Source organism: Pteronotus mesoamericanus, unplaced genomic scaffold (assembly GCF_021234165.1).
Source record: "Pteronotus mesoamericanus isolate MK-2021 breed Mesoamerican mustached bat unplaced genomic scaffold, CSHL_Meso_final contig_116, whole genome shotgun sequence".
In the NCBI taxonomy this organism is placed as follows: Eukaryota; Metazoa; Chordata; class Mammalia; order Chiroptera; family Mormoopidae; genus Pteronotus; species Pteronotus mesoamericanus.
The window spans coordinates 43410482-43654400 of record NW_026555027.1 but is presented as its reverse complement, the minus strand read 5'-3'; the positions used below and the strand labels follow the sequence as shown (position 1 = coordinate 43654400).

The following is a 243919-nucleotide window of genomic DNA, read 5'->3' as shown; positions in this document are numbered from 1 at the left end:
TGTTTGCATAGGAGGAATATGCTGAGTATAACAAAGACATAATTCTGGGCCCTGGCCAGTGTGACTCAGTTAGTTGGAGTGCTGTCCCGTAACCAAAAGACTGCGGGTTCTGTTTCTGGTCAGGGCACACACATAGGTTGCAGGTTTGATCCCTAATCCAGGTGCGTACAATCCCCGGTCCAGTGTGTATGGGAAGGCAACCAATCGATGCTTCTCTGTCACATTGATGTTTCTCTCTCTCCCTTCCTTCCTCTCTAAAAGCAATGAAAGAAATGCCCTTGGGTGGGGATTTAAAAAAAAAAAAAGACATAATTCTGATTTAATGAATAACTCTGCTGCCCCTGGAGCTCTTTGAAGGCAGCCGCAGTGGGATGTGGGTGTGCCTGTGTGTGTGCATGTGGGGAGGGTGTCGGCTGCCCTTTGCCATACTCTTCAGACACCAAGCCTCCTACTGAGCCCTGGGTTAATGCTCCCTGGGGCCCGGCAATGGCATGGGAATGTCTTCTGCTGTCCCACGCCCCCTCTTCAAAGCTGAGGTTGAACGAAAGCAGCTCCCTGTGGGAACTTCACTGGAACACTCAGCAGGATTCTAGATGTGGAGCTCATTGCAAAAAGTTAAACGTCATATCATTTCCCCACCTACAATGCCTGGAGACATACAGAGTCTGCAGCTGCAGAGTGTTCATGGGGAACCATCAAACGTGGATACTTTAGAGAGTGAAAGAAGGCATGGTTAACAATAACACGTGCAGGGCGGAGCTATGTCCTCTAATACTCCACCCTCCCCTGCTGCCTAGGTGGGGTCTCTGAATCCCACCCTCCCCTCCCCGGGGCTCCCTACCCTCCCGAGAAATAGCTATAGTCTTTTGGGGGCTTCACCTGACCAAAGGCAGTCAAGCCACCTTATTTTTTCCCATTCACTCCCATGAGCCACTGGGGCACACTGTGCAAATTAAATACAAATGTAAGACATAAAAATCTCTCTCTTTAAGTGTATGGAGATAAGTTTGGGGACCTCTCCTGTCTCACTTCTCCTCATTTCTTCCATTTCTAGTGGTCTTTTCTTATTTTTATCTCCTCTACTATTCATCCTGGTAGGTGGGGCTACAAGTAACGCCAAACTTGGCTGGAGTGGGGTGTGGGTTGGGATAGCCTGCAGGCTCTGAGCATGGATTAGGCGCTGGGATTGGGTAGATCTGAGGGTGGGAGAAGGCAGCCTTTCGATCTGCTCTCCATCCATTGCAGGGGGTGGGGGTGGGTTGAGGGATCCACAGTGAGGGACAGTCTGTTATGGGAAATGGCTCCTGCCTGGGACACAGCTCCCTTGGTTAAGGCTGTGACATGCACTCTTTATCTGTTGTTTCTCCAAAAGCCACAGAAGCCCCCCACTCCGTAATGCCAACACACACACACACACACACACACACACACACACACACACACACACACCCCGCCGGGTTCTGCAGGCAGAGAAGGGAAGAGGAGAGGAGAGGACATCTCAGCTCTAAAGAAGAGGTTTCTGAGTGCAGCATCAGACAGGATGTAAATGGCAACCCTGGGACCAGCGTGGACCCTGGGAAGGAGACCTCTAGAGCTGCATCAGGACCTTTGGAAGCACAACTGGCTCTGGGTCTCTCACATCTGTTTTCTCTTAGCCTTCAGTAAACTTCCCTTTGTGTATGCTGGCTTGCCCCAGCTGGGACCTCGGAGATAGTAGAGCTGTGTTAGAATTGTGGCCCTCCCACTTTCTTGAGCAAATAAGTTCAGCCTCCTGAGACTTTCTTCATCTGTCAAGCATAAATAGTAACATCCTTCACAGTATTGTAGAGAGGATTGGCTTAGAAATTTGATGTAAAAATACTTCACTCAGGAAAAGTACTCAGCCAGACATTTTAGTTGATTTGATGTGTTCCTAGAGGAACAGGAAGGAGAGGCAGAACAAACAGGGAGCACCAGCCCCTGGGTGATGTTGGTGGCTGGAATCAAAGGGAGACCCCCTGTGAGGATCAGCTTGAGGATGGGCTACCACCAGGTAGATGTACTCTGCATGGGACTTCCCTTAGAGTGGAAACCTTGTGGCCCGCCTCCACCGCCTCACTGGAGAACCAGGGAGCCTGCACCTCCCAATCAGACACTGAGGGTCTCAGACAAGCAATGAAGAAGGGGCTATTGTCTTGTGACCTCCATTCCAGATCTGTGTCCTGGACTTGCCACCCCTGAAATCTGATGGTAGCCTGACCCCGTGTGCAGGGTATGCCTCTGTTCCAGGAGCCTCATCCCTGCTCATTGGCCAGAACACTGTGACTCTTGAGCAAGGGAGAGAGGCGAGGAAATCTGTCAAAGTTCAACATATTTGGGAGTGTCATGAGCAAGCAAGTCTCCCACTAGAGTAAAACAGTTCTATGTCTTAAAGAAAAGGCGTGGGTGTTATATATCTGAGAAGCATTCCTGAGAACATGATACCCAGCTGACAGCTGGAACTGAATGGAATATTGTCAGTGGGTCATAAGGCAGATGACAGACCCATCTTCCTATCCCACCCCATTCTCCAAAACCAGAGTCACGACCACAGCCACTGCCCAACTACCTTCATCGTGCTAGAGCCTCCACTAAAATCCACGTGACCACCAGCACTGCCCGTCCCACCCACCCCCAAAGCTATCATCTGCGCATGCCAAAACCATCTGAATTAAATAGAAGGCTGGAACAGCACAGTAGCTTACAAGCAGGATATTTCCACTGAGAATGGCCCCTGCACTGGAGTAGCTCACACTGCAGTGGGAAGAGGAGGTGGCATGTATGAGAGAAAGTCTGGGCGTGTGTGAAAGGAGTGGACTGCAGGAGCTCCCAAAACGGGGTCCCTGGTCTGCCCACACAGAGAGCGAGCACTGTGAGACTGGTCTTTGGGGGCCCACCAGGTCCTTCTATCAGTAAGTCCACACCACTCAATGGCATTGTGGGACTCCAAGCAATAGGATGACACTGTTGGAGAAATCCAAAGAAAGGCAGGCCTCGTACCTGCCCTTAGGAGCTTTTCCTATTGTATAAAAGATAGGGATGGTCACCCGACATAATTAACAAGGGTTCAACCCAGAATAAGACAAGGACTACCGTGGGAGATAGTTTGGAGGTAGTGGTTAGAGATCAGTGGAATTGGATAGAGAAGTATATCTCTTAAGCAACAGTTGGAGGAAGACAGAACATGACTTGTTGGAAAGGGAAGGGAGCAGTTCTGTGGGAATTGAAGGAGCAACAATACTTTAGAAGCATGGTACGTTATCCACAGCACGGAACTGCCTAGCTCGTCCTCCCATCAGCCCTGGGAGGTGAGCATTGCGATCATCGCATCCAGTTGAGTAAGACAGACCTAGGAAAGAGAATTTCTAGAGGTGAAGATGCAGGGGGAAGGCACTCCAGGTGGAGGGAACCGCATGAGCAAAGGCATAGAAATGGGAATGTGACCATGTTGCTGGAGAAGTTGGTGTTGGGCTTTCCACGTTAAACACACTAAACAATGTCCCTTGAGTCTTTAAGGCTTGAGTATAAAAGGGACCCCATCATGGCTAGTTCTGTGCCTGTGGTTTCCCCAACTCCCACCCAAACACGTTTATAAACAATCTCTTTATTAAACTATCCTCAATTTACTCAACTTGAGTGTACCACACATCTCCTGGTACAAGAGCTCTATGAGACAGGTGGCTAAAATGATTGTCTCCATTGTACAAATGAGAAAACTGAGGCAAAGGGAGGCTAGATAATTTACGCAAGGTCACACATCTAGTGTGAGGTAGAGCTAGGTTCTAGGCTCCAGCAGTCTGGCTCTAGAACAGTTGAAGCAAAAGCAAAGGCTACAGAGTTTGACTACTGACAAACACAGGGACCCTCCGCAGGTGAAGAGTCCAAACTAACCAGAGACTGGGGCTGGGGAAGGGGTGGGTTCGGGGCAGGGTGACTGGGAGGCCTCCAGAGTGTGTGCTTCGTGCCTGGGCAGCAGAAAGCAGGCACCCACTTTTTGTCATGCTGAGATGCAATAGCATATTCTGAGGGGGAAAAATGCCACCTTTAGTGGTTGCCGCTGTTGCTCCCTGAGCAGACCCCATGTGACCAGCTGAGACAGCCCAGTTGGAGGCAGAAAGGACCTGACTGGAGTTGAGCTCCACGGGCCGGAGGTGAAGGTGTTCTGGGAGTGAAGGTGTTCAGTCTGTCCCAGGCCAGAGCCCTGTGGCCCTGTGGCGCCTGGGTGTGACTGGTGTGACCAAGTGGATTTTCTCCATTGGGAGAAGCCTCCTGGGACTTGCCAGCCTCCACGACACTGCCTGAGAGCCCTGGCATAAAAGTAGAACTCAGGCAGTGTGGGAGAAGAGGGTGGCCAGAGAAGGAGAAAGGGGACGAAGGCTGGAGTGCACGGGAAGCCCAGGGTGAGGGGAGGCGCAAGGCCAAGATGTTCTCCCTGCTCAGCTGGGTGGCTTTACTGGCTTCCTTTTTCCTGTTCCTGAAACTTGGTGCCTTCTACTGGGAAAGGAGCCACCTTCCTCCTGGTCCCTTCCCCTTCCTCATCCTTGGAAACCTGTGGCAACTAAGCTTTCAGCTGTACTTGGAGACACTGCTCCAGGTAGAAAGTTCGCACTCGAGTCGGCAGCCCTGAAGAGGTGGGCAGATGGACCCTCTGTCTCTCTCAGTCCAGGGACACTGGAAGGAAGGAGCTGGGATGACACACACGTGGGGGTGAATCCTGGTCCTCCCACTCACTAGCTCTGTGGTCTTGAGCTTCAGTTTGCTCACCTGTCAAATGCAGGGTTGTTGGAGGACTGCAAAAATTGAACCTGTATGCCCTGACTGTCGTGGCTCAGTGATTTGGACATCAACCCACAAAACAAAGGTCTCAGGTTTGATTCCTGGTCAGGGCACATGCCTGGGATGCGGGTTCAGTCCCTGACTGGGGTGTGTATGAGAGGCAACCGATTGATGTTTTCTCTCTCACATCGATGTTTCTTTCCCTCTCTTTCTCCCTCCCTTCCCCTCTCTCTAAAAGTGAAAATAAATATAATATTAACAGATTGAATGTGTAGACCTAAGAGAGTTCTGAGGCAGAAGTCCAGTGCAATGTAATACAGTAAAGACAGCTACCTCACAGGACGCTGTGCCAGGAGAGCACGGTTTTGTGGTTGGAAGGAATCTTCTGAAAAGCCACTTGGGATGGAAACTGGGGAGTGGGACCCTGCTGCACTAAGGCCACCGCCTTCGGGGGCGTCTGTTGTCTTCCGGAGCTGAATGGCTGCTGAGAACTCTGGAGAGCCGGGGACAATGTTTTCCCCACGACAATGCTCAGTTCTCAATTGATGTTGACTAAATATTTATTAAAACTTGGTTGAGGGTGGCTGCGATCCCTAGGCTCCTCAGGCAGGGGGACGAGCACTGTACAGGGGGTGAGCAGACCTAGGTGGGAGGGCCTGGCCTTTTGTTGTCTTGCTTGGCATCCGTTTTCTACCCGTGAAATGGAGATAGCAATACTTACCTTGCACACATACTGTGAGTGGACTCAAGTAACATATGTGAAGCCCCCAAGGGACACTGAGCCCTGAAAAAACTGTAGTTATAATTTAATATTATGTGTAAAATGGGTAAAACATACCCATTCCCCAGGACCTCTGGGATCCACTGGGATTGAGGCGCTGCGTGTGTGACACGGGACCCCGGCTACTCTTAGCGCACAGGGAGCCTGTGACCCCCGCTGGCACTAGTGCTGGCGTGGAAACCGGGGTTTGGCTTGCCTTAGAAATGGAGTGGTGGGTGCTCTGCGGAGGTGAGAATTGGGTGAGAAAGCAGGGGGTTCGTGCCAAGAGGAAGGTCCCGGAATGGGGCCAGCTGATCTTCCCCCGAGCCCTGGGACCCTGTCTCTCTGCAGTTGGCCCAGACCCATGGCAGCGTGTTCACTGTATGGGTGAGCCCGATGCCCAGGGTGGTGCTGAGCAGCTTCCGGACAGTGAAAGAGGCCCTGGTCTCCAACTCGGAGCATTTCTCTGACCGGCCTCTCACGCCTCTTTTTCCGGAACCAATTTGGAGAAAGGCAAGGCTGCCCTGCTGGGGAGACTGTGGGGCCTGACTGGTGACTGCCCCAGGGAGTCCAGTTGGGGCTCCTGGAAGAAAAAACTCCCAGGAGCACTCGTCTCCTCAAACACCTCTGCGTGTGTGTTGGGGGGACAAAGGGGGTGGCATGGAAAGGAACCGGCTCTGGAGGTCAAAGAGTCGTGGGTTCGAGCCTCCGCTCTGCCCCTTGCCAGCTCTGTGTCCATGGCAAGCCAGCCTCAGTCCCCGCGCCTCAGCGCTCCTGTGTTAGGTGGGGATGACAAACGGCTCTCGCCTCTGGGCATGTGGGGAGAGGGAGCGAGCTGAAACCCCCGAGGGTGTCCGGTGGGCATCCGGCTCCGCAACCACGCCATCTCCTCCCTTCCTCCCTGCAGGATCCATCCTCCCCTCCCTTCTTTATCTCCTCCTCCATTTCTTGTGGAGGCTCTTCAAAGCAAAGTCAGGTTAACATCCTGAGAGGAGGGCATAGTTGAGCCCACCTTGAGGACACCATGAACCTGACACCCCCCGACCACGGCCCTCACCGGCTAATCAGTGCGCCAGCCTGAGGTGACTGGGAAGGCGCCCTGGGGTCTGTCCTCCTGGGTGGGGTGAAAGCCAGATGGTCTACACCTGGGAGCTTGAAAGAGGCTGCTGACTGTCCCCCAACCTGGGCCCAGGGGTCATCTGCAGTGATAGGCACACGTGGCGGCAGTAGAGAGGCTTCTGCCTGGCCACCCTGCGGGGCAGGGCTAGGCAAGCTGGCCCTGGCGCTGCGACTGCAGGAAGCAGCAGGAGCGGGAGGGGGTGAGGAACGGGGCGAGGAACGGGGCGGGGCCGGGGGCAGGCTGGGGCAGGCCCGCCCTAATCCCCCACGGCAAACACGTCCTTGCAGAGGAGGCTGAGCTTCCTCGACGACGTGCCTGTGTGTGCGTGTCTCTCTGTGTGTGTACGCAATGAGGCAGACCCTTTGTGGGTCCAGGAGAGAATCTGAGATTCATCACTAAAGTGGGAGTTTCTACAAGGTGGGTGGATACAGGCACAGGAACGTCCAGTCCGCTGGGAAGGTAGAAGCCCTTCCTCTCTACAGGTGAGGAAATGTCTTCCCCCAACATCACAGGCCTTTTACATCACCAATCTTTTGCACATGCAAAAGGGGCACAGCCCTGGTGCACATCCCTCCTGGAATACCTTAATCCACATCCCTTCCCTCCCTGTGAGAAACCATTGCTCCTTTCGGAGACTGAGGTCACTTGTCCTAAGAAGCCCTCCCCAAATCCCAGGGACAGCTAGTCCCTCCACGCATTATTTCAAGCTGTGACATACCTGTCCCACATTTTATTGTCATTTATATAGTGTCTGTCTCCCACATGTCTCTCTGAACTCACAGAAGGTGTTCAGTAAGCATTTGTAGAGAGAAGGCATGGAGAGGGAGGAGGAGGGAATGAATGAGGAGTGAGAATGAACGGAGTCAATGAGCGACTACATACAAGATTGGATGTGCACTCAGAGCAGTGCTCTTTTTGCATCCTCACCCTGAGCCCTGTCCCTTGCTCTCAGGTAGACCCTTTGGCCCTCAGGTACCCATTGTCAAGTCCACATCCAGAGTCGTTGGGGTCCTTGTGTTTGGTCACTGCTTCTTCTTGGAGGACCCCTTCCTCCAGGAGCTGACTCAAGCCATTGACTTTGGCCTGGCCTTTGTCAGCGCCATCTGGTGCTGGGTAAGTTAGCCCTTGGGGAGGCAAGTGTGCGTGGGCCATTGGACAGCTGAGGCCCCAGGACCTAACAGGGAGGGTAAGAGGTAGGCAGGAGGGAGGCCATGGGGCCTGATTCTGGGTTCCTTGGGTGGCTGCTGCTCGGCACAACGACAAGTCACAGAATCAAACCTCCTGTGTGTGGTTCAGCATGGACGTGCAGACAGGGAATAAGAAGCAGGTTATAGCCCTGTAAACACAGCGATCTGGGGCTGCGACATCCTAGCTGAGCCCTGAACACAATTTCTGCTGCCACCACTCCCATTTCTGTTTAGATCATTTTGGGAGTGTGAAGGGTCTCCAGGTGACAAGCAGACCTGGGAGGCCTATGCCAGAGGCCCCGGCCCCCCCGTTGGAGCCCCCAGCACCACTCTCAGCTGCCCTGACTCAGGGGCCAGTGCCTGAGCACCCCCTGGGTGGGCCTCTCTCCCCACAGCTATACCACCTGTTCCCCTGGGCCTTCTACCACTTCCCAGGACCCCACCAGAAGACCTTTAGGCACCAAGAGGTTGTGTGGGGCTATATCTACCAGGAGATCAGCAGGCACAAGCTCTGGGTCTCCAAGGCCCCCAAGGACTTCATCAGCAGCTACCTGGCCCAGATCGCCAAGGTGGGCCCAAAACAGCTGCGGAAGGAGAGAGGGCGCTATCTTCCGGGGCTGTACTTCGTTTCAAGGCCATGGCCTCCGTTCCTCATCTCTGCCTCAGTCTGCATGCTTTCTGAGCCCCCTGAAACAGCAGCCATGTAGGGTTTTTCCTCCCTATCTTTTCTCAGGTAAGGGCTGGCTTCTGCAGACAAGGGTCTGATGGGAAGCAGAGAACCTGGCTGATGTCGGGGCCAGAACCCCAGGGCAGTCCCCACCCCAAAAGTTGTGCAGTCCTTGGACTCAGACCATTTCAAGGGGCCTGAAGCCAGGGTAGTTCTGGTCCCATGCATCTAGGGACAGGCCTGGCCTCAGGGAGACACCGAGGTTCTGCTAGGGGAGAACTTCAGACCCGAAGCTTTCCCCCTCTGCTTGCCCACCCACCTCCTGCCAGGCCACAGATGACCCTGTCTCCACATTCAATGAGGAGAACCTGATCCAGGTGCTGATCGACCTGTCTCTGGGGGGCGCTGACTCCACGGCCGTCACCCTGTGCTGGGCGCTCATCTGCGTGGTCCAGCACGCAGCTGTTCAGAGTCGGGGGCTTTGGGTACCCCCTAGTTCACTGCGCTGGGCCTCCTTCCCCTGCTGTGGGATTTCTGGTCTGTAGGCGCCTGCTCCCATTACTCTCTTTAGTCTCTGGGCGCCAAGGGTGGGTCCAGCTCTCACTGCTATAGTACAGGGTATGTTCGTGATTTTGAGTCAGACAGGAGGGCCTTCTGGTCCCACCATGCTACTGATGGTGTAATCCAGGCAAGTCATTCAGCCCCTCAAAACCAGTGTAAAATGGGGTGACATTATTTCACTCATTCATTAATGATTCAGCACGTACAGAGTGGCAGGCCCTGAGTTAATGTCCACATTGAGATCACAGTCATAGAAGAAAAAGGTAGCTGGAGTTCTCTCAAGAACCAGCTATGACCTAAGTTCAAATCCTAGCTCCACTACTTTGGTGACCTTGGACTAAAGTACTTGTCCTGTCAGAGCGTTAGTTGTCCTATCTGTAAGATGAGAACAACAGTTTCTACCTCATGAGACTCTTTGTATATAGAGCACCTGGCAGACAGTGGATGCTCGAATCTGGGTCTTTCTCCCTCCCTCGAGTCCCCGGTGGAGGAGCAAATGCTGCAACATCTTGTTCACAAGCTCTGCCTCAGAGAGGACCTCTACTATGGGCCTAGGGTGAGTGGAGTGGGGTGACGTGAGGGGCCTTGAGCCTAGGTGGCCCGCTCTGGGTGGGGACAGGACGGTGGGGCGTGGTGGGGGGATTGGGCTGAAGCGTCCCACAGAGAAGGTACAGCAGGAGCTGGTTGCAGTGCTGGGCACTGTACCGGCCGTCTGCTGTGAGGACCGCGAGCGACTGCCTCACACCTGGGCGGTCCTCCACGAGGCACAGCGTTTCAGCAGTGTCATGGAGGTGGGTGCTGTGTACCAGTGTGTGACCTCCACCCATGCGCTCAGCCACCCTGTGCCCAAGGTAGGTGGCTCCATGCCCAATCCAGTGCCTGCAGAAAGCACCCTCCCCTGGCCTTCCTGCCCAGCGCAGCCACCTGCTACAACTTCTGCCTGTCTCTGGGCTCCTCATCAATCACCTAGCCATCCGTCCATTTCTCCATCTCTACCTATGGCATTTGGGATGGAGGGTTAAAACTATAAAAGAATATACTCACCCTCACCGGTGTGGCCTAGTTGGTTGGGCATCAGCCCACAGACCAAAAGGTCACGGGTTTGATTCCTGGTCAGGGCACATGCCTGGGTTGCAGGTTCAGTCCCCTGGGGCATGTCCAGAAGGCAACCAATTGATGTTTCTCTTTCTCATACCGATGTTTCTCACCCCCTCTTTCTCCTTCCTTTCCTCTCTCTCTAAAGTCAAAAATAAAATAAAATACTTAAAATAATATACTCATTGAGGGATAATTTTTTAAGTTCCTTATTGTTTAGAGATAACCCCTACAAACATTTTAATACACTTCTTTCCAATCTTTTTTATCTACATATATTTTACATAGCTGTGATTATGCTGAATATATAATTCTGAACCTTTTATTTCACTTAATGTACTACTCAGATTCTTCTATATGAGTGGCTCTCAAACTTCCAGGTACATGGGAGCCACCTGCAGGGTGCACTGAAATAGGCCTTGCCAGACACCACCCCAAGAGTGTCTGGGGTGGGCCTGAGAATTTGCCTAACAGGTTCCCAGGTGGTACTGATGCTTTGGGTCCAGGTTTTGACACAGACCTGGTCAAAACAGGTTTTGGATCCACATTCTGAAAATGACTACTCTACATTGCTCTTAATGAAACAGAATGTTCCACCAAATAGAGTGGTAATTCTTAACCTTTATTGGTGAACATTTAGGCTCTCTGCAATTTATGTGCCTTAGGCTTGGTCTGTATTTTGTATTATTTCCTTAAAAGTAATTCTAGTAGAAATGCCTGTCTTATTTCTTTCATTTTATAACCAGGTTGGGAAACCAAGTATTAAATAAAGAGAGAAAGAGGAAAATAGTTATATCAAGATATGTATGTCAAGAACAGCTACTATGTGTGTACATAAATCCTGAGCCTGAGCCTCCTTGGAATCAAGGCAAAAGAAGAAACCCAATCAATTATGACTCTCATCACATAATAAAAGGAAACATGCTTGTGTCAGGGAAGCTTTGGCTATCACCCTCCAAGAACTTCTTATAATGATCATCATTCATAATATCCTTTCAGTGGATCAGGGAACAATGCTTTAGACAGTGCCTTAAGTAGGAGTTTTTAAAAGACGCAAAAATATTCTTCAAAATGATAGCTGCTTCTTATCTCAAGGCCTTTTAAGAGATAAAAGTTTAACATGAAATTGAATATATTCTACAGGGAATCAAAAAATAGAGTTGAGGTTTGTGGCTCTCTGTGACCCCCAGCTTAAGATAGGTTTCCATGCAGGCTTCTGACATGAGCTGGATAGAAACATAGTAATTCCTTCTCTTTGCCAAGACTTACTGCGTGCAAAGGGCGTTGTGCCCACCACATCATTCCAGTTTCATAATGACTGGCTGAGCCATCCAGATTCTAGATAAAAGATGTTGATTGAATTAGTTATCTATCTATCTTACCGTGTAACAAATTACCCCAAAGCTTACCCGCTGAAAACAACAGGATTTATTATCTCACCGTTTCAGAGGGTCAGAGATCTGTGTGCGGATTAGCTGGATGCCTCTGATTCACGGTCTCCCATGAGGTTATAATCATTGCCGGCTGGGGCTGCAGCCAGATCTGAAGGTGCCACTGGGGGAGGTTCCACGTTAAGCTCACTTGCATGGTTAGATTCAGGATTCATTTGCTCATGCGCTGCTGGCTGAAGGCCACCCTCAGTACCCTGACGCTTGAGTCTCTACATAGAGCCACTCAAAACATAGCAGCTCACCTGCATTAGCGAGAGCAACTGAGAGGACACCCAAGACAGAAGCTACAGTCTGTTGGTAACCTAATCTCAGACGCGCTGACCCGTCACTTTTGCCATACTCTATTTGTTAGAAGTGCGTCCCTAGATCAAGCCTGTTCTCAAGGGGAGGGGGTTTCGTAGGGAGTGAATGCGAGTTGAGAATTATCGGGGGGTATTTTAAAGGTAACGTAGCACCAATGTTGACATTTTAATGAAAATGAAACACTGATCTTGGTGCGCTGGTGCAGGGTGACTTCTCTGTGGAGGTGGTGGCCAGAGCCCCAAGATTTTTCTCAGAAAGAAGCTGTGGCTCAGCACCGCTGCTCCAGCCTGTCTCTGGCAGAAGCCTCAATGGTACAGTACAGTACACTATGAAAACCAGAGGGAAAAAACATAGGGAAAGAAGATCTTCTCCATCATGACTGTCTTTGCTGAACTCTTAGAACCGTGGTTCAGGGCAGACGGCACTCCTAGCGCCCTGCCAGGTTGATATCATTAATTTATTATTAATTAAATCAGACTTGAGATTCCTGCCTCCACACATTTCTTCTTTATAACAACCCTACCCGTGGGATGTTATTGTTATTCTTTTTTTATACGCAGGGAAACTTCAGCTTAAAAAGCTCAAGTAACTGCCCCAAACACACAGTAAGTGACTTAACTGAGTTTCAGAACTTTTCTGATCCCTCTGATTCCAAAGCTTTTGCTCTTTCCACCACACTCCCTGCCATTTGTATTGCTCCAGAAATACCTCTCTGTGTAAATAAGTGAACCGATGTGTGAGGTGGAGATGTTTTGCATTGTCCATTGGTCTGCCAGATTGGCTGATACTGAACTGCTGTTGGCAGTAATTGGCCAGCAATTCCATAGGTTTGACGAACGTCTCCCAGAATGTGAGGACAGGACCACGTCATCAGCTCATCTTGCTGCTGGCCCGGCAGGATGCTCTGGAGCCTGTTTGTCTAAAAGCTGTGCCAAATTAAGTCAGGTTTAAAAGGAGGGAACCAAGGTTCAGCTCCGTTTAATGTTATTTGGGATTAGAAATTTCCTTATTAAGAATTCATTCCCGCTAATTTGGTTCTAGGAGTTGTTCTGTGATAAGAGCTTCAGGGGACTATTAACAGCTGGGAATCAATATTGAGCTTTCCCATCTTGGGCGAGAGATGTCCCCTGAAAGCAGAATCAAGGCTTGACAGCAGATCATTAAATGTTACAGCTATTCCTAAACTCTTCTGAGCCATTCCATCAAGTGGTAATGACAACAGCAAAGGTTCCTAACACGGTGGTGGCATTTCAAGCCTTCTCCCCTCAGACATTCTATTTGATTATGAACGTCCAGCTGCCTTCTGTTGAGAAGGAGCTGGCAGAGCCTCCCCAGGCAGGTGGCTCTGTAACTGGGGGGAGGGAAGGTTGCCCTTTTCAGGTGCTGGATTGGCTACGCTCTGAGCCTGTTCCACAAATTAAGGGCAGTCAGTCACTTTGCAAGAAGTCCAGAGTATCACCCAGAACATGATAAAAATAACTCTGGAAGGAAAAGAGCATTTTGCCAAGAGCCTCTGCATCTGAAGGTGATTAATAAGAACTATTGTAATACAGAAGTTATTTCATCCCAGGTACAGAAAATGGGGGGAAATTCCCAGGACTATAATTAGGAAATGTATAGCTCACAAGGCGGCAGCAAGGACATGGGCTCCCCAGCCCTCTCTTTATAACCACGGAGAGACCAGGTGTGAGTTCAGGTGGCTCTGGACAACCAGGGCCAGGCCCTTCCCTTCGGCTGCAGTACTGCCGCTAAAAAAAGAAAAGAAAAGGAAGTGACTTTTGAAAGTATTTGCATTGCCTGAATTTCAGCATTTTTTTATTAGCATCTGTTTGGGATGCAGGCTTCAAAATATGTTGAGTTTTTTCGTTTTGTTTTTAATTTCAAGATACCTATGTTAAAAGCCCAGAATCCTGTAGCTAGTCCTCTGGTCCCCACAGGGGTGGATAATTGAATTCTCTGGTGTTCCTTTAACGAGCCTTCCTCAGAATACCTGGTGCTGGGTGTCCCAGGCCCTGGGTCCACAGCCAACCCCATCCTGGCTCCACTTTGGTCTTGTCAGCCCAGGGCCCATGCGGTAAGCAGCAGAAATCACCGACAGAAGGAGTCTTGGGCTTTTTTTGGCTCCTATCTGATCAGGTGGATTCTCTTTCCAATCACTCACTTGTCCTCTGAGCTAAAGTGAAGACTAGGCTTAGGGTTCACCTCTACCCTTCCCAACTCTAGAGCAAAGTTTTCTGTCTCTTCTCCTTTTCATTACTCAGCCTTTCTTTCTCTTTGTCTGTCTGCCATTTCATCTATCCCTCCCCCTGCCTCTGACACACACACACACGCACACGCACAGTGTTTGCTGCCCTGTGCAGAACTTGGTCTCCTCCAGCCATGCCCAGAGCTTCCAGCCTTCTCCTTAGGAGGCAGGGGCCATCTCTGGCCTGGGTTAGAAGTTTTCAGGATAGGGGTTTAGGGGCCCTTAGCCAGGAGAGTGTATATCCCGCCACTTCACTGACCTGAGCCTGGAGAGAGGGAACCTGAAGAGGGCCTGCTTGCTGAGCCTTCATGAGGCCCCCGGCCTCTGGCCAGCTCTCACCAACACAGGGGGCGTTCTCCGAGCTCACTGTGCAGCCCAGTGCCAGGGCTGGGCGCTGGGCCATCTGAGGCTCCCTGAGCCACACCAGCACCGTCGTCTCGCCTAACCTGGCCTCTGTGCTCAATGACTCTGAGCATTGGGAGACTCCCCGACAGTTGGACCCCGGTCACCTCCTGGGTAAGGATGGAAACTTCGTGGTCAATGAGGCCTTCTTGCCACTCTCTGAAGGTCTGGGCACACCACTGGGTCATGGGTGGTAGGTAGGAGGTGAGGTGGGACAGGGACAGCTGCCACCGTCTGACCTTTCCCTCTGCTTCCAGGGCATCGGGTGTGCCCCGGGGACCAGCTGGCTCGAATGGAGCTCTTCCTGATGTTTACCACCCTGCTCAGGACCTTTTGGTTCCAGCTGCCAGAGGGGAGCCCGGGGTTTAGACTGGAGCACACCTTTGGGGACACTCTGCAGCCCCGGCCCCAGAAGATCTGTGCAATACCCGTCTGAGCTGCCCTATCGCAGGTCCTAGGGAGAAGGGCCTCTAGCTGATTGGGAGGCTAGAGACCTATCCCCCTCAATCTTTCCTTGGGGTCTCTTGGCTCCTGCAAATTTGGAGAAGATGAAGAGCAGGAGTCCACCTAGCTCAACTGCTCATAGTTTCCCCTAACACAAGCTCTTTGGGGTGACATTAGAGAGCAGACTTATTAAGCATTCTACAAAGGTGATTCAGTTTCAGTAGCTCAGTTAGGCTAGTTATGCTTTGGTAGGGAAGCATTTTACAAGGTTAGTTAAGGTTTGGCACTGAGTCATTGCACAAGATTAATATGGGGAGTTAAGCCTCACAAGGTAGCAGCTAAGTAGGTTCAATGGGAAAGTCATTCTAGCAAAACTATAAATACAACAGTGCATCCAAATACAATTGATACTGGCGCCTGGTAAACCAAAACCGCGCAGCTTATTTTCTTCCCTCTCCTGCCCTCTCCCGACCAAAGAAAGGAAGTGCAGGTCGCTGCAGACCTAGGACCCGAAAATACCTCCCCTAGTCTCCGTATCAGATAAAGCCAGCAGCCAGAGCAACTGTTTCCATCCAACAAGTTCTCCACCAAGGACTCCAGGACTCCCTTTACTTCAGATCCCCCCAAGAATCCCCAAGTTTTGAAACATTGTGTCTCCAGACAAGTCTTGTTTATTTAAAAAGAGCAACTTGTACTAAGGAAATAGAAATTAAAGTCAAAATAAGATGCCAATACATACCTATTAGAATTGCCAAAACCCAAACTGCAACTCTCCAAGTAGTGCAGCTCTCATGCCCTGTTTGTGGAAATGTAAAACGGTACAACCACAGCCCTCCTTTGGCTCCTCCGCCCCTTCCCTCCCGCTAGCCCACCTCTGTATCAGTGAGCCGAACCAGTCCGGTTTCCTGTCTCTTGCGCCCCTCAGAGCCTGATGGAGCCTTGGCTCTACCCGCGGTTGGCCGACCGAATAGAGCTGAACTGCTCAACACGGCAGCGTTACCTAGGCGAAGCTGCGGGCTCTGAGAAGTCTTTCTCGTTTTGACCAGTGATCACAACATACAAACGCTGCTCTACAACGAGAACTAGAATTGGGATTTAGTTTTGAGTTCACTGAACAACGGAAAGAATTTCCAGCCAGGGAGGATATAACCCCGATTGCTGCAGAACATGATAACACTGGCGAGTACCCGGCCCTCCTATGAAAAGAGCCTGGGAACTTGGTTAAATGAATACACAAATTCCAGAAAGTTGGGGCAGCCGTGGGCTTGGAACTTCTGATGCCTGTTTAATTACTGAAGACTTGGCTTTTGGGCGTACAGGAGTTCAGACTGCTGTTGGCGCAAATTCTTTGGGGCAAACGCCTGTTATTATTGCGGGAAATGATCAACAACAAAAGAAGTATTTGGGGAGGATGACTGAAGAGCCAGTGATATGCGTCAACTGTGTAACAGAACCTGAAGCAGGCTCTGATGTAGCCAGTATTTAAGGACCAAGGCAGAAAAGGCAGGAGATGAATATATCATTAACGTCAGAAGATGCAGATAACCAATGGAGAAAAAGCCAGTTGGCATCTTTTTATTGACTCGTCCTAAGGCTCCTGCTAGTAAAGCCTTTACTGGATTTATTGTGGAAGGAGACACCCCAGAAATACAGATTAGAAGGAATGAATGAAATATGGGCCAGCGATGTTTGGATGCAAAAGGACTTGTCTTTTAAGTTATGAATATGTCTAGAAAAATGTTTTAATTGGCTAGAGAGCTGGTTTCAAAACTGCAATGGGAGCTTTTGATAGAACCAGACTTCCTGGAGCAGTTAGTGCTGTGGGAACAGCTAGTGTTGTGGGACTAGCACAAATTGCTTTGGGTGAAGCTACCAGGTAGGCGCTGGAGGGGAAAACTTTTGGAAAGCTGCTTGTAGGACCGGATGGAACATCATTTTTGCTGGATGAAATGGCCATGAAAGTTGAACTAGCTACATTAAATTACCAGAGAGCAGCTTGGGAGGTTGATCCTGGTCACTGAAATACCTATTATGCAGCTACTGCAAAAGCATTTGCTGGAGATACTGCAAATCAGTTAGCTACTGATACTGTGCAGATTTTTGGAGACAATGGATTTAATATGAACACTCTGTAGAAAAACTAATGAGAGATGCCAAGATCTATCAGACTTATGAAGCTACAGCACAAATTCAAAGACTTATTATAGCTCATGAACACATTGGTGGTACAAAAATTAACAAGATTGCTGTAGAAACATGATTAATTGTTGAGTAAATAAAATATAACCCACTATTTAAGCTAGAGAAAAGAAAAAAGGCTTTAAGACTATAAGCAGCACAAGGGGACTTTCTGGGGTGATGAAATTTTCTGTGTCTTGACTGTGGTGATGGTTACACAGCTGTATACATTTGTCAAAAATCATTGAACTATGCACTTAAAAGGGTGAATGTTATTCTATATAAATCATATCTCAATAGACTTGACTTCTAAGAAGGGAATGTCTTACCTTTATCCTTTGAGTTATTTAAAAGATGTACATATGAATAAACCAGTGTTTGTAGTAGTTAGTAGGGTATCAATCCTCACTGCTAGATTGAGCTGGTAGCATTCCTGCCAAAAATAAGGAAACGATGTATTTGGTTAGTCTCTGGCCTGTTGGCAAGTAAATATACAAGTTCCTCTAGGCTTTCTGAGATCTTGACGCTTTCTCACAGATACCTCATTTTTGTGTGGAACCACACCCAGCATGGGGGGTGTCCAAGACATGGACCCACTAGACAAGTGAGGTCCCAGAAAGCAGCAGAAAACCTGGGGCTTTCTTGCCTGGAGATCCCCCACCAAGGCTGACATAGTTTGTGACCGAGGCAGACTCAACAAAGCGAGTCCTAATTCAACTGCTTCTTGCCTGACTCTCCCAACCCTCTGCCAGTTCTCTTTTTGTTAGAGCCCTTGTATATTAAGAAATATATTTGGTCTTTGTGCCAGTTTTTGGCACAAAGCCCCTCAGACCCCTAGAATTTCCCAAGTGATAAGAGTGTCTTCTGTTAGTCATAGGAAGGCCTTTTTGATCTTATGCTAATGAGATCCTTTACGAAGGGACCCCCAGGTAGCCTCAGAATGGGGCTGGTGACCCGTTCAGAAGGTTGGAACTTCCAGCCCCAGGCAGGAAGGTGTGGGGGGAAACTGCAGACTAAGTTCTGTAAAAACTCTTGAACAAACGATTGGTTGAGCTTTCTTGTCAATGAACAAGTCCACATGTCAGGAGGGTGACACGGCCCAATTCCACAGGCACAGAAGCTCCTGTGCTGGGGACCTTCCGGGTCTTGCTCTATGTACCCCTTTATATGGCTATTCATCTCTATCCTTTATAATATCTTTTATAATAAGTTGATAAACATAAATAAATATGTCCCTGAGTTCCCTGAGGGGCTCTAGCAAATTAATCAAACCAAGAAGGGGACCATGAAGACGTGTAATCTATAGTCTGCGGTTAGAAGCATGAGTGACAACCTGAATTTGTGGGAGCAGGATTGTGGGGCTTGTCCCTTAATCTGTAGAATCTGACACTACCTTCAGGAGGGTGTCAAAAATTAGTTAATTTCTTGATGGTGTTGACAAACACCCATTGGAGCCTCTATCTGGAGCTTGCAGCACCTCTAATGCCCACGTTCCCCACCTTCAAGCCTCTCGCCTTTGTTCCTGCCTGGCCCCCTCCATGTTACTCCATTCAAAGGCCAACTCCTCCAGGAAGCTTCCGTCATTTAGACTTTGACCTTGATTAAAATTCCAGTTTTGCTATCAATAACCTTCTCTGTGTGCCTTGGTTTTCTCATCAGTCAAATGGAGTGATACTAGTAGTTGTCCCTTAGGATCATCATAAATGACAATTCTCAGCCCAGAGCCTGGCACATGATACATGTCCTGTACCTGTTGATGGGCATTTCTTTTTCCCAAATGCACACATAAGCACTTTGCATTTTTATTTATGGCCTTAAAATAGAAATGACGATGACAGGAGCCCTTCCCCCTGCGTATTGGCTTCCTCCTCAGTTTCTAAGTATCATCGCATAATGGTATGACGATAGCTGCTATGTGTTGAGAACCAACCATGTGCAGCTGGGTACCTGACACACACAAAGTCATCAAAGTGACAGGGTAGAAATTACTATCCAAATTTCTGGGAATAAGTGTGAAGGGGTTCATAATAGGCCTTCCCAAGATGTGCTACTTTTAGCATGTGGGTTATTTTGAGCTGAAGACAATCAAGATCCTGCAGGCTCACAGGAAAATTTTTCCTCTCCCACAAAGAATATAAATTGGACTTTGCCAATAATAAGAGATATTATCAGAAATAACTTTTTATGACCTAGGTATAGGTCATAAACCTATTTCAGCAGGAAAAACATCTAATTGCTGAACATCTGCTCTTGCACTATCGTGTGGATGACGCTTCTCGTTGTGAGGCCCCAAGGCACCTTATCTAACCCTTATCTCAGAATGTGCTGTTTGTTCTAGCTTTCTGACTCTGAGCCTTTCATGTATATGGGGCCTCTGACTCATCGATGTGGGGTTCCCATACACACCTATGTAATGAAATTTGGTTATTTGTCTCTTGTTCCTTCGTCTCCTGTCAATTTGATTGTTAAAGCAGCCAGAAGAACCTAGAAGAGCAGAGTAAAACTTCTTCCTCTCCCACAAGAGTTCAAGTGTCAGAATATCAATAAAACTCAGTTTTATTTGCAAAATGGGGATAATAATGCTAACTCATTTGGTTTATATTTAGATTAAATTACATATGATAATGCGTGTAAAGTACTAAGCACAGCACCTGGTACACGCTAAGCGCACTGTAAATGGCAAATGCTAATAATAAATGCTCCCGTGCCTGGATCATCATACTCCCATGGACCCTTCCCACTCAACCTGACCCCTGGCTTTCCTGACGACTCTGCTTCTCCTGCAGCCTTTGAATGGCAACTGCTTGCTCTTCCTGTGTCAGTTCGGGCTCTGGCCAGACACAGCACCGGCACTCAAACTGAGCAAGGAGGAGAGCTTAGTAACAGAATGCAGAAACCAGCCCATGTAGATCAAGAAGGAAGGGAGTGGTTGGAATCAGTGCTCTTCTCCCACACTCCTGTTGGCACCTGCAATGGGCTGAGTCCAGCTGAAAGCAGAGGGCAAGTAAGCACATTGGTATGGTTTCTAAAGGTCAGTCTTCAGAGGCCTGGAACAGCATACAAGGATGACCTGGAAGGGTAAGCAGAGAACATCCAGCACATCTCGAGTTCAGATCCCTGGCATTCAGGAGGTAGACCACATCCTCATCGTGCCCTAATGATTCTTTCAGATCATGAGTCCACAGATCTCCTTGAGCATGAATTCCTCCTCTGCTGACCCTCTGCCCTGTATCCCTGGCACTTCTTCAGCACTATGAATCATTTGCTCACGGCTTCTCTTACACTGATGTCTCAGGGTTCCACTCCAAGTCCTGTTGTCATCCTAGTGACCCCAAGTGAATGTAAACAACCCAGCCAACATCCAGGACTCACAGCTTCTGAGCTTCCTCATTTTTAGTAAATTCCAGTTTCATTCCTCTTCAGTAGTCAGCCATGCCAGCACCTAGAGAAGTGTTCTCTCTCTCTCTTTCTCTCTGAAATGAAAAATTCACAGTGTAAACAAAAAAGGGGCTTTATGGAAAGTAATCTCACAGGGTGATCTAATCATGAATTTCTAACCAGGCAGGCCATGATGGGTAGTCATGCCCCAGACATACAATTTCATTCGTAAAGGGTTTATCTTTGCCTTAAGCAAAGCCTGTCCATTGTTCTTAAGCATCTAGGTTAACACACCTTTGAAATGCCAGAGGATCCTCTTTCTCAGACCCCTTGGAAGCATAAGCACCCTCAAGGAGCACACACACTTGGTAACTATCTCATGATCCAATTCCCACCTTGCTTTCTCCTACCTTCATGTAATCTTCCTTAACTACAAATTCATAAAAGCAACTGTAGCCTGGGATGGTGTGGCTCACTGAATTGAATGCCTGCCTGCGAACCAAAGGATCGCTGGTTTGATTCCCAGTCAGGGCACATACCAGGGTTCCCCAGTTGGGGGCACATGAGAGGGAAACGATTGATTGATGTATTTCACACACATCAATGTTTCTCTCCCTCTCTCCCTTCCTTCCCCTCTCTATAATAATAAATAAATAGCCCTGGCTGGTGTGGCTCAGGGGATTGAGTGCCAACCTGGGAATTGAAAGGTTGCTGTGTTCAATTCCCAGTCAGGGCATGAGTTTGGGTTGTGGGCCAGGTCCCCAGTTGGGGGTATGTGAGAGGCAGCTGATATTTCTTTCTCTGTCTCCCTCCCTCCCTTCTCCTTTAATTTAGAAATTATGTATTTCTAAAAATAAATACATAAAATATTTTTTAAAATAAATAAAAATTTTAAAAAACATACTGTAAAATTGTCATTCTCCAGAGCATTAAAAATTTTTTTAAAAGATTTTATTTATTTTTAGAGAGAGAGGAAAGGAGGGAGAAAGAGAGGGAGAGAAACATCAATGTGTGCTTGCCTCTCATGCGCCCCCTACTGGGGACCTGGACTGCAACCCAGGCACGTGACCTGACTGGGAATCAAACCAGCAATGCTTTGGTTCACAGGCCAGCACTCAGTCCCCTGAACCACACCACCAGCCAGGGCACCACAGCATTTCTTAATCTTGCTTCCTAGCAATTGTCATCAGTTTGGCTCAAATAAACTCATAACATTTTCTACAGGTTTTGGATGTTTCTTATGTTGACAACAGGTCCCCATCAAGAGCTGTGAGAGCTCTGATATTTTACCTGGTTGGAAAGCTAACAAGTTAGCCTGACACACTTTTATGGATGCTCGTAGAAAACAAGAATTTTGGGTTACAGACGAAGGACAATTTGTTGCTCACAGAAATAGCGTTAGCCAGAGTGTCAGCAGTTTTGTGCTGGTTCCCTGAGTTCCAGTTCCCATGGAGGAGTTGTGCTAACAGACACTGCACACTCAGTGGGTTACACTGTAGGAGAGGAATGCTACTTTCAGGGAATTGGGATCTTTTATAGTAGGAAGCAAGCATGCCTTTGTTTTGTATGGCAACAGTATCTTTTTCTTCCAAGGCATTATGGATTGCATTATGTCCCCCTAAGATTTAAAATTCATATGTTGAAGCCCTAAACCCCAATGTGGTAGTATCTGGAGATGGGCCTGTGGAAGACAGTTAGGTGCAGATGAGTTCGTGATGGGATTAGTGTTCCTCCAATAATCTTTTGTCTTTGACCAAGAGTCTCCTGGTTTCTGCCAGCATCCAAACTTATTTGCTTGCAAACAGAGTAAAATCAAAATCCCAGACTTGACGTTTATGGCACAACTGAAGTGAATTTATTTTAGTTTCTCAAATAAGTTATGCACCGGAAGACATCACAAATGCTGTTCTCTCTACTTAGAACATTTTGGCCCTTCACTTCAGTGTCTCTGGGAAGTCTTCGCCCTGCTTCCCGTTCCCTATCTCTCAATTGTGTTCTTTTCCCCTCCGCTAAACTTCCACTGAGCCTTTTGCTTCTCCGATCATAGTGCTTTCCCCAATGTACTGCGATTGCCTGTTTATTTACTTGATTCCTTCTCTCTCAATAGAGTAGGATATCTGTGATGTTGATGGGGGAACTCGAGAGTTGGAAAATTTTGGTTTTAGATAATAGTTAATAAGCTTGGTAGTTAATGCATGTAAAAAGCTATTGTTTCAGGAACTGAAGGTACGGCCCACCCTGACTCCAGGAGACCACAAGCAAGTCAAACTTCGCGCCCCAGAAGAGACCATAAGCAATCAAGATGGTATCTGAGCCATTGTGTTCCAGGGAGAGACATCCTGCTGCCCAGGACACAAATAAAGAAAATCATCCAGGACCCAGGACCCAGATAGAAAATCACCAGTCGATAGATGAAAGGATGTTAGAGAAATTGCCAGACTGCAGCTTTTATCTGATTAACCTCTTCCCTGAATTCCAAATTCCTTAACTACACTTTTTCCTCCTTATAAAAAGTCTGGCTTGAAAGGAAATGTGAAACAGTCTGTTAGGGTACATAACCCACTGTCTCCTTAGATCGCTGGCCACCTGAATAAAGTACCCATAAAGATTCCATCTCTGTCTCTGCTTATTGGTTCCGGTAGTGACAGGCAGCACAAATGCCAACTTTTCCGGTTTCAAGGTCAGAGATAGTATTTCCTAAAATACATCCCAGAATTAGTACATTGCCTGGCATACTGTAGGTATGCTTAATAAATATTTATGGAATAAATGCAGTGTTATTACACTAATATGCATACAGCACTATGAAAGCACAAATAAGTCATCTAAATTAAAGTGAAGGTCTAGGAAGGGCCTTAAAGGAAACCAGGGTGTGTTGCCACAAAATATGCTTCTTTGACATAAAACTTATTTTGGGCTAAAGGCAATTGAGAGGTAGCAAATGCAGAAAATGTTTCCACTTTTCTGCCTAAAGGCAAGAATAAATATCTCATTTTCTGGAGACAGACTCTTAATAAACCCAGAGACCAGAGACCAGGCACCAGTAATCTACAAACAAACCTTGTTAAACTGCTCCCTAGCCCTAGGTGGACTACCCCTAGCACAAACCCCATTTTGTCAATTATTCACAAATTATTGTTTCTTTGTCTAAAAGATATAAAAGCTTTCTGCTTTGGCCACTTCATTTTCTTGTGAAGTCCCCCATGTACATTGTAAAAATTCGGTAAGAAGATTTTTGTGCTTTTTTTTTTCTGTTAACTTGTCATTGTCAGCTAATATTCAGACCTCGCTGGTGACTCTAAGGGTCAAGGAAAACTTTTTCCTCACACACAGCCCCCTAGAGGAGGTGGTGATTGGGGTTCGTGGGAAGCACAAGTTGGTTGGGTGGGTTGAGAAGGGAGAGAAAGGTGTCTCAGGTAGAGGCAGTGACGTGAGCTCAGGGAGAAGTAGGAACTCAGGAGAAGCAGGTGCCTTTCAGAAACTAAATGATTCAGTATGGCTGCACCGAGGGCCCAAGGGAGTGATACAGTGGCAGGAAACAAAGTTGATTGACAGGCAGCAAGGGCTGGATCCTGAAGTTTGAGTTTTATCTAGAATCCAGATTTTCATTTCAGGCTTAGACTTTTCATTAAAGCTATGAAGTACATCTTCTTAAGTGTGTCAAAACATGAAATGGTGAAATGCAGGGAAAAAAAGAGTAGTAATTAAGAAAATTTGGGTTACAATGTTGTTTCCTGCACTTATTTCTCTGTGAACCTCTGAGCCACTGCAAAATAGTAATAATATCAACCTCGAGAGTTTGAGGAGGATTAATACAATAATGTAGGCAAAGTGCCTGGTGCTTGGCATTACTCAATAAACACTAGCTCTCCCTCCTCTTTTTCCTCTGGGGGCCTCATCTGCAAATGGGACGGAGGGCGGACCGCTCTCCCACGCCCCGCCGAAGTCTCGGCTTAGAGGTCCGGGGAGAACCCGGACTACGAGCAGGTCCGCGTCGGCTCGGGTGGGTCCGGCCGCGGCTCAACCGCGCGGGGGCGCTCTTCCTCGGCACTCTATGGTTTTTTCTTCGCCCCGGAAGTGGTTCCGTGGTCGGGGTTGGTAAGGTCGCGCCATGGTTGGGCCGAGGTTGGGAAGATGGCGTGGCGAGGCTGGGCGCAGAGAGGCTGGGGCTGTGGCCAGGCGTGGGGTGCGCCGGGGGCCGGCCGCAGCTGCGAGGAGCTCCCTGTGACCCTGGCCCCACAGCGGCTGCTCGGACGCAGGTAATGACTGCCGTCCCAGGCTTTTCGCCTTTTGGCCCTTAGCTCTGACCGCGCATCCTCAGGGGCGGAGGCCGTGCGAGCCTCTCTTGCCGCTCCCTTCTCATCCCTTCGCCTCTCTGGTCCCTTCTTCTCTTTCCCCACTCCCACCCCTTTTCTTTCGCTTCTGTCCAGCTTTCGCTTCTCGCCCCGCCACCCTGCCCCGGGCCGGGTGCACAGCGACCAGCCCGGTCCAGCTCTCTCTGTAAGCCCGCACTGTCCCTTTCCCGTCGGGAGGGATGTGACGGGAAGGGGAACTAATCTCAGAGCTAATTGAAGGCCACGGTTTCTAACCCCGCGAGGGAGGTATTGGACACCTTCCTCCTTCACTTCCTTCCTTTCTCCCTTTCTTTTCTTTCACTCTCTCTTTCATTGTCCCTCTCAATCTGGTCCTCTTTCTCTCCCCTTTGTCTCCCTTTAACTCTTTCCTTTCCTTCCATTAGAGCTTTCTATCTTTTTAGTCGTTAAGCATTTTTTTTTTTAAGAACTATATTTGAGCCCTTTCCCGGTAGTTCAGTTGGTTGGAGCGTGGTACCATACACCAAAAGGTTGCGGGTTTGATTCCTGAGTTGGGGGCGTAGGGTACACAAGTGATACGTTTCTCACATAGATATTTTCTCTCTCTCCAGTGAGCGTGACCTCCGGAGAGGATTTAAAATACATAAATTGCAAAAAACCATTCTTAGCTGCTGGGGCAAATCCACCCTTTAGGCCATAATTTGTCAATCTATAATTTGAGACTTGTTTAGAAGTACAGAATCTCAGATTTACCCCATCCCAGACCTGCTGAATTAGAACTTGACTTTAATGGTATCCCCAGAAGATTTGCATGCCCATCCAAGTCTTTCCTTATCTTCGGTAGATCGCAGCTGTGACTGCACATGGAAATCACCTGGGGAGCTCCTAAAAAAAATTTGACGCTTCAGTCCCACCCTGGAGACTATTTAATTGGTATGAAGTGGAGCTCTGGTATTTTTAAGTATGCCGTAACTCGGAGATACTATGGTTTCGATTCCAGACCTCTCGAGTAAAGCGTCTCCCAATGAAGGGAACTGTAATAAAGCGACTCATAATCTTTGTGCTGCTGGAGGAGCTTGCCTTCAATTTGTAAATGCAGCATCTGTGAAGTTCAGTAAAGTGAAGCACAATAAAGTGAGGTATGCCTGTATTTTTAAGAGCGCACCAGGCAATTCTAATGTGTAGTATAGGGGAGAAAAGGGTGTTTTGCAAGAATTATTTGAGCCAAACTGATGACATATGCTGGAGAGATTATTCTCAAATGCTCTGGAGAATAACAGTTTTGCAGCTTCTTTATGCATGTGAAATTAAGGGAGAAAAATAAGGAAGATTACACGGAGGAGGGAGGAAGTAAGGCAGTGATCAGCTTACAAAATAATTAAGATTATGTGCTCTTGCAGGCTTTAGAAGAAGGGGTCTGGTACTACAGTGAAATGATATGGGGATGTGGTGGGGAGTTGGAAAGGGTATGGGGGTGGATAGTAATGGAAAAAATACAAATAAAAATGAACAATTAAAAATTAAAAATAAATGTGTAAAAAAAGAAGGAATGATCTGAAAGGGGAAATTTTTTTAAAATTATATTTTACTGATTATGCTATTACAGTTCTGGTGTTTCTTCCTTTGCCCCCTTCCACCCAGCATTCCCCACTCCCTCAGGCAGTCCTCTCACCATTGTTCAGGTCCATGGGTCATGCGTATACGTTCTCTGGCTGTTCCATGTCCTATACTGTACGTTACATCCCCATGGCTATTCTGTAATTACCTATTTATACTTTTTAATACCTTCACCTCTTCATTCATTCCCCCACATCCCCTGCCCCTGGCCACCATCAAAACGCTCTCTGTATACATGATTCTCTCTTTGTTCTTGTTTGCTTAGTTTGATTTTTAGATTCAATTGTTAGTTGATTTGTATTTTTTGCCATTTTATTGTTCATAGTTTTGATCGCCTTTTTCTTAAATAAGTCCCTTTAACATTTCATATAACAATGGTTTGGTGATGATGAACTTCTTTGGTTTTACCTTGTCTGGGAAGCTCTTTATCTGACCTTTGAATCTAAATTAGCTTTGATGGGAAGAACAATCTTGGCTGTAGGTCCCTGCTTTTCATGACTTTGAATATTTCTTGCCAGTCCCTTCTGGCCTGCAAAGTTTCTTTTGAGAAATCAGCTGACAGTCTTATGGGAACTCCTCCATAGGTAACTAATCTCTTTTCTCTTGCTGCTTTTAAGGTTCTCTCTTTATCTTTAAACTTTGTCATCTTAATTATGATGTGTCTTGGCGTGTTCCTCTTTACATCTGTCTTCTTAGGGACTCTCTGTGCTTCCTGGACTTGCATGTCTATTTCCTTCACCGTATTAGGGAAGTTTTTCTTTTTTTTAAATAGATTTCCAATTTCTTGCTCTCTCTCTCCTCCTTCTGGCACCCCTATGATGTGAATGTTGGAAAGCATGAAGTTGTCACAGAGGCTGCTCCTACCATCCTCATTTTTTTAGGATTCTTTTTTCTTGTGGTTCTGGTTGGTTGTTTCTTGCTTCCTTCTGTTTCAAATGATTGCTTTGATTCTCACCTTCATCCTCTCTACTGTTGTTTCCCTGTAAAATGTTCTTTATTTCATTTAATATATCCTTTGTTTCTGACTGGATCTTTTTTATGCTGCTGAGGTCCTCACTAAGTTCTTTAAGCATCCTTGTAACCAATGTTTTGATTTCTGCATCTGATAGTTTGCTTATCTCCATTTCATTTAGCTCTTTTTCTAGAGTTTTTATCTGTTCTTTCATTTGGGCCATGTTTCTTTGTCTCTTTGTTTTGGCAGCTTCCCTGTGTTTGTTTCTCTGTATTAGGTAGAGCTGCTTTGACTCCGTGTCTTGGTAGTGTGGCCTAAGGTAGTAGGTGTCGTATAGGGTTCAGTGGCACAGCCTCCCCTATCATCCAAGCTCTACCCTTTGTCTGGGCTGAGTACACCCTCCTCTTATTGAGCCTTGGTTGCTGTTGGCAGATGAATGGGAAGGATTTACCCAGGCCAGTCAGCTGCAAGGATTGGCTGTGACCACTGACCACCAACCTCTACCCTTCATGAAGGATCAGCTGTGCAGGGGCAGGGTGGTGCTCCAGTGTGGTCTGTAGCTGTCCACTGGCTGCATGGGCGCTGGGGTTTCCCCGGTGGTGCAGGTCAAGGTCAGCCCCAACCTGTGTTTTGCCTGGGGCCACCCTGCCTGAGCTGTAAAGCAGTCTGAGGTGGCTGGTACTTGTGCTAGACTTGAAGACCAGGTGAGGCCAAGCTGTGAATGTGAGCTGGCTGCTGCTAGTGCCACACCTGGGGCTCACTGAGGCCTGCTGTTGCTTGTTTGATAGGATATAGGAAGTTGTGAATCGTGAGCCAAGACCAGCTCTTCATTAGGAAAAGCATCTTGGGTGGGCCCTTATGTTGGGTGGAGTGGAGTCTGGGGATTTCCAAGGTCAAACAGTGTTAGCCAGGTTGATGGAGACTCAGATATGGCACCTGCTTGCCAGCTCTGAGGGGGAATGGTTTAGAAAAGGGACAGTGGTGTCTGCTCGCCTTGATGCAGGCACTTTGGTTGCTCCCTGTATGCCACTGGTGCCTTTCAAGCTGCTACCCTGGTGTTGTAGCTCAGAGGGGTGAGCCTGAGTAGGTGAGTCCATGTGTGGGTTCTTTAAGAGGAACAGCTTGGGGCTCCAGCAGTTTCTTCCACCAGCTCAATCCCTGCTAGTTTTTGCAACCAGAAGTTGTGGGGACTTATCTTCCTGGCACTGGAACCCTGGACTGGGGGCCTAGTGTCAGGCTGGGACTTCTCACTCTGGAGATATCCCTCCTGAATTTTTATCCACTGTGCATGGGTATGAGACCGGCCCATTCCGTGTCTGTGCCCCTCTTACCAGTCTGAGTGGATGTGGTTTCTTTAATTCCATAGTAGTCAGACTTCCATTCAACTCGATTTCGGACAGTTCTGAGTGATGGTTGTTTTATATTTTAGGTGTAATTTGATGTAGTCGTGCAAAGAGGTGAGCCAGGTCTGCCTACACTACCATCTTGACTCAAAGTCAAAAGGGGGAATTGCAAGGGTGTGTTAACCTATTTGCACAGAAATATTAAAACTTGCATAAGACCAAGATAGAACTTGTTTAAGCCTCTTAGTAAAGAAGTGAACCCTGGCTGGTGTGGCTTAGAGAATTGAGTGCCGGCCTGCGAACCAAAGGGCTGATGGATCGATTCCCAGTCAGGGTGCATGCCTGGTTTGTGGGCCAGGTCCCCTGTAGGGATGCTCAAGAGGCAACCATACATTGATGTTTCTCTCCCTCCCTCCCCCTCTCTAAAAATAAATAAAAATCTTTTTAATTAAAAAAAAAAAGAGAGGTTATATGTCTTTGGCATGAATGTCCACCATAACATGCCCAGTTAAGAGTCTATGATCTGATCGCCCTGTTAGATTACTTCTATAGAACCCCCCCCTTTTTTCATCTGCAAAGTATGAACATGTACGTCATGCATACACATATGAGCTCAGAGATGAGTAACCCAAAGGAGTGTTTAGAACTTGTGTTTATGTAGCATTTTAACAAAAGAAAGTTTTAGAAGAATGACAAGACAAAGAAAAGGACTTTGAGCTTCTAGGGCAGCAAATTGTGGGAAGGTACTGTATGAGAGAACTGATGGAAGATACGGGCTAGTTATGTTGTTTCCTCTGGTGCTTTCTCTGGGCTCCTGTGTGTTTAGATTTGTCTAATGATTAATTCCTGTCCTTTGTAATAGAGGGGAGAGTGGGTACATCTTTACAAATTTGTATCCTTTTAGGCAAATAGGGGTGGGATAGGGCACCTCTCTTGTATCTGTTTCTTCTCAGTTACCTTCAGTTCAAAATAATTCTTACGCCAATATTTTGGGGTGCCTTATTCTGCTACTCTTCAGGAACCAAGATTGAGAATTAGTGTTTTAGACTAAGCTCTCAAAGTCATAACTGTTTCTGCCACTACTGATGCGGTAGATTAAAAGAGCATGGCCACTGTAATTTACAGCTCCTCTCACCCAGAGTTGGAATCTGTTTCCCTACTCCTTGAAGCTGGGCTGGCCCTGTCACTTGCTTTGACCAGCAGAATGGCAGAACTAATGTGCAAGGTCCAGGGGCTGGGCCTCAGGAGGCCCTACAGCTATAGCCTTTTGCCTAGAACGCTTCCACTGCCGGGTAGAGGCCCCTGCTAGACGACTGAGGGACCGTTTGGAGAACGGTGGCCCACTGACAGCCTGTACTAAGACTCCAGGTTATGGGAGTGAGGGCCTCTTAGACTGTAGCTCCAGTTGAGGGGTCACGTGACTGGTTATATGAATGACCACAGGTGCGAGCAGCAGAACTGCCCAGCCGAGTCAGCTAACTTACAGACTCATGAGCAATAGTGGATTATGGTTTTAGGACAGTTAGGTTTTAAAGCAGTTTGTATGCAGTAATGAGACTACTGGAGGAGCTGCTGCCAAATCAGGATCTCCTGGCCGAAGTACAGCTATGCTGCCTCCACCGTTATTTTCAGTAGCAAAATTGATGCCTCATGTCCTGCCTTGTCACCCAACTCAGTTCTGATTCAGGTATTGTGTCAGTGTATCTGATTAGCAGACTCTGATCACATTGGAACCCTGACCAAAAGGATCTCTGGAAATTACAGTTTTGTGGGTTTTTTTCCTTTTTATTGAATTTATTGGGGTGACACTGGTTTACAAAATGACGCAGGTTTCAGGTGCACAGTTCTACAATGCATCATCTGTGCACTGTAATGTGTGATCACCACCCTGGAAATCCCATTTTTAGCTTTACACACCCTGCAGCATTAGGAGTGCACCCTGGCGAGTAGGGATGGCGCCCGACCCACGGGGCCACAGCTGTCAGGGCTGCCTCGGCTTTTTACAGGACTGCAAGTTCTGTGTGGCGCACTGAGACAGATCATTTTGTTGATTGATGTGCAGTAACAACCCAAATAAGTTCCCTCTAAAGTTGCCATAGTTTATGTCTCCCCTTTCCAGAGTGGAGCAGTTCAGTGATTTGACTTTTAAATCCTACCTGGGCGGAGGCGGTTTGGCTTCTTTTGGGCTACTGAGTGTGAGTGAGCTGAGGTGGTGGTGATGCAGGCCAGGTGGGGGGGCTCGTAGAGGTTCTGACATTTGCAAGATACGCAGCTTTGGTTCTTTTCCCCTTTTTTTGGCGCTCTGTTTCTAATCTGTTACTTTCCCCTATAGGTTTAACTTTTTTATTCAGCAAAAATGTGGATTCAGAAAAGCACCCAGGAAGGTTGAACCTCGAAAATCAGACACAGGAGCAAGTGGTGAAGCATACAAGAGAAGTGCTTTGATTCCTCCTGTAGAAGAAACAGTCTTTTACCCTTCTCCTTATCCTATAAGGACTCTTGTAAAGCCTTTGTTTTTTACTGTTGGGGTAAGAGCTCATCTCACTAGGCATTTCTTACCTTGCTGCAGGGGCAGTGTTAAAAGTACAGTTTGTCCTGTCTGGGCCCCTTAAAGACAAGGGGGGGCGATGGTCAGAAGGATCTGGGTATCTTGGGGTCATGAATGATTACAGGAGAACATCAGTTTTCATAATAGCTGTTTGAATCTGGTTCACTTATGTAAGCCCTGGAGAAGAAACCTAATGGACCTTTTATTTGGTATAACATTTCAAGTGATACTAAGTTAATATTTTGAATTTTCTCTGAAAATTTCTAGCTGTAAATGGGCCCCAGAGTACCATGAAGTTAAAAATGGGAACCAAATGTTATTTTCACCCAATAGGTTTTGCTGTGCCAGTTATTCCTTCTTTTGGTTTATTAAAAGCAATGAAAATGAAGTAGTTATGTTTCTTGGAACTGTGTATAGATTTAGTTCTCTTTTAAATTTATTCTGTAATGTATTTTATATAGTTTACAGGCTGTGCATTTGGAACAGCTGCTATTTGGCAATATGAATCACTGAAATCCAGGGTCCAGAGTTACTTTGATGGTATAAAGGCTGATTGGTTGGATAGCATAAGACCACAAAAGGAAGGAGACTTCAGAAAGGAGGTAAAGATAAACATGGCTTTCTTTGTTCTTTTGATAACAGGTCTTGGCCAGGTCGGTTATGAAGTGTTTTTAGTTAATGGCAACATTAAATCAGTAGATGTGAAATCATTGCACTTAATATTCTTCTTTAAAGTCAGGTATTTATTAATATTTTGTATATCTGGCAGTGTTGTACTTGACAGTGTTCCAAGCAGTTTGTCCCTCTACCCATGTGTGTCAAGAATCACCAGGGATATTTCTTAATGTTTTGGGGCCTCTCCAAGGCTGACTAAAGTTTAAGGGCCAGTTTTCCTCACATCACCTTGCTGGGTTATTTTGATTTTCTATTCTGTATTAGAATTACAGAGAGTTTTCCAAAATATTTGTGCCTTAGGGGTAGAGATACTATGTGGATTTTAAAAAACTTCTTAATGACATGATTTTTATATACCTCTGGTAAATACTGTTGAGTGTTTTTAGCTGTGCTTGGGATGAGAATGCAAGAAGAGAGCACAAATACAGAGCTTTCGTACTTTCATTTCTTCATATACAAGTTGATGGCCCTCTTTCCTCCTGATTGATTTTTTTTAAAAATACTGCCTTTTAGGTAAAGCATATATTTTATTTCATTTGACAATACTTATTGAGCTCTGAGGCCAGAAGCTATTGTGTGGTTCCAGGTGTGTGTGTGGGTTTTAAGCACCTTCATTTTTTTTTTTCATGACACACTGTCCCTCCAATTTGGGGAGAGGATCTGTGTCCTCTTCAACTTAATCCTGGCCATTCTGAGAGGAGCAGCCTGGGGTTTTCTTTTTCCTAATGAAAGATTCCTTTAAGTAAGGAGGAGGATTCATTTCACCTTGGTTCCCCATAGATGCAAACAAGAAGCCTGATCCCTACCTGTTTTAGAGAAGCTTTATGTCAGCAGAGCAATATAGGTGAAAAACTGCAAAAAGTAGTAGTGATTTTTATTCAATCAGTATATTTGAAAAATAGCTGTGGCTGGTGTGGCTCAGTGGATTGAGCGCTGACCTGTGAACCAAAGGAACCCCAGTTCCATTCCCAATCAGGGAACATGCCTGGGTTGTGGGCCAGGTCCCCGGTAGGGAATGCCTGAGAGGCAACTGCACATTGATGTTTCCCTCTTTCTCCCTCCTTTCCCCTCTCTCAAAATAAATAAAAATCTTTTTAAAAAAAGTTTGAGAAATAGTAAAACTAACCTATAATCCCAGATCCCTTAGAAAGTTACAGGTTTCTAGTGCATCTGCATTATAAAGTTTTGATACCCAAAAGCTTCTTTAGAATGATGAAAAATGACAAGCACTATACATAATTTTCATTTAAAGATGGAGTTGTTTACTAAGCTAAATGGTAGGTTATAACATATAAAATCCATGCCTGTTAGAGCATTTTGAAATAATACATAGATAGACCATGGGAAGTGAAGTCCGGGGAAGCCCTGGCACATCACTAGATATGTAATGAATAAAGTCCCAGAGCTCATACACAATTTAATTATAATTATAAAAACGTAATTACTGTTGTGTATAGATCCATGTGCATATTAATCTGTAACATTTTTTTAACCTTGGAACCTTGGATTTCTTGCTGTATTCGTATGTAAAGCTCATTTTATAGTAGAATATGTTTTTTATTTAAAAACTTTAATTCAGACATTTAAAAAAAGTAAAGGGAATAGTATAATGAACTATTATTCAGCCTCAGTAGTGATTGACACATGGCCAACTTTGTTTCTCATCTAGTCCCTTTTTTCCATTTCTTCCCCACCACTGCTTACTATAAAGCAAATCCTAGGCATGTTTCACCCCTAAAAATTTCAGTGTGTGTCCCTCAAATATTAGGATTATCTCTGTCTCTCTTTTTCTAAACCTCAATACCATTATTACATCTAAAAAAAAAAAAGGCAATTTTAGTAGAAAATGCTCTCAGAATTTTAAAGCTAGATTGGAGCTTGGTGAATAAACACTTGATACTTTGCAATATCTTATAGTATGGTAAGTGCTTTACTTTGTTGATAGTTTTTACAATACTGCTAAAGATCTCCATTTTATAATCAGGGAACTGAAGTTGAGAGGTAATCTGTCTGAGCTCACAGAGCTAATCAATCCACTATAAAGCACCTATGTGTGCTTTCCACTGTACCACAAATTTATAATGTCTGATTTTCATATGTACAAAGCATTTTCTTTCTGGCTTCTGATTTTCCTACCCTGAAAGTGTTTACCATATGGTGATATGCAGTTTTCCTTCTGTTTTAGATTAACAAGTGGTGGAATAACCTAAGTGATGGCCAGCGGACTGTGACAGGTTTGTGTTAGCTTACACGTTTTAACCATTCAAGGAAAGAGAAATCAAACCAAAAGGTACAGTATGTCATAGTCAATGGCTTTTGTACCATGCTCACCAGTGGTTTAGAAGACGTAGGGAGTCTCTGTACCTTTAGGCTAATGTAAAAGTGTAAAAAATAGTGAGGCATAAAGGTATACATGATGTTCTGGGTCAGTTATTTTCTAATTTTGATCTATCTTTGTTGTTGAATCCTAGCTTGTGAAAGAGATTTTGAATAATTATTACATCCACTATTAAACTGAAGGGGACATTGATGAAATACCTTCTTTATGCAGAATGCTTTATACTATACACTTTCTCTCCTTACCTCACAGGGTTGCTTACAGGTTAGTTATTTCCCTTTTTACAGATAAGGAAACTGGCTTTCAGAGAAGGAACTTTTGGAAGGTCACACTGCTAGTAAGTAGTAGAACCAAGTTTCAAAACCTGGGTCTGTCTGATTCTAGAGCCGCTTTTCTCTTTGTTATATCATGTTTATAAAATCCTCTTAAGTGTAACATGAGTATTATCATGATAATTTCTGTTTGTAAATTTTTATAGAAGGGCAAATCCGACTATGGACTTAGTTATTTAAGAAATTTGGGGAAATATATTTGAAAGTTATTGAACAACTTGTGCAGGTAGGAAAAAAAATACCTTCCAAGGGAAATAGCAAAATACTGCTTTTTCTCAAATATGGTTCGACTTAATGGGACTCTTAATTTTCTGTATCTACCTAAGGTGGAGAAAAGGTGCTTAACTCTCTTTATTCAGGCTGTTTTCTCTGGAAGGTTCAGTTTTTCTGTTTCCTTGTTGGAACCTGACCTGTCATCAAGCTTATGGTTCAGACATTGCTTCCTACAGGAAGTGCATCGTTTTTTCTGACCTCACTGCATCTTTTAATCATTTTTAACAGAACCTGCCTTATATAATTTGCATGTAACATCCTAGAGGACAATGAGGAGGTTATAGCACCTAACACATAACTTGCACACAGTAAAGGCACTCAGTTAGAATCTGTTGAGTGAATGGATGTTAGTGGGATCTTGAATCAATGGGATGAGATTTTTCAAAGGTATATTGCCGTACTGTAGAATTGATTAGTCAGTGAGGTTGTAATATAACTTCAAGATAACTATACAAACACATCTGTTTCCATTAGCATTGACAGGAGTTTGAAGTTTTTTTATAGGTGTACTTGTTTTCTGAAATAACCAAAATTAGCTCCCTTACGATAGCAAAGTTTTGATTTTCTTCAGTATCAGAGTATCCAAAAATTATTTGATACCTAGTATTCTTTAAAGTTGGTAAAGATTATACACCATTTAATATTTGAGGAAACCTGGGATCAGAATTTAAAACCTTTCTCATGCCAATAAATAGTTTATTCAAAGAAGTCAGTATATAATTGAAAATCAGAATTCTTTCGCCTAGCCTTTTTTTTCTTTAGTCAGGTCAGTTATTTGTCATGAAGGACACAGCAGTAGAGAAGCAGACGTTGTGATCTAACTAGCAACTTGAGTGTAAAGTGCTTCGGCCACATAGGATGTAAATAATCATGTTAAGATCTTAAATTCTTATTGTCAGAATATCTATGTGACTTCTAAAGGCTGAGGGAAAACTCTTTGAATCTGTTTAAACAATGTCACCTCATGTTTCTCTTGTGGGAAATAATTATTCTGATAGTAGTGATTCTAATTTTACAACATTTATTGGTGATGCTTAATAATCAGTTAACTATATATTAAGATTCTCATGGTTAATAAACTTGTGCTTTAGTTATGTCTTCTCTCTTTTCAAAGGTGCCAGTTCTTACTTGCTGAGCTCTCCTGATTGCTTCCCTTAGGTTAATGCTAAGTGAGGTTGGCTCAGCCCTGGTTTTAATTGAAGATAGATTAATGGGGTGACAGAGTCACTTGTTTCACTCTATTTCCTTGGATTATTGTTGTTCTCTGAGTGTAATTTTTTTTCTTTTTGTATTTTAAAAGAACTTGACAAATCCTTAGGAAGCCACAGACCTAGAGTTTCAAAGCTCTATGAGACCACTGGGCTTCTTTGGTTTATAGTATTTATACCTATTAGCTCCCTTGAGTGGCTACATGAAAGCTCTAGTAAGTTAAAGATTCCATGCTATTTTACCAGACATTTCATGTAAAGATTTTTTGGTATCTGTATCTAATGGGCTCATAAATTTGGATGGCAAGATTTTGGCTTTTGCAAGTTCAGGTAGCAAAATGTTCTATCCAAATGCATTTGGTTCCTGAGCTTGTGATAGCAAGCAATATCTCAAGTTTATTCGTATCTTTGATATTTATCATTTTTTTCTTTGGCTCTTAGGTTTGCATAAGAACAGTTCAAGTCATAAGGGATGTCTGTAATTTGTTGTGTTAAGATAGAGACTATCCCTGACTAGTATGGCTCAGTTGGTTGGGTGTTGTCCCACAAAGTGAAAGGTTACTCATTCAGTTCCTAGTCAGGGCACATGCCAGAGTTGCAGGTTTGGTCCTAAGTAAGGGTGCATGTGGGAGGCAACTGATGGATGTTTCTCTCTCACATTGCTGTTTCTCTCCCTCTCTTTCTCCTTCCCATCCCCCATCTCTAAAAATAGGTGCAAAACCTCCTTTCCTTAGAGCTGATATCAGGATTGGAGTCTCCAGTATGTTGTTGGTTTGGGGCGGGGCGGGAGCAGGGGTGTCTCTTCCCCTAGTTTTTGACTCCTCTGTCTCAGCCTTTCCCTGGGAATCACTTTTTCAGGATGTGTTAGAGAACGGGTCTTAATCCTTTTTGGTTGGTTGGTTGGTTGGTTTGGGGATTTTTTGTTATTTGGTCTTAATCTCTATTGCATACAGAAATACTCCCCAAACTTCACATTGCTCTGAAAAAATATTTTTACAAGTTCATTTGATATTTGTAGGATGAGGTTGCATTCAGGTTGCATTTGTCAAAGTTAGACTTGTCCCTGGTGCGTTTACATTTTAGCTAGTTTCCTGTTCCGTTGCTTTGATCTACAAGGCTTTAAAGCCTGCACTGGAGGTCCCAGGCACCACTCCAGCAGAGTGGTTCCCATACCTTTCCAACTTCTAGGAATACCTGCCAGGTACTTTCCAGGCTTTCCTGTTAGCTCAGCAGAATCCTGACTTTATTATATTGGGATTCAGGTAAAGCTAAGAAGGAAAACCTGCCAAATTATTATATCTAATTGAGAAGGGAACAGGAAGGAGGAGGATGGGAAGAGAAATCTTAACACCGTACCCCAATTATCAGCTGCAAAGTTGAGGTACTGCTGTGCCCCAGGCCCGAACCTACTCTACCCAATCTCTAAATCTATTCTTTTTGTTATTGTTATTTTGTTGCTACTAGGAATAGTTTGGGGTTTTTTTGTTTTTTAGTTTCAATGTTCTCTCCTTGATACCTTTCAAAGGTTTTGAGCTATCCCTGCCAGACCAAGGTCTCCTTCCCTAACCCTAAAGTTGCTATAAAGCAGTGTATCACATGGCTAATCCTGACTTTTTAATCAATGTGTATTTTTTCCTGTAACTCTCACCTTCCCAGTCTTCAGACAAGTTATTTCTGAGGAAAGCCTAACACAACTAATAATTTGAAGGCCAACTAGGCTTCAGCTACTCTGCTGAGTACTTCATATATGTACATACAGTAATTGATCCTTATTATTATGGAAGTATATTTTTAGGATAAGTTACTGGAAGTAGAATAGCTAGGTCCAAAGAGTATATACATTTAAAATTTTGTGTATTGTCAAGTTGCTTTAAAAGATGTTATATACCAATTTAAACATCCTCTAACAATGTATAGCGTTTAAATAAGTCATTTTAATTTCTAAAATCAAAATGGGGTTGCATGAGCTTGTGAGCATAATAAAAACCACTAACCAGGGGAGGTTAGGTATTCTCATCTGCAGGTAGGGTACAGGGAAATAATAATCCCTTTTTGTGGTTAGTGATTATTGTAAAGATCTTTGCCTCCTTTTTCATGAATTTGCCCCATTCTTTCCATCTGCCCATATTAGTTTCAACTGTCTCTATCCCACTAGGAGGATGGAAGATGGGTATTCTTTCTGGATTTCTTTGATTCCAGAAAGCTGCAGGACCAGTCCTTAACTAGTTCTGCGGGTACTGCCCAGGTTGAGAAATTACAGCTACTGTGTGAGGCCCACAGGGTGATCCCTGTGCAGGTAGTGCTGGTTCCCAGAGAACCTGAGGTAGGAACCCACTTGATCTCAGTTCTTTGGCTGCTATGGATGTATGTGTTTGTTAGTATCAGGACTGGCCAGGTCTAGCATCCTTCAGATAGAGGAGTTGTGGAAGGGTGAACTGGCCCACCTCAGAAACAGGGAATCTTGTACTTAGCTACTAGACTCGAAGTGGGATAATGAGTCATTTTTTAGGAAGAGCAAAAAAGAGGTTGTACCACCTTCCTTGGGCTGAGGAGGAAAATAGATTGAGGTCACTGAACCAAGCCTTTTGTCCCATATCAGTGTATCTGATTTTTTTAATCAAGATATAATTCACTTATAAAATTCATCATTTTTAAGTATACAACTCGGTGGTTTTTATTATATTCACGAGGTTATGCAACCACCATTACCATCATCCTCATCATCATCTAGTCCCAGAACATTTTCATTATCCCAAAAAGAAACCCTATACACATGAGCAGTTATTCCCCATTCCCTTTCTCCCCTCAGGCCTATGCAACCACTAGTCTGTTTTTCTCTGTGGATTTTTCCTGTTCTGTACATTTCGTATGAGTGGAATCACAGAATATGTGGTCTTTTGTGTCTGCTTCTTTCACGTAACGTAGTGTTTTCGAGGTTCACCCATATTGCGGCATGTGCCAGTACTTAATTCTTTTTATAGCCTAATAGTATCCATTATAGGATATATCACATTTGTTTCTTTGTTAATCTGTTGATGGGCATTTGAGTTGTTTCCACCTTTTGGCTATTTTGAATGATACTATGAATGTTTGTGTACAAGTCTGTTTTGAGTTGCTGCTTTCAATTCTTTGAGGTATATATTTAGAAGTGGAGTTTCTGGATCATATGATAATTCTATGTATAACTTTTTGAGGAGCTGCCAAACTGTTTTCCACTGTGGCTGCACCATTTTACATTCCCACTATCAATGTACAAGAATTCCAGTTCTTCGTATCCTTGCGCAGTAATTATTTTCCTTTTTTTAAAAAATAATATCCATCCTAATGTGTATCAAGTGGTATTTTGTGGTTTTGACTTGCATTTCCCTAATGACTAGTAATGCTAGCATCTTTTCATGTGTATTTGTATTTTTGTTGAGTTGTAAGTGTTCTTTATATATTCTAGACGCTAGGCCCTTATTAGATATATGGTTTGCAAATATTTTTCCTGTATTGTGGGTTGTCTTACCACTTTATTAGTAGTATTCTTTGAAGTATTACCATTTTTAATTTTGATGTCTATTTCATCTACTTTTTTTTTTATTCTTGAAATATTTTATTGTATTTGTGATTTTTAGAGAGAGGGGAAGAAGGGAGGGAGAAAAAGAGGGAGAGAAACATTGATATGAGAGAGAAACATGGATTGGTTGGCTTACATATGCGCCCCAGGGGACCAAACTTGCAACCCAGGCATGTGCCCTGACCAAGAATCAAGCCGGCAACCTTTTGGTTTGCAGGACAGTGCACAACCAACTGAGCCATGCTGGGGCTTATTACTTGTTTTTTAAGTGTTATATCAAGAAACTGTGGCCTAATCCAAAGATATAGAAATTTACACCTGTTTTCTTCTAAGAGTTTTAAAGTTATCGCTCTTATAGTTAGGCCTTTGATTCATTTTGAGTTAATGTTTATACTTAGTGTGAGTTAGTGGTTCCATCCCATATTTTTGGTTTTGGACATCTACTTGGCCCAGCACCATTTGTTGAAAAGCCTGTTTTTTAACCCATTGAATTGTCTTGGGACCATATATAAAAAGAACAATTGACTATAGATGTATGGATGGACTTCTGGATTCTCAGTTCTATTCCATTGATCTGTTTATTCTTTTGCCATACTATCTTGATTACTATAGGTTGTGTTGTAAGCTTTCAACTGGGTATTGTGTCTTACAACTCTGTTAATATGGACTATTACTTTAATTGATTATCATATGTTGAACCAATCTTGCATTCCTGCAATAAATTGCACTTGGTCTGATTTACAATTCTTTTTATATGCTGTTGGATTTGGTTTGCTAATATTTTGAGAACTTTTCCATCTGTGTTCATAAGGGATATGGGCAGTTTTCTTCTGATGTCTTTGTTTTTCTTTTTAATCCTCACTGGAGGACGGATTTATTGATTTGAGAAAGAGATGTACATAGATCAGTTGCCTCCTATATGCACCCTGACCAGGGATCAAATCCATAGCCTTTTGGTGTATGGAACAACGCTCCAACTATGACTGAGCAATCTGGCTAGGGCTGGTTTTGTTATGTAATGCAAGCTTGAATAGCAAAATATGTGCCATTATGCTAATGTAATAATTACATTACCTAAATATATGTTTATGCCCTTGGTGTGTCTGAAAGTTTGCTCATCATATCTCATTTAATCCTTACAGAAAATGCCATACTTTTATGACATATTCCATTTTTGATATCAAGATAATACTGGCTGCATTGAATGAGTTGGGAAATGTGCCTTCTTCTATTTTTTGGAAGCATTTGAAAAGGATTGGTGTTCTTTATGTTTGCTAGAATTCATCAGTTAGAGTAAGTTGAATAGTGTCCCCCAAAATTCATGTCCACCCAGAAACTCAGAGTATTAACCTTATTTGAAGTAGGATCTTTATAGATGTAACTAGTTTCAGTGAGATCATACCACATTAAGATGGGCCCTAAATCCAGTGATTTGTATCTTTAAAACAAACAAGAGGACAAAAAGAGTGTAGCACAGGAGGTCGAGCTAGGGGATCTCAACTGCTCGGTCAGATAAGGTGAAAAATCCATAGGGATGAGTGGAAGGAGCAGACATGGCCTTTATTACTCATGTTACAGGAAGTGCTGATGGCAGCGGGTTGGCAAAGCAGGACCACACCCCCGTGTCCGAGACTTGTTTTAACGGATACCAGAAAAAGGAGGCACAAGTCCTATGTGTGACTGCTTCAGTGTGTACACGCAGAAAGAGAAGGTCAGGAAGCCACTCCCAAAAAGGGCTAAGGAGGGAATTACAATGCATTTCCAAAATGGTACACATTCCTGCTGGTCAGCCTTCTATCACAGGTGGTGGAAGCAGCCATGTCTTGAGCTACCCCATACTCCACCCCAACATTGTTTTTCATTTTACAATTTTCATGTCAGTTTTCAGACAAGGGAGTCCCTGGGTGGTGATAGTGTTGGCACGTTTTATTTATATATTACAGATACAATAGAGGCTTTACCGTAAGACTAAAAGTGGAGTAAGAAAACCAGTGAGACCTGGGAGGAGGGAATGCCACCAATAAGTCTGTAGCAGTTAGTGCCGTAATATTCTTGCACAGGGTTGATGGCATTCACCCCAGGAGTTGCACATTTTCATTTGCAGTTCCATTTCTGTGTTTAATACATATAGGTATGGGCGGCTGCACTTCTGCTTGTAATGTTGACAGCCACCCCACACCCCCAAACTGTGTATGTGAGCTATGGCTTGGTGCAGTTAGCCTGCTCTCTTACCATGGAAAATATCTTTTTATGCTTCTTTTTGAAAAGAGGGTCAGAAGCCTTCCAGCCTTGTAACCAGTCCCAGCATGTCTGGTTTTGAGTAGATCCTCCATGGCAGGCCGGCAGAGGCCATGGTTGGGAACTCTGTGCAGACCCAACAGTCTAAGCAGTTGCTTTCAGTGGTTAGCATTCCTGCCTTTTGGGAGGATGGTGTTGCTTTTGCAGAATCTAACCAGGTAACACCCAAGAATTTGACAGAGAAACCAGGTAAACAAGGTCATAGTATAATAATTCTATGAAAACAGAAAGAATGCAAAGGTTAATGAACACAGCAAATTATAAACTAGTTTCTGAGCCTGCAAGAGTGTCAGATGAGAAGACTTCCAAATGCAAGTCTTTTGCTGGAATGATATTAAGCAGTGACAATTTGATAGATTGTTATTAAAGGTAGTTAAAATGTTTCTGGTGATATTAGGTGCTTGGGTAAATAAATATGTATGGTTGACACACTGCATTAGTAGTTCTTAATAATTCCAAATTAAAAGATGACAGAAAAATGAAATATTAGTTTGAAAGAAAACTAGAGAAATTCAGGAGCCAGTCTAGTTTGTAGGTGAGAAATAAAATTGTATAGATAATTCACCGAATAAGAGTCTACTCTACATAATTGTGTATAATAGGTTTTATTGAAACATAATTTTTTCCCTAAAATTACCCTCATTTTTATTAAAGAGACAAATTAAGATCAATTTATTTACTGTATTAAGTCTAGCTTCAGTTTGGCCTGATTATTTGCATAAATACAGCAGGAACAGCGGTCAATCATATGGGCTTTTTAAGACTTCTTTGCTGGAACTTAAACAAGGAACCTTTGGATTGAGCCTCAGTCAATCTTCCAGGGAGAGGGAGAAGCCACACACACCTGTTCTCAGGCTTTGCCTGCAGTACCTGCATTCCCTAATCCCTTGAGCTTCCCACTGTGCTTTGAGATTCCTTCTTGCCATTTTTTCAGGAAAGCAGGCCTCCCTCCTTATTTGGAAAGACTGCCATGAACCACAAGGCCCAACATGGTACAAGGCCATTTCTCCAGTAAGCTTTATTGTTTTCAAAAGTCAATTTCAGTTCCTCAAGGCTTTCTGGTAACAAACAAAGTCCAGGTGTGCCTCCTTCAGGCATGATATTCCAGTCAGTCTTAGTTAATAAAATCACAATTGTAAATTGGCTTTATGTGTCTTGTTACAAAGAAGTACATAATGCCCAGCAATTAATATTTAGCCCTGTAATGCACACCATACCTTCTTTTTTTCCTTATTAAAGACTTAGTCCAGCACTTCAGATAGGCTTTGTATAATAGGCAAAGTAAATGGTTGCTGCTGCCACAGATATTGGGCACCTTCCACGAACCTGTTCCAGTTCCACAGTTTTACAAGCTATATGTATAGCTGCCATCTACATACACATACAATCAATTGTTTAGGAAGACAAAGGTTGGAACAAAACATAGATATGAAGTCTCCAGTTGTAATCAAATCCACACTGATTTCTAAAGCTGTCAAAATAAGTTTAAAACTTTGATCAATTTCTTTCATAGAAATTCATGACACAGCACATATTTCTTTAAATGTCCTAGGAACCACTTCTTGTCTACAAACAACACAGAAACAAGCAGAAGCTATGGCATCATTAGCTCTTCCCTTCAGTCTCGTCTGTTCATACACTTGCTTGAATAAATTATTTGTTCAGTCATCTCTATTTCTAGGGAGGTTGATTCTCTCTTCCATGGTAGTAATTTCCTTGAATGTGTTCATCATTGCTTAATCATAACTATTCATTGTTCGCCAGTTTTGGTACTTGGAATTGCCAAATTCATCAGAACTTGCAACTCCTATACCTTTGCCCGTCATGATAGACAAATCTATTCTGAGAATCTCCAACTTAAGATGGATCTTTTGTTGCTTTATCATTGCTGAAAGTTCTCCATTCAGATCCCACATCAATAACCTGGTCACCTACAGCCAGGCAACGTTTAGGACATATATCACCAGCTCTTAAGTTGAACGCTAAAATCTCATCTGGGTGGTTTGGACATGTGATTCTTGAAAGAGCATCCAAATGGCTGGTAGATACCATCTTCACAGCTACTGCAATTCCAGCAGGAAACAACAAGAACACACACAAACAGGAAGAGATTGTAGCCTTGTTTAGCCTCTTGGTTGCTCCAAATATTATCCACCACCTGAGGCAGCCACAACCTTAAACCACTTGCCTGTAATTGTATTTGACAAGCATGCCCTTGAGAAAGGGGTTTTGCACTTGAGTTGCCAGTCAGATCAAATAAGACAATTGCCTTGCCTAGTGGGTGGAGTCTTCCAGAGAACTATTATCAGATAGGTCAGATGATAACAGTTCTTTGAGAATGAGGCTTTGGAGGAGTTCCATTTCCACTCTGTTACCTCTGGTGTTTGCCAGGCTGCACTGGAAAAGATGGTTGTTTCCAAGGGTAACTTAGAGCTGAAAAGTGGGGTATGGGACTAGGGCAATTAAAATGCCTCAAGCTCACTGTTCTTCATCAGGATTCTGCTGTTTTTCTTAAATACTGTATTGTTGCAAGTCTTTGGCTAGTTTCTAGAGTTCTGAAAAAGTGGATTCCGACAATTTTTGCCAACCTTTTCACTGTTTTTACGAAGGAGAGATATCTTGGCTGTTACTTCATTATTCTCGATGATGTAATCTGGTGCATCAGTCTTGGTAAAGGTAGGCACTTAGGCAGCTGCAATTTCCCCAAATTAATGGTACCAAGGTTATCCAAGAAGTTACTGAGTCAGGAGGAAGTAACACTCTTCTAAATGGAGATATAAGCAGAGACCTTTAGCAGTTCTGTGTCTCAAAAGAGAAGAAAGGGGAAGAAACTATTACTTTTGAGCCTCTGTATACTAGGTGTATGTACTATCTTTCTTAAGCCTCACTACAACATTCATGAGACGTAGGAGTGTTATCTTCATTTTATAAATGAGGAAACTGAAGTGAAGGGGATGAAATGCCATAGGCCACAAAGCTACTAAGTGACATACCTAAGATTCAGACCTGAAAAGGCCATTCCCTTTCTACTGTGTTTTTCACTTTGTCACTGTGTGACCACTACATTATTCAACTCTTTATGGTAGATTTTATTGCCCCCATTTTACAGAAGAGGAAACTGAGGCTGAGTTTGGGCCTCTTGCCCATGTTATAGGGTATGTAGGACAGAGTCACTTCTACTGGGCTCCTTTACCATACCTTTGTGCTGCCTCATAGGCCTAGGATTACTGTGCATCTTCTCCTCTTCACCTGCTATTGGGTGCTCTTTCCCAGATATGGAGCCCTTTGTCTATGTCTGAAGTTTTAGAGTGACCAGGGTTAACAGAAATCCTCTTGGCTACCCATGTGTCTAGTAGAAAGAGTTCTAGATTAGGAATTCTGGCTTGGCCACTGAATTTGGCTCTTTGAAAACTTGTATCTTTTAGAGCCACAATTTCTCATCTATAATTGGCCTTCAAAATAAGATATGCAAGGAAGAAAATACCTGCTACTTTTCTCATTTATTTTAAATTTGTTAGTATGTTTTATAATGAATAATAGTGGTTTGTATACATAATTTGAGTATGTTTGTTCAGTGGTTTACTGATGGGTTGCCTAATCATAGACCGCCTGTCTGTGAAGTGAGGGGTTTGGGCTACAGTGTGTATCAGTGCCACATTCTGTCATAATTTACCAGGAAGATTTCTTGTACTTGAATTGAAAACTTGGCAATGTTAACTCTTTGGCTACTGTTGACCTTGATATATTTGGTTATGTTCCCCCTTTTCAAGTCTTAGTTGTAGTCTCTTCAGCCAAAGATGCTCGCTAGTTCTCTGCAGTGCTGTGGTGCTTGTGATTTCCAGACACGTGTGCCGTATGTCACCAGTTTTCAGGAAGTAGCTCATGGAACTGGCAAAGCAGGTAGAATAATTGCCATTTTTCATCCTGGCAGGCAGGTTCAGGTACCATATCTTACTCTCGTATTGAATCACAACTGGAGCAAACTGCAGAGCTCTGACTGATTATTTTTATGACTTTGGAAACCGAGGTAAAACTATTCTTAGGTCGTTTTTACCCTGAGATATCTCAATCACTGTGTTTGACAACCTAGACCTAAGAGAGTTCCCTGGGTAGTAAAGATATTTAACTTTCCCCAAAGAAACTAAAAAACCCCAGGTACAATACCATACTAGTAACTGCTCATTTCCTTTAGTTAGGAGTCTTTTCCTCCATCTGAGGCGGCTCTGCTCTCTTGCCCCACCCAGAGTTCCAGGCTGCTTACTAGGATGCACACACAGTGCTCATACTTGCCTTGCTTAGGACTTTTTTCCCTCATCCTTTGAGAAATATTGTCCCTCTCCCCAAAGATGGTATAAGAGCTGTCACAGTCCCCACTAGTAAGAATCTGATAAAATTGATGTAATCAGTTCAGTGAAATGCAGTAAACACAATTTAATTTACTTTGGGGAAAGGAAAAAAATGCTTCCAATTCATCTATGACACACCACCAATTGTAAGATGCATCCTGTTTGCAGATATTAAATGGGACAAATACCTTAGAATCTATGACAGTGGTAACTTCCATTCCTGTCTACCTCTCAAGCAAGAGAACAAACACTGGAGAGACTAGGAATGCCAGGGGATAGCTGAGAGCCTTAGAGAGTGAGTAGTATGGAAGCCAAAGGTCCTTCGAAGATGTAGCATCTGGCAGGTACTGTACAATGAATATCTTCTAAAATAAATCCTCTTACCAGAATGTTGGAATCAGTCCTTATTATCATTGCAGATGATAACAAAGGACTAGTTGCCCATTGTTTAGAGTCTGAAAGAATGTTTAAAAACCTTTAACACAAGTAGGTGAGTACCTACTATGTGCAAGGAGTTTTGGTACATAAAATTAATGTATTTTTAAAAGTTTGTAGTTTTCAAGAATAATAATTTTGTGATTGAATAGTTAATTCTGTCATTAAATAAACCTACTCAGTTGAGTGGTAGTTCTAGTAACATCAGTTCTTGCAGAGAAATGAAAGTCCTCCAACTCCTATACTTAAACATATTTTTAAAAGCAGCTGCAAAATTCTTCCAGATTATTACTGAGTTGTTAGCTAATGAGTATTTTTCTAAAACATGTGGATCTTCATCTACACAGATAATCATAGATGTTTTATAAGCTATCCACAGTTTAAGAAGTATACCATTCCTTGTAGAAAAAGAAGTGATGGCCAGAGGACCTAGTCTGTACATTATTGCTGTCTGTGCTTGGCCATTTTCAAACAATAATAGAGCTGATCATTGATTTAGAACAGTAGACTGTTTGGAAGAAATAAACTGTGGATCTGAATGAAGGACGTTAGCTCCTAGAGCTTTGCAGTCTTTCAGGAATTCTCCGACTTTACCAACCCATGACAGTTTTGATACTTAAAAACACTGCTTTCATTTACTTTCCTTAGCCCACTTTTTCTCCCCAAGTATATAAAACGCTTGCATAATTGTGGTAGAAAATCTTATTCAGGTAGACTTTTAATCAGACTTTTTTTGCTCTTCCCTTTACCCTCCCTAAATTATAAATATTTATTTTGTAGGTATCATAGCTGCAAATGTTTTTGTATTCTGTTTATGGAGAGTACCTTCTTTACAGCGGACAATGATCAGATATTTCACATCCAATCCAGCCTCAAGTAAGTCTAATGTGTGATTTTATTTTGAGATAGAGGTAATAGGAAAGAAATATGGTCTGTGTTAATTGAAATGCTATAAAAAGGACGAGTTCTTGTTAACAGTTATAAGCAAAATCAGAGGATAGACCTCAGCTCTCTTACCACTATGTTACAGGTACCTACAACATGCCTTGCATGTTCTGATATCTAAATATTACTTAGTGACTTATGATTTGTGATCACTACAAGTTTATTCTTTGAGAAACTGTTACATACAAGTTCATGTCTATAATTAAAATTACTAATTCTTTTTTTTTTTTTTTTAAGATTTTTGTTTGTTTATTTTTAGAGAGGGGGAAGGGAGGGAGAGAAACATCAATGGGTTGACTCTTGCAGACCCCCAAGTTGGGGGACCTGGCCCACAACCCAGGCATGTGCCCTGACTGGGGATTGAACCAGCGACCTTTCAATTCACAGGCCAGCACTCAATCTTTTGAGCCACACCAGCCAGGGTGCTAATACTTCTAACCAACTTTTGCTATAAGGACAAGTTGCTTTTGTTGAACAAAATTTTTATTGGTTGCTTAATAAGTAGGAGAGATTTAAGATATATCTTTACCACTTTGAAAAATGCTTTCTTAAGCCAACTTATTTAACATTTTAACTGGCTCTGTTTTTGTTTCCTATGTTTGATTTCACAATAGTAATGAAAAAACTGAAAGAGACAGTTTTGCCTGGCTCTGTGTTTCATGATTACCAGACTTTGTTTTTTTTCTCTTGTAGAGGTCCTTTGTTCTCCAATGTTGCTGTCAACATTCAGTCATTTCTCCTTGTTTCACATGGCAGCAAATATGTATGTTTTGTGGAGCTTCTCCTCCAGCATAGTAAACATTCTGGGTCAGGAGCAGTTCATGGCAGTGTACTTATCTGCAGGTAATAAGTTTTATTCTTGGGCCTTTCAGAGTATAAACATTCACCTATCTGGAGATGGGTACAGTCATATTCCACATATACAGTAGTAAGTGCTCAGTGCATATTTGTTTCTCAGATTGTATATAGAGAAGAGTACCATAGACTGGTGGGGCTGCTGTCTTCCCTGCTTCTCATTTTGCAAGTTTCCTCTTATGTGAATTATATAACTACTGTTTAGTTTTAAATTAGCCAGGTAGAGAGGAGTTAAGGTTTAGTGCTGAACTTAAACATGTCATTTTTATGTCACTGGTCTTGGTTTCTTTAGCCTCAGGCTCACTATTTTACAGCTAATAGTTCCCAGACTTTCCAGCTGTCTCAGTCATCTGAATCTTTGTTAAGTAACCCTAAGCTCACTTCCCACAGTATGTTCAGTTTCCAGAAAGCTTTAGATCAGAGCTCTCCAGTAAGATTATCAAGAATGAGTTTACCCTTGCAAGCATGTGTGTGAGCACAGAAGCCCTCCAGTTGTGGTCCTGGAGATAGTATTTCCTTATTTCAGGGAGGAAATGGTGGTGCAGGATTTCAGGTTCCTAGATGCTGCTGAACTGGCAGTTGGTTAAATTTCATTTCTTTCTCTTTTTGCAAAATGTACTTCATTAAAACGTACTTCATTGAAGTACTTTTTGCAAAATGTACTTCATTAAAGCCATAAAGTTTAAAAATTCATTTCTAAAATCCCTTCATTTAAAACAGTATGTCTGGCAGTTATTCTGTAGTGAAAAAAGCACTGAGCTTAGAGATGGAAGACCTGGGTCCAGATGCAGTTTCTGCTACCAGCTGTGTGTTGTTTCAGAAAAGATTGTATACCTGTCTGAGGATAATGATATTCTCTCATGACAAAGTATTGTAGAAAGGATAAATAGAAGCATCTACCACAAGGCCCAGAGTTGGTACTTAATCAATGTTAAATACTCAAGTTCATCTAGTTCCTCAAAACTAGAAACTGAGCAATTTCTGTGGCCTGTAAGATTAAGTGTGTAGTTCTTTCCCCAGGTACTAGTTGTGTTGTAGGTACAAAGAGCTTGTTTTAGTTGCCCTTAATTCCTGCTCTATAGGAAGTTGTTTTATAAATGAACCACACTCAGCTCAGATGATATGGGAGCAAAAGGGACCTGTGAAGGATCATCTAATCTAAATCTGCAGCAGAATCATTGGGCAAGCAGGGTAAAATAAAGACTTCCTGGTCCCATTCTAGGGATTCGGATTTAGTGTTTGGAATTCAGCCCAGAGAATCCCCAGACAGTTGATGAGGTTGGAAGCTAGTCTCTTCATCGTATAGGTGAGGAAAATGGTAACTGAGAGGTAGTATAAACGACCCTGTGTCACTCAGCAATTGTGCAGTGAGTCAGGCTTTTCTTTCCCTATAAAATATCTGAAGTGATAGAGAGGGTAAGTTCGTGCGTGCAACTTGTAGTGACCCAGGTAGAAAGCTGACATGTTAGTCTCTGGGGGAGGAGATCAGATCAGATATGGAAACCATTTTAATACCTCCCTTAAAATTACTGAAATGTGACTTATTTCTTAGGTGTTATTTCCAATTTTGTCAGTTATGTGTGTAAAGTTGCCACAGGAAGATATGGACCATCACTTGGAGCAGTAAGTATTTCTAATTTAAAAAATTTTAATTTAGGTTTTAACTTCATTTTGAAATAATTCTGGAGCTACAAAAAGGTGACATAATTAGTATAAAGAGTTTCTATATACCTTTCACACTACTGTTAACTACAGAAGGATCATACAGTTATCGAAGCCAGGAAATTAACATTGAAACAATTCTATTAACTAATCTATATCTAATTTAGAATTTATACATTTGTAAAGCCTTGTAAATTTGAGGCTGTAGCTTTTAACTATTGACTTCTTATATATGCATACTGGAACAGAGCACATACCAAGAGTAGTTAAGCTCTGGCTTGTGTGGCTCAGTGGATTGAGCTCTGGCCTGCAAACCAAAAGGTTGCTGGTTTGATTACCCATCAGGGCACGTGCCTGGATTGCAGGCCAGGTCCCCAGTTGGGAGTGTGCAGGAGGCAACCAATCGATGTTTATCTCCCTCTCTTTCTCCCTCCACTCTCCTCTCTCTCAGAATTAATAAATAAAATCTTTTTTTTTTTAAGTAGTCAAGAAGATATGAAAGCAACCTAGGTGTCCATTAAGAGATGAATGAATAAAGATATAATATTATACACACACACACACACACACACGCACGCACGCACGCACAAAATCACAATGGAATATTAGCCATTAGAAAGAATGAATTCTTGCCATTTGCGGCAACATGGATAGACCTTGATAGAGAGTATTATGCTAAGTGAACTAAGTTGAACAGAGAAAGATAAATACTGTATGATTTCATTTATATGCAGACTTTAAAAAAACAAAACAAATAAGAAACAAACTGATAGATACAGAGATTGTTGCCAAAGGGGGAGTGGTAGAGGGATGGGTGAAAAGAGGGAAGGGGCAAGAAGTACAAACGTCCAGTTATAAAATAAATCATGGGGATGGAATGGACAGCATAGGGAATACAGTCATTTGTATAACTACTTACAGTGACAGGTGATTACCTGACTTGCTGTGGTGATCACTTCATAAGGTATATAAATGTTGAATCACTGTGTCGTGAAACTTAATATAATATTGTATGTCAGCTATAATTTAAAGTGTTTTTTTAAAAAAATATTTATTTTTAGAGAGAGAGAGGGAGAAAGAGAGGGAGAGAAACACCAGTGCAGGAGAGATACATTGATTGGTTGCCTCTCACATTCCCCTGGCTGGGGACCTGGCTCTCAACCCAGGCGTGGGAATGGGACTAGCAATTTTTTGGTCCCCGGACTAGCACTCAGTCCACTGAGCCACACTAGCCAGGACTAAAATGTTTTTCTTTAATTAAATTTTTTTAAAAAAGACTAGTCAGAACAGTGGGTATCTGATCCCTATAAAACCGAAAGCCTAATCTAGCATTGGAAAGTTCTAACTAATTACAGATTTGAATCTGGTACTATCTAGTCAGGCAATACTTGAGTGTCTACTTTGCAGATTAGACTCCTGGGCACTGTATTAGAAGGTGCAAATACAGCCAGTGAGCAAGATCAAAATTCTTGCCATCAGAGCTATGCTGAAGATGCGTGTAAAAAATTGAATTACGTATGTGCTTGCTTTTGAGTTTCATGGCAGATTTCTAGGCACATGTAAATATTTACATAGTATTTCTCTAAAGACTACATGTTCATTATGTATATACTTAAATACTAATGCAATTAAATGCATTCAAGTAGGAAATTTCATATTTAAAGCAACTCTAGAAAGATTCAATCTTGTCAGAGAGTGTTTACATAAAATAATGATCCCATGATTTCTGTGTTCCTCAGAATTTTGTATACTTAATTTTCCTAATCAGATCTATATATTGTCCTATGACCTACATGCCTTTCTTAACTTACGATGGAGTCCCCAGAAAACCAGAATTCTCTTCTGGAGGGCAAGCCCCTTGTAGTACAAACTTCCCCTACTAGGTGAATGTTTTAGGAATCCATCTATATCGGTGTACCAGCCAGCGTTGTTGTGCAAGGTTGCGTGAGGCCTCAGTGAGTTTTTTTTGAACACTCTTTCAGAGCGTTTGCCCATTTCATTCTGGGCGATGTACGAGTGCACCTGCTCTTACCAGAATGGGCGTTCAGCAGTTTTTGACCACCTTGTCCCACCCTCCCTATTCACCTGATCTCGCCCCAGGTGACTCTTTTTTATTTTCCCGATCAAAAAAGTCCTTAAAGGGAAACGTTTTGCCAGTGTGGAAGAGGCGAAACAAAAATGGCAGAAGCACTAACAGGCATCAAAATCAACAAGTTCAAAAATTGTTTTGAGCAGCAGAAAAAATGTCTCGATAGTGTATTGCATCAAATGGAGAGTAATTTGAAGGTGACTGAAGTTTAAACATGTAAGAATAAGTACACAATTTTTTATAAATAAATTCCAGTTTCTTTTGGGTCCCCCCTTGTAAGCTTTGTCTTTTCTTGATGGAATTTTTGTTTTCCATATAAATTTGGTGCTGGTATAATTTATTTATTTCAAGTTTTAGTCTGTACCTCATTCATCAACTGAGCATTTGTTATGTGAAGGCAGTGAAGACCACTGGGATGAGTCAGACGTGGACTCTGACTTCGAGTTCAGTTTATTCGGAGGGAATACATTATACACATGTCCAATGCACTCTGAAAGGGCTAAGTATATTCTAGATAACTTTGGGGGTTCCGAGAGGTAGGGAGCCTTGTTCATTAGCTGAGAGGATCTGGGAGGGCATTTTGATGTGTCCTCAGGCAGCTGTTACTCCCACTTTGCACATACGAACCTGAGGTCTGGGATGAATAGAGCATGGAGCGTGGGGTTGGAATTAGACTGGGTGGGAATCCCAGCTCTGCCACTTACCTGTGATTTCTAGGACATGTTACTTAACCTCTCTGAACCTCGGTTTCCCCATATAAAATGGAGATAGTACACCTATTTCTGATGTGTAATGCAAGGGTGTTTAGCATGTTTAGTATAGTAAGGAGCATTTAGTAAGAGATGTGGAAGTGGTAGTTCCTATTTATCAAAGTTCTATAGAGCCATGGCAGGATAATTGTTATCCCCAAATACTTTCATTCATTCTTGGTTAAAATTAAAGTAAATAAAATCACCAGGTATAAAGTATTTTTAATGAGAAATCTGGGGGAGGGGGTGCTAATCCTAAAATTGTTAGGAAACATGAAATATTAATAAGTCTCATTACCTTCATCAATCCTTTCTTAAAAGATGAGGAAGACTATCAGAATATTTGTCAATTACCGTGTTGGCACTAGAGAGCAAGAATTTGTTAAGGGTACTAGAGTTTAGTAAGGGTTTTGTTTAGTTAGAGCTCTGCATATTCTGGACATCATTTAAAAATTAAGTTTATTAATAGTTATTGGCAGGAAGCTTTTCTCTAATACTCTGCTTTTCAAAAGTTTATTTTCTGCGGGACGTAATTCTTCATCTGAAGTGGCAAAGGTCAATCGAGTGTTTGTTGTTGGAAACAGTATTTGTTAAAATGTTGCAGAAATTTTTTCACTTGAAGTTATAAATTTATCATAGGCCAGATTTGCTTTCAATATTATAATAATCTGTTTATTGTAATTTCATTGATTTAACTATCACTGACCTAACCTGTATATAAAGTGAATTCTCTTGCTCAGTCAGGAAAATGTCTTTAGTGTTGTCTTCTTTTTTAAAAGATTTTATTTATTTATTTTTAGAGAGAGGGGAAGGGAGGGAGAAAGAGGGAGAGAATCATCGATGTGTGAAAAAAAAATCATTGATTGGTTGTCTCTCACAGGCCCCCAACCCAGGGCCCATTCTGCAGCCCGGGGCATGTGCCTTGACTAGGAATTGAACTGGGTACCTTTGGGTTCACAGGCTGGCGTGCAGTCCACTGAGCCACACCGGTCAGAGCTCTTTAGTTTCTTGTTTACAAGGTTTAAAGTAAAATTAAATGGTCACTGCAGCAGATTCATTTGGAATTCCATTTTGATTTACCTGTAGTGTTTTGGAGTATATTTCCTTGTATAACTTTTTTAGTGACTGCTCGCTCTCTATATATAGAATTTATATAGATAGATAGATAGATAGATAGATAGATATAGATATATATATAGATATTGAAGTCTACTTAAATTCCACACATGTGAGTTTCTCTGGGCAGTTCATGCTCTCTCTGGCTGGGGAGCTTTGTTGAAGTCTGAGAAGTTCTTTTTCAGCTATTAAATGAAATGATGCAGTTGACACATTGAACACTGACCCTGGAGTTCATTCCGCACTCACGTGCTGGTTGTGACACACTTTATTGCCTATAGTTAAATTCTTGCCAGGTGGTTACTATGTGATGGACTGGGAACCTCTTTGGCCAATATTTTGTACATTAGTAACTGAAAGCTTATAAGCTTTGTGCTCACCTAGAAATTTGTGGCTTATTAACTTTCTGGGAAAGTATTGCTATTAGATACTGTGGTCACTAGCAGTTGCATGTTCCAAGTTTCCCACTCTCGCTCGTGTTCAATTGCAGTCCGGCGCCATCATGACCGTCCTCGCGGCTGTCTGCACCAAGGTTCCAGAAGGGAGGCTCGCCATTATCTTCCTTCCCATGTTCACGTTCACGGCGGGGAATGTGAGTGTTTTCGTGAAGTGAAGTGTGGGGGCAGTGGTGATACTTTTATATTGACTGTATTCTTGCCCCTAAATTAGAAATGACAATGCTGGAGGAGTCAAAGTTGTACCAGTTATGTTCTCTCTTGCTGCCTTGTAGGCCCTAAAAGCCATTATTGCCATGGATACAGCAGGAATGATCCTGGGATGGAAATTTTTTGATCATGCGGCACATCTTGGGGGAGCTCTCTTTGGAATGTGAGTTTGAGTGTGGTTAATAACTGTGTTGCTTTCTCAGGGGATTTTCCTCTCCCACCCCCAAAGGAGGCAGAGTAAGGCAGGGGCAGGTGGGGTGGTTGGGAGGGCGAGGAACCGCAATGTGGTTTGCTTTGGCCTTGCCCGGTTTTACCACGTGAGGTGGAACATGAGAATATCAGCCCCTCTACCTACCTCAGTCATCTGTAGAGAGAGACCCTACTTTTAACCTCAGGTCACCCCAACTTCTGACCTGCCATGATTCCCAGCCCCCAATCTGTCTGGCATCTCCTTTCCCCAGTCTCAGGCCCCGTCTCCCCTGCCCAAGCCCAGCCCTGACCTCCGCCCCACAGCTACGAGGCGCGCCCACTGAGTGCGCGGAGCTGTGCTCTGTCTGTCATGTGTGCATGCACGCTGCATGACAGGCCACGCTTTGTAAACCGTTGGTGACCATTTACTGAGCATCTGTTGTGTGGCGGGCGCTGAGCTACTACCGTATGTTGTACTATTATTACGTCCATTTTATGGGTGGGCTCAGAAGTGCTCTTCAGGTCAGACTGCTCTTGAAGTAGCAGAGCAGAGATTTCAGCCCACGTCCAAAACCCTCAGTATGTCGTACCGTAGGGAGGACAGGTGCATTGTGGTCACAGGATCTTCCACTTGTGCTTCAGACAGTGGACCTTTGCCTAAAACAGCAGTGCTGCACACGGCGTTTCTGCCACAGAACTTCCTTCCGGATGCCCGGGGCCCATCTGACCGCAGAGTCCCTTTAGCAGAGTTCCCATGTGTGGGATCCCCTGGTGGCCTCTCTCTTCTTGTATAAATGTTGCCTTTTGCCGTTACTTGGTTTTTACTTTGTTTCATGACAATTAAGTGTTTTAAAGAAAACCTAAGTGTTAATTTTTTAAAAAGAAAGTAGAAAAATCTATTCTAAGTTGAGCATTTTTGCCCAGTAGGTGGTGGAATCAAATGCCATTTTTAATTTTCAGTGATGATTAAAGAATAGCATGTGTGAATTCTAGCTTTAACAGCAGCACATTATAAATAGTAGAAACTGACCTGATATTACAGTATGAGAAACATAAAGATGTATGAAAAAGGGTTCTGTTTTACGAACTCTAAATTTATCCTGGATCCTTCCATGTATACTAAAAGGATCTTCTCCCCAGCAGGTTTTTATTCTCCTGAACTATAATTAGATGACCTTTTTCTATTCTGAAAATAATTGAATCAAAAGCATTTTAAAGTTCGGGATCTAAAACGCAGAGGAATCCTTCCTCTTTGCTGTTTCTAATTTCAGCTTCTTTCATTTACTCTATCACAGTCGTCCAGAATGCATCTTTAATCTAGGTTTAGAAACCTTTACAACGGTGAGGATTCCATTAGCATCCTCCTGTATGTTGCTTTGACTTTGTGTCCCTCACCAAATTTTAAGATCTTAACCTTGTACTGTTGCAATAATAATAGCTAACATATATTGAATATTTGCTGTATGCCTGAACTAAGGACTGAGTTTAATAAGTAATACTCTTAAAATCCTATGGGTATTCCATTTTACAGAAAGGAAACTGTTTAAAGAATGGCATTTGTCCAAGGTCACAAAGTCATTGCAGAGCTAAAGTTTTAGACTGAACACCATACTATGAGGCTGCCCCTCCCCAAATTGTTTTGAAGTGTTTTCCTAATTTAAGTTTAGCCAAATAACCAATTATATTTTAATTTACATGTATAATCAGAACAATGTGCCTGTAAGATTAAAGTATTTGACTCTCTTTGCTTAAAATAAGTAGGTTTAAAAAATTTGGGAAGAACACTTCATTAATGGCAAGTGTCTGACAAGTGATTTATTTCTTGCGAGAGTTTTATAATTATATTTGAATTTTAGAGAGGTACTTTTTCTCTTGTTCTAAGTACACCACAGAATTTGATTCTAAGTCCAAAAATCTGTTACAGGCCTATTAATTTGCATTTTTTAAAAATATATCTTTTTTTCTTTCTGTAAGTTTACTGGTGTCTTAATTTTTCAAAAAATTTTTTAAAAAAATTTTATTTATTTTTAGAGAGGGAAACACCAATGTGTTGTTGCCTCTTGTGTGCCCCCTGTTGGAGGACCTGGCCTGCAACCCAGGCATGTGCCCTGACTGGGAGTCAAATTGCAGGCCAGCACTCAGTCCACTGAACCACACCAGCCAGAGCTAATTTTTCAAAATTTTAATGGTGACTATTGTTATGATCAGATTTTAACTAGTTTGAGTTAATATTAAGATTTAGGTACAGTTCAGTCACCTTGTAGTGAAAAACCGCTCATAACATTTAAAAATGCTAAAACCTTAAACTGCTAATTTGATACCAATCTAAAGCAAATGGAGCATTTTTTTTTCAGTCAGGTGTTGAGAGATGCAAAGATGAACAGAATCTGGTCTCTGCCTTGGGACAAGAGATCTGGGGAAACCAAGGCAGAAATAAAGGTTTCAGAACAGTCATTTCAGATCAACCCCGCCTCCTCCGGAGACCCTCCAAGCCTCTCCTAGGCCTCTCAGCTTCTCAGGAGCGTCCGCTTCTCCTCTGTCACTCCCACCGCGCCCTTCACCGTAGAGCGGGTGCTCAGCCCTAGTGTTGCAGTACAGAGCAGGGGTTAGGGCACAGGTTTCAGAGTCGGATTGGCGTTCTGGTGATTCCAGGTTGTACAATGTGAGCAAGTTAAGACCAAACCTTTCTGGGCTTCAGCTTCTGCAGCTCATTGCCTCAGGTTCCTTTAAGGCAAGTTTTAGCAGGAGAGTGGGGATTGGAGCTGTAATTTAAAACAGGGGCAGAGCTTGGATCAGCACATTACCCTTTTTGTAGCCAGGGGGAAAATGATAAAAAGCATTCAAACTAGCCATCATTAGAAAACCACTTGTGAATTTTCTCACCAGGTTTAGAACCAGTCTGACCTGCTGTTAGCACCTTGGGCAGGTTACCTTCTCCCAGACTTGTAACAGGAAAAGTGATGCTTAACTTGCAGGGCTGTGGTGAATCCACAGTAGTGTATATAAAGTACTTAACTTCTCAGATCAGTCACAGTGGTCTCACCGTACTTTAGTCTTTTACATACTCCATATATTAAAGTTAACGCATAGATTTACATCAGATAAGTTAATCAGCTATTTTAATAAACTAGATAGTAAATGACAGTGGCATTGATTTTTTAAAGGTCAGTTTGATATCATCATTGTACTTACCATTTGTATGTCATACTATTTGAATGTTGGACCTGCTTTGTTTTTCTTTCCCCAGATGGTATATCACTTACGGTCATGAACTCATTTGGAAGAACAGGGAGCCTCTAGTGAAAATTTGGCATGAAATGAGGACTAACAGCCCCAAAAAAGGAGGTGGCTCTAAGTAAAACTGGGGTTGGACGATACCCCGATGCGTCTGGTCCATGGCCTGAAAGCCCCAGGAACGCGTCGGCCCTAGACTGCCCATCTCTTCTCCTGCCTGGAAGACGCCCGGCTTCTATAGCTTTCCCGGGATTTTAAACTAGGTCCTCAGTTCATGTCTTATTAGAAAGCGAACTATGACAAAGTTGTGAAATAAAGGTTTATATCTCTAGTTTGTAAACAGAGGGTGTGTCTCTTGAAGAACACTAGTGCTGTCCTGGAATCTGGGATGTGGTTTGAGCTGTGAACTGGCAGGTGCATGGGGACAGACCTGAGGGACACTTGGAGGGAAATCTAGAGTCGCCCCCAGGTTTTCACACATGGGCCTTCCTGAGTCTGCTAAGCATTTACTTTTACCTACCTACCGCTTTCCTGGGTTGATTAACAGATAAAAGTTAATAGTATCTTCTTTCTGACATGGTTTGAAACAACAGGTACACTATTTTCTAAATTTCCTCAAGAAAGGTAATTGTTTGCTGTCAGTAAATGACATTAAAAAAAACTTTTTAAAGGGTTTTTTGCTTTCTAGGTTAACATTGTAGCTTAAAGGAAGTATCTTGGATAAAATCAGAAATTCAGACTTGAGTATGAGCCTAATTGCATCTTACATTTGAAAATGAACATTTTTTTTTCTTTATTTTTAGACAGGGGAAGGAAGGGACAAAGAGAGGGAGAGAAATATCAGTTTGTGGTTGCCTCTCACGGGCTCCCCATTGGGGACCAGGCCCACAACCCAGGGTTCGTGCCCTGACAGAATCAAACCAGTGACCCTTTGGTTCACAGGCCGGTGCTCAATCCACCGAGCCACACCAGCCAGGGCTGAAAATGAATGTTCTTTGCATTGAAGCATCTTATTGAAATAGCACACAGTGGCCACCATAGTGGCTTCACTTTCATGGAACTAACTTGCCCTGATGATTATGGAGTATTTCTAGGAAATGCAATTTGAGAATTTAAGTTTTTCTTAAGCGGATTTCCAGGAGAGTTTTTAGTGTTTTAGTGCCTCCAAAGGTTGCACTAAACTGTCATCTTGCACTGGAGAGGAGCGAAGGCCCTGACTTGCAAGGTGCTGGGCACGGAGTGTTGGGCTTTGTGAAGCAGTGGGAGTCATACCAACTTCGCACAGTGTGGAAAGCTGAATGGGCAGCCTCTCCCCAGAATATAGGAATTGTCCAGGATTTGGCATTTTTTCAAATCGTTTTTCAGTCTTCTGTGACGTACCACTTATTCTTACCAAAGGATTCTATTCTAAACCAGTGTCACTTCCAGGAGAGAGAATTTTTTTAACCTAGTCCTCATTTTGCCTGGAAGGAACCAGGGCAGTCGTGTGGGAACCGCCGGAGGTCACACTCCTGTGCTTTGACATTTTGGACTACATGATGCTAGCAACACTGTGATGTGTAGACAAGGCAAGAAGTGTTTCTCACAGATGGTATGGGAGGCTGAGATCACGTGGACATTTCATAGGGAGTCCAGAATGAAATTCATGGCGTGCCAGGGGGAGACCAGGAGAACAGTCAGTGAAGACACGTCTCTTCTCCCTGCTTTGTAGTGGGAGGAGCATTTAGAAAGTCAAGTCCCTAAAGCAGTTCTCTCTCCATTACATCCATTGATGCTGGAGCCACGGAGCAGCCGAGTACCGAATTCCCCATGAGAGGCCTTGGAGGGGAGTGCCCAGCTCCGGAAGCATAAGCCGTACTGTCCACAGCTTTAGCAGTTGTCCCTACACCTGTTTGCCTACTAGGCATGTTTTATTTTCTCAGTTTGGCTTCTCTGCGGACACTGGAACGCCCCAAGGATGTGTTCCGCCTGGCTCGAGTTCCTTTCAGTCTGCGCTGCCTTCCCTGGCCTCTGCAGTCTGGTGTTCCCAGGAATGCACCCTTCACTGCTGTCTCTTCCCTCCTTACTGCGGCTTCAGTCATCGTCATGAGCATGTCTTCTGAGCTCCGAACTCACCAAATGAATATCCCTGTGCAGTCAGTCAGTACATGTCTGCTCGGTGCCAGGCATCATTCCAGGTGCTGGGACCCCGCTGTGCAAGCACCTCAAATGTAACTGCTGGCTCAAGGAGCAATACCACCAACTGGAAGCCAGAAACGCGGAAGCTGTTCCAGGTTTTCCTCTCTCGCCTCTTATTCCTGGAATCCAGCCCCTCCTCTCCACTCCTGGGCCGGCCATTATCTTAGTTCAGCCCCTTGTCTCTAACCTGGACTTGTGAGACTGTTCTCCAGCTGGTCTGTAAAATGTCCTTGTGCTTTTCCATATGGCCACAGAGTGCCACAAACACGAGTCATTCCTTGTCACCTGTGAAAAACTTTTTAAGGCTGCCTAGGCCCTCTGTTGTCTGGCCCCTGCTGCCTCTGGCTGTAACCTTAACCCTTGGGACCCGTATTCCCTCTGGCCCAGTGACCCACCCTCCCTCCAGGCAGTGCACTTCTGTCCCCAGCCCCTTTCACCGTTCCTGTTCTGTTACACTTGTTTTCATGTGTGACACCCGCTACACTGTAAACTCCCTGAAGGCACCGAGCATTGTTCTAGGCACATCGTCAGTGCCCTTTGTTGCCCAATGAACAAGGTAAATGCAAAGAGCTTTTTCGTGGGTGGTTTTCTTTCCCCTGCACAACTCAGTATTTCAGGCACCAAATCTAGGTGGCTAAACTCAGGGCCTGGTACAGAGGTCAGGCCAAGGCAGCTGGCCCGGCAGGGAGAGGAGTTGTATCTCCCAGTGTCTTCACAGAATGCTCTCCTGGAGCCTCGTGAGCCATGGCCTGGCCAGGGCAGCCGTTGTGTCACTTTGCTGTGACTTCCGGCTAAGACAGTGGTTCGGAAGAGGAGCCGGCTCTAACCGCGGGGTCTGCGCTGCAGTCCTCTCTGAGGTGCAACACTGGATACCATCCAAGTATCTGCTTAAAATGGAGCTATGGATGCTGAGTGCCATTTCATTAGCGTTATTCATGTAATTGGTCTGCAGTGCGCGCGGGGACCATGTGTCAAATATTTAGGAAGCCTTCGATCGGGCCCCGGGAGTTTCTGACACTCGCACGCAGTAGACTGAAGTGTTACCCAAATTTAGCTTTGCAGTAAAACAAGAATGTAGGCCCAGGAGGGAAGGGAACGTTTGTAGCATCACTAGTGGCCACATGTGTGGCAGTTTTATAAACTAACGAAAGCCTTCGATCATGCTTTAAAATGAGGGATTTTAGAACCCCAGGAAAGGTCGGTTGAGGGCTACCGCCAATTCTCAGTGAAAAGCGATTGATTGGCTGTCACAAATGAACACTGTAAAGGCAGATAGTTGGGGGACTCACCGGCTGACCCCAACTCCTGTTCTCTGGGAAGCATGGCCCCAAGTCTTCCCGGTGACCCCCTCGTTGCTGCGCCTGCCCTGTGTGCCTGTGAGTCCCCGCGGTGCCGCCTGGCACGAATGCGGCGGCCACAGGCGGTCCCGAGACAAACGCCCGCGCGAGGCGGAGGCGGAGGCACAGGCACAGCGGGCTGTCCCGAGAGCTGAGATTGATCCACAGGGATCTCACCATCCGACCCCTCCCCCTCTGCGTAGCCAGTCCTGATTTATAAGATAACATTTAGGAAACTTTGGATTAAATTATGAAACATCTAAAAGTTGGACACTTGTCAATGCCTCCAGGCGGTTTCGTCTCCCCCCATCCCCGCTTCTGCGCCCTTCCGGTCGCGCGCTCTGCCCTGGCCCTCGCCCCGCTCCAGCTGTGCACACCCGGGTCCCAACCCCCCGCCCCGGGCTGTCACCGAGTCCTCCCCCCGCCCCCCACCTGGCCACCCCCGGCCAAGGGGCGGCGCTACGGCGGCGCTGGGGTACCGCGGGGGCGGGGATGCCGGGCAGGGGCGGCGCGGCCCGAGCGCCGGGAGCCGAGCGCCGGGCGCGGGGCCGGAATGGCGTGGCCCTGCATCAGCCGCCTCTGCTGCTTGGCGCGGCGCTGGAACCAGCTGGACCGCTCGGACGTGGCGGTGCCTCTGACCCTGCACAACTACTCGGACCTCGAGAGCGAGCAGCTGGGCCCGGGCGGTGCCGCCTCGCGCACGGGCACGTCCCCCGCAGGCACCCGGGACCCCGGCCGGGACGTGCCGCTCACTCAGTACCAGCGGGACTTCGGCGCGTGGCCGGCACCCGCGAGGCCCAGAGATGGGACCCAGGGGCGCAGGCCGGGGGCGGGCGGCCGCAGGAGCAAGTCCTCCGCATCTCCTGTCCGGGGGATCTACGTGCTCCCCATCGGCGATGCGGACGCGGCTGCAGCAGCAACCACGTCGTACAGGTATGGGGGCCGGGGGCCGGGGGCCGGGAGCCGGGAGGATCGCGATGGGTGGGTGCGAGGGGGCGCCAGGAACCCCTATCCCACACGACTTCGAGAGCGGCAGGCGGCCTCGAAGGTCATCCCCCTTTGGTCCCTGGGCGCGGCAGGCGTCTCCTTCGCTGCTCCCTGACCAGCCTCAGAGTGAATGAGCGAGCGCCTCCGCTAACGGGGAGCTCATCACCGCACTCCCAGCCCGCTCCCTTCTTCGGCTGCACCGAGTCAGAAAGGCCTGCCTTCGATTGAGTTAAAAATCTGCTTCCCTTTAACTTCCACCAGGTGCGCCCGGCCATAGGCGGGGTGCGCGCAGGAGGACCGCTTGAGCCCCCTCTGGCCAGGGCCCTCTGTGCGAGGTTGGTGGTAAAGCCCAAGCAGGGCGCTCTAGTGGGTGGTCCCCTGGGGATCCAACTGACTAAGGGCCGCTGACTTGGCTTTCCGTGAGGACAGGTCTGTGGGTCCTCCCCACACACAGTCCCTCCGAACTCAGCCCCTGGACACCTGAGGGCTTTCTCCTGTCTTTCATTGCAAAACTCGTACATACGCACTATTAAAAAAAAAAAAAAAAAAAAAGGAAATTACAGAAATAACCTCACGCCAGTCTGGTAGTTGCTTCTACCAGGGATGTCCAACCCGCAGGCTGCATGCAGCCCAGGATGGCTGTGAATGCGGCCCAACACAAAATCATCAATTTATTTAAAACTCTGGGAGACTTTTTGTGATTACGTGTGGCCATGTATATAATGTGTGGCTCAAGACGACTTAGCTTCTTCCACTGTGGCCCAGAGATGCCAAAAGGTTCGGCACCCCTGAGGGATCCCTAACATGCATTTGAGTGCATATTCATTTATAGTTATTACAGGGTTAGTTTCTTAGTATATGTTATGGATATCTGTCGATGTCACTAGATGTTCTTCTACAACATGATTTTTATCAGATGTGAAGTATCTTATATGCATCTATCTATCTAAATACTATTAATCTACTCTCATGTCATTGCATATTCTAATCTGGGTCTATTACAAACACTATTCCTTTGGTCCAGTTACTTCCCTTCCAGGAATTTTGCCTGTGTGGGCCTAAGGGAGATAAGGTCTGTTGCAATATTGCACAGCAAAAGACGGAAACAACCCCACTGTCTTGCTGACAGAAGGGACTGGTTAATTACAACTCCGCCCTAGGATGGGCTACTGGGCAGCCCAGAGTGCACTGAAGAGGGATGCACTTCCGCAGGCCCACAGCAAGCCCTGGCCAGGTAGTGCAGTTGGTTAGGGCCACATACCCCAGGGTTGCAGGTTCGATCCAGGTCAGGGCACATACAAGAATCAACCAATGAATGAATGCATAATTAAGTGGACCAACAAATCCATGTTTTTTCTCTCCCTCTCTCAAACCAATAAATAAAAATTAAGAAAAAAATAGGTCCACGTCAAATCAGCAACATGCAACACAACTTGCCTACTACTATTTGCCTCCTCAAAAGGCGTATTGAAATACACATATCTACACATACCAAATAAGTATAGGCCATCTCTGGATGAATGGTGGGCTACCTTTGAGAGAGAGGCAGAGGGCGAGGGGAGAGCCCGCCCAGGGAGGGAAGAGACTGAGTGGCTTTTCACTTGACTCTGTTGGATCATTTAAAAAAAAGTATAGGTGTTACCTTTTAAAAATAATTTTTTTAGACAAAAAATTTCTGTGATAAGCATCCTTTATAGCTAAATCTTTGCTCCTGTCATAATTTCTTTAGTATAAATTTAAATTAATACCGTGAAATTAAAGGGTAAACAGGTATGAACTTTCCACCTCAGTTTTATTTGTGAATCAACTGTCCCGAGGTTCAATTTCTGGGCAGTAGAATTCACCTACTGTAAGTGTACAGCTGGGTGACTTTTGTATTAAGCCTGAGCACCGTGACTGCTATCACGATATGCAGAACATTCCATCTCTCCAGAGGCTCCTTCATGGGCCTGCAGTTTTTAAGAACTTGACAGGGAGTGCAGGGTGGGTCTGTGTTCAGGGGCACATGCTCTCAGCTTGGGGGGATGTTGGAGGCAGGGCAGGAGAGGTCCGTTCTGACCGCTGCACCGTGGGGCCCTGAGCCAGCGGGTAGGGCCGGAACGGCCAGGTCTGGAGGCCAGAGGTCCTGGGTGTGCAGCGCCTTCACGTGGCTGATGTTCTAGGTGCCAGGAGCAGGACAGGGGTGGCGTTTACAGGGAGCAGATTCAGTTCAGGGAAGGAAGTGCTTTCTAATAATCAGAACAGATGATGGGGCAGCTGCCTCTAGTAGCGCTGAGCTCTCCTCACCGGGGTCTTTGAGCAAAAGCTGGGCTTTAGAAGTGGTCCCTCACCCGTGGTGAGCAGATGGTGGGTCTGAACATCCTGCTGGGTCCTCCGAGCTCCAGGGACACTAGAGGCACTAATTATTACTCTTCTTGGCACGCACTGGGCACCAGGCTCAGGATTTCCCACGGATTATCTCCACAAGGCTTCACAATAACCCTCTGGAATCAGTTCAGTTCCTGCCGTCCCCATTTTACAGATGAGGGACTTGAGTGGCTGGCACAAGATCCTGCAGAGCGGGCAGTGGAACCCAAGTGTGTCTCACCTCAGAGACGAAAATTTTTTTTAAAGATTTTATTTACTTACTTTTAGAGAGAAGTGGAGGGAGAGAAACATCAGTGTGGGAGAGAACATGCCCTGGGGGCCTCTGGCATGCCCCCAGCCGGGGGCAGCATGTTGCCGCAGGCACAGGCCCTGACCAGGAATCGAACCAGCGACCCCTCCGTTTGCAGGGCAACTCTCAACCCACTGAGCCGCACCAGTCAGGGCTCAGCGACCAAATTTGTTCTCCGCCCAGGTTATCCCCTAAGATGCCACCTCCTCTGAGTCACTTGGTTTCTTGAACGGTGTCCCGCAGTGACATCTCCACTTTCTGGTGTATAAACCTGTGGGACCCTTGGCCTCTCTGCCCCTTTTTCCTCATCTGTGAAGCAGAAATAGCAAGAGCTTGGCTGCCTGGTCCCCAAACCCCTGCAGGGACACAGAGCCACCGCTGAACTTGCTTCCCCTGCCCCGGGCTGCCGGCCTGCGTCCCAGCCCTAGAGCCTGGCCTGAGCAACCTTTCCTGCTCCCTCCTTGCAAGATGCACCTGTCCCAAGCAAACAGCTCCCCTCAAGTGTCAGAGGAGCCATGGCCACTCCACCCAGCAGGTCCCGCCTGGCCCGGTCCCTGGTCTCTGAGAGAAATGACCTGCCTCACTTGCTGGGCCAGATGGGCACAGAGGGTCCTGCCCACAGCCAGCCTGGCCGCCTCCTCCTGAGCAGCCCCTCTCGGACCCTCCCCTCCAGAATTCTGTGCCTGCTGGTCAGCACCTTGGGCCCAGGTCTAGTCCCACCCACTTCTAGAAGAGCTCCTTCCTCAGTCATCTCCCTGTTTCCTTCCTGGGCAAGTAGTGGAAGGGCCAACTGTTGAAGTGCCACAAGACTTGACTCCTACTTTTCCAAGTGCCCAACATGAAGGCTCACACTTCGAGCATGTGGATCAGGAGCCCCATTTTCCAGCAGAGGAAAGGAAGGCTCTGAGAGGTTAAGGGATTTGTTTGAAGCCACGGTGGGCTGAGAATCAGGCCTCCGGATCCTTAGTCCAGGGCTCTCTGAGTTGCCCTGAGTGGCCCCCGCTCCCCCTGGGTGGGAGGGACTGCAGCCATCGGGGTCCCCCTGAGGCCCACACGAGGTGGGCGATGGAACCTGTTTGGTTAGGGGAGGCACAGTGGCCTTGACTAGTCCTACTTTTTTTTTTTTTTTAATTTACTTTTAGAGATAGGAGAAGGGAGGGAGAGAAACTTTGATGTGCCAGCTTCAATTGCTTCTCGCACGCCTGGCCTGCAACCCAAGCATGTGTCCTGACCGGGAATCGAACCGGGGACCTTTTGGTGCTCAGGCCGGCACTCGATCCACTGAGCCAACACTAGCCAGGACAGTCCTACATTTTTATTATTGTTTTTATTTTTAAAGATTTTAAAATTGTATTTATTCTTAGAGAAAGGGGAAGGGAGAAAAAGGGAGAGAAACATCGGTATGTGAGAGAAATAGCAATCGGTTGCCTCTCACCGACCTCCGACAGGAGACTGGCCCACAACCCAGGCACGTGCCCTGACTGGGAATCAATCCTACAACATCTCTCTTTGCAAAACGAAGCCCAACCAAGCGACACTGGTCAGGGCTATTACCTTCATGACCAGAGCCATGAGTCTGCCTGCCTTTCCTGAGCAGTCCCCGGTACCTGCCGATTCCACCCTCAGTCCCTTCTATGTCCCTGCTGCAGCCCTCTCGCGCCTGGGCTCCAGGCCCAGGAGCAGGCACAGGCACCGCGTTAGCCCCTGGCTCTGGTTGTTTCCTGCGCCGGGACGCCTGCAGCCGCCCTGGGGCAGCAGCTTGGGATGCCAAGCCCAAGGCCCAGCTCAGTTTGGGGACAGAAGGGCACACCCAGGGGAGGACCTGCTTCCTCAGGAGAAACAGAGCAGCAGATGGCTCAGGCAGCTGGTCTTTGGAACCTTGCAGCCTCAGGAGCAAAACTGATCTACTGGGGCCCGGGCCCAGCTCGCCTCCTGGCACCCCGACAGCTGCTCCCTGCACGCGCGGCCCGCCCAGCAGGGCCCAGCTGTGCCGCTGCGGAGAAAAGGCAGCTTTGTTGACCTCAGGGCCTGAAACCTGGCCAGGGCTGTGGGCAGGGGGAGGCAGGAGCAGATCCAGCCCACATGTGGGTGCCGCTCTTGCCAGCTGGGCGCTTTTCCACAGGACATGGCCTCCGCCAGGGGCTCCTGCGGACACGGCAGGTCTCTGCCTTCCTGAGCTCACCGGCTCGTCCGTGCAGTTGATAGAAAATAGGCCTTCTTCGTTCAAAGGAACTGAGGAATTGTCTTCATCAAAAGAATGCTACTCCGGGGACAGGGAGGAAAAGTGGCCAGCTCTGTCACTTCCCCTCAGGTAGCCAGCTTTCCCTGCTGCATGCCAGACCCCTCCCTGCACCGTGCTCAGAGCCATGCAAGAGCCAGGCCACCTTATAGGTTTTTGTGATGGTCACTATGACTTACTCTCTTTTGAAGATGTTAATAAGACAAATTACTAAAAACTCAACAGAACATTGAGCCTTATTTTCCTTCTTACTCACAGCTAGGTACGGAGGGCTTTGCTGTGCTGGGCACTGTCCAGGCCAGCACCTCCTTGGGACTTGGGGCCATCAGTGACCCATGTTGGAAGTGAGCAACCTTCACTGGTTCCGGGCCTCTAGGGCTCCCTGAAAGTGGCCCAGACACAATATAGGGAGCACCAGAGGGAAGGGCTGGAACATTTGTCTCTGAGGCCAAGCACACACCAGGTGCTTGCAGTTTGGGGCAAATAAGATCCAGGTGCTGACTGAGCTCCTTCCTAACTCCCTGCCAAAGCCCCCCGAAAGCCCGAAAGCCCGTCGCTCATCTGCAATGAGGGAGTTAAGTTTTGGCTACTTAAAGGGGGCGGGGGGAGGGGGCCGGGCCAGGTCAGGTGAGCAGACTTCACAGTGGAGGAGGGAGCCAGGCTGGTCAGCTGGACAGCTGTCTCTAGTGAAGTGGTTGTGCCTGGGGAGTGCACTCCTCCGCTAGTTCTTTTTCTTTGTTTTTAAGATTTTAAAGAGATGGGAAGGGAGAAAGAGGATAGAAACATGGATGTGTGAGAGATACATAGATTGGTTGCCTTTCACACACCCTCAACTGGGGACCTGGCCCACAACCCAGGCCTGTGCCCTGACCATGAATCAAACCTGTTGACATTTTGATTTGCAGGCTGGGGCTCACTCTACTGAGCCACACCAGCCAGGGGTGTTTTGTTTTTAAATACATTTATTGATTTTAGGGGGAGGGAGAAAATGTGAGCACGTGACATAGATGTGAGAAACATTGATCCTTTTCTTCCCATTATGTGCCCTAACTAGGGATCAAACCCACAACCTAGGTATGTGCCTTGACTGGGAATCAAACCCCCAACCTTTTGCTTTACAGGACGATGCTCCAGCAGAGCCACACCGGCCAGGGCTCCTAGTTGTTTTTGTAAAGAGAAAAAGGAGCACCTCGAGCCGAAGCAGGATTTCTGCAGTGGGCTCGGCCAGGAATATTCCAAGCAGCATGGGGCCAGGGCAGGGCCCCTGCGTGGTCAGGGGACAGGGTGGCCGACCCTGTGCACGGTTGTGACCGTGTTCTCTGCTTCAGACAGGAATTCCAGGCGTGGACTGGGGTGAAGCCATCAAGACCCACAAAGGCCAAACCCACCAGAGTCATCACAACCCACAGCTCCAGATGGGACGGCAGCCCCGGGGCCAGCTCCCAGGTCAGCCAGAAGCTGGTGCTGCAGGGCGAGCGGCCAGGCGCCTGGCTGCAGGGGTGAGGGGGCAGGCTTCTTCCTGGCTGGGGACTAGGAGTCAGACTTAATGGGGTAAAATGGCATTACGATTGGGGCAGCTGGTCCCGAGCACCCAATCATCCCAACGACCAGGGAAGCAAGGTCCTTCTTTGTTATTGGCCAGGTGGGTGTGCCCTCGTGCTGGCTTCTCCCGTGAGCGGGGTCTCTTTCCCTCCTAAGTCCCAACCTTTCCCTTGACCACGGAGCACAGTGACAAGCATCTGTGTAAAAGAAGGTGGAGGGAGGGAGGACCATTCAGCTTCCTGACTCCACCCCAAGGAAGCTCCAGGGAGTGGAATGGAAGGTCCCTGCACCATGTTTGACCTACTAATGCAGTGACTCTGCCCACTGCAGAGGGTCCCCCACGGACCCTTCAGGTTAGTGGTCTCAACTCCTGGAAGACAAAGCGGAATTCTTTTCTTGGAGCTGGGGGGAGGGGAAGTGGAGGAAGAGGCCCAGTGACACATGACCACATTTCATTTTCCAGGTCCCTGAGGTGAGGAAGAAGTTCGCTCCTAACCCCTCAGCCATTTTTCAGGCTTCCGCTCCTCGGATCCTCAACGTGTGACAGCCCAGCAGTGTGGAGTGCCACCAGGGGCCAGAACCTCCGGGGCGGGGCGAGGTCTCAGGGCCCGACCGCCCATGGCGGTCAGCGGGGAAGGGTCCATCTTTCTCACCGCCGGCGCCACTCCTCCCCGACCCAGCTGCCACCAGGCTGCAGGCCTGCGCAGAGCAGGGGCACGGATGGACGCGGCACCGCCCCGCTCAACTCTGGGCCTCAACCACCCTCTTTTTCCTCAAGAAGTGTGTGGAAGGCTTCTGGTCTTTTTAAATTGCCTTTTTTAGAGACCCTTCAGTTTTTAAACCTGAAGAACTTGAGGATCAACTCTGTTGTGAACTGAACTGGTTGGTCCAGGGGGGCTGACGAATATGGACAGGACAGGACCTTGAAAGGACTGCTCCTGTCCACTTTGTCTTCCCAGGCGGCATGGTGATTTTATAACCTACGGTAACCCAAGGGGATGAATGTCCTTGAATACTCCTGCAAATGGCCCCACACGTTCAAGCTGTAGAAGAAATCTTAGGTTATCACCTGCATGTGATTCATAATGACCAGGGAGAAGTTTCCAAAAGAAGAGAGTACCAATCACAGGGTTTCAATGTCAAAGCCATAATTTCTCTATGGGCAAGATCTGTTACGTTTTAACAAAGTATTACTCTTTCTTGGGATGAGTGCATGAAGTAGTGAATGAATGAATGAATGAATGCCATTTACCTTATGGAAGGTTTCTGAGCCCAACATTTTATTACCAATTCCAGTGTTTTTTTCCTTAACATATTGATAACTAGAAGGGAACTACCATCCACGCTAAGAACTGGGAGCCTTTGGAGCCTTTTTTAGGAGACTGCAGCATCAGCCTCTCCCTAAAAGACCAACCCTGACCACTACGCCCACCCGCCACAGCAACCTGGAGCTCACTGCCCGTTGAGGAGGCGGCTCATCCTGTCTTTGGAAAGCTCTCTCCTTTCTCCGTAAATCCCACCAGTGTACGTGGGGAACAAGCCTGTTCCCCTCTTTGCACAGCAGCCCTTCAAGCACTTGGAGTTTATGTCCCTTCTTTAAGATCAAAGGCACAGCTTGGGTCAATTTTGTTAAGAAAGCTGTCTGTCTCCCTCTCCAGCCCAGGAGCGGCTCCAATGTGGGGCCACTTACTTAAGCCAGAGGAGGTGGCGTTGGGGTCTCACGGCAACCTCAGAGTAGAGGAGGGGCTGTTTCCAGCTCAGGCTGCGAAGGGGGCAAACCCTCAGAGGTGCCAGCACCAGCAGGCACAGCGGTACCGCTCATTCCAGCAAAGGAGATGCTCCGAGAATACTGGAAAGGGGAAACCAAAACCACATGTTTACACCAAGGGTTCTGCTCTCTCAGACCTCATTGGCTTGCTTATTGGATGCTTCTACAAGAGCGACGGCCTGCTGGGCATTCCACGGGACATGAACACATTAACCCAACAATCTCAGATTTCACTAACATGCAAAAATGTACTGTTTCAATTTCTTGTTCATTTAATTATAAACAAGCACTTTCTCCTACCACTTTCTTCATCCTCCCCATGGTAACACGGACTTTAATGCTTCGCAGCTGCTGCTGGCATCCCTGGAGGCTTGTCAAGCCCGAGAACCCTCGCTCTGGGCTGCAGTCCACGTTGGTGTTACACGCAGTCCTTCAAAAGCCCCACCAGCCTCCGCCACCCTTACCCCTTCCCATGTGCGCCCACACCCAGGAGCCCAGCGTCAAACGACTCTTTGAAGCTGGTCTTGGACGCAGACCCTGACTCCTCCACTCACTAGCTGTGAGCAGTTTAGGCTTGTTACACAATGAGGCTAATACCCCCTACCTCACTAAGAAAACCCTTGTTCGTGCGCAGGGGGCTTAGTGAACAGCCAGCAGAGCACAGCTGTTCTTGTCATTCTTTCCTGTCTGGGCGCCCCTCCCCCCTTCCCAGGGAGCCGGTTCTATTCTCCTGTGCAGCTTTGTTCCACCTACCCCAGCGCCACCAACATAACCCCTCACTAGACCCTGCCTGTCGCACCGGACCCTGGCAGCGCCCCTCCCCCCGCCCCCCCACCCCGCCGCCCGCCAGGGCCTGCCTGGGAAGCCCATTCATTCTTTTGTCCTCTGGTCAGGGGTCCGCTGCAGCCCAGCAGGTGAGGCAGGCCTGCCCCTCCCCAGCACAGCTGCAGGCCCGGGAGCCTTTCTGGACGCACTGTGACAGCTGGCTTTTCAAACGCCATGGCCCAGTAACCTTCCTTCTAGGCTGAAGCAATTATTAGGGGATCAGGGTTCTGAAGAAGAAACTTCCTCTTACTCACTCTAGGTCTCAGTAAAGCCTAATATTGTGTTTTTGTTATGCATCACATATACATAATATACACTGATAAATACAGAACGGCATTGGAATATTACTAGTGGTTACCCTTAAGATGGGGATTTATGGGTAATTTCCAATTTTTTACACCTTATCATTTACTCAAGTTTCTATATAATATGCATTTTTGTATTGAATTCTGTAAAGAGAGAAGTTTTTTAAAACTAAAAAGCAGTTCAATCTGTTAGCTAATTTCAGCAAGAAAGAGCTCACCGTTATGACCTGTACCCCAAGTCAGCCAGCACTGCCAGCAGCCACGGCGGCACCGTGAGGCTGCACCGCCCGGCCGGCCAGAGGGCCGCCCCGAGGCCCGCCCAGCTGCAGTCACTCAGAGCAAGGTCCCTCCTCTCTGCGCTCTGCGGTGCTTCAAATGCAAAACACCCACCACAAACACTAAAGCTTCCATTCCTGTACCAACTCCAGGACTGCAGGCCAGACTCCAGAGAGCAGCTTTTGAGAAAGCCTGGCCCGGCCTGGCCGGCGGCGGCCCTGCAGCCCCTGCTGGGCCGCTGGGGCTGCCCTCCCCTTGGAGCCCCTAAGCCCTGCTGTAGCCCCGCCGGCCCGGGGACACAGTCCCTCCCGGCAGTAAGGGGGAGGCCCGAGTCAAGGTACTGCCAGTGGCACGGATCTTTTGTCTGTTCTGCGGCTCCTGTCAAAACCAGGGCTGAGACAACAGTCAGGAAGGGAGGCTAAGCCCGTTCTCCCTTCCCCAGACCATCCACCTCCCTAGAGGCTGACGCTGAGTGAGGTGTGGTCCCAAGAAAGCTATGTGCCTGGACTGTCTCACAATTCCTCTGCCCTGCGGAGGAAGGGCTTTCAAACTCTTCAGTTTCTTCGTAAGGGTGGATATAGGAAGTCATTCTCAAATGTTTTGGCATTTTTGGTGATTTCTAAGCCATTAAAATGGCAGATGGTCAGAGCAGGATTGTTACAGGAGTAACTGCTTTAGGACGTCAGTAGAGACCGATTCTATCTTACCAAACCAGTGTGTTTGTCAAACAGGAGCTGTCCCCTCCTTGCCTTAGCTCTGAGCTCAGTTCAGCAGTTTTCCTTTGCCCCAAGCTGACAGGAATCACCATGTCCAAGGTCAACACGTAGCTTCCCAAATTTTTCAGGCTTTTACATAACTGTTACCCTTTTCTTGGTACCCACAAGTTCTTTTTGGAGAGAAGAGGAAGACTTGAATACATAAATACCCGAATCTTTGCCCCATCCTTGCTCTTTCTGACCTAATATAAGAAGAACCCTACCAAAGTGTAGTGCTTCAAACTCAGAAAAACCCATCACAAATACTAAAAGATTTATTGTAGGTATTTTTGTTACACAATTATGTTACACATTATGATACAAATACATTTGAAACATCAACACAAACAGATTAATTCATTTAGGTATTTTCCTTTGCAAAAAGGTAATTATTTCTTTAGGCTTTCCATCCCTGTAATACATCTGTTCTCATCTGGACGAAACCTTCCATCGGGCAGAGCTCAGTCACAGCCCCCTGCTGCACGAATCTACACACTTGCCCTTGCCTGTTACCCCTGCCTGGAGCCGTGTGTGGAGAGCCTAGCTGAGCCTCGACCACTCAATATGCTATCGCAAAGCCAGGGCACGCCCTTGCCTTGCCTTGCCTGACAGACTTCCTCCTGCATTTGCAATTCTCAGATACCCAATAAAGAGAGGGTGGATTTCTCATCCTGTCACCTCCCTGCCTTCTTTTCCTGACAAACATCTACAGGACTCATAAAAACACACAAATTATATTGCTTGGATAAGTTTAACTCTGACTCACAGGTTTCAAATGGTCTTCGAGCAGCTTCCTGACAGAATAAATCTATTCCTTTACTTCCACACAGACTGTGTTAGGAAGCCCTGGCCATCTCTCTACATGGAACTGGACATCATCCAGGTAGTCAGCTAACCTTCCTTCTCTCCACTTCTCCCTCCCATTTCCTATGGATACAACCTTTTCTCATGGACTCTGAGCAGACATCCCTGTCTTTTGGCTTCAGCAGTCATTTCTCTACCTTTAAGGCACTCACAACTATTTTCTTTGAAATACTTTCCTTATTGTGAAAATCTTAACAGAGAAGAACAGGACATGGAACCCACAGACCAGCGTAGTGGGCCTGTTGCAGGAGCTGTTCCCTGCCCCTCAGCACAGAGGCAGCAGCAGAAGCTCCTGCCAACCATGCAAACAGTGAGGACCAGCTCTCTGCTGGGCACATGCGCAGAGCTGGTACCCGTCTGCCAAGAGCCCGGGGTTTGTGGGTGTTGTCTACTACAAACATATTAAGAGCTCGTTGGTTACAGCTAACCCTTTCTGGACCGATGCTGGGATCTGTCTATCCCTTATCTCTGAGAGACTGGTTGTAGTAATGCTTCTGTGCTCTGTGAGAAAAAAGAATTCTCTGTCTGCAATCTTCCAGGCCTTCATGTTTTCTGCACAGTATTACTGCATCCTGTCCCTGACACACAGGGGCTGAGCGGAGAGCCCCACACCACGGCCACCTGCCCAGTGCTGAAGCCTAGTCCCCCAGATGCAACCAGGGTAACTTTTGGGGCTGCCTGTAACCCCAGCCCACAGAATGGGTACAATCTCTAGCCTGCCAGACTCATGCTCTGCCACCTGGAAGGAGACTTGGGCCCAAGATGCCCCCCTGAGGACACCCCAAGGAGAGAAGGACCTGAGACATGTGGCTTGGCCCAGCTCTGGGAGCCTCGTGTGGAGCTGTACAGCATGAACAAATGCAAGCTGACCGAGCATGCGTCTCTAGATCAGGAGACTTCTGTCCTAAAGGGACTGATCTGGGATTGAACACTCTGGTGCTTACACTAGATTAGATGGAGGCAATGGTCTGGTAGCCATGATGTTCTGAGGCACAGAGAACCACCTCCTTCTCCAAACAGAAGAGTCATCACAGTTCCAAGCTTCAGATAAAGCTCCAGATCCTGCTCTTCCAGGGCATCTTCCTTCCACTCACTGATCTTCATTCAGTATCCCCATGTGTTTGTTTGTGAGGAAGTCCAGAAAGGGAATGTTGCAAATGGCCTGGTGAATATTACTCACTGTAATTTCTTTGGGGATCCTGGCCCAAAAAACAAAGGCTGTTAGGTACAATGCCCTCAAGCATCTAATAATATCTAAAGCACCATCTCCTATACAGGCCCTGACAGAAGCCAATCATGGTGAGTGACAAGCATGATTTAGGGCCACTTGGGGAGTGGGGAGGGGGCAGGTACAATCTCTCTCTCCTCTCCTATTAATTTCTTGTAACTCTGGTAAAGATGTGGCCTACCCTCTTTAGTACGCCCAATTAGGGCTCAAATCTGTATGAAATGGATCTCAAGAAGTAGGTTGAATGATTAAGAAAAAAGACGCTAAGGATTTAGAAAAAAGGAAGTAAGGTGCAGAGCAGAACAATGGGATTTCTATAACTCAGTCTGAGAAGACTGAAAGCAGAGTTAAAGCCCACAGAACTCTAGGTCCACATTTTCCTGTCTCTTGGCAAGAGGGGAGATGGAGTTATGCCAGGCTAAGTGTGATGTTAGATGTTCTTCTCAAAAGCACCCAAGTCCCTATTTAAGAAAAAGAAAATCAAAACTATGAACAGTAAAATGACAACGAACTCACAACTATTAACAAGTGGATCTCAAAAACAAAAACAAACTAAGCAAACTAGAACAGGAACAGAATCACAGAAATGGAGATCACTTGGAGGGTTATCAGGGAGGAGGGAAGGAGAGGAATAGGGGAAAAGGTGCTGGGATAAGTGTAATTGGTAGGTACAAAATAGACGGTGTGAGGGGGGAGGGGCGGGTGGGTATCAATAGTATAGGAAATGGAGGAGCCAAAGAACTTATATGCACAATCCATGGACATGAACTAAGAGGGAGGGTGCTGTTGGAGGGAAGGGAGTACTTGGTTGAGGGGGGCACAGGGGGAAAACTTAGGACAACTGTAATAGCATCATCAATAAAATATACTTAAAAAGAAAGAAAGCACCCAAGTCCCTCCATATCTCCACAATTAGCACCATGGAGGCAAGCAGGGGCTGCTGCAAGCACTCAGCCCACTCCTGGATTCCAAGCTGCACAAGCAGCACTACTGGAACTCCTTCGTCCCCCCTCCCCCCCCTTTTTTTTTTAAAGATTTTATTTATTTTCAGAGAGGGGAAGGTAGGTAGGAAGAGAGGGAGAAAAACAACGATGTAAGAGAGAAACATCCATCAGCTGCCTCTTGTAAGCACCCTGACTGGGGACCAAACCCACAACCCACGCAGGTTTCCTGATGGGGAATCGAACTGGTGACCTTTTGGTTTGCAGGATGACACCCAAGCACCTGAGCCACACTGGTCCTTTTTGTTAAAGACCTCTTCTACCTTGCTTGATGTATTATATTCCTGTGAAGTCTGATCGAATATTCTTTTGACTTAGGTCTCTTTACGTCTGCAGGCACTGTTACAGTTTTATAAACTTATGACAGCCTTCATGCACAATGGGATAAAATGTCTGTTTCCTGTGAAAGGAATGCCAGGATGTGGAACAAAGGCCTGCCCGTCTACCATTCTTTCGGGGTCCAGGAAAAGGACAAAATTCAGTGTTCCAATCAATGATAATTAGATTGGAAACTGGCCTGTACGGCCAGTGATATCTAAGGTTTTATCATGTATTTGCTGGGAAAGCCAGGTACAATCACCTTATCAAGCCAGGTTTCCCAATTTCTAAAAAGGGACTATGAGTTTTGCAATGAAAAGCAAATCAGGTAATATATACGATGCCTGGCCCCAACGTCTGACACATAATGGGCACTGTTATTATCTTCAGTTGCGAAGAGCTGGTAGTTTGTTCGACCCTGTGACATAACAGAGCCCTGCTGAACAGGGTCTATGGAGCCGTGACCGGGAAGACACAGACCTCTGGGCAAAGCTGAGCTTTCACAACCAAGCAGTTCTCTCAAAATAACCAAGTCAACCTTGAGTCTGCTGGCTCTGAGTATGTTCCAAGCATGGACACCCCCATCTCCTACTGGACTGACTTAAGTGTAAAACATCTTGGTGAGCAACTAAACTGTCAGGGATAGTCTGTAAGCCTGATATCACTGACCAGAGCAATAAAAGTACCTGTTGTGGGATGCTGTCTGGTATCCAACCGCCAAAGCTTGTCTCAGGATGTCACTCACCAGCTGCTCTGTAGCCTACAACAGAACATGCGGTTACTCTCAAAAATGGCCATCTGCTCGCAGGCAAGAGGGCACAGATCGGACCCCTTCCCATCTCCTACACCTTGGAAACAAGCGCATCTGAGGATCAAAAGTCTTTAAGGAAAAATGAAAGGTTCGAATAACAGACCATGAACAATGACAGAAGCCATGACTCTGAGAAGCTGGATGAGGCTGATTAATGAAAATTATTAATCAGATGGGGTTTTAAAAATTTTTTAAAAATATTTTTGATTTGAGAGAGAGACAGACATCGATTTATTATTCCACTTATTTATGTATCAGTGGTTGTTTCTTATGTGTGTCCTGACCGGGGTGTGAACTTGTAACCACCGCGTACTGGGACAATGCTAATCAGATGTTGTTTTTAAGGAAAACAAGGGAGGGTTATTTGTGAGGCATTTCTGCTGCAGGAGGGGACACACCAGGAAAGGAGCCAACTCAACTCATGCTGAGCGAGAAAACTGGCTTCGTCATCCCCTTGCCCAAGGGTGGGACAGTGGCGGCTATTTCTCCACTGCTGTTGTGCCAGGTGCAGAAAACCCAAGGCTCTGCCTTGTCCCCTCCTGAAGCAATGAGAGAGCCAATGTCACCACCCCATACTACGTTAAAAGCCCTTGAAATAACACTAAAAATATCGTTAGAGTGATATCAGCAAAGAAACTCTTACTGGAGATGTTTTAACACTTAGAAGAACCATACTTTAGTTCATTTAAAAATCAGAAGAAAAAAAAAGAGAAAAACTTAAGCCTGAATAAGGTGAGAAATCTTAAAACTTGTCATGTCTGTTCTATTTCTGTCCCTGTCCTTTACTCAAAACAGCCTGGCATCCAGACTGTCCTGCCTGGCTGTCCCCTCTGCTGCCAGCAGGCACCCACCTTTAAAATCATGTCCTCTACCACGGACACATACACGTTCTTGTGAAGCGCCACGGGCTGCAGGGTGATCCCAATCTGGAAAAGCAGGAGGAAGAATTTGTTCCTGTTTCTACATTAAAACCACCCCTCTAACAGGCACCCTTCTCTGATCTCCAAAGAAATATCTGGTTGGAATAAGATATCCCATTTCTCCATGTTTCTGAGTGGTTAAAAATGTTACTATGATCCTGCATTTACCCCCAAATCCCCTTCATGGAGAACATGATCAGGACTTGCTATGAATTCTGATAGAACGGTCAACACAATGGAAAGCCTTGAATCAGACTAAGGCCCTATTTGCAAAGGTGATGAAGATATACTTGGAAACTGCGTCCTGCCCCATTTTTCATTTCCTCCTGTAAGCGAAAACAAACACTTCCTTCCACGTTGGGTCCTAAGTGAACTAGGTAGGTGGCAGATGCTGAACAGCTGCTGAGTTCCATTGAAGGGGGAATAACCACTTCTCCTGGGTACCGTGAGGTCCATCCACACCACAGACAGGGTGCTTGGGAGCTGTGAAAATGCGAGGCAAAGCCTACCCTTTGAAGTGTAACTTGGGAATACCATGACCCGCCTCAGGAGGGAAAGGTGTTTCTACTGAGGCACATGGAAAAAAGGAGATGAAAAATAAAAAAATGATTTAGCTGCCTTTGCTTCAATCCCATGTTCAACAAGCAACCTTCTCACATGTAATTAATTTCTTGCCCAAGGGCCCTGGTGTGGGAATCAGACCCCGAGTTTATGAGGCAGAAACGAATCATACATTCAGTTCCCCAGAGAAGCCCCGCTGCTGGTTTACAAGGCGGAGTATCAGAGCGCCCCGCGCCAGCCTGTGGTCCAGCAACACCGCAGGTCGCAGCCCCTACCTTCTGTGTGATGTCACCAATAAATTCTGACCCCGGTGTTGGTGGCAGGTAGGATTTCGCTTCTTCCTGCTTCTCCTCCTGTTCCTTTTTAATGTTTATCTGCAGCGGCTCTGAGAGGTTGAGGATGTCCACCTCCTCTTCGTTCTCCGGCTCTTTCTTCTGAAACTGCTGGAGGTCCTCCAGCTTCCGGCAGAGGTTGTCAGCGGAGGAAAATGATGACAGGCACTCTAAATGAGAGGTAATGAGTCTTGTGACAGCTGTAGTGACAAAAGAAAAGGACTTTCCATCTCTGTAAGACCAATGATGAGACCCAGAGAACAGGAGTGAGTATCAAGGGAACTGACCTTCTTTCCAGTTCTAAAATTCTACAGATCTATAACTATGAGAAGCAGGGACAGGCATCTTGTATGTGATGTAACTGCAATCTGAGGCAAAACAGGCAGGTCATAATTCTGACTTACGCCACCCCAAACTAGGCCAACTCCCCACCCCTCAAATATTACTGATTTTTTTTTCGTATTTTAAATCTGGAAAATTTAGAAATGCATGGTGAAGAAAATGAAAATCACCCATATTCTCACTGCTCAGAGATAACTGTTAACGTTTTAGTGAACACCTTGAATCCAGTCTTTAATAAGTCGATTTATACAAAATCTAACAAAGAATATTAGAACTTTAAGGCCAGCAGGGGCTCCAGACACTTTCTAGTGCATCCCCTTCACTTTATGGATGAGTAAGTGAGGTCCAGATCAGCTACAGAGTGCACCCAGCAGGGTGGGGGCAGAGCGGCCAGCTCTCGGCTTCTTCTGTTTTACTGACTGGGTGCTCAGAAATGAATCAATCATAATAAGAGAGCCCAGTGTATGCGAAGCATCATGCTTTATGTTTACTACCGATGAAGCATAGAAGTAATCAACATGGTTTGTCTCTGCTGCCCAAAGAGCTTAGGTATGAAAATAGGACAGCCCCTCAGGTTCTGATTTAAGTGCTGCTGGAGATCAGAGAAAGGAGAGGCCATCCAGCATCAGTGCTCTGAGGAAAGCTTCATGGAGAAAACAGGACTTGGGCCAAGTCTTAAAGGACCTCCTACACCCTCTCTGTGCTCCAGGTTCTCTCAAGGCTGGGAGGTGGAACTTCTCTTTTTCTATAGAAATGGGATTTGGAGGAGAAAACAACCCTTCTTCTTCTTTAAGGTGAAACTCAAAATATTCTCCCCATATATCTTTTATTCCCTGCTCCGCACTCCATCACATACAGTTGCTTGTGTCTGTATCATAAAACTCATTTCATCTGTAACATTATCAGTTTTTTATGTGTGTGTCTCCAGCAGCGGGTAGTGCACTTCCTAGATAGGACTGGAGATAGAGTAACAGATAAGACAGTGTCCCCAGATTCAATGAGATTGGACAGACTTGCTTGTGAGGGGTAATAAAGTCACAAAGCAAGGAGAAGTCACTACTACCTGGAGCAAAGGAGGTGGATTAGCAGTCTTCCAGGGGAAAATGGTGCTGAGGTGGGGTCTCCTAAACAAACGGTATGTGCCTGTTGTACCGGGCCAGTATGGTCCTGGCTGGGGCACAGCACTTGGGACACCTGGGTACAAGTGGTTCTGTAGGGACTGGATTAGTGGGAGGCACAGGGAGGGACACGCGGTCAGCGGTGAGCAAAGGCTCCCGTCTCCACGGTAACTCCTAGAGTCCTACGTAAACTGCTGGGGTGGGAGTGGTCCAGATTCATCGAGGCTGAAGAGAGGACAGAGCGTGCCATGCAAACCCCCTCGGGTTGCTTGTGATGCTCCGTGAGGTCCCCTGAAGGCTTACCCGGCTCGCTGTCGATCTGGGTCAGCACATCCTCGATAGAGTCCCCGTCACATCGCAGGCTCTCGGGATCAGGCGGGGTGTAGCCATGGCAGCGACACCAGTGAGCAATGTGCTTGGTTTTAAGGGGCGTCAGGTGGTGAAATCTTGGATTCTTCTCCAGTATCTCTTGTAAGACTTTTCGCATTGTCATTGCTCTTTGCCACTTAAAAAGAATTTTTGAGCCATAACCAAATTCTTCAACTTAGCAATGTGTTCAAACAAATCGCCTAATCAAAAATCACCCAGCTATCTTAGAATCATTTTTATCTGAGGAAAACAAGCCTAACTTTGTTACTCCTCAATTGTACAAAAAGGAAAAGAACTTTACCTAATGCTTATAAAATAAAATGGATCTCCTAGGTTTGGCCTATAAGGATTTTCACCTGGTCTCATCCTGCGATCTCCCACTTTCTCTCTCTTCCCCACCTTCCCCACCTTCCCCAAACCCACCTCACTGACTTTCTTCTAGCTCCCAAGCAAGCCTTTGTACACGCTATTTCCTCACCATCCCTGTCTGGCATAGTAGCTGCCACACTGTAGGTACTCAAAACAGTTGATTTAATTTTAACATACTGAAATTCATTTAAAAATTTGTAAAAATGTTTACCAATGCAAGAAAAGAAAGGCCTTTTTTCAAAGGCTAGTGACAATTCTTTGAACAAGCTCTTTAGCCGAGGAAAAGTCCTATCAAATATTTAACCAAGTATGCTTCACATTTTGTCCTCGTTGCACATGACAAGGTTTACGGAAGCTGCCAGAACGCACATCTGCGTTGGTTCTTTCTCCCACAGGCCCCCGGCGGCTGCCCCGCTGGCAGCTGGGCAGACGGGTTAGTTACCTCAGCAGCTCTCCTCTTTCCAATGTTCCAGCCATAGTACTGCTCCAGAGACTTCGCCGAAAAACAGCTGGCATCTTCACCTGGAAGGCACATACGCAGCAAACTCTGAATCAAGTTATGATTTAATTCAAATCTTATTTGCTGAAGCATGTCTGAAAATTTCTTTAGCCTTCTTTATTGAAGTTCCTTACTGGGCAAGTCCAGATGCTTTTTCTTAAAAGAGAAGGCATCTCATTCATGTGCACTCCAAACACCACCCCTCCCTTGGGACATGGGCTCCTTTGGCAGAGAAAGGTCATCTCCCGGCATGAAGCTGTCGGAGTGAGTGAAGCAAGTGGAGATGGCGCTCTTCTAGGAGCCGCACGGCCTGGGGCCCAGCTCTGGCCTTCCCTTAACTAAGTGGCCCTGGGGAATGCGGCATCCACCTCTCGGGGCTTTGGTTGTCTCATGTGTAGAATGGGACTGTTGGGGAAGATGGTTTCTGAACTGCCTTCCAGCTCTAATACCCTGTATTAGTATCTAAATTTTTAAAAGAGATTTTTAAATGTTTTTTCTGCTGGGCTGGGAAAATGTTACTGAAAGTTTACTTCGAACTACCTCAAAATGCCCCTTGAAGTTTAACCAAGAAAAAAAGATAATGTCTTTGTTACTACTGTTGGAATAAAATAAGCAGGGTAGTCGGTACCTGGCCTACCACTTTCACATTCACATGAATGTAATATAATATGATAATGTGCTTCATCCCTTCCCTCTCAATGTTCACAGTGCTCTTGCCCAAGAGCACACACCTAAGGATCCACAGGCTGTCGGTCCCCTCAGTGGGTGCTGTTCGTTCTGTTAGAACAACTGTGCTGAGAAGCACATTATCCACGGGCAGTCACAGAGCTACCAGTGGCAGAGACAGAGCAGACTTAACTGCGGGAAGTTGTGACGGCGATGCGTTTCTGCAACATGGGCGGCAGTAAGTGCCAGAGGAGGTCTGACTGCTTTGGAGTCAGACAGAACTGGGTCTGTACCCTGCCTCATGGCCCACAGCTAGTGATCTTCAACACTTACGGTAAGTGTCATCGTAAGTGTTACGGTAAGTTACTTAACTTCACTTACCATCCCTGATTTCCTCACCTATAAAACAGATGACATCACTCATCCCACAAGAGATTAAGTAAGACAGTAAATGTAATCATCCTGCAGAGTTTAGCATATTGAAGCCAACTGTTAATTTCTTTCCTTATTAATAAGCATTAAAAACCAATGCAGTTTTAATTATATACACAACAGATCAATGATTTACCTACCAAAAAATGGGAAAAATTCCTTCTGCAGATCAAACACTAAAGACAGTTAAAAGACTAACTGATTGGCCAATATATTGTGAATTCTAAAACCCTGCAAATGACCTATAAGTACACCTAAAACCTCCTAACGTAACTACCGTATCAATATTAATTAACAACACATGATTTAAGTTGACTCAATATCCCAAGTAGTTCACAGCTTTAAAAAAAATGCATCTATATATTTAGTCTAATTGTCTTACTTTTTGCAGTGATTAATGGGATCTTCTTTACTACTGCTGTTAAGAGTTGCTGGATAGTCTCTAGATGGTCTATCCTGAGGACAATAAAAGAAAAGAAAATTCAGGTTGTAAATACACGTACAGTTTCTAGCCATATATACATGTACATTCATGTAACTGCTCCTCCTTTCTAAGGGAATTAAACCTTAAACTAATTATGCTGGCAGGTCTTTCCTTCCATAGATAGCCTTCCTTATAAAAGAAGATCATTCTATGCTTGGAAAGAAAACATCAAGACTAAATAAACAGATGAGACCCCAGAAATGGCAAATTATGCAAATATCAAACATTTTACTTATGTCTGTAAATAGGAACATAAGCTTTTTACACTGATTGCCACTACAGCAGAAAACTATGTAAGTGGCATTGTTACAGTTCACACTGTCACCTATCACGTGAAAGTGGCTAAACTTCTATTGTTCCTAGCAGTTTGAGATACATTGAAATATGTGGTCAGAGGTAGGTTCCTAATCTAAAATTGGAAAATTTTGTAAAGTATTTTTAAAAGCAGCAATGAAAGTGTATGGCCCACGAAAAGGCAGCTGTTTAGGCAGGTATGTGGGTACTTGGGACACCAAATGCGTACACACCTGAGTAATTACATCATGAGCAAAGTAAGCACATGCTGGCAAGCTCACTGGAGGGAGATCTGTAATTCCACCTGAGGCTTCTGAAGCAACAAGTGCTGCCTCCAGGTCACATTAATGTGTAAAGTGAAGACTCTGAGCTGTGTATTAAGTGGTGTTCCTTGTTTACTGCACACAGACAGGTTTCCAACCTCTAGTGTTAAAAGACTTAACATTATACACACACAACTCTACACACACTTAACTGTCACAGGCATCGTTTTTTAAAAGTTTCAGAAAAACCCCTGAAGTACAACTTCCTTAGAAAGGACTAAAATAATTACTTAATAACATAGTTTCCCAGCTCAGAACTTTCTTCTGTTTTCACTGCTGTCTGACTCTCCTGAGGGAGGCAGCCTGGTCCAGGAGTTTCTGGTTCAGTCTTCACTACAAGGGAAGAGCAACAAAGAGAGAGCTGTGAGGGTTTAATGATGGAAGGACACGTGCAGGCAGAAACAAAAGCCCTTCCATGGAAACCCAGTGAGGAAACGGCCACACCAGCTGGTGTGGGGACAGAGCCGGGAGACCGAGATAGTGCCTATCATCACAGGGCCAGCAGACAAGGGAGGAACTGTTAGCTTGGGTCTCGTGGGTCCTCGTCTCTACTGTCACCTTAATCTGGCATGCCCTGGACCTCTCCACAGCTAAAAATGCTTCACTCTTTTAAAGTCCAGGTTAGAATCCATGTTCCATACAAAATCCTATCACCTTCTACACCCCACCAACTCTGATCAGACATCCTAGATTGCAATATTCCAGCATATACTTTCCAGATCACTTATCCTGCATTTATCAATGCTTACTGTCTACTTCAACTCTTCAACGTGATTTTAAGTTCCTGGAGGGCAGAAAAATTGCTACATCTCTACATTCCCCTCAATGTCAAGTATACTATATAAATGGTATGCATTTTTCAGGTGGCTGATTCACAGATGCTGAAAATTCAAAGGACTCATTACAGTAATGTCTTGTATAAAACCTGTGGGCAAATACATCGTGAGAACTACATACCTTTTGTAACAGGTGCTGGCGCAGAGGTGGAGACAACTGGAGCTGGGGTAGCTACAGGCAGAATGGTAGGTGATTTGTTGGCAGAAAATGACTGGACCACTAAAAGGCACGTGCACATACACACACACACAAAAGGGAAGGATATGAGAAATATAGAAATTATTTTAATGAGGATGATCTAACTCCCAGGTGAAAGCCCCATTTTAGACTAACAGCACAAAAACAAGCAGAGTACTGAAGAAATGGTAAGGTCCTTTTTAACAGTAATTTTTGACAAGGTGGACTGTTTACCATTAGTACTAGGGCAACTAATTCATTATCTATCAACTGTCAAAACAGGGGCTTGTCCCTAAACTAAGAAAATAAAAATCTAATTAACTGAATTCTCATAAATGCTTTAAATATGTCCCCTCTATTCAACTTTAGAAATGGGCAGCTAGTAGAAGCCAATGAGTCATCTGCGTTTTCCTGCCAGTCCTATAGTTGGTGCTCCCAAGTTTTAGTGCCCAGGAACACTGTGATAGCCAAAGGGTGAAGAGGGGAGTAGTCACCAAATAACAGTATATGGACCTCCCCTGAGACAACAACAGCATGACCAGCCCATGGCGAAGGGCTTACCTTTATTCACAGGCATCAGTATAGTCTGCACACCTCCAGATGTATTTACACTGAGTGGTTTGAGCTGGCTGGGGATCGTCAGGACAGCCTGCTGGGGATTGGATTGACTGGAGTGAATCTTTAACAATCCTAAAATAAGTTGGAAGATAGGGCCAAGCTGAAGATCAGATGCGTCCTTGAAGTTCCTGCCCTCTTTAGCATTTATATTTTCTCACAAGAGGACGTTCTTAGGATATTTACCCTTTCAATAAACAAAGAGCTGGAAGCATGAGGCAATGGATGTGGGATATTTCACAACGAAAACAATGGTGTGATAATTTATTTTTACCTCACAATCACAAATATAGAAGTTTTTGGAAAAGCAGAACTAAGAGAAAAGAGAAAAAGTCACCTGAAGTTCTACTGCAGAGACAACCAGTATTGAACATGTTGAGATAATTCTTTTCCATGTTTGTTTCCTATGACAATTTGTTTTGTATACAGCCATAACATGTACAAACTTAAATGTAAAATTCTGTATCTTGATTTGGGTAATTACCATTTTCCTACTTAAAAACCTACTCTGACTCCTTATTGCCCAGGGATTGTTTCCAAAATTAGTGTCAAAGCATTCAGAGGTCATTTTAATCTGCTTTCAATTTATCTGCCTCTCCTTCACGCCATCCCTATGTATCTAATACTTCAATCTGTCTATTCACTATACTTTCTAATTTCCTATCTCTGTGCAGCTTCTATTTTTCAAACATCAGATATTCTCAACTTACTGTTTTAGAAAGGGTCATCCTCTCCCACTTGTCTTTTTTTTAATTTTTATTTTTAAAAAGATTTTTATTTATTTTTTAGATAGAGGGAAAGGGAGGGAGAAAGAGTGGGAGAGAAACATTGATCAGTTGCCTCTTGTATGCCCCTAATGCGGGACCTGGCTTGCAACCCAAGTATGTGCGTAGACTGGGAATCAAAGCTACCACCTTTCAGTTTGCAGACCAGTACTCAAAAGTAAGCAAGCAAGCAAGCAAATAAACAAAATAAAGAAAAGGAAAGAAAAAAAAAAGACAAAGGGCTTTATTGTGAGAGAGCATATAAGAAACAACACAAATCAGTGGCTAAAGATACTTTAAGGCACTGGAAAGCAGTTCCTTTAAGGAATGGAATCTTAAATACTTTCTAGAACAAAGCCTTAAACAAACAGTTTTTCTCTTTGCAATAGATTAATGTTAAATCAGTCATTATAAGTATTTACTGAGACATGCCCCTAGAGAGTGATACAATGACTTGATGTTTCATATTTTTATAATTCTTATTTTTATTAAAATATTACATACTTATCATTTGAGCAGTAAAAAGTACTAAAAGGCTTATTACTAAAAATAGCTCTCCTTTGTTCCACTTCCCTAGCCTCATCTAGTTTCTCAGTAGCATCCACTTTTAACCCTTTTGGTCCTGTCTTTTAATTTTTATCTCAGAATTTTTAAAAAGAATGTGTATATTGTAGGCCTCGATTCATTTCGATGTAACATTTTGACACTACATACTAACTTACTATTAGGATAGAGAAGCATTCTAAGGCACTTACACCTTTTCTTTCCTAATACTCCAATATTGTTCTTTATTGATGTAAAGAATACAATACTATGATTCCATTTTATTTTCTGGGCTTAATAATTTCCTCCTTTTCATCTGCTTAGTTCTCTTTTAACATCTTACTAAGTCTTCCCACCTCTTTCAGGAACGCTGTAAACCACCTCTTAATAGAATTCTCCATCCAGTCAAATCTCCTAAATAATTTATAGTTCCTGCTTTTTAAAGAGATACCCTTTCTGGAGCTCTCTGACCTGCTCCAATTTGGGCTGTTGCTTTCTAGGCCTGCACCAAAGGTCTCATCCTGGGGACATCCTCCACTGTCACCCTGGGAGTCCCCTCTGCCTTCCTTCTATGTTGGTTTGTAAGTCCTCATTTCGGTAAATGTGAATTTTAGTAATGTCTTGAGACATGGTGCATAGGAAATAGATGTGCAACTTTGCCCATCAGAAAATATGTTGATCCTCACATTGAGTAATGGTCTGGCTGACTACAGAATTCTACACTGAAAGTAATTTCCCCCTAGAATTTTGAAAAGCTGTATTCTCGCTTCCAGCATCATTACTGAAAAGACCAATGAATGTAATTTCTGAACTTTTCTTTGTATCTCTGACAGCTTTTAAGATCTTCTCTTTGTCCCTGGTGGTGTGATTTCATGAACAAATTGTGCCTCCATGTGAGCCATCTTTCATTCATTGTGCTGGACACTGTGACATTTGAACCTGGAAGTTCATGCCCTTCAATTATGGGATAAATTGTCTCATTTCTTGGATCATTTCCTTCCCACTATTTTCTGTTTTCTTTCTGGAACTCCTTTTTGTCTGATGTTGCCAGGACTCCCTGATACATCATCGAATTTTCTTAGTGTCTACTTCTTGGTCCGTTCCCTGCTTCCACTTTGTGCCCCATAGGTTAGTCTAAAGACTGCAGCCAGTGATCCTGTTAAAAGGTAAGGCAGATCATGTTACTTTTCAGCTTAAAGCGCTCCAGTGGCTTTCCTTGGAGCAAAGTCAAAGTTCTTAGAATGCCCTACAGAGGCCCCAGGTGATTTGGCCCCAATCACTCGGACTGCATCTCCTAGAGCTCTTCCCCTTGCTCACTCTGCTCCAGTCACAGGGGTGACTGACCTTGCTCAAACTCGTTTATAATGCACGCAAACATTTAATTAAGAAATTATTGGTCAGTTCGAAATACTTTGCTTCTTTTATAAAAATACTTTCAGAAAGTATCATCGTAGCATCTTACAAAACTAGAACTGAATTCATGTACTGCATGTTAAAAAATCAGAAAAGAGGAGGGCATTCATTTCTTATAATAGTAATTCCTTTTATTTCTTCTCTAGTCTTGACACAGTTCCTCCAAACATTCAGTTAGTGAGAAAGGTACTCCCTACGCTACATAGAACTTGATCAATTTTAACTTGGGAGTGGAAGTCAGTAATGGAAAAAACAGACTGGCCTTTATTTTTTGGTCTCTGACTACCCCAAAGCAAATGAGACACAGGGGCTTAATTTTGAGTCCTGTATGGAATGTAGTGATGATAATAACAATAGCCTCACAATCTTTTACCCAAAGGTACTAAGGTATGTATGTATTTGTGTATGTTTGTGTGGAGATAAATATGTATCTCAGTGATATTCAGTTTTTTCTTTTTATCAGTACCACCTGGTACACTGTTATGATTCTACAGTAAGACATTAATCTGTTCCATTCTTATAAAAATGAAGAGTGTTCACAAACTTTTGTAACAGTTTGACAATGTTGTGACATTTTTATTGTATTTTATAAAAGTATCTGTCTGGCCCTGACTGGTGTGGCTCAGTGGGTTGGATGTGTCCTGCAAAAACAAAAGGTCACCGTTCAATTTCTGATCAGGGCACCACGATTGGGTTGCACGTCAGGTCCCTAGTTGGGGGCATGGGAGAAGCAAATGATTGTTGTTTTGCTTATATATCAGTAGTTTCTCTCCCTCTCCTTCTCCCCCTCTCTTTCTCCCTTCCTTACCCTCTCTTTAAAAATAGTCTTTTTAAAAATGTATCTGTCTGTACTGAATTATAGAAAAACAAAACTAATCTCTCAAGTTTGAGAAGCAATGCTGTATATTATTATATCAGCCCCTGGCAGTTATGAGAGCACAATGTATTCAAATACATTAATACTTTTTTGGCAAAATACAGATATTCCTATTAAGTACTGTAAACAGCCTATCAATGGAGGCCAGATTTCACCTGAAAATTTGTTATGGGGGAAAAAACCTTTGGTTTTCACAGCTTTTTGGATTTTAGAATTGCAGATAAAAGTACATAGACTAACAACGATGACACTGAACATGATAATAGTAGCAATTATTTGTATAGTGTTTACTACATGTCAGACGTGCATTAATATACACTTATTAATTCACTCAATCCTCTCACTTTCATGAGGTAGGTATTATTATCAGGAAAGAAGCAAGTTATTTTAATTAAGGCAACCTGGTTCCAGGATTTGGGCTCTATTTGTTACCCAACAAAGTAAAAGGCAAACTTTTCTGGGGGCCCTTTAGTGTCAAAAACATACCATTCATCTTGTCAGAGCTTAAGCATGTCACCCTAATACTGCGCAATATAACTAATGTTAAAAATCATTACTTGGAGTCACCAAGGCTAATTGATATTTTACATGCTTTGTTTGTGAAAGCAGAGACATACGGTATTTTATAATGAGTTCCATTGAAAACTGATTTAAAAAAAGATATTGGTGCTTTAAGGAGAGCAAACCCTTAACTTTCCACAAAATTATGAAAGTAGCTAAAATACCCAATACAGCTCCAGTAGCTAACATTTTATTATATCATTTTAAAATTACTATTCAATAAAAAAAAAAAATAAACCTTACTACTCAATCTACACTATGTAAAAATTTATACATAGATTTTTAAATAAGAGTTTATTTAAACTCTAAAAACTCTAAGAAGTAGCTACCTGGAAAATGTTGCTGAATTATTTTTAGTAACTTATAAAAATATTAAGACCTCCCAAATATCCTAGCACAAAGAAGGGAGAGAAAAATAATATCTTTATGCTACAACTGACCTGATACTGTAGCTTTTCCGGAGATGGGGTTTGGTGTGGACACAAGGGACGCAGCACTGATGACAGAGGGAGCAGCAGCCTTGCAGGTTCCCATGGTGGCCTGGCTCACACACACCTGCTGCTGCCCAGAAGTTTTCATTACAGAACCTAGAGTAGATGATGGACTGGGAGCCGCTCCTTCTGACTGCTCATCCGCAGGGCCAGAAATAACAGAAATTAAGAAGAAAGCAGTGTAACTTATACAGAACAGTGACTGCCATGTAGCATACTTAATAAATATTCTCTATTAGCTATTACTACCTACGGATTAAATGCCAGGCCATTTAAAACAATTGCTTCTTTAGCCCTGGCTGGTATGGCTCAGCGGATTGAGCGCCAGCCTGTGAACCAAAGAGTCACTGGTTCGATCCCCAGTGTAGGGCACATGCCTGGGTTGCAGGCCAGGTCCCCAGCAGAGGGCGTGCATAATGCAACCACACATTGATGTTTCTCTCCCTCTCTTCCCCTCTGTAAAAAGTAAATAAAATCTTAAAAAAAAAACAAAAAAAAAAACTCCCCAAAACAATTGCTTCTTTAGTTTGTGGATCCTACGCTTTTAGAGTTCATGGGCCAGGAAAATTTTTAAATGAGATGGTTGCATTGGGTTCTATCACTTTAAAAAAGGATACTTAAACACCAAAAAAAGTAGAAGGATATAATCTCAGAATGTAAAACTGGAATAAAATGAGCTTCACTAAAAACTCACTATATATGTTTTAAAGTCTGCCACATCCATTCAACAAACATTTACTACATGGCCCAGAGATAAAAGCCCTCAAGAAAAAGAGTGTTACCAAACCGCGATGAATGTTATAGTAAGAAGTTACAGGCAGAGGTGCATGGCACCATCACAAGTCAAATGAGAGGGAAGTGACTACGTCTACCAGGGGACAAGGAGGGCAGAATACTGGAAAAGCTTCAGGTAAAAATGTGTTGTGGCATTTGTCAGTGCTTCATTCCCTCCTTTTCATTTCTAACATTCAGTTTTATGGCTATGCAACACTGTTTATCCAAATCAACAATGAAAAGACAATAAATAACCCAACAAAAAATGGGAAAAGGATCTGAATAGACATTTCTCCAAAGAAGATAAATTAAAAAAGACAAAAGGATACTCAATATTTCATTAGCTATAGGAAAAGGCAATTTAAAACCACAATGAATTAGCAGTTCATACCCACTAGAATGGCTATAATTTTAAAAAATGGACAAGAACAAGTGTCAACAAGGATGTGGAAAAACTTGAATCTTCATACATTGCTGGTGGGAATCTAAATTGGTGCAGCAGTTTGGGAAAACAGCCTGGCAGTTCCTCAAAATGTTAAACATAGTTACTAGATGGTCTAGCAATTCCTATCGTAGGTATACAGCCAAGAGAAATGAAAACATATGATTATATAAAAACATGTACAAAAATGTGCATGACAGTATATTCATTCATTATTCATTATAGTCAAAAGGGAGAAACAACCCAAAGTGATCTGCTGCGGGGTACATATCATTCTCTTCCCCCCGAATGATTAAAAAAAAAAAAATTGCTAGAATTAGATGCTGATGGCTGCACAACCCTGAGAACAAAATATAAATCAGTAAATTGTACACTTTAAAATGGTGAGCTTTAGGGTAAGGAAATTACAGTTTCTTTTTAAAAGAGAATGGCATGGCCCTCTGGTGTACCTGCTGAATATCTTCCTTATGATTTTACTACTTTTATGTTTCATGCCGATTTTCTACTGTCCTGCTAATTCTCACCTGCTGTGCAGGACCATTTGCCGAGAGGGCCACCGCTGGAGAAGTGGCAGCTGTGATAACCCCTCCTGCAACTCTCAGCATCGTGGTCCCAGGCTTTGAGAGTTGTGAGGTGGCTGGCACAGACTTCAAGGTACCATCAGATATTTTCATCAGAGACGCCTGTCCTCCAGGGGCTGCCTGCAGAAACAAAATTGGTCGAAGTCATAATGTTGCCCTGGTTAACAGGCATAATTTATTCCCTACTTACACATGCCCCTAGAATTTGTGCATATCCAGGAAACTCTTGCTAATCAAAACTATATGGAGTGTTTGTGCACCTTTCCAAAAAATTCTCAAATTTATGAACTTTTACCTTTAACCCTAATGTACAATGAGTAAATAAATGCAATTCCAAGCCACTATTTGGTAGCAGTGTGTTCAAAAATACCAGACCATTGGTTATCAAAATAACTGTGTCCGAAGTGCTCTTAAATATAATCTTTAAACAAAAACTGAACCGAGAGGGCCATATTTAAATGGGTAAATTAATGGTACTCTAGGCTTAGCACAAGATTAGCACTTCATACTGGAGAATCATGCAATAAATTATAGTTTTAATAGTTTAAAACAAGGATCAGCAAACTTTTCATGTAAATAGTATGACTAAGCATGTCAGGCCACACAATCTGTCCTGCAACAACTCAACTTTAGTGCCACAGGATTAAATGGGAGTGGGTGCATGGCAATAACATGTTACTTAAGATTTTTATTTATTTATTTGTTTTTAGACCAAGAGCAGGGTGGGAGAAAGAGAGAGAGAAACATCAATGTATGAGAGATCACTGACCGGTTGCCTCTTGCACACACTCAGCACGCCTTCAACTGGGGACCTGGGAATAGAACTGGCCACCTTTTGGTTCGCAGGTCGGTGCTCAATTTACTAAGCCACATCATCCAGGGAATAAAATGTTACTTATAAAAACAGGAAGCTTTGGGTTTAGTTTGCTGATCCCTGGTCTAAATGGCTGCTTTGTGCCCAAAATTAATGCACCTCATAGGTCATACCATTTATCAGTCTCCAAGGGCACCCTATGTGCTAGGAATGGCAGAAAGCACTTCTACATAGCTATGTGATTTAATCTTTTCACAAACTTTATAACGTAGATTTCAATTCCATTTTAATGATGAAATATTAAGTTTAGGGACTTTACCAGGGTCGCAGAGCTAGTAACTGAAGGGTCCGTGATTAGAATCCAGAAGTAGTAGCCATGGCATAATTTGCATTGGAGTCTTAACCAAATTAAAACCACAACTAGGTATCACTTCATACTCCTCAAAAAGAGTAAAATTAAAAAGAATGATGATCTTTCATGTTGGTGAGGAAGGGGAACAACTGGAACTCTACCATATTACTTATGAAAGAATCAAATGGTATAACCACTTGCAAAACTGTCAGTTTCTTATAAATTTCTTATACGTAGCCTACGACCTAGCTATTCTACTATATAAAATGATTTCTACAAAAGGTTCACAACAGTATCACTCGTAAGTCAAAAACTTGAAATAATCAAATGTCCATCAAATGCAGGAAAATAAAGTCATGCAACAAAATACTAAAGAATAAAAAATAAACAACTGATGCACATACGGCTAAATCTCAAAAGCATTATGTTGAACAACAGAAGCTGGACATAACAGTACATACTTTATAATTTTATTGATTTGAAATTCAAGAACAGATAAAAGCTAATCTATGGTGATAGAAAGAGAAAAACATTGATAGAGAAAAAAAAGGAAAGGTAAAGTTCTACATTTTGATTGGGAGAGTGGCTTCATGAGTACATACATCTGTTAAAACTAATTGAGCAGTATACTTATGATCTGTATATTAACCTATGTAAATTACATCTTAATGAAAGGCAACAGTAATTGTCTCAGCTGTGGCAGAATAGAAAGTCATTTCACTAGCTGTAGTATAAATAAGTAGGAATAAATAAGCTCAGCTTTTGAAGAACTGCCTGAAAAATATTGGAGCCTATATGTGTCTGGAATAGTTAAAAGCATCTTGACCTAAGGGAAATCAGTATTCAAGGAAACCAAATGCTGATAATTTGAAGAGATTAGTAAAACTGATGAACCTCTAGCTAGACTGATCAAGAGAAAAAGAGAAGATACATAATCATCAAAATCAAGAATTAAAAAAGAAACATCACTAAAGATTCTACAGACATTAAAAAGATGACAGTCCCTGGCTGGTGTGGCTCAGTGGATTGAGCACCAGCCTGTGAACCAAAGAGTTGCTGGTTCAATTCCCAGTCAGGGCACATGCGTGGGTTGAGGGTCATGTTCCTGGTGGGGGGTGTGCGAGAGGCAACCGAACACTGCTGTTTCTCTCCCTCCCTTCCTCTCTCTAAAAATAAATAAATAAAATTAAAAAATAAATAAAAAGATGAGGGAAAATTATGAACATCTCTCTTTATGCCAATAAATTTGACTACTTAGATGAAACAAATTCCTTTAAAGATATAAACTATAAAACCTCCCTCAAGAAGAAACAAATAAATAATGTCCTGTATCTATTAAATATATTGAAATTATAGTTAAAAACCTCCCCAATTAGGAAAGCTCCAGGCCATTATGCCTTCACTTTTGTAATCTAAACAGGTAAGGAAGAAATAATACCAATTCTATATAAACTCTTCCCAAAAAAGTGAAGAGGGAAGTTTCCAACTCATTTCATGAGGCCAGCATTACCCTTATACTAAAACTACAAAGAAAACTACTGGCAAATATCCCCTGCAAAAGTTCTCATTAGTTTTTCAAATTAAATCCAGTATGTTACAAAAAAGAATATAAAACAACCAAATGGAGTTTATCCCAGGAATGAAGGGTTGGTTTGACATTTGAAAAATTAACATAACTCACCATATTAATAAACCAAAAAAAGAAAAATATTATCTCAGCAAAAAAAATATTTGATAAAAATGCATTATCTATTCCATGCTTTGAGAACTGCAGGTTTCTATAGTCATAGAAAAGGCACTGTTTGCCCTGACCAGTGTGGCTCAGTTGGGAGTCATCCTGCAAAGCAAAAGGTCACCAGTTCAATTCCCCATCAGGGCATATACCTGGGTTGTGGGTTTGGTCCCTGGTTGGGACATGTTCAGGGGGCAACCATTCGATGTTTCTCACATCAATGTTTCTCTTCCTCTTTTTCTCCCTCCCTCTATTTCCCCCTTAAAATGAAATAATATTTTATTTTTTTAAATAGAATCTTTTTAAAGATGTATTGTTTGTTGATAACTGGTATCATACTGTCTACATTCTTGTTTGTTTCATTAATTTTTTGAGATTTAGCTACAGATTCAGATGATTATGATATTCCTCACCCAGTTAAAATTCCCTGTCATTATTATTTGGCTTATACTAAAAAAACAAAACAACAATAAAAAAACGCTGTAGAAACAGGCACCAAACTCCCCATACCATTTACTTACTGTATAGTGTGGCTAAAATCACCTGCTACGCTATTCAGAATCCCCTGTATGAAGTCCCTCCAGAGAAATGTTAGAATGAAGTGTCAAGAAATTTTTTTTCTTCTCTTTTCACAAATAGTGTGAACTTTATAATGGATCATACTTCTCATTTGCTTTGACAAGTTTAATAACTATGTAGGATGTCATTGTTTACATATCTAAACAATACTCTGGCTTTATTCTCTCATTCTACTTATGTTTTCCCAAATCTCAAGAGTTTTATTCTTATTTTTCTATACCATTTTATTGTTCACTTTCTTATGTAACTTTAATTTCTTTTTGGAAAGAATAAGTTGTAAATATATAAATAAATGCCACAATCACCATCTTTGTATGTGTGCGCGCGCGCACGCATGAGCTTACCTGGGTAAACAAAGTAGTTTTTTGTCCAGAGATGACTTTCAATGTTTGTTGTCCTTGTGCAGAAGACGTGCTGACTCCCAGGGTTCCTTGGACCACTGACCCGGTGGTCAGCTGTTTTCCAGAAGTCTGGGGCGATGGCTGGCCAACTAAAAAAGTACCCTAAGTTAGAAAAAATAAAGACCTAAATCAGTAATTTGTTGAATTCAAATAACTTGCTCTGATCCTTTAAATTACAAGGTCCCATGTTACAAGCTACAATGCTCTCCTCATTCTGCAACTCAGTCAAAAGAACTGAAAAGAATGGTGCTCAGTGTCAGTACCAACAGTTATCTCTACTTCTCAAACTTTGCATAGTAGTTATGAAGCAGGTGTTGGAAACTCAAGTTTTGCAACTTAGTCCTCAAAACTGGATTTAATCATTCAGAGTGATTAATAAATACCCTTCTCAATAAAAATGTCTAGAGTCACAAATCCATTACTTTCCTTAAGGGACAGCCAAGACTTCAGTATAGGGCAAAGAGGGCGGAAACCTTTTGCTAATCTTGAATCCAACCTAACTCCAAATACCACCATCTCACATATCTCTTTGGTTTCTCCCTTCTAAGAGAAAAATATTAAACTGTACATTAATATTGTTTATTATCTCATGGATTTGGGCAGCATCAGCACAGTGAAAAATCTTTCTTTGAGTCAGAAGGATCTGGGTTTAAACCCAAAGCTACCACTGGCTCAACAGAAAGGCCTTGGATAAGTTACTTATGTCTTTCTGAAGCTTTATTTTCTCTTCTCTCAAAACAAAACAAGCTCAAAATAATATAGGTTTACAACATAGCTAAAAGGTCAGTATTTGACTCCCATTCCCAGATCAGTAATGGTAAATCCACTACAATTAAAGGCAGTTATTAAATAACTAAATGAAAAGATACCAGTCACAATGACCAGACCTGAGGCGTTTGCTTGAGGATGTAAGACGTGTAAGTCAAGTGCTGAGCTATCCCTCCAGGCCCAGCGGGGTTCTGGGTGCCTCCTGTTCCTCCTCCTCCTGCACTGCTGCCACCTCCGCCGCCGCCGCCTGCACCGCTGCCACTACTGCCGCTGCTGCCGCCGCCGCTGCCGCCGCCGCCGCCGCCACCACCACCAGCAGCAGCAGCAGCTGAGCCAGACTGCAGGTCTGCAGGTGCAATGAAGACAGCAACATCATAAAAAGTATCATGAAACTTAATGGGAAAACAGGTGAGCCCACAGAGATCTCCTTTACAGCACAATTCCTTCTCTTTCCTATTTTTCTCCTCCTTTTCTGACAAGAGAGCTTCCTAGAGTTGAAGAGTGACATCTATTTACTTTCAACTGAATGACAGTTGATTAGCTAAGCTCTGAGTACAATCTTTGACAGCTGTTTTGACTTAGCTGTCAAAGAGCAAGAAAAGTCTGATACTGACGTTTTCTAACCCAGTGTTGATTTTAGTGAACACTTCAATATACTCCAAGACCTGCTTCCAAACTTTTTGGCCTCTGATTCAATTTAAGTGAAATTGCTGGAATTTAGTGTAATTTTACAGCACTCTCTTCTGTCTCTCCCAATGCCTCGGAAAAATTAAGACTTTCCTTATATTTATGATGACTCCAGGGTCCCATTTTTTATCCTTCAAATTCCACTTTCAAAGCCTTTGGACCCTTTTTACTTCCCTTTTGCTGACATACTGTACATTAACTAAAATCTAAATAGCTCTCTGATGAATTCTGGAACTTATACTGCCCTTTTCTTACATAAATTTAACTTTTTGATATACCATTGTTTAGATAAGAAGAAAAAATACCAGGGTGAGAAAGTAGAAATCACCCATTAGGATCAATAAACAAAACGGTGATTAGCCTACACACTGCATTTTGGCAAGAGTGGGTACTTTCTGATGAACCTGATTGTTGTACCAATTATACTTCTGATTCAGAAGGTAATAATTCCCTTTACCTTTTCTTTTTCAACACTACACAAATTATTTTTCTTTGTATGTCAAAGCAAAAGTGTATACATCTAGATAAATCACTTAATTTAATTGGGACTTTAAGACATACATTTAGGCTGAGCCTGTATTTCTCTTTCCATCTCCCAACATAGCAAACTTAACAGTAGCTAAATAATTGCAGGCAGAGAGATTAGATTCCAGTCCTTTCTTATCTCCTTCGACATAAAAATAGGCTCCCGCTTCTTGAAGTAGACAGAGCTCCTTCCCAGGTATCACCAATTTCAGTCACCACCGAAAGAAAGCGCTCTTCTCCATTTACAGCTCACACAGACAGCTGCTCCCAGCACGGCCTCAATGATCATACCTCCTCAGTGTAACGCATCCCTGATCCCAAACTCTCAGAAGGTAAGCCCAAAATAATAGTGCCACCTCTAAGGCTATGATTATTTAAAGCCAATTCTAGTTAAATTATGTATTATGTCTTAAGTGCATTTGGGCCAGTACGACCATGGTGGAAATCATGCCACCAAGCAGAGCTATGGAAATGCTTCTGGAACACTAACTGCCGCTCAGGTGAATGAGATGAACATACCCAGAGACCCAAGAACCCAATGACTTAATGATGGACTAACTAGCATTATTGGTGGCTCGCAGGATGGCTCCTTGAGGGATCAGCAGCAGCTTTCCTTTTCCTGAAGGATTCTTGCTGTTCGTTGTAAGGTAGAGTTTAGTGCCAGGTGGCAAATTTGCCAAGTTGGCCAAATTAGTGGCTGGTAGCTGCAATGTTGCCATTACTAAAATGGTAAAAAGAAAAAGAGCAAAGACACTAAGATAAAATGGAACCGAAGGCAAGGTTATCTCTAAAATTAAAACAGAAATAAATTATTAAAAAACACTAACAGTAAACTCTAAAGTTTATTTCTCAGATGCATAATGCTTTAAAGGGGGATATTTTTAAATATCTTGCTAGTTAAATAATTTACATAGTAGAGTCTGCAATAAACTATAAAGTAACTCATTTGTATTTCAGTATCATTTGAAATTTTTGTATTTAGTACACTAAATGTCCTGTTTTGCCCAGAATAATTCCAGTTTCCACCTGTCTTGTTTTAATTAGTGGCTTAACAGTGGCTCATGTTACTCTCAAAAGTACTGTGATTTAGACAATTAATAAAATAATCACCCTATCTGTGGTTGAATACACAATCTTCCCTCTTTTTTTAAAGTCCACTTCTAGTAACAAATAAATCTACTGATTTGAAACAAAAGTTCTAGCCTCCCTCACTGTCTAAGAACTACAAACTGCTACAGTCAACTGGCACAAATGCTATGAAACTGTAGTTCATCTTTTCAAAGTCTAACCTATGTCAAAGAACTGTCACTTACCTACCCCTGAGAATTTACTTCTTGATGCACATGGCTATAAAACCTCTAAATGTAAGTCTTAAAGGAGACTTACATATCAACTAGTTTCTTTGAATTCAAATCTCCATGAAATGAAGCCTACAGAACAATATGAGTTACCACAAGGGAATGGACTCTCACAGACTTCTCGAGCCTGCTGAAGTGGTCCTCCTCATTACCACCAAAACTTTGGGAAGCAAGAACCCTGAGAGCTGCCACAAAATATCAGGGACTGATTAAAACTGAGCGTCATCTCTTTCCATTACCAGAACTAATCCCATCTTAGACTACCGTGCGTTTCTGCCACTGCCAGAACCACGCCTCTGCGGTCAGCCACCTCACCCGAAGCCCCGCCCCCCAACACGGCTCACAGCCCCTGACCAGAGCGAGTCTCATTCCTCCCTCCAAGTCCCCAGGAATTCCTGCTGGGATGGTTACATCCTCTGGAACCTCAGCCTCCGCGAACGTAATCTCTTTTTGTGATATTAAACCTGTTAACCCTCTGAAGATACAACTTCTCCAGGAGCCCCTTAGCAAGGGGTTGTTTACCTTACCTTAATACCTAAGAGCCAGGACTAGAAGAGATGTGTTTTTGCTCTCCAGTTTGGCTTTTAGACCATTATCAACCCTCACTCTAGGAAAAACAAAACAAACCCCCAGCTCCTCTGAGATTCATGCTTGGCTATACCATCTAATCCCTCTTTTTTGCTTACTCACCGGAACTCCCAGTCACTTCTCATTTACTGAGGACTGACTCCTGACTCAAAGCCTCTCCACGCTAAAGACTGTCATTCTCAGTGACAGCACTGTAGATGGCATTTAATTCTCTGGCTTCCCAGTTGCTTGATCTTCTAAACCCCAAAAACCATTTCTTTCAATGCATCTCCAGCACCCATTTTTAATGTCAAAAATGAACTTTTGTCATCAGCAATTCACTGCCTCTGAAATCTTTATTTTGTACCTCCCCTACCTTCTATCCTTCCAACTGACTGCAACAATTCTTTAGCTTCATCAAGACCTTCAAAATTTAGTAAATATTTAATGTCTTAGGTATGTATTTTTTTCATGCGTTCACAGAAACAACATATCAAAGCCTAAAACACATTCAAGGTGTTTAAACTTTTGTTTGACAGAGAATGCATTAGTCAAGTATCTCCAAATGCTGCAATGTATGTAACAAGTTTTAAGTCTGAAATACAACCCAAAGTGGAGATAAGGACTAATGAGAATTATTCTTCAAACCTGAAGGCAGCATCATAAAAAATACCCTCTATCTTTATTACTGAACACACATACCCTCCCTTACTAGGTTTTCCTAGGCAGAATCAAATACCAAATAGAATCACCAGCAAAGGACATTTTGGTAGGTGCTGCTAAAAGGGCCCCAGTTAGTATTAGTTACCTGAGCCCTGAGGTCCACTCTTCTGAGGGCCAGCAGCAGTGACCTGAGCCTTGGTTAAGGCTTGCACTGGCTGAGCAACAATGGTTCCTCCACCTCCACTCACAATTGCTTTGGCAACTCCTTGGGTCACAACTTGCTTTGGACCAACTGCTTTGGCGACGGAAGAGCTGGCCTTGGCTACAAGGATCTGGCCACCACTGATCGCCACAGCCTGTTTCACTGTTGAAGGTAAAGTAGACCCAACTGGCACCCCAACAACCTGTTTAAAACAGAGGAAAGTCCAGCAGTGCTTCTTCTCACAGTCCTTTCGAGAGCTCTGAGAACAGAATAGTTACTGTGTTCCAGCAAAGAACAAAGCAAAGTTCTAGAATTAGTACATGGAGTCTAATCCAATGTAAGAAAGCAACTAATGATAGATGTGAACGGCAGCAGTATTTCTTACAATTTGGATATTATTAAAATAATAGGTTATAGTTTTTCTCTTAATCCCAGCTATTTATTACTATTTATTTTAATTATAAAAAGTAATACATGTTTTTATAGAAAATACACAAGTGTGAAGAAAAAAATCCTACTTATTCAGGAAAAAAACAATACTTTTAGTGAATTTACTTCCAATTCTTTTCAATATTTGTTTCAAAACAGATTAAGGTCACACAAAGTTTTCTAACTTTTAATTCTACATCGTATCAAACATTTCCCTGTTACTATGTTTCAAAATATTTTTAGATGACCAAATAATAATAGATTAGAATAAATATACCATAAAGTATGCATTTCACAACTTTAGATATTTAGGTAATTTTAAACTTCACATTATGAGAAAATGCAATAAACATTCTCATTTGTGAACTATAAACTCCATTACAAAAATTTAAATGTCACTTCTTCTGTAATCCCTTCTATGTTATCTCCATCTGCAACAATTATTTCTTCATCTCTAGAAATCCTAACAGTCCATGGTATCTCTTTCAACTGATTTTTAAGTTATCTTTTTCTACAAATTTCTAATCTTTCCTTTACGAAAGGTAGACATTTGGTTAAAAATGACAAAGTATAAACAAAAAGGTTAATTTAATTTTTAAAAAGATTTTATTTATTTTCAGAAAGGGGGAGGGAGGGAGAAAGAAAGGGAGAGAAACACTGATGTGAGAGAGAAATGCTGACTGGCTGCCCCTGGTACGTGCTCCGACCAGGACTGAACCTGCAACCTCTGCGTGTGCCCTGACCAGGAATCAAACCAGCAACCTTTCGCTTTGCAGTACAATGCCCAACCCACTAAGCCACACCGGTCGGCTTGGTGGGTTAAAATTTAATTGAATTTTAAAAGAAAGACCCCAGTACCCAAATTATGAATGTTAGAAATATGTGGTTCTGAAAATATCGTGAAATAAACTCTTAAAGAAAATACTACAGAGCTCTTTAAAAAAAAATTTTTTTTTGATTATGCTATTACAGTTTTTGTCCCAATTTCCCCCCCTCTGTCCCCCTCCACCCAACACCCCCTACAACTGTACATGTCCATGGGTCATGCATGTAAGTTCTTTGGCTGCTCCATTTCCTATCCTGCACTTTACGTCCCCATGGCTATTCTGTAACTGCCTATCTGTACTTCTTACTCCCCTCACCTCTTCACCCAGTTCCCCTCACTCCCTTTCCAATCTGAATACAGTCAAAATGTTCTCCACATCCACGATTCTGTCTCTGTTCTTGTTTGCTTAGTATTCTTAGACTCAATTGTTGACAGGTATGTACTTATTGCCATTTTACTGTTCATGGTTTTGACCTTCTTTTTCTAAATAAGTCCCTTTAACATTTCATATAGCAATCGTTTGGTGAGGATGAACTCCTTTAGTTTTTTTCTTGTCTGGGAAGCTCTATCTTCCCTTCAAGTCTAAATGACAGCTTTGCTGAGTAGAGCAATCTTGGTTCTAGGTCCCGGCTTTTCATGACTTTATTTTTTGCCAATCCTTTCTAGCCTGCAAAGTTTCTTTTGAGAAATCGGCTGACAGTCTTAGGGGAACTCCCCTGTAGATAACTAACTGCTTTTCTCTTGCTGCTGTTAAGGTTCTCTCTTTATTTTTAACCTCTAGTATTTTAATTATCATGTGTCTTGGAGTGGGCCTCTTTACATCCATCTTGTTTGGGACTCTGTGCTTCCTGGACTTGCATGTCTACTTCCTTCACCAAATTAGGAAAGTTGTCTTCCAGATTTTTTCTAATAGGTTTCCAATTTCTTGCTCTTTATCTTTTCCTTCTGGCACCCCTATGACACAAATGTTGAACCTCTTGAAGTTGTCTTAGAGGCTGCTTATACTATCCTCATTTTGGGGGGGAGGGGTTCTTTCTTTTTGTTGTTCTGTGTGGTTTTTTTGCTTTCTTCTGTTCCAAATCGCGGATCTGATTCTGTTTATTCCACTCTACAGTTGTTCCCCTGTAAATTGTTCTTTACTTCAATTAGTGAGTCCTTTGTTTCTGACTGGATCTTTTTTACACTGTGGAGGTCCTCACTAAGGTCCTTCACCATCTGCGTAACCGGTGTTTTGAATTCTGCATCTGATAGATTGCTTATCTTCTTTTTGTTTAGTTCTTTTTCTGGAGTTTTGATCTGTTGTTTTTTTTTTTTCATTTGGGCTGCGTTTCTTTTACTGACTCAGTCCCTGCTGGTTTTTGTAGCCAGAAGTTATAGGGACTTATTTTCCTGGCACTGGAACCCTGGGCTGGGGGGCCTGGTGTGGGTCTGGGACTCCTCACTCCCACAATATCCCTCCTGAATTTTTTCTACCACACATGTATGTGGGACCAGCCCATTCCACATCTCTTCCTCTCCTACCAGTGTGTATGGATGTGGTTTAATTTTGTAGTTGTCAGACTTCCATTCAACTTGATTTCTGCTGGTTCGGAGTGCTGTTTCATAGTTTTGATGTGGTTGAATGAGGAGGCAAGCTGTGTTTACCTATGTTGTCATCTTGACCAGCAGTTACTACAGAGCTCTTTTAAAACAAAGAGTACGATATTCAATTAGAAGATACAATTTAATTAATGGCATGGTGGGCCGGTACCTTCCATTCCCCAGTTCCTTTTTTTTTTTTTTAAAGATTTTATTTATTTATTTTTAGAGAGAGGAGAAAGGAGGGGGAAGAGAGGGAGTGAAACATCAATGTGTGGCCACCTCTTGTGCACCCCTCACTAGGCACCTGGTCTGCAACCCAGGCATACGCCTGGACTGGGAATTGAACCAGCGACCCTTTGGCTTTCAGGCTGGCACTCAATCCACTGAGCCATACCAGCCAGGGCTCCCCAGTTCTTTATTTTTATAAAAAGAATTCACCAGAAACTAGATGAAAAGATCTTTTTAAGAATGGCAAAAGATTGGTCTTCAAAAAGCAAAAAAGATAAAGTAGGAAATACTTTTGACCCATGAGATTAGAGGGGAAAAATTTAAAAGTCTGATAACCCCAAGAACTGGCTAGAGGATACAAAGAAATAGGTTTACTGCTTGCAGGAAAGTAGATTGGTATAGTCACTCCAGAGAGATATTGGCATATCTAATAAAACTGAAAATTCGCGTAACTCATGTTGTAGCAATTCTACTGTTAGGACTACAGTTGACCACTGAAAGCGGATATTTGGGGTGCCGACACCCCAACGTAGTTGGAAAAAATCCAATTGTAACGCAACTCCCCCAAGCTTAACTATACCAGTTGGCCCTCAGTATCCACAGGGAAGTGGTTCCAGGAACCCCTGCAGATATCAAAGCCCCTGGATTCTCAAGTCCCCTATATAAAATGGTGTACATAGCTTAATGCAAACAGTCAGCCCTCTGCATCCGTGGACTCCCAACCACAGACTCAAAACAGTACAAGTATTTATTTTAAAAAAATTGCATGTAAGTGCACCTGTGTAATTCAAACCCATGTTCAAAGGTCAACTGTATCTTTTATGTAGGTCTTCAAATGCACAAATATTACATGTTACTTATGGCTATGTGTTTACATAATAAAAGTATGGAATGAAAAGCTACACATCCAAATTCACAACAGTGTTGCTTTTGAAATGAACAAAGTGAACTTCAACTTTATCAGTCATATTTTATTTGAAGAAAAAATGATTAAGAAATGAACATGTTAATTCAGGGTGGAGGATATGTGAGAATTGATTATATTATTCTCTGTATTTACTGAAATTTTAGAATCTTTATAAATTAAAAAAATAATAGGATTGCTAAAGAGATAGAACAAAGTGATAAACCATATACAACCGATGAATGGGAATTTTAAGCTAAATAATTAGTAAATCATACATGGTTTCTTTTCAAAGAATGTGAATATAGAGAAATACACTTGCCATGTGCTTGGATAATATGGCTGATGTCAAGATAATAGTCCCCTAATTAACTGTTATAAACCACAGTGTAACACAGAAGAAAGAGTACAGGTTTTTCTAAGCAGTCAGACCTGGTTTCCCAGTTTTGTGTCATCAGTTAGTAGATGGGTAAGTTATTTAACTTGAGCTTTAGACATCTCATCAACAGTATTTAATCTCATAAGATTATGAGACATAAATAAGAATAAGTTAATAAAATGCAAACTGCAAGCCAACATGATGCACACAGTAAATGACAGCTGCTGCTGCTGCTGACACTCATTATCATCTGAAGAGTGGTAACCTATGAAACCACATGGGGACTCAATGGGTAGAGACAGAGCTGTCCAGGGCACAGGACCTTGATCTTGAACCCTAGATTGTTGGTCAAATAGAAATGAAAGTATGTAATATCCGATCTCTACTTTAAATATTCTAGGAAAAGAAATTAAGATGAGCGAAATGCTGGTAACTGTTGAAACTGGGTAACAGGCACATGGGATTCATTACAGTAGTCTCTCCGTTTTTATCTAAGTTTAAGAAAGAAGGGAGGGAAAGAAAGAAGAAACAAGAGAATGGAAGAACCAAGCTTTTAAAAAGCAAGTTGGCAGAGACAAATGTATTTGAAAAAATAAAATAAAATTTAAAAAAAAGTAAACATAAAAAAATAAATGTATATTTAAGTAATAGTTTACACTTGCAATAAATAATAGAAAAATCTCTCTTTAAAAAAAAAAAGCAAGTTGACCTAAAATGGAGAAATTCTCCCAGCCATACTGGCTTCGTTAAAACCACCCTAGGGATTATCCAACTCTCTTCATTCTGACTGTGTGAGCCCGTCTGCAGGCAACACAGAGTGTTCCGTTGGCTGCAGAGCGGGGGAGGTCATTCCTCGTGGAGATGTGACGCTGTAAAAACTCTTCTTAATAATCAAGAAGTCTTCTGTGTGTTTATTTAAAAAAGTTAATAATAGAAAAACATTTTTGGTATATGGCAGAAATTTCCAGTTGAACCCCAATATTCATTCTTCACTTCTGTCTCATAGAAATAGAGCCCCAAGTTTTCAGTTAGGGACATGGCCACTGAGAATATCAACTGTGTTTCCCAGCCCCCGCATACGTAGGTTTGGTCATTTGATTTCTGGCTAAAGGCATGTGAACAGAAGTGATGAGTGCAACTGTTTGGTTATGCCTCCCCTCCCCTCCCCCCGGTTCTGTTTCTCTCTTCCTCCTGGCCAGAAATATGAACATGATAGCATGAGAAAGAAGTAGCTATCTTAGCCCACAAGGTGAAAGTCAAATTTTGAAAATGACAGAGCAACTAAATAGGAATCTAGATTCTTGATGACTGTGGGATCAACACATCAGAACTGCCTACTTGTCTTTTAGGTATGAGAGAAATAAACTTATTTAAGCTTCTGTTTTTAGGATATCTTGGTTATAGCAACTGAACTTTATTCCTAAGACAAGCCTTCACATTTCCTAAATATATCAAATTTACCTACTGCATAAGCTCAATTGCACATAATCTATTTCATGTTCCTAAAGAAAACAAAGTTCTTAAAGCAAAATAATACATATATATTGAACCTATTTTATTTTCTTTCCCCAAATTCCATGCATCTGACTTGCTTTTCCCTCCTTGTGCCAAACTCTATCGTCACGCTAATTGCTTCAAAATTTCCAGGATATGACACAACCGTCTCCAACAGTCAAATAAAATGTGGTATCCTAGGTTGGCCACAAGAGGGCAGTTTTTATTAGCAAAGCTTATCCACTAAGAGCACAGCACTCACCAAGATTTAACAGCTCCTCTCTTGTTTTAAAAAACTGAGAATGAGGAAGTCTGGCATTCTACCGGAGGGAACCCTACACACAGCCATCTATGGACACAAGGAAGGCTGTTCGGTGGGAAAATACAACCCCAAACTAGTTTTGCTATTTTTCCAAACAATACAACATTTTGGCGTAGAACTTTCTCTGTATCCCCAATTTCCTTCTAGTTTTACAAAGCAGGCACCTTCTGTTTTGTTATAAATACATCACTTTGATTCATGCTTTGATTCGATGTTTCTATTTCTGCTCTTCCTGTGCCTGTTACAGATGCTTGTAAGTCATAATTTACTTTAGTGACATGAAGATGAAAATTTGGTACATGTGATTTTCCCTCCAGACACTGAAAAATACAGCCAATTACAATTTAGTACTCAATGACAATAACTATTACCATGGTACTCATGCATGCACACAGAGGGCTTGTCCTCAGTCACATACATTAGCACCTGCTCTGTGCTAGGTACTTTACATGCAATGACCTCTAATTCTACAAGTCTGAAAGAGGTTATTTTTCCAGAGATAAACCTGCCCAGGTCACACCAGCAATCACTGACTGAGATCTGAGATTCATAACAAGTTTTAGACTGAAGCTTATACTCTTTTCAATATACATACTGCTTGCTTCCTACAAGAACCCACTGATCCCTATCTTTTTTCAAGTCAAAAGCAGTGCCTCTCCCTACTTTCATGAAGAAGATAAGCTGTATTTCTATTCTGCCAAAGTTGTACGGAAAGTAAAACAGTACCACTTTGTTCACCCTTTCTGTTTTCTACCACAGTTTCTAGGAATATACTTCCGCAATAACCAGGCTGTCTGTACTTGCAGATAGTTCCTTATCTCAAGTCCAAAGTATGAATTAAATTTCCTGGATAGGAAATAAACAGTGATGTCTTTTCTCATGTCTACTGCTTCTTTGCAGTTCTTTCACTTTCTTCTGTGGCATTTCTTTTTAGCACCCTTAAACTTTATTCAGGGCATTCTAGCACAAACCTATCTACTTTCTCTTAGTCCTCATTGCCATTGCGTAGGTGGCAATGGGGCGAGAAAGCCAATACAGTTCTTCAGCATTACTGGATGGGTGGATTTGCAAAATGCAAAGCAGCACAAAGTGGAAACTAACTCATCTTGAGTGTCTGAGCATAAACAGCAATGCTACATTAATTCAAAAACCTAAATCAATAATATCATATATCTCTAGGTGAAGTAAAACAGATTTTGAAGAACATATACGAAATATCTGACTAGGAGTCCAGGTGACAACAGCTCACTCATAAAGGACACTGACAAAATTCTTGCCCTTGACCAAAACAACAGAGGGAGCATTAGAAAGCCGTTGAAGCACCTGTCTCAGTGATTCTGGCTATGTAAGTCACAAAGTCAAATCTGATGCTGTAGCTCAGCAGTTCCTAAATTTGCCTAATCATATGAGTCAGTAGGGGAGCTATTTAAAAATCCAGATTCCCAGGACCCCCAAGAAGATAGGATTCAGTAAGTTTGAGATGGAAGCCTAGGCATCTATACGTTTTTTAGTCACCAGGTGATTCTTATGACCAGATAAGTTTGGGAAAGTAACGGACTCTTACACATTCTAGAACTACCTATATAACACTATGAATTTTTATTTTGCGCCATCTGTAGCCATCTAGGCTAACCAAAATATCTAAAATATTTTTGTATTTTAAAGTATTCCTTGCTGGCTCTCCAGTTGAAAAACAAACAACACTTCACATAATGTCCTTAATAGCTTTCGAATATACCTGCCCCCAAAGTGGGATTATTTAACTTTGGATGTTCTAAAGGCATGTTTAGGTTACAGACAATGTCACACAAATTTTAATTAGCTCTGGAATGAGGAGTCTGGGAATCAGCAGACCTGGGTTCAAATTCTGTCACTTATTAGCTATAGGAAAACATTGACCTATGCTGAATTTTACAGTTCTCCTAACATATTAATTCCCCACACCTGTGAATTATAAAGAAAAGGAAACTCTCCAAAGAAGGCAAGAATCATTATGCAGATTGCACAGCCTGGACATCAGAGGTATAAACTCTAGCACCCTATCAAAAATAAACAAGTAAATCAGTAGACCTTGGCCCTGTCAGTTACCCATTTTAGAATGAATCATGCAGAAAGCTCTGCTCATGAGGTCAATCATCTTCACTGCCAGAGAGGCTAACACTGTGTCCCTTTGCCTCTTCGCCTGTTCCTGGACCCTGCATGTGCCCCTGCCCTTGTCAACGATTACTCTAAGAGCAGATGGAGCTAACATCAACTGACTTGCTTTTCCAACGGATTTTCTACAGGATTTTCTGGGATCAGCAACCCTGTCCCCTTTACCTTCCCAGCACTTGTCAATTATTTAAGCAAATAATGGTCATTTACTTGTTGAACTCCCCATCCCTACCCAACACAAACCTTGGAGGGCTGAATCTTTGGTGACTGGGCAGTCCCTTCTCCAGCAGTTATGACCTGTTTTTGAGGGGACACAGCTATCATGTGACCACCTTTCACAGTCACATACTGAGGGAGTGGTGGCTGGCTGGCAGCTCCTGTTGTGGGCACGTGAGAGGCTTCACCAGGTTCCTGTTTGATGATTACCTTGCAACAAACACGATAATGATACTGAATAAACATCCCAAGATAAAGCTACTAATATCTGAAATCTATTCTGTTTGTAGGAATTAATAAATTAATGAAGCTTGTTCTGTAAAGAATGACTCCAACCAGAGGGGTAAAAATACTGCTTAAAGATAGTCCACAACAGCTATTAAAGGAACCAAAGGTGGGATCTGGACTTGATCCTACGTATCTGCAAACCCAACCTAGTCATTTGTTTTAGACACTGGCAAAAGGCAGCAGAGAGAAACATACTGTGCTCTCTGAAGTTCCCATGTTCTTGGACCCCAAGGCTTCCCTGTGGACACCACTAAATAAACAGAAGCACATCTCTGAAGTAGGTTCTGGTCTCTATTGAGATAGACTAGTAAGTTACCTGTTGTGGGGTAGTGCCAATCCACTCCAACGTGCCACAAAAAAGACTATATAACAAGACCTTATCGACTTGTAGGATAATCCCCTAAAAAACACTCACTTTTGTAAAAGCTCCAAGTCCTCCAGTTATAGGTTTGGGGCTTTGAACCTTAGGGTGACTCCCAATTGGGCAAAGAGGTGGCATAGATGCAAACAAAGAATCTTCCTGCTGTGAATGTAAAAATACATGTTGTACAATTAGGATAAAATGCGTGATTTCAGATACTCTATAGTCACTTATATTTAATACAAATATGTGACATTCTCTAGCACCATAAACCAAACACCAAACCAAAACAAAAAGCCCAAAACTCTTTGGGTCTTCCAAACCTCTACACCTACATTTTTATATCATTTAAAAAACCAAATGCAAAGAAAGGCTATTAACTTAGCAGGAGTCTATTCATCTGTGCCCCACTGTCTGCTGGAAGACTCATTTCATACAACCTCTAATGTTCAGTTTACTCGCTGGTATCCAATTCTACTCTCCTGCCAAATGGTAAGCTACTACAAGACACGCATTATATTTATTTCTTTTCTATCACTAGAGCCTAGGCACTAAATAAATAAATGAAACAGGCAGTTACAGTGTTTCAGTGGTTAAAAGTACTCACAACTTGACTTATTATCTGTACTCAGAATAAAATACCCAGGACATGGGGAAATTTTTTCAACAAGCATTTAAAAAACAATATGACAAAAAGAACTCGAACAATTAGCAAATACAAAGACAACAAAAGTAAACATTCAAAATACTGTCATTTGTCTCTAATTCTCAAATACAAAATGCAAATCTCAGAGGCAGTTTGTCATAAATAAATGTTAGGGGCAAGAAACAAAGTTAAGAACACTGCCTAACTGTGTAATGAAAAGATCGTCAACAAGTATTAAAAAGCAGACTAGCAAGGAATTAAGACCTTAAAGGAAATTATTACAAGTCAGGAATTTGTATAACACAATGCTCACAGATTACACTGAATTTAGAGAAAAATTTTGCCTTGTACCAGGAAACCATTCATCATCATTAAGTGCCTAAGAAATGTGGTGTTAGCACTAGTCATGGAAGAAATGATCTTTGAATTCCTGGGAATTCTCACACAGGAGTTTATACCTCAAAAGGTTAGCCTTAAGGCAGCCATGACAATGATAAGTAAGTTGAATGACCAACCAAAGAGAAGGATTGTCCTTGCTAAACAGTAAGCCCATACCTAGCACTTTGAACAAGTCAGATAATATTTGGAATTCCAAATTTCGAAGGACTTATTACTCTGAAAAATGAAAAAAGAAATGGAACGAGGAATTATTTTTAAGTAACTAAATGGCTGACAGGTGGAAAAGGAATTAAGGAAATATATTTATGTCTAGTTGGTACAACTACAGGAAAAAAGAAATATACTGTCAGATAAATATTTTTATAAGGAAAAATTTATAACAAAGCTGTTCCCCCCACACCCCCCAAAAGGCTGCCTCATCATACTAAGTTTTCAAATAGATACTGGGTAACCAATAGATAGAAGTGTTGAGAAACATTTTTTGTTGTTCTTCCTTCTCTTATAAAGATTTTATTTTTTTTAGAAAGAGAGGAGGGGGGAGAGAGAGAGAGAGGAAAAAAACATGAATTGGTTGCCTTTTGTATGTGTGCTGACTGGGATGGAACCCACAACCCAGGCATGTGCCCTGTCTGGGAATTGAACCAGCGACCTTTCACTTTGTGGGATGATGCCCAACCAACTGAGCCATACCAGTCAGGGGTAGAAACATTTTCTACACTAGGAAAAGACCAAGGTAAGGTATAGAACCCTGGAGTAAGATGATCTTCAAGATATTTATTAGCCTAAAGGTTCTACTTCATAAAATTTGCAACATCAACTGAGAAATTTTTGTTGAAGTCAAACAGACTGTCTTTAAAACTAGCAAAATAAAATAATGCAATAGAGTGTTACCTTGACAGTAGATGTTACAAAACTACTTCCATGAATTTTAGGAATAGGGGAACCTGTTTCTTGGGAGGCCTGAGAGGCAGTAGAGAGCTTGTTTGTAGGACTTCCTGTAAGAAAGGCAGATTTAAAAGTAAAGTATAAATACTTTGCAAAATTGAATCTTAAAGCATATTCCACCACCCTTTCCTTTTTCCCACTATTTATTTTTCATTTTTAAGGGCTGAAAACTTAAAACCCTAAAATTGTTACAAAAAAACACAAGGATTCATCCTACAAAGTTGACTACTTCACTAACCTGAAAAGAGATAAGAAGCTAGTAAGGGAGTGTAGAAGGGTAAGTAAAATAAGTACAGACAGACAGACACACACACACACACTCTCTCTCTCTCTCTCTCCCCGCCCGCCCTCTCCCCACCCCTTATATAAAAAGATACTCTAACAATGGTATTGGTTATTTAACAGTGTGCCAAACTGTATGCATTCAAGTGAATGCTAGCTCCTTCAAAGTAGTTTCACTAGGTTATACCTCTTTGAAAATACCACCAACATTAAACATTTTATACTCCATCTGTACAACTGCCATTACGGTCTGACAAAAATAAGTCCCATTATGTACAGTCAAAAAATAAGTTAAGACTAAAAATGGTATTTGATCACCTACCCATTTACAAACTTGTCTGCAAAGATGTTTGGCTGATTGCTAAAACTACACATCCTCAAAGGATACCTACTCAGCATCCCTAAGTATATCCAAAGGTTATTTGGTAATTTCTGAAAATAGCATTTCTTTTTAAAGGAGTTCCACAATTACCATAACTGTTAAAGGAACCATCTTTTCTAAAAAACAAAAAACAAAACAAACAAACAAAAAAAACCCCTACTTGGAATAACGGCCCAACACATTCATGTGTGTGAAAATCAAATATTTGGGGGAAAAAAGTTTCATTACCTTTCAGTCATCTCTCTTACTTTATTTTTCTTTTCACTATTTCTCTTAATTAGAAATAAAAACCACAGGAAAGCTTACACTTAGGAGCACGTGTTTAAATAGTTTAACTGAAGGGAATAAGTAAAATGTTAGTGAAACTACTTTTTTAAAAATCCTGAAAAGCAGCCTGTAGTTACATGAGATGATGATGACAAACACGATGAATCCAAAGCCTTTTATTCTTCCTATTAGCCTTTTCTTTTTATAATGGTAGGGTGCACTTTTCCTCCCACGCATAAAATTTATCTTACGTGCAGAAAAGTAAAGATGACTTTTTAATTTGACTGCGGTGAAATATACATAGCTCACAAAATTATTCTCATACTAAGGCTTAATTTGGAAAAGTTAATAACTACATTGCTTGCAGGCCCAAACAGAATGCCTTCCAAATGAAATAAAATCAACTCTCTCTCTCTCTCTTTTTTTGAAAATTAATTACAGCTCACTTTTAATCTTTAGAAACTAAAAAGAAATCATAAATAAATTCCTAAAAATATAACTTTTACAAAGAGTAAATCTCCCCTCAGAGAAAGAGCACTGGTGTTAATTCTTATATATTCCCTCCTGATCATGGATAAAGATTTCATTCTCCCATTAAATGGCTACTAAGTCACACTAGGATCTCATCTTTAGAAAGATCATACATACTGATCGAACACACACCTGTAGTAGGAGTGGTGGCTCCAATAACCTGCCCTGGCTTGTCCATGATAACATAAGGGTTACTAATAACAGAGCTGGCAGTGCTTTGCTTCACATGGACTGGAGTGGAAGTTGGGGTTCGAGGCAATGGTGATGGACTTGGTGTTGATATAGGGGAACCTTTATTGATTAAAAAGAGAAAAAAATAAACTAAACAATAGTATATTCAATCCACCTAAGAAGATACTGGAAGTTAACAAAAGGGCAGAGCTGCCAGGACAAAGGTGACAACTTGGGAAAAGCAAAGGAGACTGCGCGCTTTAGGTATTGAGCAGCAGTGCAGCAGTAGCGTAGCTGAGGCCAGGGATTAGTTGTGTGTTTCCCTCTCTACAGCCTCATCCGTGGAACAGCAGCATCAGCATCAGCATCATCAGGGAGCTTGTTAGAAGCAGATTCTCAGATCCTACCGCAAAACTACCAAATATAAATCTGTATTTTAACAAGTTCCCCTGTAGGCCCATGAAAGTTCACTAAGCAGTGCTTTACATAACCGTGTGAAACTGCTGAATCCCTAGATGATAAATCTCTTAAAAACTTTGGCAGATTTGTATGATACTGGTTATATTCGACGGTGCTAAAACTAGGGAGGGAATTAGTAAGTGAACAGTTGGCCTTAGGAACCAGGAGTTTTGGTTTGCAATTTATTTCTAATAGGAAAATATGAAAGTCACATACCCCAAACAAGTTTCTGCCAATACCATGTCACAGCCACAATTTAGAGTCACGTTCCCACAGAATATGCTCAAAGGTTCCCACGTACCGTTGAACATCCTCTATTGTCTTTTACTGATCAAATTTGTCATCCATGAATTTCTCTAAACTTCAAACCAATTTATACATTCAGTCTACTCCACCTCTGACTCATCCAGTTCCAAAGTGCTTCTAACTGGTAGGTAAAGTTATACATTCTTTAGTTCTCATCAATTTCAAAGACTTGGATAATATTTCTGTTTAGTTTTCTATATGTAACAAAGACTCTCATTTCCCCTCTTCATGTAAGTATTATATAGAAGCCTCCCAGTGCCAAATATTTTTATTGACTCTCTCATGTCCTTTCTGAGTTGGTACAGTAAAATCATAAAGTATATTCCTACTAAAAGTTTACCCAACATAAATGTGAAGTTGTCTTCAGGCAATGAATAATACATCCTTGGTGAAAATGAAGTCTCAGAACTACCTACTGATGACAGGAATGAATACTTTTCCTCATGTGGTTAGAGAATATAACAGACATCTCAACTCCAAAAGAAAAGGCCTCTACATGTTTTCTGTTAGTAGTTGCTCTGGTTTCCTTATATAATCCCAAAATGCAACTCCTACTTTAAATTCAGCCATCATCCTAGCAAACACTTTACCTGTGCTGATTCTCGAAGATGAAAATTTGACCTCTTTTGAGTTTGATTTCTTGCCTCATTTCAAAAATTGTTTCCATACAGATGACTTTTGTTTTTGCTTTGTGACACCTTCATTTACTTTGCTAATCAAAAGTGATTACTTGTTAAATAAACAAAAACTCTGCTTAGAACTAAACAAAAAAATTTTTTTAAGTCACAGTACTTTGTTTTGTCATTTCAACAATTTTTACACACATCAATTTCACACACATCATCTGAGTACCTGAAACAATCTTGCAGCTCATGGTGATAGGCTGGAAGGACTTCCCAGGTGACTCAGGATTAGGGGCCTGACTTGTTGGCACAATTTTGCAGCTTGATGCTATTGGCTGAAAAGCTGAATTGCCATGAGAGCAAAACATAACCTTCTGGGATGTGGTCATTTTGGTGGGTGTTCGTTCCAATGAAGATGGCAAAGAATAAAATGTTGTGTGTCTCTCAGTTTCAGTATTGGCTGGGAATCCTGCTTGAAATGAAACAGGCAAATGATAAGTCATTAATCACTTTCAAATAACAAAATCTTACCTTTGTGAGAAAAGAATGAAACAATAAAAATCCATTATCATTTCAACAACCATTTAAGCCATTTTACACCAGTAGTAAAATAAATACAATTCATGGTATTTATTATCCTATTATACATCTTGGGATGAAGTATGTTCAAAAAGCAAATTTCAACTGAGTAAATTTTATTGGCTGTATTCACCAATTCATGAATCAAGCAGCATCCAATCTAGCTCCCAGAAGCTGGACAAAGCGGAAGGCCTTTCAGAGGCAGAGGAGAGCAGGCACAAGGAAGTTGTATGAGCAACAAGCAAATTGGCTGTGGCGAGCTCCCCTTCCTTAGGGGACGGCAGGGGTCCATCAGGCAGACGGACTACCTCGTGCTGCTTAGGAGATTCCTGAATGACTGGTTTAAAATTCCATTTCTGGGAGAGGCTGAAACTGTAATCCAGTTTCAGTTTGGTGACATGAGGCTTGGTATAAGTGACCCCATTTGAGGCCTGTTGTCTTATTCTTTAACAAATGTAAATATGCATGCAATTTTATTTTGTCAAAATGTTTCTTTAAAAAAATCCGAGAACATATTAACTATAAACCATATATAATAATATGTAAGTTCATTATATTCTCCCATTTTTTAATATATGAAAACTTTAAATTAAAAAGGAAAAACTCAAAAGCAAGCATTCATTTAATCTAATGATGTCATGTCTTATTAAACGCCCATAAAGATATAACTGAAATTAAAGAAGAATAAAGTTGAGATTTTATATTAAGAACTAAAATATTAATATCACATTAAAACGTAGGCTAAGAGACTAAACTAATACTATTTAGAATCAATTTTACTTCTTATATGTAAGTGAACACTTAAATACTTAAAACATTTGTTGATGATGAATCTTAAACTTTAAATAAGGTATTTAATATTTACATTTCTTGTTCATACAGTTGGGCACCAGACCAGAAAGTCTCCTGTAACTTATTAGAAGAAACCACTATAATCATCAAATAAAAAGTAATGCTTTTTAATTCCAGAAAAAAATACATAATTTTATTCCACCTGAAAACCTGGTGAAATTCAATACGCTTCTTTATTTACTATGTATAATCATAAAATAGCTTAAAATACATGGTATCTTTAATTAAAATCTACTACATAAAAAGAATTGCGACTCACTGAATTAGTTGTAATTCACTATATTAAATAAAAGATTTGAGTGCAACAATAGGTTGGAAAGACAGTAAGATCTATGCTCCACGAAAGTGATGATGCTGGACACAATCGCATACACAGAGTTCTTTTCGGATGGTTATTTACGGTTTCTCCACGCTGAGACGAATGACAAGTAGTTTTCTCCATGAATGAAAAAGACTGACGCAGTTTAAAAATGCAACTGTAATTTATCTGCTTGATGTTAATTATGATAGGAGGTCCCTAAAGTGGATTGAAAAGTCTTTATTAAGGTAAATATGGGTCTTTTCCCTTATCTTTGTCATATTTTTAATGCCTGTTTTCTCTCTAATAAGGTTGTTAAAATATCCACGTTCTTCTCCAGTGAGACAGATCTACAAACCCAAACCAGAGCACAAATTCAGTTTAATGATATGCCCCAAACTCATGGAGTTGGATAAGCCTTGCTTTTCTGAGTTACCTGTTGTAAAAAGAAGCCTCAAGAGACAAAAGCATTTGACAGAGAAAATGGTTTTACAAAGTTTGTAATGTTGTAATATCCAACATTAATACTGCAAAAGCAGTACTAAAGTTTTTGTTAGGGAATCATCCAACTGTACAGGAAATGTTAACAGGTTCATTTATTTTGGTGAGGAGGGGGAGGCTGGGTGACCCTGTTATTGTTAGTGTATCTCATAGTGGAAGAGGTTCTGTTTCTCCCTTCTTGGCTATAACTGAGACTTGTGTACTCAAGTCTCCTTCTCTAACGCACACAACAGTTTGCTAATTGATTTTTCCAATTCACTACCATTAAATTGATTTTTTTCTATTTTCTCACGTTGGAAGAATAGTACCTATTCCTCAATTAATGATCTGTCATACTTAAATTTTAAGATTTGTGTACTGGTCTAGTTTGTAACCCTGATTTATTCAAGTATGTCTTGGAAAGGAGTACAGCTTTTTGTTGAATCTACAAAAATAGCCATATGGCCAAAAAAATAAAGGTAATTTCTTTTTAAAAAACTTAATGCTTATTACTGAGTTTTGTGTTCTACAAAATGTTAGAATTTAATGAAAAATACTTTTTGAGGTGAGTAAGCATTTGGGTATTTTCATAATTGAAGTGCGTAGCAGAGGCATGCAGCATGCCTACTTACGGGAAATTTCCATACACTCTAAGTCTCTGAAGGCAGTAGTTAAATATATTATGCAAATGAAGAGAGGAATGCTCCAGAAAGTCTCCTCCATATTAGGAAAAATACATTTCCATACAAGGAAAAATATATTACCTTTCTCCACAGAGGTATCAGGTACTGGCTCATGTGACTGCTTTATTGGTGAGGAAGCTTTCACTGGGGCTGGAATGGTCAAAGGCAAAGATGGTGGGGCATCAGAGATGTCTGACTCAGAGGACTGAGGATAAATGGAGTCTTCTCCAAGAGAATGCCGGTGGAGCTCAACATCCACTACCTACAAAATTGGTCAATAACTGGGCTCATGAATTCATCATCAGGGTCCCAGAAAGCCCCAAACCTCCTAAGAATGTGATACTCTAAAAGATAGGACAAATGATTTCTAATACTACTTGAAAGGCAATCCCAACCTCAATAACTAAAGAATTATCCCAGAATATAATCTATTCTGGTTTAACACATAATTTAGTAAAACCGATCTTAAGATTGGGGTCTTTCCATTTATTGTTTCAAGGCCTTGCAACACTCTTCCCCCAAATCTTTGCATGTCTGCTTCTCACCATTAGGTCTCAATCAAATGTTATCTTTTCAGACCTTCCCTAACCAACCTAACTAAAGCAACTCCCTTGTCCCCCAGCTATTCTCTGTTGCACTTATTTGTAAATGAAAACTTATTTGCTTTTATGCTTACTGTATACCTTCTCCCTGTGCTCAACACAACCAAGAATATAACTCCTTGAGAGTCATAGCTATCTGTGCAGAAATATGTATGCTCACTAACTGGACCAGTGCCTAGCATAAAGTATGTTCAATAAATATCTTCTGATATAACACAGCACACTTCCCTAAACAGAATAACTTTAACTAGCTTATTATAATTACAATGGCTACTGGTGATATATCATGAATAGCAAAAAAAAGGGGGGGGTGGTAAGAAGAGGAAAAAACAAAGTTGGAGGTCTCACAATTTCTGACTGCAAAACTTACGATTACAAAGCTACAGTAATTAAAATAGCGTGGTGCTGGCATAAAGAAAGATATTCGGCCCACTGGAATAGAACACATCCTCATATATATGGTCAAATGATTTTTGACAAGGATGCCAAAACCACTCAATGTGAGGACAGTCTCTCAACAAAATGGTGCTGAGAAACTTGGAGATCCACATGCATTAGCAAGAAGGTGGAGCTTTACCTTATACCATATACAAAAAGTAACTCAACATGGATCAAAGACCAAAACGTAAGACAAAACTCTTAGAAGAAATATAGGGGCAAAGCTTCATGACGCTGGATTTGGCAGTGATTTCCTGGAAATGACACAAAAAACAGGCAACAAAAGAAGAAATAGATAAGTTGAACTATGTCAAAACTAAAAAATTTTGTGTATCAAAGGACACAATCAACAGAGTGAAAACGTAACCCAAATAATAGGAGAAAATCTTTGTAAATCATATATTGATAAGAGACTACCATCGAGAATACAGAGAAAACTCCTAAAACTCAACAACAAAAAACCGAACAACCTGATTCAAAAATGGGTAAAGGACTTGAAGACATTTCTCCAAAGAAGATATACAAACGACCACTAAATCCATGAAAAGATGCTCAATCAATTAACATTAGGGAAATGCAAAGCAAACTCAATAAAATATCACCACACCCCCACTAAGAATAGCTACTATCAAAAAGATATAAAAGGACAGGTGCTAGAGAACTGGAACACTTAAGCACTGTAAGTGGGAATATAAAATGGTGCTGCTGCTATGTATAACAGTGTGGCAGTTCCTCAAAAAATTTAAAACAGCCCCAGCCGGGCAGCTCAGTTGGTTAGCTCATAGTCCTGATAAGCCACGGTTGTGGGTTTGATCCCCACTCAGGGCACGTACAATAAACAACCAATGAATGGACAAATAAATGAAATGACAAATTGATGTTTCTCTCTCCCCCAACCCCCCCTAATCAATTTAAAAGAAAAATTAAAAACAGAATTATAGTATTAGCCAGCAATCTCACTACTATTTATCTATCCAAAAGAATTAAAATCAAGGACTCGATCAAATAGACTCACGTTCTTAACATCATTATTCACAAAGCCAAAAGACACAGGCAACTCAAGTGCTCTCTGACAAATAAATGGATAAACAAATTATGGTATGTAATACCATATTACATTACTCAGGTATTTCTGGAAGGAAATTCTGATACATGCTCCAACATGGATAAACCTTAAGAACATTACGCTAGGTGAAATATGCCAGTTACAAAAAACAAACCACAAAAAACAAAAACAAAACCCCAAGAAACAACTTCCAGTGTATCTGGATTAGTCAAATTCATAGAGACAGAAAGTAGAAGGGTGGTTGTTCAGGGCTGAGGGCAGAGGAAAATACTTAAAAATAGTAAATTTTAAGTGTGTTTTATCACATCTAAAAAAGAGACAAAAAAGGGGGATACAGACTATATTTTTAATTTTAGCACTCATTTTTTTTCTAACTAAAAATGAAGATCAATTTTCAGTCTACTTGTTCCCAAATAATACTGTAGGAAAGAAACCTACCGTCTCTGCTCCAAGAGTCTGTAAGCCAGTATAAGTTCTATCCAGCTATTAAAAGGGGGGAAAAAAAAAGGAGTTAAGTTTCACTGTGCTTACTTATAAATCTTAAGATGCAATCTTGTCTAAAACCTCTTTCACCCCAACTCTTCATAACACAGAATCTACTTTTTCATAATATAAACTATCAATTCATCATTTCAACAAAAACCTCCTTGATATTCTGGCGGGGAAATTGAGTAAAATTAATACAAACAATCCAGACACATAGGTAGTTATTATTCTTATAAACTATACAGTTCTAACAACCCATTCTAAGGACAATCTAAAAACAGAGGAAATTTTACACAGCAAGATATTTACTGCAGCATTATCTATAACCACAAAAAAAAAACAAAAAACAAAAAAAGAACAAAAGCAATATAAACCCCCAGCAACAGAGGAATGTTTAAGAAGTAAACCATGAACCATCACTTTGCTAAGTTAGATTATGCAGCCACTTAGATGATGTTTACAAAGACTATGTAAAAATATTTTAGGCTACATCCTTTTCATATTTTCTAGTTTATAAAAAGAGCCTCTCTGTAACCTGCATTATTTCATCCTTGAGACCACATTTTTAGGGACACATTTATAAAACAGAATCAAATGTTATCAAATGATAAGAAGAACTAAAAAGCATAGCATATAAGAAATGTTACAAGAACAGGTTTTGCCTGGAGAAGAAATGACTTAGGAGAGTCATGAATGCTATCACTGAACATTTTTAGGGTTCCCATAAAACAAAACAAAGTCCTGTTCTGTGCTACTCCAGAAATCAAACTAGGACAAATGAAATCAAGATTTTTTTTAAAGGCAGTTTAATGGAAGAATCTTCCAAACATTTATTTACTAAATGAATAAATGGGTTATTCTGGGAATTACTGTGCTCCATGGTGATGGTTGAGAATATGTTAGATGACTACCTGTCAGGGATGCAGGATATGGCAATTTCATACATTCTGGGCACTTTACATTTTACATAACTATTAGATTATTTTAGTATTTAATGTAACTATTAAAAGTATTAAATATAGATTGGTATGTACTATAGAATTCGGAATATAGAGAGATCACTATGGGCTTAACTAGCCAAGAAAAGTTATTGGAACTTGAAGAATGCAAAGAATTCAAATAGGCATTCCAGGAGGAGGAGAGCATGAAAGAAGTCACAGGATAAGGCCCAAGGCATTTCTAGTGCATGAACAGACTGCCCTGGCTGGAGCAGGACGCTCACGCAGGGGATTAATGTGAGATAATTCAGGGGAAGTGTGTTGAGTCAAAATGTGAAGAGTGCTGAACAGTAGGCAGGGGAGTTTGAACTTGAATAACAGGAACTTAATCAAGGTTTTTCAGAGAGGGATGCCATAACAGTTCTCCTAGTTTAGAAAGACTAATCTGATGGTGGTGTGAAGAGTGAACTGAGGGGAAAAAAGATAGATTAAAAGGGTAGAATTTAAGAAAGATTATAAAGAAAAATACTGGTCTGCAACTGGAGGAATATTTAGAACAAAGAAGGAAAATCAAAAATGACTCTGAGGGTTAACATAGGAATAACAGGAAAAAAATGATACTCCAGTACAAATATCACATGATCACAATACAGGAGCTAAGGGCTCAGGGCCAATCTATACATAATAAATAGTAAGTTTAAGTTTTCCAAATACTTGACAAGAAATGTTTTAAATATGCCATTTTAAAATATTGTGTCTCAATCTTCCATCAGGAACTCTAAGTGATACAGACAATACAAATATGTATGAAAACTATGCAAACTTCCTTTATTTTAGGGATAAAGGCTGGGCCCAGTGCAATATAATATAGTATGTACAAAACTAATTTAGACCTTCCTCTAGGTAAGTGGGATGTTATTTTGCCCTTCTGGACAAAGTGACTGTATGTTCTTTATTTGGTTTGAGTTCTTCTATGAGGTCGTAAGACAATCCAGTCTTACAGTAATCTCTAGAAAATAATTTGCACATGAAGTTAAGCAGTGTTGTCTTACAATGGCTGCACAAAAAGCAATGGAGGGTAAATTTCATTATGCCTTAAGGTTGAAAAGATGCATTTGTAGAAAAAGGGGAACAGAAGCGAAATTCTGCAGATGTACTCAGATTCGTTTAGTTCAGTTTTGGGAGTCATTAATGGGAACAATGTGCTAAGCCACAAGTAGGGGTGCTTTGGAAGAAGTTCAACATTAGGAAATGTATACAAGACTATGATAGAGAGGGCCTAGAAGAACATTAAAAAAAGGGTCTGTCTTCTAAGTATGAGAGTTAAATATGTTTTTTATATAAAACTAGAAAAATACGTTTAAAAAAACAGAAAAAAGGGCAGGGGAAATAGCCCGCAATATCATCACTTCAATTATATACTCCAAACGTTTTACCATATTTCTACTGTGGTTTTTTTTTTTAAATCATGGTTGACCTCATACTATACATATAGTTTTATACTCTGTGTTTTTTGCTTACTATATAATGGTCATTTTTCTCTAGGCATAGAAGATACTTTGTAAAATAAAATTTATAACAGCTGGATAACAAATCACGTGGATATATCAGTGAAAGACTTCTGACAGTACAAATCAAAAGTATTACAAGCTTGTACAGTATTTTACATTTTCTCCATCACTTCAATCTTTACCCTTAGGAGATAAACATATTCTTTATTCTTATGAGATAAACAGACAAGGATTATTACAGTAACTCCTCAGTTAAAGTCATTGATAAGTCCCCTGACTTTAAGTGAAACATAGTATAATGAACCCAAATAGACTAAAGGCTAATTACTATAAACAAGAGTTAAGTTCCTATGACATCTCATCATTATGACACTGAACAAAATGTTATTTGAGCACTTTTAGTATTTGCCTCATTTTAAAGACAAGTAGATTTAAAAAAATAAGAAAGATTACCTCCAGGTAACACAATAAAAGTGAGCTCTGGTCAGAAATTCAAGTGCTCTAATGATCTGACCAGTTCATCTTTTTAAAGAATACACATTCAAATGTAAAAACGGCCCCTCCTTCAACCTTCAGAAGACAAAAGTGTTAACAGCAGTAAGCACAGCACCCTCTAAAAGATTTACCCTGCTTCCACTATCCTTGGCCTGGCTGCTTCTCTCAGAAGGTCTAACCTACTATTTTAAGTATCAGGTGAAAGAAGTACTTCATTGCAGGGGAGTAATGTTTTGTTACAATACCTTCAGGTTATGTATGATATCTATCCGCTTGTTCTGGCTGTCCTTAAAGTGAACTTGAACTCTGACAGGAAATTCACCCCAGCCTCTCCTGGTCAGGTGAAAAGGAGGCTCTCTAGGGAAAAGCACGTGTTAACACATTATCCATGTGCAATCATTCTAGAGGAAAAGTTTTCTCATAATGGATAAGTTAGAAATTCACATCATTCTGACAATTATTTACATTTCTTCATTTGAAGCTGAATCAATATGCTGCATTATGCTAAGTTGTAAAAGAAAAAAAATCAACTCAAAGATATACTAAATTTTCAATTATTGGATACTTAGAGCTAAGAAATTTACACCATATAATCCAATGTCATTATTGTCACAAAGAACTAAAATGATTTGATGGATGTCACAATATTAGAACCAGACTCCTTAATTGCTACTTGGCAGACATAGGCTGTGAAGTATATGTTCTCTACCCCAGATACTCATATTTATTCTTCTGCTCTGGCAAAAAACAAAATAAATCATGAATACTCATTTTGAAAGTGAGAATTTATTTGAATGTATCTGCTAAGAGGACTTAAAAAATCGTATGTTCACAATATGATCTTTCCCAAATACTGACTATGATTTTTGAGGATAGAGGAATGTGTGTGAATGCTAATTGGACTAAAGACTTCTCAGTCAAAACATAATCTGTAAAGAAAAAGGGAAATTGTTGAAAACAAGACTGGAAAACTTTTTTTAATCGTTGTTGGGTACATGAGGGTTCCATCTACTCTGCTTTTGTGTATGTTTGAAATTTTCCATAATATAAAATTTAAAAAGGTAATTGAGCCCTGGCTGGTGTGGCTCAGTGGACTGAGTGCCAGACTGCAAACCAAGGGGTCACCGGTTCAATTCCCAGTCAGGGCGCTTGCCTGAGTTGCAGGCCAGGTATCCAGTTGAGGGTGCATGAGAGGCAACTGATTGATGTTTCTCCCTCACATAGATGTTTCTCTCCCTTTCTTTATCCCTCCCTTCCCCTCTCTCTAAAAATAAATAAGTAAAATCTTTAAAATATTTTAATTGATATACTTCCAAATACTCAAAAATAATGTTTAAGTTACTGGGGAAAAGAGAGAATGCTTTAAAATGAAAGTGTTTGTTACGAATCACTGGTTTGGAGTTACTGTAATGAAAGAGGTTGCCAAGATTGCAGGAAGAAAGGAACTTTCCGTGGGATGTGCTTTTAGAAAACTAAGGAGGGACTTGAATTCAGTAAAGGAAGGGTCCAAGAACACGACCTGAGAGGAGTCTAACAGACCTGAATTATGAAGCACAGAGGTAGAGGTTACTAGGGGAACCCAAGACAGGAAAATGCCTGAGTATGACAGTACCCTGGAAAGTAGAGAAAGGAATAGCTATGCTACAAATCAGATTAAAAAGAAAGCAAAAAAATCTAGTGTCCTGGATGAAGAAACCAGCTGCACACCAGTTGAGTTAGTAAGAGAAGCAGCCAAGATACTGGTAAAGATTCAAACAGAAATTAAGAGATAGGCTTGCTTTCGGCTCCCTTCTTCTTTAAAAACATATATATTTATTAATTTAAAAGAGAGAGGAAAAGATGGAGAAAGGGAGAGAAAGATCGATGGGCTGCCCCTTGAATGCACCCCAACCAGGGACTGAACCCACAACTGAGGCATGTGCTCTGACCAGGAATCAAACCAGTGACCCTTTGCTTTGCTGGCTGACGCCCGACAAACTAAGCCACACAGTCAGGGTTTGGATCCCTTCTTGGTTGCCAAATCACAAACAAAAACAAAACAAAACAAAAAAGTAGGTATGGGGTCAAATGAGGTGGCCAACCTATGATAGCAGTTTGAAAAGGGATCCAAAGAGATACAGTAGAGCTTAGAGGCATGGTAGACTTAAAAAGAGTAAAGAAAATGCTAGATACATTTGGTCATTTAAATGCCAATAAAGCTAAATGGACATGTAAATGCTAAATTCCAGTAAAGCTAAATTCATTCTGCACCATTCAGCAATTATACTGGTTGTATGCTGAATTTCTCTATCAACGGATACAGTAAATTAGTTGTGTTCCCAATTTATATACATAGGCTAAACTCCAGTGAATGGACAAGAAGAGGAAGAACTGCTACCAGGGAAGACAAACAAATGGCATAAAAGAGGCTATTTTCAATGATGAGAAACTGCATAAATTTCACAACATGAACTTCATTTACTATAAACAGAAAATATTCCAGATGGATAAGATGAAAGAAATTTAAAGAGGAGCTACAGTATGATCTTTTCCTTGGATTTTCTCAGACTCTCATAATATATCTTATTGGGATTTAATATACCTTTACCTTCAGGTTAGTAAAGATTCCTTAGTGAACACAATTTCACATATTACTGAATAATATTTGTTTTTTCTTTTTAGAGACAGCGGGAGAGAGGAAGAAAGAGAAAGAGAAACATCAATGTGAGAAAGAAACATTAAACTGGTTTCCTCCCATATGTGCCCAGACCTGGGATTGAACCCGGCAACCTTTTGGTTACAGGACAACACTCCAACCAACTGAGCCACACTGGCTAGGGCTACATGATACTTTGTAACAATTTAAAATCAGTGTTTTACAAATTTCCATTTCCTGGAGTGAGGAATGAGGAAATAGGCATTGATTTGCACTGTTAATGTAATGAGTTTTTAATGCCATTTTTTTGTAAATCAGATATTTACCATCAATAAAAATATAGTTAATACATTTTAAACAATTCACATGATTGATACTAAAAAAAGTTTTACTAAAACAGTGTACTTATTTTTCACCATATAAGAAATAAGGAAATTTGCTGCTGATCTGGACAATAAAACATACATTCTTTTTATTATTTATATTTTTATAGGCATAGCACTTAAAAAAAAACTTTTATTGATTTTAGAGAGAGAGGAAGAAAGAGAGAAACATCAACATGAGAAAGGACCATCAACTGGCTATCTCCCATATGCACCCCAATCAGGGACTGAACCCGCAACGAAGGTATGTACCCTGATCGGGAGCTGAACACCCAACCTTTTGGTGTATGGGACAACACTCCAAGCAACCGAACCACCCAAGCCAGGGCTAGACAGAGCACTTTTTAAACTCATCTATTTCTTACCAAACTCACTAAAATATCCATATTAGAACCTGGGTTAATTTGGAGTCAGGCTTTCTAAACTCAGAAAATATTATCACCCTATTGGCTATCTTAAACTATAAAACATTCTTAATATACCAAGCATTCAAGTAAATAACCATTTACTATAATTTAACCGCTGGAAGAAAGCAGGACAAAGCAGTATTAACTGAGAAAGGAAACTCTGAGTTATGTCTTGAAGGATGAAGGGCAGATCTTTAGAAAGATAGTCATACTGTGTATGTGCATGTACACAAACGTGTATGTGTGTGTATGTGTATGAAGACAATAGGAAGATGGTATTCCTGGCAGAGAAAACAAGTCTAAGTCACCAGTACAATTCTAAGAGAGGCTTGATGAGCTGTAGAAGGCATTTCCCAGAAATTTCATGAATCATGTATAGATTTAAAACAGATCACAAAATCTTTTGAACACTAATGTTTGAGAGCCTAAGAGTAAAACTGCTCTTTTAGAATAAAATTAAGCTCTACTATTAGAATGAAACAGTATATCAACACTTTTCTGAGGTTCTATCCAGTGAAATTGTCAAGAAAATAAAGTTTTATAAACCTAAAACTTTGCATTGTTTGCACTGGAAAACAACAACATTTATTGATTCTCCTGGGTAGACAGTAATCAAAATATCATAAACGATGTGAAAATTAATCATTGACTCAATGCAATTTCAATCTATAACTTGACAGTTGTATTTTAAGTAATGTGGAACAATGTATATACTCAAGAATGGCCAAGAAAAAAATTTTAGCATAGGGAAATGTACTCTACCAAATATCAAAATACGCTATAAAGCAAAAGAGTTAAAATAGCATACTGGTATGGGAATAAAAATTATTAACAGAGTCTAGCATTGGATCCATGTTTATATTGGAATTGAGTGTACTAAATGCAGGAAAAGGGTAGATCGACTGATAAAACTGCTGTGGGAACAATCATCATGTATATGAAGAAGACAAACTACTACCTACTGAAGTATTCCACTTTCCAACTGCCAACTCCTATCTTTCCAGCTCCATTCCTAATCCAACCAGTCTCTGACCTCACTGGGACTCTCAATTCTTGCCTACACCAATTTTCACTTCTCATCACTGCTCTTATGCAATTTCCTTCTCTCCTTACTCTGCTTAGAATTTATGGTGTAATCACAAGTGTATCCTTATTATTAAAGTGAGGAAATCAACGAACTGAGAGATCAGGGTTTTGGATGAATTGTCTACACGCATGTCAAAGTCCTTAAGAATGATGGCAAGTGTACTGGTAGAGAGAAAATCCATGCACTCAGTCCAAGAACTTTTTGCAAGAGGGGACTGCCTGAAAAATTAGTAGACGCCTGCAACAAGGAAGAGCAGCAAGTTATACAACGCTTTTAAAAAGCTGAGGGTTTTTTTTAAGGGAGGAAAGAAAAGGTGACATGGAAGCCACAAATATAAGCAAGAAAGACACACACCCTATCCCTACACCCAATGGTACATGGAATGTGAGAGAAAAAACCAGCTACCACTTGAAAGTTGTTCTCAGAAGTGGTATCCTCAGGAGACAGGCATGTTTTGTTTGAGAGTCAGGAGTAGAGAGAATGTTCTGAAGAGAGCAGAGGATATAGGAGATTTCCCTGATAATAAGCCACAACCATTTTCACAATACATTCATTCAACAAATGTGTATGTGACAATGTAACATCATATACAGATATCAAGACTATACCATAAACAAGTTTCAGAATTGTATATATAAATATATTCAAAAAATCATTCTTTGTGACTAGTAATAACAACAAACAGCAACTATAATACATATAAAATATTATTACTTCTGAGAGGATAAGATCTGGAGGAACTTTAAATATTAAATATTTCTGTAATGCTAAAATCCTGTATTCAATTCTGTTATAGTCTGTTAGTCATAAAAAAACAATAACCTTTTCATCTTTACCTATATAAACAAGCTTAGTTATTTTCAGAGGAGAACAGAATCAGCTAATATAATTTGTATGGTAACAGTCTGACGGGAAGAAGAATAAGTAGCTGTTCACTGAAAGAGTAATCTCTAAAAGGGAACAGCAGCTAAAACTACATTGTGACTAAAAGCCAAAACTGAGTAAACTACTAACAATACAAGAATTTCAAGGGAGTGTTTACCAATTAAATCACTTTTTTCCCAGTTCAATAAAGCTGTACTTCTTAGGTAAAATAACCCAAGAATGCTTACCGAACTTCCACAAGGTCATTGGGTTTATAGCTGGGATGAAGGAAGAACCAAACTTTCTTAACAAAATGATTAATGCTGGGTTCTCTACGAGACCCTCGGACATATACCATCCATTTGTGGGTTGACTGGTCATTTTCTTCTCTCTTATCGGGAGGTATATACCTAGAGGAGAGGAAAAAACCGAAACTGAATTCTTTTTCTTCCTTCAAAAACCTAACAAAACAATTATCACCTACTTAAGACAAGATTAAAAATAAATTACAAAAAGAAAACTGAAAAATTCACAATTACGTGGAGATTAAACAGCATGCTACTGAACCACCACTGGGTCAAAGAAAAAATCAAAAGAGAAATAAAAAAATGTCTTGAGACAACTGAAATGGAAATACAATATACCAAAACTTAAGGGATGTGGGAAAATCAGTTCTAAGAAGGAAGTTTATATCAATAAAAGCCTACATTAAGAAAAAAGAAAGATCTCAAATAAACAACTTTACACTCCAAGGAACTAGAAAAAGTAAAACAAACTAAGCCCAAAGTTAGTAGAAGAAAGTAAATAATAAACATCAAAGGAGCCTAAAATGACAATAAAAAAGATAAAAGAAACTAGGAGCTGGATTTTAAAAAGATAAACAAAATTGAAAAACTTTTAGCTATACTTACAAAGATAAAAGAGAGGACTAAAATAAAATTTTAAGTGAAAGAGGATGTGCTGCAGCTGATACCATGCACCTACCATGAATCATAAGAGACTATGAACAATTACATGCCAAAAAACTGGACACCTGAGAAGAAATGAATAAATTCCTAAAAACATACACCCTAGCAAGACTGAATCATTAAAAAAAAACAGAGTATCAGAACAGAACAATTACTAGTCAAGAGACTGAATTAGTAATCAAAAAAACCTCCCACCAAAAAAAATTCTAGGACCAGATGGCTTAAAGGGTAAATTCTATCAAACACTTAAGGAAGAATTGGTATCAATACTTCTCAAATCTCTCCAAAAATCAGATGAGGAGGATACACTGAGAAACTCATTTTACAAGGCCACCAAAGCCAAACAAGGACACTACAAGAAAAGAAAATTACAGGTCAATATAGGCAAAAATCCTCAACAAAATATTAGCAAACAAAATTCAACAGTACATTAAAAGGATCATATACTATGATGACATGGGATTTATTCATTGCAATGCATTGCAATAACATATGCAATGAAGCCTGACAGCCATAAATCAATCAATGTGCTATACCACATTCATGAAATGAAAAAAATCATGATTATCTTAATAGATGCCAAAAGGGCATGTGACAAAATCAACATCCATTTATAACAAAAACTCAGTAAATTGGGTGTAGAGCGAGCATACCTCAACATAACAAAGGTCATATACAACAAGCTCACAATTCATATTCAAAGGTAAAAATACTAAAAGCTTTCCTCTAACATCAAGAACACGACAAGGATGTTCATTCTCACCACTTTTATTAAATACAGTACTGCAAGTTCTACAAAAGCAATTAGGCAAGAAAAAGAAATAAATCAGAAAAGAAGAAGTAATACTGTCTCCATTTGCATATAACATGATATTATATATAGAAAACCCTAAAGACTCCATCCCAAAACTGTTAGAACAAATTTGGTAAAGTTACAGGACATAAAATAAACATAAAAAATCAGTTATGTTTCTATACATTACCAATATTCTATCAAAATGAGAAACTGAGATAATTAAATTTATAATAGCATCAAAAACAAAAAAATACTTAGCAATACACTTTAACCTAGGAGATGAAACTTGTACAATGAGAACTATAATACACTGATGAAAGAAATAGAAGAAATGCAAATAAATGGAAACACCTTCCATGTTCATGGATTAGAATTAATATTGCTAGAATGGCCCTGGCTGGTGTGGCTCAGCGGATTGAGTGCCAGCCTGTGAACCAAAGGGTCACCAGTTAGATTCCCAGTCAGGGCACATCCCTAGGTTGTGGGCCACATCCCCACTAGGAGGTGCTCGAGAGGCAACCACACACTGATGTTTCTCTCCCTTTCTTTCTTTCTCCTTTCCCCTACCTCTAAAAATAAATAAATAAAAATCTTTAAAAAAATTGTTAAACTGTCCACACTACCCAAAGAGATCAACAGATTCAATGTAATCCCTATCAAAATTCCAAGGGTATTTTTCACAGAAATAGAAAAAACAATCCTAAAATCTGTATGGAAAAAAGAACAAAGCTGGAGGAATCCCACTGACCGATGATTTCAAACTCTATTACAAAGATGTAGTAACATATAATCATCTTAATAGATGCGGACTAACGAGCAAAACAGTATGGTACTGGCATAAAAACAGACACATGATTAATAGAACAGAACAGAGCCCAAAAATAAACCCATGCATATATGGTTTATTTGCATATACAACAAAGGAGCTAATATATACAATGGGGAAAGGACAGTCTCAAAAAATGGTGCTGGGAAAAATGGACAACCATGTGAAAAGAGTGAAACCCCATGTGCACCATATACCCCCCCCAAAAAAAAGAGAGAGAGAGAGAGATTAATGACTTAAATTTAAGATCTAAAACAAAGAAAAAAACTGCTAAAAGAAAACATAGGGAATAAGCTCCTTGACATTGGTCTGAGAAATGACTTTTTGGATTTGACACCAAGAACAAAGGTAACAAAAGCAAAAATAAAAAAGCACGGTTTCATCACAGCAAAAAGCTTCTGTACAGGAAAGGACATTATCAACAAAATGAAAAAGCAACTTATAACATGGGAAAAAAATGCTTGCAAATCATACATCTAATAAGGAGTTAATATTCAAAATAAGTAAAGGAGTCACACAATTCAATAGCTCCCACCCCCACCCCCCAAAAACAAAAAGGCCCAATTTAAAAATGGGAGACCTGCACAAATGTTTTTTTCTGAAGACACAGAGATGGTCAACAGGTACATGAGAAAGTGCTTAATATCACTAAACATCAGGAAAATGCAAATCCACAATGCATTATGACCTCACACCTGTTAGAATGGCTATTGTCAAAAATACAAGTCACCTGAGACTAAGACAAAATAATATTGACTGTAAACTGTAATTGAAAAATAAAATGAAAAAAAAACCCCAAGATATAACAAGTGTTGGCAAGAACACAGAGAAAAGGGAAATCTTGTGCACTATTGGTGGGAATGTAAATTAGTGCAGCTACTACAGAAAACAGTATGGAGATTCCTCAAAAAATTAGAAACAGAGAAGTACTCCTTTTTTGTGTATACATATGCAAAGACATTGAAAACAGGATATCGAAGAGATATCTACACTCCCATGTTCACTGCAGCATTATTTACAATAGCCAAGATAAGAAAGTAAGTGTCCATCAACAGATGAAGATGTGAATATATATATTTTATAAAATGAAATATTATTCAGCCATGACACATGAAAAAAGGAGATTCTGTATTTGTGACAACATGGATGGACCTTGAGAGAATTACGCTAAGTGAAATAAACCAGAAAGAAAAAGACCAATACTGCATAGTATCCCTTATACATGGAATCTAAGAAAAGCCAAAAGGCTGCCAGAGCTGAGGGTTGGGGAAAATACAGAGAGGCTGGTAAGAGGGTACTAACTTTCAGCTATAACAGAGGATCTAATGTATAGTGAATATAGTTGATAACATGGTATTATAATTGAAATTTGCTAACAGAACTTAAATGTACTCACACAACAATAAAAAATGATCAACATGTGAGGTGATGATAGGTGTATAAATTAACTCAATGAGAGAACCCTTTCAAAATGTATACAGGTATCAAATGATCACTTTAAATATTTTACATTTTTGTCAATTACACCTCAATAAAGCTGAAAAAATTTTAATTAAAAAAAAATTTAAATTGCAGCAAGATTTAACAGCTCTACTAGCCAAAGTGAGTCTCTGCAGTTAATCCTTTTCTTTTAAATATGTTTTTTGGTCTATGGGGCATGCCCCTAAAGTTTGTTTCATTTTCTGATTATTACTATGCAATTTTAAAAAATTAACCTTGCTTTTCCCTCCAAGTGGGTACATGATGTGGAAATAAACTGATAAATATTTTATTCTTGGGTTAGGGAACCTCTAGCAGGGGTGTCCAACCTTTTGGTGTCTCTGGGTCACAGTGGAAGAGTTGTCTTGGGCCACTCATTAAATACACAAATAATAATGGAAACTGATGAGCAAAAAAAAAAAAAGGCTGTAAGTAAATTTATGATTTTGTTGGGCCACATTCACAGGTATCCCAGGCTGCAAGCTTAGGGACTGCTGGTTGGATGCCCCTGCTAGACTTTGGATTGATGTCATGCAGATTTCAGGATGCTAGAACTTTGGACTCTTCTGGTTCCTACTCACTGCCACCAAGAATGTTGCAACTGGTTTGGCCTCTTAGAAGCAAAAAACAAGCCATTCCCTTAAGTCCCGCCCATGGTAAAACTAGTATCTTTAGCCTTTCCTCTTGCAGATGTGTTTTTATTTCATGAGGGCCCTTATTAAATTCTGTTGGAAAATATGGTCATGATCTTCTATGTGGGTTGTCTATGCCTACAGTTACCCTTGGTGATGCAGTGGGCCAAGCTGCCTAACCTAGTTCTTCTTCAGCAATATTCTTGTCCAGTCTTGACTCTGTGCTCTTCCATATATAAAAATCAGCCTGTGAATTTTCATGAACTGTTAATCAGAATATTCACATAAAAATTGGATAGTACTGAGCCTTCCTATTCATGAACATGGTATGCTGCTTATGTCATGTCTTTTAATATAGTTTTTTAAATTCTCCATGGAAGACCAGCATGTCTTTTGTTTATTATAGTTTTATTGCTATAGCAAATATATCTGTAAGAACCATGTTTTCTAATTTTGTGGCTGTCACACAAAGAAAATAGACTTCTGTGTCTTGATGTTATATTCAACAACCTTGCTAAATTCTCATTAACTCTAAAACTTATCAAAAATTGTTTTAGATTTTCCCACATAGACAATACCATCTATTAATGACATTTTGTTTCTTATTTTCTAATCCATATTTTTTTAATTTTTAAAATTTCACGATATTACTTAGCATCTCCAAGATACCCCAATGTTTAATAAGAGTAATGACACCAGGTATTTGTCTTGTTCCTAATTTTTTTTTTTTAACATTTTTTAGAGAGAGGGGGAGAGAAGGAGAGAAAGAAAGAAACATTGATGGTTGCCTCTCTCATATCCCCAACTGGGTTCCCTGTCCCGCAACCCAGGCATGTGCCCTGACGGCAAATCAAACCTGATCACTTGGTTCACAGGCCAGTGCTCAACGCACTGAGCCACATCAGCCAGGGCTTGTTCCTAATTCTAAAGGGAAGACTTCTAAGTTTACCACTGAGTATATTTGCTGTAGGTTTTTTGAAGACATTCTTCCTCTGAGTTAACTAAATTCTAAGTCTGCCATGAAAATTTATTACAAATATCAATAGATGTTGAGTTTTGTCAAATATTGTTTCTACATTTTTTCAGGTGATTGTGTATCTTAATATGTTAATGTGTCTATTACATTTATTGATTTCTAATGTTAACCCAAACTGCATTCCTTGCTCATGACTACCATTTCTATAGTAATTGAATTCAGTTTTCCAAGGATTTTTTCAATATTGTTGCATCTATATGCATAAGTATGAATGTCCTATAATTGTCCATTTCATATGCACTCCCTGTCAGGCTTTATTAGCAAAGTAAGGATATGCTTATAATGTAAGTTGGTATTAATCCCTTTTTCCCCCAGATATTGTATACCACTGGAATTATCTGTTTACTCAGACTGTAAAACAATCTAAGCCAAGAGGTTTTGTTTTGTTTTGTTACAGGAATATTTTAAAAATCTACACTTACTTAGTAGTTCTAAGACTATTCAGTTTTCCTTTGTTGAGTCACTTTCAGTTGTATTTTTGTAGGAATTTTTCATTTCCTCTAAGTTTTCAAATGTATAGGTATAAAGATGTACATAATTTCTTATTTCTTTAATAGTGCAGTATTTATAATATTTTTCATTTCTAATATTTGTGTCTTTTTTCCTTACTTAATTTCACCTGGTTTATGCATGCTGTATTTACTGGCATCTCTGGGCCATACTGGAAGAAGAGTTGTCTTGGGCCACACATTAAGTACACAAACATTAATGAAAACTGATAAGCAAAAAAATGGTCCATGCAGAATTTTCATGATATCCAACCACCACAGAGCAAAAAAACTCCTCACATAATATATAGCAGCCCTTTTGATAGTCTTTTAAAATTGCTGAGCAGGTCCCAAGCTTGTGATCACTAATATAGAAAATGTACATATCTAATTAATAAAACTAAGTAATGTTTTAAGTAAATTTACAGTTTTGTGTGGGGCTGCATTCATAGGCATCCTGGGCATGTGGCTGCAGCTTGGACATCCCTGACATAGATCATTAACAATCTTTGTTTATGGTATCCTGAGATTTTTAATATACATCTTGTTTGTTATTAGTGGTCCATTAACAGGGGCTTAGAAGAGTCCCCCAATCTGACTTTTCCCCAGATAATTTTTATAATTCCAAATCCTTTATTTTAATAATTGAATCGAATTATAACTTCCATAAGTACAGCAATTTATTCATCAATCAAATATTTATTGAACATCAACTACTTAAGGTATAAAACCAATAAGACTTACTACATAAAAGAGATACCAGTTTGACTTGGGGAAAATGTATGAAAATAGGAAATGATGATATGAGAAAAATGATGAGAGAAAACAGAGGAAGTGTACCTGAGGTTGGAAAAGGGCAAATAAGACTTTGAGGAAATAACATTCTTACGCTAACTGAAGATTTGTATCTTTCTCCTTTCATATATATTTAGCACAAATGTTAACGTTCCTGTGAAATAGCATGAGATCATACCGTTAAAGACAAAGCCCTTTAACTTGGAAGAATTCTGTCTTCAAGACCTGCTCTGCAATCTTTTGCTACAAATTTGAAACATTTCAATTTGGGCAACCAATAAACATCTTTAGGAACTTGCTAAGGCCCCTAAGGTTAAAACTAGGTCAGAAGTTAAAAATTCCTTCAAATTTATCCACACTTACATGCTTGTGTAAAAGCCCATGTCTTAAAATTTTTTACCAAGCACAATTTTATTCTATGTCAAAGATTAGCAGACAAAGTAAGGCAGTCTCAAGTCCAAATCTTAGCTTACTTTCAAAACAACTAAGAGTTTGGAAAAAAAGAATCCCTAAAACCTCCATCTACTGTAATGCTAAGACTATGCCAGAGTTCTAGTAACATAAATGGATAACTGAAAAATGAGACAATTCAACTGGATACTCACTTGGACACATTGCCCACTACTATTGTTTTCTTTACAAAAAGTCGTGAAGTTTCATCTCCTGTAAGATCAGCATTCCGCTGCTCTGTTTTATGGGAGCCAGTAACACTAGAAGTGTCCTGAAAGAAATCATAATTTTCATTTTCAACCTGGACAGTTTTTAGTACGCAGGAACTGCAAAATCATACAAAGTATGAATGGAGTAACTCGGATTTTTTTTTATCACAAAATTCTGTGGCTTTGTGGCACCTCAGAGCACAACAGAGTAATTTCACTATCATTTTTGCATTAGTTGAGACCAAAAGTTTATACACTATAATTCCATGTGTACAGGTGTGTTTTTAAATAGGCATACACATCTGCTTTGTATATGCAAACAGGATGTGGAAGGATACACAAGAAAACTATTGCAATGGTTACGTCTGGAAAATGGGAATGGGGAAAGGGCTCAATGGAATTTACTTTCTTTTCAAATGTCTGTATTATCAAAACATTTTCAATGAGAAGTAATATAAACATAATGATTAAAGTTTGCCTATGGAGACTGCCAGGGTTTAAAGTCTAGTTCTTCCATGTACTAGATGTGAAAAACTTGGGTAATTACTTAACTTCTCTGTCTCAATTTCCTCACCTATAAAATAAGGATGATAATAGTTTTTACCTCACATGATTGTACTGTTCAGTTCTTAGAAAAGTGCCTGAAGCATAGTAAGTACTAAATATCTGTTACAGAAACATAAACATGTAGATTACATAAAAGATGATAAATTCCTAAATCCAATGACCAGCACAACCTAAATTCTTTTTAACTATTAAAAGAAAAACATATATGGTATTTTTCCAAAAATAATACTAAAAAAGACAAGTAAATCCAACCATTAAGAATTCTGATTTTTGAGTGGTGGCATTATGAGTAATTTTTCTATTCCTTTTACTTTTCAGCAATGAATACATGAATTTATAATCAGAAAATTTTTTAAATTTTATTTTTATCAAAAATAAATTAAATCCTTGATGTCTGTGTATGTGGAAAGCAACCTGGAAATCTGCTCTATCAGAATACCTGACTGAGAAAAACCTTTGGTCTCATCTGTACAACCAAATATTATCTAAGAACTTCAGAGCACCTTGAGATGGCAACTCCACGAGTTGGTAGGATCAAAGAGCAATAAATGGTTTTCAATTCTATTTATTATTCATCACATTTCCTCCAGTTATCAAGGCATCTTAGACTGTAAAGTTGGAAAATCAAACAGAGGAAAATGCTGAAGAATCCCTGCTCTTTAGAATAAACATAAAAGAATGGAAGACCCTGGGCAAGGTCACAGCACTGTCGACTCAAGGTTTCTTTCATATTTATGTGACTGGCACTAGAAGTTGTGCCATACACAGCAACCCTGAATTTTAAAATCAGAAAGACATAGGTTCTGATACTTGTGGACAAATATCACTTTACTGTTTTGATACTCGTGTCAAGTGTAACAAATTGAGACTCAGTTTCCCCATTTCTAAAAGGGATATAATTAACTTGTTTCCCAGCGTTCCAAAGAAGGTTAAATGAAATACCATGTGCATAGTCTAGTAAATGCTAGTTCCCTTCTCCTTTGGCTCCCTCCCATCCATCCAACTATACCCTTCCAGTATTTCGACTTGGTCTCTGTTCCATGTTGTTTGAGAGTCTTTCCTCTATATCCATATTGCTGTTATTGTCTTTATCAGATAAGAAGTCATTGTGCTGAGATAAAGAATCACTTTCAGAATGATTGGCTGATGGTGTTTCTGATCTCTGATTGGCAGGAGATGATGACCTAGACGGTGATTCCAAAAATTTCTTGATAGCAGGATGATTAAAAACCATTGTATCACAAGTCTTTGATCCCTGCAAAAACAAAAGCAATCAAAACAGATGTAGTCAAATTCACCAAAAGTAGGCAAAATTTTGATCTTTCTAAAACCCTTATCTATTTTAGGATCATGCTTAAAATCTTTCAAGATCTCTCCATCCCCATAAAATGAAGTCCAAACTCCTTAACATGGCGTGAACCAACAAAAGAGTGATAACTAATTATGCAAAGGTACTAAAACCAAAAGTTAAAGATATAAGTCCTCTGAAGGTAAATATATAGTTAACATATGAAAAACAAAATTTGACTTAAAAAAAAGTTTCAATGGCTTTACATAAATACAACAGCTCTGAATAAAATATTCCTGTAAGAAAATAAAAATAAAAATGTGTATAGAATAGAATGCTTTAAAATGATTAATAAAGTTTGTCTTCAATTCAGTACTGAAGCCTAGGGTATTTTTCTGTATCTTGTTACAGGCATTCAGAATACAGTGTGTTCGGTTATATAATGTGATACTGTAGCTATCTCCTAGGAAGCCCAGTTTTTAAAAACTGTGCTATTAAAATAATTGTTTTAGAAAGAAAAAAGGAGCCTGAGACTACTGTTTCAGAGTCAAAGCAACAAAGTTGTTGAATTTCAATAATAGTGTATTTTAGAGCTATAAGTATATTGTTACAATAAACTAAAAATAAATGACAGATCATAATAGACAAAAATATACTTAAATATCCTTGAATACATCCTAATCAGAATAAAACAGATAAAAATCAGTGCATTCCTAGATGATAAATAGCACAATTAAAAACTGCTAATAGTAAAAAAAGAAAAAAAGGAAGAAAACATTAAGTGAAAAACGAACTCTTCAGAGTAGCTACAGTCCTATGTCATGCAATCACTGGATCATGATGTCCATTTTGTTGAATCCAATAGCAGGCCACATAACAGATGACATCAGAATCTGCTCTGGGTGAAATAGTGTCTCCCAAAAACTTATGTCGACCCCAACCCTGTGAATGTGTCTTTATTTGGAATCAGGGTCGGTCTTTGCTCATGTAATCAAGTTAAGATGAAGTCATTTGGATTAGGGTAGGCCCTACCCAAAGACTAATGTTCCTTTAAAAGGAAACTTGAACACAGAGAGAAAGAGAAGATACACAGAGGGAAAACATCCTTGTGAAGACACTGACAGAAACTAGAGTGATGAGGCTCAAGCCAAGGAACACCAACAACTGCCAGCAATCACTAGAAGCTAGAAGGCTAGGAAGGATTCTTCCCCACAGCTCTCAGAGAGAGCATGGCCCAGTCAACACCTTGATGTTAGACTGCTAGAATCCCAAATTATGATAATAAATTTCTGTTGTCTAAAGCCAACGAAGCTATAGTAATGCGTTATGGTAGCTGCAGAAAAGTAGTTCAGGCTTTAATATTTTATGGAAACTCCTGCAATAGAAGAGACAATTATGTACCATCTAAAACTAATAATACTCCAGATATCTCTAAGACAACGTCGGGAGTACCACCAATGCCAGGCACCCTAAATCTTCACAGGGTGGCACGAGAGCCTAAACATGAAAGGTATCTCTTATCTATAAAAGCCACAGGGAACGATGCAAAGAAGTATGCCGAATAACCTCCCCCCATTCTCACAGAGCCAGTGCTGTCCCAAAGAATGACCTAATTCTAATTGGAAAAAAAAAAAAAAAACCCTTAAAAAAAGAAATTTTAAAAAGAACAAAGTTATGTTGAAATTATCAAAATGTCAAACAATCCGTTCTGCTTCTGTCCAATCCTACCCTATTCCTTTTTAACTGGTAAGATCTAGTGGTAATTACAGTAACCAAATGATTACACGTATTATCACTAACAACCTGACTATTATGTCTCCTTATGTAAAACATGAGGTATATAGTGTCACCAATGAAGTATTATCGACAAAAAGACTTAACCTTAATCTAATCAAATCTTTAGACTTGACTTCCAGTTTATAGAAAAATAGAGGGAATGAAGGAATAACCCAAGGGGAAAAAAATGAATTCAAAATGTGGGACAGTCTACAAGGAAACTGGCCTGGTCTTTTCAAGTCAGTCAATATCCTGGAGGGAAAAAAGGTGGGAGGACCAGTCTAGATAAAATAGAGAAACAAAAGAGCCAAATGTAGCTATGAACTTTGATTAGATGCTTGTTCAAAAAAACAAATCAACAAACAAACCAGCTTTAAAAGATATTTTGGGGACAACTGGGAAAATCTGGACTGGTTACCAGACAGTATTAGTGAATTATTCTCTTAGATATTGTAATTACACAGAAGAATGGCCTTTAGGAAATACATATTTAAATATTTAGGTGTAAAGTGTCATGATGCCTAGAACTTACTTTCAAATGTTTTAGAGAAAAATAAAATAGATAAGGCAAATATGGCAAAATGTTAAAATTGTTGAGTCTAAGTGATGCATTACTAGATGCTTATTTAACTTTTTCAGTGTATTGGAAATTTTATAAAAAGCAGGGGAGTGAGGTGGAAATTGGCTTCTTGAACAGGGCAAATCTCAAAGAAGAAAATTACCATTCATGAGTTGTAAAAGGTCAAAGGAAAATTAATCAATCTTTAACTCATTCCAAAGCCAACTATAATAAAATGAAAAGGAATAAGGCAAGTTATTTTTATATCTGCAAAGCCTAACAACACTGCTAAATATTAGGAGGAGTGGGATTAAGTAAAAAAGAAAAAAATGTTATTTAGGATTATTGACAATGTAGAGAGGTATGACTAAAGAATTATGGTTGCCCTGCTTCATGTGGCTCAGTTAGTTGGAGCACTGTCCCGTAACTGAAAGGTTGTGGGTTTGATTCCTGGTCAGGGCACATGACCAGGTTTGATCTCCAGTCCAGTTACGTATGATCCCTGTCCAGGCACGTGCAAGAGACAACCAATCGATGTTTTTCTCTCACATCTATGTTTCCCTCTCTCTAAAAAGCAATGAAAAAAAAATGTCCTCGGGTGAGAATTAAAAAAAAAAAATTATGGTTGAGCACAGTAAGTTTATGTACATTCCCAGGAAAGTCAGCTAGGTTTCTTGAACTCTTGACGGTCAATGTGAAAAATGTTTCAAGCCCTGGCCAGGTAGCTCAGTTGGTTTGAGCACTGTCCTGATATACCAAGGTTGCAGGTTTGATCCCTGGTCAGGGCACATATCCCGAACCACCAATGAACACATAAATAGGTGGAATAACAAATAGATGTTTCTCTCTCTCTCAAAATCAATCGATAAATTTTTTTTAAAAGATCCTTAAAAAAAAATGTTTCAAAGGCAAGAATTCCAAATCAACACTAATTTCCCCTTCATACAACAAACATGAATGGCCAGAAATGACTGCACATGAGGAAAGCTTACCTCAGAAACTTTTAGAAGTCCCGCAGATGCATAGTAGTTTGCTACAATACAGGCACGAAGTTTATCCATCATCCTTCTTGCCTCAATCAGTCGCTGAAAGCAAATGTTAACTCTTACTTTAAAAGATGGAAATGATAGGACAGGTATACAAGTAATTCATAACAAATGCAAATGACCCCAAAAAAGTTCAACCTCACTAATAATCAAAAACAAATAAAAATGACCATTTCCCACTTATCTATCAGATTGGCAAAAGATCTGAAAGAAGGGCAAAAACCAATGTTTTTGCAGGAGTATATAGACATGTTAATATTTCTATTTATTTGTACACATGTGTAGTCATTGAAATGTCCACAAAGATTTGAGCACAAGAGCAAAGAGGAATAATCTTTTGGGATGAAAGTTCAGGTAATTTTTTAAATTTATCTTTTCCTACAATTTCATTAAAAAAAAAGTCAAGTCATCATGTACAGATTTTTTTCAATAGTTTTTTTTGTTTAATTGATCATTATACCTGGTCAATGACTGCGATTTCATGTTCCTTATTCTTCATTTCAAGTGCAAACTGTTCCTTGATAATAGTCTCAATCTTCTGTACAGCAGCATCTCGAGCTACACAAAGAATACAAAATAATCCACGGTCTAATTAATCAGTGGCTGTCTTGATTTAAGTCAGCAAGCAAAAACGAAACCCAGGAAACAGTAACTCTGAAGCAGAGAAACCCAGTGGCCATCACCTTAGCCAATGATGAAAAATTAACATCATTAATATTGGGGCTAACTGGCCTCATGTGTTGTTTTTTTAAAAGTGGTTTTGTTTTTTGTTTTTTTCTTTTGGTTTAAGATTTAATTTATTTATTTTCAGAGAGAGGGAGAGAAACATCGATGTCCGAGAGAAACACTGATATGTCACCTCTTGCACGCTCCCCATCTGGGGACCTGGCCCAAAACCCAGGCATCTGCCCTGACTGGGAATCAAACCAGAGACCTTAAGAGTTCACAGATGACAGGCTGGTGCTCAATCCACTAAGACACATCAGCCAGGGCTGACCTCGTGTGTTTTAACTAAATCACTCTGTGGCACTCCTGCCAAGGAAGCTGAATCTAACTAATCACAGGACATCAGACAAACCTAAACTGAAGGACATTCTATAAAATAACTGGCCTATGTAATTCAAACATTACTATTCAAATACTAAAGTCAAAGAATGGTTGCAGAGATTAAAAGAGGCTAAAGAGATATTGACAACGAAATGCATTGTGTGATCCTGTTGAGGGAGAAATAGTTATAAAAATACAATACTGGGATAACTGGTAAAACTTGAAAATGGACCACAGATTAGATAATGTAATGGGTAAATGTTAAAATTTCCTGCTTTTGATAACTATACTGTAGTTACATAAGAGAATGTTCTTAGGAAATACACAGAAGTGTTTACATGTGTGCTATTTCCCAATGATTTAGAAAGCATGATGTACATATACATCTGTATGCATGTACATGCATACATGCATGCATTTGTGTGCATGCATCCTCACTTGGAGGTGAGGGAGAATGATAAACCAAATGAGGCAAAATGTAAACAACTAGCAGTTTTAATAGAAGATATACAAGTACTTCTTGTAATTTTTCTTTGTGAAACTAAAATAAAATTACCAAAAAATAAAAAGAAACACATGAAGATTCTGAGAGAAGTATTTGGTAAGTCAGGAGAAAGACAGTAAAGAGTTAGCTAGAGCAGTAACATAAGAACACAGTAAGTTTCCTTCTGTAGAGAAGGATCTAGCAAGCAATTCGGCAGTTCTGACCACAACTACCCAAAGGAATGAATATGAAGAAAGAATTTAAAAGAAAACAAAATGCCTCTGAAGGTTTCAGGTGGTGATTATTCAAAGTAATAAGCGATTCAGAGGTAAAATTATCAAAATATGTAGCTCCATAAAAGAGAATTAAAAAAAAAAGAAAAGCTGAATTACTACCTGAACCTGGGACTTTGCAGAATGATCCTGTATTTGTAAGATGAGAAAAATCACCACCCATGCTTTCGAGTATATGAAAAGTTGAAGAGGAAATTTGGACTCTGATCACCCAGATCACTTTCTTCCCATAAAATATGCCATTAGATTGGCAATTTGAAACTAGTAATAATATATACATTCTTAAAAAAAATTTTCTTTTAATCCTCACCCAAGGATGTTTTTATTTCATTGCTTTTACAGAGAGAGGAAGGGAGGGAGAGAAACATCAATGTGAGAAACACCAACTGGGTGCCTCCCATACACGCCTGGACCAGGAATCATACATGCTCAGACCAAGCATGTATGAACCGACAACCCAGGTATTTGCCCTGACCAGCAATCAAACCCACACCCTTTCGGTTACAGGATGACGCTCTGACCAACCGAGCCACACCGGCCAGGGAGGTCTAAACAGTCTTGTAGATATGTCTGCAGAGGCAAAGGACAGATTTTCCTCATATTTGAGGTAAAGAATTATTTTCTATTATTACTGTATATATCCTAGTTTACAGAAACCTTGTATGCAGAAACCAGCAGATACACTTAAGGAAGACTGAAAGTCTCCCTAGAGACAAAAATCAGTGAAGGCTATTTTATTCTACATAAATAAACTCTTTTAAATGATCTCTTTCATGGAATAAGTAAAAACAAAACAAACAACAAACAAAATAAGACAATATATGTAAGTGAGGCATCCTACCAAATCTACTCTGAGAAAAATTCTGAAAAATAAAAATATGGTTGGGAATTTGGTAGAATATGGACACCAAGAGGGAGAATAGCAAATTGTAACTCAGTAACAAAAAACTGTCCCTGCTTTGGCTGAGTATTAGGGAACTTAGTGAAATTATGATATTTACTAAAACATTCAGGTTTCCCTATTCTTGTTTTTATTTTTAAAAAGTTATGCCATGTGATACATTTGAGTTTCATGATACTTTCACATTTATTTGGCTTGTTTCTGAAAGGAAATGACATTTCCTTATAAATAAAATTACAACTCAGTGGGAGGGAAAGTTGCAGTGAAATATTTTCACTGTTTGGAATTAGACTTGATAATTTTTGATCCACAAACACTTTGGGCGGGTCAGGGGGAGGGTATAGTATGACTTGACTGAACTTTTAGAGACTGGAATTTTCTTTACTACTTAAACTCCATCTTTGCAGAGCTCCAACACCTTTTCTATGACTTTGACACCTTCTTTACTCAGCTCTTACTATTAACATATAGATTTATTATTTAAAAGAATAATAAATTTCAGTAATAATTTGTTTTAAAAACTCAAATTTAGCACCTTTTTGTGCGATAGCCTGAAACATGCTGGGTAATTACAGACACTTAATTGATGACCTGCTCTTCAACTAACTATATGATCTTGAACAAGTAATTTAATGCTCCTGAGCCTTAACTACTAGCCCTCACATGCAGGGGTAAACTAGATCAGTGTTTCCCGACTCTCCATCATTCATATACCATCTTCAAGATACCCATCACATCTGACAACCATGTGAAACATCTAACTAAAACACTTAAATAACATTTTAAAATAATTTTAGCCTTATCTTGGCAACAACAGTCATGAAACCACAAGTCTCATCAGACCTTTCTATAGACATTAAAATAATTTATAACTATTAATATATAAAACCTTAATCCAGCCCTGACTGCTGTGGCTCAGTTGGTTGCGCATTGTTCCTGCAAAGCAGAAGGTCACTGGTTTGATTCTCGGTCAGGGTACATGTCTGGGTTGCGGGTTTGGTCTCTGGTTGGGGCGTATATGAGAGACAACCAATTAATGTTTCTCTCCCTCTCTTTCTCCTACCCTTCCCCTCTCTCTAAAAATAAGTAAAATCTTAAAAACAAACATACAAACCTGCATCCATGTATCACCTATAATCATCTCATGTAACACATTATAGTACACGTATCATAAGACTTTATGATTATACCTAACGTATGATAGCTAAAACTTATAGCTTCTCTCATTACTGATGCGTTTACTGTCTACCTGACTGTTCCTTTCTTTTATGCTACACATGGTATAATTGTGTGTGGCATTAATAATAATTAAACAGAGCACTCAGTTAATCCCTCTCACAAACCTCTTCGAATTAGATACAACAGTGGAAATGCATTTCATTTTAGCTCATATAAATTTCACAGGGAGACATGTGCCAACACAGAAATAAATAATTTCCTAAGTAGGTGAATGTCTACCTGAATTTTCAATTGCTTTGTGCCGCTTATTTGGAAGGGCCACAGATACATCTTCATAATCAGGGTCAGTTTCTTTGATTGTTCGCTTGATTCCAGACATGATGACATCCGTTCTTCACTGTGAAACAATAATAAATTAATTAATAAAATAGCTCGATACTAACTAGTACTTACAAATATATGTGTACACACATACAAAGGGAATACTGACACTTAAAAATCTGGGTAAATATGTACATATTCCTTCTAAAGCCAAAAGCACAACTTTGAAAATTTACTAAAAAAGAAATTATCCTCGTATCATCGTCTGTAACAAAGCATGGGTTTCCTTCCAAGAGAAAATCCTTTAACAAGGCAGCACATTATTCAGACTTCTCAAAAGGAGCCAGGTTTTCACAGAAGGGCCATCAGAAGGAAAAGGGAAAGAAGAAAAAAAAGAGGAAGGGAGGGGAAAGAGAAGGGGAAGGGGAAAGAAAAAGGAAAGGGAGCAGAATTTAATGAAAACATGGTAAGCCCACACAGTATCTCGGAACTCACAATGCATCAGGCACAATCCTAAATATGAGCAATGTAAAGTCTAAATAACTAACTTACTATTATTATTATTATATAAATCCTCTCTGTGGTACTTACAAAGTACCTGCTACAGAACAGGTACTCAATAAATATTGTTACTGATCATTTATTACTTACAGTAAACACAAACTGTATAGACATATTAAAATCTAATATATCTTTTAGATCTGCACTGTCTTGATACATTAGCCACTACCAATATATATGGCTATTTAAAGTTAATTAAAATGAAATAAAATTTAAAGTTTGGTTTTGTCCCACATTTCAGAACTAGTCATCAGTGGCCACTAGGTACTATATTAGACAGCACAGACATAGAATATTTATTTAATTATATAAAGTTCTAGCCCTGGCTGGTGTGGCTCAATTGGCTGGGCATTGGCCCACAAAGTAAAAGGTCACCAGTTCGCTGGTTCGACTCCCAGTCAGGGCATATGCTTAGGTTGTGGGTTCGGTCCTAAGTCGGAGCAAAAGGCAACCAATCAAATCAATGTTTCTCTCCTTTTCATTTTCCCTTCCTTCCCCTCTCTCAACAACAGTGGCAAAAAACAAACAAAAGTTCTACTGGACGCTGCTCCTCTTCCAAACTGTTTCATTGAGCACTTATTAATATGTCATGAATCAGTGTAGGATATGTGTCCAGCCCAGCACTGTCCAAAAGAAATGTGAACCACAAATTTAGTATCTTCTAGCAGCCACACGTAAGAGGGGAAAAAATGGGTAAAGTTAATTTTAATACTATATTTTATTCAACCAATATACCCAAAATATTATCATTCCAATATAATCAATATAAACAATTAAGATATTTTACATTCTTTGTACTTAGTCTTTAAAATCTAATATACGTTTTATTTTTTTAAAAAATTTATTTTCAGAGAGACAAGAAGGGAGGGAGAAAGAGGAGAGAAACATCAATGTGTAAAGAAATACATTAACTGGTTGTCTCTCACACACCCGATGGGGGACCTGGCCTGCAACCCAGGCCTATGCCCTGACAGAATTGAACCAGTGACTTTTCAGTTCACAGGTGGGTACTCAATCCACTGAGCCACACCAGCTAGGGCCCAGTGTGTATTTTAAACTTAGAGTCTATTTCAATTTGAACTAGCCACACTCCAATGGCTCAATAACCATTCATGGCTAGTGGCTCCCCTATGGGGCAGTGAGCATCTTCTGATACACAGGTTAAAATATTGGTCCAGGATGGTTACATGAGTTGCCTCTTAGAGTATTAATCTATGACATAGAAAAGACAAGAGCTCTCTGATTTCCAAACCTCTGGTCTATCACTCATAGAGATTATGTACCCAACCTAAGGCAAAAATACAATTCATATTTATTGAGGTAATACAAAGTTTTAAAATAAATGAAAATGAAATGTTAAAGATTTTTTGTATTCAAAGTTAAAACAGAAATAACTATTTTTTTATTTTTATATATATTTTATTGATTATGCTATTACGGTTGTCCCATTTTTCTCTCCCCTTTAATCTCCTCTGTCCTGTACCCCCTCCTTAGTTCATGTCCATGGGTCGTACATATGTGTTCTTTGGCTTCTCCATTTCCTATACTATTCCTAACCTCCTCCTGTCTATTTTGTACCTACTACTTATGCTTCTTAGTCCCTGTACCTTTTCCCCCATTCGTCTCCCTCCCCCATCCCTCTGATAATCCTGTATGTGATCTCCATTTCTGTGATTCTGTTCCTGTTCTAGTAGTTTGCTTAGTTTTGGGGTTTTTTTTAAGGTTCAGTTGTTGATAGTTGTGAGTTTTGTTGTGATTTTACTGTTCATAATTTTTGATCATCTTCTTTTTAGATAAGTCCCTTTATCATTTCATATGAAGGCTCGGTGATGATAAATTCCTTGAACTTTACCTTATCTGGAAAGCACTTTCTCTGCCCTTCCATTCTAAATGACAGCTTTGCTGGATAGAGTGATCTTGGATGTAGGTCCTTGCTTTTCATGACTTAGATCAGTTTTCACCAGCCCCTTCTTGACTGCAAGTTTTCTTTTGAAAAATCAGCTGATAGTCTTATGGGAACTCCTTTGCAGGTAACTGTCTCCTTTTCTCTTGCTGTTTTCAAGATTCTCTCCTTATTTTTAATCTTGGGTAATATAATTATGGTGTGCCTTGGTGTGTGCTTCCTTGGGTCCAGCTTCTTTGGGGCTCTTTCAGCTTCCTGGATCTCCTGGAAGTCTTATTTCCTCCACCAGACTGGGGAAGTTCTCCTTCCTTACTTTTTAAAGTAAGTTTTCAATTTCTTGCTCTTCCTCTTCTCCTTCTTGAACACCTATGATTCAGATGTTGAGACATTTAAAGTTGTCTGAGAGATTCCTAAGCCTCTCATTTTTTCTAATTGTTTCTTCATTCTGTTCTGGTTGGATGTTTATCTCTTTCTTCTGCTCCAAATCACTGATCTGAGCCCCAGTTTCCTTCCCTTTTTCTGTTGGTTCCCTGTTTATTTTTATTTCACTTTGCATAGCCTTCACTTTTCCCTCCATTTTGCGATCATATTCAACCAATTTAGTGAGCATCCCGATTATCAGTATTTTGAACTATGCATCTAATAGGTTCGCTATCTGTTCATTGCTTAGTTCTATTTTTGGAGCTTTGATCAGGTTCTTTCATTTGGGCCCTATTTCTCTGTCTCAGGGCACCTCTTATGTTGGAAGGGGTGGAGTCTTAGGTATTCCTCAGGATGGGGCCACCCACATTTGCTGCATCGTGAGGCTGTATGTTGGGGAAGGGTCCAAGAGAGAGCAATGCCACTTGCTCAGCTCTCAGCTGGCTTTTAGTCACTTCCTCGACTACCCCCAAGCAAATTGGGTTGATTCCTGGGTGGGTGGGTTTGTGTACATCCAAGACCCTGTGGGTCTCTCTAACGAACTCTCCTTTGAGGCTGGGAGTTTCTCCCACCGCCTCATCCCCCACAGGATTTTACAGCCAGAGATTTTGAGGCTTTATTTCCCTACACTGCAACCCTGGATTTCGCGATCTGTCTTGCTCCCCAGTTGTTCCTCCTGGTTTATCCGCATGTAAATGTGGGACCACCCAGTCCGCCAGCTCCTGCCTTACCCACCCAGTCCTCCAGCTGCCATGTTGCCATGCATCCTCTCCCCACCACTTCCCGCCAGCTGCCTGTCCCTGCCCCTCCTACCTGTCTGGATGTATGTTTCTTTTTTAGCTCCTTGGTTGTTGGACTTCCACACAGTTTGATTTTCTGGCAATTTTGGTTATTTATTGTTTTTTAATTTGTTGGTTGTGTGAGGACGCAAAGTATATCTACTTACACTTCCATTTTGGCCAAAAATCCCAAAATAACAATTTAAAAGTCTCTTGGGCTGTCAGTCCAGTTTTCACCCATCCCAGACATAGACTGACTTGATTCAGCTGGGAGAAAAACTCACATATGATAAATGCATATGTAAAACCTGGATATGAGAGAATATTTTTCTGCCCTGACCAGTGAGCTCAGTTGGTTAGGCATTGTTCTGCAAAGCAAATGGTCCTCAGTTGACTTCCCAGTCAGGGCACAAGCCTGGGTTTGGGTTTGATCCCAGTCAATTGGAGTGCACAGGAGAGGCAACCAATCGATGTTTCTCTCTTACATCAATGTTTCTCTCCCGTTCTCCCTTCCTTCCATTCTCTCTAAAAATGAATATAATTTTAAAAATAAAAATAAAAAAATTTTAAAAGGAATGCTTTTCCTATAACTGTTATCTTGTGTAATACCCCTAAGCTTTAAAATGTTCTAAAGCCCTTCAGCATCAATAAACATACTTAATCAAGCCATTTAATGTTTATTCACCATCACTGCCTACTTGATTTAATTCAAAATACTGTGAATCTTTATCTTTGTAGAGACCCTGAATCTAAATACTGTTTTCTGTTTTCGAGGCTTTTAAAAAGTGAGAGTAAAGTCTTTTGGCCTTCTCCAATTGGTCCACAACTCATTTTAGACAACCTGAAAAAAACTGTTAGGCAGTTACATGAAGAATATATTCTTAAAAAAAAAAAAAAAAATCAATAAACCTCATTTCTTTTTCCTTAATGTAGTTAAGAAAAAAAAGGTCTTATTCTCAGATAAATCTAAAATCAGAGATAAAAACAAGCCAACAAATCTCCAAATCTGTTTCTGTGCCATACCATTTTCTCAGTGCCTACCTGTCTTCTAGTTTCCTAAGAGCTTATGGGATTACCTGTGAAGATGAGGAGTATAAAATCATCTTCACCCATTCCATGGACCTCATAACATGTACATTCTCTTCCCACCACCCCTCTCAAGTAATCTCAAGAATGACAGTGGCTCTTTCCCAGAAAGGCTGGGGATCCTTGAAGAAAACAGTATTTTATTTTACTTTTCACTTAAGGGATTAAAGCAAAAACTCTCTTTTAACTTTTGCTCTAAAACTGAAGGACCAAAACAGAAAAAAAGGGAAGAATTTGCTGGTGGAGGGGGTTGGGTGGATTAAGGAAGAAATCACCAGTGAGTTAACTTGTTCTGCCAAGGTACTGTATTTTGCCATGTATAACATGCTCCCATGTATAATGTGCAGCCACGGTTTTGTGAGCATTATATAAGGGATTGTTACACTCATGGCATGTGATCATTATACCCATGTATGATGCACCCTTATTTTTCCTTTAAAAATTTGGGCAAAAAGTGCGCATCACACACAGCAAAATAGGTAATTCCTATTTCATGCCTAACTCTTTGTAAGCAAACTTCTCCTGTCGTCTTTGGGCATACACTTGAGCTTCCAAAAAACATGTGTAGGAAGATTTAGGACTAGAATACTGAGCACTTTTAAATAATTCAGTTCTTCTTCAGCCTAGCAAGAACAATACTAAAGTATACATATGCCACATTCAAGTACATGCTAGCTAAGATCTGCTGAAGTATGCGATCATCATCATGTAAAAACTGAATGGAATGTGTAACAAATGACCTATGGTAATATTAAGTTTTGGATTCTTCTTGTCTGATTTCAAAATTTATGAAAAGGAAATGTGAGCAGCAGCTAGATCTCATCAGATTCAACTCTGAAACAAAATATCCTACTAAAGGTTTTGAATTAGATGAAATTAAAAAGAATACTGAGATGGTACTGTGAACCATTAAAAAAAAAATCTGTTACAGTTTCTAATTTGTCTGTGAGAAAAAATTTTCTCCATACCATGGAACCAAATCCAAATATAGAAAAATATGTAATGCTGGTTCCTATAACTTAAAAATGTTATCTCATTGAAACAGCCTCATTATAAATGGTAAATATTGTCTGTTTAACCTTAAAAAAGACACATTCCTCCCAAGTACAATATAGAAAATTAAAACTAACCAGTATCTTATCCATTCAAATAAATTAGGGAGTTTCTGAAAAAGGTTAAAAACCAAAAACACAACAAAACCTTTCAATATTCATTACTTGGAAATAAACCCAGAGAAAAATAGTTCAAATTACAAAAATTATGAAATATATAGTCACTAAAAATTCTTAGTAAAAGGTTTTAGTTCTCATATCAAAGGAAACATAAAACATAGTCCTAGAATCCTATCTTGCAGACACATTTTACAAGATGTGGCCAATTCTTGGGGGAAGGAGTAAGATCTGATAAGTAAGGCCCTTACATATGTACTTTGTGAGGTATCTTCTCAATATAAAATTCTATGAATCCTTATGGCATTTGAATCTCATTAGAACCACTGAATTTTGTGCTCTCTTACAAGATAACTTTGCCCATCTGATTTTAAAAAGGGGGGTGGGAAGAAGCAGCAAAATCATTTTCCATCTGCTTCCATATAAGACGAATGTTTCTAAGATGTAAATAATGATTTTATAATTCTTTGGCCCTTTCTCTATAGTCTTATACAAACAACATTATTCACAACAGCCAAAACATAGACTTGTTCATTGACATTTGGATAAACAAAATAGATATAGACATACACAGGAATATTATTCAGCATTAAAAAGGAAATTATGACGCATGCTACAAAATGGATAAACCTAGAGGATGTTATACTAAGTGAAATAAGCCAGTCACAAAAAGACAAATATTGTACGATTCCACTATGTCAGCAACATATTTTTTATTATCTAAAGAACTCTTGACAATAAATTAGGGGATTTTTGGTCAAGATGGTGGCACAGGCAGACATGACTCGTCTATTCACATGACCACATCAAAATTACAACTAAAATATAGAACAACCATACTCAGAACTGTCAGAAAAAGAGTTGAATGGAAGTCTGACAACTACAGAATTAAAGAAACCACATCCATCCAGACTGCTAGGAGGGGTGCAGACAAAAATTTGGGAGGGATATCTCAAGTGTGAGAAGCCCAGCCCCACACCAGGCACCCAGCCCAGGGTTCTAGTACCAGGACAGTAAGTCCCCACAACTTCCAGCTGCAAAAATCGGCAGGGGTTGAGTTGGTGGAAGAAACTGCTAAAACCCCAAGCAGTTTCTCCTAAAGAACCCACACACAGACTCACCTACTCAGACTTATTCTCTTTTGAGTTCCAGCACCAGGGTAGCAGTTTAAAAGGCACCGGTGTAGTATATAAGGAGAAGCTGAAGTGTCTGGCATCAAGGCGAGCAAAGGCCATTGTCTCTTTTCTAAACCTTTCCTGCACAGAGCCAGTAAGCTGGTGCCACATCTGAGACTCCATCAACTTGGCTAACACAGCTTGACTCACCTAGGAGATCCCCAGAGACTCTGCCCCAACCAAGGGGCATACCCAAGATGCTTTTTCATGTGAATGGTTGGTCTTGGCTTACCTTCACAACTTCCTAAATCCTATCAAACAAAGCAACAGCTGGCCTCAGTGAGCCCCAGGCCCGGCACTAGTAGCAGCCAGCCTAGATTCACAGCTTGGCTTCACCTGGGAATCTTCAAGCCCAGCACAAGTAGCAGCCATCTCATATTGCTTTATAGCTCAAGAAGTGTGTCCACAGGCAAAACACAGGTGGGAGATGACCTTGGCCCACACCACCCGGGACACCCTAGAGCCGCTGCACCCAGTGGACAGCCATAGACCACATCAGAGCACCACCACCCTGACCATGCACAGCTGATCCTCCATGGAGGGTGAAGGCTGGTAGTCAGTGGTCACAGTCTCTGGCCTGGGTAAATCCTTCCCATTGATCTTTCAACAGTAACCAAGGCTCAACTACAAGAGGAGGATGTACTCAGCCCACAAGAAGGGTACACCTCCAGTACCCAGCCTGGGTCACCAGTTCTATTCCTAGTCTATGTACATGCCTGGATGGCAGGCCAGGTCAGCAGTAGGGGGCACACCAGGGGCAACCATACACTGATATTTCTCTTCCTCCCTTCTCTTTTCTAAAAATAAATGAATAAGATTTTTAAAGAAAATGAAATAAAGAACAATTTACGGGAAAACAACAGTGGTATGGAAGAAGCTGAGAATCAGATCAGTGATTTGGAACAGAAGGAAGCAAACAACCACCACACAGAACAAGAAGAAAAAAGAACCCCCAAAAAGTGAGGATAATATAAGCAGCCTCTGGGACAACTTCAAGAAGTCCAACATTTACATCATAGGGGTACCAGAAGAAGAGAAAGAGCAAGAAATTGGAAATCCATTTGAAAAAATAACGAAAGACAACTTCCCTGATTTGGCAAAGGAAATAGACATTCAAGTCCAGGAAGCACAGAGAATCCTAAACAAGATGAGGCAAAGAGGGCCACTCTAAGACACATCAACATCAAAATGCCAAAGTTTAAAAGATAAAGAGAGAACCTTAAAAACAGCAAGAGAAAAGAGGTTAGTTACCTCTAAGGTAGTTCCCATAAGACTGTCAACTTATTTCTCAAAAGAAACTTAGCAGGCTAGAAGAGACTGGCAAGAAATACTTAAAGTCATGAAAAGCAGGTACCTACAGCCAAGATTGCTCTACCCAGCAAAGATATCATTTCAAATTCAAGGGCAGAAAAAGAGCTTCCCAGACAAGAGAAAAAAAACTGAAGGAGTTCATCATCACCAAACCATTGCTATATTAAATGTTTAAGGGCCTTATTTAGAAAAGAAGATTGAAACTATTAACAATAAAATGGCAATAAATACATTTCTATCAACAACTGAATCTAAAAAACAAACTGAGCAAAAAGAACAAAGACAGAATCATGGAAACAGACAGCATTTTGATGGTTGCCAGGTGGAAGAAGTGGGATGGGTAAAGAGGTGAGGGGATTAAGTAGTACAAATAGGTAGTTACAGAATAGCCATGGGGATGTAAAGTACAGTATAAGAAATGGAATAGCCAAAGAACTTATTATACACATAACCCATGGACATGAACAATGGCGGGGGGGGGTGTCTGAGGGAGTGGTAGATGCTGGGTGGAGAAGGGCAAAAGGGAAAAATCAGGACCACTGTAATTGCATAATCAATAAAATACAATTAAAAAAACCCCAGAGATCAGAAATTGACCAAAAAGCACAGAGTACAGGAACAGAAATTCATAAATGATCAATAAATGTGAAAAAAACCTTCAACCATATTAGTAATCAAGGAATGGAAAATTAAATAAGACATCATTTTTCATCTATCAAATTTAGTTTTGGGGTAGATGGAAATAAGAAGTCTTGAAAAACGGGTACTTTTTCTAATTCACCCTCACTGTCTTCACTTCTTCACATCCCACTTAATTATTCCAATCCGTTTCCCACCTTCCACTTCCAGAACTCTAGAGAGTACTGCCAATGACCAAAACCAATAAGCTCCACAATGCACCCTGGCTGGGTGGCTCAGAGGGTTACAGCTTTGTACACCAAAAGGTTGTGGATTCAATTCCTACTTTGGGCACATAACCTAGGTTGCAGGTTAGATCCCCAGGCGGGGCGCACACAGAAGGCAACTGATCAACGTTTCTCTGAAATCAAGAGAAACAAACTCTCAGGTAAGGATTTTTAAAAATAAAATTAAAAAACCCCTCCATGATGCCACATCCAATTGTATATCTTATCAAACATCTTAGAAATGCTGATAAAAGGATCAATTTTCCATCTTCCAGAAACTTACTTACCTCTTTTGACTTTCACGACTACAAGTCTTTCTTCCTCTACCAGACCTTAGAGCATTGGAGTGCCTGAGCCTCTATTTTCACCTCTTATTTATACTCTCTCCCTAAGTGATCCCATATACTCCCAAAACTTTGACATCGTCAATATCAAAGATATAACAGAACACTCCCAAATTTTTATCTGCAGCGCTAGGCTCTCTTCTGTGAGTTCCAAACCCATACGTCCAACTGCCTCAACATACTGACTTTATAACTAATATGCATCTCAAATTTAATACATCCAAAACTTACGATTTTTTTCTTTCTTTTTACTATTGGCACTATTACAGATGTCTCGATTTTCCGTCTCTTTGCCCACCTCCACCCAGCCCCTGCTCCCATTCCCCCAGCCATCACCACACAGTTGTTTGTGTCCTTGGGCTATGCATAAGCATCCCACATTCTTTGGCTAATCTCTTCCCTTTCTTTCATTCAGTCCCCTCCTCCTCCCTCCCTTCTGACAGCTGTCAGTCTGTTCCATGTATCTATGCCTCTGTTTCGATTTTGCTGGTCAGTTTATTTTAATTTGATTCTACATATAAGTGAGATCATATGATACTTGTCCTCCTCTGACTGGCTTATTTCACTTAGCATAATTTTTCAAAACTCACGATTTTTCCCACCTCAAATTTCTCTTCCATTCTTCTTCTCAGTAAATGGCACCACCTAGTCCAAGTTGCTCAAAGCAAATACTGAAAAGCAAAGAAGTCTCCCTTTCCCTAGCCAATCCATTTCCATGTCTTGTTCATTCTTCCTCCAAAATACTTTTTAATCTTTTTATCCTGCTCTATCTTCGCTATCATGGAGTTCAAGATACTGCAAACAGCGTCCTAACTGGTCTCCACATAGCAGTCAGATTTTGAGCCCTACCTACTTGAAACCTTCAAAGGATTCCCATAAAAACAGAATTCCTAACCAGGTCATCATCTGCTTCTATTTTTGAAAGAATATACACAGCCAAAAATACATACTCATTGATAATCTCTGTAGACAGGGAAACTGGGTACTTTTTCTCCTGTTGCTTGTCTATTTTTAAATTTTTCCATGATGAATATTTGCTACTTGCTTATTAAGAGGAAATAATAGTGCTGAATACTACTTATTATATCGCATTTCACATGCTAACAAGAAAAGGGAATGGAAAATTGTAGGTGATCTTTAATTGTTATAAGTTACAAGCTTTGATGAAAATACTAGCTAACATATATCAAACTCTAGGGATTATTGGCTATATTTTCCTCCTTCACTTTGTATTTTTAACATAATTACATTCATAACAGGAAAAAAATGTTATGATATAAACCTCATTGTCTTCTGCAATCTGGCCACAACCCACCAAACCAGTCTTTCTTCCAAGTACTCACTTTCCCAAGCTTTCCACTCCAACCCCGCACTGTCTCACACTTTCCTGTTTTAATTCGGGCACCATCTGTGGAAGATCCTCCAACCTTTCTAAACCCTACTTGTCCTACACGGGGGACGGGGACGGTAGGGATGGCGACAGGTTGGAGGGAGATTCCAGGATTCTTGTGGGTAAATGCACGACTTGCTAGTGCTGGGGCCACATCTTGTCTCCAATCCTATCACAGGCCACCGAGCTTAACATCCCGAAAGCTCTGGCTACTGGGGCTCAAGGGACCCCCATCCCCTCAGAGAGCGCTGTGCCCTTTAGAGAAGGAGCACCCGCGAACACACACACACTCCGGGTTTCCGCTTCAGAGACCCTCGGGACATACACACTCATCCCGCAACATACACACACACACACACACACACACACTCTCCAGGTTTCCGCTTCGGAGACCCTCCGGACATACACACTCACCAGGGAGCCAGCCTCCTCCTCCCGCTCCAGGTCCTCTACTCTCTGCAGTCACACGCGGCCTCCCTCCGCTCCACACCCGGGGCCGCGCGGCCGGCGGCGTGGGGGAGGGGCGCGCACGTGCCCGCGCCGCCCCCGCCCAGACAAGGCCCCGGAGAGCGGAGCGCGCTCCCGGTCGGTCCCATCCAGCTCCCGCCAACACTCACCCTTTCCCTGGACTCCGGCAGAAACGCAGGCCAAGCCGGACTCCGTGAGACAGCACGGGGGAGCTGAGAGAGCGGGCGAAACTCCTCAAAGCGCGGCGACCCCGCCACGAAGCCCCACCGACCCCGGAACGTGCGGAAGCACAAGGTTCTGTGTAGCCCGCCCGGCCCGTTCGGCAGCGCACGTCACCAGCAGGGGCGGGGCAGGGCGCGCGCGGCGGCGGCGCGCGCTGCCCATGGGCGGGGCCCGCTGAAATGTGGGCGGGGCCAGGATGGGAGTTGATCTTGGCCCAGACTGTGGCCCAGGGCCGCTTCTCCCGGGGAGTATGGCCATCGGTTTGGCACAGTCACCATCACTTACCGTTTCCCTCCCGCAGGAAATGAAAGGTTCCAACTCCAAGTTTGACAGAATATTCATTCTACCAGTGTTTGTGAAGCTTACACAGTATAGGATTAACCACAGTGGCTATGATTTTTGTGTCATCTTGTACCAAGCTTTGTGCTAGGAGTTAGGAATACAGATAACTGTAGTTATTACCAGCCTGCTTCACAGGTGCAGAAACTGAGGCTCAAAAGATTGGACTTATCTGGGTCACATAACTAGTGAGTGACAATCTATCAAGTCCAGATTTCCTCCCTAATATCTCTTGAGCCCAACCTACCCTTTCCCTTACTTTGTACTACCTTCGTCTCTCTGCTCTGGACTGCTCTAGCCTCCCAAATGGTCTCCAGGGATCTGTTTCTGTCCCACTTTGATCTGTTCTCATTATGTAAAGATTTACCACTGGAGAGGGGTGGTAAGTTTAGAGAAGGTTCACTTTGTAATTGCTTTATATTTTACATATGTTACCAACTTTCTGGATGTATTTAATGTTTAATAAACATGTTTGAAAGAATTTACTTTTTCAATTCCAATAGCAAGCCCAGAGCATTGCACATAGTATGGGCCGAAAAAGTACTTGTTAAATGAATAAATAAGAGGGCCAGGACCTGACTCCAAAGTCCTGCATGATAAGGGAATCAAGAGGTTTAGGTCTAGTAGGGGTAAACCAGCTTAACAATATTTGTTCAGCAAATTTGTATTGCATTTCTAGTCTGTGTTTAGGCACTGAGAATCAAAAGCAAACAAAACAGTTTCTGTCCTTTGAAATTTACAGTCAATCTTATGTGAAAGGCCAGGAAAGACCTCCTTGAGTCTTAAACTATGACCCACAGAGAAAATAGGAATTGGAGAGATAAAAATAAATTTTATGGAGAAAGAGGTAGTTTAAGGAATCAGCATGAGTATGTCAGTGCTCCCATACTTTTGGAGCCCAAACGCCAGGTCAGGAGCACAGAAGTATCCACTTAAGGAGGAAGGAAGTGGGGGTAAGGGGGGAAGCCCACTTTCCCTGGCCCAGCTTGGAAGGCTGCCGAATTCTGGCCAAAGTCTTACACTGAGCAGAGAGTGGCACCGGGGAGGGAGAGGAGTGTGAGAAAATGCTGCTGAATGCTCATAACTTGCATGTGACATGCCAGGAAACCAGTCTTCTGTATATGCTCCCTGCCAGGCAAGCAGAAAGTAGCATGGTTGAGAACCATGGACAGACGAATGGGCACTGTGCCAGGGGCCAGGTGATCCTAAACCAAAGGCAAACGAGAACTGATTGGCAGGGAATGGCTGAAAAGTGTGGTTAAGACCGCCAAGGATAGGCAAAGCTGAAGACCCCAGCAACAGCAGAAGTGCTCCCAAGTCAGTTGGTAAGCAGAGCAGGAATGGAGGAACCAAGGTGGGAAGATGAGGCGTCAGACTCTCAAGGTACTGAAACGACAAATCATGAGCTTGCCAATCAACAAACTCAGCAGCTGATGCCAGCAGGGCCATGGTGACCAGGAGTGACTAGGGAGTAAAGGCCAGTGAGGACCCTGAGTACAGTTCCCAGCTCCTGCCACTTCCTTGAAGTTTCTCTTTCATCCCACAGGCCATCTTGGGAAGTCAGGGGCAGGGGAAAGTTCTGACAGGGTTGCAACTTTGAATTGACTGAATTTACCCCAAATGAGACTGTTTAAAACCAGATAACTTTAATCCACAAATTTAAGTTTAGCCCAGTCCCCCGCAGGAACTCCCCAAGAGTCCATGAGAAAGTTTGCATCATTTAAAGAGAAATTAACATAGCTACAGATTTTTACACAAATACATACAATGCATCCATTTCAGTAACAGAGATAAGCTCTACTAAGGAAAAGGTCTGGGTGCTGAGAAAGCACAGCACAGGGGGACCAAATTTCACGTGAAGGTAGAAAAGTCCTCCCTGCAAAAAATATTAAATGAAACTTGAAGCAGTAGGAGCTGTTGGGTCATGACGAATCCTAAGGCGGGTAAAAGTAGTCCAGGGGAACTTAAGCAAGAGCAGAGTGACTGAGAGTTAGGAGCAAGATCACACAGGATGCAGTGTTAAGATTTTGATCTTTATGGTAAGAACAACAACAGGAAGTCATCAAGGGTTTTAAGGGAGGGGGGTTGTGCATGTATTCAGTTGCCTTTCAAAAAAGATCACTTACACACTGACTAATGCAGTTCAGTTGGTTGGGCGATGTCACTCAAAGCCAAAGGTTGCCCTTGGATTCTCCATCAGGCACATGCCTGGGTTGCAGGTTCTGTCCCTGTATGAGAGGCAACCAATTGATATTCGTCTCTCACATCCATGTTTCTCTCCTTCTCTTTCTCCTTCTGCCCCTCTCTCTAAAAATAAATAAATAAAATCTTTAAAAATATGTATCACTTACCCTGGCAAGTGGGTGAGGAATGACTGGAAGGCTGTGTGACCAAAGAAGCAGCCAGACAGTTGGAAAGCGATTTAAGCTGTCCAAGTGAAAAATGAGCGTGGCATACCCTGGACAGTAGAGATGGAGGGAAGTGGATAGATTCAACAACTGGGGAGAAAATACTGAGAGGCTTGGCAATGAAGTGGAAGGAGACCAGGAAGGGAAGAAAAGGGAAGGAGACTGGCTGCTGCTAAGTCAAATGGAACATGAGAAAAAGCCACCTTAACTCTCCAGCTTGGCACGTGGCTAGAGGTTGGATTTCAGGCCCCTCCTTGGCCAGGCTGCCTCTGGCATCATTCACCAGTACAATCGCTGGAGGTGAAGGAGGGGGTACAATCACTAGTGGAACAGGGTTGGGGTAGGTTAAGAGAAGAGTGGGGAGTTGGGGGGAGGTGGATATTAAATGTACAATATTAATGAAAGGAAAAGCAACTAGTATTAAAGTTAGTCAAGAAGGTTTCAGGACTATTGACACTGACCCAGGAAAAGAAACCAGTGGTTTTGGGGGCCTCACACTGGCAATTGCTGGCAAACAGCTTTTTGTTGCAGAGAAACAAGGAAAGCCTAAGAACGGCCGTGAGCCCAAAGCTCAGCCTGAGTGGAAAGCGTAAGTTGGCTTAGACGAAAAACTGTTGCTAAACTGACCAGAGAGTCCTAGGTGTTCTGCCCTCCTCCCTGGGAAGACCAATCATCCTTCCTAAGATTAACAGGAGCTGGACTCCTGGAACCCTTAAGGTAATGAGATTCTCCTACCAGCATGCAGACACTAATTAGACTTGCAAAATGAGAGCCTCACCTATTTATAGCCTCAAACTGTTAAAGTAGCTAGTGTCTGAGAATTACACTCAGGTAGTTTAAAATAAATGACTGCCCCCAACAAGGTCCAAACATTCAGTAGGCCTGTTTAGATTTTGGTAGAACCATTTTCCACTCTGGTAGATACTCTTGGACTCTACCCTAACCCCAAAGAAACCATGTATTGTTCCTCTCCTCCATGTGGATTGTACAGTCACCGCGGAATACAGACTTAGGGAATGGAGGAGATGATGAAAGACATTTTCGTTCATGAAAAAAAAAGATATTTGCTCTGAAAGGAAAGTTTCTATGGCTGGAACTGGTTGATTTCTTTGTGTTTGTTTTGTTGAGATAAGAAATGTCCAGGCCCTGGCTAAGAAGCTCAGTTGGTTGGAGCATCATCTCGATATGCCAAGGTTGCAGGTTCGATGCCCAGTCAGGGCATGTACAAGAATCAACCAATGAATGCGTAATGGGTAGAACGACAAATCAATGCATCTCTCTCCCTCTCCTTCATTCTCCCTTCCACTTTCTCTCTCTAAAAATCAATAATTTTTTTAAATTAAAAAATTAAATTAAAAACGAAAAAAAGAAAGGAATATTCAAATCTGTAGAGGTTTTTAAATTTTTTTTTAAAGAGAGAGAGAGGAAAGAAGGGAGAAAGCGAGGGAGAGTAATGTCGATATGAGAGAGAAACATCAATCAGTTGCTTCTCACACACTCCCAACTGGGGACCTGGCCCACAGCCCAGGAATGTGCCCCAACTGAAGTTGAACTGGCAACACTTTGGTCCACAGGCTGACCCTGTACAGTGAGGACTGTAGAGAATTTTAATGAGTTTATTGGAGCCAAATGGATGATAACGCTGGGGAGCAAAATGTCAAATGCCAGTTTTACGGTTTCTTTTATGTAATTGAAATTAAAAAGGGGGTGTAAGGAAGGAGGGAGAAAGCAAAGTGGGGTTTGGATTATAGGATTGTGAACAATGTTATGTGCTCTCCTGAGGGTTGATACCCGCTTTGAGGGATATTCTGATATTTCAAAGGGATGTTTACTTAAATGCACAACAGCTTAAAACCTTTCCCTAAAGAAGTTATATGACTACCTACCATGACCTGCCCAGTTAGATATTTACAGTCAGATCACCCTGTGAGGGTGCTTTCCATAAAATCTCCCCCGCCTTTTTTTTCTGACCACAGTTTCCTATAAAAACGAAGCCTCTCGATGTGAGAAATTGGACCTTTCATATATTGCTGATGGAGTAGCCACTTTGGCAAAGAGCTTAGCAGTTCTACAGAGTTACTGTAACCAAATGCAGGTTCCGCTGCCTGCTGCAAGGAAAACGAAACTTGTGAGACAGGTGCTGGAGAGAAGGAAAGTGGTTTGTTCAGATGCTAGTAATCTGAGAAGATGGGGGGCTCTTGTCTCAAAGCCCATCTTAACATCTCAGTGTAGGCAGAGATTTTTATAAGGGGGGAGAGGGAAAGCAAAATAAAGACATCAAGGGGAGGGAGTTGGAAACTTCTCTATATACAGACTAGCGTAGTCCACTCTGATAAGGACCTCAAGACCGGTCAAGCGATGGTCTGGTGTGCATCATCCTGATTTCCATCATCCTGGTTTTACGTTTGGAGGTGTGCAAATGTGGAGCTGGAATGACTGAAGATTGGAGTCAGTATCTTTTGAAGTGACTTCCTAGAATTCTTATACAAGCATGCTGTTTATCTATAAGCTACATTTTAGCCAACACTTATAAAAACCATGTCAAAAGAATGGTGTGGTGAGATTACAATTCTCCACCATTGCAGTTTGCCACTGTTACATTACCATATGACCCAACAGTTAACTCCTAGGCAAATACCTGAAATGAAAGCGTATGTCCCTACAAAATGTGTACAGGGACATTCATAGCAAAAGGGTGTATCAATAAAGTTGTTAAAAAAAAAGAGGTCTCTGGGCATAGGCTAAAAATGTCTAAAAACTACTTGTAAAGGTAAGGTAAAACAAAAATAAAATTCCAGCTGTAATTTGAGTTGTTTCTGGTGGAATTCAGACCATGTAAAAAGGAAAATATACAAAAATAGTTCGACTAAACTTCTGGGTCAAATTTTTTTAAATTGAAGACTTTTGATTTTGACTTGGTTACATTTCCTAATATATGTAACCAGCTTTTAGGTGTCCAGTTAATGTAATGTTGAGATATTTTCATTTGTTTTTAAATTGGACTCCCATACTACAGTTCTCTGTTAGGAAGGAGAACTGCCCATCTGTCCCATCTGTTCTAGAATTGCCCCCAAATGCGCTTAGTTAAGAGGTATAGTCGTGACTATAGATAGCCTTCATTCCCAAATAAAATAAACAGAACTCCTAGTGGCTTAAACTGAGCCAAAACAAATAATGTTGCATATATCTGGTTTCAAAAAATCAATTACTGTCCAGAGTACTATCCTGTTGACCCTGATGTGAGAAATCGTATTCTACCTTTACAATGGGACACCCAATGGCAGACTGTGGGACGTTGCCCCTGTAATCAATTCTCAGAAGAGGGGAATTTAATTGGGATGAACAATGTTCTATAAATTGACATTGGCAGTAAGACATAGCACATGTGTAATAACTTTTATTCTCCAAACATCTCCAAATTCATACTTTGTATGACCATGATGTTTCTCCTTCTATACTTGCAAAATGCCTTATTCGTATGTTCAGAGTAAATCCATCCAGGTTTAGTGTTCCCCAGCTGAGCTGCAATAACATCAGAATGGTCATTAATATGCCTGGAGAAGAATTGTTCACGTTATAAGAGGAATAAAAGGAGGAAAAACTGCCAGGGAACTGTCCCTGCTGCTTTATTTTCTTTCAAGTTTTTTAAAAAATTGTTTTGAGCCCTGGCTGGCATGGTTCAGTGGGTTAGGTGTCGGCCTGCGAACTTAAAGGTCACCTGTTCCATGCCAAGTCAGGGCACATGCCTGGGTTGCAGACCAGGTCCCCAGCTGGGGGCATGTGAGAGGCAACTGATTGATGTATCTCACACATCGATGTTCCTCTCTCTCTCTCTCTTTCTCCCTCCCTTCCCCTCTGTCTAATAATAAATAAATAAAATCTTTTAAAAAATTGTTTTGAGAAAGAGAAAGAAAGAAACATCAATTTGTTGTTCCATTTATTTATACATTCATTGGTTGCCTCTTGTATGTGTCCTGATCAGAGATCAAATCCACAACCTTGGCATATCAGGACAACACTCTAACCAACTGAGCTACCGGGCCAGAGCTCTGCTGCTTTATTTTCTATTCATGGTAGATAAGACCAAGTGAAGAATCTGAGTAGTCAGAGTTTCTATGTAGAATGAGTTTGGTCTTCATGGTCCCAAATGCAGGCAGTCTGTTTTAAAGTAAAAAAGAAAAACAAATAATAACGTGGAGTATGATAGCTGGAAAAACTTTTTTTCACCCTTACTCATATACTGCTTGTACAATGTTGACATTTATATTTATATAAAGGATTTATTTATTCAACAACATAAGGATAAGGAGCTGTGTCTCTGCTCTCCTGCTTCTGCCACTCTCTCTCTCCTCCTGTCATAACTCTCTTTTCAGACGTGGCATACACAGCAGCTTGGCAGACTTCATACCTATTCCCAACTCTTCCTCCCCTACCTTCTTCTATAGAAGCTTGAAAAGTAAACACTCCATTTCCTACCCTCCTTTTGCAGCCAGGCGTGTGACCAGCTCAGTTCTGGTCAGAATATAAAACCACAAGTTCAGTTGTCACTGGGAAGGGGACCTGGCCCTGAGCAGAGCTGCCTTAGACTCTGTCAGTAGTGCGTGAGTTCTTGACTTCATGCAGGAAAGATTCCACCAAGGGAGTCCCGGTGATTTTGAGAGTATGTTTATTAAAGTGGGGAACTGTAAAAAAAAAAAAGAGGGGCCTAGGAGAGAAGAAGCAATAGGAGAGAAACTCGGCGGGGCTGCGTTGGCTCTCTAGAAACGTTATGGGAAAGAAGTGAGCTGATGCAGGGCTGCTGCCAGCTCACTGGAGAGTCAGAGAAAAGGAGGCCTTGGAGACAGGTCCAGGGGGTTAGCCTGGGGTGAGTTGCTGCTGCCCATGGCTCCACTGGTTGCGAGTCTCCTGGGGACCCTTAGAGGTCAGGAGATACATGCCCGTTGGGGAAGACAAGGGGGATGGGAAAGGTGCAGGCATGCTCCTTGGTGGGAGAGCTCGTGCTGGGTCTTTGGTTTTGAGGTATTTTATTTTGTTTTGTTTTGTTTTGTTTTTTGCTGGGAGTTTAGCGGCGGGGATTAGGGGAGATCTCAATAGAATGTTCATCAGCTTTTCCTGGTGCGCCCTCTCAGGGTCATGGTTTCTACTGATGGGTCAGCGCCAGGGCAGGAGGTCATTAGTCATTGCAGCCTGTCCTGGTGTCGCCCGCCTGGTTTTCTGGGCCTGGAGCTGAAATACAACTGAGGTCAAGGTGTTAACTCTAGGGGAAAAAATGGTCAGGGGGGGTCTATCTGTCTCAGTTTCCCCATTCCACTTGCCAAAGAATTTTCCTAGCTTCTTACTATCCTGCCTCACATTGAATAAAAAGAGAGATTCTCAAACAAAGTCGAGGGTTGTAGCTAGTCCTGCCTTTGCCCCTCTGTTCCCTTCTTCTACCTTGAATTTGGATCTGATGCCTGAAGACACAGCAGCCTTCCTTCAACCATGAGATTAAAAGCCAACATGTTAAAAATGGTGGGGCAGAAAGAACGCAGGAGCCTAGCTCTTTAATGACAGTGCTGAGCTTTTGCACCAGGCCTGAACAGCCAACTTGCTATGTAAGAAAAATATCATATATTTGTTTAAACAACTTGTGTTCAGGCTTTCTTTTATTTGCAGATAAGCACATTTTTGTTTGACACATGAAATTTCTTCAATGTATTTCTTTCATTATTCCCCTCAACTCCTCTAATAGTTCTTTCTCAGCCTCTGTCTCAGACTCCTATTTCTCTGCCTTTGCCTAAATACTGAAGCTTCTATGTCCTCTGTCCTTGGCCTGTTCTCTTTTCTTGAATAATTTTCTCCCTGTGTACAGCTTCAGCAGCCCCTTACCAATGAGTCCCAAATCTAGACCACTGAATCTGGGTTTCCATCCTGAACCTGGACCATTATTTTCAAGTGCCTTTAAGACATTTCTCCTTGCGTGGCCCTGGAGCAAATTCAGCCTATCCATAATTAAACTAATTTTTTCCCATTCAAAGCTTATTTTTCTTCCTTTCTTACTTATTTTGGTTAGCAGTTTCACCACCCACTCAGTTATCTGAGATAGAGTCTTAGGAGTCTTCCACTGTGAATTCACCCTCACAGATCATGTCTAACTGGTCTCCAGGTGTTACTGAGCCCATTCTCTATAGTCTCCTTTGGCCAGGTGCCCACCCTCTCTTACCTGGTTTCCAGCCTGCTCCTCCTAACTGGCCCTGTTACCTGCCTACGCTCTCCCACTAATGCATCTCAATGGCAGAGGTCAACTTTCTACAACACAGATCTGATCACCCCACTCTACTATTTAAAACACCTCCCAATGCCCCGTCCCCATTGTCTAAGATTTGTGGTTCTTAAATTTTACTGTTCATCAGCATTACCAGGAGGACTTGTTCAAGGACAGATTGCTGGATCCCTCCTCCAGAATTTGTGATTCAGTAGGTTTGGGGTGGGTCCTAAAATGTGCATTTCTAACCAGTTTGGAGATAATGCTGATCAGGGACCACATTTTAAGAACCACCGGCTTAGGCTAAAATGAAAACTCATTAACATCAAGTTTAAGCTCATTTACAATTCACCTTCCCAGTTTCTGGCTGCTGTTTACCACATTCCTTATTATTTCTAAAGTCACCTTCCACTTTTATGAAAAGTCAAGGCCTTCCCCCTGCCTAGAATACACGTCCTCTTTCTCATTCCTCACAAGCTCCCTTCCAGATCTTCATGAAAGTGCTTGCCTTCCTTTCTCCTAAAGAATTAGTTTACTGCTTTCTCCTCTACACTCCTTTGGCACTCCATGGTTTTGCTACTAAAACCGTGGGCCTCAACCAACAGTAGAGACATCACCTGGGAGCTTGTTAGCAATGCAGAATCTCAGGCCCTGCTTCAGAGCTACTTAATCAGAACCTGCAATTTAACAGGATGCCCAGGTGATTCTTGGGTTTACTCAAGTGTGAGAAGCACTGCTGTGCAGGGCCGTGTGCTAAGCTCTGTGATAGATGATATGGCGACAGCATTTCCTTTGATTCCTTTAACAGTCCTATGGATCAGAATTAGTGTCTACAATTTATAAAAGAGGAAGTGGAGGCCGGTAGTAGCAGAGCTGGGATTCGAGTCCAGGGCCATCTGCCTTCAAAATCTGTGCTTGCTCTACTATACCCACTGTCTCCTTGTTACAGATCTTCACACATAGCACTGCAATCATCCCTAGGTCTATCTCCCTGTAAGGAAATGCTGAGCAGGCCAAAGTCTTATTATTTCTAGGCTTCAAGGATGAGAATTACACACTGGAAACAAGTAAGATCCTTTGTTCTTTCTCATGTACAACTCCAGTACTGATAGTAACTTTGGGTAAGATGGGTGCTCCTTCCTTCCTTCCTTCCTTCCTTCCTTCCTTCCTTCCTTCCTTCCTTCCTTCCTTTCTAACTTTATTTATTTCTTTTTAGAGAGAGGGGAGGGAAGGAGAAATAGAAGGACAGAAACATTGATGTGTGAGAGAAACATCGACTGGTTGCCTCTTGCACGCTCCCAGCTGGGGACCTGGCCTGCTACCCAGGCATGTGCCCTGACTGGAAATCAAACCAGTGAACTTTCAGTTGATAGGCCAAGGCTCAATCCACTGAGCCACACCAGCCAGGGCAGGATGGGTTTCTTGAAGAAAAAGTTTATATAAAGTTTTAAAGATATCAACTTTATTGAATATAATCTATATCTCATCTAAGCAACCCACCTATGTACATTTTGATTAAAATGGATCATTGCAGGTACAGGTAAAGGTACAGGTAAGGGCTAGGGAGAGCAGTAGCAGAGTAAATCCGGAATAAAGATTGGGTAGCAGTTCATTAGAGCTTCTACTTAGCGTAACAAGGGAGACAATAGCTGTGAACCAAACCAGAGATCACTAAAGGACTTTGGAGACTTTATAATTTCCCCACCACTGCCCCTCCACATTCCCCTTCTGCTTCCCATAGTGATTATCAGTTTAATAAATATTCATTACCTACCCTGTGCCAGGCATTTTGCCAGGTCTCAGGGATGGAGTTAGGATGAAAAAGACTTGGTCCTTGCCCTCAATGAGTGAAAAATAAATCCATTTCGGGAGTCAGGAGAGGCTTAACAGATAAGGTAGCATTTGAACTGGACTCAGGAGCAAGGAGAGGGTTGCTACTAAACCTAAATTTAGACAGAAACTCAAAACCTAATGATGAGGTCAAGAAAAGTCACTATCTGTTATGTAAGATGCCAGGAAATCATTAAAAAATATGATTTAACAAATATTGATGAGACTTTTCAGTCCTAGGCAAATTCAAAGTAGACAATTTGTCATTGGCACTCTACTTTCTAGCCATTCTCTGTTTCCTTACTTTTTCCAGTGAACTCAAGCTTTCCAAAACTACCCACTGAGGCATCTTGCCCCAGCTGATCCTTTCCTTTGAACTGGATTCTGAGCTAGAGACTCTTGGGCCTCATCTGACTTTGAAGAGCACATAATCTGGGAGAGAGGTAAAGAGTCAAGCAAACAGAGAAGTGTACTGACAGAGGTACATAAAGTGAGTAATGGAAGCACACATGAGCTCATCCAACTCAGACTGGGGGGAGAAACAGGGCGCTCACAAAAGCTGCCCTGAGGAAATAAATCCTAGTCTCTCAGCGAACGTGAGCAATGCCTAGAGGCCAGGCATTCCAGCAGAAGGAAGCCACAAAAATGGCTAAGCCCATGAATCATTTCTTCCCACCCCCTACCCCACCCAAGACTTGGGGAATTTCATATTGTATTTATTTTGGCAAGACACAAAGCTTTCCTCTCCCTAAAAAATTCTAATCTCTCTCCCTGGCCCTTTGTAGCCAGACGGATATATAAACTATAGTGTTAAGCAAATGATTGTTTCCGCCAGGGACTTTGACCAAGGACTAAGTGAGGTAAAGATAAATTCATTAGCAGGTATGGTGGATGGGCATGGATGTGCTATCCAGATTATTTCTGTTTAAAGATCATTGTGTGTATCAAGTATCTTGATTAATTTATTTAGAAGTCATCAAATACAGTTTTAACTGGAGCCATGGAAGTGAATAAAGTTACATTACCCAGGAAATTATCTGCAGGGTAAGAAGAAAGCCTGATGACTGAGGATTTAGGAATGAGGAAGAACCCATAAAGGAGAAGTGAAAGGAAAAGTGTGACTATTCCCAAGGTGTGAAAAATGTAATCAAAAGCATCAAATCTGCAGAGAGTTAATAAGGTAATTTTTTTCTTTTTTATTCATTGATTTTATAGAGAGAGGAAGAGAGAGAGCAAGAGAAACACTGATTTCTTTTTCCACTCATTTATGCATTCATTGGTTGATTTTTTTTTTTTTTATGTGCCCTGGCCAGGGAGCCAACCCACAACCTTGGTGTATCGGGATATCACTCTAACCAACTGCACTAACAGGCCAGACCTAAATAAGGCAAGAATTTTGCATTCAGCAACAGAGATGTAATTGGTGATCTTGCAAGGGTGATTTCTATGCAATGTGAGTATGTGAAACAGAGTGGAGTGTATTAAGAAGTGAGGCAAAGGAGATAGCTTTTAAAAGGTGGGTGGAGTTAGAAGGGAACTTAGGGCTGCAGAAAGCATTTTAAAGATGGGTGAGACTGTGGGAAAGCATTCACAGAGAGAGGTTGAAAATCAGAGAGGGAGATAGAGGGGTAGTCCCTAAGATGCCAGAGAAGGGGAATCCAGAGATTAGATGCAGAAGGGACACCTAAGTCATGAAGAAGAGAGAGGACAGGAAGTAAGTATGGGAGAGCAAAATGTTGAGAGACATTCTACCTCATATCCTTTAAGTCTTTGAAGGGGAAGGCAAGATAACCGGTAACTGCTGAGAACAAAAGAGAAGACTGTGGAGTACTCCAGGGGTGGTGAGTGAGCTGTTATGGAGAAAGGGAAAAGGAGGGAGTAGATACCCATTGAAGGCTTGCCAAGGATAGCTTGCCCTGCTGAGGGTGGAGATCACAACATTTTTGAATATCAACTTGCAGTTAATTGGTTTTCTCTACCAGTGCTCAATGGCTTGGGAGTCAGAGCAGAGAAGGCCAAACAATTTGGTTTACACATGTGTCGGCAGTAGGAGAGTAAGTGGCACAGGAGATCAAAAGGGAAAGGACATTTTGCATGCTGGTGAGGGTGGTTGGAGTGATATTCTAATGATGGAATGCAGGTTGGGAAGGGATATTGGGCAATCCAGGGACGTGCATGAAGAGGTGTTAGGAGATTGGAAATCTGGATAAGGTTACAAGGAAAGTCATGGAACGAGAGATGTGTGGACAAAAAGGGGCCACATACAAAACTTGTCAATCTCAGGGGAGGCCTGCATGGTGGCCTTATTAACTCAGAGACCTAAAGTAACCACGAAGGATGATGTGAAATTAAAACTTATTAACTAAAAGCAGTTTATGGCAGGTAATCAAGTCCTAGCCCAGATTCTTCCCTGATAAAAGTCGATCTTTATGTTAATTAAGTCTGTCTGTTGTCTTTTTGCCTCTATGACCACACGCCTTTGGAATGTCAAAATAATTTGTTTTCTGGACTCCTCAAAGCACAGATTCTGCACCAGAGTGGAGACCACAAACCCCCTCATTGTTACAGAGTTACCTGTTGACAGTTAACTATCCTGTACCCACCTATGTAAAAGAAGTCTGAGTCTATCTTTTCGCTTTTTACCCAATCTCAGAAGTTTTCTCCGTTTTGCTTCCTCCCACCTGCCTAATCTATCACCAATGGGTTTCATGTAGCCCACTTACTTCCGCCCTCTCATTTGATCGTAACGTATAAAGCCGGGTGCAGAACAGCCATTTTCTGGAGGATTTTCTCAATCCGTTGAGATTTTGCTTCCCAGCAATTGTCATCAGTTTGGCTCAAGTAAACTCACAACAATTCTCTAGAGGTTTGAATGTTTCTTCCGTTGACAGATGGAAGTGTTAGGTCACAGCTGGGAATGAGCAGCCAGAGGGGAAATAAAGCAGGGCCCCTGACCAGTGCAGTCTAATGAAGAACTTAAAACAGGAGGCTAGAAACCAAGGGGAGACACATCTCACCCGTTGACCCAGCAGTCCCGAGCCTGGTCTGATAAGATTGCCGGGTATTCCAAAAAATCACAAGCAAAACTATGATGGCACAGAAGGAGGGGAACCCTTGAAAGTCTGTATGTATTGTCTCCATTAGCTGGGAAAGAAAACCTTTGGAACTGTGTATTAATCTCAAGGTCTAGAGGTGAGGAGGAAGAGGGGGAACCTAAAAACTGGCTAAAGTGTATAACCCCCGAACCCTAATAGTTGGTGCACTCAGATTAGCCGAGTGCCTGCTTGTAGCCAGGTGCTCAAGTGAAGGAACAAACTTAATAACAAATTTACTACCTTTATTTCCTCTACATGTGGGGCATTCAGACTAGCCTGGTGCCTGCTTGCAGCTTTGTGCTCGTATGTGTTTCGTAAATAGACTTGCTACATCATCCTACTGTATGTGTTTGTCTCTTACCTAAATTCTTCTCTTGTGAGCAAGACAAAAACTGAGGGGGGAGCCCCCTGACTTGGGTCTCCCCGGTAACAGAAGGAAAGGAAGGCTACGTCAAAAGACAGACCGGCATTAGAGTTTAAGGTTTCATAGGAAGAGTATTGCTGGGTGATGGACCAATCTATGCTTTGTCTTGTGTGTTACTAAGTGAGTCACGGTGAAAGTCTGTTAACTAGAGGTCAAAATAATATGAGGGTAGAGCAAAGGGATGGGTCCTATATGCTAAAATGACCCAGGATAATAGGAGAAATTGTAACTGCAGAACCAGCTTAAAGTGGTCCTTTCCTGTTTAATGAGCTACTGAGTTGCTTTTCAGAGACAGCAGACCAACACTGCAAGCCATGCAGCCTGGGCATGAACAGATGAGAGAGCCTCTGACCTCTAGCTGCACTCAGAACCAAAGTCTAATGTACTCCCTGCCCTCCTGGCACCCCCCCCCCCCCCCCCCCCCCCTGCCACCAAAGAACTGGTACATAACCGCAACTTGAACAATGGAATTCTTGTGAAGCCAAGGGTCCATTGTTTAGGAAAATCTGGTGTTGATGCCTCTTTATCATAAATGGCCAAGTTCCAAGGTCCTCCAAGTAAAACTTGCCCCACCAGCACTTCTGCATCCCTGTTCCTCCTAGCCCCTTAAAAACCCTGAACCTAAATCGGTGAGCAAGATGGATTTGAGGCACCAGTAAGTCTCCCATCTTCTCTGTCGGTGTCTTCCTCATCAACAAACCTTTCCTTACTGCAAACCCTGACATTTTGAGTTTTGGCCTTTTGAAGTGTTGGACACGTGGACTTTGGTCTGGTAACAAAATCAAAATAAAAGAGCAAGACTATGAGTCAGATGTGAAATTTGCTAATAAACAATATTGTGAAAGGTAGGAATAAGGAAGCCACAAATGGAGACAAGGAAAATGCAACAAACTGACACATTAGTATAATGTGGTTTCCATGACTTAGCAAGCAGCCCTTCTCTGGTTGTCACATGTTTCCTTACTTGACAGAAAACTTCTGGAGGAGGGTTTGTCTCATTTGATGTATTGCTCCCACAGCACCGTGCCTGGTGCTCAGCAAAAATTGGAAAGAAGAAACCATAAAATCTCTTTACTCTAAAAGAGGTGATTCTTTAGTCCCATTTATAGTTCTTAGTACCTGGAATGCCTAGATCTTCCTCTGTCACATCATATAGAATTTATCTGTCCCACATGTCTGCATCTTCCATCAGCCTATGAGGACAGGGACTGTCTCATGCATTATTGCAATCCCAGCCAGAAACATTCTGCCCGATCCACACTAAGAATTCCAGTGTTTTCCACATAAATGAGTGAATGAAATCTTTAAGCTGTTAATGACTATAGTCCTGATGGAGCACCGGTGCTAAATACTGTGAGAAGTGCTTTTACACTCTAATTTAATCCTCACGATGACCCTGAGTGGGAAGAGGGGAAACTGAAGCTCAGAAAGGTTAAAGATCTTACCCAAAGACACACAGGTAGTAAATGTTCAAGTTGGCATTCGAACCAGTTCTGATTTCAAAACCTATTTTCATGGTATGTTACCACCATAATGTTAAATGTAACAATCAGAACTTTTTAGGAAGCTTGGTTTGGTGGAATGGTTCCACAGTGCTGCTTTTATCATTAGGGCAATGGTTCCCAAGGAATTTTGTTAAGTTGCCATGCGTGCTAACCCTGTGTCCTATGAAAAGCAGATGCCAAGATAAGATCAAAAATTCAAAGGTTTTAATAAAAACATGCAAAGAAAGGCCCTGGGAGGAAAAACGTGGAGGGAGAGAGATCGAGGAGCCTGAGGGAACCATGAGATCCAAAAAGCAGGTGAGGAAGAGGCTTGGATAGAGGCATCCTGAATTGCTATGCAGTCTAATGAAGGTTGTACAAAGCAGAAGGGAAGTCCCGGAGTCAAAACCATGAGAAGAAACCTATCTGTGTCTCAGAGGCTGGTGTGCCTTCTTATCTCTGCCACAAGTCATTGGCCGGAAGCAGCGGGTGGGAGATGCGGCCTCAGCTCAAATGCAAGCTGGATTCCCAAGCCAGCAGCTGGGGTACTAATGGGTCAGCTATGCTCCCTGTACTTGAAGGTCAGTTAGACCCATTTCCATGGGTGCCATACACGCTAGAAAGCTTCCTGGAATGGGGTTGCTTTCTGTTCTATTTCCTGTTTATTCTCCTTGGGACACTAAACTCCCTCCCATAAAGCCTCACCATCTTTGCTGTCACCCACCCAATCTCAGAAGAAGAGTGTGTGTGTTAAATGGGTAGATACAATCTTTTAAAACCCTTTCTTCTCCTTCCATTTGGACAAAATGCCTCCCTTTAACGCATTTATAAATGTGTTAAATGTGTTAAATTTATAAATGTGTCTCTGTATAAAAAAAATTTAAATGCTCAAATCCTTGACTCCTTGGACTGTTTTCTCTTTTGGATTTTGGTTATAGAACGTTTATAGGGATTATTCTGTTTATCAAAATTGGACTTAAAAGTCCTGTTTTAAAGTCTATTTTGAACAGTTTTGTATAGCTATAGAAACCTGAATTGTTTTTATTCACTAAAACATTAAGTTTCTGTGTGTCAAGCATGGTATTACAATACTAAAATGAATGACTGCGCAGGAGAGAGCAATAGGGGATAATTAGGACAACTGTAATAGAACAATAATTTTAAAAATCTGGGAAAAAATGAACGAGTGATGTGTGAGTTTATTTTTTTCTTTTTTTCCTTTTTTATTTTTAAAAATATTTTATTTATTTATTTTCAGAGAGAGGGGAAAGGAGGGAGAAAGGGAGAGAAACATCAATGTGTGGTTGCCTCTAGCGTGCCCCCAACTGGGGGCCCGCCCTGCAACCCAGGCATGTGCCCTGACTGGGAATTAAACCAGCGACCATTTGGTTCATAGGCCAGCACTCAATCCACTGAGCCACACAAGCCAAGGCTATTTATTTTATTTTTCAAAAATATTTTATTTATTATGGCATTACAGTTGTCCTAATTTTTCACCCTTCCCTTTACCCAGAACCCCTATTCCCGCTAGCAATCCCCCCAACCCCTTATTTCATGTCAATGGGTCATGTATGTAAGTTTTTTGGTTACTACATTCCCTATGCTGTTCTTTTTTTAACAAAATTAATTTATTTTTCCACATATATTTGTCTCTGCCTTCCCCCCACCACTTTCCCCTGCCCCCTCCTCCCTCGCCCTCCCTCAATCCTTCCCCACTTTGGTTTTGTCCATGTGACCTTCCTATATGTTCCTTGACTTTTCCCTTCCCTTCCTTTCCCCCTGCCCACCCCACCCTCCTTCCCTCTAGTCTCTGTTGGTTTCTTTTCCTTTCAGTGTTGCTGGTCTTATTTTCCTTGCATCTTTGTTTTGTTGGTTATGTTCTGCTTATAGGTGAGATCATATGGTATTTGTCTTTCGCCTCCTGGCTTAGCATAATGCTCTCTAGTTCCATCCATGCTGTCGCGAAGTTTAGTAGTTCTTTTTTTCTTTCTGCTGAGTAGTATTCCATTGTGTAAATGTACCATAACTTTTGATCCAATCATCTACTGATGGGCATTTAGGTTGCTTCCAACACTTGGCTGTTGTAAATTGTGCTGCTGTGAACATTGCAGTGCATAGGTTCTTTTGAATTGGCGTTTTGGGACTCTTAGGGTATAGTCCAAGCAGGGAAATCACTGGATCAAAAGGCAGTCCCATTTTCAGCTTTTTGAGGAAATTCCACACCGCTTTCCACAATGGCTGCACCAGCCTGCATTCCCACCAACAGTGGACTAGCGTTCCCTTTTCTCCACAGCCTCGCGAGCACCTGTTGTTTGTTGACCTGTTTTTGATGGCCATTCTGACCGTTGTGAGGTGGTATCTCATTGCAGTTTTGATCTGCATTTCTCTAATGGCTAGTGATGCCAAGGATCCTTTCAAATGTCTCTGGGCCCTCTGTATCTCTTCCTTGGAAAAGCGTCTGACCAGGCCCTTTGCCCATTTTTTGATTGGATCATTTGTTTTCTTGGAGTAGAGTCGTGCGAGTTCTTTATATATTTTGTAGATCAAACCTCTATCTGATGTATCATTAGCGAATGTATTTTCCCATACGGTTGGCTCCTTTTTCATTTTGCTGATGTTTTCTTTAGCCATGCAGAAGCTTCTTATTTTGATGAGGTCTTACTTGTTTATTCTTTCCTTTATGTCTCTTGCTTTAGGAGACATATCGGTGAAAAAATTGCTGCGTGGGATATCTGAGAGTTTCCTGCCAATGTTCTCCTCTAGGACTTTTATGGTGTTGTGACTTATATTTAAGTCTTTTATCCATCTTGAGTTTATTTTTGTGTATGGTATACCCTATGCTGTTCTTAACTTTGCTCTGTCTATTTTGTACCTGCCAATTTGTATTTCTTAATCCCTGCACCTTCCCCTCCCATTCTCCCCCTTCCCTCCCTCAACTGATAACCCTTAAAATGATCTCCGTATCTATGATTCTGTTCCTGTTCTAGTTGTTTGCTTAGTTTGTTTTTTAGATTCAATTGTTGATAGTTGTGAATTTATTGCCATTTTAATGTTCATAGTTTTGATCTTCTTTTTCTTATATAATTTCCTTTAACATTCATGTAATTATAGCTTGGTGATGATAAACTCCTTTAGTTTTACCTTGTCTGGGAAGTGCTTTATCTGTCCTTCAATTCTAAGTGATAGATTTGTTGGATAGAGTAATCTAGGTTGTAGGTCTTTACTTTTCATCACTTTGAATATTTCTTGCCAGTCCCTTATAGCCTGCAAAGCTTCTTTTGAGAAATCAGCTGATAGCCTTATGGGAATTCCTTTGTAGGTAACTGTCTGCTTTTCTCCTGCTGTTTTTAAGATTCTCTCTTTATCTTTAAACTTTGACATTTTAATCGTGATGTGTCTTGGTCTGGTCCTCTTTGGGTCCACCTTGTTTGGGACGCTCTGTGCTTCTTGGACTTGTATGTCTATTTCCTTCACCAAATTGGGGAAGTTTTCTTTCATTATTTTTTCAAATGAGTTTTCAGTTTCTTGCTCTTCCTCTTCTCCTTCTGGCACCCCTATGATTTGGATGTTGGTATGTTTGAAGATGTCTCAGATGCTCCTTAGCCTATCCTCATTTTTAAAAATTCTTTTTTCTTCTTGTGGTTCTGATTGAATAATTTTTTTCTTCTTTGTGTTCCAAATCATTGATTTGATACTTGTCTTCATCCCCTCCATTGTTGATTCTCTATAGATTTTTCTTTATTTCACTTAATGTATCCTTAATTTCCGCCTGGGTCTTTTTTATGCTGTTTTTCTGCCTGGGTCTTTTTTATGCTGTTGAAGTGCCCAATGAGTTCCTTGAGCATCCTGATAACCAGTGTATTGAACTCAGTGTGTGATAGGTTGCTTATTTCCATTTCATTTAGTTCTTTTCCTGGAGTTTTGTTCTGTTCTTTCATTTGGGTCATATTTGTCTCCTCAATTTGGCAGCCTTCCTGTTTTGTTTTGTTTGTGTGTGTGTGTGTGTGTGTGTGTGCATTAGGTGGAGCTACTTTGATTCTCTTAGTAGCATGACCTATTGTACAAAAGTGCACCTGTAAGTTGCAATGGGTAGAGCTTTAGATAGTTGTCAGGGCAGGGCAACCTGTGTCACTACTCTGTGGTTCTGTGTCAGGGAGGGCTTGGAGAGGAGACAATACCGCTGCATGGCCTCTGGAGTTCTACCTGGGAGAAAACTGTCTCCTGGCCTTCACGCTGATTCCATTCACTTCAATTTCTCCCTGTATGCCACTGGTGCCCTTCTAGCTGCTGCCCTGGTGCTGAGTCCCAGAGGGAGTTAACGTCCTAAGTCCATTGCAGGCCCTTAAAGAGGAGTCTGAAGAACCCTGCAGTTTATTCCACTAACCCAACACCCACTGAGTTTTATAGCCAGAAGTTATGGGGACTTATCTTCCTGACGCTGGAACCCTGGGCTGGGTTGTCTGGTCTGGGGCTGGGATCCCTCGCTCCTGAGGTATCCCTCCCAATTTTTACCCACTATACATGGACGTGGGACCTCTTGTCCCATGTTTTTGCACTGCTCCACACTATTCCACTACACCTCTCCACCTCTGTCTCCTAACCATCTGGACGAATGTGGCTTCTTTAAATCCTTGGTTGTTGGACTTCCATACAGTTCGAATTTCTGACAATTCTTGGAGGTATTTGTTTTGTAGTCTAGCTGTAATTTTTTCTGTAGTTGTTTGAGGGAGCAAGGTGTGTTTACCTATGCCTCCATCTTGACCAGTATTCACGGTGAGTTGAAGCAAGTTGAGTGACATGAAGATGTCAGTGTCATCAAGTCTGTTACTCACAAATCTGGAATCAAGAGGCACTACACACCACAGAGATTTTATTGGGGCTTCCATGGGAAAGTCGAGGCAGGGCAGGGCAGGGCAGGGCAGGCTCAGTATTAGCTAGTGTGAATAATTTTGGTGGGCCTCGGGGCATAGGGGCTATTCTTAAGTTGTCTGGTACCTGGCCCCAGGAATACTTAGGGCAGGGGAAAACAAGATGCAGAATGCAGATATAGCCCATTTCCCCCTCATTCCATATAAAAGTACAGGTGATTTTTTTAAAGAGAAAATTTAAAAGAGGCTCCTATTCATTACCCACTGAGCATGGTTTTCCAATATAAGCTATCCTTTTAGTTACTTTATGAACACACCAGTAAATACAAACCTATTATTATAATAAAGATTTTATTTGTAGGGAGAGGGGGAGGGAGAAAGGGAGAGAAAGCAACACCCCAACTGGGGTTCCAGCCTCTGACGCAGGCATGTGCCCTGCCCTGACCAGAAACAGAACCGGGGACCTTTCAGTTTACAGGCCAGCGTTCAATCCACTGAGCCACACCAGCCAGGGTTCACATATATTATGTGTTTTCCCCCATTCCTTTTCCCATAACCACTTGGATATATTTAAAATAAAACAGAACAACAAATTTTTGGTAAACAAAATTTAATACAACCATTAAGTAATAATGGTTAAAAGACATATTATTAGATACAACTTTTAAAAAATGCTATGCACAAAGTATATTTAAACAAAACATGTAAGTATTAATGTGCTACAACTGAATTGAGAACAAAAAAATACAAAGCCTTTTTACCCCTTTCCCACTGTGAAGACTCTAACTGAAGGCAAATGACATTTGGCAGCCACAGGTCTGTATGTTCCAAAGCATGTTACACTTTTGTTCAGTTCTGTAATTGTGTTGTCTCAGCTCCAGAAACTTTCAACAAAAATTTAAATAAAGAAACCATGGGATGGGTGACGGGAAAAGGAAGAGTTTAAGAATTTTTCCAAGAAAGTTAATTGAAAAAGGGTGTAAGAAAAAAAATACTACATAATGGAACAAAAACAGATTTACTATTTTTGACATTAGATGTACATAATTGCAAGTGATGTTTACAAGGGCTTATTAATGTAAGATGGGTACTTTTCTGAATATCTTAAAAAGTACCAAAAACAAACAAACAAAAAAACCCCAACAAAAATCCCCACAAAAAATAATAATAAAACTCCAAACACCCAACAACCTTTCTTAACATTCTCATTCGGTCAAGCAACCACACAGTTGGTGCTAATTAAAAAACTTAAGGAGGACTGAAATGAAAACAAAATTGAAGTTTATTTACTCGAAAGGAAACAAATTATGAAACTTTTCTAAGGTAAGCTTTATTTAGATTGAAAAAAGTTGAAATAGCACTAGAAAACTTAAGGCATGAATTCAGATGCAGTTCTTTTTAAAACAATTAAAATCCTTTTCTTTGGGACAATATATAAAATAAGTTATGACTACTGCTATTTAACGAAATTATGATGATCTTTAGCACTAAGTAAATTTAATAGGCAATCACACAAATGTAAAACATTCACATAAAACATTTAAAAATATTTGAAGTATGTTAAAAAGATCTCTGGAATTATCAATTCACACTCCTGGCTCAAGTGGTTTCTGGTGTCTAGCATTAGATATGACAATACGCATAGCTAGCTAGTCAAATCTACTGCCTTAAAGGTCAACCAAATTGCCTCATTCTGGTTACATGTTATAGTGAATATATTTATTTAACTAAAAAAACAATGGAGTGAGGTGATGTAAACTTGCCTTTCAATATAATACACAACAAATTCTAATAAGGCCCAAATTATGTTGAGGTTAACTGGTGTCTTGAGTTTACTAAAATAAAGGCAGTCCATAGGAAGCCTTTAATAGATACCATCTTATCATCTGGCACCACATATATAGCAATCATTCTTCTTAGAAAATACAGTCTGGAATAGATGTCTTTTCCATATTTAAATCTCAAGACACAACAGGCACACAAACAATTCAATCCCTCCCTTTTCATGTATGGGTTCTCACAGCAATTAAAAAAATCTATTGCCATATCCAGACAATAAGAAGAAAACAAAATACACCTGGTTTACATATTGACAAAAGTAGTATAATGGAACCTTTGTCTTTCCTGAGTTTCAAAAAGGGTATTTGACAGTTGAGATATATCAACAATTCATATTCACTAAGAGAAAATGTATCAGTCCACAAAACATTTTCATCTTTCTAAATATAAAAGAATGAATGTTCAACCACTGCCATGTGTGAAGTCTCTTTACCAAATTAGATTTACTCTAAAATGAACTGAAGATTACTAAATTATGACACTTTAACCCCCCCATAAGCAAAAATGATAACTTAATACCCTCCCTGAGTATTTACATCATTTTTCTTAACATCTTCTTTAAATGGAGTAAATACCTACATTTCAGTCTTCTGGGGAAAAAAAAAAAGTTACTTAAAATCCAATAGGCTACCATTTCATACCTCTGTAGTAAAGTCAGGGGAACATTAGAGTAGAAAAAGAAGGTCTTCTGTGGTGAAAATTACAGCACTCAATAGCTCACTTTCATACAGGAACACATGGAGAAAGACTGAAGTTTATGAAAAAAAGAAATTGTACTTTTTTGTTGATCCACAAAACACACCCTTCAATTCCCTTTCCCACTGCGTAGGTTTAGCAAATGCATCTCCACCTCCAATTTGTTTTCTGACCTTGTAAAACTGTATGTATTACATAGATTCTGATTATATAGGATAATACTCATCATGTACATTCAAATGTAAGAATGTATTCTAGAAATGCCCAAATAAAAAATCTTTTGAAATTGTACTTAATAAGGAGGATTAATTTTTAACTTATGTGCTTTTTTCTGATCATTATAAACTGATACAATTCTTGGAGTCTGTATATGTGTGTGTACATGAGCATACTATCTATCTATATACATACACATTAACCCAAAGGCTTATATGAATGTGACCTATCAAAAGAAAAATTGACTATATGATGACAGTATGAATATAATCTGACACAAATTTGGTTGATATATCCCTTTTGACATACTAATTATATCCTACATTTTTTTTTTAATTTTATCAATGCCAATATCATTATTTACCAAAAATGAGTAAAGGAAGATAAATAATTAAAGGAAATTAAAATATCATTTGGGTAACTTAAAAAATAGTTTTAAAATTTCCTAGTATTCAAGCTAAGTTCTTGGTGGCCAACTTAATTTATGTAGTTTTAAATTACGTAAAGAAAAAAATTAAACAATAGTGGTATGAGTTCTATGTTTAAACAAATTCTGTTCTATTGAATTTAATTTCAAATTACTACAATGAACACATGGATATTACAAATAAATGAATAACAAACTACAATAGTTAATATATATTTACAATAGACAAAACTACTGGAATACAGGTTACCTTGAGAAAATGTTTTATGTGAAATGTTTGTATTTCACATAAAAAATGGGCATGATTTTACAAATAAACATAAAAGTAACAAGTATCATTTGTATAATCCTCAGCATTCATACTTTTCTCATATATTACCTCATTTACCGAAAAGAATTTCTAAACTAAACAGGTCCTACTCTAAAGGTATAATGCAAAAGTAGATGTATACTCAAACAGTAATACAAGTATCCTAATTGTACACACAATTGCCTTTCAACTAAAGTGATAGAAAATTGTTTTAGGAATTGCTCTGAAAATTATTACAGAAAGGTATATATATCATTAAAAATTATTATTTGAAAAGTAAAAATTCCCTAAAAATTTGTAAATTGTTTTAGAGTTTTCCTCAGAATTCAGATTCCAGCTAAGCATTCAAGTTGATGCCATACAGTTTATTTGAAATCTGTTACCATTCTAGCATTAAAAAAAGTTCATCAATGTTAAGTTTCTGATTACTATCTTGATTTCAACAGAACTGTGATGACAATATAATCACATATTTGCATCATCTCTCCTATGACAAGAAGTATATTAATTATAATGTGAGATGTCAGTAGTGCCTGGGAAGTTGAAACATATGGCAGGCTACCTGGAATAGCCCTAAAATGTTGTAATTTACATCAGTCTACCCGGGAATAAACCAGTCACTTACGCTGTAGTTTCTGCTACTCCATTTACCATAGAAAAAAACATTTTAAATTCATCTCTAAGAACTAGCAAGCTTTATAAACTGGAGTTGAAAAATCTAGACAAAGGCAATTTGTTGTATAGAAGCTTGAAAGTGTTGGCCAAATGAAAGATTTCTCTTAGAAGACTGCAACTACTGCTGTTAGTTCATTCAGACAGTTACTTTTAAAAGAAAAATAGACCCATTGAACTAGGTGGTCCCTGGTTTATCCTTTAAAGGCAACTTAACAGTAGAAACTCCCAGGATTTTTAGCTGTTCACATGAAAGTAGGATAACCAGGGAAGAGGTCCTCACCCAAAGCACCATATTAATGAGGTCGAACCCTCCTGGGATAGGGAGAAAATCTGTCCCTGTTTTTCAAAAGATAACATTGCAAAATGGATTTCAACTCCTTTGCCCAGGTTCATGAAAAGGAACTTCCTTAGAGGATTTAGAGATGATACGCAAATACTTTGAGATCCACAGTGAGTCATTTTCCCTTCAATGGAACTTAAGTAATTTTTTCTTAGGAATTAACCTGTTCTTTTTAACGGCATCTGCTTTTCTACCTCCTTCCCAACCTCTTCTCAAAATCGTTTAATATAGTACAGCAATTCTAAGAATGAATAATTCAGTATTTTACTCAGATCGCTGTCATCACATTTTTATCAATTACAGGAAAAAAATCCCTTTCAATAAAGTCAATCAGTTTGGATATATTTTTAATGACAAAAGATTTTTAAAACTGATTTTTCCTCCTTAGAATGCGTTCTAAGCACTATGTGATTCAACCTAAATGAAGCATTAAGTTGTGCACTTTTCTATAGGTATATATGACAAAGTAAAGAGTATACAGTCTTGCAGATAAACATACATAAATGAAGAGACCATTCACAAATTCCTAAAAGGTATACATACAGACATTCTTTCCTATTCCACATAGGTTTCTCACAAATATTTACAAAGATACATTCAAAGCCCAAGCAACACCACTATTACCTTCAACAAAAACCAAAACCTTTTTTTTTTTTCCCAATAACAGGAAAGGATTTATTACAGTTTGAAAGACTGGTATTTTGGGGAGAAAGGCACCACATGTATTATTTTAACTTTTTGTGCATATGACACAAAGGAGATATGCCAAGTTCCTACTCTGGAGCGTTTAAAACCTCTCATCTTGGATGGGTGTGGCTTCTTGGGTGAAGTATCCTGGCTTTAGAGTTTAAAGCATTTCTCGTTGTATCTGTGAATAGTCACACAGCCATGATAGGACACTGGCCTGGGCATTGCAGCTACCCCTGTGATGATGCTTGTTGCAGGATCGTAACAGAGAATAGTGTCCGTGGCTTCTCCATTTTCCCGTCTTCCACCCAGGATATATATTTTACCATTGCACACAGACATACCACAGTTTTCCTGTTTTACCAAAAACATAAAAAAAAATTAATCATTGAAGGTAAGAGATTTGGGAGCAAGCTGAAAAGTAAAATAAGACATGCTTTAACATCATTAGTAAAAGGAGATATCAAATAAGTTCCCCTTTGCCTAACTCCTGCTCTATGTGTGAGTGCTAATTTTGCATGGGTGAAATGGGTATTAACATAGAATATATATTAGTAATTGGGGCCAAGTTGTGGGGGTCGTAAAGCGAGGGTGGCAGACTGAGAGAAGGGTTTTAACTTAATAATAATGGAAAGAAAACATCTTTGAAGAGCCTGGCTTTCTTCCCCTGTTATAGGAAGGTCCTTTACTATAGAAACTGACTGTAATATGACCAAGGATTAGGAACATTACTCATTATATGGAATTACCTACAAGACAAATAATGACAAAAAGAATTATAATTAAATTAACAAAGCACTGTTATTAGAGGCCTTGGCTGGGACATAGAAATTCCTCAAATAATATTTTATAGTTAACTTTTATATAATGGGATTTTTAGCTAAACTGTACTCTTCTCTGTCAATAATAACATTATAATAAACAAATATTCTTGCAAGGATACGACGGATTCTTCAAAGAAAAACACTACACTAAAGTTACCTCACTATTGCATGGAACCGGTTATGCTCCAGGTCAAGTATTCTTCTATTTATGTTTTACTTTAATTGAGAAAGTTGTTGCATGTTAATATCCTGTTTTCATAAAACCAACTGTGAGCTGGATTCTACCACTGAGAGCAATAAACAATTTTTATTTGACCAGATCTGTTGTACATATATAAATTTTACTGTTGTAGAAAAATATGAAATCTTGGTGGACTTACATAATAAAAACTAGTATCTTCAGGTCTAACGGAGTTAGCGACTACTTAAAAATGCCTATGTTAGAGTTCATACATACTTAAGATGACTTGCTGATTATCATTAGTGAATGACAAACTTTTATCCAGAATACCTAAGCCATGAATTGTACTAATTATGTGCTAAACTATAACAATAAAGACATTTTTTCATCTAAAATATGAATGAGCTCTTTCTACAAAGTCTAAAAGTTCTCAGTGCAATAAAAAACATCCTTAGTTTTCAAGTACAAGGTACCCCACATTATTAAACTTATAGTCACTTTGATGATGATTTTATACTACATAGTTATAGGATCTTATTATTAACATCATTTCAAATAATAATGCTCAGAAATAAATGAAGCAAGCAATCTTGAAAGAGTTATTCTTTCACATCAAAAAATTACTTATATCAGATATAGTTTATTTTACTCTAAGAATTACACAAGCAACTGCAGCTAGTATGCAAAATAATTTATCAATACATAAAGTTATTTTTTAAGACTAAAATGAAACACAATCCTAATATTGTTGGGAAAAACTCACAACCTTCTCCTTAATTATTATTTTTATAATGCTTAAATTTAAATGCCAACACTAAAGAAAAAAATCAGATTTCTTTTTATTTATTATTCTAAACTTTACTGACACTTTAAATACCCCATCTACTGAAGATACAAAAAAAAAAAAAAAAAAGCTCATTTTTTCTGGCTCTTTTGTTGTTATTCAGGATTTAAGCATTTAAGATAATGTAGCCTTGGGCTCAAATAACTGTCTACCACGTAACTGGCTGACTTATCCTTTTTTATTGATGAGCTTTGAAAGGGTAGACACAGAGAGGGTTAAAAATTTGCTTATCAATAATGTATAAATAGATACACTTAGAAATACTAGTAGTAAGAATGGACCAAGGAGAAAAGATAATCCCAGAAATCTCAGTATTTTTTGCTTCAATAAACTTGATATAGAATCCTAGAGTTGAAATCAAGTGATTTGTCTTTGTTATAATAGATTTTTAATAAACTTCTGATCCACTTTTCCCCTGAAATTTCAGAAGTCAATGTTATTCATTGTTAATTAGAGAAAATGTGTCCCATGTAGCCTGTTATTTTATCTCAGTCATTAAGAACATAGTCATTGTATGCCTGCACTATGCTAGATGCTGGCAATTATCTTCCTAAGGTCTGTTATTGTTTTATACAGTAGAGTCAAGTCCGAAACGCACAGTAATTCTTAGTGAAAATTTATTATATTTTAAAATATTCACTGTAGTCCTGGTTGGTGTGGCTCAGTGGATTAAGTGCTGGCCTGTGAACTGAAAGGCCACAGGTCTGAGTCCCAGTCAGGGCACACGCCTAGATTGTGGGCCAAGTCTCCAGCTGCGGGGGTGCAAGAGGCAACCAATCCATGTTTCTCTCACGCATTGATGTCTCTTTCTCTCTTTTCCTCCCTCCCTTCCCCTCTGTCTAAAAAAGAAATAAAATCTTTTTTAAAAATTAAAATATTCACTATAATAAACCAATAAAAATAGCTTTGATTAAAAAAGTTAGAAGTAAGTGTAAACCCTTGTTACATGAGTGAATGGGACCATAATTCGAGTTCTTATGTCATGGGCCATAATCTTAGCTCTACGGAGTTGGACTGTCCTTTCCAAGAGAAGCCTCTGAACTAAGAAATGTGATTCATTTTACTTAAATGTGATATAATGGGGATAGAAGATTACATTCTCTCTGTATAACGAAGATGAAGATCTTAGTGTGTCTCTTAGTTTGAGGCAATGTTTCTCTGAATACATTACTAATTGGAGACTATACATCAATGTCAGCAGTTTTAGAAAAATTATGTTATATTAGAACCCTACTGATTGTCCTTACAGTCTATATCTCTTATGTATCTTGAGGTAAGATTATCTTACAATTAGGTCCCTCTGTTGCTTTAGCCTCTCATTTATTTACTTATTCAATAAATATTTATTAAGCACCAATAAATGCAAGATACATATGAGATGAGTTAGAAAAAACAATATTCTCAAGAACATTGAATTTCAGTATAAACATTTACACCCATAAGGGAATATATGACTGCCATGCGAGAGTACAAGAGAAGTAAATGCAGTGACACATCCTCCCCCCGCCAAAAAAAGATCAATTCTAAACAGAACAACCTCACTTTGTTTTAACTATGAAATGGTCTAAAAGATGAGTAGAATTACAAGCAGAGAGGCAAGAGGACAGTATGAACCAAGGCAGGAACACATAAGATCTATATAGTGCAAGTAATAAATACCAATATAATTGGGGTATAGTTGTAGAAAGTGAACCTGAAAAGGTAAGCAGAGGTCAGCCAAGAGAAGGCCTAAAAGTGGAAAAACTTTGGATTTCATTCAGTAAGTTTCCAATCAGAGGAGAGACATAATTACATTTGTTAGAAAATAACTGGTGGGAAAATGGGTTAGAGAAGCAAGACATTAGAGAAAGGAACACTAGATTACTATTGTTTTAGTTTAGGTAAGAACTATTAAGAACTTGAACATCAACGCATGAACAATAGGAATGGAAAATAAGAGAAACTCTGAGGAGATAGAACTGATAGGCTAGACTGATTCAATATAAAAGTGAGGAAAATCTAAGAAAAAAAGTTTCTAGCTGTGAAATAATAGGAAATACATATATTTGTCTCTGTCCCCAGTTTCTGACCCAGAGCTTCTTAACTCCTTGGAATTTTCTGGGTGATAGGAGTGTCTTTTGTTCTAATGAGGTGACTCTTTGTGGGCTCCTGGAAGGGGGTTGGCCACCAGAAAGACAAAGCCATGATTAGAACCTTGCAACTTTCAGCACCCCCTGCCTAAGCCCGTTCTCTGGAGAGGGGAGATGGGATGTAAATTGACTTAATAACCTGGTCATGCCTACATGGTCCTCAAAGTATGGGATTTGCAAAGATTTCAAGTTGTTGAACACATCTGTGCGCTAGGAAGGTGGCGTAGCTCAACTGCCGAAGGATAAAAACTGCTGTGCTTGGGACCCTTCGGGACCTTACTCCATATACCTCTTCATCTGGCTGTTCATCTCGATCCTTAATAATTTATAACATGCCTTATACATAATAAACCAGGAAACATTAAGTGTTGCCCTGAGTTCTGTGAGCTGTTCAAGCAAACTATCAAACCCGAGGAGGGGGTTTTGGGAACCTTGGTTTATAGCTAGTAGCTCAGAAGTACCGGGGACAGCCCGGAACTTGTGATGGGCATTTGAAGCAGGGGCAGTCTAGTAGTAATGAGCCCTTTACTTGTGGAATCTAAGACTAACTTCAGGTAGATAGCGTCAGAAATGAACCTAATTGTAAGAAACCCAGACTGTGAAAAAGTAATTGGCATGGGAAAAATCCACATATCTGGTGTCAGAAGTATTTAGAGTGTAAGGGAGAAACTGTTTTTCCATTCACTAGGTTATTTGGTAACAGAAAAAGTAGGCTCGGGGAAGAATACCCAAATAAGCAGCTGGAAATTTGAGTCTAGAGCACAGGAGAGAGACTTTAATGGAGACAAAGACTTGAAGTCATCAGTATTGTGCAGTAGATGAGATCATTCAGGGTTAGAACATAAACTGTGAGGAGGGCAGGGAAAGGAGGCTCAAGGGAAACCTGTATCCAAGGGGTGGATTGAAAAAATAAGAGAATATGAATGTGACTAGGAGATTATTAGTAATGACTCTTGGGAGTAGAAGATCTCCAGAATGGTAAAGGTAGAGTCATATTTCTAGCATCAGAACCATCACATATTTTGGTGGTACAAGAAAGAAGAGAAGAGCTATGAATCAAAAGGCCTTTTTTGGAAGGCCTTTTATTAGAAGCAGGGGGTGGAGAGGGAGTAGGAAGATACAGGCCAGAGTGTGTGGATGAAGACCTGAGCACAGCCGTTTTCTTTTATAACAAATAAACAACAAATCGGCCTCTAACTACAGAAAGAAAAAAAACAGTTTGGGAGTATTTCTTATTTTTTTAAATATGCAAGAGAGTGTGATAAGGACTAGAGCAAGATTCTGAGAAAGGTCAAGGAGAAAAAAAATCAACAGCTTAAGTGCAATATCTACTTCATCATGGGATGGTAAAAAGCTTTTTTTCAATAGAACGATTCTTTGGAAGGAATTCAAATAGGTATATCATATGATTTACGTAGAGTTTAAAAAAATTATGAAATAGTTCAAGCATACATTAATTATTTTAATGGTGGAATTACAGTATGTTCATGATGGTCATGTACTTGGTCCCTCCATGATTAATTTCCTTTCGGATTGTTTTATGCTATTACCTGCCGGCTGAATGTGTTCTGTACGTGCATCCAGTAATCTTCAACTGGATCATAACAATATATTGCCTTGGTCAGTCCACCAGCAACATATATCAGGTTGTTTAAGGATACAGCTGTTATACACCTCTTAGCAATTGGAATAGCTGCACGAAGTAGCCAAGAGTTGGTTTCTGGATCGTAAGATTGAACCTAATAATATATATAGAAATATTTAATTAAAATTTCTATACAAAAAAGTAAACTTGCTTAGTAAAAGTCTACCAATATATAGAAACATGATTCAAAGTCAAAGCCATTAATTCACAGAATTAAAGGTTAGCTTGATAATGAACTGTCTGAATTATGAAATTCTCAAAAGAAAGGTAAATTTATTATTATCAAGCAGAATAAAGCAACAAACATGGATTGCTTCCAGGATAAATGGCTACCAAATCTGCCTTACTTATTTTCTTTAAAGTTAACAGTTTTGAGTTTTAAAAAATTGTGTTATATAGCGTAGCTATGCTTTAATCTGAATGTGATTTTATACTTTCAGACAGTCCTTTCTTCAAAAGAACACAAGTAAACCTCAGTTCAGTATACTTTGAATTACCACAAATTCTGAAGTAATAAGTTCTGAATATGTAACTTTCAATCACACTGTATAAAATTAATTTAGGAAAAAAATTAATTAATTGACAAAATTCAGTTAACTATTGCTAAACCAATTAGGCATTAGATACTTTCTTCCAGAATAAACATGGTATTTCCTGAGATGTCAGCGTGGCATTAAGTTCTTTTGTCCTAGGAGTTCAATGAAATGCAGTAACTGTAAGCCATTCTCTGTCTACCATACAGAAGTTCCTTTCCTCATCTTTGTCCTAAAAACACACTTTTAAAGTATGTGAAAAATGATCCAGTTGGAAGCAGTGTGATTACTATGTCTTATCCCCTTTGCAAATTCACTTCCCAACTGTGTTTTGTGTGAATAATTTTTCAATTCTGTTGACTACAGCAGTAAAAGATTTAAAAAAATTTACAAGATCTCAACAGTGAGATTAGTTTCATTTCAAAAAGACAGGATCATGCTTTTTACAGCAAATTGCTAGATATATTAGGACCTCACATTACTAACTTTAAATTCAGTATTTTCTTCAAAAGTAGAAAGTAGCGCCCTGGCCAGGTGGCTGAGCTGATTAAGAGCATCACCCCATATACCAAAAGATTGCAGGTTCAATCCCAGTCAGGGCACATATCTAAGATTGTGGGTTTGATCTCCAGTTGGGGCATGTAATAAAGGTAACCAATCGACGTTTCTCTCTTCTCTCTCTCTCCCTGCCTTTTGTGGATCAATAAATATATCCTCGGGTGAGGATTAAAAAGAAGTATGAAGTACCAATTTTTAAAAGGCCTCTCACACTAAGGGACCTCGCACCTCCTTGACAAGCCTTCCATATTTCTCTTCTTGTATATATCATTGGCAATTTCTATAAAGAGAAGATGGCTTACCTTGTCAGAACAAGTATTATCATCAGGTCCTCCACCAATCACAAACAATTTGCCTACACAGCTAGTCACAGCAGGAGAACTCACTGCTTCCTTAAGGGGAGCAACTTCAGTCCATCGATTTGAAAAGGAATCATAACATTCTACACTGCTCAGTCTGTTCTGCCCATCATAGCCTCCAACAACATACACCTATATATAAGATATGTGGAAAGAAATCTTAATTATCAAAAGCTTAAATTTTGAACTAGTTGGTTAAAGAATTAAGTGATCTCTCCCCTTTAAAGAACACTTGATAACTATAATTGCAATATATTTAGTTCAGCTTCTGAAACTTAAAATATTATCACCCTCTTACCATCACCAAGGAGTCTTTTTAGACATTTTTTCATGATAGCCCCCTCTAAAGAAATTTTAATACCACAGATAATTGTGTATTTGTTTATGTACTGTCTTGTATAACTGTGCTTTATATATGAAACTACATTTTTTTTTTTTATCCCCTGAAGACCAAATCTTCACCTCCTTAGGGATGATACTCCTTGAGCTGAGAATTACATGATTTAGCTCGAAAGCTCACACTCCTGAATAATGAAAATATTATATTATAATAAATTAATAAAGCTACAAAACTAAAATATTAGATAAGGATTACTAGACTGAGATCTTTGGAGGTAGTGCCTATGTTGTTCTTCATTTTAGTCTCCACAAGTGCCTAGAAAAGTACCTGACACATAATGAACTCTACACTATATATTTCAAAGGGCTTTCACATACATTTTCTTTTCACAAATATGAGGAAGATATGGCAAATTAATATCTCTATATAAGTGATCTAATCAATGAGCCACTTATTAAATGACTTATATGCAGAATAGTCCGTTAAACATTATGAGTGATACAAGATACTTTTAACTTAAGGAGCTGTCCAGTTTAACATTCACAGTTCTCATTTTTATTTAAAAAAAAAACAAAACTCTTTAGTCATATGCACACAGGGGAGTAAGGGCAGCACCAGGCTGAGAGGGGAAAGGAGCAAGGTGTTCTCTGTCCCAAGGCTGGCTTGGCACAGTTCTGAGAACACACACACAAGTGGGTTGGGCTGGGAAGTAGAGTAAGAGAAAGGACTGAAATCCACTGTTCTTTTAAAGGACAGTCATCATTGACTCTTTCCTCCACATCTAATTAACTATTAAGACCTACTAAGTCTTCTTTCACAATATCTCTTAACATCTGTCCCTTCCTTTTGTTTCCTATTGCCATTATCCTCTGTCAGTGTCCCTGTCATTTCCTCTCTCTCAATTAATCTCCTGGTCTCTAAACCCAGGTTAATCTTACTAAACCACCTCATCAACTCCTTTTAGTAGTTCAACAATAAATTCCAAAGGGACAAGGTCAAATGTTATTATCCAAAGTCTGTCCATAATTTATCTTTCTATTTTTCACCAAATTTCCATAGCAGCCAATGCCATTCCTATCTTGCTTTTCTCACTATATGTTAAAATGGTACGCTGGTGGGTTTGTTCTCCTAACACCAGGAGACACTCAGAGAGGCTAAGTGACTTACTCAAGGCTATGCAGTTAGAAGAGATACAGAAACTGTAGTACAAAGGAGCAATTAGGACATAGGCTTTGAAGTCCTGAGAGGCAGCAGGCAATGTAAGACCTTGGGCAATTTGTCTATCCTCTGTGAGACTCAGTCTTAATTTCCCCCTCAGGGCATAAATTAAAAACATGTGCTTTGAGCATCAAGATAAAAGGCCTCTATCTATTTTAATAAAATCTGAGCTTTTGTTCCTGCTTTATCATTTTCTGTATAACCTTGGGCAGTGACTTGATCTCTTTGGATTCAGTTTCATTATGAATTGAAAAAGTTACCGTAAGTATTCTCTAAGGTTCCTTCCTGTGTTGAGATCCCGTATTCCAAACCATCCTAGGGTTCTTTTACAGAGAGCATTTTTATAAATTTAAATAATTTTATAGGTCTGAATTCAGCCTATATTGTAATTTTTTAGGATAATGGTTTCCATGGATCAAGTACTTCCTAAGTAAGGTAGGAAGGATTCCTTTTTATGTCTTGATTTAGTGATTCCATGTATTGGATACTTTCAAGTCAAGTATACTAGTATTTGTCAAATAAATTTGTGCTCACCAATCCATATATGGTATTTGAGACATAATCATTTTCATTACCTTTGCATGTCCAGACTAAAAAATTATATTTTTAGTCAGACCTCATCTCTTTCCAATTCCTTATTTTAGCAGTCCCTTTTTAGTAATATTTTGTCATTCTTGAGGCACAGCTACCAAAACTATACATAATATAGTAGGTACTGCCATATCAGTGGTTTTAGAAAATATTCTATTAATATTTTATTTCCGTTACATCTATCTCAAGGTCCTCATTAATTCATTGACCTTGTCAACAGCAGCAGCGTGCTAGATCAATATCCTTAGGAATTTAAAAAAAGTCCTTAGGAATTAACAGTAGCTTTCCAACTGTGCTTTGAGAAGACCTACTATTTTACAGCAGAGACATTTCAATTTCAAGAAGCCTCTGTGGGGCTGGGAGAGGGGAAGAGGACTGATGGGAGGCTGAGTGGGAAGGGTCCCGGCACCATTACTGTTTCAAATTAGAGCAGTTCTGTTTTCTCATTGGTAGCTCTAAAATATCTGCACAGGAGGGCTTAAGAGGTAGCAATCTTTTTAGAAAGGGGTACTAAGGAACTAGTCAAAAATACATGTGCAAGCAAGTGTGCTGCTTCTACTTAGGGTTGTTCATTTATTTGAGGTGGCTTTAGAGGAGCTGACAGAGATGGAGGCAGGGAAAAGCTAAAGAGCCCAAGTTAGCTCTTGGTATAACTGCTGTGTGTTGTTTTTTTAAATCTGTTTTATGGAATGGATTTTTATATTAGATTTAACTTTAAAAAGAAAGGTGTAGTCGTTTTTCAAAAGTTTGGAAACCACTAGTCCACAAGTGATTCTCAAGTTCCTAAAATGGCAAATCATTCAGACCCAAATTACATATTTTTTTTAATACTTACTAGCTGCAGTCAATAACAAGTCTTCTTCAAAATACGTTGGTGAATTTATTGTAACACTTATTTTAAATTTGTTTTGTCCCTACTGTACAATAAAAAAGATAAAATAACATCACTCCAGATAAATATATTTCTGCCTGACTGCCAAAGTCAGTAAAAGGAAAAAGACTGCTTGAATTAGACATTGGCCTGTTTTTGTACTTCATGTATTGTCTTTATTTTCCAATACTTCTTAGGCATTTAGATTCCAATGGTGCATGAAAAGAGAAATGTGCTGTACTGCCATGAATTCCAAATTGGGAGAACAAAATAGCCATTCAAAAGTACAGTGTCAAATTTTTTATATCTTCAGTTTATCTACTGAGGTTAGAAATGGAAGGAAGTACAATTTGAATCCAAAATACCCAGAGCGTGAGTAAAATGAAGGACTCAGCTGTGATATTTATTTTGGAAATGTACCAGCAATAGTAATAAAAAGTGGTTTCTCTTACTTTACCAAGGAGGACAGCCATTTTGTGACGCCATCTGCCTTTATTTAGAGAAGCAACTCTGATCCAAATGTTTAACTGTGAATTATAAATCCAGACATCACGGCCATTGATTCTTCCACCTTTAAATGCAGAACAATACACACACAATAACATATGCAAATATCACCAAGTGATTTATGCCCAATGCATAGATAATAAAAACATAGATTTATCCATGAGAATTCAGTTCAATAAATGAAACAAAGACTCTCTTAAAGCTTAAAGGAAATAGTTCTACAGAACACATTTAAAGTTTGCCAATTGTTATCTTGAGAAGTAATAATTATAGGCCTCAAATAATGAAACGTAGACTATGAATTTTACATATGTATATAGATTGTTAATTTAGGAGCCAGTCATCAGAAGCGCCTGGACAACAGAATTATTTTTAAAATATTTTTTAAAAAATCACCCATTTTTAAAAAAGCATACCATCGTACAAAATAAAGTATGTGGTGTTATATTGTTCTATGTGTAGTAATAAAGTAATCTGCAAAGCTGGTATAGTTACTTAACCAATTAACAGACTTTAGACCATAGATACTGAAGTTATAACAAAAAGTTGTTCCTGGTTTTATTTGTTGTATAAACTGATCTGCCTAAAGTGGGCATAACTAATATTTCACTGTTTAATTTTGAGACACTGTTAAAACAGACAAGAATGTTCAAGTTAAAAGTAGCTACTATAGTAGTTCTTTATTTACCTGAAACAAGAATGTCATTCCTTAGAGCACAGACTGCATACTCTGATTTGGTAAATTCTGGAAGCTTAGCCAAAGACTTCCATTCTCCTGTCACAGGATCATAACACTCAGTGTATGGGAGATTAAATCCTCCAACTCGTTCACAGCCTCCAACGACAACTATCACCTCTGAATAGCCAGTTGACCTAAAATAGTTATTATAAAAATGATTAAATTATATATTAAAAGATATTCAGGATTGTTTAAGACCCTAAAAACAATAGTATTATCCTAAAGGAAGTGGAACAGTATTATAAACTGTTAAGTTTATTCTCTACGCATGTGCCAAATAATGCAGGCTACCATTACTACATTGAGAACATTTACAAGGGATTTAGGCCATTTTATTCTTTTTTTCCCCTTTAAAAAAATTTATTTATTTTTTCAAATACATTTGTTTCCACCTATCCCCCACAACTTTCCCCTGCCTCCCTCCCCTCTCTCCCTCCCTTAATCCTTCCCCACTTTGGGTTTGTCCATGAGTCCTTGCTATATGTTCCTTGACTTGCCCCTTCCCGTCCTAAGAACCTGCTAATATTAAGGATGATTTTCAAGTGAAATTTTGCAGCAATTCAGATACGTATAACCACACAAGATAACATGGTGCACTTTTTCTAAGTGTAGGAAAATGAAGCTTTTTTAAAAAAATCCGATTTCTAGTTCTAAAGAAACTATTTCATAGTATAATCTCCCTTCATAGGCGTACAGTTATGCACCATATAACATCATTGTTTTGGTAAACAACAGACTGCAGATAGAAGGGTGATCACATAAGATTATAATGGAGTTGAAAAATTCCTATCATCTAGTGACATCCCAGCCATCATAAAGTTGTAGTGCAATACATTCCTTATGTGTTTGTGGTGATGCTAGTGTAAGCAAACCTATTGGATTGCCAGGCGTATAAAAGTATAGCATGTAGAATTATGTACAGTACTTGATAATGATGATGAATGACCATGTTTATGTATTCAATATATTATACTTTTAATTATTTTAGAGTATACTCTTCCTACTCATAAAAAAATTTTTGCTGTAAAACAGTATGCTGTGTTACACCAGCAGCAGCCTCATACATTTTGTTTATTGTGTCCCTTGATTGCATCATTTCCTCATGTTTGATTTTATCTCATAATGTTTTGTACAGTAACATGCTGTAGAGACTTATAGCCTAGGAGCAATAGGTTGTGCCATACAGCGTAGGTGTGCAGTGGGCTATACTACACCTAGGTTTGTGTAGATGTTTGCACAACCATGAAATCACTTAAAGAAGCATTTCTCAGAATATATCCCTGCTGTTAAGCAATGCATGACTGTATATGCATCATATATAGAAATATGCAGAATATATGGAAATTACTTTTTAAGTAACTTTTTTAAAGTAAAGTAAATTTAGGTAATCCAACTCAAAATGTTGGGTAGTCACTAAAAATGTTAACAAAGTTTATAACAAAGAATGTTTTTAAAAAAAACGAGATAAAAGCTATACATAAGGCACAATTAATACTGTATTAAAAAGTTCTGGAAAGGATACACCAAAATGCTAATGATGGTTGTCTCTGGATTGTGTGGCCTCCCACTTGCTATCAACGTGAATCTTCAAAATGATAATGAGCTATTTTTTGAGTGGCAAAAACAACTTTTAAGAGCATTAAGAAAATCCCAAGATTTATGTTCAACACTGGCTTCTTCTATTTTGCACCTTAATTTAAGTTAAAGGTAGGATAAACTAAGCTTTTCCAAGTTTTTTTTGTTCATAAGGGTCAATATATGGTTTTGGGATTTTAAAGTTATTTGGCTTTTATATTTTTTCACAAATATAATCACAGTGTAAAAGTCTTGTAATTGCTTTATGGTTGCTATAATCTTAAGTCTTACAAAGAACAGTAGTAACAATCTCTCTTCATTTACTGAAATGTGGAGGAAAAAAAAGACCACATCGGAACACTGATATGTAGTTTTAGTCAGCGTGATGTTTCACAATTACATAGGAAAAAACAAAATTCAGCAATATAGGTATGTCCCTTTAACAGAGCTGTTATGTTCTAGTCAAGTAACCAAATCATTCATTTGTTCCATGCCAGGCATACTTTTTCAATTATAAAATCAGAAATATAATATTGTAGAGAAAAGAATTTCGTCCACAGATACAATAAAAATTACTTTCAGGAACACAGCAAATTATATAGCTCTAACCTAATATATAGTAAAACATTATTAGAAGGATCATATCAATAGTATCTATTTTCCAGATAATTCCAATGAAAAATAGAGAATAGCACCACTTAGTAGCATAACTACTGACTCATCTTTCTTTTCATAAAAGTATCATTTCCTATAATCATACTTAAAATATCTCTAAGAGAAATACATGTGATATTCTCTGAAGTCTTACTTATTGACTCACCAAAACAAAAATTGCAAAATGCTATCACAGGGGTTCAATCACTTTTAATTGTTTTAATGCAAAACCAAGTAATTATGCTATATATTTTATAATTTTGCTTTATGCTTTCCTTATAACATTTTACTACTTTCTTTTTGCTTAAATTTGCTTGCCTTTTTCAAGACTTCTTAGCCCAATAAACATATAGTCTTGTTTTTGAATCTTGGAACGAGAAACGAGCACAAAAAGCTAATGGCTAAAACATTTATTCCTACTAAACAAAGAATTGTTTCAGTGTCTACTGGAATTTGTATTTATCTGAAAAGATCAGCAAACTAGTAGTAGTTTTACCTGTACTGAAGGTCTTACTTACAGCCAAGTGGCTTTTAACTTAATTACAGACAAGTCTGGTCTTCTCATGAGAAAGTTAACCCAATAAGAGTTATACTTATTTCTTGATCTTGGAAAAATACTTAGGCTGAGCTGGTTGCCTTAAAGAAAGTAAGTTACTCCAGCTGATAATGGCAACTAGAACAAAAAAATAGTCAAAATGATAGTATAGGATTAATAAAATTCTGGATATTCATAAATCTATATTTAGAGTAAATGTTACTTTATTTTACTGATCCTTTAACGTTAAATTGATTTTCTGCTGTGATGAAATAACAAATGTTTGTTGCTTTATTTTTTTATAATGATATTTTTTAAAAAATCATCTTTTATTATAAATTTAAAAAAGGTCAAATTAAAAGATCACATTCTTTGATTTATGTGACAGGCTAAATAATTATAAATCCACAGGACATCCTAAACCAAAACAACAAAATGTGTATTAATTACCAGGTTCAGTTAGAAATCTCAAAAGGTGAAATAAAGGACTTACTGGCCAAAATAGCAAACCCACATATAGTTAATGCCAAATATACCAAAAACAGGTGAACTGCCAAACTTTCATCAACAAAAAGAGATTGGAAGGTGATCCTGGCTAATGGGAAGAATAACTGAGTATGTTAAAAAAACAACAACAACAAAACAATAGGAAAGGTAGTATGTTTCCATATAGTGGGAAGTTGGAAGGGTGAAGGGTATAATTAATACCACATACATTCGAAACAGGTGAACCATCAAACTTTCATCAACAAATAGGGATCAGAAGGTGATCCTGGCTAATGGGAAGAATAACTTAATATATATATATATTTTTTTAAATAGGAAAGGTAGTATGTTTCCATATAGTGGGAAGTTGGAAGGGTGAAGGGAGAGATGATAGTGACATAGTCTATCAAACGTTCCAAGACTCAAAAATATCTGAAAACCAGGCCATCAAACTGAAAAAGAGTCAGCTAGAGATGCAAGATTTCAAGCCCTAAAGAGACTGAATGGTTTCTAAGTGTGTAGGACATGACAGTTACTAAACACAAGGTATTAATCTAAAAAAACTGTCTATCAAAAGAGGGGATTGGCCAACCCTAGAAGTAATAAGGTAAATGAATGAATGCATAAAAGTAAGTAACAATCAAGAGGCAAACATTTCCTGTGCCCATTCAACTTATTAAGGCAGCAATTTTCAACCTTCTTCATATCTTGGCATGTATTAATTACTAAAATTCTGCAGCACACCAAAAAATCTATTTTTTGCTGATCTGACAGAAAAAAAAGTATAATTTTGATTCATTCATGTTGGATGCCTATTGTTGTGTTGGCTGTTGTCATTTTTTTGACAATCTAAGGGAGAAGAGGTCAGTGCCCCTAACTAAATAGGTATTGCATATTTTAAAAATTCTTGTGACACACCAGTTGAAATTGCTGGTCTAAGGGAAAGAGAATCTTAATCTTAGTTAAATCAAACATTACTGGTTCTTTGGTAAGAATACTTTTACTGTGGATGGGACTCCCTCAGGCTATCCTAGGCCAGATGATCCCAGTTCTAAAGGTCTCCCAGCTCCCTTTGTATTCCATGCTTGCCAAACAGCCTTTGAAAATATTGGCTTCCCATATAATGACTTGCCTATAGTAAGAGAACATTCTTAACAGATTGACTTAAAATATCTAGTCTGTTTGAGAGTTCCATTTTTTATTGCAAATAAATACAGGGTAGGGCAAAAGTAGATTTACAGTTGTTCACATTAGAAATAATACAATTAATAAATAATAATACAAGAATAAACTTTTGCACACTTACAAATGTAAACCTACTTTTGCCTTACCCTGTGTGTACAGGCTAGAAGATAAATGAGTTGTCTCTCACAGTAAATTTTAAATCTGCCCCTAGTAGTCTCATTTGTTCTTTAAAAAAATTTTTTTATTTATTTAATTTTTAGAGAGAGGGGAAGGGAAGGAGAAAGAGAGAGAAACATTGGTGTGTGGTTGCCTCTCATGGCCCCCGCTACTGGGGACCTGGCTTGCAACCCAGGCATGTGCCCTGACTGGGAATTGAACTGGTGACCCTTTGATTCGCAGGCCAGCACTCAATCCACTGAGCCACACCAGCCAGGGCTGATCTATTTTTAATGTATATTAAAAAAAAGAAAAGTTTGAGCCTAGAGGAATCACTAGATCGTGGTCAATTCATCAATATAAATGACTTCTTATAGGTTATGCCAGCCATAAACTGCATGCCTTTCTAAATTTGGTGAGGACACAGGGCTTTCGTTGGAAATTGGAAAAGAAATGGTTGTACTGATCAAATGATGCAAAATATTTACTTTAAAAAATCAGCATTTATCTAAGAATTTATCATGAGGAACTAATCACAGATGGGCTTAAATAGTCACAAAGATGTTCATTTCGTTTAATGGTAAAAAAATCAGGAAGAGCTCCAATGTGTGGGAATGGTTATGGTATACTGTAGTAGATTTCATGTCAAAGAAATACATTTACCATATATTGAATGATAAATGCAGACTTATGCAGAGTTATGAAATGAATTATAACTCTGTAAAATAAATAATAGTAATAACAAATTCAGAGACAATAAAAGGGAAGAATAAAGCCAAATGTTACACTGCTACCTTTTGGAAATAGGAATATGGGTGACATTTTTTGCTTATCTCATTCTCTGTAAAGTTCCTACAATTAAAATAAGTTACTCTCCTCCTCTTTTCCCCAAATTAAGAACAAAGGAAAAAAATCACACTTTACTATTAATAGTGACTACTGCGTCTTCTGCTCAACCTAGTATGCAACTATACTTTTTCCATCATCACATTTTTGCTACATGATCCTGCTTCCATGGCCAAAGGATAACTGTCCAGAGAATGTTGTCTGGCTTAAGCAGAGAATGTTGTCTGGCACAAGAGAGGGAGAGATCAGTCTCTCTGAGTGACTGTATTTGTAATATAGTAACCTAAAACCCGTGAGTGGCCATGTTCAGTCAGCATAACATGGACACACAGAGGAAGGCAGAGGCAAGAGGAGGGAAAGGTCACAGATTGGTTTCTAATAGCTTTTCAGCAACCTGTCCCAGGCTTCTCTGAGATCCTGTTGAATTCTGCCCTTAGGTTCTACAAGACAATGACTCCTGTAGCCGTTTATACATTTCCTTTTTATGCTTCCACTGGTGAGCTAGATTCAATGACTTGTAACCAGAAATTTGATACATCAGAGCTCAATGGATTGCAGAAAAACAACATAGTTTTCAAATTCAGGAAAAGATGCTAAATTGTCACAGTCAAAAAAGAAATGCAAATTAAAATGATGAGATATGCTTTTTCACTTTCCAGAGTAGCAGAGATTTATGAAAACTAGTAATATAATATGTTGGCAAGGGAGTGGAGAAATAAGACACGTCCACATTTTTGGTTAAAGTATAGCTCGGAAGACAATTTTATACAGTACCAACCAAAATTAAAAATGCACATATCCTGTGACTGAGCAATTCCACTTCTAGTAATTCAAAATTACCAGCATATGCCGACACATGCACAAGAATATTTATTTAACATTCTTTGCAATAGCAAAAATCTAGAAACTGGAAATGTCCATCATTAAGAGATGAATCGAATAAATTACGGTTTCCATAAATGGGGTACTATGCAGTTTTAAAAAATGAATTTGAAAACATCTGTAACAAAAAAGTGAAAGTAAATTAAATAAACTAGTCTTTTATTTAGTGATGTAGAACAATCTCCAAGATACTTTCATGTGATAAAAATAAGTATAAAACTGTAGTACCCTACTACCTGTATAAACAAAAGTGGAGAGTGTGTGCTCACATGCATGCACACACACATTTGTACATGCAAATTATTTTTAAAAAAATCCTCACCTGAGGATATGTTTATTGATTTTTTTTGGGGGGGGGGAAGAGGAAGAGAGAGAGAGAGAGATGAGAGAGAAACATTAATTGGTTGCCTCCCATTCATGCCCCTCACTAGGGATTCAACCTGCAAACTTTTTGTGTACCAGACGATGCTCCAACCAACTGAGCCACCCAGCCAGGGCTATATGCAAAGAATATTTCTGAAAAGAGTTAAAAAATCTGGTAACAGGTATCGTTTGCGGACAACTGATATACCAAAGGTCTGACAAAGGAAGAATTACAATATATACTTTTATGTAAAAATATTTTTCAAAATAACACTGAATTAACATGTATAAAAATAGGAAACCATGAGTCCTGTAATATAGTAGGGACTAGAACAAAAATTCAGAACAAAAAATTTTAGCCTGGGGGAGGGGGACAGGGGAAAGTGGTGGCGGGAAGGTGGAGACAAATGTATTTGACCAAAAAATGAAAAAAAAAGAAAAAAAATTTTAGCCTTGACTCTGCCACTAAGTAACTTTGTGACAAGATTCACTTAACTGTGCCTCACATTTATCACCTATAAAATAAGGAATGAAAGTACTTATTAATCCTAAAACATTACTTCTCTTTTTTAATATTCAATATTATTTTGTATTAATATCATGTGTACAACATAGTGGTTAGATAATCATATACTTTACCAAGTGTTCCCCCTGATATTTTCTAGTACCCATCTGGCACCATACATAGTTAATTATAATATTGACTATATTCCCTATGCTGTACTTTACATCCCTGAGGCTATTTTGTAACTGCCAATCTGTACTTAATCCCTTTACCTTTTTTTAATCCATCCCCCCAGATCCCTCCCTTCTGGCAACCATGAATTTCTTCTCTGTATCTATGTCTACTTCAATTAAAACATTATTTCTTTAAAAAACAAAACAAAACAAAAACCTTTACCTTGGTTTTCTCAGCTGGTTTCTAATAGGAACTTGAACCCTGTTTTCATTATGGCAGCCATATTCCTAAATTCATTATATAGTAACTGATTATTAGACAAGTAGTAGCTTATTAAATTTTAGCTATCTATTTCTCAATGGAGTATGGCAAAGAGAATTTTTTTCTCCTACAAATATGAACAATTTATGCCTAAAATGAACCATTTGATAGCAAGCATTTCTGCCTCTCAAATCACATTTCCTAATAGTATAAATTTAAAATGTATTTTTATTTTCTTCATAAAACCAACAATAGTTTTTATTAAGCATTTTTTGTGTCAAAAGCTAGGTTATGCATTCTTTCATAAATTGTCTCCAATATGCACAACAATCTTATGAGGTAGATAGTATTATGCTCATTTTACAGATGAGAAAACTGATGGATACACCATGAAGTTACAAGCACCTTGCCCAAGGTCATGGAGTTAACTAGCTATGTAGAGCCAGATTCTAATCCAGGCCTGTCTGTTTCTGAAGCCAGTATTCTAAACATGTCATGATGCTTGCACTTGGGTGTTTATTCAAACTAATATTATGTATTAGTACAGATATAAAGTTGGATAATATGTATTAATAAATACAACCAATTGTTCCTAAGCTTTGTTCTTTCCATGACTGGTCTCTGCTGTTTTCTCTCCATGCATCCAAGGCAGGGCAGATTATCAAAACTTTCATGTTCCTGGGTGCATTTTTGGGCTTTCTCTGTCATTTAGGGGACACATGGGTATACGAGGAGGGACCCAAAATAATTCCTGGAATTTATAAAAAATTGTATATTTATTCTTACATTTTTAAACTTTAGTCACCTTCAAAGTACTCTCCATTGGATGCAATACACCTATTGAGACTTTTTTTCCACTGCTAAAAAGTTTTTGAACTTGTTGATTTTGATGCCCTTTAGTGCTTCTGCCATTTTTTGTTTCACCTCTTCCACACTGGCAAAATGTCTTCCTTTTAGGACTTTTTTTCATCAGAAAAACTGCGAAACGCTCAGTGTGGTATGGGCAGGTGTGCTTGTAAATCACCCATCATGAAATGGGCAAACACACTGAAAAAGTCTTCAAAAAAAATTCAATGAAGCTGAATGCAGCCTCTCACAACGCAGGCTGATATACTGATACATATGGGTTTCTAGAATACTCACCTAAGTGGAAGAAGCCTGTACTACAAGGGCCCCACCCTCCAGAAGATAATTCTGTTTTGGGGAGTTCCCACCTTGTATATAGGTAGAATATCCAGCATGCGTTGACCTCTGGAGGATACCTGATACACGGTAAGTAGTAAAGAAATATTAGCTAATGTGCAGTATAACCTAACTGTGCAGTAGTGGAAACAGACTGTCAGTCATCACCCTAATCTGGAGTTAATCTTTGCATCGCTAATTGTAAGACATTCAGATATCCTGTGTCTTCTAATATGATACATTACCTAGGGTGAACTTTATAGTCAAAAATATTTAACTGGTCTCCATTAAGCTGAAGCTTGTAGAGCCAACTTCCATTTTCCAGAAACAGATTGCATTTTGCCGTGTATTAATGTGCACTTTTTTTGCCCAATTTTTTGAGGGAAAAATAAGAATGTACATTATACATGGGTAGTACTAGTTCCATATCTATCAAAATGTTTTTAATTCTTTTATTTTTGATTATATATTAAAAGTATAACTCTAGAAAGCAGTAATCATGTCCATATGCAAAAGAATACCCTGGAGTATGATAATCGTTTTGTTTCTAAATATAAATAAGCAAAAAACTGAATTAAAAAATTAAAATGAAAGACTTTTTTTCCTTAAAGATTGGGGCAAAAACATGGGTGCGCATTATACACAGCAAAATACAGTAATTAAATACAGCTAAGTGACACCATAAGGAAGCAATGAAATTAATACAGATAGAATATTTTTCTGGAAAACTGCCCATCAACAAGTTAGAACCACAAAAAAAGAAACTGTTCTGAAATAAAAGAGACTTCACAGAAACAACCAGATGCAGTAAGTGGCCCTAGATTGGATCTAGGTTCATTAAAGAACAATTTGGGGAAGTTTTAATATGAATTGGGTATTAGATAGTATTAAAGAATTATTAACTTTAAGTGTTATGTTATTTTGTCTATGTTATTTTTTAACACTGCATCCTCAAGTAAAAAAATACATACATATATAATTTTTTTAAAAAAAGAAACACTGTTTGCATGAATGAATGAATGAAGAGAAAGTCTGGGCTAGAGATACTAGGTTTGTTAGTCAATAGCATGAATAGTAATTTAAAAATCCATAAGAATAGATGAGATTTCCTAGGAGAGTGTGTAAGGCAAGACAAAGAGATGTGAACCAAAGAGACTAACGCCATTTCCAAGACTAGATATAGAACCATCACGCTGAAAAAGAGCAGCTAGAGAAGAAGCCCATGAGGAAAATGGTACTCCACAGGCCACCAGGAGGAGTTTCGAGAGGGATTAAAGGCATCGATAATGTCAAATCCTAGAGAGAGATCAAGCTGGATGAAGACTGGAAACAAGGGTCTAACAAATAACAAGCAGAAGGTCAGTGATGGCCTGACTGAGAGGAGTTTCAGTAGGGTGACAGGAGCAGAAGTCAGAGGAGTGAAGTGCAGTTGAAGAAGTGGAGACATCGCTCCCTTTCTGGAGTTTCTCAGAAAGATGAGAACCTGTACAAATAATACACATTGTTCAGATAATTAAATTCCTAGTGATTGGTACTAACATGCAGTAACAAATAAGTGGAAGACAGAATAATATTAAGAATAAGGGAGAGAAGTTGATTGCAGAGTTGTAAAATAAAACATTCCTCTTACATTCCTCACATAATGCATACATAAAATAAGTATCTGTCGTTACATGTACAATAGTCTGTAAATTCAGTATAACTAGAGTTTGGCTTTTTTTCTACATGGCTCCTAAAGAAAGGTGACATGGCAATCGCATATACAGAAGTGTTTCACTGTATAAAATGTATTGGTTCCCTTAAAAATTGGAAGTAAATTTTTGTAAATCAAATGATTAAGTGAATCAAAAGTATTTATTACCTAACCTAATTAACCCATAGGCTGCAATTTGATTTCATTCAGGTCACATTTTTATAAATAATATTAATAATAAGTGACAGTATTTTGCTTTTATAAGATATATCCCTTGATCCCTATTCTAATCTCGTAAGATAGGCAGGATAGGTATTATTAGCCCTATTTGTCCCCCAAATTTTCTTCTGCTACAAGGGAACTCTGGAAACATGTGTGATTTTCCTTGGAGGGATACTGTGTATCCAGAAAAGCTGTGGAACAGCCCCCAAGCTGTTGAGCTGTTTATTTTTTATTTTGTTTATTTTTTAAAAATATATTTCATTTATTTTTAGAGAGAGGAGAAGGGAAGCAGGACCAGAGGGAGAGATACATCAATGTGTGGTTGCGTCTCAAGTGCCCTTCCCTGGGGGACCCAGCCGGCAACCCAGGCATGTGCCCTACACTGGGAATTGAACCAGAGACCCTTCGGTTTGCAGGCCGGTGCTCAGTCTACTGAGCCACACCAGCCAGGGCTGTTTAGCTTTTAAAATACATTTAAGAACCTTGGTCTATCCACATTCTTAAGCTCAGCCCAAATCTCTTACCAGTCCTTAAAAAAAGAACAGGAACTTTTAAAAAATCAGTATATTCATAGAATAAAACTGTATTTTTTGTCCTTTGTTAAATGACTGTGTAAAATATTTATATTTTCTATAAAACACTTACTTTTTAAAACTAAAGTCAGCTGATTTTCATTTGATATAATTGCCATGTCAGCTGACTTTAAAGAAAAAAATTTACTCTAACCATAATACAAGAAATATTACATTAATTTTTTTTATAATAATAGTTACTCCATATTATCTGTAATTTATAAAAAGTTCAGACTGTTGAGTACTGGGAGTTTTCTTAAAATGGGTCAGACCTATGCTACACTACATAAATAATAATAGCTAATAGTTTTTGAGTACTTTCTATGCTGAATACCCTAAGGATTACTGCATTTAATAGTCTCGGTGACAAAACCTGTAAACACTGTTTATCACCATTTTCATTTTACATATGAGAAAACATTAAATTTTGCTATATCCAAATGCATAATTGTAGATTTTAGACATGCTATCTCACAACATGCTGAATTTTAATCATATTCCAAAACAAAAATAATCAAAATCAAGGTTAAAAATGTGGTTTGACAACAAACAAAATTCAAACAGACTCATAGATAAAACGAATAGACTCATGGTTGCTGAGGGAAGGGAGGCTAGGGGACTGGGTGAAAGAGGTGAAGGGATTAAGAAGGACAAAGTGGTAGTTACAAAATAGTCATGGGACATATAATACAGCATAGGGAATATAGTAAATAATATTGTAATAACTGTATATGGTGTCAGGTGAGTACTGGAAACACGGGAGGCAGTTGGAACACTTTAGGTACATGATTTCTAACTACCATGCTGTACTCCTGAAACTAATACAAAAGAATATGGAATGTAAACTGTAATTTAAAAATAAAATTAAAAAATAAATAAAATACCAAAACAGAAAAATATGATTTGAGAGCTATACTAAATCCCTAGAAAAGGTCGAGATGGTATGGGAAAATAAAATAAACACTAGTTTCACAACAATGTGAATATACATATGTATTTTCTATTATAAATCTTTACCCTAGGATATGTTTATTGATTTTAGAGAGAGGAGGAGGGGAGGGAGAGGGAGAAGGGGAGGGAGGGGGGAAGAGAGAGAGAGAGAAAGAGAAAGAAAGAGAGAGAGAGAGAGAGAGAGAGAGAGAGATCAATCTGTTGCCTTTGATATGTGCCCCCACTGGGAATCAAACCTACAACATTTTGGTGTACTGGATGAGACTCCAACCAGCTGAGCAACCTGATCAGGGCACAATGTACATATATTTAACAATATTGAAGGGTACACTTAAATATGATTAAGATGGTAAATTTTATGTGTTTTATTATCACAATTAAAAAAAACCCAACCATAGCTTTGTTAGAAAAGTTATTAAAAAGATTCCCTACTGTCATATTTCTCACAATAGCCATTCCTTGCTTATTCACAGTAAAGTACAGTCATCCCCTGGTATTCATGTGGGATTGGTTCCAGAACCCTTCTGGATAGCAAAATCCATGGATACTCAAGTCCCTTATATAAAGTTTTGTAGTATTTGCATATAATCTGTATTTGCATATAGTCTACAACAGGGTATGCCTACACATCACTTCATTCGTGTGGATTTGGTATAGTGCTCAGAGGGCGGCTAATCTAAGTTTTTCTCCTTGGAACTTCCTGGGATTTCCTCACCCTCAAATATTTTCAATCTGAGGTTGAGTTTCTCACCTGTCGATATGGAGGGCTGACTGTATAATATTATTCTTTCTACTATTAAGGCATGGAGATTTTTTTAATAGTTTGAGTTAAAAACCTATAGGTGTTTACAGAAGTAACCAATTGTAAGAAGACACAAATAATAGTACAATACTTTAATTGCATTCCTATGCCTTAACATAAATTCTCCAAATTCTGTATAATGATGATGTAACTTTATAACCTGAAAAAAGTTTTTAAATTGAGATTGACATTAAATATAGTAACTGTGGCAATGAGAAAAGATCTGAAGCTGGGGTTTCATGTCTGAGAACTACTCAACGTACATTACTTTACACCTCTGGATTTCTAAAGTTTTTAGCTCCTTGATGTCCAAAGACCCTCTGGAAAGAAAAGTGAATGCTTGGGGACCCTACAAAGGTTATGAGAAATTAGTAGAAATATGCTGAGACATGTGCATTTGCAAAGACTCTTTGCAACAACCTCTGATAGCTCAGAACAATTACTAAGGATGCTGTTGTTGAATCTCATCTTCACTGGAAGAGACATTCTAATTATTTACATAATCCAAAACAAATCTTAAATTATATAATTGTACATGTAGACAATACATATAAATGACTATACTGAATTTACCTTCAGGATGTTTAAAAATACTTTAAAAACAAAAACTCATGTTACTTATATTGTAGTTAATTTTTAAATAGTCTTCTCACCTTCGGGGCCTAGTCCTTGGGGACATCATTTCATTCCCAAGTATGTGGTACCGTCTTGCTTCATGCAACAATTGATAACACTCAGGAGAATTTTGGATCAATTGGTCCACCTCAACTGTTTGAACGAAGTAGTTGGGATGCAATAGAGGGAGTCTCACATGTGTCAGGAGCTCATGTAACAGTGGTCTTCTCAGATCAACAGCATGATAGACCCAACGCATTACAGCCTCAAAAACCATCTCTTCTTTACTAATAGCAAGTTCATCACTACAAATATAATCAATAAGTTCATCTTTGTCAAGCTCAAGAAATTCTTCATGTTGGGACACATCCTCAAAAGTCTGTAATGCAAAATTCTTGCACTTTGTGAAGAGTGTTTTGAGTGAATGGGTATCAGCAAAACGCTGGATTCCTAAGCAATTACAAGGATCAAGTTGCTCCTCCAAGAACTTGGCACATGCATCACGGAGAACACTGATCTGAAAGAGGCTTGATGTTTCAAACAGATACTGTACATTCTCTGTAGTGATCTTTACTTTTCCAGTATAAACATACTGCAAAAAACATTCCATAGCTTCAGCTAAAATACCGTTGATTTCAACCAACATTTCTCGGCTTTCCCTGTGGTCATTACAAAACATAGCTCTGAAGTAGCTACTACAGGCTGAGAGAACAGCTCTATGGCAAGGAAATTCTCTTCCTTCCACACAAATGATAACATCTGTGAATAAGCGGCTATCTCGGAATTCATTAAATATTTGGAGAATATTTTCAGCATGGGATGATCCTGAAGAGAAGTCAAAAAACTCATGGCCTGTCAGAGATTTCGGGTCCATTTCAAAAACTTTACGCTTAGTTGCTGGGGAATCACGCACCCCGAGATCCTCTCTGTTTAGTCTTCGCCCCAATATTAGGACCATTGTTACATCAGTTGACTATATAATTGCTGAGAAATGACTGTTAGGGATCTTATTTATGTGACTAAAAGTAAACAAAAAAGAAAAAAGAGAAAAAGAAAGTGAAAACATTTCAATGAGTAATAAATTCAGAATAAAAATTGCTTTTGCACAAAGGGATAATTTGCAATGGTATTCCTTAAGCCCCTCAGCTGAAAGGATACAATGAATTACTAATAATCTCCTGTCTCTCCTTTTTCACAGCTGGTTTTATCCACTGACTGTAGAGGTAAGTCAGAATACTGTAAGACAATTTGATTACATTCAGAATCCTAATATGTTTTTATTGTTAATATAGTGATGCTAGAGAGGAATTCAGTTACCATATATCTATCAGTGGCCTTTAAAAATATGTATATTGTTTGACCAGCAAGTCCCTTTCTAGAAATTCTAAGGAAATAATCAGGCTACGTAGAAAGATTTATCTACAGAGATGCTCAATGATGTTTTAACAAAAAAGAGTTAAAACCACCTAAATGCCCTATAAGAGGAGATCAGTTAAACCACAGTACATCTTAAGGATGGAACACAGTCTATGCAGCCATTAAAAATCATGTAAACTATTTAATGACATGGGGAAGAATTAATCGTAGTAAGCAAAAAACAGATCATAAAACATATGCTAAGGAAAAATTTATGTATCAGTGCATCTAGGGATAGGAAAAAGGAGGCACATATGCCAAAGTATTTAATGATTTACTTATGTTGTTTTTCTCTATTTTCTCCTAAATTCCCACTCTAAATATGTAGTAATTTGTTTTTAAACCTCCCTTAGAAGTAGCTATGAATAGGTAACTAGTGGACTGAGGTACTGGGCAATAGCTATCAATTCTCTTAACTTTTGATTTTTAAGGGGTATTCTACTTGCTTTTCTACATCTCTTTAAGTTGATATATGATCCAAAATGTATTTGTAATTGGCTTAAGAGCACTCACAGTAACTTTCATTTATTCCCATGCCCTCAGAATCTCATACAGGTCTAATTATGGTAGCATGAAGAAGGCTTAACATTATGGAAAACAGTACAGAAGCTCCTCAAAAAATTAAAAATAGAACTATCCCATGACCCAGTATTTCCACTTCTGGGTATTTATCTGAAGAAATCCAAAATACTAACTTGAAAAGACAGATGCACCCCTATGTTCACTGCAGCATTACTTACAATAGAATCCCCTTTTTGGATAAAAGGGACAAGTTTACTTACATACATGAAGAGATACTCTTTGTTCTGTATTCAAAAATCTTACATATCTGGTATTTGTTATCTGGTATCTTGCAGTACCTCATAAATTTGGGGGTAGCATATTGAGTGAGTTAAGTATTAATGTACGGCTGACTAAAACTTGTGTTCTCTTTCTTGGGGGGAGCATGTCCACGCCTTTCCCTTTTCCTTCTTCTTCCCCAACTGGCATCCATCTCCTAGAGCCTAGGGGATCCCACTGAGACTTGTAACCAGGGGAGCAGCAGGCAGCAGCAGCTTGTCTAGGCTAACCGTCTGAACCGGTCTGCAAGGCCCCTTTTTCTCTGACTCTACAGTGAGCTGAGAGCAGCCCCGCCTTGGCTCGTTTCTTTTCTATGACAACGCAGCCTTGCCTAGGCTCTCTCTTGTGGCTTCTTCTGTCCTAAGCCATTTCTTGTTTCACTGTCTCCAACTTTAATAAATGTACTAAACCCCCCTGGCCCCCCAAAACAAGACCCTTATTTTCATTGCTGGTTCCTTAATTATTGACCTACAAGAGGTCTCCCACTTCTTTCACCCAATGTACAACTGAGAATCCTGGATTAGAACACCTATAAAATCACCTGCTATTATAAAGTATTTAACAGCAACAAGATACTTGTTTACTGCTTTGTTTGTAAGAGAAACTGTCTCAGATCTGGGCTGTTTCCTTCCAAGCAGATTTGGCTTGGTTTTTTGGACATCCTCACTTTCTCAGGACTTTCTGAGAACTCTCCTATTAACTAGTCTCCACAAAGCATGAAATATTTAATATTGGGTTGGCCAAAAATTTCATTTGTTTTTTTCCATAAGGTGGCTCTAGTAGTGCTTAGTTGTCTTTAACTTCATTAGAAACAATTTTGTTGGACTGTATTGTGACAGCTGTCATATCAGCGTGCATAAAAAAACCCAAACTTATCAAAATTGGTGAATTTTTGTGTAGCCATTTTAATATTGAAGATGGAAGAGAATAAGCAACATTTTCAGCATATTATGCTTTAAGGTAAAAATGCAACTGAAATTCAAAGAAAGATTTGTGCAGTGTGTGGAGAAGGTGCTGTGACTGATCAAACATGTTAAAAGTGGTTTGTGAAGTTTTGTGCTGGAGATTTCTTGCTGGACAGTGCTCCACGGTCAGGTAGACCACTTGAAGTTAATAGCAATCAAATCAAGACATTGAGAACAATCAATGGTATACCATGCAAGAGATGGCTGACATATGCAAAATATCCCAATCAATAAAGTTATTGGTGAAATATGAAAAATGTGCCTTTTGTTTAACAAAAAAAAAACCCAAAAACTAAATGAACTTTCAAGCCAACCCCCTATAAACTGTTCCTATTGATGATGGGCTAGGTAAATGATTTGCACAGGAGGGTCTTAAAAATAGGAGACACATTTTAAAGTTTCTCTTTTGGGCTTTCCGATGTAATTGACTAGTCTTTGTGTTCCCATTTTATAAAATCAAGTATTTTAATTACTAATGGAAAAAGTCAGCAACTAAGTAGGCATTTCTGGACAAAAGAAAGAGGAAAATGTTCCAAGGAAATATAATTACTGAAAGTTCTATCTCGGTAAGTTAGTGGATGCAAGGGTGATCAGACTGTCATGTCAATGACTGGCTGCCAAAGTCACAAGATTTGTCTAGAAAAGCAAGTAACTCTTTTTGTCCCTCATTTCTTCAGGAGCTTTATTTCTGGAGCTACACTATCACTTGAAAGGAAGACTTTTCTTAACAGAATTCATAAATGTTGTTAGACATCGTTTCTGATTGTTAAGTGGATTTAAAATGACATGTTTTTGATTTACGTCCCAGAAGAATGAATTGAGATAACTTACCCTAATGTCTCCCAGACTGGAGGGAAATGTTGAAGGGGGACTGAGACTCCCAGGAAGGAGCAGAAAGGAGTGAGTCAATACTTTATTTGGTAACAGAAATGACAGTGACACTGCCTTCCCTTATGATCTTGAGGACAGAATTATTCCCTGTGACTCTCACTGACCTAAGTGACCCCTGGTTAAAGAGAGTAAAATGGTTTAAATTCTCAAATAACGAAGTTTAGATAGTTTATAAATATTATTAATATACCTTTTTTGCATTTGCTTGCTCAAAGCCCCAGTCAAAATATTCGTGTTGTTTTAATTTCCACACCTAAAATAAATGGAGAATAGCGACATGTAAATCAGATACAATTTACTTCATGTACAGTTGGCTGTATATTTTACTTCACGTATAGTTGACTGGAAATTTGCCTTTGCATAGGAAATCATTACTGAATAACAATTCCTTAAAGCAGATAATTTTATATTTTTACACACAAATTAGTTTAATTATTTATCAACTTATTTACTTGGCAATTATATCCTGCAGTAAGGTTTCTTGAGTGAAAGATGAGTAAATACTTACATCAGCAGCATGCTAATGGTAGCACTGAGATGAGAATAATATATATCCTGTGATAATTCTGCACTGGATATTTGAAGAATGTCTGGTAATTGACCTGTCTGAGTTTGGAGCCATTAAATAATTATGAAGTGGTCTATGAATATTACCAAAAGCAAACAGTTTAGTCACTATGTATTATATAACCTTGGAATCAGCTTCAGAAAATCTCAAGTATTCTGGGTAATTCAGAAAAAAAATTCATTTTTAATCCATCATTATGTAGATTATCCACACAGAATCTCCAAGCTTATCAAATAATTGTTTTTAATCTTTTAATATAGAAATACATTTTCTGCTTCGTTGAAATTTATATAGATGCAGTACCTATAGAAACCAACTAATTCAGTATAACTCCTTTTTTTTGATAGAAGGGAAGGAGAGTAATGCTTAACAGAAAATTCTAGCCCCTTGAACTGTGCACAGAATAACAATAGTATTTAAACACGAAAGGTTCTTCTTTCTGGCCCAGATATCTATAAACAGAACTCATAAATTCTTAAGTCCAACTTATGGACTACTGATTTTTTTCTACAGATATTTACAAACATACAGCTCTATACCCTGATTACATGATAATTGTGAGGTGAATGTTATCGCACATGTTTCTTTACTTGTAGAACTCAGTCTACCTTTTGCGTTCCTTTAATATTTCAACTTGGTCAAATTAGGGGATTGTTAATGCTAGCTTAGTGCTTCTTCCCAATGGACAATAACATTCTGAGCCAATACAGGGATTCAGGTCACTTCAAAAATATTTATAGGGAGCCTACTCTCTGGCACTGGGGTCACAAATACCAGATTCAGATCCAGTTTTAGACTCGGGTTGGCTGAAGTAAGGACCATACAAGAACTCTAAGACTTATACTAAAATTGACTCAAATTCTCAATGTTTTTCTATCAGAAAACACAGGTACTAACTGGAACAGATTCTCTCACAATTGATCTGGTCTAGAATTATACTTTAAACCAGTGATTCTCAACTGGTATGGCACAAAAATTTTTAAAATATGCAATAGCTGACTATTTAGTCAGGGGCACTGACCTCTTTTCCATTAGATTGTCAAATTAAAAAAATGACAACAGCCAACACAACAATAGCCATCTGATGTGAAGGAATCAAAATTATACCTTTTTTTCGGTCAGACAGGCAAAAAATATATTTTTTGGAGTGCCGCAGAATTTTAATAATTAGTTTATGTGTGCCTTAAGGAGGAAAAAGGCAAGGTAGTTCACTTGGGCATTTTCTGTGGGGTTTTTAACTAATACTTACCAACCTAATATGTAGTAAGGGCAAAAGACAGAGGAGGCCAGCATACAAAGTCCAAAGACGATATATGTAATCAGAATTAATCTAGAGTGTAGCTGAACTGCCACCAAGCTTATTTTTCCTTTAGAATGCAGAAATCTACACAAAGAAAGAAGTTACAATCAGCCTTAAAAATAGTATAGATTAATGAGGGGGCTTATAAAGACTAATAAATACCAGGAAACAAAGGAAACCAACATCTTGACTAACATGTCCCTACAATAAGCAGAAGTGAATTGCCACATTAGAAGCTCAACAAACTTCATTTTCTCTAATTTAACCTTGAGTGAGTAAACATAGCAGATATAACATCATTAAAGATACGCAGTAACTCAAAGGAAGAAAATAACTGCAACATAATACGAAATCCATTATTTTAAAATAACTAGAAAATTATATTTAACATGGTACTATATAAAACCAATTTTTTGTAAATTTCAGATATTTTCCCAAAGCTAATTTATTTATTTATACCATTATATTTAATGATCGCTTTTTTAAAATTATAAATTCATGCTTCTCAATGTAAAGCTTTACTCTTGGAGCAGTGGTTCTTGAACCAAGTTTTACAAATGTTAATATTTAAAGTCCAGTCTGCAAGCTGCTATTTTCAACATTGCTAATTTCTTAATAGAACCACCAAGAACATATTTACCCACTTAAGATATCAGAAACCAAATAGAGCCTGCAATTTCTTTGTCTAGAATTGTAGCAGCTAGTGAATATCCTTTGTTTACCAGAAACTCAAATAAATAGTCAATACATTATGACTTTTATTAATGAGAGGAAGAGAAATAAGAGGTACCTAATGATGAAAAATTTAGTAGGAGTTCTTAAACAATGTTAGACTGAGACAAATGGTTCTAAAACTCAAAAAGAATACTATCTTTCCCCAAATCACAGAATCGAAAACATTGAATACCTCCCCTCATTGTTTCTCTCCCTGGCCTTAAAACTTTTGGTTGCTAATATTCCCCAATGGAAGAAAAATAAATCATTAATCATCAGACATAATACCTGGTATTAAGCTGTCCTATTAAGTCTACTCATGCTTCTTACTAGACGTGACATGTAAACTTAACTTCATTGGTTTTATCCTGCTAACACGTTTCTTTTAGGTATTTAAGGCATTGCTTTATTTTAAAATCAAAAGATCTATAGGTATATGCTATAGTTATGCTGTCTGCTGGCAAAATTGTTCTTGGTTCTTTTATCAGAATTAGTTAAATTCTGCAAGGACACTGTTTTTGCTCTGCCATTGAACAACTTTAAGATCCAGTATTTTAGATGACTTCTCTATGTATAAAAGTGTTTGTAAGTCAAGTGGTTTTTATTTACCTTAGTGGTGACACAAATTATTCACAAAAATAAATTTTAGAAACCTCCAAATAAAGTCTAATTTTAACACAAATTTAGTAGACTTTTAAGATGTGCCAAAATCTGAAAAACTGTAGCCCTTATGTGAATTTAGGCATAGTGACAAACTCTTCAATTAAAATAAGTTAGTTTAGATATTATTTTTAATAGAATAGGGCCTTAAAAAGTATATACAAAAATAATTGCAGTTGCTTATTTAATAAATAGTATTTATTTTTCACAGGATTGACCTATGGATTTTAATGAAAGGACAAAAAACAAGGAAGTTAAAATAAAGTTTTTTGAAAAAACATGAAGGTTTTAGCAACCTGGACAAAAACCAAACAAGTCTAAATTAAAGCTGATAGCCCTTTTTTATTTTTATCCTCACCTAAGGACATGCTTATTGATTTTAGACCCAGGGGAAAGGAGAGAGAGAGAGGGACAGAATCATTACTGTGAGAAACATGGATCTGTTGCCCCTCTTACAGGCCCCTATCAGGGAGGAACCCAAACTGCAACCCAGGTAGGTGACCTGACCAGTAAGTACTCCCAGCCACACCTTTTGGTTTGCCAGACAGGATGCCCAACCAACTGAGCCACACCAGCCTGAGCCCTCATTTTTAAAATTGTTATTTATTTTTATTAAATTTATTGGGGTGATACTGGTTAATAGGGTCATATAGGTTTCAAGTGTATGTTTCTAAGATACATGATCTGTATGTTGCATGTGTCCTCACCGCCCAAAGTCAAATCACCTTCGGACACTATGTATATGGCTCCCTTTGCCTTTCACTCCCCTCTGCCCGGCTTCCCTCTCGTAACCACCGTACTACATTGTCTGTGCCTATGAATTTCAGTTTTATATCCTATATATGAGTGAAACCATACAGTTCTTGAAATCTAACTCAGAATACTATTTCTTCTTCCTGTGTAGAAACTAAGTCATGGGCTTTGTCTGGATAAGCAGCATTTTGAATGGTGGTTTTTTATCTGTTTGAAAGGTGTATATTTTGTAGGTATTTAGATAGGTTAAAAGCCCTGAATCACAGGTGAGGAGGGAATTTGGGATCACAGAAGCTGCTCCTTCGGGTGTAGTCACCCCCACCTCAATTTAAAAAAAAATATTAAAATGCATAACCATTGAAAACTGTTCATATTCAGTTCCTGCTTCACCCAGGCGGCTCAATCAACCTCTTACAGATATGCATTGTTTTGGGTCAATTCTTACAGATTTACAGGAAAAGAAAACCTGATAATACCCAAGCACTCTATCTCCACGATCTCCTCATGAGATCAGGAAAACTGCATCTTCAACACACTCGTGGCTAAAATGTTTGTTTTTATGGATTTTATTTCAGTCATATTGCCTTACCATTTTAAAACAAGGTATTTGCAATTCGCTGTCACAAAGTTTCAATTTTCAAGGGGATTAGCACATTAAAGAGGTATAATCTCCCAAAGAAAACAATTCACCTAAACCGAGGTACTGAAGAATCTTTTAACTTTCAGAAGTATATCCTCAAAGGATATCTGATTTTTTCCTATACCCTGGTCAACAGTAGGCAGATTTTAAATCTTATTTTATGTACCTGATTAAAACCAACCTCAGCTGGAGGACCTAAAAAGTCTGTAGTTGCAAATATTTACGACGTGATTTTTAAAATGCTGCTTAAGGGTGCAAGAGATTAATCATTAAAATCCACTAAATTAGTTATTCATAGACACTGCCTCAAGGTGCGACCGACGCGCCCTAAAATGTGGCGTTATGGTCCTTACTTAACTATTTAAACCCTGTTTTTAGAACCGTTAAGAACAAATTCTCAAGAGGACTTCCCACCATTCTGGCAGGTAAGACGACGCCACTTAAACAGGGCTAATTTTGCGGCCCTTCAGGGAGGGCCGCGGCCGCGGTTCCCCGAGGACACAGAACTGCCCCAACGTTCTGGCAGAAGCCGCGCGGCTTCCTTGGGGGCGACGCGGGCGACCCGGACTCAAGCGAGGGTCCTTCCGCGCGGAGGCTCGCACCGCACACTCTGTTCGGGCCGCAGCTGCGAGCGAGTCAAGGGCGCGCGCCCTCGCGCGTCCTCCAGATCACCTTCAAGGGGGCGGGAAAGAACTGCCTGGGCGGGACCACCTAGCGACAAGACGGCCGCCAATAAACACACGAAACTCGCCCTGTGGTTCCCGCCCCTCAGGCTGGCGCACTCCAATCCCGGCCGCCTTAACTGTTTGCGCATGGAATGTGCAGAACTTGGGGGGGGAGGGGGCGGGGAAACCAGGAACTAAATTAAGAAGCCGAGTCCTGGAGTGATAGGAAGGTGGGGAGGGTAGGCGGAGACTCCGCCGGCGCAACGCCCGCAACCCCGCCCGCCGCGATTCCCCGGGGACGGTCCTCCAGGGCCGGGTTCCTTTCGCTGGCCCCGCCACAATCCGTGATAAACAAAGGCTCGCGGGGATTGCGGGCGGAGGGTAACGGTCAGGTGACAGTGCCGAGCACATTTCGCAACTGCTTTAATGGGGTTTCAGCGGCCCGTAGCCTGGGAACCCACCCGGACTCCGTCAGCGGTCCCCCGACAGACAACGGTCGCCTCCACCAAACGGGAAGGCTTTATCTGAGGCCTTCACATTCTCAGTGCTTCTTTCTGTTAAAAAAGAGCAGCGCCCCGTTCGGAGCCCATCGGCAACAAGCGGGACCCGTCTTCCCAGCCCCGTCCGCCAGCTGCTCCTGTCCTCCAGGTGACGGGGTGACCCGCACCTGCTACCCCCAACCCTGGCGGCCTTGCCCCTCCCAACCCGCCCCCCGCGGGGCGCGTCAGCAGCGCGGCGGTTCCGGGGCGGCAGTGTGAGGAGGCGGGGGTGCCCTCCCTTCAGGACTGTTGTTATCGAGCCGGGGCTGAAGACCCCCCAGGGAAGCCCTGCAGACCCCTCGCCCCAGACAGGGGCCCTGCAGCCCCAATCGCAATCTCTCCTCAGACACCCCTTGTCTGGCTCCGGGAGGCCGGCCGCCGCAGGCTTCCCTCTTGCAGACAACCCGTGGTTGTGACCTCGGTCGCCCCTCCGCCCCGATCCTGGCCGGTTCCTCGCCTTTCGGCCGGTTCCGGAGCTGTCATCCCCGGGTACCTCTCGGCGAAGGCTGGAAGCGGCCAGCAGTGGCTGCCCCGCGGTCCGTTAGCGGCTGGCGGTGCAGCTCTCCCTTTAGCCCCGGAGACTTCTCGAGCCACCAGTCTCAGCCGCAGCTCACAACAAAGGAAACATGTGACCGTCTGGGCCAAAACACTTAGCGTCACCTGCCCATGGCCAATCCGAGTGGGCTCCCCACCCTCGGGGTACCCTGGGAGATGTAGTTCCTATTCTGGGGGCGACCGCTGAGGCCATTAGGGTTTCCCGCTGTAGACCGAGGTCGGGTGCGAGAGTGACAAGACCCAGTCCAGGGACTGCAGATTCGGAAATTGTTTCAGTTAGAGACAGATTAAGGAATTGCATCAGTTTTAGGAGCCTAGTGAGAAACCTGAGCGGTATATTTATTGCCACGTCCAAGGCAAAAGGACATTTCCATGAAGTGACAGAATCTTGGAGTTTGGGACAAGCCTTAACGACCTTTTAGAACTGACCCTTCGATTCCCAACTGTGAAATCTGAGGGCCTGAGAGGTGAAAGGAACTAAAACCATCATTGCTACACAGCGCAGGGAAACCGTCTTTCTATGTAAATATGTTACTGCCACCTGTATTAAATCCTGGGTTACCTTTTTATTTTAGATGTACAAGCCAAGCCAAAATTGTTGCAAATCCCTATTTTCCAAGGTAGATAGATTCACTAAAGAACACTCTTCTGGATTTTTGTTTCCGCAGATTTTAATTTTTTTCAAGGATGGGTATATCTTCTGTCTTTCAAACATTTAACTAGTTTTTGGTTTTTGATGTCACAGTTGTAATTTCTCTCTTCTATTCTTTATGAATACAGTCATGCCGTTATTAAATAAGGTTGTGTTGCAATGACCAGAGATGTATGTAATATGGAGGCTGGTATCTAGTCTTCTTAAACATGCGTTTAGGTTTCTTTTCCGTCTCTTATTAAAAATGAAAATTTATTGAGTCCCTACTAAGCTCCAGACTCAGTGCTAGGCACTTTATATACATCCTTTAATCCTCATAATAATTCAGCGAGATAGGGGATATTATCCCATTTTACAGGTGAAGAAACTAAGCAACAGGGAGGATAGACAGCCCCAGGTCACTCAGTTCTTAAGTGGTGAAATTGGAGTTCACACGTACATTTAAAAAATTGCATTTACATTAATGTAGGTACACAATTATCTTTCTAAATAGTTTCTATACAAAACTAAATATTACAGGGTCAGTAGTGCAAGGGCAGTCCCATCTTCTACCCTTCCCCTCCTGATTCTCAGAATACAATCACTTTCAACTACTTTAACTATTCTCGTACTTAATTTCTATTTCCATATAAATGGAAATAGCAAATGGCTATTTTCTTTTTAAAAAGATTTTATTTATTTACTTTTAGAGAGAGGGAGAGAAACATCATCGATGTGTGACTGGTGGCCTCTTGCCTGTCCCCAACCTGGGACTTGTCCTGCAACCCAGGCATGTGCTCTGACTGGTAGTCAAACCAGCAACCTCTCTGTTTGAAGGCTGGTGCTCAATCTACTGAGCCGCACCAGCAAGGGCATGGCTATTTTCTGTGAAGGTCGTTGTCATCCTTGTCCCCCCCCCCATCTTTCCAATATTATAATTTCTGGTTAAATAATTATTTAATGTCTATGTGAATAAGACTATTTATTATTCAATGCTTTCTTGTATGGATTTTTGTTTTTTCCAGGAATACGCAGACAGCTAAGCACTTGTGGGTCCTTACTGCCTTCATGAATCTCAACTCCCTGGCAGTTCTGCAGGTCTTTTCTGATGCACCTTAGGGTCTATCTCTGCAGCCTAAACTACCCACAGCTGCCCGAAGGACTCTATCTCAGGCCATTCCCATTCATATCCTGTTCCCCATGCCTCCTATGCCCCCTCCTTCCCTTCACCCCATTCACTAAACTAGTTTCTATTCTTCCTTCCAGGAGTCAGCTTGTGGGTCCTCTCTTCGGGGAGACCCTCTTTTCCTCCCCATTTTCCTCTGGGCTACATATCTCCCCTCTGTCTTCCAGGAAACTGTCCTCACATCCTTCCCAGCAGTCATCACACTAATTGTCCGTGTTTATTTACATGCCTTTCCCAACTGAGTACCCTCTGAGATCCCTGAGATCAGGGATCATGTTTTATGCATTTTGTTTGTTATATATTCATTGATTTTTCAGAGAGAGAGAAACACTGATTTGTTGTTCCACCTATTTATTCATTCACTGGTTGATTCTTGAATGTACCCTGCCTGGGGACATCAAATCTGAAACCTTGGTGCATCAGGACAATGCTCCAAGCAACTGCACTATCAAGCTGGGACCTTCATTTTGTGTTGTAGAGCACCTAGTAGGTGTTCAGTGAGTATCTGTTGGTAACTGATGGTATGCTACTTCTTGAGGTTAAGGGGAACTGAGAGTAAAAAAATAGTGCCACCAGAACCCCTGAGATCCACTTGGACCTGACTGTATGACAATGTCCTCAGACTCTTAGGAAAGATGGGTACAGGATTATCAATCATAACTCTGAGAGAGGAAGGCGGGGAGGGGACCACTGGACACAGGCAGCCCTGGAGACGGGCAGAGGGCTACTGGTGGATGTGAGAGCTCCTCAGGCCGCCAGAGTCTGAGTGGTTTCAGTGTTGGTGAAGGACCTTGGAAGTTACGCGTACCCGACAGGTCAGTGAGCACGGCCAGGTAGCAGCAGTCTTTTCCTCAGCTGGGGATAGACTATAAGTAGAACTGTCGAGTCCAGGGGAAACCTTCTGAAACTGAGTGAGATTTAAGCTGTAATGCGACTTATTTTATGCGATTTTTTACAATCCAGGTTGGCCTGGTCACTTGAAGGAGGCAGATACTTGGAGTGGGGTGGGGGAACCTCTCCTTTCAGAGATATAGTATGTTGTTCCATATTCTGTTTTCTTGCAAATAGCACATGGCAGTCCTTGCTTTGCTCTTCAGAGCATCCATGACTGTCTCTAAGATTTAAGGTTGCCAAAAATCCCTTGTTCCTCCAGCCATTCTTGCTATGTTCTCTCCAGCCTGCTCTTCCTCCCCATATAGACAATTACCACTCTGTAAACATACCAAACATTTTCACACCTCCCTGCCTCTGCTCTTGGCCTCTTGTACTTGAAGTTGTTTCCCTTTTCCCAACTGTGGTAGAAATGTTGGTCCTCTTGTAAGGCTCATCTCTGGTGCCACTTCTCTGGGGCCCTCTCTGATTCTCTCCTCTCTCCCCCACCTCCCATGAAGCCATGCATACCACCAGTGTTTGTTAGAATGCAACTCTTGGCATTGTGTTTATACCCAGTCCCTGAATGCAGCTGGGGCTGGGTTCTTTGGCCAGGTATGGGCTCAGCACTTTGAGCTTCTCCCCTACAGCAAATCCCAGTTGCAAAGCACTGATGAATGGAGATTTTACTGAAGGTTTTACAAAGGACTACATAGCATCTCACACCACAAAACTCTGTAGCAGCTCCCTTTAAACATCTCTTCCCTCACTTCAGCTCATACCTCAGCTACTCCTCTTTTCTCTCTAGACATCCTCTCTCTGGGCCTCTCTCCAGGCACAAGCTTGGGTTTCCTCCCTTTCTATGATCTCTGCCATCCTCCTCCTAGACAACACCCCCTCCCCAACCCTATCTCTTTCTCAGTAATTTGCGTTTTTATACTCACCACCTTTCAGGCAAGAAAGATCCAGTGTTCAGAAAACAGAATATCATAAATAGCAAATTATCCACGCCCCAGGACCGTATTCCTTCACAGACATATTTAACATCTCAGCAAGTTTGTTATACAATACCTCTCAGAGTGTTGAGTGAAGGGGAGAGTAAACACATTATTGCTCATGGCACTTCAGTCTCTCCAGCCTTGAGGCCCACCCCTTCCCTCCTTTCTCCTGAGAGGTTAGAGTGACTCAGCTCTAAAGCCCTTTTGGATGCAGAGGTCTGACTCTCCCTGGCTTTGTAGTTAACAGGAAAGGTTTGAGTTACCTCTCAGGGGTTCTTCTTCCACCCCACCCAGACAGTCAGCTGTGGGCTCCACTAGGCCAGTTAAAACTTGGGATCAAACCTAGAAGCATTGCCCAGACCAGTGTGGCTCAGTTGGTTGGGCTTTGTCTTGCAAAGTGGAAGGTTGCTGGTTTGATCTCGGTCAGAGCACATGCCTGGGTTGCAGGTTCAGAGACGGAACCAATTGCTGCTTCTCTCTTACCTCAATATTTCTCTCCCTCTCTTTCTCCATCCTTTCCCCTCTCTCTAAAAATAAATAAATAAAATCTTTAAAAAACATAGTAGTATTAGTTTTCACCAAGCAAAGATATAGCTGGAAAATTTTCCATTTTGAGATCTGGGAAAAGAGGTAAGTCTTCTGTCTCCTGGAGGATGAGCTCCCTCTTCCCCTCCCTGAGCTTTTCCCTCGGGTACGCAGTCTGCCACAAATCCTCACAACTGAAACAAAAGTGAACTTTCTACCTGGGGGTAGGGTGTGGTGGCAACCCTTGCTTTGTTCTTGAAACTGTCCTTCAGAGATTCGAGCCCATGAGATGCCAGGAGCTGGTGACTTCTTGGCCTCCAAATCCTGTTTGTGCCCATATTTGTCACATTAGATGCAGATGAGGGTGGCTCTTCATCACTGTGAACTCTGGGCTCTGACTTCAGCAAGCTGAGGCATACTTGCGTCTTCCCTGTACTGGGATGCCAATCCCTGTTCTTCTCTTTATTCTTCTGCCACAAGGACATCTGACTTTACCTTCCTTTCTTCTTATTTACTTTCCCGGTAGTGAGAATTCAAGTGGCCCTTCTGGTCTGGAGAAATATCTGGAGAAACCTGATATTTTGTCATAAATGACTCCTGCCTTGACTGTTCTAAGTAGGCCTGATTCTCCAAGGGACACCATATATCACCTTTTCACATGACATGTTGCAAAATCCTCTCAGGTATGAACACGTACATTCTGCTCATCATATCTGGTCACAAGCTTAGGCCAGTTTTAAAAATGACCATATTTCCACTCTGAGCGCTGTTCAGCAGTCTGCCCCACAGATGGTATGGGTCCATATAAAATTCCTGTTTCTGGCCCTAGTGGACTTGGACTTCAGCTTCAGTTTCTTGCCAGCCTGTGACATATAAGAGGCATGTATTAATTCCAACATGATATTCTTATGCTGTACGTAGCAGTATTCTCCTTCCAAATGATGGCAGTTTCTGAGAATGTGTCTTTTCCATCTGCGGTTCCCTTTTGCTTTATGGGTAGCCCTCCCAGAAATCCTTCAGCAGATATGAAAGGGCTGGACCTGCTCATGGATATTTGCTGCAGACCTCTCATGTTCCTGGTCATTCGGGTTCTTGTGAAATTGTGTTTGTAGAGGCTGGCACACCAATCTCCAGATACCAATCAGACACCAATCTCCAAGAATTCTCACCTCACCTCACAAGTAAGCTCACTTGATGCTGTTGTTACTGGTTCAAAGACCATGTGTCTGATGCTTTAAAATGCCAAAACTCAAAACATCAGAGTTTGGGATAAGGAAAGATTTATTGATTGAGAAGGTGCCAATCAAGAAAACGAGATACCTAGTAGTGCTTCAAATCCATTTTAAGAAAGTACAGAGTTCAGGCTTCTTTGATGTCAATGGAAGGTGGAAATAGAAGGGGCAGGAAGTGACTGACAACTGTAGCTATCTGGGCACCACAGCGGTTTGAGGAAGATTGTTCTTAGTCTGTTGACCCTAGTTGCTGTGAGTCTTGTCATAATGTTCCTGCAAATCTTTGAAAACAATACATACTTCCCTTGCCTTCTCGAGATACTTTTTGGTATGGGGATGTTTTTGTAAAATTCAAGCCACAGGCAAAATTTCTCTAATAATTAGCATGTTTATATGCAGGAAGCTAATTTCCTGAAGGCCATGGGAGCAAAGCAGGCTTGAGGAAGACAGAGTCAGAGAGGCTGAGCATTTCAGCCTGTTATGTTGTGCTCATCAGGTGCTCTATCTGAAGCATCCATTCCAAACAGTGCAACTTTCCAAAAGTTCTAATGCAGATTTCAGAGCAGTTCCCACCCACTGATAGTCCAGGGACATCCTAATTGTGCAATGTCATTTTTTAGTCCCTTACATCAGCTCAGCATTTTGACAGTCATGTCCTTGGACTCCCTATAAAGACTTAAATCTAAGTGTTTCCCATGGGGCTTTGGGGTTGAAGAACCTAGGTTCAAAATTTAGCTTTTTTATTAGTAGCTATATATGCTTGTGCAAATAACTTAATATTTCTCAACTTTCTCATCTTATTAGAAACAGATGTCTCATTAAATTATGAAAATGAAATAAGAAAAAATATGTAGTTCCAGGGAAATAGTAAGTGCTTGGTATAAACTAAAATTATTACTGTTTTTTATTGTTTCCTCCACCACCAATTCTAGCTATGTCCTCTATGCTTTAAGAATGGGAAGGGTAGCTCTTTTCCTCCATAGTTACTTGAAGATTAGCTGCCATCATGAATGACACAATAACTACCCAAACCAGAAAGTTAATGGTCAACAGACTACTTCAGTGAAAACAAATGGTCATTGACGTCCTTCATCTTGAGACAGCAACCATACCTAAGGAAGAAATTGGGGGAAAACTACCTAAAATATATTAGACTACACCCTATGTCATCTTTGAATTTGGGATTCAGAACCCATTTTGTGGCGGCAAAGCAATTGGCTTTGGCATGATTTTTGGTTCCTTAGATTATGCAAAGCAAAATGAACTTAAACATAGACTTGCAAGACGTGGACTGCATGAGAATTAGACCTCAGGAAAACAGAGAAATGAATGCAATAACAGAATAAAAAAGGTCAGGGAAACATCAGAGGCCAATGTTGGTGCTGGCAAAGCCAGCACGGGACTGGACACAGAGGGAGTGAAGATTCTTCAGTGACTTTCTGCAGTGATCGTGCAGATTTGTCACCGGAGGATTAATAAACTAAGAACTTTAAAAAACGAATAGGAGAGGTGAGGAAGGAAAGAAGAGCAAAAAAGCAAATAACTTCTACTATCTAGATTTGAAAAACAAGACTGAAGAAATGAAGTGAAGTAGAAACCTAGAACACAAAGCCAGGCTTTCCCAAACACTTGCTAGGGTCCTGACCTTTGACTTCTTTTGTCTGTCCCAGTGGTCACCTATAAGATAAAAAAAGAGCCAGAACTGGAGTGAGAATGAGATAAGATAGCCACAACAATGACCACATAACTGAGCTTAAACCATGGTTCTCTTGACCATGGTGTTATTGGTGGAAATTAGGCTCTTCCATGAGATTGTGAGGAAAGCATTCCAAAGACCCACTCGTAGGAGACTGTGTTGTGGCAAGGTTTATTCTGGCAGAAATCTGCCTCTGGGTTTTGCATTTCCCATCTCCCTCCATCCTGCTATGGAAAAAGTCCAACTGTGTCTTCAGCAAGGCCAAGACAACGGCCAGCGTCCAGAGTTTCTGTTTCATATTAAACCTTTGTCCTTCTAGAGCCCGTGCAGTCTGCTGGGGGCCCAATGCCTGCTAGACCCACATGGTCACATGCTCCCAGGCAAGAGCTCGTGAGAACAAATAGGGCAAACCTGGGAGAGAAAAGTGGGAGAGAGAACCCCTTTGTTCCTCTGGGGCTATATCCAGGAACTTCTTCAAAATAAGCAATCAACTGCCCAAGTTTTTGTGGGTTTTTGATAGGTCTGCCCCCTAGTTACACTTACAGGCATCTATGGTCAAGCACCTCCCCCTGTGTCTCTCAAGAATCTGGTACTGGAGGGCAGACAGTACTCCTGGGGAGACTTGTGTGTTCCTAGGATTAAGTAGCCTCTGTAGCAGTCCCTCGGAGTGGTTGAATTAGTCTGCAAATGCTATAGCTTCCGGGCTAAGCAAGAGGACTTAGGCTCCGCATTTATTAAACTCAGTGCCTAATTCCCTTTGCTCTTTTTCTTAATAATAACTACTTAACTACCTATGGTAACAAAGGGACTACTAATAATTAGGGGTTGAGGTAGACCTGCTACTGGAAAGGGCGCAGGTCCTAGCAGGTCTGCCTAGGGCCAGCCCGTAGTGTGTGGGCTATTGACTTCATGAGGAGAAGATTTCACAGCATAATTTTGAGAGTACATTTATTAAAGCTGGGGATAGTGAAACAAGGAAGGGCTTGGGGTAGAAGAGGCAGCAGGAGACTAAGCAGGGCTGCTTTGGCTTTCTAGAAATGTTATGGGAAATAAGTGAGCCAAGGTGGGGCTGCTGTCAGCTCCCTGGGAAGTCAGAGAAAAGGGGCCCTTGGAGACAGGTTAAGGGGGTTAGCTACAGAGGAGCTGCCGCCGCCCAGTGCTCCCATGGTTGCAATTGTTTTGGGGACCCTTAGAGTTTAGGAGATGCATGCCTGCTGGGGAAGAAGAGAAGGAAGAGAAAGGCACAGGCATACTTTGGGGAGGGAGAGTGCATGCTGGGTCCTTTGTTTTCAGGGTTTTTAAAGGTTGGGAATTTAGGGGCCATCTTAGAGGAAGGTCTCAACAGAATATTGATCAGCTTTTCCAGGTGTGCCTTCTCAGGGTTGTAGTCTTTACTGATTTGTCAGCGCCACGGCAGGAGGTTATACTAGCCGTTGCAGCTCATCCTAGTGTCATCCTCCTGGTTTTGCTGCTTTTCTGGGCCTGGAGCTGAAATGTAACTGAGGCCTAGATGTTATCTCTAGGGAGAAAAGGTCAGGGATCTACACTGCACGACCAGCGATATGCCAAGGGAGGAAAAGCCACCCTGAGGGCAAGGTCCAGCATCAGTTTTGCCCCTTGCTAGGCACCCGGGCTTTCCGCCCTGGGGACCTCCTGTATCTGGCTATAAATTGCTCAGCCAGTTTGTTCAGATATTTGTTTTAGTTTTCCCATTCCACTTGCCAGGGAATTTTCCCAGCTTCTTACTATCTGACCTCAGATCTATGCTTCTTCTTTCAGTAAGCTTTTGACATTAAAAAAAAAATCTGCACAACTATACATTTTTAAATCTAAAAGAGTGTTTTAGAAAAACCCATTGCGTAACTAATGTGATTTTTAAAAGCACCCACGCTCACTATTGAGCAATCTCCTTTGCCCCTAGCCCTAGATCTCTCTGTGACTGGCCTATAAAACAGCAGGACCCCCAGGTCACCAGCACACAGGGCCAGACACTCTTGACCCTGCTTGTGACAGTGTTGCAAACACATGCCTAACATACTTTGGAAAGACTGCTTGCTTCTATTACTGGTACATGAAAGTTTTGCTCCGGCAGCGAATGTCTAAATTTAGATGCTTTTCAGGATGAACTCTGAATGATCTTTGTCCCAAAGACTAGTAGGAAATTGGAGGGCATCTTGTTTTTTATTTATTAATTCAAATGCCAGAGTTGATGTTTTGTAATGTAAAACTTTTGAAGATTGCCATATTAATAGAAAAAAGAACAGGCAAACAGAGAGAGTATCTAGAATTTCTCCATTCCAGTTCTCACAAAAATTTCACTGTGCATCCTTTTGTTTTTCACTCACTTGAGTGAGCAAAGCATTAACCTGTTATAGTAATACATCATAGTAATACTTTGCACACTCAAGTTAAATAAGAACAAATCCAGGGTAAAATTCTTATTCTGGCAACTCCATGGAGTGTTTAGAATTAATACAATTTAGGAACTTAGTTCTTACATAATGTCAAAATGCTTAAATGTTGTTATTTTCCCTGAAGAAAAGACAATTTCCTTAATGAGAAAACTTTAAGGAATGCTGAATTTACTTTAATGAAGAAGCAGCTCCACCAATGGTATCCTTTTTTATTTTTTAATACAGTCAAGGTAGTTTGTTTTTTTTAACAGTAGAAAATCAAAGTTTTAATACATGAGCATGGGGAATTCACATAAGCATGAAAATTCCAAAGACAGTGTAGCAATATCGGGTATATGAGACATTTTTGAACAAAGGAGAAAGGGAGGGCAGCATATTAGATTTCAGAAGTGAGAACAGGATATTTACAGGTAGTTGAGGAAGAGGGGAACATACATGGCTGGGCAAATTCTTGCTAGGCAACTCAGAAACAACGGTACCCAGTGGGTATCTAGGCTAACAGATGCCTACCTTAAGTCCTCCTGTTTACCATACTTAATTCAAATTAGACTAAGGTGAACATCCTAAGACCCCCATCCTGAAGTAGTTTTCTCTGTCTGATTCTCCTGGGGCAGGAAATGGGGGAGGGTCAAAGTCTCCCTCTGAGTCCTGTGTGTATGTTTGTTTGTTTGTTTGTTTGTTCATTTACAGAGTGAGGGGAAGGGAGGGAGAAAAAAAGGGAGAGAAAAGTCAATGTGACTTTTGCCCCTTTAGTCCCACTTTTAAACTTTAAATAATAAAATTTCACATTCTAGAATCTAAGTTGGTAGATTGCTCCATACTTCTTTGATACAAACGTTTAGTCCTGAGAATAAATCAGGTTAGTTAAATTGTTGAGTCTTTTTTCAGGAGGCAGTGAAATAGATGGGCTATCAAAGTGAGGTGTATATTATGTGAGCAAGCAGTCAGGTATGTAATAAGAGATATGTCTGGAAAAAAAGAAAGGAAAAAGAAAACTTAATGATCAGAGCAAACAAAATATAAACCAGTTGCTGAGTCTGTAAGACTGTCAATCGAGAAGATTTTTAGATGTAAGTGCCAAAGCTTCTTTGGCTGGAAGGAAGACAGGCAGTGACAAACTGATAGATTCTCCTGGTCTGCCATCATCAGGTGCTCAGGTAAATTCTGTGTGGCATTGGTCACTGAGATTGTTTAAGTGTGAGCTGTTGTGACAACTTCTCAAGTTTATGTCATATCCTTTAGTTACCATTTGCAATTGCAAGGCTTAGAAAAAAAAAGGTTTTATTTTTCAATAATTTAAAGTCAAAAGATGGGAGAAAAATTAAACATTAGTTTATAAAACTTTAAAGACTGTTAACAACTAGATCTAATATCCACAATTGTGTATTATAGTTCTTTTTGAAACACATCTTTTCCTCTATAAATCACCCTCATTTTAATCAAAGATAGCCAAACTAAGACTAATTTATTTAATTCATAAGGGTAGTTTCAATGAATTTAGCCTGATTATTCACATAAACACAACAAGAATTGCAATTGATCATATATATGCTCTCTTAAGTCTGCTTTGCTGAAATTTCATAAGGGATCTCCAGATTGAACTTTAATTAGCCTCTCAAGGCTAAGAAGCCAAGCCACATAGTTGCCATCAGCCTTTGCCTGCAATACCTGTAGGTATGGGTAAATTCATCAGGTTTAAGATCTCCCGAATGTCTTGAGGCTCTTTCTTTGCCACCTCCCAGGAAAGCAACCTCTATTCTTTACCAGGAAAGACTGCTTGTGAACCATGTAAGCAAGGTACAAGGCTGTTTTTCAAAGCGGCTTTTATTGGCTTTCAAAGTCAATCTTAATTCACTCATGCTTTCTGGCGACAACCAAATCTACATATGTCTCTTTTAAACATGATATTTCAGTCAAAGCAGTCAAGGTATTTTTTTTTATTTATTTAAAAATTTTTACTGGGATATATTGAATATTGACAATTAAAAATTATATATATTGAGATGTGACAATGACAGGTGGGAAGCTCTGAAAAAGAAGTTTCTTTTTTTTTCTGAAGTAATCACATTTCATTTTTTTATTTTTTATTTTTCTTGACCCTTCCCTTCCTTTTCCTCGCCCACCCCTCCCTCCTTCTCTCTTGTCTCTGTTGGTGAAAAGGAAGTTTCTTAAAGTCTGAACGTCTTTCTAAGCAGCTTTGATACTTCCCTTCCCGTTTAATTATAAATGACTACAGGTACTGAGCAATGAACTTCCTAGCTCTCTAGTTGAAGAACAGTCTTCTGTGAGATCTGTCACACCTACTAACTTCTTGAAACAGATCAATACACAGAAAAGTACTAATGCCAGAGTTACAAATAAAGAAACAAAAGACCAGCTCGTTATTGACGTAGGTCAGAGACATTTTGGAGCCACCATGATCTACACTGCTTCCAACCCTGAAGATGAACTGCAGCATGTTCAATATCACCACAGGTTCCTGGAAGGAATCAAATACACAGGCTGGAAAAAAGAACAGGTAGTAGCAGAGTTTTGGGATGGGAAAATTGTATTGGTCCTGCTACATGATCCAAGTTATGCTATCAAAAATGTAGAAGGTATCCAAGAACTTGCCGATAATGAATTGGGCTTCCAGCACGTTGTTCCCAGATGTCCAAACAAAACCAAAACTTTTCTCTTTATATCTATGAGAAGGGAGTAGTTGGGTGTTTAATTGCAGAGCCTATTACACAGGCCTTCTGTGTTCTGTCTGAACCAACTGGTCCAGAATCCCCAAAAACTCTAAAGAATGTCACATGGTTTGGCAATGTTCAAATGTGACAGTACCTGCAGTCTGTGGGATAAGTAGAATCTGGGTCTTCAGATTGAAGAGAAGAAAGCGCATTGCAAGACAACTGGTAGACCCTCTTAGGAATCGCTTCATGTTTGGCTGTTTTCTCAGCACTGATGAAATAGCATTTTCTGACCCAACACCAGATGGCAAGTTATTTGCAACCAAGTACTGCAACACCTCTAATTTCCTTGTATACAATTTTAATAAGTTAAAGCTAATTTCAACTATGGAAGAGTTACTATATGGATGAGTTCAGACAGTTTATATAATAAGAACTATTTAGCAAATGTTAAAATAAAAATACTGAGATGCACACACACAAACTGCTGTTCCTTATGAATTGAAAAGTCAGGGATGTATTTGTTGAAAAGCATCTGGAGGTTCAAAGAAAAGAGAAATCTTTGGATGATGTATACTGACCAGCACTCTGAATCCTTATGAAACTTAGTAGCTATAACTGGAAAATTAGAAAGAAAAAATAAATAAAAATAAAAATTATATATATTTATAGTGATGATTTGCATATGAAGGGGGACCCCAAAATAATGATAATTATCTTCTGGGGGCAGGCCCCTTGTAATACAAGCTTCCTTTGCTAGATAAGTGTTCTAGGAACCCATCTTATCAGTGTAACAGCTGGTGGAGTTGTGAGGGGTTGCATTTGGCTCCAGTAAATTTTTTTTGAAGACTCAACACATTTGCCCATTTCATGATGGGTAATTTATGAATGTACCTGCCCACTCCATTTTGAGTGTTCAGCAGTTTTTGGAAAAAAAAAACCCCGGCATGACAGCCATGCACCACCCTCCTTATTCACCTGATCTTGCCCTGACTGACTTTTTGTTTGTTTCCCCAGATGAAAAAAGTCATTAAAGGGAAAACTTTGCTGATGTGGAAGAGGTGAAACAATAAAACATCAGGAGCACTAAAAGGCATAAAAATGGACAAGTTAAAAAACTGTTTTGGTCAGTGGAAAAAATGTCTTGACAGGTGTATTGTATCAAATGGAGAGTACTTTGAAGGTGACTGAAGTTTAAACATGTAAGAACAAATACACTAAATAAATTCAGTTTTTTGGGGGGTTCCCTCTTGTATATATTGTTAAATGATTATGACACTCAAGCTAATGAAGATAGCTATCACCTCAGTTACTATTTTCTTCTTTTCTTTTTTATGTGGTGAAAATATTATCTACCTTCTCAGTAGATCTCAAGTATGCAATTAAGTATTGTTAAGTATAGTTACATTTTTGTACGTAAGTTTTCTAGAATTTATTCATCATGAAACTATGTACTCTTCAACCAACATCTCGTTTTCCCCACCACACTGGCAATCACCATTCGGTTATCTGCTTCTATAACTTCAACTTTTTTTAGATTCTACTTTTAAGTGAGATCATGCAGTATTTGTCTTTCTATGTCTGGCTTATTTCACTTAATATAATGTCCACTAGATTCACTCATGTTGTTGCAAATGGCAGGATTTCCTTCTTTTTCAAGGCTGAATAATATTCCATTGTGTGTGTGTGTGTGTGTGTGTGTGTGTGTGTACCCATCGGCGTATCTTCATGGAGAGTTAAGAAAATATGTTTGGCATCAGATGAGCTGGTTCAGCTCCCGGCTCTGCTACCACTAACACGGTTATGGTGGATGACTTATTTAACTGCTTTGATGGCCAGCTTTTTACTTTGAAAATATAGCCTAATAATACCTTCTTATTATGAAAATTAAATGATGGCTTATAAAAGAGCACATAGACCTCCATAAATGGTAAGTATTATTTAGTCCAAATATAACAGTATTTTTCTGTCAAGATATAATAAGTATTATAATGACAGAACATAACATTGAGTTGACATTTTCTAACAAATGACTATTCTTCCTGTTTAACAAGAAATAACATGGGGTAATTGAAAAAATACATAGAAAAGAGAGGGATCCTAGGGAGCCCTGCCATAAGTTGTTCAGTCACCCTGGACAAATCACCCAACTCCTTGGGTCCCAGTCTCCTCATCCCTCAAAGGAACACTGTTCCTTGCACTGCATCCATGAAGGTGTTGGCTAAACTATTTCCAAAGGCTTTTCTAGTTTTGGAAGTGTAGAAAGTCTGCATATTTTTTGATTGAAAGGACTTCAGTGGAAAAGTTCTTTTAGGACAAGAAGCACCCCAATCAGGACATGAAGCACCCAAATCAGGACATACCTGGGGCACATATAATTCTTTAGGAAGAAATTGGGTGAAGAGGCTACAAATGACCAGAAATCAGATTCTGGATAGCCTGCTTGATAGGCTAATGAGATTTGGGAGGACCCAGCTGCTTACTTTGGGATCAAACTGAACTCCATTTTTCCACTGAAACTTTAAAACAACTATCCCACTCCTGGAGCAACACCCTCCACAAAGTCTTTCCAAGCTGGATCTCTGAAGACCCTCACTTTCAAGGAGAGCTCCCAGCCAAACTTCCTCCAAAGTCACCCCACTTTTGTGCTTAATCTCAGTTTGTCCTGTCCATGGCCCTTCTGGTGGGACTCCCCAAATTCAGCTCCCAGCTCTTACTATTTTTAGCTCCCAACTCAGGAACTTTTTGGAGTAAACAATCACATGCCCTAGGGAATTTATGACATGCCTAACTTGCACTCCCCCTCTTACCTTCTTATTAATAATCCCTTGCTTTAAGAGGAAGACATTAATAGTTTTTAAAGTTTCCTTACCCCAAATATAAAAGTGTTACATGTCGACTATAGAAAAGTTTAGAAAGGATAAAGATACTGGATATTATCTATGATCTTTCAACCCAAGGACAGCTACTGTTAACAATATATTTCCAATCTTATTTCTTATATCTATATTTATAGTATATCTATAGCTGTTTATGTATATTTTGTATATTTGAGTTAATACTATACATACAAAATAAATTCTTGATACATCAACATTTACTATGGGGCTTTCTGTTTCCTTCTCTCTGACGTCTTGATCTTTCCCAATGATACTGACCTGCAGCTTGCAACTAGCTTCCATCATCATGGTATTGCTAAATATTGAGATGAGTTATGGTTTTATGTGCTAAAAAAAGAATGTTTCACTCCAAAATGAAGGTGATTTAGGCTCATCAACCCTGAAGACATAAATCCCAGGGCAAATTTATTTCTGATGTTTTTCAAATTTATTAGCATACAATTACTTCTAGGGTTCCCTTACATTTTTATTTTAGATTTTATTTTATATTCCTTCCTTTCATTTTTTTATTAAAGAGAAATTAGCAATAAGGTTAAAATAAATTTTTCATTAAAATATTATTTATATAGACCCATTAGCTATCACTATGACCATTTGAATATTTCATTATGGCTTCTCCTTATGTGTGGTTTTGCTTTCTGTGGTTTCAGTTACCCACATTCAACCATGGCCTGAAAATATTAAATGGAAAAATCTGGAAATAAACAATTCAATAAACAATTCACAAATTTTAAATTGCCCACTGTTCTGAGCAGTGTGATAAAATCTCGCACTGTCTTGCTCCATCTCTTTGGGACATGAATCATCCCTTTGTCCAGTGTATCCATGCTGTGTGCACTCCCCACCCGTTAGTCACCTAACTATCTTGGTGTCATAGTGCTTGTGTTTAAGTAACCCCTATTTTACCTAATAATGGCCCCAAAGCACAAGAGTACTGAAGCTGGCAATTCAGATATGCCAGGGAGCATTAAAGAGCTTCCTTTGAGTGAAAAGGTGAAAGTTCTAGATTTAATAAAGCATTTTATCATCTTACATCATCACAAGAATTCAGGAGAGTACAATACAATAAGACATTATGAGGGAGGGGAACACCTACATAATTTTTCATACTCTATATTGTTATAATTATTCTGTTTTATTTCTAGTTATTATTGTTAATATTTGCTGTGCCTAATTTATAAATTTAACTTTATCATAGCTTATGTATTATTGGACAAAACATAGTACATGTAGGATTTGGTACTATCTGTGATTCAGGCATCCACTGGGGGGTCTTGGAACAGATCCCCTGAAGATAAGGGAAGGGGTTACTACCACCCAGGCAGGGGATCAAGGTTGTCTGAAATGTATAAACAGGGGCCTGATTGCAGGCCACTCCCATTTCATTAGCAGGGTCATGGTGGAATCAGCCACAAGACTAGGGTATGGAGGCCTGAATTATTGGTCCGGGTACCTCAAATTGCCCAGGAATGAAATTCCCTGGGGTATAAGGTTAGGTTGAATTTGCAGTTCAGAGAGGGGTGAAGCTTAAAGAACTTCAGGGCAGAGAGCTGTACAGAGCTGCTGGAGGCACTTTCCTCTGCTTGTTTCATAAGCACCTCCGCTTTCTTAAAGAACCACTGGGGAGCTGAGGTCCCTAAGATCAAGTTGACAGGTCTGACTCTGTTCAGAGTCAGAGATTCTAAAGACCTGACCGGATAGCTTGGTTGGTTAGAGCGTCCTCCCCATATGCCATGGTTGCAGAGTCAATCCCTAATCAGGGCACACACAAGAATCAACCAACAAATGAATAAATAAGTGGAACAACAAATCAACGTTTCTCTCCCTTTCTTTCTTTCTCTCTAAAATCAATAAATAAAAATTTAAAAAGAATTCATAAAAAAAGAATCAGAGATTTCTATTTGAGTCAAAATTTAATGGTAACTCCAAAGCTTGGTGGGGAAAGAGAAACAGTGGCAAGTGCAGACAAAGAGAGAGAAACAACAAAAATAGAGAGCTCTTAAATTGTCTGAGCTTGTCTGAGCTAGTTTCTGTGCTGTCAACTATAACCAGGAGCCACTCAAACTGCTGCTGATATCACGACCAGAAATAAAACCTGACTCCTCTTCTGGACTGCTACCGCCGCTAACAAAATGCTGCGGCTCTTTGTGTGCTAAGGGCAGGGCTGAGAGCTATTGCGAGGGCGCTGGCTGAGCGGGTGGCCAGCAAGGGCAGGGAGCCGGGAGTCAGGGGCATGGTGGAGGCTGAGGGCTGGTCACCAAGGGGCTCCGACAGGATCCAGATGAGCTGTGGGCATACAGAAGCATCAGATCAGTGAACAATCAGAGGGAAGCTGGGTTCTCTGGTTTACGAAGTTTGAACCAGAGGCGTGAATAAGGCAGAAATGGAAGCTGGGGGCTGAGATAGCACCAGAAGAGTTCCAAATTACCCTGTGAGATCACAGCTCTGAGGCCTTGGATCAGGTTTTTACAAGGAAATTAAATTAACATGAATGTATCAGGAAGGCTCAGGTTTTAAAATTTATCTTATATTAGATTGCATTTTATAGACAGCTGCACCCAGAGGATGGTCTTTCTAGGCCTTTAAGGAACTAGACCTCTCGGGGAAGCTCCGCGTCCACCTGTGTCCTGCCTTCCCCAGAGGTCCTTGGCAGATGGCAGTCTGTGTTTGTACAGATGGTTCATTTGAGCCTTAGGGCTTGCTCTGGATTTTTCCTTCAGGATCCTGCCTCCCACCTCTTGGGATAGGAACAGGGGTGGAATTATAGAAAACATAAAAAAACAGTGTAAAGAAGCGGAATAAACCACCACTATTTCACTCTCCAGAAGCAATTGTTCTGTATCTTCATCTGTGGAATAGGCATACTTATTAAAACAGAGTTGTGATATTAGTTGAGGGAGAAGCCATTTTAACATTTGGTATATTCTCTTCTAGTCTTCTTATTAAGTATTTTAAACACGATTGAAATCACACAGTATATATAATTTTTATCCCACCTTTTTTTGTTAGTAATATATCATGACTGTTACAGTCACCAAAATGGTGTGTGTGGGGGTATGTGTGTGTGTGTGTGTATGTTTGTGTATTTCTACAAAGCAGATGGTGGGCTGGATTTGGTCTGTGAGCTGGCAGCTGGCTGACCCCAGATGCAGAACAAAGGGCAGCTGCTGACAACAACGAAAACAATGGTGCTATCCTCCTTAGGGATTCAGAGGTGAATTGGTCACATCTGTACCTACCGGAAACTCACTATCTAGGATGTGCAGGGTGCTAGAGGGTAAGTAGTCAGGAGGTGAGATTTAAATAAATTTTCTTTCTATTTAATTCTGTTTAAGCCCCTTAATCGGTGGTTTCCTGGATCCATATTTAATCCCTAACACAGCAGGGTACATTCCCTGAGAGAAGAAAGCTAGAACTTTAACTCATAACAGATTTTCCAGGAAGCCCAGTAGAGATGGCCCATTTTTGCCCTCTGTGGCCCTGCCTCTCACCATCATTTTGGGAGAATGTTTAGTCTAGGCCCTGTCTCCAAGGCTGTTGGGTGCAGGCAGGAGCCAAAATCTTGACAAAAACATTTTTTTAAATTTCACTTTTAATGATTGCTGTATATTTTATCATATGATTGAACCATAATTTATTCTTTTTCTAAATATTGGATATTTAAGTTGCTTCTACAGGTTTACTTTTAAAACACTGTAAAGAAATCCTTGGTACATAAGTCTTTCTCTTAAATTTAGGCTATTTTGTGAGTATTAGTTGCAGGAGAAACTATTTTGACATTTTGGTATATTCCCTTCTAAGTCTTTTTATTAAGTATTTCAAACATGTTACATTCATACTACATATATAATTTTTCTGAAAAATTGAACAAACAAGTGATTTTATCTGGTACAGTTCCAAGGTAGAAAAAGTGGAGCAGGCAGGGCTTTGTGCCTCTCCCCACCCCCCGACGGGGAGAGTAGTGGCTGTGGCACATATACGATCATAGTAAATTGGCAGAAGGAAAACACAACATACCTGGCTAGAGGGGGAGAGATAAGGCGGCATGTCTGGGGAGCCCAGAGCGGGGACGTGGGACCCACTACTCCTCCCACGGGAGTTTCCCCTTTGGCTCAAATGAAGACTTGGCTCCGCAGAGGCACAGCGGGGAGTGTCCTGTGTCCCTACTCTCTGGCTTCTGTGTTCTCTGCTTTGGGGCAAAGGAGTGTAGAAAGGCAGACAAGTCGGTTCTGCACCAGTCTTGCTCTAGGCCACCAGGGAAATAGATTAAAAGATTATTCCATTTTCTTTAACTTTACCTTCCTTGGCACCGTTGCTTTGTGAAGATAAGGCAGTATGAATAGTAGGCTCAGGAAGATGTGGCCAAGGAAATAGACAGATTTATATACCTTAAGCCATTTGTTCCATGTGAAGAGGCAGAAGGCAATCATTGAGTAACACATGAAGAACCAGGGGATGGTCTCCTGTACCAAATAGTAGAAGGGTTGTAGGATAATAATGGAAGCCAGGTTGCTCAGGGTTGGGCTGTCTCGAATTAGGATGGCAGCCTGTCTTCCCATGATACCAATGAGGAATTCCATCTGGGAGCAGACCAGGTATCCGGAGTGTAGGCCGTGCCAGAGGGCCAAGAATAGCAATGAGAGACCCTGGGATAGCCCTTTATTTCCAAGGAACTAGAGTTGTTTGAAGAGGTAATGGGCCACCCAGGCATTGGTGTTGACGTTGAAAGGGGCAATGGTACGGGTGAAGCAGGAGGTTGTTTCAAAGAGCCACAATTTCATGTTAGCACAGGCATCCCACTTTGTTTTTCCATTTCCATCAAAGTCATTGAAGCCAAACCCCCGGCAAAAGGCATACTCCTTCTGTGACCAGCCAACAGGTGACGTATGTGTACAGTACAAACTTGCTCCAGATCAGCATGTACCTGCAGCGGAACCAGATAAGGTGGTTTTCATAGTCTTCAGTGAGGAGATGGTTTTCTGTGGTGTGGGAGCTGAGCAGAACTTATCCTACCAGATAGACAAGGCCCAGACTGAGGCGCTTGAGAGCAGGTATGGTGCTGTTTCGTGTCTTCCCTGGTGTGTCAGTCAGCTGTCTCTGCACCAATACAGTGGTTTACTGAGGACTGGGACCTTACCAAGAAGGCCCCATAGAAGTAGGATGAACCAGCTACTTCCAGCAGGGAAGGGACACCCCTTATGGAATATTTCTGTGGCTCAGAAGACAAGGAATTCTGATCTTTCCCTCCATCAATGTAGTCAACAGCCAAATCAATCAGTTTAAGGGCAGAACATAACGTGGCATTGTCCACTTGATATTGTAGTTGCCAGTGGCTGTGTTATAATATCTGGCAAGAAGGTCGGTCAGCAGGAAACAGAAGGTAGTGAGCTTGGCAGTGATGGTGCGGCCGATTACTAGCAGAATGAGAAGCTGAAGGATGATACATAGCAGGGAGTGGTAGAGCCTATTTCCAAAGTTAAAATAAGCAATTGAGAGGCCCATGAAGGTGTGGAAGAGATGGATGAGGTAGCTCTCCTTGTAGAAAAGGTAATGACAACAAAGCCAAGAGTAACCCAGGAATGTAGAGATGATGAGCCGCAGCGCCTCTTCTGACATGCCCAGGGACGTTGCCAACTTGTTAAGGCTCAGATCCTCGAAACCCCACTGCAACACCCTTGTCAGCTCTGCCACTGTTTCCATGTCCCCTTCAGCAGCAGACACCATCTTACCTCCTGGTGCCCACCAGGGACCCCCTTAGCGCTGTGAGTCCCGAATGTGGGCACAATGCTGTGGCTTCACCCCCAGTTCCGCCTGGAGCCCACCCACGACTACATATATAATTTTTATCCCATTTTTTTTTCTTTACAATATATTGTGACTAGTCTCATGATTATATTTTATTTATGGATGTAGTTAGATTAATATCTAAAAGCATAAGGCTCTTACTGCATATCAATCTAATTGCTTTCCAGATAATTATACTATTTATTTCTGATAAGGTTTCAATCTAGAATTTAGACTCTAATTAGGCTTTAACAAGGTTTATCTAATTAACCCTGGGCTTGTGTTCCTCACTCCCTTTTCAGTCCTGAATGAGAGAGCTTGCTTTCCTTGCTATTCCCTGTTGGTCATCTCCCTGAGGAGCAGAGTCTGTTAGGAGGGACTATGGGGGGAAATAAGGATTTCCTTTCTCCACCCTGTCCTGTCCATCCAAGGGTCCAGCCCATGTTCTGATCTTATCCTAATCTCTTAATCTTGAAATATGTTTTCCTGGAAGCAGTGGTCTGGTGCAGAAAAAACTTTGGGTTTTGGACTTAGAGAGAACTGGCACTTTCTTCAGTATTTTTAACCCCTTTCTCTCTCTGTGCTTTAGTTTAGACAGCTTCCATTATTCTGTCTTCAAGGTCACTGATCTTTCCTTCTGCACTGCCTAATCAGTTGTTACTCCCTTTCAGTACACTTTATTTCATCTCTAGAATTTCCATTTGGTTCTTATTTATATCTCCATTTCTCTCTGCATTATATTAATTTTCATTCAAAATTCTCTAATATAGCTGTAATAGTTGTTTTAGCATTTATTTTTGGTAGTTTCATCACCTTTGTTACTTCTGGATTTGTTTTAAACTGATTTTTCTGATTTGTTTGTAACTTATTTGACTGATTTTTTCTCCTGATTGTGGTTTATTTTATTTATCAGTGATTGAACCCACAACCTAGGTAGGTGCCCTGACTGGGAATTAAACCTGAAGCCTTTTGGTGTATGGGATGATGCTCCAATACACTGAGCCACCCGGCCAGGGCTGATTTCTGTTTTTAATTGAAATGAGCTGATTTTGCTTCTGGGCATGATAGAATGATAAGGACTGAATTTACCTTACAGATCTAAACAGCTAGAACTCTGGAAAAAATATATAACATGACAACTGTTTTTGGAATTTTGACAGCAGGTAGAATGATTTATGAGCCCCAAGAGAAGGAAACAAATGAGGTGAGTTTTACAGTTGACTCAGTGTACCGCCTGAATGGACTCATGCTAGGGAGAAGAGACTCTGAACTAAAATCAGAAATTGGAGTTCTGAGAGGTTAATGCAGCTGGCATTTGTGGGGGCAGAGTATAGGAGAGGAGGGAACTGCATAAAGAGAGAGCTTTGAATGTTTACAGAGAGACACCCTTAAGCCTTTGGCTCAGTGATCTGCACGTGTGTGAGAGGAAACTGCTGAGGCCACGGAAAGGATCGCCACGCAGCAATGAAGTGGACAATTTCTGGAGCTACACAGTACTGGGAATAGTTTATATTCCAGCAGCCAGAGTAAAGATCTCATAATTTCCAAAGCATCAGGTAGAGATCTCAGGAGGGCATATCCTTAGGAGTGAAACTATATTAACCCTGGACTAAATTAATAGCTGTCTGTTTCAAAGGAAGCTTTGAAAGGGATAAAATGATCCAACATAATTTAACTGTACACTAGCACAAAATCGAACATTAATTGAGAAAATTCAACGAAATCCAGCACCCAAGTGTAAAATTGATAATGTCAGGCATCCAATAAAAAAGTACCAGATATGCGAAGAAGAGGGAAAATATGATCCATAAGCAAGAGAAAAGTCAATCAATAAAAACAGACCCAGAAATGATTGAGATGATGGAATCAGAAGACAAAGATCTTAAAACAATTTTCATGGATACATTCGATATATTCAAGAAAGTACAGGAAAAAGAGATAGAAATGAAAGATATAAAATGAATCTAAGTAGAACTTCTAGAGATGAAAAGTATATGAAATAATAAATATAATAGATGAGCTTATCAGCAGATAAGGTACTGCAGAAGAAAAAAATCAGTGAGCCTGAAGTCATAGTAATTAAAATTTAAAATCAAAATGAGGCACCAAAAATACATAAACAGGAAATGATGACCAACACAGTATGGGAATATATAAGCAGTGTAGCATAGGTAATTGGACGCCCAGAAAAGAGAAGGGAGGAAGGGTTAAAAAATGAAACAGGTAAAAATATTTGAAGAAATAATGGCTAAAATATTTCCAGATTTAATGGAAACTGTAAACCCATGCACAATGAACACCAAGCAGAACATACATCAAGAAAACACCACCACATGTAATGTATTATAATTACATTATAATAAAATTGCTGAAAACCAGCGATAAAGAAAAAATACTTAAAAACAGTTTTAAAACCAGACGGGGAAAAAAAGACACACAGAGACGAATAAACATAAGAGTGAGTAAACTTTTTATCAGAAACTATGCAAACTAATATCTATGTATGTAAAAATTTATTGTTGATCATTCCATATAATAGAATATAAGTAATAGTTCTTTCTAACTTAAAATAAGATTTCCTTTTTCATTTGTGAGTTTACATTTTTAATAAAATTTGGCTAATGACTGAATTATGCTAAATATTTCACAAAATTAAATTTTGATTTCTGTAGTTTTAAATTCTTTTTATTTGCTTTAAATATTATTTTTACTTATTTTATTTTGTCTTTTATTTCAATTTTTAAAAATAGTTATAACTCAGAGGGACTGAGTAAAAAAGAAAAAGGACTCACGGACGTGAACAACAGCGTGGTGATTGTGGGGTGGGTGGAGGTAGAAGAGAGTCAAAGGGGATAAATGGTATGGAAAAAACACAATAAAAATATAATTATAATTCACCTGGCCAGTGTGGCTTCGTTGGTTGAAACATTGTTCCATGCACCAAAAGTGTGTGGATATGATTCCCTAGTCAGGGCGCATACCTAACTTGTGTGTTTTTCCCCAGTTGGGGTGCATGTGGGAGGCAACCAATTGATGTTTCTGTCATAATGATGTTTCTGTTTTTCTCACTCCTCCTTCCTCTCTCTCTGGAAGCAATAAATATATTTTAAAATATCTACATAGTTATAACTCAGTTTAACAAATTTTTTTTGAAAATTTTTTCTGAACTCAATATGAGCATTTGTAACCTTATTGTTTTTTCCTTGTATTGCATTCATTTATTCTTGTAATTATTTCAGCAAATATTTATTAAACCACAACCCTAAATCAGGCATTGTGACAAGAACTCTTTCCAATATAGTTTATATTGATATAAATATCATGATATAAATGATACAAACTATATTTCTTACAGTTTTCTGTTTTGTGGCCAGAAACATTTTTCCATCTTTATTGAGATATAATTGACACATAACATAGCGTAAGGTATGCAATGTAATGATTTGATACACATATGTATTGTGAAATGATTCTCACAAGGTTAGTTAACACACCACCTTCAATAATTACAATTTTTTTTTTGTGGTGAGAACACTTAAGATCTACTCTCTTAATGAATATCAAGAATATAAAACAGAATTAATAAACTGTGGCCATGATGTTATGCATTCCATTCCCAGAACTTACCTTATAACTATAAATTTGTACCCTGTGAACAACATTTTCCCATTTCCCCAGCCCTAGTCCCTGGCATCCACTATGCTACCTTCTGTACTATGAGTTTAGCTTTTTTCGAGTCCATATATAAGTGAGATCATATAGTATTTGTCTTTCTTTGTTTGACTTATTTCACTTAGCACAGTGCCTTCAAGATCCATTCATGTCAAAATTGGCAGGACTTCCTTCTTTTTTACGTTGAATAATATGCCATTGTAAATATATATAATACATTTTCTTTATCCAGTCA

General features: G+C 40.5%; 4 protein-coding genes and 4 pseudogenes across 7 annotated transcripts; 4 read left to right on the top strand and 4 right to left on the bottom strand.

Moving 5' to 3' along the window:
• Nucleotides 1–14645: 14645 nt before the first annotated feature.
• LOC129072332 (medium-chain specific acyl-CoA dehydrogenase, mitochondrial-like) lies at nt 14646–17289 on the top strand (annotated as a pseudogene).
• A 7393-nt stretch (nt 17290–24682) lies between these two features.
• On the top strand, nt 24683–58657 carry PARL (presenilin associated rhomboid like). The gene is made up of 10 exons (XM_054581197.1): nt 24683–24844; nt 31143–31338; nt 31820–31960; nt 34219–34267; nt 47603–47698; nt 48461–48610; nt 50175–50245; nt 54729–54830; nt 54969–55066; nt 58340–58657. The coding sequence occupies exons 1-10, from the start codon at nt 24720–24722 to the stop codon at nt 58449–58451; spliced, it is 1140 nt and encodes a 379-aa protein (XP_054437172.1). The 5' UTR covers nt 24683–24719; the 3' UTR covers nt 58452–58657.
• LOC129073687 (transcription initiation factor IIB-like) lies at nt 43296–44100 on the bottom strand (annotated as a pseudogene).
• Nucleotides 58658–62394: 3737 nt separating the features above from the next.
• Nucleotides 62395–70871, top strand: MAP6D1 (MAP6 domain containing 1). Its single transcript, XM_054577152.1, has 3 exons — nt 62395–62774; nt 69052–69169; nt 69729–70871. The coding sequence occupies exons 1-3, from the start codon at nt 62395–62397 to the stop codon at nt 69807–69809; spliced, it is 579 nt and encodes a 192-aa protein (XP_054433127.1). The 3' UTR covers nt 69810–70871.
• A 2326-nt stretch (nt 70872–73197) lies between these two features.
• Nucleotides 73198–157478, bottom strand: YEATS2 (YEATS domain containing 2). The gene is made up of 32 exons (XM_054581189.1): nt 157443–157478; nt 148399–148815; nt 145944–146061; nt 142221–142318; nt 141707–141799; nt 138101–138346; nt 136471–136586; nt 129094–129255; nt 123715–123826; nt 120478–120522; nt 118015–118195; nt 115271–115513; nt 113615–113773; nt 111967–112070; nt 110085–110192; nt 109409–109591; nt 100792–101050; nt 98618–98779; nt 96966–97192; nt 96022–96180; nt 92144–92320; nt 90353–90536; nt 85701–85829; nt 85083–85181; nt 84356–84458; nt 83407–83480; nt 81870–81949; nt 80993–81194; nt 79173–79399; nt 78268–78342; nt 77292–77365; nt 73198–75257 (listed from the first exon to the last, which is right to left on the bottom strand). Exons 3-32 carry the CDS (start codon nt 146041–146043, stop codon nt 75149–75151), a joined length of 4290 nt encoding a protein of 1429 aa, XP_054437164.1. The 5' UTR covers nt 146044–146061; nt 148399–148815; nt 157443–157478; the 3' UTR covers nt 73198–75148.
• Nucleotides 157479–179003: 21525 nt separating this feature from the next.
• Nucleotides 179004–219064, bottom strand: KLHL24 (kelch like family member 24). Of its 4 annotated transcripts, XM_054581161.1 has the most exons (9): nt 219043–219064; nt 214528–214662; nt 212901–212963; nt 208637–209617; nt 194889–195073; nt 194146–194264; nt 190617–190805; nt 189129–189317; nt 179004–183954 (listed from the first exon to the last, which is right to left on the bottom strand). In XM_054581161.1, the coding sequence occupies exons 4-9, from the start codon at nt 209554–209556 to the stop codon at nt 183754–183756; spliced, it is 1803 nt and encodes a 600-aa protein (XP_054437136.1). In that variant the 5' UTR covers nt 209557–209617; nt 212901–212963; nt 214528–214662; nt 219043–219064; the 3' UTR covers nt 179004–183753. The 4 variants fall into 4 exon arrangements, with proteins under 4 accessions (XP_054437136.1, XP_054437128.1, XP_054437153.1 ...); XM_054581153.1 differs by lacking the exon at nt 219043–219064 and having other exon boundaries at nt 214528–214905; XM_054581170.1 differs by lacking the exons at nt 179004–183954; nt 189129–189317; nt 219043–219064 and adding an exon at nt 218472–218711 and having other exon boundaries at nt 189859–190805.
• Nucleotides 219065–226306: 7242 nt separating this feature from the next.
• On the top strand, nt 226307–231739 carry LOC129072329 (N-acetyltransferase ESCO2-like; annotated as a pseudogene).
• A 6763-nt stretch (nt 231740–238502) lies between these two features.
• On the bottom strand, nt 238503–239952 carry LOC129073498 (lysophospholipid acyltransferase 5-like; annotated as a pseudogene).
• Between the last annotated feature and the right edge of the window lie 3967 nt (nt 239953–243919).

What these genes read in the sequence shown, in the direction of transcription:
- YEATS2 (XM_054581189.1), bottom strand. Translation starts at nt 146,043, where the DNA reads ATGTCTGGAATCAAGCGAACAATCAAAGAAACTGACCCTGATTATGAA. An exon ending in ATATCATACATAACCTGAAG is followed by an intron (nt 120,523 to 123,714) that starts GTATTGTAACAA and finishes CCCTTTTAATAG; the next exon opens with CTGGATAGAACTTATACTGG. An exon ending in GAGTGGACCTCAGGGCTCAG is followed by an intron (nt 98,780 to 100,791) that starts GTAACTAATACT and finishes TTACCATTTTAG; the next exon opens with TAATGGCAACATTGCAGCTA.
- PARL (XM_054581197.1), top strand. Translation starts at nt 24,720, where the DNA reads ATGGCGTGGCGAGGCTGGGCGCAGAGAGGCTGGGGCTGTGGCCAGGCG. An exon ending in CACATCCAATCCAGCCTCAA is followed by an intron (nt 47,699 to 48,460) that starts GTAAGTCTAATG and finishes TTTCTCTTGTAG; the next exon opens with AGGTCCTTTGTTCTCCAATG. An exon ending in GGGGGAGCTCTCTTTGGAAT is followed by an intron (nt 55,067 to 58,339) that starts GTGAGTTTGAGT and finishes TTCTTTCCCCAG; the next exon opens with ATGGTATATCACTTACGGTC.
- MAP6D1 (XM_054577152.1), top strand. Translation starts at nt 62,395, where the DNA reads ATGGCGTGGCCCTGCATCAGCCGCCTCTGCTGCTTGGCGCGGCGCTGG. An exon ending in GCAGCAACCACGTCGTACAG is followed by an intron (nt 62,775 to 69,051) that starts GTATGGGGGCCG and finishes TCTCTGCTTCAG; the next exon opens with ACAGGAATTCCAGGCGTGGA. An exon ending in GCCCCGGGGCCAGCTCCCAG is followed by an intron (nt 69,170 to 69,728) that starts GTCAGCCAGAAG and finishes TTCATTTTCCAG; the next exon opens with GTCCCTGAGGTGAGGAAGAA.
- KLHL24 (XM_054581161.1), bottom strand. Translation starts at nt 209,556, where the DNA reads ATGGTCCTAATATTGGGGCGAAGACTAAACAGAGAGGATCTCGGGGTG. An exon ending in TGGCTGTCCTCCTTGGTAAA is followed by an intron (nt 190,806 to 194,145) that starts GTAAGAGAAACC and finishes TCTTATATATAG; the next exon opens with GTGTATGTTGTTGGAGGCTA. An exon ending in ATAATACTTGTTCTGACAAG is followed by an intron (nt 189,318 to 190,616) that starts GTAAGCCATCTT and finishes ATATATTATTAG; the next exon opens with GTTCAATCTTACGATCCAGA.